The sequence below is a fragment of the Pan paniscus genome, chromosome 10 (assembly GCF_029289425.2).
Source record: "Pan paniscus chromosome 10, NHGRI_mPanPan1-v2.0_pri, whole genome shotgun sequence".
NCBI lineage: Eukaryota > Metazoa > Chordata > Mammalia > Primates > Hominidae > Pan > Pan paniscus.
The window spans coordinates 21269816-21558173 of NC_073259.2; the positions used below are offsets into that span (position 1 = coordinate 21269816).

The 288358-nt window shown below is 38.7% G+C and overlaps 2 protein-coding genes, 1 long non-coding RNA gene and 1 pseudogene across 3 annotated transcripts; 2 read left to right on the forward strand and 2 right to left on the reverse strand.

Annotated features, from left to right (window-relative positions):
- Positions 1-1721: 1721 nt before the first annotated feature.
- On the reverse strand, positions 1722-59430 carry LOC106635347 (uncharacterized). The gene is made up of 7 exons (XR_010108815.1): positions 58938-59430; positions 58267-58359; positions 22464-22545; positions 17369-17461; positions 12574-12725; positions 11670-11833; positions 1722-3400 (listed from the first exon to the last, which is right to left on the reverse strand). It is a non-coding gene; the product is annotated as an uncharacterized LOC106635347 (long non-coding RNA).
- An 89-nt stretch (positions 59431-59519) lies between these two features.
- Positions 59520-80688, forward strand: STRAP (serine/threonine kinase receptor associated protein). The gene is made up of 10 exons (XM_008969559.5): positions 59520-59978; positions 60700-60835; positions 67097-67178; positions 67762-67834; positions 71228-71324; positions 72540-72677; positions 75065-75201; positions 77098-77247; positions 78139-78204; positions 80126-80688. The coding sequence occupies exons 1-10, from the start codon at positions 59867-59869 to the stop codon at positions 80185-80187; spliced, it is 1053 nt and encodes a 350-aa protein (XP_008967807.1). The 5' UTR covers positions 59520-59866; the 3' UTR covers positions 80188-80688.
- A 7779-nt stretch (positions 80689-88467) lies between these two features.
- On the forward strand, positions 88468-213820 carry DERA (deoxyribose-phosphate aldolase). Its single transcript, XM_003816530.6, has 9 exons — positions 88468-88620; positions 133434-133531; positions 134686-134833; positions 136319-136414; positions 139459-139593; positions 159248-159376; positions 209075-209187; positions 212766-212915; positions 213224-213820. Exons 1-9 carry the CDS (start codon positions 88590-88592, stop codon positions 213278-213280), a joined length of 957 nt encoding a protein of 318 aa, XP_003816578.1. The 5' UTR covers positions 88468-88589; the 3' UTR covers positions 213281-213820.
- Positions 147772-149514, reverse strand: LOC103785727 (prolyl hydroxylase EGLN3-like; annotated as a pseudogene).
- Positions 213821-288358: the final 74538 nt, after the last annotated feature.

Below are 288358 nucleotides of genomic sequence, written 5' to 3' on the forward strand. Positions count from 1 at the left end.
ATGAATGAATAAACAAAATGTAATATACCCCAAAATGGAATATTATTTTGCCACAAAAAGGAATGAAGTGCTGATATACGCCACAACAGAAATGAAACATTGAAAACATCATGCTAAGTGAAAAAAAGCCAAACACAAGACTACATGTGTATGATTCCTTTTATATGAAATGTCCAGAATAGGTCAATCTATAGTGATCAAAAGTAGATTGGTGGTTTTCTAGGGCTGTTAAGGGTTGGGGGAAACTGCGAAGTGAATGCTGGTGGGTACATGATTTCTTTTTGGGATGATAAAAATGTTCTAAGATTGATCATAGTGATAGTTGCACAACTCTGTGAGTATCCTGAAAACCTTTGAATTTTACAATTCAAATTGAGTAATATATATAGAATATGTTATATTTCAGTAGAAATGTTAGGAAATAAATAAAATGAATAATTTTTAAAACTCTAAATAATTACATAGGCAATATGTAGTAGACACTCATTAAAATATCTCCAACATTTAAAAATATGTTTGCCAGGTCGGGCACGGTGGCTCACGCCTGTAATCCCAACACTTTGGAGGCCAAGGTGGGTGGATCACTTGAAGTCAGGAGTTCGAGACCAGCCTGGCCAACATGGCGAAACCCCATCTGTACTAAAAATACAAAAATTAGTCAAGCATGGTGGTACGCGCCTGTAATCCCAGCTATTCGGGAGCCTGAGGCAGGCGAATAACTTGAACCCTGGAGGCAGAGGTTGCAGTGAGCCAAGATTGTACCATTGCACTCCAGCCTACATGACAGAGTGAGACTCTGTCTAAAAATATATATTTATATAATATATATAGTTTAATATATTTGTTTGCCAATTTTGCACCAGTTATTTTAAGAAACAAAAAGTTACAAAATAAGTTGAAATCCCCTATTTTCACTTTGCCCATTTTGCCTAGAAAGAACCGCTATCATAAAGTTGGTGCACATCATTTCCATCTATATTTTTGTCTTTTTCATGTGTGTTATAATTTTTGAGATGTAGTCTTGCTGTATAAACCAGGCTGGTCTTGAACTCCTGGGCTCCAGGGATCCTCCCACCTCAGCCTCCTGAGTAGCTGAGACTACAGGCATGCATCACTGTACGCAGTCCATATTTTTGTCCTTTTACTACTTATATGTGTGTCTATAAATAAAACATGAGTCTATTTTGAATGTTTTTTACATTTTACATAAATAGCATAATGAAAAAAATAGCCTTCACAGCTTGCTTTTTACACATTGAGTGGTGTTTAAAAAGTTTAAATCTGTCCACATAAACATATGTAGATCTAGTTATGTACTTAAATTCTGTATAGTATTCCATTGTGCTAAAATAACACAATTAATATCTATTGTTCTAGTGGTGAAAATATAAGTTGTTTCCAAATTTTCAGCAGTACAAAAAATACTGGGAAAAAAACATTCCTTGAATATGTTTCTGTGGGCATGTCTACATATACTTATCTAGGGGTATATACCTAAAGTTGGAAGTTTCTAGGTTATAGGTTATGATCAGTTTAAATAAAGTACAGTATAAGCTTATTTTCAAATCATTTATATCAAATTACATCCTTGCTGGCAGTGGTTGAAATATTATTACCTCCAACCCCTGGCCATCATTTAAAACTATCATTTCAAATTTTTGTCTATTTGATGGTAATGAAATAATATCTCATTGCATTTTAGTTTTATTTTCTTGAATTCTGGTGAGATGGAACTTTTTTTCATGTGTTTGTTGCTTTCTAGGTGTTGTTTCTGTAAATGTTTTTCTTTTCCTTTGCAAGGACTGTTTATATAGTCTGGATAATAATCCTCTGTTAGTTATACATATTTCAAAAATCCTTCCCAATTTTGGCTTGCATTTTAGATTTTTAAATAGCATCTTTGTCAGATGCAAATTTAAAATTTTTATATCATTAAATTTAACCATCTATGTCCTAATGGCCAGGAATTTTAGTGATATGAACATATTCTGCTATATTTTTTCTAAACATTGTAAGGTTTTGGTTGTCATATATGGATGTTAATCCACCTGAAATTTATTTTTTGTATTTATAAAATAGATAAATACTTTTATTCTTTTCCCCAAATGGCTACTTGTCCCAGAACCCTTGCCCTACTCATTTATAACTGCTGTATATCAAGTTTCCTGTATAGATTTTTGTGTTTCTGAATTATTCTTTCCCCTTAGTCTATTTGTCTTGCCTTATGTTAATAAAATGCTGTTTTAATTGCTATACCATATAAGTCTTGCTATCTTGTTGTTTTTTTCCTGTACCCTATCAGCACTGACCAATCACAGAATCAGAATAAACTTGAGAAGCAGTATACTTGGGGAAATAAATTTCTCAAAATGATAAGAAGTTGGCACTGGCTCTGGAATGCTGTTTGGAATAATTTACAGTGGTACCTGTTAGTGATATGTGCAACTATCTGAAAATGTTTTTAATCACAGCCAACTGCTATGATTTTAGTTTATAAAGATAACTGCCTTTGGACTTTGAATACTGCATCTATTAAATAGAAGAGTTTTCATCTGAAGTTGTATAGAATACCATTAAAACACTGGAGCTATAAGAAACACACAGAACCTTTTTAAAGCTTCTTATACATAATATAACACTATGTGTCCATGAGAAAATCATTTTAAAGGCAAGATAACTAAATTCTGGAATAGTAAGACATGTTAATCATAATATGAAATCTGTCATGCATAGCAGACATTTATATATATTCTGTCTTTAAGTTTTACTGCCAAAAAGTTTTGAATATAAGGAAACATACTGATAGAAAAAAATAAGAACATGAAAAACGTCTTACTACAGTAGGAATTAGCACTAACTAAATAGGAACATTTCTAACCCTCAGCTTTTGTAATGCCTGTTGGGATATTTCATCTGAATAGAACACCACAAATTAAAACACGACATTTCTCAGATGATTTGCGCCCCCTATCAGCTTCCCCTCTTCAGCTTCTTTATTTCTGTCATGTGTACCCTTGTCTTTACAGTTTCTCAATTATAAAAGCTTGGTGTTATCTTTTATTTATTTTACCTCTGTATACTCTATCTACGGTAGGGAGAATAATGGCTTCCTCCCTTTCCCCCAAAGATGTCCATGTCCTAATTTCTGAAACCTATGAGTATGCTATGTTATATCCAAGGGGGTATTATGGTTGCTAATAAACTGACCTTAAGGTTAAAAATGTATCCTAGATTGTACGGGAGGGTCCAATGTAATCACCAGGATCCTTTAAGGATGAAGGATGGAGATGGAAGAGTCAGGGTCAGGGTGATGCAGCCTCAGAAAGACTCAGCAGGAAATATCTGGCTCTGAAGATGATAAGAGATTCAGGAGTCAAGGAATGCGGGCAACCTCTAGAACCTGGAAAAGGCAAGAAAACAGATCTCCTACAGCCCCCAGCAGGAAGGCAGCCCTATTGAAACCTTGATTTTAGCCCAGTGGAACCAATTTCAGGCCTCTGACCTTTCAGGATGGTAAGATAATAAACTTATGCTGCTCTAAACCATCTAGTTTGTGGTAATTTGGGAGAGCAGCAATAGGAAACGAATACACAATTCAATTACTAATCATATCTTCATTGATTCTTTTTTTGTTTGTTTGTTTGTTTTTTTGAGACAGGGTCTTGCTCTATCACCCAGGCTGGAGTGCAGTGGTGCCGTCTTGGCTCACCGTAGCCTTGACCTCCTGGATTCAAGCAATCCTCCCACCTCAGCCTCCCGAGTAGCTGGGACCACAGGCACAGGCCACCACACCCAGCTAAATTTTTTGGATTTTTTAGTAGAGACAGGGTTTCTCCATGTTGCCCGGGCTGGTCTTGAACTCCTGAGCTCAAGCCACCTACCCATTTCAGCCTCCCAAAGTGCTGGGATTACAGGCGTAAGCCATCATGCCTGGCTGATTGATTCTTATGTTCTACTTCCTCTCAAATGGCTTTACAATCTGGATAAAATGGCAGGCCCCACTTCTGCCTTCATTTGTTAGCTCCTGGATGTTGCCATAGATTCCTAACAATGATATAGGGCAGTGGTTTCCAACCTTTTTGGCACCAGGGATGGGTTTCATTGAAGACAATTTTTTTTACAGACCCAGGGGGTGGGGGATAGTTTTGCAATGATTTAAGCACATTACATTTATTGTGTGCTTTATTTATATTATTAACACATTGTAATATATAATGACATAATTATACAACTCACCATAAGGCACAATCAGTTGGAGCCCTGGACTTGTTTTCCTGCAACTAGACAGTCCCATTTGGGGGTGATGGGAGACAGTGACATATCATCAGGCATTCGATTCTCATAAGAAGCGCGCATCCTAGATCCTAGATCCCTCCCATGCAGAATTCACAATAGAATTCGCACTCCTATGGGAACCTAATGCTAGGGCTCATCTGACAGGAGGTGGAGCTCAGGTGGTAATGGGAGGTATGGGGAGCAGCTGTAAAAACAAATGAAGCTTCACTCACTCACTCACTGCTCACCTCCTGCTGTGTGGCCCAGTTCCTACCAGACCACAGACCGGTACCAATCTGTGGCCTGGGGCTTGGGGACCCCCGATATAGGGGATCTTGTCCTAAACTGTGAGTCAGGTCTAGTCTATTTCTGCTGTTAATTAGCTTATGACCTTAGGCAACCTCTCTGCTAAATTTCCTTGCTCTCCACCCCAATACATACACACACACACACGTGTGCACACACACACAAACACACATACACACCAGACACCAGAAATTGAGTAAGTTGACTAAGATGATTATTACATTTCTTTCTAGTTCTTGTTAGTACCATTTTGCAGTCTGTTTCTTGCTTCCTCACATCTTCTATACATCAATCCAGAATTATTCTTAAAACCTGTTTGGTATAAATTAAATTCTTATGTAGAAGCATGCATTGACTTTTCACTGCTTAGGGATTAAATAAGGCCCTATTAGAGACCTTTAACCACCTGCCCACTGCCCCATCTCTCTGCCACAGTTTTTCTTTTCCAGAGTTCACTACTCACTGCAGCAAAACAGGTCTCATTCATTCCTGAGACATGAGCTGTTCAGGCTCTTCCTCCTTCCTGAAATACCCATCGCATTTATATCTAGTTATCAGAGTCCTGCTCTTTCTGTAAAAGGCCCAGCAACTACCACTCCCCTGGGACTGTTCCTCCCCTACAATTGTTGCCTACACTGTGTTTCCCAAACCAAATTATCATGAGAACTTATAAATGATCTAAGTTTTCCAACTCAACACTGAAGATTGAGGATGGTAGAGAGACGATAGAAGAGGGATAAAAGAAAAGAGAAACTAGTTCAAAAGAGTAAGGCTTTGCCTTTCAAGTCTCCGGAAGGAGTAGGGGAACAAATGTGTTTGGAACTGATCTAATATGACTTGCATTGTTATTTCTTTGCCAGTATGTCTTGTCTCCCAAGGTATAACCCCTTAGTGACAGAGTCATTTCTAATATTTCTTTTTATCCTTGTCATTTTTTTTAAAAAAGATGTCTTACCAACAAAAACTACTTACTTGTTTGCTCAGTGTTGTAATACAAAAATGATAGACATTAATACACCAAATCCAGTTTTAGCTTCCACAATTCATGAGGATAAAAAATACATAATGAGCTCATCAACCAAGTATTTGTTAAATTCCTGCTTGTGTATAGTACATGTTAGCAAAATAATCCCCAGTACTGGACGGTGTGGACTCTCAATCCCCCTCATTCCTTGGCCTCCAAATCCCACGTTTTCAGCATGACTTTTTGGTAGGTGCCAAATATAACTCATAGTTCTCTAACCCCTCTTGAATTTCTCTGGTTTCTAGGAGGGAGTTCTCCTACCAGTGGTCCAAAGCCTACTTCATTGCAAGCTGCGTAGTCACAGCCTTATTGCCAGGGCAGTCAGCTTCATCCAGTGGAGCAACGTGGAGGCCTCGAATGAATACAAGATGTGGCTCATTGTCCAAAAACAAGAGCAATTTCTTAAGAAACTGGGCATCTTTATGAGAAATTTTTAGATTTCCTCAATTTAGTTAACCCATAATAGTACTTAGTCAGATTCTTTGCTTGAAACTTTCTGTCCAAACCATCTATTCAGCCAATATTTGCAGGTCTGACTAGAGCATTATCTTCATGGGGGCTCTCTCCAACTTTGCCATTTTATTCTAAAACCAGAAGGACTTCTGTATGATCGATTTACACTGCTATACTCCATGATGCTAAAAGCTGAGTGGTCATGACGAAGGTGAGCTCTTGGCTCAAGTCTGGGGTGATAAGTTTAATCCAATGTGAACCTGAGTACTTGGTCTGAAATCCCAGACACTGTGTCAGCACATATCCGTCCTTGAGAATCTAACACAGTACTATTTAAAAATTGTTTCATATAGCTAAGTATTTCACTTTTTCCTATTTGTTCTCTTTCTAGTCAGCTCTCTTCCAGGTTTTTTGTTTCTTTTGTTTCCCACACTTAAGTTCATTTCTACACACATATTGTACCAACTGTCAGTAGCATACAAATGCCTCCTTCTTTGGTTTGTCAGTGACATAAATTTTCTCTAACATAACCTGACAAGGGCGTTGTAGTAGAAATGTCATTTATTTCTCTCATTTAGTCATAGATTTTAAGTCTCTTTCAAAGACTCTGTATCTTTCTCATATAAATTCCTTTGCCTATACAATATTTTTCTTTCCCACACAGAACATATATTTATATGTGACATAATGAAGCTGGCAAGGAAATGACTGTTTCAGCTTTTTAAAACCACAATAGTAGCTTGGAGCTAATATACAATGGGCTAGTTAGTTCCATCATACATATATACAGGTACATGTATTACACTACCATCTTTAAACCATGAATCATGTACATTCTCATTCATATACACAGCCATGCATATAAATTAACTGTTGCTGCACAGCCACAATCTCTCACATTTCCATTTTCTTCCAATCTTTCTCCATCTCTTCCACTTCTTAACTATGTTCATCATAACCAGGACTATGACATACTGGGTAAACTGGCTATCATGCCCAATATATCTGGAAAAACATTTAGACACACTGCTTTGCAGAATGAACACAGCTGGAATCCAGAGAACAGTGCAAATTTTTTAAAAAATTTCTATATTATATCATCTTACTTGAGGCTATAGAATAAGCCTTACATGGTCACCTTCAAGTCTTCTCTCTTCTAAGAATCCTCAATTCTTTTATTTTCTATCTTTCAGCAGTTGGTGCTAAAAATGGTGGGTTGCCACCACCCCATAACATGCTAGCTCTCTCTTGGGAGAGCACAGGTGAATTGAGGGCTCTTTACAATCCTTCATGGACATAGGCTGGGGCAGCTCAGAATCTTCAGAGTCAAGCAACTGTAAGACAAACGAACCTTTTTCTTTCTAATATTGGTCACCACTCATAGCAAAATTTCAACGCACGATCATGCTTTAAAGAACTAGACCTGATGATAGCAAGAAATTCTTTTCCCTTACGCCTTAACTATTGCATTCACCCTCCTTTCCACTCCCTGCCCCACCCTCCTGGGACTATTGACTGGTGTAATAATCCCAGAAGATTGTCTCCCTCATAGAAAGACTAACGCATACTTAACTTCATAGAAAGACAAGTAAAGTGATGTCCTTGGAATTTCTGCTTGAATTTGGTGCCCTGGACCCTCTTATTGAGAGATGAGATTCCAGGGTGAGAGTAACAGGCCAACTAGCCAAGAAAGAAAGCTATTTGTTTTTCTTTTGAACTATGAAAAGTCCCTGTTTGTGAGTGTATTTTAGAAAGAAGAAAGGAAGGACATCTCTGGAACTTTGTCCTGTTTTCTGCAACAAAATGTGAATGAATAGTTCAAAGAGTGAAAACTTTTAGTAATGGTTGATGATGTTTCTCAGGGATAAGCTGGATCCCCAATGTTTTGAAGATGCTTTGAGTCCAAAAATTGATAATCAGAAAACTACTTTGTGTTTGTTTAATGTATCCCTGTTCTGATTTCAATTAAACTCCACATTTTGTTTTACAACAATAGATGAAGAAGACAGTCCTCTTCTGCCACACACATGTAACATCTAGCTGGACACAGCAGACACAGATGCCCAGAGTCTTGAAGCCTAGCTCAGGGTGACCCAGATTGTATCATGGCCTGCAAAACTGTGACTGGCCTGAGTCTTCAGGTCTACATGGGGCACTTGCTTTATGCAATTGCTTTGGTCAAGAGTAACTGACTATCCAGAAAGGATGGTCAGGATTTAAGGAAATTGCCTGGGAATGTCTTGAGAAAGTCAGTCCAGCCTTTGTGACGGCAATATAGCTCCTGGGATGTAGGCAAAATCTGACTAATGCATGAGACTTAACAAGGAAGATGTAAATAACAATGGAAGATGGAGAAACATGAGTATAAAACTAAAATTGGGGAAAAGACCAATGCAAGCTTCGAGGTCACGCTGACATAGTTGAGAAGGAGTAAAACAGCCCAGGATGAAATCCTCTAAACAGCAAGAATCCTTCTAATTTCAAAATGTAAGCTCTTTAAGTGCAAGAAACTATGGCTTTTGTTAGGAAAGGCAACGTGCTAACAGGCCCTAAGAGTCCCTGTCCAGTCTTGCTGGATATACCAAGAATGCAAGGCTCTCACTGGTCTTCATCTGGGCCTTTCTTCAGGATTATGTTTGTAGCAAGCAACAGCCTTGGAGGGATAAGGTAGTATCTTCTCCTAGACAAAGAACAGACTTGTTACCCTGCACTCAAAGTTCTCTAAGCACAGTGTTCCTCTCTCTAATGAGTGTGTAGGCATCTGTACAGGCCCCCCTGTGTCATCCCCATGAAATTTGGGGGTCGTGGAAAATTGATACAAGAAAATGTGAAGATCATGCTGCCTGTTACATCATAAGTAATAGAGTCCTTTATCTCCGATTCAAGAGTCTAATACCTTTTCCCAGTGTCCATGATACAGTAACAGGCTAGCCTATTAACTTGAAAGTAGAGTAAAATCCCAGACTGTCTATAGTTCCTGACAGCTATATCCCCAGCAGCCAGAAAAGTAAAATCACATAGCATCCTATTTATTGGTGGTTAAAAGTTTGTGCTAGGTGTTCACTTTTCAAATTTAATTAAATCAAATTAACGGGATTTCCATCAAGAAATGTTTCTAATAATTTCTGAATATTTGTCAAATCATATATTAAACAGTTACCAAAAAATATTTGGGAAAGAGCATCAGCATTTTAGTTGCATTACACATAATGTTTTTAATTCATTTGTTTAATTCTAAAGATATCCATTTTATGAAGATAATAAATACCAATAATAAGGAAATTTTTAAAAATCTTTCATTATTAATTTTTCAGTGTACCCAGACCAGAATCCAGATTGAGATAAGCAACTCAATTTTCCCCTTCGGTCTAAGGAAGACATTGATTCAAAGTCCTCTGAGTTCCATTAAGATTTCAGGGGTAATCCTCTCACTTGTGTCTATAATTGATTTATTAATAAAATAACCTCTGATTAGTTATACCTTTCAACAGAATGTTTTTCCACTTACACAATAAAAAATTAAACAGTTTAGACTTGAACTAATATTTGAACTAATAATTGTGTACCCATCTGTGTGCTATGCACTTTCATATACACAGTGATACAAAATCTCTTGGCAACACATGGCCAGTGTTAAGTCTCTGTAACTGGCTCATTGTATTTTTTTCGATATGTTGCAATCCTTTTTGCATGTGGGTTCCACACCTTTCTAAACACTTAGTAATTTACAGGAACAGCAACCTTTTTTTTTCCTGGTGAGAGGTTATGGAATTTGTTTTTACCGAAATGCAGAACTTCCTTTTCATTTCAAGTAATGTGACACTGTAAGCTGCTAGCATGGCCACAAGTAACACTGAAACAAAATTTCAGGCAAAATGGATCATCAATGTTTAATTCAAATCTTTAAGAACGGCAACTGCCTTGAAAGGATCTTCCTGAATAATCTCTTCTAGGTGTCTAAAACTATATTGTAGATGAAAAGTACTTTTTTTTTTTTTGAGATGGAATCTCACTCTGTTGCCAGGCTGGAGTGCAGTGGCGCGATCTCAGCTCACTGCAGCCTCTGCCTCCCGAGTTCAAGCGATTCTCCTGCCTCAGACTCCCGAGTAGCTGGGACTACAGGCACCCACCACCACGCCAAGCTAATTTTTCTATTTTTAGTAGAGATGGGTTTTCACTGTGTTGGCCAGGATAGTGTCAATCTCCTGACCTGGTGATCCGCCCACCTTGACCTCCCAAAGTGCTGGGATTACAGGCATGAGCCACCATGCCCGACCCAAAAAGTACTTTTTTACAAAGAGAGAATAAAGTAAGACCCTGTAGATAACCTCCTCACACTGTTTTACCACCACTCTCTCAAAACAATTTATTCACAGAGAATTCTGGAGTTTTGGGATTTGGACATATTGCAGGGTTCCCCAAATCCCAGGCCACGGACCACTACCTGTCAGTAGTCTGTTAGTAACTGGGCCACACAGCAGGAGGTGAGCAGCAGGTGAAAGGGCATTACCACCTGAGATCTGCCTCCTGTCAAATCAGCAATGGCATTAGATACTTATAGGGGCGCAAGCTCTATTGTGAACTGTGAGGGACCTAGGTTGTGCACTCCTTATGGGAATCTAACTAATGCTTGATGATCTGAGGTGGAACAGTTTCATCCCAAAACCATCCCCCCAACTCCATCCATGGAAAAACTGTCTTCCATGAAACCGCTATCTGGTGCCAAAAAGGTTGGGGATCACTGCTTTACTGGCCATTAAAATCTCATCTTTATAAATGAATGTCAAAGAAATCATTAACATTATTCAGATCATTACAATGGGCTAAAAATATAGTTCCATTGGAAGAAAAAGAAACATGGAGTTGTAAGTTTTCCTAGTAGGTGTTTCACATAATAACAATGCAAGTCTTCCTAAAATGTACATCTATTTCCTATGTCATCACATAGCCAGGATGACAAATATTATGCAGATTTGCCTCACTGAAGCTCTGAAACAGAATTTTTAAAGGTGAACAGTGATCCTATGACAGACAAATAAAGTTGTCTTTCTTTTGTCTTCATTTTTTTAAGTATTGTATATCATTGCTAGTCATACCCAGTTTCTTGAGTATTCTTTCTTTTTTTTTTTTTTTTTTGAGACGGAGTCTCACCGTCACCTAGGCTGGAGTGCAGTGGTGCAATACCGGCTCACTGCAACCTCCGCCTCCTGGGTTCAAGTGATTCTCCTGCCTCAGCCTCCTGAGTAGCTGTGACTACAGGTGCCTGCCACCACACCCAGCTAATTTTTTTTTTGTATTTTTTAGTAGAGACAGGGTTTCGCCATATTGGCCAGGCTGGTCGCAAACTCCTGACCTTGTGATCCACCCGCCTCGGCCTCCCAAAGTGCTGGGATTACAGCCATGAACCACTGTGCCCGGCCTTGAGGATTCTTTCTACACTGTCACCACAATTGGAAGACTGAAGATCCTCGATGGTACAGACTATTGCTTACTCTTCAAGTATATTTGTATAATTATGCCTAGCTCGGTGCTTGGAACATTGTAATTATTAATAAATGTTGGTTGAATAAATAAATTTATATACCCCTATATTCAACCCTCAATGTATTACCTTTTTATCTCTATGGACACTTTTTTGGATTCCTCCTATATGTGAATTTCATCCAAATATGTATGTCATCCTTCTATTCCCTCTCCTTCTTGGGCCTTTCAGCTCCAACTGATTGCTGGATATTTCTCTCTGGATGCTCTGTGTATTAATCCGTCCTCACATTGCTGTGAAGAAATAACTGAGACTGGGTAATTTATAAAGAAAATAGGTTTAATTGGCTCATGGTTGTGCAGAATGTGTAGGAAGCATGATGCTGGCATCTGCTCAGCTTCTGGGGAGGCCTCAGGAAACTTACAATCATGACAGAAGAGGGAGCAGGCACATCACATGGCCAGGGCAGGAGCCAGGTTAAAGGAGGTGCCACACACTTTTAAATGACCAGATTTTGCAAGAACTCGCTCACTATTGAGAGGAAAGTAGCAAGGGGATGGTACTAAATCATTTATGAAAATTCAGTCCCCATGATCCAATCACCTCCAACCAGGCCCCACCTCCATAAGATCTGTGGGGGGACACATATCCAAACTTTATCACTGTGCAAGTCCATAATTTCAAAGTGTAAATGCACTGCACTAGGCAACGCAGGTGATGTGAACAAGGGTGAATCACAGGCTTTGGCCTCCAGAAGTTTACAAACTAGTAAGAGAAATGAGCACTTTCAAAGCCCAACATAAGCATTATGAAAGAAGTACAAACTGAGGACTGCAATGTCTGGGACTCTCTCACAGGCACTAACTCTTTTAGCAGGAAAGTTTCATCTAGAGCTGGACATGCACTTCAACATTCAAAATTCTCCAGCATGCTTTGCTCCTTGTTTATACCCGGATCATCCTTGGGTTCTTCCCGACTGGTCTCAGTGCCCTAATTATATCCAAAATTGTGGTCACAATTCTTGGATCCTGACCTGCTTTCCCATTTGCTCCACAGTTGTGGCTTTCACATACTGGAAGAGGTCCATGAATCTTTCCAACTTCTTAGACTCCTACTCACTGCTCGGAGACTTTGGCATCCTGGCTGTCTTTTATGCTCCCATACTGCCTCAAGTTGCTTCTAAGTCTGTGCATGTTAAAAGGAAATAAAAAATCATATTTCAGGAAATACTTTAAGAAACAGTTAGCATTTGATTTAAATATGCTGCCAGCAGTCATGCAAGTAACATTGGAAGAAAACAAAATTAAAACAGAGGAACTAATATGAGCAAAGACAGCAGAGAAAACCTCAGGACATATGCCCCTAAAGGTGGATAGAGTAGTCTGGTGTGCTTGGGCTTTTTTGGCTCCCTCAAGCTTTACCCACATCATCCTCACATTCAAGGACTAAACCTGTTATTACGGAAAAGGAATAATATTGTGCCAGAAAAAGGAATGGAAATGGGAGAAGAAAATAAATGCACAGTAAAATAAAGCAGGAAAGAGCTTGAGAGGGTGACAGAATTGCACAAAGGCAATGTGGGCATGTTGGTGATGATCTATACCATGACTCCCCGTTCATCAGCCTGAGGCTAGGGGTTATGAGAAACAGAGGAGCAGGACAGTAGATGCTCTACAGAGTTTCCAGATGAGTTCCCACCAGATCAAAGCTATTCTCCTAGCCACTCTGAGTTCTTTTCTCCTCCCAGGCATATCACAGGGATTTAGGAACTCCCCATGTTTGTTCATGGACACTGCAGCAGTCTCTGCTGCGAGCCTATGGACTGAAGCAATGCTGTTCCTTACGACAAATGCCTCATCTCCTCACTGCCATGGCACTGCCCTGAAGCTGTTGCTGCTGCCAACTTTGCCTCTTCTCCCAATCTCTCTTCCTACTGAGGCTGCTGCTGTCACCCCAACTACATACACGATGTGCTCTGAGACGTGTGATGTATGGTCTTTTGCTACAGACTGGGTGTGTGTTATGGAGATGAGCAGAGAGGGCAAAAGAACATTAAAGAATTGAAGAAGCAAAAATGAAATGGTTCTTGGATAAGGCAGAATTTGCCCTGAGCTTTGAAAAATGGTGGTGGTAGGAGTAGACAGATTTTGAAACCAGAGAAAGTAAAGGAGAATTTCCTGCGACTGAATAAAACTGTCAACTATGGAGTTAACAAAGCGTGTCTGGGAGTCAGTAGAACCCATTTAGCAGGTGATGAGAATTCACGTAAGGGACTGATGACATCATGTTTTGTCTTGGAGCTAATTTTTTTTTTTTTAGTTTTATGGCAGAAAGAGAGAATTAACATAAACAATAGCCTTTTAATGAAGCTGGGATGCTTTCTCTTTTCTTCCCTGTTAAAGGGAGTTGAGAATTGTCTTCAACATGAATTGAGAAATTTCTTCTTCACACAGAGAAAGACAGTTTTAGCTACAGTAGGCAGAGTGAAGACATGTATCACAGTTGTTCAAGATCCTCCAGGCAGAGCTAATGCATTTGCTTTGGGAGCCAGCAGGGTGTTCTTTAGTAGGGACAGAACCAGTCCATAAAGAGCCTTTATGTGAATGAGAAAAAAGATACTCCTTTATTCAAACAGATACAGGCTCAAGCAGGCATATAGATTGGCAAGACAAGTGTGAGCTGAATTTAAACCTACTTGCCACTAGTCATGTGCCCTTGAGTAATGTGTAAACTTCACAAAAAAAATCAGGAAGCCCTCGGGTTTAAGACATCTAGCCATACTTAAAGTGAATATGAGAGGCCCCATCCCACTCTCCCAGCTGACATGAGAACAGATAGAGGTTTCAAATGGGATATTTTCTGGTGCAATGAGATATAAGCCTAGATTTCCTATCCCTATGTCTATTTTTCCTCTGTTACTTTGAGATTACATTACTTGTAGCCTTGAGTGTTTAAAAGAGAAGATCAAACCCATTTATTTAATGTCACAATCAATATTGAGCCCAGGGCATCTACAGAATAGATTCTCTGTAGGCAGTGTTCACTACGGCTTTGAGGAGTTCAGGGAGAATTTATGAGCACAATTCTTTTTTCAGTTAGAAAGAAAGCGCATTCAAGATGTACTAAAATAGTTGAATAGAACTGTAGTGCCTTACTGTATGTACATAAGATGAGCTTGGATTTACTAGCCAAAGAATTTATAGCTGAGAGAAGTAGATTTCAGCTTATGGGAATTTCTATCTTTCAACTCAGTCCAATAGTTCATTGTAGAAAACTGGTTTGTAAGAGAGTCTGAGAAATGATAAGGTCATAAATGATTGAATTATGACATTCAATTACTAGCGTTCTCAACTGATAATATTGCCTTGTATGATGTAATGCAATTTGTAAACAGCCAGTTAAGATACATTGTCCCATTACATATAGTGAAATATAATTTTGAAGATATGTTATTACAATAGAATGTAGTTATGTATAAACCATGCTTTCTACTCGTAGACTTATTGTGGGACTCAAAAGAAAGTGTAGACCAAAAAGTACTTTTTCAGCATACATAATTGCAAGATAAGATGAAGCATTTTATACTTTTTGATATGTTGTAATTAGATGGGAAATCAATATCCTCTTTTGTTGTCTCTAATACTCATTTGCAGTTACATGTAATGCTAGCTGCAATTTTTTGAGATAAAATAGTTTTTAAAATTCTTGGTAGGATTTTTTTTTTTAAACAAACTAGAAAACTGGATCCTATGTTAACACCTTGCACTGTGACATTGATCACACTTCAGATGTTGGCATTTTGTTTTACTTGTTTCATGTGGATATTTTAATCCCCATTATCCTAAAATCTACTGGACAAAATGAGAGCAGTGGTAACCTCATAATGATTAAGTCAAGTAAATGCCTTACAACTCTCTCCCTAACACAAATCATTCATTTGCCCTCCTCACTGTCTTGTGAAAGGTTGGGATAGTCCTAAAAACAAATTTGTGTTAAAAATATTTCCCATCTTTGAATGTTTCTTTTTTTCTTTTTTTTCTGACAGAGTCTGTCACCCACGCTGGAGTGCAGTGGTGTGATCTTGGCTCACGGAAACCTCTGCCTCCTGGGCTCAAGTGATCCTCCCACCTCAGTAGTTGGGACTACAGGTGTGCGCTATCATGCCTGGCTAATTTTTGTATTTTTTGTAAAGACAGGATTTTGCCGTATTTCCCAGGCTGGTCTCAAACTCCTGGACTCAAGTGATCCTCCTGCCTCAACCTCCCAAAGTGCTGGGATTATAGGCATGTGCACCACACGCAGCCTCTTTCATTTTTTCCTACATCTCTGAATCCTACCTAATCCAAACTTATCTGAAGCCTCTCTAGCAAGCTTTCCCCAACCTGTCCTCCCTCTTTGGAGTTCCCAGTTCCCATGTCACTTATATCCTTATAGTCATTTAATTTTGATGAAATCCTATGCCATCTTAGATTATGTCTGTTAATATGTATGAGCCTTGTTTCCCTAGCAACACTGTAAGCCCCAGCATAGGAAATGAAGCTTATCTCCTTTTTGTTTCTGTATAGAGCTTGGTGTAGAGCTGAGCACAAAATTGGTGCTACTCAATTCAGTAAATTTAAGTCAGCTTCCCTCCAACCTACAGGTTGTGTAAGTTCCCAAGATGTTGCTCTTCTCTCACCACTACAAACCATATATAGATATCAATATACACACGTACATATATACATATATGTATTATATTACATTAATTTAATATATACACATAACACATACACACATATATATGTATATGTGTATAACAATATATACACATACATGTATACACATATATGTATATATTACATTAATATATAACATATAACCATATATAATATTATATAAAATACATAGTAACCAATATTCACAAGATTTCATTACCCCTTACCTCTACTTCAGTTAAAGAATAAGACACATATAATTAAAATACATTAAAGGAAATTTATATTAAATTACACTTCCTTCAAGAGAATTATTGATAGTCTGGAATTTAAAAATGTTTGAGAAAGTAAAATCAGTATCATAACACGTGAACATGGAATAAATATGGACTACTTCACCAAATCCATGAAAAGAAGTAAGGAAGAGCTCCTAAAGTTGAAAAGGCTGGAGAGGATTACACTAAAATCCTCACATCAAGAAAAAGACACAACATGGATGAGCCAAAGGGACATTGTGCTGGATGAAATAAGCCACTCACAGAAGGCCAAATACTACATGATTCCACTTAGATGAGGTGTCTAAAGTAATCAAACTCATAGAAACAGAGAATAGAATGGTGGCTGCCAGGGGCTGTGGGGAGACGGAAATGGGGAGTTGTTTCTCAGTGGGTATAAAGTTTCAGTTGTGGAAGATGAATGCGTTCTAGAGATCTCCTGTACAACAAAGTGCCTGATGTTGATGACATGGTGTTGTGCACTTAAAAATTTGTTAAGGGGTCGATCCCATGTTAAATGTTTTAACACACACACACACACACACACACACACACACACAGAGATGCAAAGAAACTTTTGGAGGTCATTGGTATGGTTTTTTACTTTTATTGTGGTGATGGTATCAAGAGTATATGTGTATGTGCAAATTCATCAAATAGAGTACATTAATCATGTGCAAGGTTTTTAACCTATCAATTATTTCTTAATAAAGCTGTTATATATAAAAAAGAAAAATACATAAATACACAAGTTTAAGAATAGATTTAGATAAATTCATGAATGACAGATGCAATACAGATCATCAACAGGGAAATAAATAATAAAAATAACGTCGAATGCTTTGTGAGAACTTACTGTATATCAGGCTCCATTTCAAATGATGTCTCCTTAATCCTCATGTTGACCCTTCATTGGGGTACTATTATCTTCATTTTATAGAAGAGGAAACTGAGGCACAGAGAATTAATATTGCATTGTCAATAATCCATAACAGAGTTGGAATTCAACCTCAAGCAGTATGATATCAGATCTGGCATTTGAAGATGGGATACCCTTTCAACCATTTGGGTTGACATCTTGGTGGCAACTATTGCACACTCAGTATACCCAACACTGCCCCCCAGGCAAATGCCCTCTTCACTGAACTCTAAAAAAAAAACCTCCTGAAAATCACTTTGATATAAACTTCTTCCCCAGTTGTTCTAAGCATAGACTTTTTGTAGCAGACAAATCATAAGTTGACCCTTGGTGAGTCACACTCTGGTATGATATCTGTCCCTTGAATGTGGAATATTATAATTTGCTCCAAGCCAACAGAGTACCACAAAGGTGAGAGGATGTCACTGTTGTGATTAGGTTACATCATATAAGATCCAGTCTTAGTAGACTGGAGAAAGAGCCTCTCTTGCTGGCCTTCAAGAAGCAAACAACTAACTAGGCACAGTAGCATGTGCCTATAGTCCCACAATCCCAGCTACTCAGGAGGCCAAGGCAAGAGAATTGCCTAGCCCAGAAATTGGAAACCAGCCTAGAAAATGTATTGAGATGCTATCTCTTAAAAAAAAAATGGAGCAAACAACTATGTTGTGAACTGCCTATGGAGCGTGTTACATGGGAGAGAGTGAGCAGCGGGCAACCTCTAGGACTGAAAAGTGGCTTCTAGCCAACAGCCAAGAGATAGCCAAGTCCTCAGTCAAATAACACAAGAAAATGACCTGAATGAGCTTGGAAGCAGATTCTCCCCCAGTGAAGTCTCCGTTTGAGAACACAGCCTCACCAACACTTTGACTGCAGACTTGTGAGACTGTGATAGGCAAAATTCTAATATAGTTCCCAAGATTCCCCACCCCAGCATACACACCTCTTCTCCCAGTTATTCCATCAAACACTAATTTAGGTGCTACCATGAAGGAACTTCGTAGATGCAATTAAATTCTCAAATGAGTTGAGCTTAAAATAGAGAGACTGTCCTATGCTGGCCTAATCTAATCAGGTGAGCCTTTGAAAGGGACTGGGACCTTCCTGGAGAGATTTGATGTGTGAGGAGTATTCAATACATAGGAGATTCTCCATCGCTCGCTTTAAGATTGAGGGGGTCTTGTGGCAAAGAATGCAGAAAGCCTTTGTGAGCTGAGAACTCCCCCTTGCTAACAGCCAGCAAAGAAACTCAGGCCTCATCTCTATAACCACAGGAAGTAGATTTTGCTTGGAAAAGGACTCTTAGGTCCATAAGATACCTTGATTTTGGCTATGTGAGACCCTGAACGAGAATCCAGTCACACTGTGCCCAGAATTTTGACCTATAGAATAGTGCACTAATAAGTGGATGGTGTTCTCTAAGTTGCTAAATTCATAATAATTTGCTTAATTTGTTACACAGCAATAGAAAACATATATACTTCTCATTTGTGATGTAAGTTGAGTCCATTTCAATTAAATCATGAAAATATTCAGTACAATGCCTGGAATATAGAAGATACTAAATATTTGTAGGACTTTTTTCCCACAGGACTTCTGAAATACAGAATTTCTTCTTCCGTCATTGTCAAAGTGATCTGATAACATTTGCAAGAAAAAGTGTGCACCATCCAGAACAAGTTAAACAAAAAATACTATGCAGTAATCTATTGAAATACAGCACTGTCAAACCATCCCTTGGACATCTGTAATAATCCAGGGATCAAAACAAAGAAAGTCACTAAACTTTATCTGCATGTCTTAGAATTGGAATAAAAAGAGTTCAAGTTTTTATCCTGGTTCTTAAAAGGCAGAAATGTAATATTTAATCTTTTAAATTAGTTGGCAATATTGCTATTTCTCCAACTTCCCAGTCTTTTACTCACTAAAGGCCAAGGATACTGAGATCATGGGAAAGGGTTCAACAAATTGTCTCATGACTGACTCATAGACTTGGCAGCTGTAAATCTGTTTGTCATGTATAGAAGATGACCTCTGTGTTGAGAATTCAAATGTTTAAATTCTGGCCTATGTATCATAGATAATTCGAGCACTGGTCGCAAGGTTTTGGGATACATTTCAATGTAAGCGTGTGCTGTCTGAAATTTAGAAATTCTCCTGTAGCTTAAAGCTTCTCACTTTCTGCTTTAAGAGAAGTTTTGAGCTGGGCACAGTGGCCTACAACTATAATCCCAGCACTTCGGGAGGCCAAGGTGGGAGGATGTCTTGAGGCCAGGAGTTCAAGACTAGCCTGGGCAACAGAGCAAGACTCCACATCTACAAAAAAAATTTTTTTTAATTAGGTAAGTGTGGTGGTTCAGGCCTGTAGTCCCAGCTACTCAGGAGACTGAGGTGGGAGGACTGCTTGAGCCCAGGGATTTGAGGCTACAGTGAGCTAAGAAGGTACTACTGCATTCCTTCCTGGGTGACAAAGTGAGACCCTGTCTGTTAAAAAACAAAACAAAAAACAAAGTTATGCATCAAACTGCTACTAGTTGAGATCTGTTTGTACAATGCCAGAGATGGTTTTATATCATTTGTAAAAATAAATAGTCCCACTCACAGACACCATTTTAGTTCCTTGGCTTTTAAAATTTATAAGCGATCTTGACCATTTCAAGATCCCAAGTATTATGAATGAAACAGATGCATATAAACTTACTCTTTGATAGTGAAGAAAGATTCAGTGTACTACAGGCTGATTTCAGCAGGGTTACAGCCGACTTTTGGGCATTACAGAAAAGTGCCTTGTAAAGGAAATGTTTCTTTTTCATTAGAAACGCATTAGCATAATGAAAAAAGGTACTTTTTCAAGTTTGTGATAGTAAGACGCAGGGTAGGATAGGATGTCTCAGAATTTTTACTCATGAAAAAACTTTACTTATGGCCCCACGGAGATAAATGTATCCCTTACAAGATAATTTTTTTAAGACAGTGAGCTGTTTAATGTTGGTTGTGAGCTTATCATAACTGAGATTTAAATTTTTTAGAAAGTATGTTTGCTTTTGAATGGAGGAACAGTTCAATATTCAGTCAAGCAAGAATGTGTTGTACTAAAAAAAAAAAAACAAAAAAAAACAAAACTTTTAGGCCTGGCACGGTGGCTCACTCCTGTAATCCCAGCACTTTGGAAGGCAGGCGGGTGGATCACCTGAGGTTAGGAGTTTGAGACCAGCCTGGCCAACATGGTGAAACCCCATCTCTACTAAAAATACAAAAAATTAGCCAGGCGCGGTGGCGGGTGCCTGTAGTCCCAGCTATTTGGGAGGCTGGGGTAGGAGAATCTCTTGAACCTGGGAGCCGGAGGTTGCAGTGAGCCAAGATGGCACCACTGCACTCCAGCCTGGGCGACAGAGCGAGACTCCATCTCAAAAAGCAAACAAACAAACAAATAATAAAAAAAACCCTACAGACCACAAAGCTGATCCAATGTGGTGTTGAAGTTATTCCTCAAACATTCCATATTTAAATTTATGACTGATAAACATAGCTAAATGTAACAAAGGCATTGCTGTAACATCATATACAAGCTAATGTATTTATTTATATCTTTATGGTCTTGTGTCAGGTACTAATATTCAACAAATACTTGCTTCATGCATAAATATGACATTAAAATTTGTTTGCCTTTGCTTTATACTTCTGGTTCTTAATGAAATATTTTTTTCCTGTATGTACTTTGGCTATCTGTACAATAATTCAGCCACATTTAGTTCGTATTGTGGCTTGGTATTTAAACTACTCACTGAAATACTGTAGTGGCATTTGCTTTACTGTATTATACGATCTCCAATTACTGGTGAATTTGCTGGGTAGCTTCCTGCTATATATCAGTGTTCAGTGACGACAAAACATTTCTTTTGAAATTTGTAATTTCCATTTTTCAGGGTTAAAGGTTAAAAGGTTTGCATATTCAGAACATATGCCTTCCTGCTACATTACAGTATTCAGTATTTACATGGGCCAAATACTACATTTTTCCTCACACTACCAATTTCAATACATGTTTGATAATATGCACTCTTCCACATTCTCATACACGAATTTCATTATAAACTGGAGGTATAACTTATATACCAGTAAATGTCAGCTAATAGGGTATTTCTGGTTAGGGGATTTGGTGAAAGATCTCAAAGTAACGTTTGAGCTGGACTGTGGTTGATGGTCTGGAAGTAACAGAGATAGAACTAACTGAGAAAATAAAAGCAGGTCTCTGAGGAAATCTCTCAAAGGTAGGAAAGTTCAGAGCATAATTGTGTTCCTGCTGTAACTCAGAAGACTAAAATCAGTGTGTGTAAAAGGAATTTTAGGAGGTAAAATTAAAAAGCTCGACTGGAGCCAGGTCATGGAGGCCCTTGAATGACAAGCTATGGATACAGAAGTGTATTTTGTAAGAAATTGAGAGCCATCGAAGGTTTCTCTGATTTTTTGTAGAACAGAAATAATACAATCACACTGCCCTTCAAAAAGGATTAATCTGGCAACAGTACTTTAAGTGAATTAGAGAGGAGAGAGCTGGCAGGTGGGGACACCTGTAGAGAGGCCAATAGTGCAGACAATGTGCCATAAAGGTAGTGAGAGTCTAAACTAGAGCAGGTGCATTGAAAACCCATAGAAGGGGCAGAAGGAAAAGACGGGGTAGAGATTGAATCAAAAGAATCCACTAGTTATTTGGATCTGGGAAAAAAAATGGAGAGAAGAGGTAAAAAATTCCCTTGGTATTTGAGATAATGGTGGTATGAGTTAGGACTGAACTACTATGCTCATTTTGGAATGCACAGAATTACTGAACTTGAGGGGTCAAAAGATCATTCAGATTGAGCTCTCCAGTAGGTGGTTGAACCAGCTTAGAAGCAGAAATCAGAAAGGAGGCCAAGTTTGGAGATGCTGACTTGGTGGTTGTGGAAGCCATGAGACTATGCCCAACACATCCGTAACACTGGGAAAGTACGTTAACTGAGGGCCCAGGGATTGAACTTCAAACCCACCTTACCATTTGACCTGAGAATGTGCACCCCACAGGCAGCTTCTTGCTGATGACTAGTTTTTGTGGAAATAGTAAGGCAGATCAGTTCCTAAGAAGACAAAGAATTCCTTTGTTAGTCAACTTTAGCTCCAGAACTCAACAATGGCTTTGCTGAACGTCCTGTTGACTATGCTGCAGTGTAGACAGCTGCCATTCAGTCTTCCACTATCCAATCTTTTCTTCTCTCCTTTGCCAGGATCAGACTTGCATCCTGGTCTAATCTGTCTCCCAGCCTTCTCTAGCTCCCTCCCTGTTTTTTATTAACACAGCCATTTCACTTTATACCAGCATTAAAATACTTGACCGTTTAATGCTGTCTTGACATCTGCTTATGAGAGCACCCAGATTAACATTAGTTATTTGAAGAGAAGTGATCTATATTCCATATGCCATTTTGTGCAATTAGAATTAATGTTCAATATAAAGTTTAAATCATTAAAGCAATTTAAAATTATTAAATTTAATCATAAAGTATAAAATTATGTAACATAGGTTATACCTTTAAGTGAAGATGTTCTGCACTTATTTTATTATTATTGTTTTTCAGATGCAGTCTTGCTCTGTTGCCCAGGCTGGAGTGCAGTGGCACAATCTCGGCTTATGCAACCTCCACCTCCCGGGTTCAAGTGATTTCCTTGCCTTAGCCTCCTGAGTAGCTGGGACTATAGGCGCACAACACCATGCCCGGCTAATTTTTGTATTTTTAGTAGAGACAGGGTTTCACTATGTTGGCCAGGCCGGTCTTGAACTCCTGACCTTGTGATCTGCCCACCTTGGCCTCCCAAAGTGCTGGGATTACAGGCGTGAGCCACCATGCCTGACCTGTACTTATATTTTAGAAGATTATTTTAGATGGAAAAGGTAAAAATAACTATAAGAAATTCTAGTGGGTGGTTATATTTAACCTGCAGTAAATATCCCAGAGTTATGAAACACAGAGTTGGAGTCACAGATAAGAGTGACATTTGAGGCAATGGAAAACCCTAGGTAACAAAATATATCTTTCATTTTCCACCTACTCAGAAAGATGTGGTCCCATTTATGTTGTTCTTCAGCACCCTTCAGCTAGTTCTTAAAACCTTTGTGCCACATAATTGCTTGTAATACTAAAAATATATTCTGATAATATATGAATTTCATAAATAAGATAAATATGTAAAACAACAACAAAACCTACAATTCAGCTGACTACCCACTGTAGCATAGTACAGTAAGTTTTGCAAACACTGAAGGTTTTTTGTTGGTAGGCAGCAAATAATCTAAGGTTTCTCTTACACCCTTGTTTCAAAAGAAAATTTATGCTCTCTAAAAATGTATGACTTCAAATCAATCAAAACAAAATGGCTTAATCAATACAATAATTAGGCTATCATCTGAATCATTCAAGCAATTATGGCTTTCAGGTATATTGATGTGAGTATTCTAAAAGCCAGTGTCAGATGAGAATTGACACTTTGGTTGCTGGAGCTATGATAGGGTATCTCAGATGTTAGAATTTAACTGGTAGGAAAATATTGTATGGATAAGCCTTTAACAACTTTTGTTTCTTCACATTCTCACATTCTTAGGAGTTGTTTATTTTCTCTTTGGCATCAGGCTTTGGTTTGGAAATCTAGTATGTTGTTAATTCTGCCTCCATTGGATGCCTTTAGACTCAGGAGACTAACAAACTATGTTAGCAGGAACATCTGTTGATCTCTTGAAAGTTAGCCAATGATTTGGAGTTTCTTTGGCCAGACAAGTCATGGGATCAGAGCCCAGTTCTGAGCTAAACTTAAGGCCAACAAGATTAGTTCTGACATCTAGAAAAAAGAATTGAACACATGGGAAAATTTAAGACTTAGAAAAATTAATATTCTCTGATTTTTTTCACAGTTAAAGTGAATGGAAAAATAGGAATAAGGCTAGATAGAAAGGTTGTAAAACTTATATATGCACAATTAAAATAAAGGGTTGAATTATTATGTGGAAAGTTTGGATCATATAAAGCTATGTTATATAAAAAAGAACAACTCTTTGGCCTGGTACTACTCAAGCCTGATGGTTCACTAGCTATAGAATTACAAAATTCTAGTAATATCAGATAAACATATTTGATGTTGAAATGCTAAAATTAACTGTTTCTAGAAAAACGCATTTCTCACTAACTCAGACTACTTTTGGATATCATTGATTATCTCTTTGTAATATTTCAGGTTTTAATTCTTTCAAGGCTTTCCTTACTCTTTGAGCTACTTGAACAAAAATCTACCATGTCTTCAAAGATCTTTCATCAGGTAATCTTCCACAGGCTTTTCAATTCTCTGCAAATCTTTATCCTTTGTGCTACTATATTGATCCTTGGTGGTAACTATAGTACCTATGGCTTCATTGCTATCTATCTACATGGATTTCTTGCACACATCGATCCTTCTGTTCCTATCCTGTTCTCTGCTATGCTGACTCCTACATCTTTAGCCCCACCTCCAACCATCTTACTTAGATAGTTCTTAATTGTCTTTGAGCTATAATATATTCCTAAGTCTAATTATATTCTCCTCCATATCACTGCTGTGCCATGATGCATAAAATGTATTTCTCAACTATACTTGTAGACTTTGAAATGGCAGGTATATATACTACTTTTTAAAATATCCCTCACATGTAAAATCAATTTGATTTTACCTTCATTCTACTAACATACAGTATTATCTATACAACATCCCAATTTTCAATTATCACTTCTTATAAAAATAAAATATGCTCAGCTCTGACAGACGCCTCATCCTTAAAATACTCTCTTCCTCATAACAAGAATCTCTGAGGGGAAAAAAAAGAAAAAAGAAATACTTTATTTCCTTGGATTCTTAGGTACCACAAACTCTGCTCATTCTGCTTACTTCACAGTTTCTTTTATACCAACTTTGCTGACTTCATCTTCTCTATACAACCCTCAAAAACCAGGGTTCCTGGGGAGATTTTTTTCTGGGCCTTTTCTCCATATATCTCTTTTACTTTAGGTGATTTCTATTGTCCTGTAGCTGTCAGGAGTGGTTTCAGGTGGAAGTTTTAGAATATAGCTAAAAATTATCTTTAACACTTTAACATTGTCAAAATACTGGGATTGCAATAATATTACCTGCATAGGAAATACTTAATTTCTTAATATTCCCTGGTTGGCACATTCAGGGATTTAAAGGAAAGTTATTTTCCAAAGTCATGTTCTGATGCAATTATCAGGTCACTGTATTAGTTATCTATTGCCTTATAATAAACTATGCCATAACGCAGGGACTTGAAACAACAACAGTCATTTACTTTACTCAAAAATCTGCAATCTGGGCTAAGCTGGGTAGCTCATCTTCATGTGGCCTCAACTGGGTTGGCTTGACTGGAAGCTGGAGGGTCCACTTTCAATACAGCTCACTCATGTCCTTGGCAAGTTGGTGCTGTCAGCTGTCAGCTCAACTGTGACAGTAATGAGGAGACTCAGTTCCTCTTCACATGGGTCTTTCTATGGACTTTTTGGGCTACTTCACATCATAGTCACTGTTTGCATAGTGAATGCCCCATGAAAACAAATGGATATGCATGCCATTTTTATGAACTTACCTTATTTGAAGCTGCCACAATGGCCCAGGAAGGGGACACAGACTTCACCTCTTGGGTAGTGGCAAGGTTATAGAGGAACATATAGATAGGAGATACCATTGCGATTGCCTTTTTAAAAAAACTCAAAGTCTGCTACAGTGACTAAAGACCAAGTCACTATCTGTAGGTTAATTCTGGATCAGTCACATAATCCAAGTAATCTGTATGTCTCTCCGATTCTTTTTTTTTTTTTTTGAGATGGAGTCTCGCTCTGTCGCCTATGCTAGAGTGTAGTGGCGTGATCTCAGCTCACTGCAACCTCCGTCTCCTGGGTTCAAGCAATTCTCCTGACTCAGCCTCCCAAGTAGCTGGGACTACAGGTGCGTGCCACCACACCCAGCTATTTTTTTTGTATTTTTTAGTAGAGATGGGGTTTCACTATGTTAGCCAGGGTGGTCTCGATCTCCTGACCTCATGATCCATCCAGCTCGGCCTCCCAAAGTGCTGGGATTACAAGCGTGAGCCACCGTGCCAGGCCTTGTCTCTCCAATTCTAATCAGTGCAACTTTTTGCCTATATCTGCCCAGATGTTTAAGGATAGTAGGAAATTTCTTTAATTTCCTATACCATAATATCAAATCTAATGTATGTATGTACATGTGTGTATACATGTATGGTATGTATATGTGTGGAGGAGTATATATATATTCCCAAAACAGTATCTAGGTTAACTGCCAAGTGAGAGTCAAATCTATACCCCTGTTTGTCAGTCAGCATATCATCTTTCCCCCCGCCCAGGTTTTGAAAAAGGAAGGAAGGAAACAAACAAAAAACTTCCCAACATAGCTTCAAAGAATAAATCTTACATAAGTGAGGTAGTCAAATAGATAATCTATTCAGTTTATGTTCTTTCTGCTGAAATGGCCAATTTTTAGAAGTGGTCATCAATTTCCAAGCATGCAAATTGTGTTCCTGAATTTATTTCTGTGAAAATGTAAATTTTAAAAGATTCAAAAGAATTACAGTCAGCACCTAAGGAAATTTAAATCAGTGACCCTCAAAATTAACACTTCATGTCTCACTTTTTAAGATTTGATATTGTTTTAATTTTAACTCAGCCTCCCTGCCTAAAATAGCAGAGTGTAACTTTTAGGATCATCTGTCATCTACTACAGATAGAAAATAACAAATCAACATGTCAACATTCTCATATTTCCAGGGTCATAAAAATACTGCTGTTTCATAAAAGACAAAAGAAAGCAAAGGGAATGTTATTTATTTCCAAATAAAAATTATACAAACTATAATATTGTTTTCCCAAAAAAGCATTTTCCTGAGTCCAAAACTCTCACATTAGCTTTCCAGGAAGAGCCCCAATTCTACCCAGTAGCCCCCTGCCCAGGCTATGGATCCTTTGTGGACTCTATGGATGTATGGACTTGCTGTAACTTACTTAGCTTGATGGTCTACAGAAAGAATTTAAAAAGTGATTCACTTTCCCTTTTTGTCTAAACATATGCATTTACTTTATGGTATCAATTTTAGATTAAATAAATAAAATACAATTCTCTTAAACAGTAAACCAAGTAATATACTTTATTCTAAAAACTTGCCGGGTGCAGTGGCTCACGTCTGTAATCCTAGTACTTTGGGAGGCCAAGGAGGGCAGGTCACCTGAGGTCAGGAGTTCAAGATCAGCCTGGCCAAGATGGTGAAACCACCTCTCTTCTAAAATTACAAAAATTAGCCAGGCGTGGTGGTGCAAGCCTGTAATCCCAGCTACCGGGTAGGCTGAGGCAGGAGAATCGCTGGAACCCAGGAGGTGGAGGCTGCAGTGAGCTGAGATTGTGCCACTGCACTCCAGCCTGGACGAAAGATTGAGACTTCATCTCAAACAAACAAATAAACAAACAAACAAAAAACTTATGCATTCTCAAGTTTGGTGCACTATAAGATTTCCCTCATAGTTTCAAATGTTTTTGTTATGTGCACATATTTTGGGGATGATGCTATGAATAAGACTAAACAGGCCAGGCACGGTGGCTCACGACTGTAATCCTAGCAATTTGGGAGGCTGAGGCAGGGGGATCACTTGAGGTCAGGAGTTTGAGACCAGCCTGGCCAACATGGTGAAACCCCTCTCTTCTAAAAATACAAACATGGCCAGGCGTGGTAGCTGGTCCCTGTGATCCCAGCTACTTGGGAGCTGAGGAATGAGAATCGTTTGAACTCGGGAGGAGGAGGTTGCAGTGAGCTGAGATCATGTCACTGCGCTACAGCCTGGGTGACACAGCCAGACTCCTGTCTCAAAAAAGAAAGAGTAAACAATGATGAGAGCTGTCTAGTTGATATATAACACAGAAAGAATGAGTTGAAAAGAGAAAAACACAGCTAATAAGCAGATTATCTTAAGGTCTGCAGTATCTCTGTAAGAAGGAATTCCATACTTAGATGAACTGGGCTCAAATCCCAGGTCATCTATGTGCCTTTTAGGGTTGGCCAAATTAAGTGAGAGAATTCCTTTAAATCCCATTAGCACAGTAGCTGATGATAGAGAGGGCTCAATAGTCATTATTCTTATTGCCAAGCCCATCTCCCAAATCTCTTCACATACTTTAAAGAGAACTATCTTTCTCTTTCCGTCCTACTTCCAATACTTTGTTTATACCTCTCCTATAGCACTTCTGTGAATTTTGGTTACTAACACATATGTGTGTCTTCCTCACTGGAGATTGTTTTCAGATGGCAGGGACCATGTCTTCTTCGCTCTGTATTTTTCTCACAGTACTCTCTTCCCAATACCTAACACCAGGTTTACACACACTAGACTTTAAATAAATGCTTATTAAGTTAAAATGACAGATTCCTTCTCATCTTTCAAGGCTCATGTCAAATGTCACCTCTCTGCTAATTCAGTCTAAAGAAGCCTCTCCACTCTCCCCTCTCCCCTCCCACAAAAGGAACTCTATCACATCATCTTGTTTTATGTTTTTCACAGTCGTTACTGCTTTTGGAAATTATCGAATTAACATATGTACTTGTTTATTGTTTGTTCCTTCTGACAGACTGTGAGTGTCATGTTGGATGAGCCATTGCTCACCATGGAATCTTTAGCCTCAGGATAGTAAGTATCAATTTAAATACCCAGGAAGTATTTCTTAAATGAATCATATCTCCTAGGACCCAGGTATGACAATGGCAGTAGAAGAGATGTGTTCCAGGGCCCTTTGTTTAAAGAACTCGTAAAGTTGGTGATGACTTCTGAAGCTCTAGAAGGTGATTGATATTCAGGAACAACTGTGAATGAGGTGTTAGTCTTGCCTCCTTTCCTTTACCTTTGCTGTCCCCAGCTACCCGTGCCCACAGAGAGCATGGCCTGCCAACTTAAACCCAAATCAATTTCCAAACCAATCATGGCATGAGGAAGGAAAGCCTTAAGCAGCTGCTGGAGCTGTGACTGAAACCGAGTTAGTGAGGCCTCATCATATCTGGATGGTTAGACAAGGTTTGCCTACAGGGAGGGTCTGTCAAATCATATTCCCTAGGCAACAGTCCTCTCTTACTCTACGTAGTGAAAGACTCTGACTCACTAGAAGACGGCAAGGACATTGCACCATTTGAATGATGCAAACAAACATTTGAATTACATTTATGTAATGTAATACATGGGGATGGACTTTTACTTGCCTCATTCTCAAATATGTCTCAGGGTCTGGGGAACAACATGATGCCTTGAACAGATCCAAAATATCTGATAGGGGTGGGGTGCGGTGGCTCACGCCTGTAATCCTAGTACTTTGGGAGGCTGAGGAGGGAGAATTGCTTCAGTCCAGGAGTTCAAGACCAGCCTGGGCAACATGGTGAAACCCTGTCTCTACAAAACTACAAAAATTAGCTGGGCCTGGTGGTGCATGCCTACAACCCCAGCTATTCAGGAGGCTGAGATGGGAGGATTACTTGAGCCCGGGATGGGTAGGCTGCAGGGAACTGAGATCAGGCCACTGCACTCCAGCCTGGGTGACACAGTGAGATCCTATCTCAAAAAAAGAAAAAAATAATAACCTGGTGGAGCCCTTGGTAGAGATAGTATTGAAGCCTGATAATCATTATAGAACAAGGGTTTCTTGTTCTTCATCTGATTGACAGTTACGGCAGTCCCAACCAGTGACATGGAGTGTGGCATATATTAGGTTTTATACAGGAAATAAATCCTTTTTGGCAGAAATCTATGACTTCAGTGTCAAAGCAATTGCATAGGCTATGTCATAGTGTAAAAGTATCAACTCAATTTTTCATTAAAAGTAATGTTCCTTGGACCAAAAATCTTGACTCTCTTTCAGCCAACATCAAACCCATCAGCATCTTTTGTCAGCTTTTCTCTCAAAACATACCTAGAATCTGACCACCTCTTAACACCTCCACTGCTACCACCCTGGTCTGGATTTCTATCCTCTCTCCTCAGGAATATTAATATCCTCCTAATCTGGGTTCCTATGTTAAAGTCAGATCACTTCACTCTTTTGTTCAAAATTCTCTAGTTGGCTTCTCATGTTGTTACCAGAAAAGGGTCCCAATCCAGACCCGCAGAGAGAGTTCTTGGATCTCTAGCAAGAAAGAATTCAGGGCGAGTCCATAAAGTGAAAGCAAATCTATTAAGAAAGTAAGGGAATAAAAAATGTCTACTCCATAGGAAGAACAGCCCCGAGGGCTGCTGGTTGCCCATTTTTATGGTCATTTCTTGATTATATGCTAAACAAGGGGTGGATTATTCATGAGTTTTCTGCGAAAGGGGAGGGCAATTCCCAGATCCCACAACTGAGGGTTCCTCCCCTTTTTAGACCATATAGGGTAACTTCCTGATGTTGCCATGGCATTTGTAAACTGTCATGGTGCTGGTAGGAGAGGCTTTTAGTATGCTAATGCATTATAATTAGTGTATAATGAGCAATGATGGGGACCAGAGGTCACTTTGTCGCCATCTTGATTTTGGTGGGTTTTAGCTGGCTTCTTTTCTCCAAACTGCTTTTATCAGCAAGGTCCTTGTGACCTGTATCTTGTGCTGACCTCTTATTGCATCCTGTGACTAAGAATGCCTTAACCTCCTGGGAATGCAGCCCAGTAGGTCTCAGCCCTATTTTACCTAGCCCCTATTCAAGACGGAGTAGCTCTGGTGAGAGTGCCTCTGACAATCTCACTTTAAGTAAAAGCCAAAGTCCTTACAACACCCACAAAGACCTATATGATCTAGTCCCCTTTGCCTTTCTCATTTCGTCTCCTACCAGTTTCCAGGTCGATTATGGCACTCAAACCTTGCTGGACTCTTTGCTCTTATCTTCCCCTGAAATGTTCTTCATGCAAATATCCACATGGCTTCCTTCTTTATTTCCTTCAGGACTTTGCTAAAATGTGACATTATCAACGGTACTTCCTATAGCCTGTTATTTTTCTCTGCAGCTTTCATCACCGTGTGCCACACCATATATATTATTTGATTATTTATTTACTGTCTGTCTGCCTTCTCTAAAATGTAAACTCCATGGAAGTGGAAATTTTTTTTGTATGTTTTGTTCACTGCTTTATCTGCAGTCTCTAAAACATTACCTGAATACAGTAGCACTCAATAAATAATTTTTCAGTACAGTATAATTGCATATTTCTCTGATTCGTTCACTAGACTCCAAGTAAATACTGTGTCTTATTCCTCTGTGTCAGTGTTCCACAAATGTTCTTTTAATGAATTAATATGAAATGTTCTGAAAAGAAATCTGTAGTTTCATTTGTTACTTTGAAATTCATGTTATTCTCACACCAAGTAGCAATTAATGGCAGAGATGGTATTATTTTGATGTTTGTTAGTTTGCTTGAATAGATTAGGAAAATAATTAAAAAGAAAACCATTTGAATATTGACTTCCAATCTTATTTTCAAATTAAAATTGTGCTCTAAAACCTACAAAAAGACTGAAGCAGACATTGAATTGTCCAGATATCGAACCCATGTTTCTTAGCTTGATACAAACACTTAGGCTTCTTGTTCTTGTATTTAATTCTATTTTTTCCATTTCTATATACAGAGGATAAAGAGAAACATTCATCCTCATAGAATGGCATAGCATACAGAAGTGATGAGGGCTGTGCTCTAAGAGGATTAAGCACACAAAGAAGATAATTAACTTGCTGAGGTCTCACAGAAATGTGTGGAATAGCAAGAATAGCATTCAGAGTTTCTGTTATCTTAAGGAAGATCAATCAGTCAAATAGCTGCATGTTCATGATACAGAGTTTATTTGTAGCCCTAGGTATTAACTAACAGAAGTTAAGAAAAATGTTTAACCCTAAACAAACACACACAAAAAAATGTGAATAAAATTGGTTTGTTTTAAAATATAGGTTGACATCTAGTTTAAAGACCAAACCAGTGAATTTTCTGTTACTACCTTTAAAATCACTCACAATTGTAACAGAACTCCAAATATTAAAGTTTCACAATGGAAAATGATGGGAATGCAGAGGTACTGATGTTTTTAGACACAAATCCTTATAATCAATTTTATAGCCACTTATCAGACACTTTTGCTGGGTTGGGAAATTATGAATGATTTCAACTTTTCTTCCTTGAGCTTTTAGAGTACTGCAAAAAATTTAAAAAGAGAATGTATTTTGTAATCAGAAAAAAATTATGAAAAATTACTACATGCTTATATAGTCTTCTCTAATGTGTAGTAATCACCCTGGAATGTAATGTTCAGGCCTAAAATTTAGACATTAGAAATGCACCTCACGTGTTCAAAAGCAAAAGCCTTGGCTGATCCAGCAGAAAAACAGCTCTGAGTGTACCAAATTTACCAATTCCCTGAGTACTGTTTATTATAAATTGGAAATGTAATGCCAGGCAGATGTGTCATCACCCAACAAAAGTGAAACTTAAAGAAGAATCATGTTTGACAAGCAATCAGACTTTGGAAAGAAAGGAATAGAGAAAAAGAAAACAACTCTGGAGAGAATTTGAGATTTCTTTGATGCCTCTAATACGCTAAATAAAAACAGTGGTGCAAAATGGCCATTTAAGAAAAATATTGCTGGAAGAGCCATTATCCTCTAAACTCTTAGGAATATTCATTAATATTCCTGAATACATTATTGCAGGCAAGATTTTAGAATCATTTAGAATATGTGCCACCGGGACATTCCCCACAGGAATATCCCTCTCCTACCAGGCTCTGAGCTTGGGAAGCTTGGTTCAATTTGACTCCCTTCCCCCACTATGAATGCCAATTCTTAGGTCTCTGCCAATGTGGAGTTAGTTGGCATACATGGAAGGAGGATGGCAGTTTGCTTTTCCTTCAACAACACCAGACTGAATAATTCCTGTGGGATAGAATTGCTTGAGATGATACTAATAAACATGAGGTGTTTATAAGAAAATTGATTTAAATTTTAAATAATTAAAACTCATAATTTTCCTAATGTGTATTAAAATATGCTCTAAATATAAATAATATATTTTAATTTGCTAGTTGAAAATTAAAAATATTTATGTAAATTATGCACAATCCCTGAAAGGGTGCTTCAGCAAGTTGTAAATGGAACAATACATGGGAAGAGATTGCCATCTGGTGGCTGAAGGAAAAGTGCATTTTTGTGTAGGACAGGTATAAAAAACTTGTTTAAGCAAATAAATGTTAGTATGTTAGTATTCCCTACTAACTTTTTTTTTTTTTTTTTGTATCTTAGAGGCAGGATTTCGTTCTGTCACCCATGCTGGAATACAGTGGAGCGAGCACATCTCACTGCAGCCTCGACTTCCCGGGCCAAGTTGTCTTTCTTTCCACCTCGGCCTCCCATCTCAGCCTCCCAACTAGCTAAGACTACAGGTGAGTGCCACAACGCCCGGCTATTTTTTTTTAATTTCTATGGAGACTGGATCTCACTGTTGCCTGGGCTGATATCGAACTCCTGGCCTGCGGCCATCCTCCTGCCTAAGCCCACTATCCTATTTTATTAACCAAACACTTCTATCTTAATTCAAGTATCAAATAAGATATAGAGGTACATGTGGTGGTTTTTTAAATATGTAAATGATTTTTCTCAATGTTACATATTCTTTCTTTTTAGAAGTGTAATATATAACATTGTGGAAAATATACATTTTTATATATCATATATTTCTAAACTACAGAAAAGTATAGAGAAGGAAACAAAATCTATAACTCCACCACCTAGAGACAATCAAAATGAACTTTTTTTTTTTTTTTGAGATGGAGTCTCGCTGTGTCACCCAAGCTGGAGTGCAGTGGCACGATCTTGACTCACTGCAACCTCCGCCTCCCGGGTTCAAGCGATTCTCCTGCTTCAGCCTCCCAAGTAGCTTGGACTACAGGTGTGCACCACCACGCCCAGCTAATTTTTGTATTTTTAGTAGAGACAGGGTTTTACCGTGTTAGCCAGTTAGTCGATCTCTTGACCTTGGCCTCCCAAAGTGCTGGGATTACAGGCATAAGCCACCGTGCCCGGCCCCACAATGAACATTTTAATAACTTTCCTGCAACTTTTTTTCTATGTATTCACATTCTTTTCATATAATTGATATCATAAGAAGTATTTAGTTTTGAACAGTGCTTTAAAAACATTAACAGTACATTATGTTTTTTTTTTAAACTATGTTTCAAGTTTGCTGTCATTTGAGAGAGGTTCTTTTCCTGGGAGAGAATAAAATATGCATATGTATGAATAGGTGACAGTATCCTTTATTCAGGAAATTGCAAGTAGCTCAATGCTGTTGGAAAATGAAGTTGGAAGCTTCCAGTTCAGTGAGAGTGGCTGGGAGGAGAATTAACAGGCGTTGGAGAGGTATGTGGAACACTGACCAAGAAGAACCATGGGCTTGTCATTTATCTACATTGTATGTTTATATGGATAATTATTGAGGAATTCTGGGTAATGAACCAAGGTTACTGGATTTGCACACCACAAAAAAATAATAAAATAATTTGACACTAATGGGGAGGATAGACTAAAATAATAGCTGTCAAAGCTGGCTGCACTTTAGAACTGCCCAAGGAGCTTTAAAAGTGCTAATCCCTAGACCTCAGTCCAAACTAATTAAATCAGGGTCGTTGGAAATGAGATAGTTTAAAAGTTTCTCAGATGATACTATTATGCTGCTAGGGTTGAGATTCACTAAAGGGAGATGAAACTAGAGACAGAAATACCATTTAGAAGGGTGTTGCTTTAGACTATGTGAAAAATGATGTGTGCTTAAATTGGGTTAGTGACTGTGAACGTGTACAAGTTAAGTGGCAGAACTGACACAAGTTGCTAATTAATTGAGCACAAGGTATGAAAAAATAAAAGATTCAAGGATTATTCTCTAATAGTGCTTTGGTAAATGGCGGCGTTGACAGGAAAGACAGCTGATTAGCTAAGTGTTTGGGAGGCAAGGAACGTGTGTTCATTAAGAAGCTACCATTTTCCTTTAGATGCATCATCAAGGGCACAAACACTTTTAGACATATTTTCTGTTGCCCTGTTTTAAATCCTTGTGCCAGATATTGTCTCTTAGCTCCACCTTACTCTCTTTGTGATGGTGTGGTGAGAACTCTACCAAAATTCATTTTTGCTTCCCCAGGCTGTTCTGTGGTAGGGTCTTCCAGCAGGGCGCTCGAGAGGAGGACTGCAAAGCCGGAGAGGAAGGAGGGACTGCTTTTTCCTGTTTGCTGCTTTATGGCTTCCTGTCTGCTTGTGGTTCTATTCAAAACTATTCCTGCTGCAGTTTTGTTGTTGTTGTTGTTGTTGTTGTTGTTGTTGTTGTTTGTTTTTTGGTTTTTTGTCGTTTTTTTTTTTTTTACTCCTGTAGCATTTTTTTCTGTAGCAGCAGCAGAATCTAGGTTGCACTTTTTCACCACTTGCAGAACCAGCCTCAGGACCACCACCAGCCACCCCAACCGCCACCACTGACACCAGTATCAACTAGCTGGTGTCTGCTCCTGGGAGGCTGGGGTTTCAGGACCACAGTGCCCTTTTCTGTTTCAAGTTTTTCTCCTTGCTCTCTTTGATCCCTCAGGCTTGAACGTGATACTTGCTTCCTGAAGTTGCTTTTTCCATGATTTGTTAGAGTTCTCTTTTTTACCATTTCATAGTTAACACCTTCATAGCTATATAACTATTGTTTATATTAAGCTGTTTCTATTCAAATAACTGGTATATTTTCTGTCTCCTGATTAGACCCTGGAGGGCCACTATGAATAAAACGTGCCCTCTCAGCACTAATTTGGCCTGGCAGCCTTTCTAAGGACCACCACTCCATGTTTCCAGACTAAATAAACATTGAACTATAGTGGCAATTTAAGCAGTTATTTTTATAGAAAAGTTAAGTAACCATTCCCAGTGATTGCAAAATATAAGAACCCAGGAGTTGTGACGACTTTATCTCATTCTTTTTCTTATACCACACGAGAGAGAAGAAGCACAGAAAGTCCTCGGATTTAGGCCTTCATATAGTTGTCCCTTGTTTCTGAACTCTATCTGTTCAAATCCTGACCTTCCTCCTGCAGATCCTACGTGATCCTTCACCATCTAGGGTCCCCACGTATTTTCTTCAGTTTTCCTTGGTCTGCATATTGCCAGAGAAACACAGGAGTTTGGCAAGGGAATACTGTGGGTTCTGGTGTTGTAAGTGGGGTAAAGGTAGTGAGGGCTCTGACTCCAGATTGGTCTCTTAATCAGTGAAGGCTGCTGCCATTTTCTACCTGATTTATCTAAGGAAAAGGGCAACTCACCATCATGAGTCTTAATTTTCTTCCCAAGACGACACAATCTAGCATCATATAAGGGGGTTATAATTTTCCTATTAATGTGGCTTTGACCCCATTCCTTAGAAAATAATAATGCTGGAATTCCTGAAAACAAATCTTCTGGCTTTTTCCTGAACATGTCCATATGACTGGAACCATCAGTTTAGTTTGAAATTACTCTGTGTGAATCATTTGAGAAAACGTTGCCAGCCTCAAATGGATTAACTCTGATAATGTACTATTTCCTCTCAGAAAAGTGTGGGTGATCGTGGTGGAAGATGGAGTTAGCCTACCAAACTATCTCTATCTCCATCCACAAAACCATGACAACTGACTTTTGTCTAAAACGTTCAGGTAGAAGCAATACCTAAAGTATCCATGGTAGATCTCTGTGTTCTCTTCACTTGGCATATAACTTGGGATCTCGCACCCCATATGCTGCTAATTTCACACCAAAATAATAATTTGATATTCATTCCTCTAGTTAAAGTTCTAGGGATATAGCCAAAACAAAGGGCAATAGAAGAGGGAGGAAAATAAAAAGAATACACTTATACTGTTCTTGCACAAATAACAGACTAACTCAATAGAACTCTCACCATTTAAAGGTAAGTAATAGAAACATAAATGTAAGAGACATAAAGAACTACTGAAAAAAACAGTGAAATGTTTATGCAAAAATATTCCTACACTCAAAAAAAAGTAAGGGGAAATTATGAGACAAAAAAATTAAATGTTTTTTTAATTAAATTAAAATTGTAAAAAAAATTATGTGAATACACCTGGAGATGCAATAGTAGCTGACAGAGTTAAGTAGAGAAACCAGAGTTTAAAAAAATTATTCATATGTGAAAACTACATTTGAAGCACTGAGAGACAACTGACTCAAAACAGAGTCAACAAAATGGAAAAAGCAGATGGAGTGCAGTGGAAAAGGTATAACTTAAAAAGAGAAAAGCAGGTGAAAATAGGTAACTGTGGTAACTGTGCCTGAGCCTTTCAAACTTACTCTCCTTATCTTCCTGAGCACACAGATGCACAGCTAAACTATATTTTCTAGCCCTTTTTGTGTCTACATGTATGGCCATGTATTTATGTATTTAGAAATTGTTCTGCTGAAATTTTTCTCTTTGTGCATTGTCAACAATGAAATGTGAGCAGAAGTGAAGTGTGCAAGGTAGTTCCCTGGACAAGACTTGTTCAGATTTGCATTGCAGTCCTGGTATCATTCTACCCAGTCCTCCATCTTTCCCTCTCTCCTCTCACAAATGTCAGACCAGTATTGTGGCCTTAAGTTCTCCCTGCTTTATCCTGCCCAAGCTTCCTCCTCATCAGTCACAGGTCTTTTGCCCATTGCATCTGTTTCTTGTGTTTCTAATTCCTTCTTGGTGTTTGTTTCTCAGAGGACTCAACAGACACATCCAGTGAGTTTTTAATTCAGCTATTGTATTTTTTCAGTTTTATAATTTCCATTTGGTTCCTTTTAATAATTTCTGTTGCATTGCTGAAGATTTTGTTTTTGTTCATTCATGAGCATATTTTATGTTTATAAGCAGAGCTGTAATAGCTATTTTAAGTAGTCTTGTCTGCTAATTCCAGTATCTGGGTTGTCTCTGGGTAGTTCTGTATTGATTTTCTCTTCAGGATTCTTCATATTTTTCAGTTGCTTCACATGGCTGGTAATTTTGGATTTTATACTGGAACTTGTAAATCATATAGTTAGAGATTCTGGAGTCTCTAAATTCTTTGAAATTCTTTTACTTATTAATATTTTGTTAAAGCAAGAAACTCTCAACTCTCATTTCAACAGTGGGCAGCAGCACAAATCTATAAAGTCATTTAACCTTGGCTGGGTTGTGTAGTCTGAACAATGCATTTGTAGGTCAGGAGTCACCCACATGGTGTTGGCAGACTTTGTACACAGTATTTAGAGTGTTTTGTCTCTGTGAATCTCGGTTCCAAGATGTGTCTCCTCATTTCCTAGTTGCTGTGGTTTTCCTGAATGATGACCTCTGGGTCTTTAAGCTGGTAAAATGTAGATTTTCTATCTGAGTTTTTGCCATGCTACCAGGCAATGAGTGTGGTCTACCCTTAGGCCAGGAGTCATAAAAGTGGGAAAATCGCCCAATGCCCTTTCCTTCTTCCAGTGTACATTCTCCTCTACAGTTGCCCTGGTTTTAGTTGTTTTTCAGTGCCTCCAAGTACTGATTTTTTTATTTTGTCCTGCATTATATGTCTTGCATATATGCAAAAGGTTGGCCTGTTACATAAATACATATACATCAAAGATTTAGATATTTTAAAAAACCCACAAAGTTACTTTAAAAAGCATGGATTAATATTTTTATAATGTAAGAGTATGAAACACCTTTCTAAGCATGACATAAAATCTGGAAGCCCCAAAGAAAAATATTGACAAATTGTACCACACCATATCAAGTAAAACATCTGTATGATTAGAAACATAATAAAGCAAGTCATGATCAGATGCAGTGGCTCACACATGTAATCATAGCACTTTGGGAGGCTGAGGCGGGTTGATCACCTGAGGTCAGGAGTTCGAGACTAGCCTGGCCAACATGGTGAAACCCCGTCTCTACTAAAAATACAAAAATTAGCTGGGTTTGGTGGTGCATGCCTGTAATCCCAGCTAATCGGGAGGCTGAGGCAGGAGAATCGCTTGAACCCAGGAAGCGGAGGCTACAATGAGCCCAGATTGTGCCACTGCCCTCCAGCCTGGGCGTAAGAGTGAGACTCCATCTCAAAATAAAAATAAAAATAAAAAAATAAAGCAAGTCAAAAGAGGAACTGGGACAATACCTGCAGCACATGTGACATTTAACAATGAAAAGAGAGTTTCCTGAATGTGCAGACTTCTCTTCCAAGTTTGTACCTGACATCCAATAGCCTATTCATCATCTATACATGCGTTACACACATCATAAACTCAACATGTCCCAAACTGAATGTATAATATTCTTCCCCAAAACTGCTCTTCTTTCAGTGTCCCCTGTTGTTAAATAGCAACACTATTATCAAGTTGTTTAGATGAGAAATCGAGGCATCGGTTGACAAATTCCTTTCCCTTCCTCTCCTAACCTTCATTAATCATGCTATAAATCCTTCCTGCTAACCACATTTGAATAATCCAATGTGACAATCTCCATTGTTGCCTCCGTCATCTCTGGCCTCAATTATATAATAAACTTCTAACTGCTGTCCTGGTATCTGCTCCCATTCCCATTCTTTATGCAGCAGCCAAAGTTCTGTTTTAACAAAATAAATCTGATCGTGTCATCTACTGCTTCCAGTTGCACAAAGGTTAAAGTCTAGTATTCTGAACTTGGCCTGTGAAGTCCTGGGTAATATTTATCCTTGTCTTCTTTCACTCACCCTTGCTTACCTTTCCCATCTTTCTGTCCCTCAAACTTGTCAGATACCTTCCCAACATATAGCAGTATCTGTCTGGAAAGCTCTTTTTCTTATTCTTCAGCTGGCAGATTATATCTCATCCTTCTTCCTCATTAAATGGCACCCACTACCAGACTAGGTTAGATTTTTCTTTAAAAAATGCCTAAAGGCAATATTAAAAGAGCTCAAAAGACTGAATGAGAAGATATTTCACAAATTGCGGGAGTCCATCCCACAGACCCTGACCCCACGACGGATGAATAATGTACAGTGACACAGATATTATGTTTGTCAGTCCGGCTGAGCATCTGGGCCACTACAGACTCCAAGGAGAGTGTTGTAAAGAGTAGCAGCCAGGGTCTCCACTCACTGGCCCTGCCCGCATTTATTCAGCATACATTAAATGACAAAAGTCTCAAGTAAACACCACCAGAAGGTAATTACCTTTGCGGTTGCTGGAACTCCGCACTCCCCCGGAGTAATCACGCACCCGCGGATGGTCAAAACAAGCTATTTAGATAGACTTCTCTACATTCCTATGTTAATTACTCATGCTATAGCTCAAAGAGGATTAGGCTGCCTTCAGCCATAACTCTATCCCCAGGCTTTTGCAAAAACCTTCTGGTCTTCCAAGAAGGTTTGTGTTTATTTTACAATTTTCCCCACCACCCTGACTGAACCCCTACAACAAATGACAAAATACCAACAGCTAATAAACATGAAAATGTTCAACACCATTAATAACTACAAATTCAAATACAAATTTGAATAATGACATATTTCCCACTGACAGATTGGTAAAGTTTACACACAATACTGGCAAAGGTGTGCATAGACATAAATTAGGATGGCAACTTGACCGTATCTACTACATTTTAAAAAAATATTAAGTGGTCATTTGCTCTGAGTCAACAATGATAGAGTTTGCAAAGTACTAGGAGTTTGGTGCAGCTCGATGGAGGAGAAACTGTTGAAAATGAAAGCGTTAGCTACTTGTGCCAAAGATTAAAAAGAGGAAGGTGGACCATAAGAGATGGGCAATGTGGTTTTAAAACAGTGAGTTGTGTGGGGAGGGAAGGATAAAAAGGGAAACCACAGCTACTTGGGAGGCTGAGGCAAGAGGCTCATTTGAGTCCAGGAGTTTGGGGCAAACATGGGCAATGTAGCGAGACCTCATCTCTAAAAAGGGAAACAAAAGAGGACAGAGTTCCTGATGCTTACTTAATGGCATCTGAATGAACTGATAAGCAACAGTAGGGAAGAAGTAAAGGACTGTTTTATACAATCCTATAGATTCCACATGTATTAAAAAAACTTATTTTGCTATAATTTGAAAGTATAGGAAAGTTGCAAGAACAGAACAAAGAACATTCACATATTCGTTTTCCAATTTTTAAAATTTTTCACATTTGCTTTATTATCACCTATCTTTGTATAGATGTATAAATACACATATAAAACATATAATTCATTTTTCCTGAACCATTTTGGATTAGGCTTCATGCGTCATGCTTTTATATCTCCTTATACTATGTATTTTTCTTAAGTACAAAAACATTCTCCTCATGGTTATAATCTAGTTATCAAATTCAGGAAACATAATACTAATACAATACTTTAATCTAAAATCCATATTCCAATTTTGTCAATGTCCCAATAATGTCCTGTATAGCATTTTTCCCTCCAGCACAGGATCTAGTCTAGGATCATATATTTCATTTAATTGCCATGCCTTTGTATTCTTCTTCATTCAGAAACAGTTTTCTAGACTTTAAAAGAATCTTTCATGATATTGCCATTTTTGAAGAATACTGGTCAGTTTAGAAAATGTTTTTCAGGCCAGACACAGTGGCTCACGCCTGTAATCACAGCACTTTGGGAGGCCAAAGTGGACAGATTGCTTGACCCAGGAATTCAAGACCAGCCTAGGCAACATGGTGAAAACCCCTGTCTCTACAAAAAATACAAAAATTAGCCAGGCATGGTGGTGCACATCTGTAGTTCCAGCTACTTGGGAGGCTGAGATGGGAGGATCGCTTGAGCCCAGGAGACAGAGGTTGTAGTGAGCCGTGATTGCACCACTGCACTTCAGCCTGGGCAACAAAGCAAGACTCTGTCTCAAAAAAAAAAAAAAAAAAGAAAGAAACTGTTTTTCAGTTTTGGTTTGCCTGATGATTCCTTGTAATTAGATTTTAGTTATGCAGCCCTGGTCAGATACTTTGTAAGTGATATTGTATCCTTCTCAAAGTATTTGGAAGCATACAAAGTCTATCCCTCATAGGTGATGTCAATTTTGATCCTGCTGTCAAGCACTGTGAAAGGTCTGAGATTTTACCCTACTTGCAAGCTAACAAACCTAACCTGCCACATTTCACTGATGCTGGTGAAAGATGCTGGTCTGACTTCTTGAGTCAGACACAAAGGATATTATTATTCATGGTGCTGCTGGGAGCATGAGAAGCAGCATATTTACATCTATTCTTGATGTCCCCAAGTTCCACAGGGATAATACAAATAGGTTCTGACGAGTAGCCACATATGCAGTGGGTTGCATTACAGAAGAAAGACCTTGAGCTTAGGGAACTCAAATGTTTTATAATGAACAATAAACATTATTTTGTTTTCCTATGGAGGGAGAAGCTGTCTATCTTCTAAAGCTGTTTGCAATAAAAACATTATTTAAAAGGGAATCCAGAACAAAATGCAGCATGTTTCTGCTCATGAGATTTGCAGAAATAGTGGGGATCCATGGAAAATTTTCTGCCAACACCTGGTCAAGATGTTGCATATTTTCTCCACTGTATATTAATTATTTACTCTTATCATACTTATCATCCCTCTAGATTAGGCATCTATTGATGACCTTCACCCAAAGTCCTTTTTACAGTGATAGTTGCTATATTGTTTTAGTCTTGTTATTATACTCCAGATGGATTCTGTACTTTTGTTGTAATTGTTTGGTGGATATTGTATTCTTTCTTATCTGGGAAGCAGTAACTCTGCTTTTGAGGAGAGAAAGTAATACTCCAAAATAAAAAAAGAAATGAATTAAGCCATTCCTAAGGGACTGAGAAAATCAAATAGTCATGGGGAATAAAATGCATACGTCATTTTTAATTTAAAGGTCTTAAACTGAGAATTTAAAAACTATTCAATAAAATTTTAATTTTTTAATCTTAAACCTATATTGGTTTCCAATTGGTTTCATTTCTTTTGAAGATGAATGCCTGTAACTAAAACTACCACCCCATTTAGAAAAACAATTATTATTCTTTGTTTTTATTCCCCCTCACTCCTTTCTATGCTGAGCTTTTAATAACGCTTAACTTACATGCATTGCTTAAAGAACTCCAGGAACGGGCCTTGAAAAACTAAGCATGAAATCAAGGTTGTGGAATGTTTCACCCCAGGAAGTATTTCATCTGTGTGTAGTTCATCTATATTCTTGTTGCAATCAAGCAGACACCAGCTAGACCACTAGCTGGCCCACTGCTCAAGATAGTCATCAAGACCAGACATACTACCCCTCACGTAGTAAACTGTTGTGCATAGTCCATATCCCTGCTTCCCATAAAAACTCTCTAACTAGCCTGAGAAACTTGAGATGATCTTTGTGACATGAGTCCACGATCTCCTCTGGTTGTCGGCTCCTGAATAAACCTGCTTTTTCTCCCAACAACTCTTATCTCTCAAGTTTGGCTTTTGAGCTGTGAGCGGGTAAACCTGAGTTTTGTTACGTGCCTATGTTTAATGTTTCAAGTTATTATCAACAGGGATTATTAATGCTATTACATAGTTTTGCTTAGTATTTGGAATCCCACAGAATGCGCCTAATATGCCAATGAAAAATAAAATGCCAATGGTGTCTTTGTTATCACTGAGAAATTAATCAGGAAAAAATTTGAAAAGAGACATAATTGTTACGATCAAGTATTTAAAATGCAACTATATAATATTATTTTTGTAGCTTAGATAATGAAAGTGATTTGTCCTTCCTCTACTAATAATTTTCAAAATATTTGTTTTGTTTTTATTGCTATTATTAAGGAGTTATTTTGAATATGTGAATAATACCTGTTGAGAATACTGATCTACAAAATGTTATAGAAGAATAAACGGGAGGAGTACACACTACCCGATATTATGACATACTAGAGAGCTACAATAATCAAAACAGTGTGGTATTGGTGGAGAGATAAACACTTACATCAATGGAACCAGACAGAGTTTAGAAACAGACCCACACAAATATGCCCAATTGATTTTTTTTAATTTTAATTTTAATTTTTAGATGAAGTCTCGCTCTGTCTCCCAGGCTGGAGTGCAGTGGCACAATCCTGGCTCACTGCAACCTCTGCCTCCCCGGTTCAAGCGATTCTCCTGCCTCAGCCTCCCAAGTAACTGGGACTACAGGCGCCTGCCACCACACCTGGCTAATTTTTTGTATTTTTAGTAGAGACGGGGTTTCACCATGTTAGCCAGGATGGTCTCGATCTCCTGACCTTGTGATCCACCCGCCTTGGCCTCCCAAAGTGCTGGGATTACAGGCATGAGCCATTGCACCCAGCCCCAACTGATTTTTTTTTTTAAAGATACAATAGCAATTTAATGAAAGGAGGATTGTTTTTTTCAATAAACGATGCTGCAGCAGTTGGACATCCACAGGCAAAAAATGAACATGGAACAAACCTCACACATTATACATATGTTAACTCAAAATGAATCATGGCCTTAGATGTAAAACAAAAAACCATAACACTGTCAGGGAAAAAAACATGATACAGGGTAAGGTAGAGTTCGTAGACCTGACACCAAAAGCACAATTCATAGCAGGGAAAATGGACAAATGGCATTTCATCAATTTCTTTTTTCTCTGTGAAATACTGCTAAGAGGAAGAGAAGACAAGCTACATCCTAGGAGAAAATATTTGCAAATCACATATCTGACAAGGGACTTGTATCTAGAATATATGACAAACTCTCAAAATTCAACAGTAGAAAACCAAATAATTAGGAAAAGAGCAAAAGGAATGAACAGCGATTTCCCTCAAAAGGTTATTCAAATGGCAAATAAGCAAACAAAAAGATGTTCAGTATGAGTAACCATTAGGGAAATTCAATTAAAAACCACAGTGAGATATCACTGTATACCAATCAAAATGGCTAAAATAGTGACATCGCCAAATGCTGGTGAGGATGCAGAGAAAGTGGATTGTTTATACATTGCTGGTGGGAATATAAAATGGTGCAACCACTCTGGAAAAAGTTTGGTAGTTTCTTTTAAAAAATAAACATCTGGCCGGGTGTGGTGGCTCAAGCCTGTAATCGCAGCACTTTGGGATGGCTTGAGGTCAGGAGTTCAAGACCAGCCTGACCAACATGGTGAAATCCTGTCTCTACTAAAAATACAAAAAATTAGCCGGGCATGGTGGCAGGGGCCTGTAGTCCCAGCTGCTCCGGAGGCTGAGACACAAGAATCACTTGAACCAAGGAAGCGGAGGTTGTAGTGAGCCAAGATTGGGCCACTGTACTACAGCCTGGGCGATGGAACAAATAAACAATTAAAAAATTTTAAAAATAAAAAAATAAAAATAAAAAAATACAAGTAACACATGACATGGCCATTGCATTCTTGGCATTTATCAGGGGAAATGAAAATTTATGTTCACACAGAAACGTGTATTTGAATGTTTATAGCTGTTTCATTCATAACAACAACAACAACAACAACAACAAAACTGGAAACAACCCAGATGTCCTTCAATGTATGAATGATTAAACAAACAAATAGGCGAATGGTTAAACACTTGTTATTTTTTGTTTTTTTGATAGTAGTCATCAAATGAGTATGAGCTGGTATCTCACTGTAATTTTGACGTGATTTGCATTTCCCAAATGATTAGTAACATTGAGCACCTTTCTTTTTCCTTTTTTTTTTTTGAGACCGAGTCTCACTCTGTCACCAGGCTGGAGTGCACTGGGACGATCAGAGCTCACTATGGCCTCAAACTCCTGGGCTTAAAATCCTCATGCCTTAGCCGCCTGAGTAGCTGGAACTACACCATGCCCGGCTAATAATTTTATATTTTTAGAGATGAGTTCTGTGTTGCCCAGGCTGTTCTTGAATTCCTGGTCTCAAATGATCCACCTGCCTTGGCCTCACAAAGTGCTAGGATTACAGGTGTGAGCCACTGCACTCGGCCCTCATATTCTTGGTCATTTTTGTATCTTCTTGGGAGAAACATCTATTCAATACTTTTGCCTGTTTTTTAAATCTGGTTGTTTGGTTTCTTTTGTTGAGTTCTCTATACATTCTTTTAGGAGTTCTCTGTATATTCAGGATAGCAATCTTTTATCATATAAATGATTTGCAAGTATTTTCTCCTGTTCTGTGGGTTGCCTTTTCACTCCGTTGATAATGTTTTTTCATGCGTAAATTTCTAAAATTTGCATGAAGCCCAATTTATCTGTTTTTTTTCTTTTGTTGTCTGTGTCTCTGGTGTTATATCCAGCATGTGGCTATCCAGCTTCCCCAGGTTCATTTGTTGAGGAGTCTGTCCTTTCACTCATTGAATTCTCTTGGTCCCTTTGTCAAAAATCATTGGACTATAGATGTGAGAGTTTGCTTCTGGCTCTGTATTCTATTGTACTGGTCTATATTTTAGTTGAGTATGATGTTTACTGTGGGTTTTTCCATATATGGTTTTTATTGCATTGAGATAGTTTCCTTCTATTCTTAGTTTATTGAGTTTTTTTTTCATCATGAAAGTGTTGAGTTTTGTCAAATGCTTTTTGCATCAGTTGAGATAATCACGTGGTAATTTTCCTTTGTTCTGTTAATGTAGTGTATTACATTATTCATGGCGTGTATATTGAACCATCCTTATAAGTCAGGAATAAATTCCATTTAAAATGGAGCTTCTTTAATATGCTACTGGGTTTGGTTTGCTAGTATTTTGTTGAGAATTTTTCCCTCAGTGACCACAAGGAATATTGTTCTATAGTTTTATTTTCTTTTGGTGTCTTAGTCTTACTTTGGTATTAGGATGATTTTGGCCTCACAGAACGAGTTAGGAATTCTTTCTTCTCTTCAATTTTTTTGGAAAACTTTGAGAAGAATTGGGATTAGTGCTTCATAAAATGTTTGGTAGAATTCACCAGTGAAGTCAGCAGGCCCAGGGCTTTTTTGTTGTTGTTGGAAGGTATTTGATTAATGGTTCAACCTCCTTACTAGTTATAGGTCTATTCAGATTTTCTATTTCTTCATGGCTTAATCTAGGAAGGTCTTACGTTTCTAGCAATGTGTTCATTTTATCTAGGTTATTCAATTTATTAGTGTGCAATTGTTCACAGTATATTACCTTTATTTATGTAGAATTAGTAGATCTGTCCACTTTCTTTTATTTTATTTTTTTTTTTGAGACGGAGTCTCACTGTGTCACCCAGGATGGAGTGCAGTGGCATGATCTTGGCTCACTGCATGCTCTGCCCCCTGGGTTCATGCCATTCTCCTGCCTCAGCCTCCTGAGTAACTTGGGACTACAGGCACCTACCACCATGCCCGGCTAATTTTTTTTGTATTTTTAGTAGAGACAGGGTTTTACCGTGTTAGCCAGGATGGTCTCAATCTCCTGACCTCGTGATCCGCCCGCCTTGGCCTCCCAAAGTGCTGGGATTACAGGCGTGAGCCACCGCGCCTGGCCACATCTGTCCACACTCTCATTTCTAATTTTAGTAATTTTAGTCTTCTCTATTTTATTTCTTAGTCCATCTAGCTGAAGGTTTTTCAGTTTTGTTAATCTTTTCAAAAAATCAACTTTGTGTTCATTGTTTTTCTCTATTATTTTTCTATTCTTTATTTCATTTATCTCTACTCTAATCTTTATATTATTTCCTCCCTCTGCTAGGTTTAGGTTTATTTGTTCTTTTCTTCTAGTTCCTTGAGTTGTAAAAGATAGGTTGTTTATTTGAGATCATTCTTCTTTTTAATACAAGAATTTATACCTATTAATTTTTCCTTTAGCACTGTTTTCACTGTGTCCCATAAGTTTTGGTATGTTCTGTTCTTGTTTTCATTTGTCTCTAAGTATTTTCTAATTTCCATTGTGATTTCTTCTTTGATCTATTGGTTGTTTAAAAGTGTGCTGTAGCCAGGCGCGGTGGCTCACGCCTGTAATCCCAACACTTTGGGAGGGTGAGTCGGGCAGATCATGAGGTCAAGAGTTCGAGACCAGCCTGGCCAACATAGTGAAACCCTGTCTCTACTAAAAATACAACAATTAGCCGGGCATGGTGGTGGGCACCTGTAATCCCAGCTACTTGGGAGGCTGAGGCAGGAGAATTTCTTGAACCCAGGAGGCGGAGGTTGCAGTGAGCCGAGATCATGCCACTGCACTCTAGCCTGGGCAACAGAGCAAGACTCCATCTTGAAAAAAAAAAAGTATGTTGTTTAATTTCCAGAAATTTGTGATTTGTTTTGTTTTGTTTTCCTTCTGCCATTGATTTCTAGCTTCATTCTGTTGGGGTCATTCTGTTGGCAGTTTGCTTCTTCATGGCCAACATCAGAATTTCTATTTTTGGTCAGCTGAAACGGAGTCTTATATAAAGCTCACAAGAGGGACTTTCCTATCACCTTCGCTATATAATGTAACCTAATCAAAGCAGCAACTACTGCCCACATCATACAGAACTTCGGCCCATACTCAAAGGGAATAGGTTGTACAGGGCAAGTACACCAGAGAGTTGGAATCTTGAGGGCTATCTTAGAATTCTGCATACAGTAAATATTAAGTAAATATCATAGGATATTTATAAAAATGTATATGGAAGATATAATAAAGATATTGTAACAAACACCTGAGTACCCACTATTCATTTTTAGAAAAAAAGTATTATAAAATTTGAAGTTCCATGTACCTATCCCACTTCCTGTCCATCGATCTTCAATCCTATTCATTAGTATGTGCTTTTCTTTATAGTTTTTGCCATGTTTGTATCCCTCAACAATATATGGTTTGTTTTGCAAAGTTTAACCTTATGGAAATGAAATTATCTATATGTATTGACAATATCATGGTTCTGGGATTCAACCATGTTGTTCATTTTCACTTCTGTGTAACATTTCGTGGTACGGATATACCATAGTTTATATTCTACTCTATTATGGATGGATATTTCTGTTCTAATTTTTGGCTATTCCAAACAATCCTGGCCATGAACATTCTTTTACATGGCTCTGTATATCTTGTGGAAATGTTTCTGTAGGTTATATACGCAGATGTGAAATTGATGTGTTATGGCATATGTACAATTTCAATGTCATTAGTATTGCCAAATTATTTTCTAAAATAAGGCTGGGAAACATGGCAAAATCTCATCTCTTCAAAAAATACAAAAAGTAGGTGGGTGTGGCAGAATGCACCTGTGGTCCCAGCTACTCAGGAGGTGCAGGTGGGAGGATCACCTGAGCCTGGGGATATCAAGGGTGCAGTGAGCTGTTATTTATGCCACTGTACTCCAGCCTGAATGACAGAGTGAGACCCTATCTCAAATAAAAAAAAAGTTATAATTTACAGTCTTATCACACCCTTGCTTTATATCCTTGCCAACACCAGGAAATGAATTTCTACCAATGGCCAACATGAAATGGTATTTCATGGGAATTTTAATTTGTATTGTTCTGATTACTGCTGAGTTTAAGCATTTCCCCCTATTTTTCTACTCGGTTGCCTGTCTTCTTAATGCTTAGAGTTCTTTATATACTCTTGTACTAGTGTGTTGTCAACTATATGTGTTGCAAATATTTTTTTCTGCTCTGACATGCTATTTCAACTCTTTATGTTTTATTGCAATAGAATTTCTTAACTTTGCTATAGGCATGTATCAATTCTTTTATGGTTTGCACACTTTGAGCTTTATTTTATAAACTATTTCTTTACTTGAAGGTCATAAACACATTCTCCTTTGTCATCTTCTACATATTTTATACATTTGATTGTCAAATTATGAAATATTTTATATTTTGTTTAACGTGTATGATTTAAGATAGGCATCAAATTTCACTCATTTTCAAATGAATAATCTTTTTTGACCAGATTTAATGAAGTTATTTTTTACCCACTTATCACAGTACTGCTTTATCATTAATTGGATTTTTTTTTTTTTTTTGAGATGGAGTCTCGCTGTCTTGCCCAAGCTGGAGTGTAGTGGCACGATCTCGGCTCACTGCAACCTCTGCCTCCTGGGTTCAACTGATTCTCCTGCCTCAGCCTCCCGAGTAGCTGGGATTACAGGCACGAGCCACCACACCCAGCTAACTTTTATATTTTTAGTAGACACAGGGTTTCACCATGTTGGCCAGGCTGGTCTCAAACTCCTGACCTCAAGTGATCCACCTGCCTTGGCCTCCCAAAGTGCTGGGATTATAAGGTGAGCAACCGCGTGTGGCCGGATTTCTATATACATGGACTACTTATTCTCTACCCTTTTTCTACTTGTTTATCCCCATGTCATTGCCAAAATATCTATTATAACTTCAAATTATGCTTGCTATCTAGTTGGAGAAGTTATTTCCCCTGGGTTTTCTTTTTCTGGAGTGTCTTAGCTATTCTTGGCCTTTTTATTTTCTATGTAACTATTAACAACAGCATGAAAAGTTTTATTTAAAAACAATTGGAGGATTAGATCCAAAAAGTCAGGAGCACTCCTGGGATCATGGCAGACAGGAGGCAGGATTAGATTGCAGCTCCATATAGAGCAGCATTTGGAGGCTTGCATTGTGAATTTTAGCTCCAGATTGATTGCAACAACAAACCAGCAATCCCAAGAGGACCCACAGACCCTCTGAAGGAAGCCAACTGCTCCTGCAGGACCTGGGAGACCCTCAAATAATGTGAGTGCCCCAACTGTGGAAGTGGGAAAGAGAGATTCCTCCTCTCCCGAACACACATCCCCACTGGAGAAGCTGAAGGTCCATTTGCGGGAGAAGTTTCTGACTTTACCTAGAGCTGAGTCAAGTTAGAGAGCCGAGTGAAATACAGGGGTAGAGGAAGCAGCAGTAAGGCCCTGGGGGCTCGCTGGGTCCCCTAGCAGCCCGTTCCTGCCTGGCACCACAGGGATCCACTGGAAGAGTGGCCAGAGGATCAGCGAGTAAAACTCCACAGAGAGAAGGAATTCTCTAGCTGAACTTTGTAACAATTTGAACAGGGTGAGAAGCCTCCTGGCCAGAACTCGGGGGAGGGTGCAAATCTTGCGTGCAGACTTCACAGGTTGGGGAAGAACTAAATCCCTTTTATTTTGCAGCTGGGAAGCGGACAGCATTGAGAGGTGACAGCGTGCTGGCAGCCCTTGCAGCCCTCGCTCGCTCTCGGTGCCTCCTCAGCCTCAGTGCCCATCTGGCCACACTTGAGGAGCCCTTCAGCCCACTGCTGCACTGTGGGAGCCCCTTTCTGGGCTGGCCAAGGCAGGAGCTGGCTCCCTCAGCTTGCGGGGAGGTGTGGAGGGAGAGGTGCAGTCGGGAACTGGGGCTGCGTGCGGCACTTGCGGGCCAGCGCGAGTTCCGGGTGGGTGTGGGCTCCGCTGGCCCACACTTGGAGTGGCTGGCCAGCCCACAAGCCCTGGGCAGTGAGGGGCTTAGCACCTGGGCCAGCAACGCTGTGCTCGATTTGTCACCGGGCCTTAGCTGCCTCCCCGCAGGGCAGGGCTCAGGACCTGCAGCCCGCCATGCCTGAGTCTCTCCCACCTACCCCGCCGTGGGCTCCTGTGCAGCCTGAACCTCCCTGAGGAGTGCCACCCCCTGCTCCATGGCACCCGGTCCCACCAACTGCCCAAGGGCTGAGTGTGGGTGCATGGCACGGGACTGGCAGGCAGCTCCACCTGCGCCTGGTGCGAGATCCACTGGGTGAAGCCAGCTGGGCTCCTGAGTCTAGTGGCGACTTGGAGAATCTTCATGTCTAGCTAAGGGATTGTGAATGCACCAATCGGCACTCTGTGTCTAGCTCAAGGTTTGTAAATGCACCAGTCAGCACTCTGTGTCTAGCTCAGGGTTTGTAAATACACCAATCAGCACTCTGTATCTAGCTAATCTAGTGGGGACGTGGAGAACTTTTGTGTCTAGCTCAGGGATTGTAAACGCACCAATCGGCACCCTGTCAAAACAGACCAATCGGCTCTCTATAAAATGGACCAATCAGCAGGATGTGGGTGGGGCCAGATAAGGGAATAAAAGCAGGCTGCCCCAGCCAGCAGTGGCAACCCGCTCCGGTCCCCTTCCACACTGTGGAGGCTTTGTTCTTTTGTTCTTTGCAATAAATCTTGCTGCTGCTCACTCTTTGGGTCCACATTGCCTTTATGAGCTGTAACACTCACCGCGAAGGTCTGCAGCTTCACTCCTGAAGCCAGCGAGACCACGAACCCACCGGGAGGAACAAACAACTCCAGACACGCCGCCTTAAGAGCTGTAACACTCACCACGAAGGTCCGCAGCTTCACTCCTGAGCCAGCGAGACCACGAACCCACCAGAAGGAAGGAACTCCGAACACATCCGAACATCAGAAGGAACAAACTCCGGACACGCCGCCTTTAAGAACTGTAACAGTCACCGCGAGGGTTCGCAGCTTCATTCTTGAAGTCAGTGAGACCAGGAACCCACCAATTCCGGACACAGCATCAGGCAAGTTTTCAAGCCCCTCTTACCCTCCACCTGGAAACAAACTCAGGGCTGTTGCGGGGACATGGTGGAAGTGAGACCTGCCTTTCGCTTTGCATGGGAGCTGGGCGAGGCCTGTGACTGCTAGCTTTCCCCCACTTCCCTGACAACCTGCATTACTTGGCAGAGGCAGCCATAACCCTCCTAGGTATACAACTCCAGTGACCTGAGAATCTCACCCCCATCCCCCACAGCAGCTACAGCTAGGCCTGCCCAAGGAGAGTCTGAGTTCAGACACACCTAGCCCCACCCCCATGTGATGGTCCTTCCCTATCCACCCAGGTAGTGGAAGACAAAGGGCATATAATCTTGGGAGTTCTAGGGCCCTGCCCACTCCGGGTCCCCCTCCACACTAGTATAGCTGATGCTTTCTGGAAAGCACCACCTCCTGACAGGAGGCCAATCAGCACAAAAACAGAGCATTAAACCACCAAAGCCAAGGACCCTCAGGGAGTCCATTGCACCCTCCACCACCTCCACCAGAACAGGTGCTGGTAGCCACAGCTGAGAGACTCATAGATGGTTCACATCACAGGACTCTGTGAGGAAATCCCCCAGTACCAGCCCAGAGCTGGGTAGACTTGCTGGGTGGCTAGACCCAAAAGAGAGGCAACAATCACTGCAGTTTGGCTCACAGGAAGCCACATCCATAGGAAAAGGGGGAGGGTACTAAATCAAGGCAATACCCCATGGGACAAAAGGATCTGAACAACAGCCTTCAGCCCTAGACCTTCCCTATGACAGAGCCTACCCAAATGAGAAGGAACCAAAAAACCAACCCTGGTAATATGACAAAACAAGGCTCTGCAACACCCCCCAAAATTCATACTAGTTCACCAGCAATGGATCTAAACCAATAAGAAATCCCTGATTTACCTGAAAAAGAATTCAGGAGATTAGTTATTAAGCTAATCAGGGAGGGACCAGAGAAAGCCAAAGCCCAATGCAAGGAAAAAAAAAAAAAAAAAAAAATACAAGAAGTAAAGGGAGAAATATTCAAGGAAACAGCTTAAAAAAAAGCAATCAAAAATTCAGGAAACTTTGGACACACTTTTAGAAATGCGAAATTCTCTGGGAAGTCTCAGTGATAGAACTGAATAAGTAGAAAACAGAAATTCAGAGCTTGAAGACAAGGTTTTTGAATTAACCCAAACCAACAAAGACAAAGAAAAAAGAATAAGAAAATATGAACAAAGCCTCCAAGAAGTCTGGGGTTATAGTAAACGACCAAACCTAAGAAGAATTGGTGTTCCTGAAGAAGAAGAGAATTCTAAAATCTTGGAAAACATATGTAGGGGAATAATCAAGGAAGTCTTCCCCAGCCTTACTAGAGACCTAGACATTCAAATACAAGAAGCGTAACAAACTCCTGGGAAATTCATCACAAAATCGATCTTTGCCTAGGCACACTGTCATCAGGTTATGCAAAGTTAAGACAAAGGAAAGAATTTTAAGAGCTGTGAGACAGAAGCACCAGGCAACCTATAAATGAAACCCTTTCATATTAACAGCAGATTTCTCAGCAGAAACCCTGCAAGCTAGAAGGGTGGGGCCCTATCTTCAGCCTCCTCAAACAAAACAATTATCAGGTAAGAATTTTGTATCCAGCAAAAATAAGCATCATATACGAAGGAAAGATACAGTCATTTTCAGACAAATATGTGATACACCACATAAACAGAATTAAAAACAAAAACCACATGGTCATCTCAATAGATGCAGAAATAGCATTTGATAAAATCTAGCATCCCTTTATGATTAAAACTCTCAGCAAAACTGGCATACAAGGGACAAAGGGACCCAAAAGCAAATTCAATAAAAACAAATATAAATAGCTGGGACCTAATTAAACTAAAGAGCTTTTGCACGGCAAAAGAACAGTCAGCAGAGTAAACAGACAACCCACAGAGTGAAAGAAAATCTTCACAATCTATACATGTGACAAAGGACTAATATTCAGAGTCTACAACGAACTCAAACAAATCAGTAAGAAAAAAACAATCCCATCAAAATGCAGACTAATGATATGAATAGACAATTCTCAAAAGAAGATATACAAATGGCCAACAAACATATGAAAAAATGCTCAACACCACTAATGATCACAGAAATGAAAATCAAAACTACAATTCGATACCACCTTACTCCTGCAAGAATGGCCATAATCAAAATATCAAAAAACAGTGGATGTTGGCATGGATGCAGTGAACAGGGAGTACTTCTACACTACTGGTGGGAATGCAAACTAGTACAACCACTATGGAAAACAGTGTGGAGATTCCTTAAAGAACTAAAAGTAGAACTACCATTGGATCCAGTAATCCCACTACTGGGTATCTACCCAGGGGTAAAGAAGTTATTAATCGAAAAAGATACTTGCACATGCATGTTCATAGCAGCACAATTGCAAAATAGTGAAACCAACCGAAATGCCCATCGATCAACGAGTGGATAAAGAAACTGTGGTATATATATACGATGGAATACTATACAGCCATAAAAAGACATAAATTAACAGCATTTGCAGTGACCTGGATGAGATCGGAGACTATTATTCTAAGTGAAGTAACTCAGGAATGGAAAACAAAACATCGTATGTTCTCACTGATAAGTGAGAGCTAAGCTATGAGGACGCAAAGGCATAAGAATGATACAATGGACTTTGGGGACTTGGAGGGAGGAGTGGGAGGGGGGGCGAGGGATTAAAAGACTACAAATATGGTGCAGTGTATACTGCTTGGGTGATATGTGCACCAAAGTCTCACAAATCACCACTAAAGAACTTACTCATGTAACCAAATACTAATTGTACCCCAATAACTTATGGAAAAATAAAAATAATAATTTTAAAAATGTCATTGCCCCTCCCCCCCAAAAACTGGAACTTTTATTTGCAATTGTATTGAATCTGTAAATCATTTTGGAGATGTATTTGTTTTCTAGGTCTGCCATAACAGATGTTGGTGGCTTAAACGATGGAAATTTATTTTCTCACAGTTCTAGAGGCTGTGAGATTTTAGAGGCTTAATCTAGAAGTCCAAGATTAAGGTCTGTAAGTTTCCTTTCTTCTCTGAGGCCTCTCCCCATGACTTGCAGATGGCCACCTTCTCACTCTGTCCTCATCTGGTCACTCCTTTGTCTGTGTCCTCATCTCCTCTTCTCAATAAAGACAACTGTTGCATTGGATTAAGGCCCACCCATATGACCTAATTTTACCTTATCCAAATACAGTCACATTCTGAGATAGTGAGGATTAGGACTTTAACACAGGAATTTGGAGGAGGGGAACCCAATTCAGTCCATAACAGGGGAGCACTGATATTTTCCCAAAATTGAACCTGCCAACCCACAAACACAATATATCCATTTTCCATTTATTTTAATATTATTTAATGCCTTTAATAGAGAATGATACATTTTGCTGAGAGGCATTAAATAATATTGAACATCATGTTGGGTATTCCTTTATTTAACAAGATCCCCTTTTCTCCTTTTTGTACTATGGTTTAAGTCCTAAAAGGTTGACATTTATGGACCCCATTAAAGGGTTCCCTTGTCTTCTGGGCTCTGGCTGGGTTTGACCAATGGGAAGCATGGGAGATCTAAAAGTAGATATTCATTTCCCCACTTCTTCCCCATGGCTGTGCTGATGATAATTGGGAGCAGTTGTGTTCTTCTACTGATTATTCCAGCTCTCGCCCAGAGCTTTCTCCGGCAACCGTACCTTTCTCAAATAAATCAGGTTCAGATAACTGCTCCCTTTCAGTTTCTCGTTCAGATCTATGGTTAGTGTCCCATTTTCTCCTTGTTGTTTACTTTTGATCCTGGCCACACTTCTGTAACTGATCCCTTCATTACATTGCTCTCAACTTCTACATTTCAGCGTGCCAGTTTTTTTTCTGCTGGGGAGTACACTTTGTTTTTTTATTCCTATGTACTTTATAATTCTTGATGCTATTTAACATGGCATATTTTTAAATTACATTTTTTGTTGTTGCTAATGTATAGAAATGTGATTTCTTCATTACACTTAAAACAACAACAACAACAACAACAAAACCCAGTAACCTAGGCATCGCACCTAGCCTGGGTAACATAGTGAGACTTCATCTCTTCTAAAAAAAGAAAAAAACAACTTCAGTAACCTTTCTAAATTCTCTCATTAATTCCAATAATTTTTATTTTTATTTTTTTCTTTTGAGACATGGTCTTACCTCATCGTCCAGGCTGCAGTGCAGTTGCAGAAGTAGGGCCTATTGCAGCCATGAACTTCTGGGCTCAAGCGATCCTCCTGCCTCAGTGTCCCGTGTAGCTGGGATCACAGGAGTGTACCACCATGCCCGGCTAATTTTTTAATTTTTTTGTAGAGCCTGGGTCTCACTTTGTTGCCCAGGCTGGTCTTGAACTCCTGGGCTGGAGTGATCCTCCCATCTCAGCCTCCCAAAGTACTGGGAACTGGAATTACAGGCATAAGCCACCACACCTTGCCTCTTTTCTTTGTATATAACCTCTAAAACAATTTCTAATCACAGATTTACAACTTTCTTTGGAAGATTTCTGCATTTTTAAGTTACCTGAACATCTAGTACGATGCTGTATTGAAGAGGCAGTAGCAATCATCTGTCTCGTACCTAATCTAATACAGAATGCTTTCTGTATTTCACCATTAGGTGTGGGGTTTCAGATATTCTATCAGGTTAAAAAAGTCCCTTCTATTTCTAGTGTCTCAGAATTCTTATAAGTGAAAGAATGCTGAATTCTATCAAAAACTTCTTACACATCTTTTGATATGATTTTCTTTAATCTTTTAATATTGTTAATTATATCAATTACATTAACCTGTCTTCTAATATTAAATTGACCTTGAAGCCTACACAATTGGTCATAATACACAATACTCTTAGAACTCAGAATCCAAATGAGCAAGAAATAATACATTCTTTAGAGCCAAGTAGGTACCATAACTTACCAGTTATATTCTTATCTACACACAATGAGCAATAAACGAACATGTATCAGTATCTAACCAGTTGTGTCATTTTGAGTGGGTCTTTTATTTACCTCCAACAGTAATGCAACAATCCATTTAATCAGTAAACAGTCATGCTGAGTATTCACTAAATGCCATTCACTTTTCTGGCACTAGAGTATAAATGACAAAGCCATAACCATTGCCATTAAGGAGTTCATAAATGTGTGAGTGGTGCGTATGTGTGAGACAAAAGGGAGAGGATGGCACAAAGGAGGAGTCGAACAAGATAAAATGAAAAACATATATTAAGTGCTTTACCGTAAGTGAATGAACGAGAGTACTAAGGAAAAAGAACGGAGACGTATTTCAAGTTCTCACGTTGTTTGACTCGAATCTTGTAGACGGTGTTTGCTGCAAAAAGATGAAGAAAACATTCACAGACATTTATGTTGATTACATATTTATTGCTATGTGCCCAGACGTTTTGACCTTGGGGATAAAGTAGTAAAGAAAACACAAAAATCTCTGTTGTATTGGGTTTACATTCTATCAATAAAGATACAACTTGCCCAGACAAAAGGCCTCTCCTGGTTAAGAAACAGTATCAACAATTAACAGCTCTGGTGGTTTCACAGAGCCACAGTGGGCTGCCTGCTGCAGACAATATCAGAGTTTGTTTATATTTAAATATTATTTTAATATTTCTATTTTTGTCCATGTATTATAATGCACATGTATGTAATTTGCAAATCATCACTCATATACATCGTATCAAAAGGTGTAAAAGTTTTTGATAGAATTCAGCATTCATTCGCTTATAAAATGAGTGAAGGCTCACTTTACTGATGAGAGTATTTCATCAAAAAAATTGGGGATCTACAACTCTAGAGTTCTCTGAAGTCCACCAAGGAAAAAGTAACTTGAATTTAATCGCATTTAAAACTATATAGTATCCACTCCTAAAACATTAGCAACATAGGAAAACTTACACAGCGGAAGAAATGACTGGGGAAATTTTTTTTTTTTTTTAAGACATGGTCTCGCTCTGTTGCCCAGGCTGGAGTGCGATGGCGCGAGCACCGCTTACTGCGGTGTCGACCTCTCGGGCTCGAGTTATCCTCCCACCTCAGCCTTCCAAATAGGTGGGACCACAGGCACCACCACTCCAAGCCCGTATATGGTTTTTAAATAAGACAAATTGCAAAAAACGTTGCCAGACAGCGTTCGCTGGTTTGGGCCTTCACTGGGAATGGCTCGTGTCCGTCTAGATATTCAGAGGCCGAGCACAGTCCTCAGTAGGGCTGCTCGGCAGGTACACAGCTGACGCTGGTCCTTGGACTTATGGGAGTGGGAACAACTTTCAACTCGGCCGCGGACCAGGAAGGCGTTCTGACCCGCTAGAGCTCGGGGACAGGGACCCCATCCCGGTGCCTAGAGCGTCTCCCTTAGTCGGCGTGGGCCAGCGCCAGTTACCTCACGAGCACTGAACTAGCGCCTGCGCCCTTCTATACTTCTCGCTCTTTCTTCAAGTCCCTTCTACCCGACGAGCCCGCCCTCCCGCCAATCGTCATTTCCGGCGGATGCTCTGCGTCATTTACGTCGTCACTTCCTGCCGATACCGGTGTGGACAGTGTGAATCGTGGCTGGACCGGTTCTCCGCTTCTCCCCATCCCCTACTTTCCTCCCTCCCTCCCTTTCCCTCCCTCGTCGACTGTCGCTTGCTGGTCGCAGACTCCCTGACCCCTCCCTCACCCCTACCTAACCTCGGTGCCACCGGATTGCCCTTCTTTTCCTGTTGCCCAGCCCAGCCCTAGTGTCAGGGCGGGGGCCTGGAGCAGCCCGAGGCACTGCAGCAGAAGAGAGAAAAGACAACGACGACCCTCAGCTCGCCAGTCCGGTCGCTGGCTTCGCCGCCGCCATGGCAATGAGACAGACGCCGCTCACCTGCTCTGGCCACACGCGGCCCGTGGTTGATTTGGCCTTCAGTGGCATCACGCCTTATGGGTATTTCTTAATCAGCGCTTGCAAAGGTGAGCAAGGCCGCAATCCTGGTCCCCGACGGCTGGGACTGGGCTGAAAGGGATCGGGACTCGCACGCTCCAGTGCCGAAGCGGTGGTGTGGTGAGGGGGGAGGGGGCGATATTAACATCTGAGATGAGAGCCAACACTGGTCCGGTGGAGAAAGGAGTGTGTTAGGGAATCCGCAGCTGGAGCCGAGAGGACGCTTTTGTAGAAACTATTACCTCCAACTAAGACCTCTCTCCTTATTTTATTTTTATTGCTATTTTTGAAGGAGCTGGTCAGCATTTGCCTAGACTCTCGGGACAACACTGTAAATAGCTTTCAAGGATTTGGGGAAAGGAGAAATTAGGCCAGGCCGTGCAATACCTTACAAAGACGTTCGCTCTTGTCTCACTGGATATTCCTTTGTGGTATTAGCCTCATTTTTCAAATGGGAAACTGAGATTTAGGCTAAGATGTCTGTCCAAAATAAGACTAAAATCTAGATTGTTTTGACGCAGATCAGTATTCCCAGCGAATTACAGATGCTTTTCAGAGAGAATGATCTGTTCAGCTCTTCAGTTAATTTATTACTGCACATTCCTTAGTGCCTTCAGTGGGTGGTGGTAGTTAAATAGCTGAAACAATTTTTCCACGTTGTCATTGAACATCATTGTATATTTACATTTGAATCTTAGACTTTAAGTAATCTGAACTTATAAATTACATGTTTTAAAAAATATTTTCTAGATGGTAAACCTATGCTACGCCAGGGAGATACAGGAGACTGGATTGGAACATTTTTGGGTCATAAAGGTGCTGTTTGGGGTGCAACACTGAATAAGGATGCCACCAAAGCAGCTACAGCAGCTGCAGATTTCACAGCGTAAGTGTAGCCAAGATGGCTAACTTTGGTGTTCTCTGTAGCTTGTGTCCTGAAATAATCAAAAACTTCAGTGTCAGATATTCATAAAATTCTGACTCACTGGCTGCCATACAGAACGCATGTTTGATCCCACCAAAATTCCATCGTGGTCCATCGTGGTCCTGTGTGCTTCTTTGTCTTCAGTGGTTCTCAAAATTTTCAGAGGCCTAAATGACTTATTCCGTATATTTTGATTGAGACTCAGGAATCTGCATTAACAAACGCACCAGATAATGAATGTTGATCTCCTTTACGAATGCTGCTCTGTGTGTACTCCTTAGTGATATCCTACATTGATGGCCCTAGGTTTTTATTTCAATCCCGGTTTTTGTTAACTGGCTTTAGGCATCATTAAAACTCATTGTGTCAAAAACAAACAAACAAAAAAACAACAAAAAAACAAAACTCAGCTGCTCGTCATTTCCTAAGTTTTTAAAGGTTGAAATCTAAAGCATTCTTGATTTTCCCTTACATCTAGATTATCATCATCTTTTTTGATTCTGCCAGCAGGTTGTCTCCTGACTCCAATGTTCCTTCATGTAGTAACTCTGGCTGCCTTAGTTCAGGATCATTTTTAACTTTCAGTAGTTTCTTTTCCTCCTATTCATTTTCCATATTATTGCCAGTTGTCTTCCTAAAAACATACTTGATCATGTCACTTCTCTACTAATGATCTTCCTGTCTTCCCTTTGCCATTTTAGTAGTTCATGACCTTTGATGTACATTAGAATATCTGGAGAGCTTTTCAAATATTCAAATGGTATGAGTCCCAGAAATTCGGATTTTTAAAACTTTTTTTTTTTTTTACTTTTTTACCATATATTTATATTTTATACTTTTTACTACATTTAAAAATATTTTTTAATACTTTTTACTATACAGACAGTATCTAGCTATGTTGTCCAGGCTGTCTTAAACTCTTGGCCTCCATGCCTCAGCCTCTCAAAGAGCTGGGGTTACGGGGGTGAACTACTGTGCCTGGTACAGAAATTCTGGTTTGATTGGTCTGGGGATGGAGTACTGGTCATACTGATTATTGGTGTTTTTTTATTTTTCTTTCTTCCTTTTCTTTCCTGATGTGCAGTCATAGAATTGCTGACCTAAAGGACACATTTCAATTGTTGGCCCTTTACAGTTTGCTTCATCCTAGTTCATCAGCATCATCCTCTGCCATTGCACACCATAAACCTACAATCTAATTATACTAATCTTATTGTTGCCAGAATATACCTTACCTGTTCTGACTTTTGGCGGTTAATTATGTTATTAAACTGACTTGCAGTGGCCCTCGTTGCCTTTTTTGAGAATGTATCATATTTTATAAATCTTGTTATCTCCAGTTCCTACTTGGTATTTGTAACTTAGGAATTTGACACTTCATTGTTTAAGCTGATGAAGGCAATATCAAGAACTATTGTGCATACACAGATTTATTAGACTTAAGAGGCTAGAGAGTACAAGTGGTGGTTTTTTTTTTTTTTTTTTTTTTTAAAGACAGAGTCTTGCTGTGTCGCCAAGGCTGGAGTGCGGTGGCACAGTCTCGGCTCACTGCAACCTCCACCTCCCGGGTTCAAGTGATTCTCCCACCTCAGCTTCCTGAGAGGCTGGGACTACAGGTGCACGCCACCACGCCTGGCTAATTTTTGTATATTTAGTAGAGACGGAGTTTCGCCATGTTGGCCAGGCCGGTCTCGAACTCCTGACCTCAAGTGATCTGCCCGCCTTGGCCTCCCAAAGTGCTGGGATTACAGGTGTGAGCCACCGTGGCTGGCCTTTGATTTTTTTCTTTGTTTTTTTTTAACAACCTCACACTAAGGAGCAATTGTAAATCTGCTGCCTCCTTCGTTTTAAGTACATTAAACATACCAATTTTAGAATGAAAAAATGAAGGCTGATTGATTGTGGTGGCGGATACGTGACTGTATGCTCTTGTTTATTGAAACAGTGTTGTTTTTATGCTTTTTTAACATTTCAAGTCTCAATGTCTGTGTTTACAAGTGGTATTAAGAGCATGAAGGCTGGAGCCAGATGACCTGAATTTGAATTGGTGGCCTCATGCACTTTATTTAACCATTTTTTTTTTCTGTCATGGTACCTAATTCATAGGTTGGTTTTGAATATTAAATAAGTTAATATGTTTGGAATACTTACAACATTGCCTGAAGTCTATTACACCTATGAAAGTGTTACATATGTAAAGTAACGATGATAGCTACCATGTAAACTATCACCACCCGCACTTGATCAAAATCACATATTATTTTGAAACTAATATGGCTAAAGCCTTGAAACTATTTGGCCTCATATAAGGAAGGTTGAATAGATTTAAATGTCAAGAAGGAAGATTTTTGTGATTTTTTTTTCCCCCTCCTCAGTTAAGGCTTTAGGTGCTGTGTTAGAGTGGAAAATAATAACAAGCATTGGCACTAGGTGGGCTTGCATTCGTGTGCTAACTATGCTGTGTATTTCCAGTTTGATCATCATAGGATTTTTTTTTTTTTTGAAACAGGGTCTTAGGTGCCTAGGCTAGAGTGCAGTGGCGTGATCATAGCTCACTGCAGCCTCTATCTCCCAGTCTCAAGCAGTTCTCCAACCTCAGCCTCCTGAATAGTGACCACAGGCGTCTACTACCATGCTTGGCTAATCTTTGTGTTTTTTGTAGAGATGGGCTTCACCATGTTGTCCAAGTTGGTCTTGAACTCTTGGGCTCAAGCGATCTGCCTACCATGGCAGGATGTTTCTTAAATGTCGGCTTTCATATCTGTAAAATGGGACTAAGACCCATGAGATTATTGGAGGAACAGAGAGATCTTTCTCCACCATATATCCCTGAAGTCCAATATGATCTCTGTCACATAGTAGGTGCTCAATAAATGCTAGTTGAGATTTATCCCTCATTTCCTCTATGTCTTGTCTGTGGGGTGTAGGAGCGTGTTTTCATGTGCGTGTTTGTGTGTGTGTGTATTCTCTCCAAGAAGTTACTCCCCACAGCCTACCTGATTAGTCATGGTTGGTATAAAGCATTTTTAGAAACATTTTTTTTTCCCCTCCGTTCTTACGTTTCTTGGAAAACTCATTTATGGTGTGGTCATTTAGAAGTGGAATTTGGTCCCGTTTCTTGTGGAGAAATTTAGCAGAATAGGTCTGTGGACTAGTGTAGAATGTTATCTTGGAGTAATTTGGGCAATTGAGTCCAGTGTTGAGTACAGTGTCCCTAAAACACCATCTCTTTGTATCTATTTGGGAAGAGTGCCAAAGTAAAGACAATTCTGTGCTGTGCTCCCAAGAGTGCTTAAGTAGATCTGGGATTGGGTCCAGGAATTTATAGGTAATCACAATGTATCACTCTTTCTTTCTTGTAAAGCCAATAGAAATATCTAATTTTACTTTTAATAAGGTTCTTGATAAATCGAAAATGGTATTATCTCCTAGATGACTTGGTCAACATGTTAAGGTATTTGGGCAATTTTTAAAAAATCTTAAACTGGCCTGTTTTGTTGAAGGTTTAAATAAGTAAGTTAAGCAGCTCCTATTATGAGACTTATGGTAAGTTCATTCTGAGGATATGGAAAGTATCAGGCAGCATTATTATTTGCAAGAAACTGGGGTATAAGAGGTAACAGTAGTTTAAGGAGATGACAGGTACTTCGTGGGATGTGAAGAAAATGTTGGAGGGTTAGCTACTGAAAGGGTATTGTTAATAGCGCTTTACTGTCTTGATTTGAGCCCTGTGGCCAACTAATATATGTCAATTTCTTGCCTGGAGATTGAATAATACATTAGGAAACATTTAGATTAGATCCATTTTAGGGCTCTTACTGTGAATAATGGAAATCTGCCAGAGTTAGTACATGCCCTGTCAGAAAATGTCATGCCTCTATTTTAGTACTGTTTCTAAATAGGAGGAAAAACTACAGACACATTACCTCTCTGGTTAATATTACTACTTTGGTCACTCCAACTCTCTTCTCACCTTTGAATAGACACAGTCTAAGCAGAATCTTAAGATTTTAGAGCTGGCATGTTGGCGTTAGCCTGTAGCTACTTAGGAGGCTGAGGTGGAAGGATCTTGAGGCCAGGAGTTCAAGTATAGCTTGGGCAATATACCAAGACCCTGTCTCAAAAAAAAAAAAAAAAAAAGAGAGAGGTTTTAAGTTTATGGGAGATTATTTAATAAACTTGAGATTAGCATATCAAAGGACATTGCCCGGGTTTCTTTGGAGACTTGTGAATAATTAGAATAATAATTTTAGATACATTTGTTGTTTTCTTCACTTTTGATGCTTTCTGTCATTCTAATACTTGTGAACTCTTACCACAACCATGAAATGCATTTCACTGTGATTAAGGATATATGTAAACAAAAAACAAAGCAAATTTAAGCACAGTAATAAGTGGAGTTCTGTGGGAGAACAGAAAGGAATGGTTAATTATTGGAGTTGAGGATAAATTGTTTCAAAGAAAAGATAGCATTTGAAATGAGCCCTAAGGGTGAGTAGAACTTTAATAGCTAAGAATATAAAATGCAGACTTAAGAGAATAATATAAACAAGAACATAGGAGCCTGGAAGAAAATACGTAAGTTATTTGAGGAATGGTTTATAATCTACTGTTGCTAGATTCAGAGAAACAATACAAAATGAGGTTGGGAAAGTAGATTGGGGCCAGAGAGTTGCATTGGAATGACAGAGAGAGGAGCAAGTTTCCTGGGCAAAGAGAAATGAATACTAGGGAGTTTAGTAGCAAGGCTACTTATAGTTGACATTATTTCTTTCAGAACATATTTATTCAGCCACTCACATGACCCACATTATTAAATATTGCAAGCTTTGGTAGTGTATCATGAGCATTCCTGTTAGATGGTCTTTCATATTCATTAACCACATTGCACATGCTATTAATGCTTATCTGGAATAGCCTTCCCTTCTTTTTCCCCTGATATATTTCTCTTTGCTTCTTCCGACGGCTAGCTCTGTTACTTACATTTTCTGGACAATATCTAGGTGCTTTTTTCTGAGTTTTTGTAGCCATATATATGTCTTTTAATTATATTTCTTAAATGTGTTATTTAATGCATGTTTTTCTCCTCCGCTAAAGCTCTACTATGGCAAGAACCTACTGTGGGGTATTTTTTGTCTCCCATTTGTGCCTTAGCACTAAGTATAGAATGATATATATTTAATATATTTTATTATGTATTGGGGTAAGCAAAAGAAAAGATACATCTTGCTTTTCTCTGATTTTTTTCCCTCTACCATTTTATTGCCCACTGTGTTCCTGAAAATAAATAGCAGTTGCATTAAAATAGAAATCTCTATGGAACATAGCTTTTTCACTCTTAGCAATTCTTTTCCCTGTCTGCAAAGTTTTCTTGTTTATTTTTCACTGACCTGTTCTGATCTAAAATCAACTTTTTTTCCCCCTTCCTTAAGCTTTTTTATTTGGGGGAACCCTTTTAGAGTAATTTTGTAAAGTATTGCTCAACTATTACCGCCCGGAATATACATACACATATAAATGTATGTATACCTACAACCAACTTGTATTTTGGGGTGGGGTGGGACAGAAAAAACAATGTAAAGATTAAAATAGTCAGTGTTAGCATTATATAATCAAAGGCTGATAGTTTGGGGGAAGTTAACTGTACTAGAGTTTGAAATTTTAAGTCAGCTTTGAAGAAGAGATGAAGTGGACATTGTCTCTCCACTATCTTAATTTAAAATTTTACTTAGCCTGTACCAAGGCTTTTCATTCCCTTGTAACATTTTTAAGGATTTCTGGTTTTTTTATTTATTTTTATTTTTTATTGTGCATCTGAGTGGAGAATAGAGAAAAAATTGGCATGGTGAAACTAAAAATTGGTTAAAATGTATGACAGGCTTGCTAAAGGGATATTATGGCTGTCAGCTAAAATAAAAGTAAGGAGGATGGGTTGGTTCATGAATCTTACTTGCTTAAATTGTTCATATCTTTTCCACTGTCAAAGAAAATTAGATTGGTTATAAAGTTTTTACAGAGAAATTTCTTTTCCCTTAAGCTTATTTAAATATTTTATCAAATGAAGTCTGTGAGGGATATTAGAGATAAAGGAGATTTATAATACATTTATGTAACATTTCACATATCTAACTTATTTGGTACTCATCAATATTATAATTGTATTTATCCTTTTAATATATTGGGTAATATTTATCCTACTAATTTTCTCTTTTTTACTTTTAGCAAAGTGTGGGATGCTGTCTCAGGAGATGAATTGATGACCCTGGCTCATAAACACATTGTCAAGACTGTGGATTTCACGCAGGTATCAGAAAATGGAATTTATTTTAGCGAGTTAAGTTGCTGGTACATAGTGTGATAATGCTTTTATACTTGATTGGTGTGTATATTTGATATGTTTTGTGTGGAATATTTGTTATTTCTTGGTTCATATTTGATTTGATTGTGTATTAAGCTCTATGAATTTGTTTCATAGTTAATCCTGTCAAGCTTTTAAGATACTGTGGAACGAGGACCAGTCCTTCAACAAGCAAAAAACATCTGAAAAGCTCAAGTAGCCTTCCCCAACTACTAATAGAAGGGAGAAGATAAATTTGAGATAATCAGAAAAGCGCCTCTCACAAGGGAGAGGAGTAGGATCAGGGGAGAATGGGAGAGTTCATGTATATGTAGTGTAGTGTAACGCTTTTGAAGTGGAAAGCTTACAAGTCTTGGCAGTTATGAGAGGTCAGCTGTTCCACAGTATCTTCTCAGAAGTAATTGGTTATGTCTTGGCATCTCTTTGTGATGTCTGTGAGCTAGATTTTGATTTTATTTGGTGTTGAAGTTTGAAAGAGAAATAACTATTAAAATGGTTAATCTATTCACATTTTACTTTGTGTTTTCAGGATAGTAATTATTTGTTAACCGGGGGACAGGATAAACTGTTACGCATATATGACTTGAACAAACCTGAAGCAGGTAAGCATAATTTAAACATAGGCTTGTAGTTTTATTTTCTTTTGATTTAAATAACTGATTAAAGAATTTCACGCTCAGTACTCAAATTTGGAAAATAAAGATAGTCATGGCCGGGCACGGTGGCTCATACCTGTAATCCTAGCACTTTGGGAGACTGAGGCGGGTGGATCACTTGAGGTCAGGAGTTCGAGACCAGCCTGGCCAACATGGCAAAACCCCGTCTCTATTAAAAATAGAAAAATTAGCCAGGCATGGTGGCAGGCGCTTGTAATCCCAGCTACTTGGGAGGCTGAGGCAGGAGAATCGCTTGAACCCGGGAGGTGGAGGTTGCAGTGAGCCGAGATTGCGCCACTGCACTCCAGCCTGGGCAATAAGAGTGAAACTCAGTTTCAAAAAAAAAAAATAGTCAACAAAGAAGAAAACTAAAACGTAATTAATCAGTTTTTGGTTTATAAACTTTCAGTCTTTTTTTCTGCACAGTTTTTAAAAAATAAGTTTATTTGCTATGTTGCTATTGTATAACCTTCTTCCAAACTGAAAATTTATTATGGCAAATTTTTATCATTAAGTTTTAAAACAGTGCAGAACAGTGTTACTATTTTTTGGTAAGAAAGATTGGTTATTTATAGAAGTTGGTGATGGTGAGAATTCTCAGTTGTGTGCACATATTGCTTAGATTTTTGAACCATGTAAATATATTAGCTATTCGGAAGAATTTTAAAAAATCTGCAGTTACAGTTTTTTCATGTCACTAAATAGTCTATGAACTGTTTGTAATGACTTCCTGGTTTTCCATCCTGTGGATATATCATAAGTGAATTAACTAGTTTCCTGTTTTGGCCTGTTTGGGCTACTTACAGATTTTAAATATGAAAAGCAGTATTATGCTAAACATCCTTACAGTTGCAAATATTTTCACAATGATTTCCTTAAGATAACTAAGCAAAAGTAGAATTGGTGGGACAAAGAGGAGTGGAATTGTTGGAAGGTGGCCGGGCGCAGTGGCTCACGCCTGTAATCCCAGTGCTTTGGGAGGCCAAGGTGAGTGGATCACCTGAGGTCAGGAGTTCGATACCAGCCTGGCCAACATGGTGAAACCCCATCTCTACTAAAAGTACAAAAAAATTAGCTGGGCATGGTGGCAGGCGCCTGTAATTCCCAGGTACTCAGGAGGGTGAGGCAGGAGAATCGCTTGAACCCGGGAGGTAGAGGTTGCAGTGAGCCAAGATTGTGTCATTGCATACCAGCCTGGGGGACAAGAGCGAAACTACTTCTCAAAAAGAAAAAAAAAAAATGAATTGTTGGAAGCCATTGATAGATAGTACCAAAGTGTCTTCCAACAAAGTATGGGTATATATGTATGTATCTATACCCAACATGTTCTAGTGAGCACTGATAACTAACTTTCTGTTTGTCAATTTAAGAAAATAATTCTGTTGTATTAATGTGAATATTCATGAGATTAAAATGCTATTGAATACCATTTTAATATATTCCCTTTTTTATGGAATAATTGCCTGTCTACCCTTTGTCCATTTATCTGTTGTGTTATTCATGTTTTTCTTACTGGTTTTTAAAGGTTCTTTATTGAATTCTAATTTATCATTTGCTTTTAAATTTTGTTAAGGCGGTTTTATGGTATATATGTTTTTAACATTTTGGTGGCGAAATCCTTTATGCATTCTCTCATTTTACAGAAGTTATAGGTGTCTTCCCCAGTCTACATGTTTATTTTATAATATTTTAATCATTTCCCTCACCATATATATACTTAGCTACCAAAACATGACAAACATAATTTTGTTTTATTATATATTTGGTATCTTTCAGATTTTATTATGTGGGCATTTATGTAGTCATAAATCTATAAAATTTTAAAGAGTAATAAGAGAGTCAGAACCACATTGGAAATTAAGCGGTTATTCTCTTGAGATACCTTCCATTTCTGAGAACTTTTTAAAATATTTTACATTTTAGTGTTACAGTAATTTGTTATGAAAACATTTTTAAGGTGAGGAAACAAAGCGCATTTGCAGATTTTTTTATTCTCCATTGCATGTAGGAGTTTTTTTCTCCTTTCTTTTTTGATAAATTTATGCCAAAACATAGCAAAGGACTCTGACCTCACTTAATCTATGAACCCATTCAACAAAGCAAGGTAGTTCAGGGATTGGGTCAAAGCAAGGTAGTTCAGGGATTGGGTTGACATTTTTCATGCTCTTTACCTTTCCCAAAGCTGTTTTATGAAAGTTGCTCTTTCGCTATGCTGGCAGCAGAAAATAAAATGAGGTTTTACTGTGTATCGGGTATCTGTTAAGCCCTATTCGCATTTGTAACCATTGTTATCTCATTTTACAGATGAGGAAATAAAGTTAAAAAGTTAAGTAACATGCCCAAAGGTGAAAATAGTGTTGAATGGCATTGCCTCTAGTGTCTGCTTTTGCCCCTAGAGACAGCAGTGAGGGTTTTTTGAAGTTCTTCGAAAGGATAATCTCCTACAGATTTAAGCTCCCTTCCTTTTTTTTTATGTTTTCCTCACAGTGTAGAAACATTCTTGGGAATTGCTGTCCCACTTTCTATTTCCCTTTTTTCCTTCCAACCCTTATTTCTCATTATTTACTATCAATAGCTGCTTGGATAAACGTCCCAGAGTTAGCCATAGTACTGCAATCAGATTCAACTGTTTTGTTCCTGAGTCCGTGTTCTTATTAAATTATGCCACGTTAATTATTTTATTAATAATATAATAAATACTTTTTATTTATTATATATAAAATACTTTTTATTTATTATACATATAATAAATATGTACTTTTTATTTATTATACATATAATAAATATATACTTTTTATTTATTATACATATAAAATACTTTTTATTTATTATACATATATACTTTTTATTTATTATACAATAATTCTTTTATATTTATTATACTTATACAATTATACAATAATGCTTTTATATTTATTATACAATAATATTTGTATTATTGTACAATAAATATTGTATAATATTTATTGTACAATAATGCTTTTATATTTATTATACGTATAATAAATATAAAATACTTTTTATTTATTATACAATAATGCTTTTGAATATTATCAGTTGTGCAGAAATTTAGCCTAGAGGGAGTGAGTGGTGCATTCACTCAGCTACATATAGCAAGCATGGTAGTTCCTTGGGTCCCTGTCATGCAGATAAATTTATGTTCCAATATAGAAAAACTAACTGTATTCTATATAAACATCAAGTTTGAATTGGGCTGGGCTTTGAAAAGTTGCAGTCTAATTTAAAATGTGTGTTTTTAAAAATATGTAATTGTTCCGATATTGTTCAGTTTAAAAAATCATATATTAACAAATGTACTTTAAATTGTTTTATCTCAAGAACCTAAGGAAATTAGTGGTCATACTTCTGGTATAAAAAAAGCTCTATGGTGCAGTGAGGATAAACAGATTCTTTCTGCTGATGACAAAACTGTTCGGTAAGTAATTTTTCTTTAATAATTTACAATTTAAGGCCGGGCATGGTGGCTCACGCCTATAATCCCAGCACTTTGGGAGGCGAGCCGGGTGGATCATTAGAGGTCAGGAGTACTAGACCAGCCTGGCCAACATGGCGAAATACTGTCGCTATGAAAATTACAAAACTTAGCCAAGCGCGGTGGCACACACCTATAATCCCAGCTACTCGGGAGGCCGAGGCAGGAGAATCACTTGAACCTGCGAGGCAGAGGTTGCGGTGAGTCGAGATCGTGCCATTGCACTCTAGCCTGGGCGACAGAGCTAGACTGTCTCAAAAGAAAAACAAACTTAAAATTTGCAAAATATTTTACCTTAGAGCTTATATTTTAAATACATTTAATATTATGTGTGAAAAATGTTCTGAACATTAAAATTTAAGTTGCACCCAGGTCACATTTATCTGGAGCTATCTATTTACTAATACAGGTTGAGTATCCCTAACCTGAAAATCTGAAATTTGAAACGCTCTGAAATCTGAGACTTTGAGTGCCGACTTGATGCTTAAAGGAAATGCTCATTGGAGCATTTTGTATTTCCTATTTTCAGGTTAGGAATTCTCAGTTGGTAAGTGTCTAATGCAAATATTCCAAAATCCAAAAAAGTTTGAAATCCAACTTTTTTCTGGTCCCAAGTATTTTCAGTTAAGGGATGCTCACCTTGTGTATACAGACAGCAAAATTCAGAAGAAAATTAAATTGCTGATACCTTATAAGCAGGTGTTTTTAACCTGGGTCTGTGGGCAGAATGGTTAAAGGGAGGGACCATGAAGCCTCTGAAATTCTATACAAAATCTTGTGTGCTGACACCTGATGTATATTTCTTTGGAAAGATGTGTAGCTATTACTAGATTCACAAAAACAGAGTGTAAGAACCACTATTTATAGCAATGCTGAAATTGACTAGATTAGAACTTGTCTTAATAATGTAGTTTTGCCAAATTGGGAAGTGTATGTAGGTATTAAAGTTGATTTTACTTACAAGCTATCATGCATAATTTGACATTGTATATAGAAACCCAGAATTTTTTTTAATCATCTGTAATTTGTGACTTGGAATGAATGTTGTTTTTCTGTAATTGTGATTGTTCTTTCGTTGGCTAATCTGCAGATATAATTAGAATTTATAAACTTTTTTCTTACATGAGTAAACATCATATTTTTATCTTTATTTTGCAGACTTTGGGATCATGCTACTATGACAGAAGTGAAATCTCTAAATTTTAATATGTCTGTTAGTAGTATGGAATATATTCCTGAGGGAGAGATTTTGGTTATAACTTATGGACGATCTATTGCTTTTCATAGTGCAGTAAGGTATGTCCAAGAAATACTTTCATTTTCTTTTTTAGGTGACAAAAGACATTTTGGCTACTTAAAAATGGGAAGGTATTTATTTTTTTTAAAAGTAAAGAGGCCAGGAGTGGTGGCTTATGCCTATAATCGCAGTACTTTGGGAAGCTGAGGTGGGAGGATGGCTTGAGATCAGCCTGGGCAACACAGTGAGACCCCCATCTCTACAAAAAATAAAATTAGCTGGGTGTGGTGGCACACGCCTATAGTCCAGCTGCTTGGGAGGCTGAGGTGAGTATTCTATTGCTGGAGCCTGGGAGGTTGAGGCTGCATTTTGCTGTGATCTTGACACTGCACTCCAGTCTGGATGACAAAGCAAAACCTCCTCTGAAAAAAAAAAAAAAAAAAAAAAAAAAAAGCAAAAGCTACTGAAATGGTGCTGTAATTAATGTTTTTTACTATATAAAACCAGTGTGGGCTGGGCGTGGTGGCTCACGTCTGTAATCCTAGCACCTTGGGAGGCTGAGGTGGGCGGACCACTTGAGGTTAGGGGATTGAGACCAGCCTGGCCAACATGGTGAAACCCCGTCTCTAAAATAAAAATACAAAGAGAAGAAAAATTAGCTGGGTGTGGTGGTGAGTACCTGTAATCCCAGCTACTTGGGAGGCTGATGCAGGAGAATTGCTTAATCCCAGGAGGTGGAGGTTGCTTTGAGCTGTGGTCACACCACTGCATTCCAGCCTGGGTAACAGAGTGAGACTCTGTCTCAAAAAAAAAACAAAAAAACAGTGTGATCTTGATTCTACTATATATTTTCACCTTAAAGTTTTAGAGAAGGAATAATCTTATTTCTGTTCCTGAGTATGTGCAGACTTAATGAATTTTTTAAACAGATTTGAATTTTGCGACTTTAAATGTAGTAAATACTCTTGGAGAAAGACTGGAATATATAACATAATTGAAAAAAATGTACCCACAATATTATACCCATAGGTGCAAGAGTGATAATGGTAGTTATATTTTCTGCTAGTCCATTTTTCTATGTTATATATGTGGGTGTACAGTATTTGTGTTTTTTTCTTTAATTACTAGGACCATAATGAATACTATTTTGATTTGTTTAAAAATATTGTTAGCCATTTAAAACTTCTTTGAAAACATTTTTACTTGATACACTGTATTTGCATCATAGGTTGTACTAAATTATGGGTTAGTTTCCCTGTTTTAGCACCACGGTGAATGTTCTAGCACATCTCTGAGTGTTTCTTTACAGTAGATAGGATCCTGTAAGTAGAATTATCAGTTCAAAGGCTAGAAATGAGTTTAAAGTTCTTAGTTATACATGACACTTAATTGATTTCCATAAGGATTATACCACATTACACTTTGATATTTGACCAGTGTCTTAACCTTGTGTCTAAAGGGCTAACTGGGAGAAAGAAAAGGCGGTAAAATTGGAGGAGAGCAATTAAGCAATGTCAAGGAGTTTATACACATACAGTAAACTGATAGTAGTAGAATACTATGGCCTGGAGCCATCAATTGGTTTATTAATGCTCTTCACTCACTCCTGCAGTTAGGCAAATCCCATGTTGGTGGCAGAAATTTTCTGGACCATTGAATATTCTAGCATTTGAGCCAGCAAGTTGCTATGTAGTGATCCTGCATAAGTCATGACTAACTTTAATTAACATGCTTTAAAGTATATGATGATGGGAAGTATTTAGGAGCTGGGATACTATAATGTTTTGTATTGGAGGCCTTTCATGAATTTTAGGGTTAAACTGAAAAAGCTAATGTCCAAACTGTAATTGAATTTCAGATGAAGCTGTTATTATGCATTGATTTTTATTATATAACTATAGCCCCAAATTTTGTTAGTCTTTTACTGCCTTATAGTAGAAACTGTTTTCAGCAGTTTATATTTTATGACATAGAAAGTTTATCTTGCTGAGGAGCTTAAACCTTCAGCAATTAATAATAATATATAAATAATCCTTTATATTAATTACCTACTGTGAAAACTTTTTCTATTTACAAAGATAATATGTGGTTGTAGAAAAATGAAACAATACAGGTGAAGTTTATTTAAGAGCAAAAATCCCAATGTATTATTCATACAGTTTTAATTAGCCAACACACTCATTTCCGGGAAGACATCCACTGCATAAACTGGATATCCCTCCATCAAGATGTCTTTGTATTGCTGAGATGAGCTCCACTTGGGCATAGTATCCATTTGATTTTTTTTTTTTTTTTTTGCTAACAGCTTTTTTTACATCAGTGTTTATGTTTGAGTAAATGAGTATTTAATTGTTCCTTGGGTTTCAGAATTTAAGAACAGTTCAAATGTAACTCGTTATTTATACAATATTCAAGATTTGTAAATACTACTTAAATTTTTTTTCAGTTTGGACCCAATTAAATCCTTTGAAGCTCCTGCAACCATCAATTCTGCATCTCTTCATCCTGAGAAAGAATTTCTTGTTGCAGGTGGTGAAGATTTTAAACTTTATAAGTATGATTATAATAGTGGAGAAGAATTAGGTGAGTTGTCCCCTTATAGTGATGTGGTTACCTTTATCATATGTTAAGTCCCAGTAATTAACACCTCATTTATATATATATATATATATATATATATGTTACATATATATGTTGAAAGTAAATTTTTCAGCTAACTTAAGCTTGGTGCTTACAAGTGAAAAAGGAGTTTTAACCATTTGGGTCAGATGCTTTTATAGATCTGTAAACAAAGTATGCAGAAATTTATCCTTTTAACTAAAGTTCATCATTATGCTGATGTTATGTATTACGGTACAGTGAGTTTTAGGCTTTATTGGCTGGGAGGGAGGGGGGAATCTTATGTCAAAGTCATATGCTAAACACATGCAAGGAGATCTGTTCTTGCTGAACTATGTTGTGGGTGTATAACCCCATCTACTTGGCCCGTCTTCCTTTTTGCCAACTTAGGAATTCCTAAGACTCCGTAAAGAACAGTGTGTGGGGGAAAAATCAGTATAGCATATTACAGGGATACCTTTAGGAATCTGAATTGGATAGTTATTTTTATCAGCTTTTTATTTATTCTGTTTTGGAGTTTGAGTTTTGCTTTCATTTTCATGATAACAGTCCTTAGTAAGGGAAAGGGAAAGACATGGGGATTAATTTGAAGTTAATGTATATTTATCTGATGGACCAGGTATTTCACATAGTTACATGTGGTTCTCAGTATCTACTTTTAGCCTTTCCAAATAGTTTTTGCTTTTAGGTCAAAAATATATTTAGTTTTTATAAATATATATTTTTATCTATAAGCTGTCTCTTCTTGTTCTTGTCTGTTTCTAGCTGCCCTGCTTTACCAAAGAACGAAGCTTGCTAGATTACACCCAAAGAACAAAAGACAATTTTACGTTTTGTTTCTTGGGGAACATTGATGCATCTGGGTTGCACAAATGGAACCTTGGTGATGGACCATGTAGAATCTATTTTAATTGCTTATGGTTCAGCTTTTATTACTTGAATACAAGTGATTTATAAATAAGATATTCTTTTCTGTTACTTTTATTTAATGCTAGTTTTCAAAGTTTTAGAATGTTTTTGGTTTCATATTTTATTCTTTTTCAAGATTGAGAGAACTGAATTATTTGCCCAAGATCTGAAGTCACAGTGAATACCAGATCTGCCTAGCCTTTCTGTTTCCAAAACCTTGTGTTCTTTGTACTCTTACAACTTTTCTATTCTCTGGTGGGACACAGATGGGAGACAGAATAGGAACATTGGTCTAGTAAAGGGCTTTGAGAACTAATAAGGTGATGAGGCATTAGAAAGTAAATGAGAAAGGTTCATACTTAAAGGTACTACTTGAATATAACAGTGCTCCTAATCTATACATTTTCTCATTGGGTTCCATGGATTAAAATATTTATGGATCATTGTTGATCTATATCTCACCTTTCTGTGTGACAGAATAATTAGTGGACTGTAGGAAATTAAGAGGCAAAGTGTGTAAAAGAGCTCCACCTGGTGGCTCTCTATAGTCGTAATAAAAATTGATTCCCTGAGAAATAGGCAGTGAGTTTTAGGATATGGAAATTGGAGGTTGAACTGGTAAGACTTTAAATCTACTTTCTATAGAATTAATGGGGTTTTCATTTACCTCTTTTTCTCCATCCTTAATGAGACATGAAGCCTCATTTGCTTTTTTTAGAGGGACAGTTTGAAACTAGAATGTGTGCTAGATTTGGAAAGGAATAATCTTAAAGAGAAAGGGTCAATGATATACCACTTTTGTGATGAGAAATTAATTAAGTACAGGTTTTAATGTTTGCCTTAAGAATTTTTCATCTCCCCAGTAACACAGACAGTATTTTTTTTTTTTTTTTAGCGTATCAATATTTAACCTAATAGTTAAAATTATCTAATAGCCCTTTTCTTTTTCAGAATCCTACAAGGGACACTTTGGTCCTATTCACTGTGTGAGATTTAGTCCTGATGGAGAACTCTATGCCAGTGGTTCAGAAGATGGAACATTGAGACTATGGCAAACTGTGGTAGGAAAAACGTATGGCCTTTGGAAATGTGTGCTTCCTGGTAAGAATTTTTATTCAGAATAATAAAATTTTTAAAATGCATGATTTTATGTCATTTTTAATCATTAATTTTATTTCAGGGTTCATGTTTTCTATAAATTTTAAATTATATATTATGGTTTAAGCAGCGAGAAGCCCAGGATTATAAATTGGCCAGAGAAAGGGTCATGTTCCTTTGTTTAAATTTTTTTTGGTATGGCTGGGCACAGTGGCTCACGCCTGTAATCCCAGCACTTTGGGAGGCTGAGGCGGGCGGATCACAAGGTCAGGAGTTCGAGACCAGACTGGCCAACATGGTGAAACCCCATCTCTACTAAAAATACAAAAATTAGCCAGGTGTGGTGGCACATGCCTGTAATCCCAGCTACTCAGGAGGCTGAGGCACGAGAATTGCATGAACCCAGGAGCCATGCATTGAGCTGAGATCACGCCACTACACTCCAGCCTGGGAAAGAGTGACTCAGTCTCAAAAAAAAAAAAGAAAAATTAGTTGTACAATCTAGTCTGTTCCTAAATTTTTATACTAGCACATTTTGTGGCTGGAATAGATCTAATTCAAAATTTGCTGGAAGGCAATATAAAGAATTTACAAGTAAATGTATCTAATCTCTGAATAGTAATACTCACTGATCCACACCAATAAAGGTAGACATGTTCTTAATAAAAAATACCCAGTTACTAATCCCTAAGTAGTTGCAGTATGAACCTAAAAGTAATTTTGAAGAAAGACATACTATTTTAGAATCACAGTTATTTAAAAAGGAGTTGTTTTTATTATATTTTGTAGCCATTTTCTTGGAATAGTCTTCATGTTGCTCTTCTTGCTTATTGAACACTAGAAATTACTTTAATAGTGTAAGTCATATAATCATCATTGCTTTTCTTTTTACAGAAGAAGATAGTGGTGAGCTGGCAAAGCCAAAGATTGGTTTTCCAGAGACAACAGAAGAGGAGCTAGGTAAATGCTATGGAATTGACTTTTGTAAGAAGAGTCTTGGGGGATTTAAAATTGAACTGTAACAGAAGTTTTACTCATTGGCAGAAGAAATTTATTAAATATGAACATATTTAAATAATGGAAACTTTAAATATTTATGCATGTATATATACATATTTATAAGCTAAATATTTAAATACCTACTGTATAGTAGTAATAGGCACAGAGATGTAGTATGGACACAACCGATGTGGTTACTCTTTCAGAGCTAGAGTCTAACTTAGGAGACATGCCAAAACAAACAAATTATTGTAAGGGGGATTAACAAAAGCTTCCTAGAGAAGTGACATTTAAACTGGGAACTAAGGATGAGCAGAAATGATTTAGGTGAGGTCATGAGAGGGGGTGTTGGTAGGGACAGGATGGAAAAGTTCATAGCAGGAAAACTATGTTAACTAAAAGTTCAGAACCAAAAAGGAGCATAGCATATGAGGAACTAAAAGAACTTCTCCATGCCTCCAGGTTAAAGAGCAAAGGCAAAGTGAAGCTGGAGAAACTAGATCATCTGAGGGCCTCATTTGCTGTATTAGGACTTGGAGAGTTTTATTCTAAGAGCAATGAGAAACCTTTGAATTTTAAGAAGAGGACTTTAAAAGATTGCCTTGGTAGTTCAAGACCAACCTGGCCAACATGGTGAAACCCTGTCTCTACTAAAAATACAAAAATTAGCCGGTCATGGTGGCAGATACCTGTAATCCCAGCTATTTAGGAGGCTGAAGCAGGAGAGTAGCTTGAACCCAGGAGGTAGAGGTTGCAGCGAGCCGAGATTGCGCCACTGCACTCCAGCTTGGGTGACAGAGAGAGACTCTGTCTCAAAAAAAAAAAAAAAAAAAAAGGTTGCCTTGGCTGTTGCACGTACAAAGAATTGGACTGGGAACAAGAATGAACATAAACCAGTTAGGGGGCAGTGTAGTCTAGATGAGTGATCATGTAGGTTTTGTTTTGTTTTGTTTTGAGATGGAGTCTTGCTCTGTCGCCCAGGCTGGAGTGCAGTGGCATGATCTCGACTCACTGCAGCCTCCGCCTCTGGTTTCAAGCGATTCTCCTGCGTAAGCCTCCTGGGTAGTTGGGATTACAGGTGCACCACCACGCCTGGCTAATTTTTGTATTTTTAGTAGAGATGGGGTTTCACCATGTTGATCAGGCTGGTCTTGAACTCCTGACCTCATGATCTGCCCACCTCGGCCTCCCAAAGTGCTGGGATTACAGGCGTGAGCCACTGCACCCGGCCTATCATGTAGTTTTTAATAAGGGTATTGCAATGAGAACAGAAAAAGGTAGATGGAGTTGAGAGTCTTTTGTTAGGCTTGTTAGAATTGTGAGATTGATGAGTGGGGGTATCATGAGGAAGAAATATGCAGATTGCTGCCATGAGAAATTGGGTGTGATGATTTTGGGGGAGGTTGGGAAGGTGTTTACCATTTACCCAATAGAGTTTTCCTTAAATTTTTTATTGTTAAGCACCTTCTTGCTAAAACTTAATGTTGATGGTTAATGTTTTGCTTTAAATAGCACTAAATATTAGGATTTGAATCACTAAAAGAGAGGGCCAGATCCTTCGAAGACATGACTTTAATTCCGGGTTTGTTATATAGCTGGAGTCTTTGAAAATTTAGGCCAGAAAGGGACCCTTGGAGGTTGAGTTATGGTGTAAGAGAATCTAGTGGATAAAACACATGAACTCTTTCTTCTTTGCCTTTTCAATGACATGAGTCTAGTTGTTAGTGGCATGTGCAGTTGCTCTCTTCTTTCCCTTACCACAGTATGCTTTACAAACACTTTTTCATTCCTTCATTACACAGAAATGTAGATTTGCTTCTTTCTTTCATTAAGTTGACTAATGTGACTTTTTTTTTTTTTTTTTTTTTTTTTTTACTTATAGAAGAAATTGCTTCAGAGAATTCAGATTGCATCTTTCCTTCAGCTCCTGATGTTAAGGCCTGAGCGTCAATCATATGTTGCAGTTAGTATACAACTGACTAAAACGAGCAAGCAGAGAAAAGCATCAGCCTTCCAGAGTTACTGTCTGTTTAAGACAGAAACAGCAGTAAATAATGAGGAAAATGAATTAGCTCCAGTGCTGGAACAACTAACTAACTTGGTGTTACCTGTAAGTGAAAACTCAAGTGTCAGATGAAGGGAGGTGGAGTTATCCTCTTATAGTACAGTGGCCTGTTATCTTTTTAATGAATATATACAAGCCAACATCCAATTTCTATTATTACAATTAGGGTTCTTGTAGCTGTTTATGTTATTATGGAGAAGAAAACTATATTGGCTTATTTTTTCTGATCTTAAAGCAGAATGCCTTTTCTTTTTTTGCTTCAGTTGTAAAGAAGAGGGAATACATGATAAAGTAACTGGTTTGATTTCTCGTTCATTGTACACTGCTTCTGAACATCTAATTGTTTTTAGTTGTCTAAATAAAATGCCTCTAAAACAAAACAATGTTTGGTTTTTTTGGGGAAAAACTACTAATGTGAGTTTTATAAGTGGAAATAGCCAGAAGGTTTTTCTGTATCATAACCATAGCAAAAGGTAAGCCAATTAATCTGTAATAAACATTATTTTATAATATTGAGATTCAGTTACTTGTCCTGAATTTTTGAAATTCTTATGTCCTTTACTAGTGTTTCATTTACCTTCTCTATTCCCAGATTGGATAGAAGTGCTTGACATGCCTTTTTAAATGATTATTTAAATAATACATGCTAGTTATAAGAAAAAAAAAAATCAACTGAAATTTAGCAGTAAGCTGAAAGATCACTTAAAATCCTACCACTCCTCAAAAAACTATTAAAATCAAATGACCGTGAAAGCATGTTAGGGCATCTCTGTATGTATATACAGATAGATAGAATGGATTTTATAAAAATGGGATTACTATAGTCCTGCAGTGGTTTAAGAAGTATGGAATTTTACCTCATTCTTTAAATTTGGGTGGCATTCAGAAAGCCCTTCTAAAACCTTCTAATAAATTGGATCAGCTGAGTTTAGACTTGTAATTTATTTTTTAAAACAAAGAGGGCATATTAAATGAGTAATTTGGAAATACTTCAGATGAATAAATAACATCTCTGCAACTTCCTTTTTCTCCTGATCAGTCCTGTGAGTGACCCTTGATAACTTTTCTTAAAAGCAATATGAGTCAACCAAAGAATAAGATTAATTTTTGAGGATTTGTGATAACCAGAAGAAAGCACTGTAGGCTGTGACAACCTGTGAGGGCCGAGAGAAATACAGGGGAGCCAACTGGTGATCCATATCGGCTTTCATAGAGTGGTAGTATTTTTGTGTCAGCTTGTTACATGCCTGAACCTCTGGATTGCAGCAGTGTTGTCATTGTACCAGCAGTTGCTCAGACTCTAATCAGAGTCTGATTTACCCTCAATAAAGTTTTGTACGCATCAGATTGGAATCATGAAGTTGCTTGTTATTTATGAACCAAGGGAATTTCTACTTAGGTTTCATAAAAGTCTAATGACCCTGTACAGGTACAGTCCTTTGTGTATTGGTTTCCTGCTGCTGCTGTAACAAGTGACCACAAATGTGTACCTTAAGACAACACAAATTTATTATCTTACGGTTTGGGAGGTCAGAAGTCCACAGTAGGTCTTGCTGGGCTTAAATTAAGGTGTCAGCAGAGCTGCAAGCCTTCTAGAGGCTCTACAGGACAATCTGTTCCCTTGCCTTTTCTAGCTTCTAGAAGCCAGCTGCATTCCCTGGCTCATAGTTCCTTCCTCTTTCTTTACGTCCAGCAGTGTCCGTTTTTTAATCTCTTATTCTGAATGTGACTCTATCTCCTGCTGCCTTCTTTTATTTATAAGGAGGTTTGTAATTATATCGGGCTCACCTGAATAATCCAGGATAATCTTTCCAGTTCAAGATCTTCAATTTAATCACATCTGCAAAAGTCCCTTTTGCCATGTAGGATGACATATTCACAGGTTCTGGGTATTGGGAAGTAGACATCTTTGTGGGGGCCATTAGTTATTAGTCTGCTTACCACACTTGGTAATGGTAGAATCCTACAGTAGAATTTAACAGAACTTTCAAGAGTAGTGGTCACTTTTCTGTTCTCATCTTACTAAACCTTCAGCAGCATTCAATAATCATCCACTTCCTGGTTTTTGATTTTTTTTTTAGCTTCTATGAAACTACACTCCTGGGTCTTTTTTTTTTTTTTTGAGATGGAGTCTCGCTCTGTCACCCAGGCTGGAGTGCAATGGTGCGATCTCAGCTTACTGCAACCTCTGCCTCCCAGGTTCAAGCGATTCTCCTGCCTCAGCCTCCTGAGTAGCTGGGACTACAGGCATACGCCACCACGCCCAGCTAATTTTTGTATTTTTAGTAGAGACGGGGTTTTGCCATGTTGGCCAGGATGGTCTTGATCTCCTGACCTCGTGATCCACCCGCCTCGGCCTCCCGAAGTGCTGGGATTACAGATGTGAGCCACCGTGCCCGGCAGGGTCTTTTTATACCTTACTGACTCTTGTATTTGCCAGTTCCTCCTTTTTTTTCTTGACTTCAGATCTGGGCTGCACTTTCTAGCTCTGTTGTCTAAAGAAAAATATCTGCTGTTACTCAAGATCTTCTGATAGGTTCTACATCGTTGTCTATATGTTGTCTACCTGGTCTGCCTCTGAGCACCAGAGTTTGACAGCATAGTTGAGTGCTCCATCTTAACCTTTCATAAGACTCAGACTTACCTATCGTAAGTCTTGATTTTTTTAATCAAACCTGTTTCTCCCTCAACCTTTCCCCATTCCACTAACTGGTACTAACTTATACTTACTTGTTCAAACTAAAAGACATGGAAATCCTTGACTGTGTTCTCTCTCATGCCCATGTCTATATGCAAGTCCTATGGGCTCTTCGAAGCTGTGCTTTGCCTCTTCTCCATTGTTACCACCCTAGGCAGGCTACCTTTATTTCTCAGTTCCTTCATAACTGCTCCCTCTTGCCCCTACTCATTCGTCTGGCTCTTATCCCATCCATACTCCATACAGTAGGAAAGGTAATTGCTTTAGGATTTGAAGAGATGAGGTGATTTCCTTGTTAAGATCTGTAATGGCTTCCCATTATATGAAATTCTTATGATTAGTTGGCTCTTGATACCTTTTGTGACTTTTTCATATTTCCCTTCCTTGCCCTGCTCTAGCCACAGTGGCCTCATTTCTGTCTCAAGTCCTTTTCACTTGATATTTCTGCTACTTGGTTCACTCTTACCTAAATGTTTGCTTGGCTGGATCCTTTCTTTGCATTCAGTTCTCCAGCTGGTCTGTATTCCATCTCTTGTCACTTCTTACTGAGTCCTATTTTATTCATACTTGTTAACGCTATTTGAAATTTTGTTGCATGTTTTTCAGCTTCATTGATAGTCTCCCTTTACTTGGAAAGGTGACTGGTATGTTGTGAGTGCTCGATAGTTGTTGAAACAAGTCCCTCACCAAATCTTTTTAATCTCTCCCAGTAATCCATGTCAGACCAGGAAGACTGTTTTCCAGTTATCTCATATGTAGCAGGCCATCCTCCACTGAAGAGTGAGACATGGCAGGCATGGCAGACATGGCAAGACAAAGCTCTTACCTCTCCAGTGAACCCGTGTACAGCTTCAGCCAGTGTGAGACTGAAGTTACCCAGGAAGAATCCAGCTTTCACTTGCCGTCTCATCCCATTCATCCCCTGGAGTCTCCTCTCTAGGTCCTAATTTCCAGTAGGTCATGGTATCCCAAGTTCCCACCTAATATTAGTAATTTACCTTTTTATGAATCAATTACTTCTCTATTTTAGTGTCATCCAGAGTTTTCTTCCAGGAAGCCAGGATTGAGTGTGGTCATTCAATTCTCTTCAGAATATTTTTCATGTCAGTAAAGTTCAACACATTCTTTTTAATGTCTACAAAATAGCATAGATGCACCAAATAGCACATAGATGCACCATAATTTATAACAAATTATAGATTACATTTTTTAGTAGTTGCTCAAATTCCATGGAAGTATTTAGCTGCCTTTTCTTTGAGACCAAGGTTGGGGAAAAATGGATGCAATTTTTCAGAAGGGAGAAACAACAAGATGCATTGAAAAAGCAGACCAATGGAAAATATTTCTCAACTAGCTACCTTGCTTTTGCTTTACACCTAGGGGATTAACAACTTAAAAAGCGGTTCTTATTAGGTTACTATATGTTACTGTGCATGTCTGTCTGCTACACTGGGGGGTTACCCATGAAAACATTGTTAAAGCAAGAACATTCTCAGATAAGAGGGGGCCTAGCTTTTCTTTGGTTATCTATTTAATATAGAAATGCTTAATTGCAAGTGTGCTATAGTGTCGTTTAGACTGAGGTGACTAGATCAGTAGAGTTCTTGGAGGCATCTAACAAATTTACCTTTGGAAACAAGGCCCAAGTATGCGTCTAAATGATAGCTAATGAACAATAATAATACTTTATAGATTGAATCACTTTAATGAGAGAATAGAACATGGTCAAGTGGAAGGTAACTGATTTTAGTTTAAGGACGAGTATGGAAATGATATAAGTGCCTTATGTTAGGTTTTAATGTTAACACGTGTGTCACTTTTTAATCTCTCCCAGTAATCCAATGAGATAGGTAATTGTCTCCGTTGCATATATGGAAAACCTGAATTTCAGAGAGGTTTAATGGTTTGTCTAATAAGTTTAGCTTCCAAGAGATAGTAGGGAATAGTGTGTAGTCTAAGGTTATATATTGTTATATGATTATATATTGCCAGGTTTTAAGCAATCGTCTAGCACTTACAGGCAAATCTCTCTTAGCCTCAGTTTATCTGTACAGGGAGAAAAGAGTTCTCACAGGTTTTTTTCAGGAAAAATCTCATAAATATGAAATACCAAATACTTTATGGAAAGGACTTAATTCACAGGAAGCACTTAATATTAGCGAGTATTATATATTGTATCAGTGATTCCCAAGCTTTAGGATTCTGTGGCCAATAGACTTCAAAATGGGGGAGAGGAGATGGAATGGTCGGCTTCTAGCCAACTGAGGCTATTAAAAAAGAAAAAATAATTATCTAACACCACGATCTTTATAAAACGACATTTTAAAATTCAAATTGGTAGTGAACAACGTAGTCTCAGAATGAAGGAGTGTTCTTTAAATTGAATAAATTTAGCTTCATAAAACACTCAGTATAATTCTTATTTTTTTTTATTTTACCATGAACTAGGAATTGGATGTTCTATTAGTCTCCCTCCAGTTCTAAAATATTTTGACTCTAATATTCACAGTTTTTCATAGTCCTCCCTGCTCCTACACTTTTCTCCATCTGACCTAGAAATGCTGGCTGACAGTTTGTAGTCTAAGTGGTTATTTACCTAATGAACTTGTGAATAATTGCTCTTAGAAATCATAGGAGTAGAGACTATATCAAATGAAATTTGACTGGATAAAACAGTAGGCAGTATAAGAAAAGTAGCAAAGACAGCAATATACACTCATTCATCTAACAAATATTTGTAGTCTACTAATTGCCAACTACTGTACTAGATCCTACATATGATGAACCAAACACAAATGATCTATGCCCTTTGGAACTTAAAATTTGTTTTACTCCTATCTCCCAGGACTGGTAGGTTCTTAGAAGCTTCAAGATAAATATTACGTATTCCTAGAGCTTTAATTTTAATTAAAGGAGGAGTGAGGGTGGGAGGATAATTAGGTAATTTATTTGGCAGTTTAAAATTTCCATTGAAAAACATCAATGAATAGGAATAGCATGCAAAATTTACATGGCTTAAAAAATACAACATGTAATACTTTAAAAGCAATTTTACTCTTGTAAGAGTCAGTTTGGGCTATGGCTCCAGATTGGCATGCATAGTTTATTTTCCTCTGCTTCTCGTTTGTGGTTCTTTACGTTTAGTTTGCATAAACATTGTTTGAAGAAATGTTAAAATTACAGATTCCGGGGTCCTAGATATTCTGATTGAGTAGGGCTGTGAGGAAGCCCAGAACTACTTTAGAAAAAGCTCTTGGGTGATTCCCATGTAGTGGTCTATAGCTCTTTCTTTGAGGGGACTTGCCTTAGGGATACTTCAGAAGTTTCATAAGGCAATAAATTTAAAAGGAATCTTCACAAAATGAAATATAGGAACATTTCTCTGTGAAAGAAACTCATTTTTTGCATACTATCCCTGCTATCTCTCCTAATGTTGCCAAATTAACATACTTTTAAACTGCAGAGATTAATTTGAGATTAATACATTCAACAGGTCCATTTTAGAAAAAGTCCTTGAGAAATTCTTGACTGATACATTGCTAAAACATTGCTTTAAGAGGCTGCCCTAATTCTGATTTTTCAACTAATTTAGGATATCACAATTTAAAAACAAACAAACAAACATTTATGTAATGAATGGTATGGAATCTGGTTTGGAGTTGTGTTTACTTCTAAAAATAGAATTTCATGTATTGCCTTTGTATCTTCTAGAGATGTGAATGATCTCCAGCCAGAGACCACCAGTAACACACCTACAAGTGGACAAAGTTGTGTTTATTGACATTGTAACAAGGGAGAATGCTTGCCATGGGCACCTAATGTGAGGTGTCTCAGTAAGAGGATGTTAGAAACAACATAGGATTTGGGCCTGTCGTAGGTGATTTGGGGAAAGTTCAAGGAAGGATCTGGACTGGATGATGGTAGGAACTGGTGATAATAGTGCATCTTAATTCTTATCTAAAACATAGGAATGGAGTGAAGCTAGAACTGATTGGTAAAGAAGTCATAATAGCTAGGATAGGGGCTGTTTGAACAATATTCATGGTTTTCTATTATCAGACATGATTATGATTATGTTTTTGTTGATTCATTGTGGTCACAATGGCCTTGGCTGATGCTGTGCTGTGAAATTGTATACGTTTAACCAGGGAAAACCATGGTCCAGTTGTGAGTTTCAGGCCAGCTCCAGGCTTTCAGGGCCTGCTTTTCTCTTTTTCAAGGTTAATATAAAAAAGAAAGGTGCTATAGTATGTATGAGTAAGATCTACACACATCCGAAACATTCAACAGTGGCTGTGTGTGGACAAGGCTGAAAGCTCAATGTAGAGGAGTATACAAATATTACTATTCCTATTTAAAACAGCTCAGTAATTACTGTGTGAACTTGACAATAACATTAACAGCTTCCATTTTTTAAGCATCTACTGTATGCCATGTTATGTACTAGGTGCCTTGCATACATTCAACAGCTTTGCAAGGTGAACATATTTTGATCATCTCTACTTTACAGGTAAGTAGACAGACTATTATTTCCAGAACTGCCAAGTTACATTTATTAAATGAAAGAGCTGGTATATTAATGGGTTCAGCTCATTTTGAGCCCACTGTATTTCCACTATACCAGGATGCCTTTCTATTCAGAACTTTGATGTCTAAAGTTACAGCAATGGAGATAAAATACATTATTGGCAGGATTGTTCAGAGACTCCAATGCTATCATACATCTATATATGATGTATGAAAGCACCTAGCACAATAACTGGCTCATGGTAGACAAATCATAACTAACTGTACTGTTTTCATAGCAGAGGTGCCTCTAAACGTGAGTACAGATAAGTTAACTATACTGAGATTGTGGAGTGACTCGACGATTTTAACCTCTTGGTCACAGAGAAATCAGGCTGAAGCATTTTACCTTTATAGAATCATAGTATTTTGAAGAACCAAGAAATTGTCAAGGTCTTCTTTACAGATGAGAAAAATGAAGCTCAGAAAAGCAGTTAATTTGCCCAGGGTCACACATTTAATTATTGCCCGAGCTTGGCTAAGAAACCAGGTCTTCTGACTCCTAAGCCCTTGCCTTCTTCAGGCCACATAGCTGCTTCTTTTCATGATGTGTAGATTAGAAAAGTCAGTGTGCCCCGGGGCCCTTGATTGCACCTTGGTTTCCCTAACAAGGATATGGGATCCCTGCTGACATTTCAGATCTTTAAGTTGCAGAGCTCTGCACTTGGATCTTCTTCCTTCTTGTTATATAATCTTACAGTTAAAAGTTTCTAGGAATATTTTTATTACGTGCAATTGGCAACTTCAGTATGTTTTAAAGGGTGTTGGTAGCATTATTTCCGGGAGCTACTTAGCGCTCCGGTTCGGTACCTCGTGGAGAAGACGGGGAAGGGGAGCAGCGAGATTTCCTTGCGGAGCAATAGGCCTAGGGTACAGACCTCGTGGCCCGGGCCCGCGACTCCGCCCCGGGAGCGGGCAGGGGCGGGGCGAGCGCTCCAGCTGGCGGGAAGGAGGAAGGGCCGGGTGCGGCGCAGAGGCGGGCGCCTACCAGCCGGCAGCTCCGGAGCTGCCCGCGCCATGTCCGCGTACAATCGGGGCACCGAGCTCGGTAAGGGGCCCGCGGGGCTCCCCATTCCCTCTCCCTCGCGTTCAGCGCCGCCGGGACTAGCGCGGGGCCTGCTGCCGCCCAGTGCCCTGGCTGTGGGTCCCCGAGGGGTTTTCGCTGGGGCGGGAAGCAGTGGCGTCTGGTCAGCCCTCACCCCAAGTAAAGGCCGAACCCGGCACGTTCGCGCCGCTCGTCTTTGCACCTAAGCTTTTACTCTTGTGTGCGGAAGGAGTAGGAAAGGGTTAGATTATTATCTTCCTGCCTTTTCGTTCACTCTAGCTCGCTGGTTGGAAAACCCAACAACCCAAAAAACAAAACCCAAAACAAACAACCCCCAAGCAGGTAAAACCAGATAAAAACCTTCTTTCTCCTCCTTTTAATAGAATACTTGTGTAATTTAATGCAGTATTTCCGTAGATAATTTTAACCGTAACCTTGAAGTGGCCGTGCTCGTGGAAAAGTTGTCAGCCGTCTGTGCTCAAAATGTAACACTGCAGATTCATGGGATTTTAGAGTTACAAAGATTTGTTAAAGTACCTGTGTTGTTTCCCAGTTTTCACCTTTTTTTATATTGTTCAAATACTGGCAAGAAACCTTAGTTCAGATTTCTTAACATGTGAAAAATTTATAATTCAAACAGCAAAACCATGATCAAGAGAAGGTTTAAGCGTCTCGTTTAAGTATTATAGCTTGGATATCTGTGTATCCAGGATCTTTAACTTCTTACCTGTGTGACTTCGGACAAATTAATAACTTTGCGCTTAAGTTTCTTCATCTGTAAAATGGTTATTGTAGTGGTAGTTACCTTATAAGGCCGTTAGGAGATTAAATAGGATACATGTAAAGTAGTTTGGTATATTGTGGACACCTAGTAAGTCTTCAGTATAGATAGTATGAGTATATGGAGTTATGGTTTTAGGGGCTAATTTTGAGAAAATTGGCTGTAAATTATATGTAACACATATAGGTAGGTCCTTTTCGCCCTCCTTAAAAGTGACTGGTACTTAAACAGTCTGCACTTCCAAGAGGTGTTCTGGATTTTTTGTCGAATGGTAAGAGAGTAAATCTATCATTTTAAAGACAGTTGATTTACTAACCTGGTTGATTTTGTTTTAGTCACTGTCCTCTAGCTGATTATGTTTTAAACTCTAGTCCTATCTCTGGAACGTGGTCTTTAGTAATAACGGCATTATTTCTTAGATTGGAATATCCTTGAAGGTGGTGGATATGGGGCAAGTTTGGGGTGGTGTCTTACCTGGGTATTCCCAGGAATATGACCATGTGACTATGCATACATCAAGGATGTGCCCTAAATTTCCCAAAACTTAGACGTTTTAAATTTTTCTTTCAAAAAACATAATTGAACCATTTTTAAATTTATTTATTTGCAGTAATTAGAATCAATCACTTCCATTAATTTGTTGAAAAGTAAAAGTATAGACATAAATAATTGCCAGGTAGAACAATAGTAAATGTGGTTTTTATGCAGCTATCGAAATGATCATAGCTTCGTATTTATTATCTTATTTGTTAAAATCAGATTTTTTTCCTTCACGGGTATTAATCCTTAATCCAAACAGGTTTAAACTGAAATGCTAAAATAAGTTGTTTGAATTAGGTACTAGGGAAAAAAATCTTTCAGTATTAATTTATGCAGTATATTAACTGATGATTTTTAAAATAGTTTTCTAGTTGAAAGTCTTTTTAATAAACATCGTAACTAATTTCTAAAATAAATTAACATTTTTGCTTCCCTTTTCTTATTACAAAAGGAATTCATGGTTATTGTAAAAATTCTAGAAAATACAGTTAGCACAAAAATGTTGTAGTATTATTACTAGTCCAATCACTGTTATTTATGATTTGGTGTATGTACTTCTAGTTCATAGACTTAAAAAAACATTGAGTTCCTTTGAGACTAAACCTGACCCTCATGATTAAAAAGTCTTTAAGGAAAACATTGGCATTTGGATGTATGAAAGATGTTTTCCAAATAGGGAATGTACCCTCTAGCTTTCATATTAGAGGATGGGGCCCAGCATTCTGAGTTTTAACAAATCCTGTGGGTAGTACTGAAGCATACCCAAGTTTGAGAACCAATGGCTTAATGATCTCCAAGGTACTATCAAGTTTTGTACCTAGACTATTATGCCCTATATAGTCTATTAAAATGTACAGATATTCTTCTATTTTATTAGATGCCACTTAACTATTGCCTAAAATGCAGGTGTCACGTGGGTAGTGATCTTTCTTTTGTTCACTGATGTGTCCCAAGTACCTAGAATAGTGTTTGGTACACAGAAGGCCCTCAAAAATGTCTTGAGGCATGGTGGCTCATGCCTATAGTCCTGGCACTTTGGGAGGCTCAAGGCAGCCGGATCACTTGAGATCAGAAGTTGGAGACCAGCCTGGCCAACATGGCGAAACCCCATCTCTACTGAAAATACAAAAATTAGCTGGGCATAGTGGCGCATGCCTGTAGTCCCAGCTACTTGGGAAGCTGAGGTACGAGAATCGCTTGAACCCAGAGAGTGGAGGTTGCAGTGAGCTGGAATTGTGCCACTGCACTCCATTGGGCAACAGACTGGAGACAGACTGTGTCTCAAAAAAGATTAAAAAAAAAAAAAAAAAGAAAGAAAAAGTCTGTTGAATGAAGGAATGAATTGAGAGCTGCTTCTTACTTGGGGGAACTGGGGAATCTACCTGGTCCCCGTGTGTGGTTGCATGGACAGATGCTGTGAAGCTTGGCACCTTCTTCCTCTTTGTAAGTATTATTAAGATTCAGTTTTGTTACATCTGTCTTCAGAGATATCTCAAGAAGCCTATAAAAGATGTAGACAGTGTAACTTCCTTGCAAATGTTATCTTTGGAGGCGTCTGGAGAATGGGGGTGTTATTAGATGACTTCTAAGGATCTCCCTGCTCTGTCTCTGTGTGTCTGAAAACTCTTCTGTTCAAAAAGCAACATTTCAAAGATATCTGAAAAATAACCATGATGGGATTTTGTATTTTTTTTTGAGACAGAGTCTCCCTCTGTTGCCCAGGCTGGAGTGCGGTGCTGTGATCTTGGCTCACTGCAACCTCCGTCTCCCAGGTTCAAGCAATCCTCCTGCCTCAGCCTCCCGAGTAGCTGAGATTACAGGTGCTTGCCACCAAGCCCGGCTAATACTTTTATATTTTTAGTAGAGACGGGTTTTTGCCATGTTGGCCAGGCTGGTGGGATTTTTTTATTTTAAGGAGCACATTTATTTAGGTAGTTATTGAGTACCAATCTGTACTGGGTAGTATTACCCTAGGCTGGGGGTACAAGATAATCAGGGATGGTCACTGCCTTCACAGAGCTATTAATCGGTCTGGTTCAGGACCTGGACATAAAGCTAGAGCTACAATTAAATGCAAGTGTGATGTGCAATTATTTTTCATTTATTTTTGTCTAAAATTAGATAGATGTACCTAGACTGTGCTTTAAATGGGTTGTGAAAACAGAATGTCCTGGTCCTTTTGCGTTATAATTTTTAATTTCCTTTTAAAAGAACCTATGAATTAGGGATTTAGGGAGCTCATTTTTGGCATTCCTGCTGAAGTATAACTTGGGTACAGAATGTTTCTGATTTGGGTGATGGTGATTTTCCACTGCAAAGTTAACGTTTAATTTTGGGAATGGATATTTATTTATTTATTTGTTTATTTATTGTTTCAATAGAGACCATGTATCAGTATGTTGACCAGACTGGTCTCAAACTCCTAGCCTCAAGTGATACTCCAGCCTCTGCCTCCCAAAGTGCTAGGATTATAGGCATGAGCCACCGTGCATGGCCTAGAATGGCATCTTAAACCTCAACAGTAGGCAAAGGCTATCTGTTTGCATAATAATTCTTCACCTTATTTGATACCTACTGTGTGCAGACACTGTGCTTAGGTGCTGGGTATAATGATAGTGTCAACACAGAGCTCTAGCTACTTGTAAGGCACTATGCTGAATGCTTGAAATTCTCATTTAGTCCACAATGGCCCTGTGAGGGGATAGCATGATCCATGTTTACACACGAGCAAACTGAGGTACAGGGAGTTTTAAGTAACTTGCCGAAAACCAGTTAGGTATAGCTAATGTGGCAGAGCCAGAATTCAAGCCCAGGTGATCTGGTGCTAATAATGCTACATGCTTAAACAACCACACTGTATCGACTGGTGCTAACTGGGAGCACTACACCCTGATGTCAGAAGAGTCAAATAGATAACTGGTGAATACTGTTGATGTTACTCTTTTAGGTTTGATTTGTCTGTTTAAAACATAAAGTTTACTGTTTTATTGCCATAATCCACATCTTAACCATTGCAGTTTGTTTCAGAGAAGATGCAATTTATCCTGAGGGAGAATGGAAAAGTCCAAACTTTGGTAGATTATGAGAGTAGGGTTCGATGTTAGTGAAGTTTTCAAGGATGGCATGTCAAAACCAGACTTCCTCAGGAACTGCTTCATGTGGATATACTGATGAGCCTCAGAGCATCATGTGATGGTGACCAGGGAGTGACCTCAAGGTGAACAGAGTGGGGCTTTTCTTTGTGTGTGTGTTTGTTTTCGTCTCTTGCAGTTTTGTAAAACGTTACCTTTCATGCTCCAGTCTTTGGGCTGGCCTTAGCTTCTAGGTTTAAAAAACAATACTGTTTCTTTTTTTTTTTTTTTTTTTTTTTGAGACAGAGTCTCACTCTGTCACCCAGGCTGGAGTGCAGTGGCGCCATCTCGGCTCACTGCAACCTCCGCCTCCCGGGTTCAAGTGAGCCTCCAGTCTCAGCCTTCTGAGTAGCTGGGATTACAGGCATGCGCCACCATGCCCAGCTAGTTTTTGTATTTTTAGTAGAGATGGGGTTTCACTGTGTTGGCCAGGCTGGTCTTGAACTCTTGACCTCAGGTGATCCACCTGCCTCGGCCTCCCAAAGTACTGGGATTACAGGCATGAGCCGTCGCACCTGGCACAATCCTGTTTCTTGATGTATTCTTTTAAAAAATGTTTAAAATAAGAGATGGGGTCTTGCTGTGTTGCCTAGGCTGGTCTTGAACTCCTGGGCTCAAGCAGTTCTCCCTCTGTGGCCTCCCAAGTGGCTGGGACTATAGGCTGTAGTCACTGTGCCAGGCTCTTGTTCTTTAGGTTAAAAAAAATTAAGTAGAAATAGTGAAGTATTTGATAATTTTGTTAATTTAGAGTGACTTTTTTGTCCCGAATTTCTACATCTGGAGTTTCTCTTAGTAGTTTCCTGAAAAATAGAACTGGAATCTCTTTAGCTGTAAACAAGATAAACAGTTTAAGGAATCTATGGGTTACAAGTGAGAAGTGACCTATTACACCTTACAAAGTCCTCATATTTCTTTTATTGAGATAGAGGCCTTTAAATTTTGCCTTTAAGTTAAAAAAGTCAATTCCTAGTGAAAAAACAAAAACAAAAAACTAAAACATAAGGCAGTGTATTCTTCATTAGGTGGCATATGAAAATTTGACTCTAGCTCTTAGCTCAGGTGGTAAGAGAATTAAAAAATTTTTAGATTTCTGCAGGGAATTTCCCAACTGGAGTTAACTTGAGGTTTCTTTAAACAATAAAATTGATTTGCGTAATTTTAAGTTAATGTGGGTTTTATGTCTGAATCTAATTTTTTTCTCTTTAATATTTAATACTTAACATACATATGTTACTTTAGATTTCATAGAGTGCTTTTCTAACATAATCTCTTTTAATTCTCCCAGGAATCCATTGTGCTAGGCATTATCATTCTCATTTCATGGATGAGAAAACTAAGGCTCAGAAAACACAAGTAACTTGCTTATTATACCTCAGAGCTAGTAAGAGTTGAGGTCAAGACTCAAATGCAGAACTTCTGATTACAAGTTTTTTACCCTTTGCTTTACACCAACGGTCCCGGACCTTTTTGGCACCAGGGACTGAACTGGTTTTGTGGAGGACAGTTTTTCCACAGACTGGGGTAGGGGTGGGTGTTTCAACAAGGTATTTCTGGCTTATCTTATAATTTCCCTTTCCCAGCACCAAAGTCAGCCAGTTCTCCAGGGAGCATTTTTTTCAGTGGATAACGATACTGAGAAGCCAAGATCTGAGCACTAGGTATGCTCATTGTGATGGGTGACTCTGTTCCCAAGGCCCTCAGCTGGCAGAGCTGAAAAATATATGTACTGTATATACACACACTTCTAGATTCATCTACCTATCATCTCTCTGTATCTACATAGTGAAAACCATGATTTCACACTAATACCACCAGTTCTGGTCCAACACCACAGGATTTATCCCAGTGTTCTCCCTTTCCATATTTGAAACACTCCACATGCTTCCCCTGGCCCCAGCAGACGTTCTTCTCACTGTTCTCAGGCTCTGACCCCTGAGCTGGGCCTCCCTCCTGTGAGGCTGCCTTCCTCATCCCGCTGGTGCTTGGTCCCCCACAGCAGGCTGCTGCCTACACAAATCTCCCTGTTACCTTAGTGTGGGGCTGTGGAGCTCTGTGCCCGGCCGCCTCTCCTCCCTCTCCAGGTGGATACCCTCCTTACCCTGCTTGCGCTTCCACTCCCCATGTCTTGCTTCCACTTTGTGCAGATCCCCTCCTTGTTCTGATTGGCCTCTGGGCTACCCCATACTGTTTGGCCCACTGTGGGCCATAGTGGTGCCCCCATTTCAATCTGGCTCAAATAACTATGTTGTTCACCTCCTCTTCAGTGCCCCACCCCAGCGGTTTAGGACAATTGTTTGGGAAGGGGAAGGGGGCCAGAATAATTTGTTTTTTTTAATTTTTAAAATGTAAATATATAAGAATATTTTAAAACCCTTTATGTGGAGTGCCTGCTGTTCCTGGCACTTGTTACTTGCTGCTCATGGTCATGGCAGGGATGCCAAGGTGAGCCTGACTTGGTCTCTGCATTCCCAGAGCTCACAGGCAACTAAGGGAGATGTTTATGTAAATCACCACATAACGGCATGTTAAAACTGACAACAGGAACGTGGTGGGATTGGAAGGATAAAGACGAATTCACAGACGGTCCAGGGAGGGTTTTTTGGAGAAGATGTTTCTGACGGAGTAGTTTCTACAAAGGGACTAGCAAAAGCAGCCTGGCATGTTTCATTAACTATAGGAGCTCAATTTTCAGGTATCTAGTGTAATCTTCTCATTATACTATAATGGCTAAGAGTAATGTTTTCATGAAGAAAGAAAAAAAAATCCTTCATAGCCTATGTATGAAATACATACACTGAGTCAATAATTATGTACATTTTAGATTTTAACTGGGGCATCCTTTTGTGAATGCTAACTACTTTGATTTTACCTTAGAAGTCTTTTACTTTTTGCTTGTAAGCATAAATGATGAGGCTGTCTTTTATTATTGTGATACTGTTTGATAAATAGAAAAACTATAAAGTAATAATTTGGTTTTGTTGTATAATTAAATAATTAAAAGTCCTCTGCGGTGCCTGCTAAGTTAAAAAACATTTTTTTTTAAAAAGCATCTAAGCCCGGTGGATTTTAATTATTAGGAAGGAAGAAAAACTTCAAGCACTTACTTAAAATGGGATGCTTCTGCCAGGAAAGAAAGACTAGTAAATGAGACAGCAGACAGGGCCCTTGAGGATGCGATTTAAACATGTCACCAGAAATTGTTTAAGTGGAGAGCTCTGGCCCTTTTAAAACACTGTCTGTCACTTGAGGATTGGGTCACCTTGAAATGTGTTCATCTTTTGAGTTAAAGGCATAAAAAGGCACTTTGAAATTTTTCAGTTAACTTTGGTGTGTGTTGTGTGTGTGTGTACGAATGTACTTCTCCTCAGCCTGCCTCAGCTGTAACAGTGAGTTCCCTAGAAACCAAAGTGGTTGCAAGGGAAGGATAAATGTTTAATCTTGGCTCCAGCAAACTATACAGATTTTTTAAATGTTGAGACACTCTGGCTGCAACTTCTGGCTGTCTTTGTATAGTCAGGCCTTCCTCCCGCAAAGCAAAGTCTAAGACAAGAGTAGCTGCTGGTAGTTATTTCCTAAAAAGGTGCCACTTAACTGGTGTCTTTGTTCTTTTGGAAGGTGGTTAATGATGCTAAGGTCTTTAAAGTCTGGAAAAATATCCAGATTAACTGCTCTCATAATCCAGATTCAGATAAGGTTTTCAACTGTCCGCCTAATGGACTGCCCCACAGCCTCAGAAAGAAGTGTGTGTGTGTGTGTGTGTGTGTGAGAGAGAGAGAGAGAGAGAGGGAGGAAGGGAGAGAGACAGAAAAGAGATTTCATTCAAATGTCTAAAATTTGACATTGAACTAGGTATCTGGCCTGCTGAAGGTATAGATAGAGACTCCTTATCTGTGATGTAGAGATTCTTGAATAAACATTACCTCTTATGAATATTTCAGATACTCTTTTCTAGGAAAATAATAGAGTCCACATTTATAAGGCTACCTCTTTTTGTTGTTGTTTTTCATGTCATGGAATTTCCTAGCAGAAAGGCATGTTTGGTATCAGTCCAGACCCCTTCTGTTGTGGGTAAGAAAACTGAGACCTAGGGAAGTCAAGCCTGTAGCCACATGGCTGGTTAGAGGTAGTCCTGGAATGGAAATTCAGGCTCTGTCTATGCTGGTTTAGTCTAGCACGTTGTTTTACCTTCTTTTCCACTAGTTTACCATGAGCTTGGCTGGGCTCTGACCCTGCCTTAGAATCACCTAAGATGCTTGTTAAAAAATACAGATTCCTGAGCCCCACAATAACTTTAATTATTTGTATTATGGGAGCTGGGCGTGGTGGCTCACGCCTGTAATCCCAGCACTTTGGGAGGCTGAGGCGGGCGGATCATGAGATGAAGAGATTGAGACCATCCTGGCCAACATGGTGAAAGCGCATCTCTACTAAAAGTATAAAAATTAGCTGGGCGTGGTGGCACATGCCTGTAACAGTTCCAGCTACTCTCGAGGCTGAGGCAGGAGAATTGCTTGAACCCAGGAGGTGAGGTTGCAGTGAGCCGAGATTGCGCCACTACACTCCATCCTGGCAATACATCCGGAGCGAGACTCCGTCTCAAAAAAACCCCCCCCCCCAAAAATACCAAATTATTTGTATTATGGGGAGAAAGCCCATGAGTCTGCATTTTTATAAGATTCCCAGATAGCTCTTATGAATGAATACTGCAGGGGCAGAACCATGCAGTAAGCTGTGGAGTAGACCCAGGTTCAGATTCAGAGAAATCTTTAATTAAGAGCTATTGTTTTTTGATAAATCTTATGTCATTTTTACCTTAATCTTATTATCTTTATATATCATATATTTTACACTGATAAGCAAAGTTTCTGTAAGCAAATATGGGAAGAAATAAGCCTTTTTATTTGATTGAGATAAGTGAAGAAATGTGTTAAAGTGAATGTGAAGGCATGTTGGAAACATCGGGGTGACGTAGTGAAGTAAGTGCATATATCTGAAAAGTGCACTGTGTCTGAAAAGGGACATACTTTATTCAAATGATGCCAGTGGTTAGTGGAAGGATATAATCAGTGTTCTTGATGATTTTGGAAATTGACATAAGGATATCTTCTCTGTGGTCTCAGAGACTGGAGGAGATAGACCCCTAATCCCATTAGCTGAAGATGTGAGATTAACCAGAAAGAGTAATTCCGTTAATTTTCTGGTAGAAAAAAACATATTCATGTTTCCTTGAGATTATGGATTAAGTTTGTATTTTGGACTCAGGGAAGAAAGTAGGTTGTAACAATTCCTATTGTATTTGGTGAAGGAGCTCAAGATTTGTATATTGTGGTATTTTGAGGGAGATTATTTTTTCTTCAGTAAGTAGCAAGAAACTTAAGTGCTTCTAATAATTTTCCAAAGAGGCCAGGCATGGTGGCTCATGCCTGTAATCCCAGCATTTTGGGAATCTGAGGTGGGCAGATCACCTGAGTTCAGGCATTCGAGACCAGCCTGGTCAACATGGTGAAACTTTGTTTCTGCTAAAAATACATAAAAAAATTAACCGGGCTTGGTGGCGAGCACCTGTAATCCCAGCTACTCGGGAGACTGAGGTAGGAGAATCGCTTGAACCCAGGAGGCAGAGGTTGCAGTGAGCCGAGATCACACCATGGCACTCCAGCCTGGGTGACGAGCAAAACTCCATCTCAAATAATAATAATAATAAATAATTTTCCAAGGAATAAACAAGAAATTTATTTTAGTTTTGTGTCTTTATAAGCAGAGTTTTCCTTTTTTAACTTTTGACTTCTTAGGAGGCAATCATTATTATAATCTCAAAGTCATTCATTCAGCATGTGTATGTTGAGTACTGTGAACTCATCACTGTCCATGTCTTTGTGAAAGCTACAAGAGCAATAGAACTTAGGAGCCCTGCCCTTGAGAAGCTTACCTTCATCAAATTTTAAAATATCCCTGGGGAAGTACACTGCCTTATTCTTGTCAAGGAAAGCAAACTGTGGCCATCATCAGGATATGCACTTGCCCTGTTTGAAATGATTAGCCAGTCAACATTGTATTATTAACCTTTAGATAATGATTTAAAAATGCTGTGGGAAATCTCTTTAGCTAGGCAAAGATCTCATATGGATTTTTATTAGTGAAAACATTTCCATAGATCTGTCTCCAGCAAGAAAAAAATCATAATTTCAGTCTGCAGATGAATGCTATATTTGACTGAGTGTTGCATTAAACTACTAACTAATAAAGAGAAATTTTGGGACACAGTGATTAGCATGTAGAGTCTAGAAAATAGGCATTGATGCTGATAATACTGAAGACTGTCTGAAAGAAAAGCATCCTAGAGAAAGTTCAGTTGTTTTGGTGCTTGACAGTAGTTGTTTTTACAGGCCAAGTTGAAATTAGGTATCCTGTGGAAAGAATGTCAGGGAATGTGTACCTGCCCATTTGTGCTTCATTGAATGCATTGTGGTTTATCTGGGAAGGATACAGGATTGGGACCCAGGCACTTTAGTTGTAGATCTGATAGCATCCAACTGTGGAACCTTGCGGCGTGGGGAGGGGCTTCAGTATACTGGCTTGTACTTTCCAAGTCTGTAAAACAGACACACGAGAATGTAGGTTTATCAGTTGTAAGGTTTGTACCACTCTGGTGGGGGATGTTGATAATGGGGGAGGCTATGCATGTGTGGGGCAAAGCTTATGTGGGAAATCTCTGTACCTTCTGTTCAATTTTGCTGTGAGTCTGAAACTGCTCTAAAAAATAGTGGTTTTTGTTTTTGTTTTTAAAAAACAGACACAGATTTCTGAAAACCCTTCTGGTTCCGAACTTCATTGAGTCTTCTGATCATTCCTTAAAATGACCATTTGGTGGAATTGTAGGTCTAGAATGTTCCCTGTGCTTGGAGTTCAGACCTTTTCCTTCCTTCTCTGGCCAGCATAATCTTCTCTGGCTTTCAAGGCTCTGAATTCCAGTGATCAGTTTACATTTTCAGCCCTATCTCTGATGACTAGACACATTATATTTTCTTTTTCTCTAGATGTCTCATGAATGTATACCTTGACTTAAAAATTCTTATGTGAACAGAGCCTTTTATTTTGTATTCATTCCTCTGCATGGCAGAATATTGGTTATTGTCTTCCTTTTTTTTTTTTTTTCATAAAAATATCCTGTGAATTCATCTCTTCCTCTCTTCTATTCCCTAGGCTTGGCTCATTCTGTCACACATCTGAATCACAATGGTGGCTTCATAGCTGGTTTCTTTACCTCTGGGCTTTCTCATCTGCCCCTGGAAAATCCATATTTGGTTAAACTTTTTCTTGTTGTTTTTTCAAATAGAACACATTTATTCATCTCCAATTTGCTTTTCTGATTATTTGGTTCCTTCAGAATGTTCTTTCATTTCATGAAAAGTATGTAATCTTACTTAAACAAATTACTGTATTCTCTGTCTTTAGTTGAAGAAAATAATTGAGTTAGTGAGTAACAGCCAAATAATTCTATCCAGAAATATTTGAATGATGTTAGCCAGGTAAGAATTCTAAAGACTGAAAATAGAGTTGTCTATAAAATTCTATTAAAATTATATATGTGGTTGGGTTAGGTGGCTTATGCCTGTAATCCTAACTCTTTGGGATGCTGCAGTGGGAGGATCGCTTGAGCCCAGGAGTTTGAGATTAGCCTGGGCAATATAGCAGACTCCAACAAAAAGTTTCAAAATTAGCTGGGTGTGGTGGTATGCCGCTATGGTCGCAGCTACCTTGGAAACTGAGGCGGGACAAGGTTACAGTGATGATCATACTGCTGTACTGTAGCCTGGGTGACAGAGCAATACCCTGTTTCTAAAATTAAAATGTATATATATAAAAGTTAAATAATTGAACTCAGTAAATATATTTTTCACCGTAGAGATTACAAATACAATATTCTAGAAATAACTTGGATTTTTGAATTATAGAGATCTGTGTTTCCATCTTAGCCCTGACAAGTATGGTGTGACCTTGAACAAGTAATTTAATATCTGAGCTTCAGCTGTTTCTTTATCTGTAAAATGGACCTAATGGCTACCTGGTAGAGTTAGTGAGACTATTAAGTGAGATATATAATTAAATTACCTTTAACTTGATGAGTGATCAATAAATGGTAGCCACTATTGTAATTCCAATCGATCGTATATTGTGAAAATACTTGGCTTTCACCATTTCACCTCCTCCCTGAAGGCTTACTTGGTCTCCTCTGCTAGACATTTCAACACTGATCTGCTAAGATACTTTGCCTTCTTTTATGGTACCTACCAATTTCAGCCTTGTGTTTTTATGTTCTAATGCTGCCTTATTAATAGGCTGCTTGAGGGTAGGATCTGTGCTTATCGGGCGTCTGTATCACTTATGTCACCTTGAACAGTACTTTTCATAATGTGAAGACTTGTTTTCATCAGTGTTTGTTGAATGAATAAGGAAGCATTGCTCCCCTTGTCTGGGAAGTTACAATGGCCTTTTACTGCCTGGTGTACCAAGCCCAGACACTTCATTCTCTCTCTCTTTGAAGATCCTGGGTCATTTGGCCCCATTCCTGTTACCCTCCCACCCCCCAGCCCCAACCCCTTTGCTGTTGTCAGGCTGTCTTGGTCTTTGTTCTTTGGGAATGTTGGGCCTGTTTAGAATGCCTCTTGATGTTATCTGCTCTGCTATTGGAAATTATCCCTAGCCTTGAAGGTGAAGCTTAAATTCCTTCACTTTCATAAACCCTTCTCTTATTCCTCTTGAGTTTTAATGCTTAATTATTTTTTTCTCTGTAAATTTTCTTCTTACTATTTTGAACACATGCCCCTTAACACCAAAGACAGTAACTAGAACATAAAAAAGGCCTACCTATCTGTAAACTTTGGAGAACGAATCATTGTGGCAGCTTTACTCTTTTAAGTGTGAAAAAAAAAGATGTTTAAAACTTGAACCATCTGGGAGTGAAATTGTTCTAAAATTAAGTATCTTTAAAAAATGTTTTTGCCTAATTGTAAAGGTATACATAGATTACCTTTATAACTTATCTGTAAATTATCAAGGAAATTAAAATTCACAGATTTTCAAGGAAATCAGAATTGCCTAGTATCATCTCCTGAAGAAGTAGAACTTTGAAGGTTTAGTCCCTGTGGGAGGTGCAGTGCAATGGGGAGAATTTAATCATTTTTGCTGACTTAGAGGACCTTACAAGCATCAAAGCTGCTGTGTTTTCATGCAGTGAGGCCCTCATCAACTCCTGAGGCTTTTTTTTTTTTTTTTTTTGAGACAGAGTCTTACTCTGTCACCCAGGCTGGAGTACAATGGCACGATCTCGGCTCACTGCAATCTCCGCCTCCCAGGTTCAAGCAATTCTCCTGCCTCCCAAGTAGCTGGGATTAGAGGCGCCCACCATCACACACCCGGCTGATTTTTGTATTTTTAGTAGAGTCGGGGTTTCACTATGTTGGCCAGGCTGGTCTCGAACTCCTGACCTCAGGTGATCCGCCCGCCTCAGCCTCCCAAAGTGCTGGGATTATAGGCGTGAGCCACTGTACCTGGTCAACTCCTGAGGCTTTTACAGCCACTTTCCTCTAATCAAGTGGCCAGTACTGCTCTTCTTTTTTGATGCACTGTTTTTTTGTTTTTTCTTTTCAAGATGAAGTCTTGCTATGTTGCCAAGGCTTGTGTCAAACTCCTGGCTTCAAGCAGTCCTCCCGCTTCAGCCTCCTCAGTAGCTGGGACAACAGGTGTGTGCCACTGCTCTTGGCTCAGTGAGTGTATTTTGATATAAACTTTTCAATTCCTCCCCTGTGATCAGGCTCTCATTCGTCTATCATAGCAATTTCCACTTCAGATATGCTATTTCGAATATGCAGTAGGCAAGAAACAAGAGAATCGGCCGGGCACGGTGGCTCACGCCTGTAATCCCAGCACTTTGGGAGGCCGAGGCGGGCAGATCACGAGATGAGGAGATGGAGACCATCCTGGCTAACACGGTGAAACAGCGTCTCTACTAAAAATACAAAACATTAGCCGGGCGCGGTGGCGGGCGCCTGTAGTCCCAGCTACTCCGGAGGCTGAGGCAGGAGAATGGCGTAAACCCGGGAGGCCGAGCTTGCAGTGAGCGGAGATCGCGCCACAGCACTCCATCCTGGGGCGACAGCGCGAGACTCCGTCTCAAAAAGAAAAAAAAAAAAAAAAAAAAAGAAGAGAATCAAGGTTACCAGAATTGTGGGTAAACTAACAGGACGATGGTTCTGAGTGGAGTTCTAGCAGCTTTCAACAACTGGAATTCTGTAAAAGAATTCAGCCCTCATGCCTTAGGGCATCCGTTATATGTAACGAATTAACTCTCCAGTGTGTCTAGAAGGATACCAGTTCTTCACTTGGAGAACTGAGAAAATAGTTGTTCTTGAGTGTTTTTGTTTTGTGGTTCAAATGAGAAACCTTTGTTGGAAAAGGCTGCTGGGGTCCTTCTGAATAGTCAAGTACATAAACTATCTGCTATGTCTATCATGCTAACACATGATAATGATCAAGTAGTTACATAATAATATAATTGATTTTGTTAAAGTTGGTTTACTTAAAACATTTTGAAAGGGAGATGCTCTTCATGAAGATGGTAATACATATAATAAAGATTAATATTTACTGATTACTTAGAACATGCTAGGCTTTTCTAGGTCCCTGCATTGTCTTCTACTCCTCCCAACAATTTTATTCCGATTTTTATCCTGATTTTACAAATGTGGGAGCTGATATTTTGAGAGGTGTTTATTTGATAAGTCTCATTGGTACCATTCTATGACTATTTTAGATAAATAATCAGAGACAAGTGTTCATACACTATTACTTAAGAACAGTAACACTTTTTTGTCGTTGCCAAAATAGACACTGGTTTCAGAATTTAAATATGTAAGTTTTAATAGCAAAATTACTGTTATAATTCTCAGTAGGTCATTTAAAAAATATTTGCTTAAAAAGGCATCAGGAGTAATATGAACTCACAAACTTCAGGAAATGAAGTTGTTAACACCCCTCATAAGATATGTTTTTCATAGTTTGTATGAAAAGTAATCAACTTGCCCATAGTCATACGGCTAGCAAGAGAATGGTGAGCCAGGAATTAGCTGTAGTGTATGTGGTTCCAGAGATTGCACTCTCAATCTGAAAATTACTTTATATACTTTTGTATGTTTTATTATTCATATAACCTTCACATTCCATATACAACTAGCTGCTAATTATCTGTCTTTTTAAAAATGCTTTTTTTAAAAATTAGGAATTCAAAATGTAATGAGATTACATGGATGAGATTTAGATTGATATGGCATGGAATAGTGGCTAAAAACCATATAAGGGAAGAAAAAGTAGCAGACGAATTAGAAGTTAATTTATATTTCTCTTGCTAACTTTTAATTTTAATGAAACTGTTCTTGGCTCAAAAATAGTTAAAACTTTTTAAATTGGAAAATAATAATTGTATCTATTTATGGGATAAAATGTAATATTTTGATACATGTATACAATGTGAAATGATTAAATCAAGCTGATTAACTTCATCACCTCACATACTTAGTTTTTGTGTTGAGAATGTCTGAAATTTACTCTCTTAGCCGTTTTGAAACATACATGATTATTAACTGTAGCCACCATGCTGTGCAGTAGATCTCAAAGACTTACTTTTCTTGTATGACTGAAACTTTGTACCCTTTGACCATCATCTCTAATTACCTGCCTTAATTGGAAGACCAAAATGAAGGTAGATATGAAATCTACAGGTAATCTCTAAGTGTTATTTTAATTAACAAATTTTAAATTTCTTGCCCATTATTCCACTTACAGAGATTTTTGAACAAGAAACAAAAAGGATTACTTTAAATTTCAACTCTTTCTGTATTTTCATTTTGGACTATATGGTGGACATGCCATGTGCAAATTGTGAGCACAGGAAAAGGCTAAGGGCTGAGATCACCCTGTTTGGACTACTTAACCCTTGAGTCATTGAGCCAGCTGATGGCAAGGACAGCCCTTTTGAAGTAGGGGAGATTTTGCCTGTGGGTGTGTTGGACTCTTATTGCATGCTTTTCCCACCCCTGAGGTGTCTACTTGGAGAGTTTCCCCTATGAAAAGCTGTCTGGGAGAAGAATAGAAAATTCAGCTCTCACTAAAGTGTGAAAGCCTATTGGTGTAAATAGCTTTTTCCTGGGAAAGGTAAGTTTGGTTGGTACCAAGGAATGACCCTTTATATGTGCAGTTTAAAATGTTTAACCAAAGGGAATATTTGGTTGTGGGGAGCCTTTTGGGTGTCCCTGAAATCTTGCCATTTTGACTTCTGTCCATCATGGTTTTTGTACACTTGACCTTACTTTTCTCAGCCTTCTAGATCTGTAGCTGTTAAATCCTGTCCTGCAGACGGGAGCAGCGTTCTCTGTGAAAACTGGACAGGAGTCAGCTCCTTTAGAGCACTGGCTCAGCCACGTGACTTCTTCCACCAGGGCTTCAGGTTCAGCCGGTCAGGGGAGCAGAGGCGGGAAGCTTGTGTCCCTGTGGAGCCCCACTAGGGAGAATGTCTCCCAGCAACCAGCATCCAGGCCACAGTGATTGCAGAGCTAACCCACACTAACTTCTGAGTGGGTACATCTAAGGACTCCCTTTTTAAAGGTGGAATGGGGTACTTTAAAGTTTTTGATGACTTGTCACAGAGCATTTGAAAGCACTGGGAAAACCAGCCGCCTTGTCAAAACCTGTGTCACTTCTTCCAGAGGAGAAATTGCAGAAAGAGAGCAGGTGCCGTGGGAAGCAGTGTTTTGAATCAGCACCCAGCAGGTGGTGATTTCCCCTCTAATTCGGTTTTGAACAGATACTCCCAGACAGTGTTGGCAATCACTGTGCTCCATAATGTAGCGGAGGCTTGTTTGTTTGTTTGTTTTGGGAGACAATATCAGCTCCAGCCCTGTCTGCATATAGTCACAGTATTTTAGCACATGTTAGATGCCTGCTGTTTAAGGGGTACACCTACATTCCAAGCTCCTTCTGTGTGCGTGTCTGTGTGTGCATGTTTAAGTATATATTTAAGCACAGAAAAAGGCATTACCAGAGATCATGAGACTGTTAAGTAGGGATCTGGAGAGTATTTGATTTTTTTCTGCAAGTCAAAGGTAGTGCAAAGGTACATATACAGTATGTACATATACAGTAGCTACACAACAAATCTTTCTTTTTTAAATTTTTCTTTGAAAACTTAGCTCACTTCAGTTTCGAAGAATGACCCTGTATCCCGGTTAGAGAATTTGGTTATAGAGTTTGAGCCCATCCTGATTAAAATTTTCACAAATAAATATATATGTTGGGATGTTAGTATTTAATTACCTGTAGCTTTTTTGAAAAGAGATTGGACTTTCAGTGAGACTGACGGGCATTCAAATCCTGGTTCTTCTACCTATAATTTTTGAGTTTTGTAAGTAAAAAATAGTGAATAAAAGCTAGGTCATAGAGTAACTGTGAAGATTAAATGAGGTATTATTTGTAGAGCAGTTGGTGTGGTGCCTGGAATATAGTGAGCCACAATAAGAATTACAGACCCTTCCCTTTACACAAAATATATTAGGAATGTTGGAAAATTCTGACCTTAAAGCTAAAGAATAACTGTGAACAGGGGTATTTGCTGACTGGAATATAACGTGAGGTTGTGAGGGAAAAAAATTCAAAGAGTGTAGGCAGTTGGAGCCTCAATGTGTGCTAGGATATAATGGAAGTTGAAACTAGACATGTATTCAATACCTTTATGCTGATTTTCTTTCATATGGAAATGTGATTAAAGGGTAGTTATCAATTGTTTTTTCTTCCTGAGGGAATTTATCCATCCCAAGTTCTTTTATTTTTCAGATTCTTTTTTGATCAGCATCTTTAAAATTAATCAATAGCCAAATAACAGAGTAGGTGTTTATTTGATAAGTCTCACTGGTACCATCCTATGACTATTTTAGATAAATAATCAGAGACAAGTGTTCATACACTATTACTTAAGAACAGTAACACTTTTTTGTCGTTGCCAAAATAGACATTGGTTTCAGAATTTAAATATATAAGTTTTAATAGCAAAATTACTGTTGTAATTCTCAGTAGGTCATTTAAAAAATATTTGCTTAAAAAGTTAGGCATCAGGAATAGTATGAACTCACAAACTTCAGGAAATGAAGTTGTTAACACCCCTCATAAGATATGCTTTTCATAGTTTGTATGAAAAGTAAATGTTCCTGGGAGAGGTCTTGTATTACCTTAAATTCATGGTAAAGTATAAATGACCAAAAATAGATTTTTTCCTGAAATGAGACTTAAGTGGGGTAGTTTGTGGTAAGAGTAGGACATTGAGTACTGAGCTGTGGTAATAGGGCAGTAAGTTTCAGGAAAAATAGGTACAGATATTATATAATCTTCAAGTTCCATTAATTGTTTCTTCTTTTTTTGAGAGCTTAATATACTTATTTAAATTTAAATGAAATAGTTTTCAAATTGTTTTAAGTGTTTTCTATTATGGAGATATAAATAATATTTATGATATTTTCACAGGATTTATTGTTTGCGGATCTGTTTTAGCATGCAAGTATTCTTGCAGTCACTCTAACTTGCGTGACTAGCACAACATCCAGCATAAATAGCAGCTTTAGGAATAACATTTTCAGTTGACTGATAGTATAAATTCAATAAGTAACAGGGCATTATTGGACATTCTAAAATTTTAATTTTGGAAAGTTCTTCATCTAGTAGTTTTCATTGAGAGGAAAGAGTTGAGTGGATTTTCTCTGAAGCTCTTGGTTCCTAGAATAATTGATTAAATCTTTTCAAAGCACTGAGAGTTGACTCTTTACCCAACAGGGGGCCAAAGTTATCCAGCTTCTTGATGAATTTCTCTAACGTGTAATGATTCTCTCTGTAAGGCACATTTAGGTGCTTGACAAAACTGTCATCAGAAGTTTTCCCAGAGTACATTAAGTTGAAAAACTACATGTTTGGAAATCTAAATGTGCTTTATTAAGTCTTTTATGGAGTTATCTTCATGAGAGCATGCTATGGTTTGGATGTGGTTTGTCTACACTAAAGCTGATGTTCAAATTTGATCCTCAGTGTGGCAGTGTTGGGAGATGGGGACTAGTGAGAGGTCTTTGGGTCATGGAGGTGGATCCCTTGTGAACAGATTAATGCTGTCTCTGGGGAGGGAGTGGGTGAGTGAGTTCTTGCTCTCTTGGGAATAGATTAATTCTCATGAGAGTGGGTTGTTAAAAATAATCTGGCTTCCTCGTTTTTTCTTCTGTTTCTTCTTCTCTTGAGGAAGATCTTGTGAGTTTTTTTGCACATACCTGCTACCTTTCACGTGTCCGCTTCCCCTTTGACCTTTTGCCATGTTATGACTCAGCAGAAAAGCCCTTACCAAAAGCCAGCACCACACTCTTGAACTTTGCAGCCTACAGAACTGTAAGCCAAATAAACCCCTTTTCTTTGTAAATTACCCAGTCTCAGTTATTCTTTCATTGCAACACAAAATGGACTAAGAGCATATAATAATGTAACCAAGATATTGACAATAAACCATCTTGTGATATGGAAACTTTTGTCTGTTACCAAATTTATCCAAGATGTTAATTTGACTGAAAAGCATGAAAGAGAACTGATTTTTAGATGACAGCTTTCCAAAGCATTGTTAGTTCAAGGATTAACTCACAACTTTAGGTATGTAAATATGTGTGTGTGTTTTCCAAATTTGACAAGAATGTATGAACCCATATGATACTTTACCTTAAAGTTTCACTATAATTTGTTGGCTGGACATGGTGGCTCATTCCTGTCTCCCAGCACTTTGGGAGGTCGAGGAGGGAAGATCACTTGAGTCCAGGAGTTTGAGACTAGTCTGCACAACATGGCAAAACCCCATCTCCATAAAAAATACAAAAATTAGCTGGGTGTGGTGGTGCATGCCTGTAGTCCCAGCCACTTGAGGTGGGAGGATTGCTTGAGCCTGGGAGGAGTGGAGGTTGCAGTGAGCAATGATTGTGCCATTACACTTCAGCCTGAGTAACAGTGAGAACCTGTTTCAAAAAAAAAAAAGTTTCACTATAATTTAAAAAAGAAATTTCACTGAGGTGTAATATGTGGTGAGAACATTTAAAGTCTATTGTTAAAGATTTTCAGGAATACAATGCATTGTTATTAACTGTAGTTAACATATTGTACAGTAGATCTCTTGAACTGAATAGATCTTCTAACCGAAATTTTTGTACCCTTTGACCAACATCTCCCCAGTCGTCTCTCTCCAGCCTCTGGTAACACCATTCTACTCTCTGTTTCTATGAATTCAGCTTTTTTAGAGTCCACATATTAAGTGAACCCTTTATGTGGTATTTCACTTAATGTAATACCCTCCAGGATTATCTGTATTGTTGTAAGTGACAGGATTTCCTTCTTTTTCAAGGCTGAATAGTATTCTGTTATTTAGGTTTACGACATTTTCTTTATCCATTCTTCGTTGACAGACACTGAGGTTGATTCCTTATCTTGGCTATGGTGAATAGTGCTGCAGTGAACGTGGTAGAGCAGATGTTTCTTCAACATACTGACTTCACTTCCTTTGGATATATACCCAGTAGTGGGATTGCCGGATCATATGGTAGTTCTGTTTTTAATTTTTTGAGGAACCTCTATATACCATTCTTCATAATGGCTATACTAACTTACATTTCCACCCGCAGTGAACATAGGTTCCCTTTTCTCCACATCCTGTCATTTTTTAAAATTATCTGTTTCTGGAATTCCTACTCCTTAGATATTGGACTTTTCACACTGATCCTCTGATTTTGTTATTTTTCCCATTTCCTATTTTATTAAATTAATTTTTTCCTCCTAGATTTTAAAATAAGTAAATGTTTGTGATACCAAATTGGCAGAAACTTGGCTATAGTTTCTCCATTTTTCCAGTCTATCTTATACACCAATCTGATCAAATCGATGACAGTGATCCACTGGTATTTCAAGTGTAGAGTTTGAATTTCAGGATTCTCTGTGACTTCATATCAATATACCCATTCAACCATATTTTTACTCCCACATGTAACTTTTACCGTTGTTACTGTTTTGGAAACAGGCTGTCACCATTCCCAAATTGGTCTTCATTTTATACTCAGTGTTTGAACTGTGTGTCTTCTCCTTGATTCTTAGTTAATTTCTACTGATCTATCAGGGCAGGTCTGTCGGCTTGTTGAAACCTTCTCCGGTTAGCCTCATCTTTTCATAGTGACAGAGTTGGAGCTGGAATCCAGTTTCCTGCTTTGTTCTATACTGTTATGCCCTATATTTAGCACTGCTGCTCAGATCAATTAAATGATGACTGTCAGGCCACGTAAGCTGGTTCTTTCCTTTTTGTCAGTGATTGCCTTCTAATTCTGTGGTTAAGTTACTCAGAGAAGGCCTCCAACATCAAGTTGGTTGTACTAGGATAAAGCACTGTAAAACAGCTAATAAAGTGCCTGGTGGAGTTAGTGATTCATAAATTGTTATCCATGGTTTTCAACTGTGAATCCAGTAATGGCCCATATCACAGAACCAGAACCTAGAGTTCCCTTTTTCCAGGTCAAGGCTGTGTTCCTAGTGCTGGTGCCTTGTATATTCCTGTGAATCTCCATCCATGGCTACCCAGTACTTGGCCTCAGTAGACAGCCTGCGGATTTGGATGTATTAGAACTGTGCTGTTAGAAGTTTTACAATAGGCCCTGCACGGTGGCTCACACCTGTAATCCCAGCACTTTGGGAGGCCGAGGCGGGTGAATCACAAGGTCAGAACATCGAGACCATCCTGGCTAACACGGCAAAACCCCGTCTCTACTAAAAATAAAAAAATTAGCTGTGCGTGGTGGCGGGCGCCTGTAGTCCCAGCTACTCAGGAGGCTGAGGCAGGAGAATTGCTTGAACCTGGGAGGAGGAGGAGGTTGCAGTGAGCCGAGATCGTGCCACTGCACTCCAGCCTGGGTGACAGTGAGACTCTGTCTTAAAAAAAAAACAAAAAAAAGTTTTACAATAAACTCACTTGGAACTATAGTAAATTCAAAACAAAATGGGTGGGAAACTTAACAGATATTTTAACTGCCTGTTTCTTCGACTTCTTGATTCAAGACAAGAAGTACATTTCTCAAACAACTTCTGATATGTGAATTGCTGAGGAAAACTATATAGTCCCAACCTGGCAAGTTAAGAGTTCTTTGAAATTGTTAATGAAATACTTCATGCTGGGAACCTGGTAGAAGTACTTAGTTTCTGAAAAATCTTTTGATAATGCTTCCCCTAAGAGTTTAAGGAAAATGCTAGCAGAGTAAAAAGTACTACCTTTTTCATAGGTTTAAACATATTAAAACAATAGCGAAAAAGATTATGATAAAGCTGCTGTTCCTCCCAGAGAGGTCAGTCATTGGTTGACACCACTTTTTTTATAGCAAATATTTCCAAAGCTAACAAAACTCTTTGGAGGAGAGTTTGGAAAAACAATTGATAGACATCAAGTTAAGGTTTTTGAAAAACTAAAAATATACTAGTTTTCTAAATACATTGAGCTGAATTTAAATACATGGACATCCATTGCTATGATATTTTAAAGTTTCACTATAATTTTTTGGCTGAGTATGGTGGCTCATGCCTGTAATCTCAGCACTTTGGGAGGCTGAGGTGGGTGGATCACTTGAGCCTAGGAGTTCAAGACCACCCTGGGCAACATGGCAAAACCCTGTCTCTACAAAAAATATAAAAATTAGCCAGGCGTGGTGGCATCCACCTGTAGTCCTACCTACTTGGGAGGCTGAGCTGGGAGGATTGCTTGAACCCGGGAGGTGGAAGTTGCAGTGAGCAATGATTATGCCACTGCACTCCAGCCTGGGCAACAGAGTGAGACCCTATCTCAAAAAAATAAAAAGTTTCACTATAATTTTTAAAAAGAAATTTCATTGAGGTATAATATATGTACAGTACTATGTACTAATCTTAAATGTATAGTTCAGTTTTCACATATCTGTACCAGTTTCAGTGTAATTTGATTTATTTATTTTTATTAGTGGGGTTTTAAATATTTACATTTTAAAGTTGGGGAAGATAAAAATAAAATAATTCCTAGTCTGCCATTTTATTTTTATGAAGGAGGTTGCTACTAGAATCTTTTCATATTGGTTTCTATATGTTGTTTGTTGTTGTGTAATATATTACTCCAAAATTTAGGGGCCTGAAACAATAAGCATTTATTATCTCACAACATTTCTCTGGGTCAAAAATTTGAGAATGGCTTAGCTGGGTGGTTCTGGCTTGGGGTCTCTCATGAGGTTGCAATCAAGTTATTGGCCCAGGCAGCCATCACCTGAAAGTTTGGCTGGAGCTAGAGGATCTGATTCCAAAGTGGCTCACCCATATGGTTGGCAGCTTAGTGCTGACACCTGGTGAGAGGCCTCAGCCCTTTACCATGTGAACACCCTCTTAGGGTTGCTTGAGTATCCTTATGACATGGCAGCTGGCTTCTCGAGTGATCCAAGTAGGAAGGCAAAAGCCACCATGTGTTTTCTTACCAAATATTGAAGTCACACTTGGGTATTTCCACAATCTCCACTTGGTTACATAGGTCAGCTCTATTAATTATGGAAGGGGCATGAATACTAGAAGGAGAGAATCATTGTGGGTCATTTTTGAGGCTAGCTACCCGTTTCCCTTATTTGCTATGTTAATTATTTTAACTTGCTTTTGTATTAGTTTCTTCCTATGGCTAAAGATTTCAAACATTCAGAAAAGTAGGACTAGTATAAAGAACACTCATGTATCTGTCATGACCTAACACATTAATAATTTACTGTTTGTGTTGGCAGTTTTTTCTGCAATATCTTAAAATTATAGACATTTTGTAAAACATTTTACTATATGATCTGGCCCTTGCCGCCCTCTCTTTCTTTCACTCATAAACATGAAAAGTTTGCACTTTAAAGAAATCAATATATTTTCTTACAATACCATAACATCATTGTCACAGTATCCAAATTTGAAATAATTCCTGGTTAACATCTAATACTGAGACCATATTTAAATTTGTTCAGTTGTCCCCAAAATGTAATGTATTTTATAGCTGGTTAATCCAAGCCATGATACAAATGAAGCCTATGTATTTTATTCAGTTGTGTTTGTCTTCCTTTAGAACAGAACTCCCTTTTTAGTATCATTATACTGGGTTATGTTTTGTGTAGATTGTCTCACCACCTGGATTTGTCTGATTATTTTCTAGTGATGTCATTTAACTTATTTCTGCATCTTCTGTCTTGTCTTGTCTTGTCCTGTCCTGTCTTGTCCTGTCCTGTCCCGTCCTGTCCTGCCCTGCCCTGCCCTTTCTGTCTTGTCTTTCTTTTTTGAGATAGTAGCTTGCTCTTTTGCCCAAGCTGGAGTGCGGTGGCATGAACATGGTTCACTGAAGCCTCAAGCTCCTGGGCTCAGCCTCCTGTATAGCTGGGACCACTGGCATGCACCAGCACGACCTGGCTAATTTTTAATTTTTTTGTAGAGACAGGGTCTCACCATATTGCCCAGGCTGATCTCCAACTCCTGGGATCTAGCGATCTTCCCACCTTGGCTTTCCAAAGTGCTAAGATTATATATGTGAGCCACTGTGCCCAGCCTGTATTTTCTTTAATTTGGAAGTTATATCTAAAACTTGATTCGATTCAGATTAAACAGTTCTGGTAAAAGTACTTCAGAAGTGATGCTGTGTATTTTACATATCACATCATGAGGCACAGAATGAGTGCCTGGCTATCCCATTATAAGTGAAGTTAAGTTTGATCATTTGCTTAAGGAGATTATAGCCACATCCACCAGTAGTGTAGTTCCAGTTTCCCGCCTTGACCTGCATGTCCTGTATGAGTTGATACTCCAATACCATGTGAATGTCTCATTTTTCATTAACTTTTTACCCAGTGTCTTTAGCATCCATTGGTAATGCTAATGTATTAATTATTTCATTAAGGGTTACAAAATAATGTAGTTTGCTTTAGTTCGATTCTTATGTTGTTAAATTACATGTTTTTCTTCTCCCTTCTCCTTTGGTGGTTAACACTAACTGCACAATATTTGTGGTTTTGAATCCTTTTTCCTTGCCCCTAGATGTCCCTTTCTTTTTAAGTTTGTTTATCAAGTAGTAGTTACTTAATTAATCTTGGTTAAGTGAATGGCTATACTTCCTTTATTCTGGTGTATCAGGGCTTCCCCAAATTACCATCTCCCTTTTTCATTAAGTTATGTGTTTTCGTCATCAATTCATCAAATATTTGTAGAACATTTGCTATGTGTCAGTTAAGTACAGTGATGAGGAGCTGGGCTGTTATTAATGAAGTAGTCTGAATCCCTTTGTTTTGAGGAAGCTCTAATATCTTGTTGGCAACATCCAAGTAAATAATTCAACTATCACAACATAACCACTGGATTATGTGCCAGGGCCTGATAGACAATGAACACCTAAATATTTATTTATTGACTTGGGTAAGAGTTGTAATATTGATCTGTTAAGGTTCAGTGGAGCCCAGAGGAAGACTTAGTGGTTGAGGAGCTGGAGAAAGTTGCTCAGAAATGATGTTGACCTGGATATTTGTTAGGGTGACTTAGCATGCAAATTAGACACTTTTGACAGCAAAAGGGAGCACTAAAAATACTTAAAATTATATAATTAAAAATATTGAATGATACATTGCCTTTATTTTATTGGTAGATCTTCTGTTCAAGAGAAAATAGTTCCATTCAAACAGTAAAAAATTCATTCTAACACTAAAATATACTCATGTACATCAAAGCCAAAAAATGTATTTATATTATCTCAGCATTATAAAACAACACAAGTTGAATTATTACTCTGCTTTAATTAGCTTCTTAGCTGTATCAATCTATGTGTCTAAGTTGCATTTTGTGTTTATTAAGTTTAAAATTCTTGATAGTTTTCAATTGATTCTTACCCATGAAACGTGTTTTTAAAATTGAGAAAATATTTTCTCTATAAGTGTTGAGATACTTGGTAAATTTAGCACATTCTATAAATGGAGGATATTTTCAATTCACATTTTTTAATTGAAATGTGTAAATATTTTACCAGAAATGTTTTCACAGCTAATATATTTTTGCCTCCATTCTGAGACAAAATAGTAAATATTTTTATAAGACAAAACTTGTCAAATAAGATGTTTCTGTTTATGATCCTTTGGGATATTTTGCTAATTCAAATACTGTAAAATTATAAGTCTTCTCAATTTCATTTCTTTCCAGTACAGAATATAAGCTTATCTAATTTAAAATAGGAGCTTGTGGTAGCTAGTCTCCAGAGATGGACCACGTCTCTGGTATTGATGCCTTTGTGTAGTCCTGTACTGCATTAATTCTGGGCTGACCCTGAACTCCCTTTAACCAATGGAATATGGCAGAAGTGTTGCTCTACAGCTGCTTCAACAATTTTGGGTGCTCTGAGCTGCCTATTAAGAAATTCAGCTACCTTGTTGGAAAAGGCACTTGGAAAGAGAGAGGTTTGAGGACTACATGGAGAGAAAGAAGGAGACTTAATGTCCCAGCAGAGCCCAGTCTTCCAGCCGTACCCTTCAAGGTATCAGAAATATGAGTGAAATCGTCTTGCATATCCCAATCCCAGCCACCATCTGACTTTAGCCACACAAGAGATCTAAAGTGAAAGCAGCAGCACAACCACTCAGCTGTGCCCCAGTCAACCTGTCAGGAGAAATAGAATGACTGCTGTTTTTAGCCACAATGTTTTGTGGTGGTTGTTATGTAACAAAAGACAGTCAAAAGAGACAAGTTGAAGTATTCCACAGTGCAACTTTAGAATTTTAAAGTTAACCCCATGTACACTAGTTGAAATCTCATTATTTAATTTGTTCAAATCCATTCTTTTGTAGGAGTAAATTTTATGTCTCCCTCTTTGCAAAATTGTCATTAATAATTGAAGTTCACTAACAGTTTCAAAAACAAGAGGCTTTGGTGTTTTATTTAATATTTTTTTAAATAAAAGATTTTCAACTGATTTTGAAAAAAAAAAGCCAACATTTAAAGGCCTCATTTAGAAGATAGTTCAAGACCAGTGTACATCAGCTTAGATTAATTGACAAAATGGCTCTTAACTCTTCAAAGAATCAGATGTTTCTAGTATTCAGCTGATGAGAATCAGCAGAGAGAGTGTGTGTATTGCCATGAAGAAAGATTTATGTTTAATGTCACCTTTTTCACAAAGATAGATCGTTCTTTTATTCTGTGTATAAATAAAATGTTTAAAATTTGGCAATGACAGCTTTTACTTTAGTTGTTAGACTATGGAAGCATATTTGGATGAAATTATGAATTATGTGTCTGTCACAAAGAGATCCAGGTATATTTCTGTTCCATAGGTTTCCTAATTTAATAAGAACATATTTTTACCATGATACTACAACAAAATTTGTATCCATGTTGTCACTGCAAAATCACATAATTATGTGTTTATCCTAACCTCTTTAACTGAATTTATAGTGGTAGTCACAACAATGTCAGTTATTTTATCTTCAGCAAAATAGACTTCAGGTTTTTTTATTTGATAAATTAGATTTTTAAAATGAGTCAATATTCAAATTAACTGATTTTCTGTTTGAGGCATCTATGACTCTGCTATGAAACTGATATTTTCTAGTATTTTTGGAGCCAACAACTTAATAACTACTGCTTTCCTTTTTTAATTTTATTTTATTATTATTTTTTATTTGAGATGGAGTCTGGCTCTGTTACGCAGGCTGGAGTACAGTGGCATGATCTTGGCTCACTGCAACCTCCACCTCCCGGGTTCAAATGATTCTTCTGCCTCAGCCTCTCGAGTAGCTGGGACTACAGGCGCATGCCACCACACCCGGCTGATTTTTTGTATTTGTAGTAGAGATGGAGTTTCACCGTGTTAGCCAAGATGGTCTTGATCTCCTGACCTCGTGATCTGCCCTCCTCGGCCTCCCAAAATGCTGGGATTACAGGCGTGAGCCACCGCATCCGGCCTGCTTTACTTCTTACACATTAACTAGAAAATTTAGATCTAAAAGTGAGCAATATTTAGAATAGTCATTTATTTAAATGGAAGTCATGCTTCAGAGTTTTCTGGTAACTGTATCTTCTGAATATGTGTTAAATTGCCATCTTTGGACACAGGCATCCTAACATAACTACTAATTTTTTTGAGGTAGATACCGATGCTTTTTAGCAGATTTAGGTCATCCTGGAGTCTGATATATAAATAGATAGATAGATATCTTTGGTTTCCATAGCACGTGGCAAATGTTGAAAAACATTTTGTGCAAATTGCAGATAATCAACTTTCCTGAGAAATGGGAATTGAGAGTAAAATTTTTTATTAAACATACTTTTTGTGAGGTCATTGTAACTGATAGTTTTTGTTGTTGTTGTAGAATTAAAAAGCCTGACCCAAAGAAAATAGTTTAGATTTATAGAATTTGATAAATCATAAAAGCATTGCTTTCAGTGTGCTCTCTGCAAGGAACCTAGTGATTTCCCATACATATTTCATGTTCACCTAATCTACAGTAGCAGCTCATTGACCTACTGACTGTGGGTATTGTGTGTTTGTGTCTCTTGCATGATTGAGCTCAGGCCGGGGCTCAACTAGCTGCTATAGCAAATGGGTATAACAGAGACACAACAGTGTTGAATACTTCTCCTACTGCCACCCAAGACTAGAAGGACTTAGCCGTCTGTAGCCACAATTTTTTTTTTTAATTTCAATAGTTTTTGAGGTACAGGTGGTTTTGGATTACATGGTTAAGTTCTTTAGTGGGGATTTCTGAGATTTTAGTGTACCCATCACCCTAGCAATGTACGCTGTACCCAATATGTAGTCTTTTATTCCTCACCCCTCCCTATTCTCTCCCGCTGAATCCCCAGAGTTCACTATATCATCCTTATGCCTTTGTGTCCTCACAGCTTAGCCCCCACTTATAAGTGAGATCATAGGATATTTGGTTTTCCATTCCTGAGTTACTTCACTTAGAATTGTGGCCTCCAGCTCCACCCAAGTTGCTGCAAAAGACATTATTTCGTTTCCTTTTATGGCTCAGTACTCCATGATGTATATATACCACATTTTCTTTATCCACTTATTGATTCATGGGCACTTAGGTTGATTCCGTATCTTTGCATTTGCAAAATGTGCTGCAATAAACATACATGTGCATGTGTCTTTTTCATATAATGACTTCTTTTCCTTTGGGAAGATACCCAGTAGTGGGATTGCTGGATTGAATGGTAAGTTCTTTAAGGAATCCCCGTACTGTTTTCTGTAGTGGTTGTACTAATTTACATTCCCATCACCAATGTAAAAGTGTTCCCTTTTCACCACATTCATGTCAACGTCTATTATTTTTTGACTTTTTAATTATGGTCATTCTTGCAGGAGTAAAGTGGTGTCTCATTGTGGTTTTAATTTGCATTTCCCTGATAATTAGTGATGTTCACCTTTTTTAAAATATGTTTGTTGGTTATTTGTATATCTTCTTTTGAGAAATGTCTATTTATGTCCTTTGCCCACTTTTAATGGGATTACTTGTTTTTTTCTTGCTGATTTGTTTGAGTTCCTTGTAGATTCTGAATGCTATTCTTTTGTCGGATGCATAGTTTGCGAATATTTACTCCCACTCTGTGGGTTGTCTGTTAACTTTGCTAATTTTTTTTTGCTGTGCAGAAGCTTCTTAGTTTAATTAGGTCCCATTTATTTATTTTTGTTGTTGTTGCATTTGCTTTTGGGGTCTCAGTCATGAATGGTTTACTTAAGCTAACGTCCAGAAGAGTTTTTCTGATGTTATCTTCTAGCATTTTAATGGTTTCAGATCTTAGATTTAAGTCTTTCATCTGTCTTGAGATGATATTTGTATAAGGTGAGAGATGGGGATCCAATTTCATTTTTATACATGTGGCTTGCCAGTTTTCCTAGCACCATTTATTGGATAGAGTAGCCACGAATATTCTGAGTACCCTCAGTAATCAGTGAATGCCTAGCATGCTGGGAGTGTTAGTTTTGTTATGTCCAGGAGAGTGGGGAAGAGAGTCAAGTTTTGGTTTCCTTTTAGAGTGAACCACTTGGTAAAGTAACACTGCTCACTGCACCGGGCTCTCATGTGCTGTGCGACATTGCTGGAGACCGTGAGAGAAGAGAAGCTGGAGTCTCCCAAATGCATCTTGGTTTATTTTCAACTTTGTTAAGAAATGAAATATAGAAGATGAATGCTAACACAGAGGGGACAGGAGGCATAAACCGGGCTTGTCTTGGGCAACCCAGGATGCGGTGGTCACTCTAGTGAGGACCAAAAGCTCAGCAGTAGTTGGACCATATTGGGAAGAGCTATCAAATTTGACTTCAGTAGTTACTTAGAGCATAGAGTGGTTGGGGAGAGGGACAGCGAGGTCACCCCTGACAGTGTGTTCTAATCTGTAAACTCTTCCACACACTTACCTGAGGCTGTTTATGGGTAGTGAGCAGAGGAAGCTCTTCTTTGAATTTTGTGCTTTGTGACTCTTACAGATGCTTCTGAATCTTTGACTTTTCACTCTCCAGGTGAGAATAACAGCACCAGAGATTGAATAGCTCTTATTTGTTTGAAGACAAATTTTAAACTCAGAATAGAAAAGCAATAGTCAGTTGATTGATGAGATTTTGACCCCCTCCACTGTATTCCTTTTAGTGATTTGGTACAGGCCACCATCTGCTCTTGCTTGAGCTTCCTACTTGACTTTCCCACCACAGCCAGAGGGGTTATTTAAAAATGTAAATCAGATCATTTCAGCCCTTGCTGAAAATTCTCTAAAAGACTTCCCATCTCACATGGGAAAACCTTTCTGTGCTGAAAAAAGTTCTCCTTAAGGACCTTTTAAACCCTGTTGGCCATGGCTCACCATATGCAGTGTATTTTATATTGCCACACGGTACATGCCACACAGTACACACGGGTTTGAAACAGAACTTCCACGAATGATCCTACCTGTATAACATGTGCTGTATCTTGACATTTTGTATTTTCTGTTTCTTCTTTTTTATTTTTTTATTTTTATTTATTTATTTATTTAATTATACTTTAAGTTCTAGGATACATATGCACAATGTGCAGGTTTGTTACATGTGTATACATGTGCCATGTTGGTGTGCTGTAGCCATTAACTTGTCATTTACATTACGTATTTCTCCTAATGCTATCCCTCCCCCCTCCCCCCACCCCACGACAGACCCTGGTGTGTGATGTTCCCCTTCCTGTGTCCAAGTGTTCTCATTGTTCAATTCCCACCTATGAGTGAGAACATGCGGTGTTTGGTTTTTTGTCCTTGTGATAGTTTGCTGAGAATGATGGTTTCCAGCTTCATCCGTGTCCCTACAAAGGACATGAACTCATCCTTCTTTATGGCTGCTTAGTATTCCATGGTGTATATGTGCCACATTTTCTTAATCCAGGGTATCATTGATGGACATTTGGGTTGGTTCCAAGTCTTTGCTATTGTGAATAGTGCCGCAATAAACATACGTGTACATGTGTCTTTATAGCAGCATGATTTATAATCCTTTGGGTATATATCCAGTAATGGGATGGCTGGATCAAATGGTATTTCTAGTTCTAGATCCTTGAGGAGTCGCCACACTGTCTTCCACAATGGTTGAACTAGTTTACACTCCCACCAACAGTGTAAAAGTGTTCCTGTTTCTCCACATCCTCTCCAGCACCTGTTGTTTCCTGACTTTTTAATGATCGCCATTCTAAGTGGTATGAGATGGTATCTCACTGTGGTTTTGATTTGCATTTCTCTGATGGCCAGTGATGATGAGCATTTTTTCATGTGTTTTTTGGCTGCATAAATGTCTTCTTTTGAGAAGTGTCTGTTCATATCCTTCACCCACTTTTTGATGGGGTTGTTTGATTTTTTCTTGTAAGTTTGTTTGAGTTCTTTGTATATTCTGGATATTAGCCCTTTGTCAGATGGATAGATTGCAAAAATTTTCTCCCATTCTGTAGGTTGCCTGTTCACTCTAATGGTAGTTTCTTTTGCTGTGCAGAAGCTCTTTAGTTTAATTAGAGCCCATTTGTCAATTTTGGCTTTTGTTGCCATTGCTTTTGGTGTTTTAGACATGAAGTCCTTGCCCATGCCTATGTCCTGAATGGTATTGCCTAGGTTTTCTTCTAGGGTTTTTATGGTTTTAGGTCTAACATTTAAGTCTTTAATCCATCTTGAATTAATTTTTGTATAAGGTATAAGGAAGGGATCCAGTTTCAGCTTTCTACATATGGCTAGCCAGTTTTGCCAGCATCATTTGTTAAGTAGGGAATCCTTTCCCCATTTCTTGTTTTTGTCAGGTTTGTCAAAGATCAGATGATTATAGATGTGTGGTATTATTTCTGAGGGCTCTGTTCTGTTCCATTGGTCTGTATCTCTGTTTTGGTACCAGTACCATGCTGTTTTGGTTACTGTAGCCTTGTAGTATAGTTTGAAGTCAGGTAGCGTGATGCCTCCAGCGTTGTTCTTTTGGCTTAGGATTGTCTTGGCAATGCGGGCTCTTTCTTGGTTCCATATGAACTTTAAAGTAGTTTTTTCCAATTCTGTGAAGAAAGTCATTAGTAGCTTGATGGGGATGGCATTGAATCTATAAATTACCTTGGGCAGTATGGCCATTTTCACGATATTGATTCTTCCTATCCATGAGCATGGAATGTTCTTCCATTTGTTTGTGTCCTCTTTGATTTCGTTGAGCAGTGGTTTGTAGTTCTCCTTGAAGAGGTCCTTCACATCCCTTGTAAGTTGGATTCCTAGGTATTTTATGCTCTTTGAAGCAATAGTGAATGGGAGTTCACTCATGATTTGGCTCTCTGTCTGTTATTGGTGTATAAGAAGGCTTGTGATTTTTGCACATTGATTTTGTATCCTGAGACTTTGCTGAAGTTGCTTATCAGCTTAAGGAGATTTGGGGTTGAGACGATGGGGTTTTCTAGATATACAATCGTGTCATCTGCAAACAGGTACAATTTGACTTCCTCTTTTTCTAATTGAATACCCTTTATTTCTTTCTCCTGCCTGATTGCCCTGGCTGGAACTTCCAACACTATGTTGAATAGGAGTGGTGGGTGAGAGAGGGCATCCCTGTCTTCTTTCAGTTTTCAAAGGGAATGCTTCCAGTTTTTGTGCATTCAGTATGATACTGGCTGTGAGTTTGTCATAAATAGCTCTTATTATTTTGAGATATGTCCCATCAATACCTAATTTATTGAGAGTTTTTAGCATGAAGGGTTGTTGAATTTTGTCAAAGGCCTTTTCTGCATCTATTGAGATAATGTAGTTTTTGTCTTTGCTTCTGTTTATATGCTGGATTACATTTATTGATTTGTGTACGTTGAACCAGCCTTGCATCCCAGGGATGAAGCCCACTTGATCATGGTGGATAAGCTTTTTGATGTGCTGCTGGATTCGGTTTACCAGTATTTTATTGAGGATTTTTGCATCGATGTTCATCAGGGATATTGGTCTAAAATTCTCTCTTTTTGTTGTGTCTCTGCTAGGCTTTGGTATCAGGATGATGCTGGCCTCATAAAATGAGTCAGGAAGGATTCCCTCTTTTTCTGTTGATTGGAATAGTTTCAGAAGGAATGCTACCAGCTCCTCTTTGTACCTCTGGTAGAATTTGGCTGTGAATCCGTCTGGTCCTGGACTTTTTTTGGTTGGTAAGCTATTGATTATTGCCTCAATTTCAGAGCCTGTTATTGGTCTATTCAGGGATTCAACTTCTTCCTGGTTTAGTCTTGGGAGGATGTATGTGTCCAGGAATTTATCCATTTCTTCTAGATTTTCTAGTTTATTTGCATAGAGGTGTTTATAGTATTCTCTGATGGTAGTTTGTGTTTCTGTGGGATTGGTGGTGATATCCCCTTTATCTTTTTTATTGCGTCTATTTGATTCTTCTCTGTTTTCTTCTTTATTAGTCTTGCTAGCGGTCTATCAATTTTGTTGATCTTTTCAAAAAACCAGCTCTTGGATTCATTGATTTTTCGAAGGGTTTTTTGTGTCTCTATCTCCTTCAGTTCTGCTCTGATCTTAGTTATTTCTTGCCTTCTGCTAGCTGTTGAATGTGTTCGCTCTTGCTTCTCTAGTTCTTTTAATTGTGATGTTAGGGTGTCAATTTTAGATCTTTCCTGCTTTCTCTTGTGGGCATTTAGTGCTATAAATTTCACTCTACACACTGCTTTAAATGTGTCCCAGAGATTCTGGTATGTTATAACTTTGTTCTCATTGGTTTCAAAGAACATCTTTATTTCTGCCTTCATTTCATTATTTACCCAGTAGTCATTCAGGAGCAGGTTGTTCAGTTTCCATGTAGTTGAGCGGTTTTGATTGAGTTTTTTTAATCCTGAGTTCTAGTTTGATTGCACTGTGGTCTGAGAGACAGTTTGTTATAATTTCTGTTCTTTTACATTTGCTGAGGGGTGCTTTACTTCCAACTATGTGGTCAATTTTGGAATAAGTGTGATGTGGTGCTGAGAAGAATGTATAGTCTGTTGATTTAGGGTGGAGAGTTCTGTAGATGTCTATTAGGTCCGCTTGGTGCAGAGATTAGTTCAATTCCTGGATATCCTTGTTAACTTTCTGTCTCGTTGATCTGTCTAATGTTGACAGTGGGGTGTTAAAGTCTCCCATGATTATTGTGTGGGAGTCTGAGTCTCTTTGTAGGTCTCTAAGGACTTGCTTTATGAATCTGGGTGCTCCTGTGTTGGGTGCATATATATTTAGGGTAGTTAGCTCTTCTTGTTGAATTGATCTCTTTACCATTATGTAATGGCCTTCTTTGTCTCTTTTCATATTTGTTGGTTTAAAGTCTGTTTTATCAGCGAATAGGATTGCAACCCCTGCCTTTTTTTTGTTTTCCATTTGCTTGGTAGATCTTCCTCCAACCCTTTATTTTGATCCTATGTGTGTCTCTGCATGTGAGATGGGTCTCCTGAATACAGCACATTGATGGGTCTTGACTCTTTATCCAATTTGCCAGTCTGTGTCTTTTAATTGGAGCATTTAACCCATTTACATTTAAGGTTAATATTGTTATGTGTGAATTTGATCCTGTCATTATGATGTTAGCTGGTTATTTTGCTTGTTAGTTGATGCAGTTTCTTCCTAGCATTGATGGTCTTTACAATTTGGCATGTTTTTGCAGTGGCTGGTACCGGTTGTTCCTTTCCACGTTTAGTGCTTCCTTCAGGAGCTCTTTTAGGGCAGGCCTGGTGGTGACAAAATCTCTCAGCATTTGCTTGTCAAGAATTTTATTTCTTCTTCACTTGAAGCTTAGTTTGGCTGGTTATGAAATTCTGGGTTGAAAATTCTTTTGTTTAAGAATGTTGAATATTGGTCCCCACTCTCTTCTGGCTTGTAGAGTTTCTGCCGAGAGATCAGCTGTTAGTCTGATGGGCTTACCTTTATGGGTAACCCAACCTTTCTCTCTGGCTGCCTTTAACATTTTTTCCGTCATTTCAACTTTGGTGAATCTGACAATTAGGTGTCTTGGAGTTGCTCTTCTCGAGGAGTATCTTTGTGGCGTTCTCTGTATTTCCTGAATTTGAATGTTGGCCTGCCTTGCTAGGTTGGGGAAGTTCTCCTGGATAATATCCTGCAGAGTGTTTTCCAACTTGCTTCCATTCTCCCCATCACTTTCAGGTACACCAATCAGGTGTAGATTTGGTCTTTTCACATAGTTCCATATTTCTTGGAGGCTTTGTTTGTTTCTTTTTACTCTTTTTTCTCTAAACTTCTCGCTTCATTTCATACATTTGATCTTGAATCATTGATACCCTTTCTTCCAGTTGATCGAATCAGCTACTGAAGCTTGTGTATTCGTCATGTAGCTCTTGTGCCATGGTTTTCAGCTCCATCAGGTCATTTAAGGACTTCTCTACACTGGTTATTCTAGTTAGCCATTCGTCTAATCTTTTTTCAAGGTTTTTATCTTCTTTGCAACGGGTTCGAACTTCCTCTTTTAGTTCGGAGTAGTTTGATCATCTGAAGCCTTCTTCTCTCAACTCGTCAAAGTCATTCTCTGTCCAGCTTTGTTCCGTTGCTGGCGAGAAGCTGTGTTCCTTTGGACGGGGAGAGGCACTCTGATTTTTAGAATTTTCAGCTTTTCTGCTCTGTTTTTTCCCCATCTTTGTGGTTTTATCTACCTTTGGTCTTTGATGATGGTGACGTACAGATGGGGTTTTGGTGTGGATGTCCTTTCTCTTTGTTAGTTTTCCTTCTAACAGTCAGGACCCTCAGCTGCAGGTCTGTTGGAGTTTGCTGGAGGTCCACTCCAGACCCTGTTTGCCTTGGTGTCAGCAGCAGAGGCTGCAGAACGGCAAATATTGCTGAACAGCAAATGTTGCTGTCTGATCGTTCCTCTGGGAGCTTCGTCTCAGAGGGGTACCCGGCCGTGTGGGGTGTCAGTCTGCTCCTACTGGGGGGTGCCTCCCAGTTAGGCTACTCAGGGGTCAGGGACCCACTTGAGGAGGCAGTCTGTCCATTCTCAGATCTCAAACTCCATGCTGGGAGAAACACTACTCTCTTCAAAGCTGTCAGATAGGGACGTTTAAGTCTGCAGAGGTTTCTGCTGCCTTTTGTTTGGCTATGCCCTGTCCCTGGAAGTGGAGTCTACAGAGGCAGGCAGGCCTCCTGGAGCGGTGGTGGGCTACACCCAGTTCGAGCTTCGCAGCAGCTCTGTTTACCTATTCAGGCCTCAGCAATGGCAGGCACCCCTCCCCCAGCCTTGCTGCCACCTTGTAGTTTGATCTCCGACTGCTGTGCTAGCAATGAGCAAGGCTCTGTGGGCGTGGGACCCTCCGAGCTGGGCGTGGGATATAATCTCCTGGTGTGCCGTTTGCTAAGACGATTCGAAAAGCACAGTGTTAGGGTGGGAGTGACCCGATTTTCCAGGTGCCATCTGTCACAGCTTCCCTTGGCTAGGGAGGGGAATTCCCTGACCCCTTGTGCTTCCTGGGTGAGGTGATGCCTTGCCCTGCTTCGGCTCACGCTCAGTGGGCTGCACCCACTGTCCTGCACCCACTGTCCGACAAGCCCCAGTGAGACGAACCCGGTACCTCAGTTGGAAATGCAGAAATCACCCGTCTTCTGCGTTGCTTATGCTGGGAGCTGTAGACTGGAGCTGTTCCTATTCTACCATCTTGGAACCACCTACCTGTTTCTTCTTTTTTAAAAATGCTGGTTGCCACTGACAAAACTGATTTCATGACTTATCTGTGAGCTATTACCCTCATTTTGGAAAATATTTTACTATATGATCTGGCACTTGTCAACCTCTCTTCCATTTCCCATACCTGGCCTTGCCTACTTTCCCCTGATTACACTGTGTCCCTGCTTTGCCTTAGATATGACTGTTCACTCTTGCCTTCTCCTCTTTCTGTTACCAGAAAGGGGTCCTGATACAGACCCCAAGAGAGGGTTCTTGGATCTTGCACAAGAAAGAATTTAGGGCGAGTCCATAGTAAAGTGAAAGCAAGTTTATTAAAAAGTAAAGGAATAAAAGAATGGTTGCTCCATAGACAGAGCAGCCCTGAGGGCTTCTGGTTGCCTATTTTTAATGGTTATTTCCTGATTATATGCTAAACAAGGGGTGGATTATTCGTGCCTCCCCTTTTTAGACCATATAGGGTAACTTCCTCATGTTACCATGGCATTTGTAAACTGTCATGGCACTTTCAGGAGTGTGGCAGTGAGGAGGACCAGAGGTCACTCTCATAGCCATTTTGGTTTTGGTGGGTTTTAGCTGGCTTCTTTACTGCAGCCTGTTTTATCAGCAAGGTCTTTATGACCTGTATCTTGTGTTGACCTCCGGTCTCATCCTGTGACTTAGAATGCCTTAACCATCTGGGAATGCAGCCCAGTAAGTTTCAGCCTCATTTTACCCAGCCCCTGTGCAAGATGGAGTTGCTTTGGTTCAAATGCCTCTGACATTTCTGCCTGGAACACTGTTTCCCTATATGATGGCCTCATTGCTTATTTCACCTGGGGTCCTGCTCAAATGTTTTATTATCAGATTTTCCTGGCTCATGCCCATCCTACATTCTCCATTTTCTTACCCTATATAACTTTTCATTGTAGCTCAGATGTATAATATAGTTAATAGATATTTATGTGTTTATCTCTTGTTAGGAAAGGCCTATGAGAATAAGGATTTTGTTTTTTCAGCACTGCTCACTCTCTAGAGCCTCCAGTGGTGTCTGGCACCATTTTGGATAGCCCTTTGATATTAGTTGAATGAATGAATGGTATTCATAGACAGACTTGCATTTATCAAACTCTCCAGGAGGTTTTCTGTCCCTTGTCTGTCTTGTATCTTGTGTAAGTCTTGACTTTGAGTAGAGATCCCTGCAGACTCTGTAAACAAGGCTGGAGCCATTTGATCTAGGAATTCTGGGTCCTGTGTACCTTGAGCATGGACTAGAGGGGAATGTTGGCCCAGGGACAGTCTGTGCCCTTGGCCCCACAGACCCCTGCCCATGGGTAGGAGCACAGCTATGGGTGGGCCAGAGCAGGCTCTAAGTAGAGTGTGGGCCCATCTCATCCCTTTGTAATGTTGGCATCATGTAGGAGCAATATAATTATCAGTTTCTACCTGGGGGCCTGTGGTGAAGATTTTGGTGATCTTTTCTATGGGAACAGAAACAGGGCATTCTGACATCATCATTTCTGCCTGACATTGTGTAGCTGTATCAGGCTGGCTTTCTGGAATAGCTCAGTGGCCAAAGATTGATCACGAAGGGTTTAGAGCTGTGAAAATGCCCCAGGTAGGTGTTGCATAATGCTGGTGCCTGGACCACAGACAACTGCCTTACTGGTTTACCTACTGTAGTCTGCCTTTCATTCTACCTGTCCTTCACACTGCTGCCTGGCAGTTCCTCTTAATTCAAGAGTTAAGTATTATGTGTTATATTTCCTGCTCAATAAGATAATGCACGCTCTTCGTAAGAATGTTTAAATATTAGGGGAATATATAATGTGAGAAAGTAGGAATATAATCTTACCTCTGAAGAAAAACACTTCTATCAATTTGGCATATAGTTTATTTTCTTTGCACATACACCAACAGATACATGTTTTGTATTCTTTTTGTTTTTATTAACAGTTTTATTTTAAAAAGCATAGTGCTGTGCATATTTCTTATTTTTACTGAGTAATGTATTGTAATCAGTTTTCTACAACAGTACTTACTGATGTACCTCGTTCTTTTTTTTTGTTTTTTTTGAGACGGAGTCTCGCTCTGTTGCCCAGGCTAGAGTACAGTGGCGCAATCTCAGCTCACTGCAACCTCCGCCTCCCGGGTTCAAGCGATTCTTCTGCCTCAGTCCCCTGACTAGCTGAGACTACAGGCTTGCACCACCATGCCCAGCTAATTTTTGTGTTTTTAGTGGAGACAGGGTTTCCATATTGGCCAGGCTGGTCTCGAACTCCTGACCTCGTGATCCGCCTGCCTCGGCCTCCCAAAGTGCTGGGATTACAGGCGTGAGCCACTGCACCTGGCCTGTACTTCATTCTTTTTAATGGCTGAATTGTATTCTGTTTTATGGATTTGCTATATATTATTGAACTGGAGATGGATCTTGGTGTCATTTCCAACAGTGCTGCCACAAATACCTTTTCATGTTTGCATTTGCAAACTTCTGTACGTATTTCCGTGGGACATATTCTGTGTACTGATTACTTTTTTTAAATACTCCTTTAATTCTGTTACAGCCCTGTTTGGAAATCTTCTCTGACTTCTGGTCACCTGTATCATAAAGTCTAGACTAGAGCCTAGAGCCAATAGAAACATAATGTGAGACATGGAGTCATTTTAAATTTTCAAGTGTACACATTATAAAAAAAAATAAAAAGGAACAGGTGAAAATATTTTAATAGCATTTTACTTACCCAAGTGTACCCCAAATATTATAATTTCATTGTGAAATCAATGTTAAAACGTAATTAGATATTTTACACCCTTCTTTTTGTACTGAATCTTTGAAATCTATGTATTTTACACTTAAAAGCACATCTCGATTTGGACTATCCACATTTCAAGGGCTCAGGTAGGCACACGTGTGTGGCTCCTGATTGGACAGCCCATGTCTACACTCAGCCTGGTGCTTACAGCACTTTACAAGTAAGCCATAGTCAGTCAAACAAGCCACATTCAGTCACATTTAGCCAACCTGCTTTTGCTTCTGACAGCCCCACAAACTTGCAGTGCTTCCGGTTTATTTTTCCTGCATCCTGCCCAGTTTTTTGGGCAGGGTTTCTCAGCTTTGGCACTGTTGAAGTTTGGGACCACATAATTCTAAGTTGTGGGTGCCTTGTAGGATACTGAGCAGTATCCTTGGCCTCTACCCACTAGATACAAGTGGCACCTTCTCCTCTAGAATCCCCCTACCCCATCTGTGGTGACCAAAAATGTCTCTAGACTGAGAAACAATGCTTTACGGTGAATCAGAAATCTCTACTTATCCATTAGGATTGTTTTAGCCAACTGGATAAGCCTACTGTGACCTACCCTTCCTCTGAACTTGACTTTTTATCCAGCCAGTGTGGTAAGTTTTTATTTTTGTGTATGAGGAACAAAGTTAAAATCAAAATAGAAAATGCGCCTCCTTTTGTAGGGTTATCATTTGGTGTTACATGTTTTAGGAATACTGTGAAAAGTACAGGAACTTCTGCAGAAACACAAATGAAAATGATGGAAAGGCTAGAAAGTAAAGTTGCAGGGAAAATGACCTCCATCTCCACTACGACTTGAACCAGAAATAATAATAATAATAAATTGTGAGAAGAGTATTTGAGGACAAATTTATAACCAACACAAGGGCCTAAAAACCACCAAAATGACATATTAAGATAAATAGTGGGATTTTTTTCATTGGAGAATTTTAAGAGAAGAGTATCATTGCCTTCCAATTATGGTTTCATATCTGTTCTCCCCAAAGGCATGTGTACTTAAAACCCCTCTTGGCCCCATAAGAAGATTCTTTGGTCCTGATGAGATTATGTGCATTAGAATCACTTCTCCTGGAAAGGAGACGCTAAAGGGTACTTGAATAAAATATTAAAAATTATGAAGGACATAACAAAGGCCAATCAGTCCTTTCTTTTCCCCAGACCCCATAATAGGAGAACATGGGTTATTTGATGAAATTAAAGAGTAGCAAATTAAGTGCTAATAAAACGAGATAGTCACTTACATAATTCATTGCCATGGGAGGTCACAGAGGCAAATTTTGTGGCTACATTAAATATGGGGCTGGATAATTTTATGACCGCTAATGATATTTTTAGCAGTCAAGGCTGATACTGTGAGAGAAGAAATCCTATTACATTCTCCAGTAGATGGTTTGCAGGGACCTCTGGCAAGAGGTTTCTGAGAAGTGCAAGAGCAGACCTTGTGAGTTCTAACCTTTGGTGTGCTCAAAATTGGTTTTTAAGGTGAAAGTTCCCAGGCATCCCATTCATACCTCAGTCCCACATTTTCTTGTAGAGATCCAAAAGCCCTTTCTAGTCTCAAGCAGTGGAGAAAGACATTGCCCAGAATTAAATCCTTTCTGGTCTTTGGGAACCACTCGACTTATTTATTGTATGCCACCCGTGTGTCAGGTCCTTCGCTTGGAGTTTTAAAAAATCTTTTGGGGACATAAACATTTGGACACATCAGTGGCATTCTGAGTGAAGGGGATGTACTAACGGTAGAATGCAGAGTTGCATGGAAGCACGAAGAAGCAAAGGGATGTCTCAACCTGTGAGGTTCAGGGAAGGCTCCCAGAGAAGGTGACATTTGAACCGAGTCTTAAAGGGTGAGCAGCAGTTCACTGTTCGCAAAGCAGGGAGGGCATTCTTGGTAGAAGGAGCATGCAGCATGCACAGATCCAGAGACAGCCTGGCATAATGTGTCAGGGAACTGCCAGTAGTTTAGGAAGGCTGCACCACAGAGGCAGAGGACCAGTGAGGGAGGAGCTGGGGCTTGAGAAGGAGGAAGGAGCCAGATGGTGAAGGAAGAGGCTTGTGTTTGCCTGAGACCCCTCTCCAACAGTGGTGCCAGTGTTTCCAGTGGCGACAGTAGTGGTAGTGGTACGTTGGGAGTAGAGAATGGGAAGGACTTCAGGGGTGTCCTGTGACCGATAAAGGACAGCCTGTCAAAGCCTTGCCCCACTGAGTAATAGGCCTACCTCTTTTTGATCACGGTCAACAATTAGTTGGCAGTGAGTCTTGGAGTTCACATACTCTTCACTCATTTTTCTATATCTGCCTGAAACAGTCTTTACCATGAACCCAATCAGCATTATCAATTATCTGAGGAGAAAAAAAAAAAAAAGCCTCTTAGGGCTGGGTGCGGTGGCTCATGCCTGTAATCCCAGCACTTTAGGAGGGCGAGGCAGGTAGATCACTTGAGGTCGGGAGTTTGACACCAGCCTGGCCAACATGGTGAAACCCTGTCTCTATTAAAAATACAAAAATTAGCCTGGCGTGGTGGCGCACGCCTGTAGCCCTGGCTCCTTGGGAGGCTGAGGCATGAGTTCGTTTGAACCCGGGAGGTGGAGGTTGCAGTGAGCCAAGATCGTACCACTGCATTCCAGCCTGGGCGACAGAGAGACTTGTGTCTGGGGAAAAAAAAAAAAAAAGGCTCCCCTGCGTTTGAGTAGGGGGTGTTTCTTACAGGTCTTAGATAAATTGGGACGAAGTCTAGAGTGTCTGGTCTGATTTTCTCGGGCTCTGCTAGAACAAAAACAGCCCTTGAGTGGGAAAGCAGAGGCAGATTTCATCGGCCTGACCCCAGACTCCCATTTTCTCTGTGAAGTTGGCTCAGCAAACAAGCAAGAAAACATACAATATCTTTGAGGAGCAGGAGCAGATGGATTGAAATGTTAAAAATCTGGTTTGTTAAATGATTTCAGCTAACAAAATAATTAGAGAGAAAAAGAAGCACCCAAACTCTCTTCCTTCTTCAGTGAAATTTAAATAAGATCATTATTAATCACTCAGAGTCCACCTTGCAATCTCTGTACCTTTAATACTGATACTTTTAAGAAGAATGAAATGAAAATGAGTGAGAGAAAGAATGTCATCTGTAAACATTAGTTTAGATGCAAATACTTAAATTTGTATTGTTACATGATACAGTATGTGATCAGCAGTTTTCCTCATTGCATTATAAAGAGTTTTGTAATTAGTGCATTTTTTCTAATGGATAACTTTTTTCCACAGTACTCTTTTAAGGCTCTTTTAAAAACATGGAATTGCTGGAGAGATATAGAAGTGAGGTTAGTTATAGAAGGTAAATAATGTTCATGTCCGATTTACCGTGAGGCCACCTATGTTTATAGGATATAGGTGGATGAAGTTGAAATATGTGTACCAAACACTGTTGGATGTTAGACACCCAAAGATGAGTAACATCATGGCTGACAATGTACTAAGTACAATGAATGGTTTCACCAGGAATCCTTGATGAATTGATTACAAGTTCTGTGGTAGAGATCTATCCAAATGTTAGCTCTGTCTGGGGAGCTGACAGTGTTTTCACAACAGCTAATATTTAGACTAGGTCTGAAGGTAGAAATTACAGTTAACTGGAAGAGAAGAGAGAGTAGATCAAGGTAGGAGAGAGCATTTCAGAACAAAAGCAACAGAGATAGCTCCTGAAACTTTAAATAATTTGTTTTTTCTTTTTTTCTAACTTCTGTTATATCAGTCAATGTTGTTATTTCTAATACATTTTGAAAAATTTTTCTTTGAAGAAAGAATGGGCTGTATCCTGTCAGCATGCAGTAGGTATTAATCTTGCCAGTAAGCGGGTAGTGAGCACAGATTCTGTAAGCCCCACCATTAGTTCACTTAAGATTTGTTAATCATTTGCTCTCCTGGGCTGGACACTCACCAGTAAGTCTTTGCTCTCAGAGGTGAGGTACATGGCATGGGTAACACACATTTCCCACGTCGTTAGACATGTCTGTGTGATGAATCAATACAGGTTCTTCCAGTTCCAAATGTATAGGCTGGTACAGAAGCAATTGTGGTTTTTGCCTTTGAAAGTAATGGCAGTGATTTTGCATGAAGTATGCCTTTTGTTGACTGGGCTTCCATCAATAAGGTTGTTTATTTATAGTTGTACAAAAAAGAAACATAAGCTTTAAAAAAAGGTTGATGTCAAATGATAAATGTATCCTTTCAAGGACCATGTAAAAATAGGTGACTATATTTAATGAAACTTTAGGTTTCAGAAAGTGTTTTTCTGTCTGTTTTAGACCTTAGCTGGATCTCCAAAATACAAGTGAATCACCCGGCAGTTCTGAGGCGTGCAGAACAAATCCAGGCTCGCAGAACCGTGAAAAAGGAGTGGCAGGTAAGGGTTCTTCTTGAGCATTCTGTGCCTGTATTTTACAATGCATGGTCTCTTCCCTCAAGGCCACAGTATTGAATTTCACTCAAGATGCATCTAAACTTAAAAGATTGCAGCTGTCCATGACTTATTTTAATAATTCATATATGATGATGATGGGTTGGAGAAAGATAACACATTTATCCAAACAAGTTAAAATCTTACCACTCTTGAGTGGCAAAACCGCAAATGAATTTGAGGCATCTTTATTCATGAGTGAATTAAATGGCATATTTTTCTCAACACATTTATTCAGTTTTTTAGACATGCCTTCTTTGGTTGTCTTCTGTTTTAATTTTAAAGCCCTAACATCTAAACTTGATGTGTCCACTGTTGAGGCCCTTAGGTATAAGCGTTGACCTTTCTTGACCATCATGTTTACCTTACTATTACTTTCTATAAATCATTTTTCAAAATTCCAAAAATGATGTTTCGTAGAGTACTTGCGGTCAGCATTTTCTTCAGTGTATCCCAACCAAAGACGTGCTGTGTAGGATTAAAGGGAATTCAGAGTTCATTTCACAAGTGAGGCAGAATACTGTGATTGAATCCTTGAGAGTGATAGTTCACGTTTTGCTCATCCTTAGAAATATTCTGGTTGAAAAGATAAAAGAAAATTCTTCAGACTGAGTTGTGAAATATGAATATTGTTTTAAAAATGGAATTGGATTAAATTGAAAAAACACCAAAAAACTTGGAAACTTTTAAAAGTGATAATCTCATCCCAGATCCCAGAGCGGGAGGTAAAATGTAAGATAGAAACCTTCTTTCGGAGTTCTTCTTTGTCAGGGTGGCTCTGATGGGCTCTCCCTTTGGCTGAGATGGAGTAGTCAGAAGTGGGAGACATGGGCTAATAGGGGTTTCAATTTGGGATATCTGTGGGAGAAAAAAAATGTTTAAGCCTACTCTTCCTCCCTTTTATTTTGGGCAGTGTTCATCTTGTTAGTGGCTCTTGAGCTGTGTTTATATCATATATCAGGATATTCCATTGAACAGTGTAGGCATAAGATATTAACACCCATACTTGTCTAATGATTCTCTACTAACCACCTGGGTTGGAGGTGTGTTTGTTTGTTTATTTATTAAATTTACTTTGTTTTCACTTTTGTTTAAACCAGGCTGCTTGGCTCCTGAAAGCTGTTACCTTTATAGATCTTACTACACTTTCAGGTGATGATACATCTTCCAACATTCAAAGGCTCTGTTATAAAGCCAAATACCCAATCCGGGAAGATCTCTTAAAAGCTTTAAATATGCATGATAAAGGTAATGTTGTTGTGTGTGATCTATGTGGTGTTTAGTGCTTACAATACTGATTACTAAATCAAAGATGACTTAAGATACAGCTGCTAATGATAGCAGTGATAGAATCCATGATAGAAACTCTTGCTGTGTATACATAGACAGATTCTTCTCTGAAAAACAGCAGGAAGAGAATCTGAGTCTTTTTTTTTTTTTTGAGGTCAGTTCTTTCCATCAATGGATTAAAGTGCTTGGTAGAGAGTGACTTTATTTCTTTTCAATTCTTCAGTTTTGGAAAATTTCTGTTTAGTGACACTGAAATACTCTTTCTGATTCCCTAGCCATACGTGAAAAAGCCAGTCTCATTACTTAATAATCACATCTCATACATAAAGTATTTTCTGTGAGTATATGAAATACTTTTGAAAATAAAGTGCAAATGAGAAATATAGCCTGCTTATATATTAGGTTAGATCTTTCAAAAAAAGTCATATTCACTGCCTTAGTATACATGAAAAGAAGGACTTTTCTAGAGTTGCCATAAGTTTAGAACTGTAGCATTTTGGAGATGTTGGACACCTGTAAGAATTGATTCCCTTGTTTTCTAAATAAAGAAACCAAGACCTGGAAGGCTAAGCGGCATTCCCAAGGCTACACGTCTTGTTACTTGCTGGGCTGGTTTTGGGAGCCAGGTCTCCTTCCCATGGAGGGCTTCATGGCCCTCGAGTGCCTATCTGCTGTGAGTGCAACTAGAGACATTGAATTGGCCCAATGGAGGTCTTTTATCCCAAATAAACATGTTTAGGTTTGTAGGTAACATACAAACCTAAACAACTCTACAGCTTTCGAAAAGTATTTATTATGTTTATTTCGTGTTGGCCATAAAAATATCACCTTATTTATTGCACTTAAAGGTAACAACTTGGTGTAAGGTCTTATGATATTGCTTTGTTTTATAGTGACTATTTGAATTCTAAATTTTTTAAAATTTATGAACTTATTTCTTAAAATCAGGGCTTCTGTTTCAGATTTTATTATTTCTTGCAAAAGAGGGAATAGGATTAGTTAAATGTCATTTTTGTGGTACCACCCTCTAAATTTTACTTACATTTGTCTTCATCTGTCCTTCTTCAAACTGTCCTTTCTTCAGGTTGTCCTATGTGAATGCTCTGTAAATATGGATTTTGTTATCTACATGAAATATTTTCATTTAGTAATGATCACCAAATTTACTATTTAGACATTTTTAAAAAACAGTACTATGTTCATCTCAAAGATGAGTGTATCAAACTTGTTTTTATGATTTCAGCGATAAGAAAATAATCCATATTGTCAAGAACTAGAAGGGAATGTGGAAAATAAAAATCTTTTAATTTATTGCAGTATTGTGGGGGAATTATTTTTTTCTCATTTGATTTTTGCCAGTGTTGCGATATTAATAATAATTAAAAGCATGTTGTATGAGTTGAACTTCATTGAAAGTTGGCTATTCCTATTTTTTCTTGATAGGCATTACTACAGCTGCCGTTTGTGTTTATCCTGCCCGGGTGTGTGATGCTGTAAAAGCACTCAAGGCTGCAGGCTGTAATATCCCTGTGGCATCAGGTAAAATGTATTGTGGCTTTTGTTGTTATTTTTTAAACAAGTTGCCAGTTCTTCATACAATGGGGTATTATATATAGGTTTGTACTATGATTTAAATTAGTTTATGTATTTAATTAGTTGTATTTATTCATGATTTTAGTATGTACTAATTGCTTAGTAAGTGGAAGACATTTATTCCCAAAAATATAGAACTGTATTCCTATCCTTAAAGAAACTCAGTTTAGGAGGAATAGTCAGGTAAAGAAAAAAGTCATAAGGCATGACATATAGTGTGTATATATATATATATGTGTATATATATATATACACACACATACACACACACATATACGTACTATATATGTATATGTATATATACATACTATATATGTATATGTATATATACATACTATATATGTATATGTATATATACATACTATATATGTGTATGTATATATACATACTATATATGTGTATGTATATATACATACTATGTATGTGTATGTATATATACATACTATGTATGTGTATGTATATATACATACTATGTATATGTATATATACATACTAACACACACGTATGCATGTTCTGTTATATATGTAAAATATAATAATAATGATATACGGGCTGGGGACGGTGGCTCACAACTATAATCCCAGCACTTTGGGAGGCTGAAGCAGGTGGATCACTTGAGGACAGGAGTACGAGACCAGCCAGGTCAACATGGCAAAACCCCATCTCTACTAAAAATACAAAAATTAGCCAGGCATGGTGGCAGATGCCTGTAATCCCAGCTACTGGGAGGCTGAGGCTGGAGAATCGTTTGAACCTGGGAGGCAGAGGTTGCAGTGAGCCGAGATCATGCCACTGCACTCCAGCTTGGGTGATAGACCAAGACTCCATCTCAAAAAAAAAAAAGGATATGTGCAAAATGTGTAGTTGCAGTTCTGAGCAGGGAATGATATATTCTGCAGAGGTTGGTGACACCAAAGTAAGAGAAAGCATCGTCGTGGAGATAATTGCATTGGGTCTTAAAGGATGAGGAGGAGTTCACAGTGTTAATAAGGTAGGGAACCACATTTTAGACAGAGGCACTAGCACGTGTGAAGGCACAAAGCATGTTCAGGGAACTGGAAAAGGTTTGCTATTGTTGACTACAAAGGCAGGGCTCTGAAGACAGGGCAAAGGGGGAGATACAGGAGTTGAAGCTAGAGAGGGAGATCAGGGCAGAATTGCAGAGGGGATCCATGCCATGTGGGGGCATTTGGCCTGTATTCTGATGATAGGGAAGACACTGAAAGGTTAGAGGCGTGACATGATCAGCTTCATGGCATAGTAAGTTACCTGATGGTACTGGATAAATTAGAAAAGGAGTGAAATGGAGTTAGGGGAGACTTGTCACAGTCCATGCGGGACCTGATAAAAGCCACACAAAACCTAGAAGATAAAGGAGAGAGTGCATTCAGAAGTCACTGACTTCAGATAGACGCGGTAGGACTTGGTATGACAGAAAAGTCTTTAAAACATTAGTTTGGTAAATATGTATCTGTGTGTATATGGATGGATGAATAGACAGATATAAAATTAGATTCTAGTTTTAAGAGATGTTAGAGGAATATCCTGATGCTTTAAAAAGGGAGTCTAGGCCAGGCATGGTGGCTCACATCTGTGATCCCAGCACTTTGGGGGGCTCAGGCGAGAGGATTGATTAAAGCCAGAAGTTTGAGACCAGCATGGGCAACAAAGATCTCTACAAAAAAATAAAATAAGTAAAAATTTAAAAGGAGTTTATAAAGGTCATTAGCTTATTAGGAATATATTAAAAGAAACATGGTGCACGGTATTTATATAGAATTGATTTATGAGGATTCCTGAAGTATTTGGCAGCTACACTTCTATAGACCTTAATTTTTCATCAGCTTCAGTCAGTTCAGTTTTTGCTTTAAACAACAGAGAAACATGCTTTCCTCTAAGGTAACAGACCTAAGGAATTTTTTTAATTTTTATTTTTTGAGACAGAGTCTCACTCTATCACCCAGGCTGGAGTGCAGCGGTGCGATCTCGGCTCATTGCAACCTCCGCCTCCTGAGTTCAAGCAGTTCTCCTGCCTCAGCCTCCCAAGTAGCTGGGGCTACAGGCGTGCACCACCACACCAGGCTAATTTTTATACTTTTAGTAGTGATGGGGTTTCACCATGTTGACCAGGCTAGTCTCAACCTCTTCACCTCGGATGATCCGCTAGCCTTGACCTCCCAAAATGTTGGGATTACAGGCAAGAGCCACTGTGCCCAGCCCCAAGGAATTTAATATCAAGGTAACATGACAGGTTTTTTTTAGAAACAGGGATGGAGAGTTAATGATGTGTGTGTAAAAGATGTTACTATTTTTCAAGAGTGTAGTTGTGTTTTGTGTTTTCATTTTCCTCTTATTTACACTTGGCTCTGATCTTCCCAACCCTGCCCCTGCCTCAATTTGGTGGACTAATTAGGTGTGTTTTCCTCCTGCATTCTCTTTTCTTTATGCTCATCTGCCAGGCTGGTTGTTTTTAACATAGGCAGTGGGAGGAACACATAGGACAGTTTGTTTACCACAGCTAAAGAGGTTCATGAGAGAGTTAATCAAGATAAATCAAGGGTAAATGAGTAAATCAAGATAGCTAACTTGATCAAGATTTGGATCCAGAACTAGTGTGCTAGATAACTAGTGTTCATTAAGATAGGGCTACCACTACTATTTTATGGCTATCACTGTGAAGATAAAACATCTTTGCTGGTTACTTAATCCACCTTCATGAGCATCTCTGCAGCATCTTAATTTCGGGTCTTCCAGAAAATGATATTTGTCCTAACACTAATATGAGAGAACATTCAATTTCTTCACACTTATGCATAAGTGATGTTCTTAAGTGTCAGTGCATTGGTCTTTAAATGCTGATGTTTGGGGGTTTGGAATTCTTTGATGAACTACTACTGACCAATTGAAATTTGTTTTCCCCTCCCCCCCTTGCTTACTTTCCTTCTTCCCTCCTTCCCTCTTTCTTCATTTCCTTTCTTAACTCTATTAGTGGCCACTGGATTTCCAGCTGGACAGACTCATTTGAAGACACGATTAGAAGAGATCAGATTGGCTGTGGAAGATGGAGCTACAGAAATCGACGTGGTAATTAACAGAAGCTTGGTGCTGACAGGCCAGTGGGAAGGTAGGTGCATGCTTTTACCTAAGAGAGTTTCACCATTCTTCCCTGGTGAATCAGATGATGAGATAAGATGTAGTATGTTTTAGAGGTCACTGTTCTAGGTGACAAGTTAGTAGATCAAATGGTGAGTTTAGGAGAAAGCAGGCTAAGATTACCCATCCTTGTGCCTCTCATAAATCTAGGCAGTTGCCTACCTGCATGAACTTTTCAGATCCTTTTGAGTGCTGAGGTGAATAGTTACTTCCATGCAATAGATTCATAACTTTTAAAACAATTTTATTTTACCAACATGCTTTTTCTTCAGAAAGGAAAAGTTACTACTATTCTATACTGTTTTGTTACTCAATACATACTTCACTCCAGGCAAGTCTTTTATGCAAAGTTTATTTGAATATATTGGAGGAAACTTCCCTTTTTTATGTTAATTTTTGCAGTCTTTAAAGGTATGGGATTATTAAGTTGACTAAGTTTATTTTTACTTCTAGCATTCTTAGACATAGCTCTGATGACTATCATGAGATTAATGATTCACTATCACGTCAGCATACACTAAGACATTGCCCTTTCCAGCAACAAGCTTTTGTTTTTTTAAACAGATATTAAAGAATCAAATAGATTTTACCTCTGTCTTAAATATATTTTGTATACTAAAGATGAGGTCACTGGTAGCTAGAAAAGTAAAATTCTCTTTCAAAAAAGTCATTATATGGGAGGCCGAGGCGGGCGGATCACGAGGTCAGGAGATCGAGACCATCCTAGCTAACACGGTGAAACCCCGTCTCTACTAAAAATAGAAAAAATTAGCCGGGCGTGGTGGCGGGCGCCTGTAGTCCCAGCTACTCGGGAGGCTGAGGCAGGAGAATGGCGTGAACCCAGGAGGCGGAGCTTGCAGTGAGCTGAGATCGGGCCACTGCACTCCAGCCTGGGCGAAAGAGCAAGACTCCGTCTCAAAAAAAAAAAAAAAAAAAAAAAAAAAAAAAAAAGTCATTATAATAAATAGTTTAACCAAAAATTTTTAATGAAATCACAAGTTAAAGCCAGGATAGTATATTGTCTCTTTATATGTGTGTATATCAAATAAATGGCATATTTTATACTAATGATGGAGGAGGCTATTCCCACACTCTTTTAAAGTTTAAATAAGAGATAGGATTTTATCTCTTATTTAACCTGCTTATTGGACTTGCCTATTTCTCATGGGTATTTTCCTGTGACTGTTTCTATCCATCTGTATCTGTAAAGCCTTTGTCTATTTGTGAAGCCTAATTCCATTGATTGTCAATTATGAATTGCTTTTGTTTATGAAGTAGCAAATGTTCAGTCAGTGGTTTAAACCCTCAGTATTTATTCTCTTATATAAAGTCCAGGGGTAGGTATTTCAGGGGTGTGTGGCAGCTCCACAAAGTTCTTGGAGACCTGGGCTACGTTTATATTCCAGTTCCAAAGCATGTGGCTTCTGCTGTTAACGTCAAGGGCACTTCATTGTCTGAGATGGCTTCTGAAGCTCCAGCACCTTACACTCATCTCCTAGACCATAGGAAAGAAAGGCTTTTCTCATCAAGTCTCACACAACACCTTTGTTTATTACACCTTTGCCCGTTGGCCTGAGCTGAGTGACGTGGCCATTCTTGGCTGCAAGTAAGCTGGAAAATAGAGTTTTTAGCTTGGAATATTAGCTACTTTCCTGTACATTCCCATTTCCATTGCATTCACCCCACCGCCCCCCAAGTTCCCCATTAATACTCATCAACATTTATAATTCTTGCCAGGTTTAAACTCTTGAAAGTTCACAAATATCTTTTTGTATTTTGTGTTCCTTTTTTGTGATTGTTCATGTGTGTGTTTTAGCCAATTACAGTCATTCTGAAAAGGTATATTTTAAATAGATATCTCTGTTCCTATATATTAATTTTGCTTATCTGCTTTTAGTCACGGATTTCACTAAGATTTAAGGCTAGAGTAAAATGAAAAAGTGAGTAAGCATAGTATTTAAAACAAATCTGGCAATAAACTTTATGTGATTTAGTTGTATACAAACCTATATGTCCTTTATATCTTAAGCAATTGTAGATGTAGAAATTGGGTTTATATTATAACTTACACCTTTTATTAAGCAGTTGTGGATATAGAAATATGGTTTATATTATGCTACTAATTGGAAAATAAAATACAATAGGAGATGGATGTTGATGTAGTTGACTGCCCCTTAATGAACTAGGAATGGTTGTTTTTAAGAACTGATAATTTCCCAATAACAGGCGTTTATGAAAAATGTAATGACAGATCTTTGTCCTGGACCATACTTTTATATTAACTCTTTTTCTGGTGTTAATAACCTCTTGACCCAAACAAATTGAAAAGGAACATTTAATACTAGAAATTTAATTCTAAATAGAAACCTGAAATGACTTAGGACTTTTCACTGCAATATTTTGTCTTAATTTTGATTCTCAATTTGATTACATATTGTATTTTTCAGTGTCATGTTTTAATATTAGCTGTTTATTAAAATATGAGCATAAAATAATTTCTTGGAATTTGTGGATAGAAATGTCTATCAAGCAATTGCAGTTTTAAATCCAGGGCCCTCTCCCTTGTGCAGTGAGGTTTGTAGGATACTTGGTAAAGCACAATAGAAAGAACCCCATTTTATTTTTTAAGTTCTGGGGTACATGTGCAGAATGTGCAGGTTTGTTGCATAGGTAAACGTGTGCCATGGTGGTTTGCTGCACCTATCAACCCATCACCTAGGTAGGTATTAAGTGCCTCATGCATTAGCTATTTTCCCTAACGCACTACCTGCCTCCACCCTCCCCCAACAGGCCCCACTGTGTGTTGTTCCCCTCCCTGTGTCCATGTGTTCTCATTAAGAGCCCCATTTTTTAAACCTGGCCCTTCAGAGTGGTCTTAACCATTTCTCATGGATGTGAGAGTCCACAGTTTAGGGTATGAATTCGAGGAGACTGGAGTTTGGGGGTGGGGGAGGTTTGATATTCCTCTCTGGGTTCTCCTTAGTGACCATTTAAAATGTCCACTTTCCTGAAATTTCTAACTTTTCCACCCTCCTTGAAGCTCCTTCACTGTTAGCATATGAACTGCCTGCTACTTCTCAGAGAAAATAAAATCATCAGACAGGAGCTCCCTCCAGGTCCTTGCATCAGGGCTGCTTTTCTTTGCTTCTTCCTTTGCTCCTTCCTCCTAAATTCCTTCCCTCCACTGTGCTGTGGCTCTCATCTCCCCCTGCATTTTCAGAAGCCCTGCTCTATCTATTGGGCATTTTCTCCCGTGTCATCAGCCTTTCTGCCAGCTCATTCCCATTAAGCATTTAGACATACTCAAGCTTTTCTTAGCCGTTTATGAAAGAACCCACATGCTGGCTTTCCCTTTCCTTCATCCCCAGCAACGTCCTCCTTTCTTCTCTTCCCTTCATGACTAAAATTCTGAAAAGAAGGCCCGATGCAGTGGCTCACACCTGTAATCCCAGCACTTTGGGAGGCTGAAACAGGCACTTTGGGAGGCCTCATCACCTCTTGCTCTGCTGCCGCCGTAAGCTCTGGTTCCGCAGCGACGCTCGGGGGTGGGGCGTCCTCCTCACTTGAGGTTGGGAGTTTGAGACCAGCCTGGCCAACATGGCAAAACCCTGTCTCTACTAAAAATACAAAGATTCGTTGGGCATGGTGGCACATGCCTGTAATCCCAGCTACTCTGGAGGCTGAGGTGAGCGAATTGCTTGAACCTGGGAGGCAGAGGTTGCAGGGAGCCAAGATTGCGCCACTGCACTGCAACTTGAGGGACAGAGTGAGATTCCCTCTCAAAAAAAAAAAAAATTCTGCAAAGAGTTATATTTATTTGTTTGTCTTGAGAAGTTCAAACTAATATACTAATGACCTGTCATCTCATTATGTCCAGGGCATACTCCCCAGTTGTTTATTCAGCATTACCATGCAACATATGACACAGCAGACTGTTCCTTCCTTCTGGTAATGCTTTGTTGTTGTGGCTTTGGTGCCTACATTCCTGAGGTCTTCCTTTCTGTTTCTGATTACCCCTGCGTCTCATTTGCAAGCTCCTCCACCTCCTCTGTCATCCCCGAAGTGTCCATGGTTCTCAGATTCTGTCCCAGTGTGACTTTTCCACAACCTTGGTGTGCTTTCCTTTGGAAACGTCATGTCCTTGCTAATTTCAGTTACATTCCTTATGGCAAAGACAACCAAACCTCCTGAGCACCAGGACCACCTAGACCCGGGGCCACCTGCTCCAGAACTCGTATTCTGTTGTATCACTACACCGTGTTGCATTTTACCCACCATTTACATATAAGTAGACATTCAAATATCACTGAACCTTGACAAAATCAGAGAAATATAGCTATTTTGGAAATAAATCTATTAGGCCGGGCACAGTGGCTTATGCTTGTAATCCCAGCACTCTGGGAGGCTGAGGCAGGCAGATCACTTGAGCCCAGGAGTTCAAGACCAGTCTGGGCAACATGGCAAAACCCCATCTCTGCATTAAAAAAAAAAAAAATGCAAAAATTAGCCTGGTGTGGTGGTATGCGCCTGTAGTCCCAGCTACTCAGGGTTGGGGCTGAGATGGGAGGATTCCTTGAATGTGGGAGGATTCCTTGAGCCTGGGAGGCAGAGGTTGCAGTGAGCCATGATTGTGCCACTGCATTCATAAGCCACTGCGCCTGGCCTAATAGATTTATTTCTGAAATGGCCTGAGCAAGAGAGTGAGGCCCTGTCTCAAACAAACAAACAAACAAACAAACACTATTAAAAAGTGTTTTCATTTCCCTGACTTTCTTAACAATTTTTATTAAATACAATTTAATTTTTTCTTGATTATTCCAAACTGTTTCATTACTGATTATATTATCCCAGAATACAGTGATGCTTTCAGGGGCCAGTGGAATCTCTGAGATGATTGGCCTCATAGCTCACAGTCCAGACTCTTGTGCTTTTTGATTTATGTATCTTCTTATTTGTTACTGTTTTTTTGCCTACTCCTTAGTGGTTAAGCTTTTTACTGTCAGATCGTGTTGAGCTCGTGACGGCACACTGTCCTTCCCTGCCAATCCTTCTGTCACTCCTCTCTAGCTGGACATGGAAACGTGGATAACTACATTTCTCACTTATCACCATAGTTTTAACCCAATAGGGTGTGGCATGTATTGTAGGTTCTCAAAATTACAATACCTGACAAACATTTTCAAATGATTTGCCCCAGCTGCTTTCCTGACAGGATTAGCATATCCCCCTGGGCATTTGTGATAAAAGAATTGAGGTGTGTATGTGAGGGAGGAATAGGCTTCTAAATGGGGAAAATCCCTCCAGGTGATTTTGTTCTCCTTCCCCACCAGTCCCATGTCCTTATTAAGAAGTACTAACTCAGGACTCTTTCTTCTTCTTCTTTTTTTTTTTTTTGACATAATTCCAATTCTTAGTTGCATATACTTTAGGTGCCAGATAATGGAAACATTGTTGAATTTACATACAACAATGTATGTAAATTCATACTTTGAATACATTTATATATTGTATGTTTTATTGTATTACTAATACTAATCAGTTGATTAATTAGTACATCTTGTATTTCCTGTATGTTTCTATGCCTAGCCTGGATCTGTAGTTAGTTGTAAACAGGAGAGTTTGATGAATAAAGTGTTATTCTGGTGAATTTAGCTAAGAAGTGCATCTGCTTCCTGTGCTCTTGAGAAAAGAAGACTTTCCTCTCCCTGGGATGGCTGTGCTCTCTGATAAAGATCGCATCCAAGTGGGGACATCACCCGGCCAGCCAGCCAGGCCACCCAGTCATTGCTGGTGTCACAGTCAGACCCAGAACAAATGCACCGTGGGGTAAGAAGGGAGGACAGTACTGGGAAAGCAGGAATAGTTGAAAGCTGCATCTTTGCATTAGACAGATTTTGGCTGGAATCTTGGCTCTACTATTTACTCTTGGACAGGTTCTTCTCTGTGCTTCCTGTTCCTTCATGTAAAATGGAGATAATGACATCTACTTCACAGGATTACAATAGGGAAGAAATTAGATAATGTATGTAAAATATCATCCTGTTGCTTGGCCCAGATGCAGCCCTCCTTGCCAGCTGCAGTGTTGCCTTCTCTTTCTCCCTCCTCCTGCCCCGATGATGGTCTGTTGTCAAGGGAAGTGACACATAGCACATGTGTTAAGTGAATAAAGTGGAACTCTAAAGATTTGGGTTTTAGTCTTCATGATTTTGATAATTTATACCTAGACCTTGGGTAAACACTTCACTTCTCTCTGCTTCCATGTAAATGTTACAAATGAGGGGCTAGGACATAATGATTTTTACAACCCTTTAGAGCTATAATGATCTTTGATTTTATGTTTAGTGTTTTCATTTTCAGTGAATATTATTCCCATGATTAGTACATGTAATACAATATTTCTTAATGGTGGTGTTGAAGTTGACATCTAAGGTGCATTCCTTAAACAGTTCTTTGAAGAAAGCATTCACCAGAAGTTGTTCATCATTTCATAAATCTTATTGAGCAGGTTTTAAAAATTGAATAGTTTCCATGCTCTGTAAATATACAGAGGTGTTCATTTTACTTTTTTAATAACCTCTTTGTGTTGCATCTATTTACCTAATATATTTACCAGTGACAGGGAAATGCTATCAGATTGCACCTTGTTCAGGAATCTAGCTCCATGAGCTGAGGACCTAGAGCTGGCTTTACTAGCTTTGGGAGACTCATTCCACACTGGAGCACCAGCAGACGTAGTTCCAAAGGTGGCTAGGATTGTCTGACATTCTGCAGCATCTTACGTTCAATGGGCAATTGGAAATACCATTTGTCTCGTGTATCCAGAGCCTCATGTACTTTTCATCTCCTTCAATTGTTTACCCCTGAATTGCTCTCTTAAATCTGGCCTGTGAAGTACATACCTCATGGCTATCAAACATTTTAGGATAAGAGAATGAAATATCAGCACCAAAGTCACATTATTTTTCATTTTCTTGTATGAAGAGAATCCTAAAGACCTTGAATCAGGGCAATAATCTATTTTTCTTATTTGCTGATTTTTACACAAGAAGGATGGTAGAAAGAACATCTCAAAAATAAATTGGTATATTTCTTTTATAGAGTGTTAATCATATTTTATTAGAAAAGCAGTCTCTAAATCTATAGCTACTTTTTGGGGAGGAATTACATAATCTATAATTTGTGATTTCTCTGTTTTGGAAGTTGTATATAACAAATTCTGGAAATACGACAACTGTATGCTTTTATGATTTTCATTTTTATGCTACAATTCTTCAAAACTTCAGATACTATTGATAAAAATGTGCATCTTATCTCTTGTAGGTTATTATAATATCTGGTGTGTTAGCTCATCTCTGCCTTAGTCTTACAAGATTAATTAGTTGCTTTGGTGGATGAAACTGTGTTCTTGAACATTTTGTGACTTTTAGTTTAAAAGGTTGCTGAACAATTGTATATTAAGTGTTTTACTGTACATATAATTATCTTAAGAGTTATTTTCAGGCCATTGTTGCACAGTGTTGAACATCTTTCTGATACTCAAAAAATAATTGCTTAGATATGTTCGTTAACAATTATTTTTAAGTGCCTTTGAATAGCAGGAAATATAGAAGGAAATATACTTTATGACTTTTAGATAGGAAACAGTCTTTAAACGCTTGGATTCTTACTTAAATCATAATTTTATACATATAAGTTTTATTAACAGAGTTGTTGATGTCTAGAGCAGTGCTTTTCCAGAATGCTTAGCAGATTGCCAGCTGCTTCAAAATTGAGAACATACTGTCCTTTCAGGTGGATCCTAGAGAGAAGAAAGTTAATTTTATTTATTTATTTATAAGTGTTTTTAGCTTTTTGAGGGTTTTAAAATTTTCATTTCTTTTTTTAAAATACACCATTCTATTTTTTAAAATAATGTTAAGAATGAGCTCATTAAAAAAGAAAACTGAAAAAAAAAACAGGTACACCCACATTTCCAACTCCATCTCCCTTTTCAGACTGTTCAAGATGTACACATGTACACTGTATATCTGTAGATCTGATTCTTTCCATGTTGTTTTCAGAGGTTGACACCAAACTACCAAGTAGATATTTTTCCTTTGGTTTAAATTCAGATTCCATTCCACCAAAGCAACATGAAAAAACCTAATGTCTAGTTTTAGCTTCTGGGGATTAGTTCTCCAGGTAAGAAGTGAAAATAGAGAATAAACGGTGTTACCGTCTTTATTCAGAAAGTCATTATTTTTAGCAAAATGGGGCCAAGGCAGAAAATCCAGGTTGTAAGATTTGGAAAAAGGAGCGTCCACACCATGGGACATGTACAGATTGATCACTATGACAACAGCCCTTTATAGAGGTAATAATGTTGTCATTAGGTTGTGACAATTCTCCAGAGACTTCAACAGCCCCGGATTAATAACATCTGGAAATTGTTCAGATGACATAAATTTCTGTTTTCTGTTTTAAGGCTTCCATGGTGCCTTTCTGTGGCATCTGCCATTGTTTTTCTTTTTCAAACCTTTCAAATCAGGAAATATACATAAAATACAAGATTATTTTCCTCACATGTGCTCCTAGGCTCTTGTCTTGAGAGCCAGCATTACCAAATCTATCAGGTAAACTGCTGGCCAACTGGTATGTCTGCTGGAATTTCTGGAGGTGGAATAGCAAATGAGTTCATCTGGCAAAGAGAGCATCTGAAGGTCCATGCAGTCTTGGCAAGAAAACACTAAATCCCACACATAAGACAGGGATGGGGAGTTTTTCGTCACTGAAGAGGCCATCTTTAGATCTCAACTCTTTTTTTTTTTTTTTTTTTTGAGATGGAGTTTCATTCTGGTTGCCCAGGCTGGAGTGCAATGGTGCAATCTTGGCTCACTGCAGTCTCTGCCTCCCAGGTTCAAGAGATTCTCCTGCCTCAGCCTCCCGAGTAGCTGGAATTACAGGTGTCCACCACCATGCCCAGCTAATTTTTTGTATTTTTAATAGAGATGGGGTTTCACCATGTTGGCCAGGCTGGTCTCAAACTCCTGACCTCAGGTGATCCACCTGCCTCGGCCTCCCAGAGTTCTGGGATTACAGGCGTGAGCCACTGTACCCAGCCGGATCTCAACTCTTAAAGATAATTCAGGAACCATTGCTAAAATGAACAAGGCCAGCACATTTTGGAGCACAGTCAATCTTCAGTGAGGGCAGATGTTTCCTAATTAAATTCCTGAATTTCTTTTTGGCTTCTGTCCTTTCTTCATTATCAAAGTACCAAACAGTATAGCACATCTGGTCTCATAGGAAGACAGCACCTCGTGTAGGTTCCTGCAATCTGACCAGGAGAGCAGGACTTTTTCACAATTGGCCTCCACATCTGCCATGAATGATTTCTCCTCTGAAAATAGCCATAGGATCCCACCGTGTAGCCTGGTATCCCAATTCTTGTTCAGATAGTAGATGCAGGTGGTGCAGCAGCCATCGTTGTTGAGGTGTCCACATGATGAATGTAACCTATTCCATTTTTAAGATAGCAAGCCACCATTGCCTTGGACCTCTCCTTGACATAGTATTTTCCCAGTGGCTCCTGCACTAGAGGACCAGCCTGTCAGTGAGGGACAGGAGGAAGCCAATGGCCTCGCAGCCCTTCTTGTTGCTCCCAGAACTGTGGGGTGAACTGATCACCCCACAGTTCACCCTTTAGAGACACTGCACACATCCCAGCCAGCGGGCTGTCCCGCAGGGCCCCCTTGCAATGCAGCTGTTTAATGTGCTCCTGGATGCAGTTGCCCACCACCTCCTTGCCCAGGAAGTTTTGCGGGTAGCAGAAGCTGACTTCCCGCAGACAGCGCATGATGTACTCTAGGGAAATTTTCTCCAATTCTTGCCTCATGATGTGTCCCAGGGGCATTTCACGCATAGTGCAGAAGTCGGGGACCCCCAGCGTGCACCCAGAGAGGGAACGATGTATGTGATGTGAAGCCAAGGTGTGGGTAGTGTGGCCATGGTCCCGAGCCACTGCAGTCAGTACTGGGGACAGGGAAAAGTTGCTCACAACTCTCAGGAGACGGGATCTGCGTTCAGGGATCAGTGGGAGTGGTGCGGGACTCCACGATCTAGTGCTGGACTTGGAAGTTAATCTTAAATAAAGAAAACTAAAATGCTATCGATGCAAGTTCCTGCTGGCGTGCGGGGACAGCATTGCAGAAGGTAGGGCCAGTTGTCAACCTGATTTGGATGCTGTTTCAAACATGCAGTCTGACCCCTTTCCCTTCTTTCCACTCCTTGGATCCACACTCTGATGCACAGAGGCCTTTCTCATTGTGGCCGAGTGCTCTGATTCCTGTCAGTGAGCACTCCACTGACACAGCCTTGTTTTTCAGCTGGGAACGACAGGCAGAGGTCAGGTTATGACCTCTACTTCTTCTCAGTGTGGCAGTAGTAGGAGGGATGCGGGGAGACAAACAGGAGACAACTCTTCTGCTAGTTGTGCCACTATATTGATTAAGCATCTGCAATGTAATATATCCTGGGTTTCTAGTGCACCCACTTTCACTACCCCTGAAAACCTCATTATAAGTCAAAACATTTATTAATAGGTTTTTAATGTGACATCACTATGCCAGCCACTTCTCTGGTGTATGTGTTTTGTTAAATTTTGCATTATTCTGACTAATTTGCAGTCGTGGTATTGGAATTCCATTTTCATTTGTCAGGCATCTTTGATAATAGCCTACCAAATTATTATTTTTCTAATATATGGCAAGAATTGCTTTTTTTATAGTAGAGAATTTCCAGTTTTCATAATGTTTGAATTTTTAACAGCAGACATATATTACATGTGAATATGTAAGCAGAAAAAATAGTAAAGGCTCTGGAGAATAAGGTCATGATGTTTGCAAATATTTAACTATAAGGACATTTACTGAAGTATTACTTATAATAGCAAAAAATCTGGAACCTTAAGTATCCTATAACAGGAAAATGATTGAATACATTTTTTATGTCCATGTGATGGAATATTGTGCAGCCATTAATAATTGCTCCATTGACCTATATTTATTAATATAGAAATATATCAAGGATATATTGAAGGAAAAAAGCATGTTACAGAATAATATGTACCATATGTAATCACTTTTTTTTAAGTTATAGAAGCCGTAGAGTGATTGATAGTCTAAAAAGCCCTCCTGTAAGAAAAATATCTGGATGCTAAATTACAACAAACATATCAAATTATTTTTTAACTCTTATTTTTGAATAATTTTAAACTTACAGAAAAGTTGTAAAATTGGTACGCAAAACTAGTTTTATCACTGAGATTCTCCAGTTATAAAGTGCTATCCCATTTCCTTTTTTTGACTTATTTCCTCTGTGATGTGTGTACATATATATATAAATTATGTATTATATACATATTTTTCTGAACCATTTGGGAATAAGTTGCAGACCTGTTCACCTGTTACCCTTAAATACTTCAGTGTGTATTTCCTAAGAACAAGGACAAGGACAGGGACACTCTTGTACCAAGCCACAGTACTGCATCAAAATCAGGAAATTAACATTGATAACCATACGGCCATTAAATCTACAGATTGTTCAGATTTTGCAGATTGTCCCAATAATGTTCTTTATTAGGTGTAGTATCAGTTGTTTCATATCTCTTTAATATTCTTTAACCTAAGAATACTAAGAACAGTCCTCAGTCTTCCCTTGTCTTTGACGATTACGGGCCTGTTATTTTGTAAAATATACCTCAGTTTGGGTTTGTTTGGTATTTTCTCACAGTTAGATTCAGGTTACACATTTTTGGCAGGTATACCACAGAACTTTTGCTCCATTCTTCTCAGTGCATTATTTCAGGAGTCACAAGATGTTAATTTGTCCCATTATTGATGATGTTCCTTTTTTTACTTGGCAAAGATGGTTTCTGCCAAGTTTCTCCATTGTAAAATTAATAAGTATTTTGCATTTTAATAAGTAATTAATACAGATTATGAATGGAGATATTTTGAGACTATGTTAATATCCTTTTCCTCATCTAACTTTTATTCACTCTTTTAGCATCCATGATGATTTTTTCAGCTATTACTCTGATTTTCTAATTCTGTCATTTCTTCTATACTTAAGAGTTGGCATTACCAAATCTGGGCATGATGTGGAACCCTACAAAGCCAGATGTGGTATTGAGGTCCTTCCCTCCCTCCCTTCCTCTGTCCTTCCCTCTCTCTCTCCTTCCCTCTCTCTCTTCTTCCCTCCCTTCCTTCCTTCCTGTTTGTAAGAACTCATTGATTCTTATTTTACTCAATTGGTTATAATCCTTTACCATCATTATTTATTTTGATACTCAAATAGTCCCAGATTTGGCCATTGGGAGTGTAACCGCTCAGTGGGTTCACCTTGCCTGCTGCCTACACAGAGCTAGTTTCTCAAGACGGAAATTACAGTAGAGAAAGAGTAATTCACACAGAGCCAGCTGTGTGGCAGACCAGAGTTTTGTTTTATTACTACTCAAGTCAGTCTCCCTGAGCATTTGGGGATCAGAGTTTTTAAGGACAACTTGGTGGGTGGAGGAAGTCAGTGAGCCAGGAGTGCTGATTGGTTGGCTAGGAAATGGAATCCTAGGGAATTGAACCTGTCCTCTTGTGCTGAGTTAGTTTTTGGGTGGGGGCCACAAGATCAGATGAGCCAGTTTATCGATCTGGGTGGTGCCAGCTGATCCATCAAGTGCAGGGTCTGCAAAATATCTCAAGCATTGATCTTAGGAGCAGTTTAGGGAGGGTGAGAATCTTGCAGCCCCTAGCTGCATGACTCTCAAGCCATAATTTCTAATCTTGGAGCTAACTTGTTAGTTCTACAAAGGCAGTCTAGTCCCCAGGCAAGAAGGAGGTTTGTTTTGGGAAAGGGCTGTTATTATCTATGTTTTAAACTATGAACTATAAACTGAGTTCCTCCCAAAGTTAGTTCAGCCTGTGCACAGGCAGGAACAAGGACAGCTTAAAGGTTAGAAACAAGGTGGAGTCAGTTAGGTTAGATCTCTTTTACTGTCTCAGTCATAATTTTGCAAAGGCAGTTTCAGGACCTGCTTCACACTGGCTCCTCTATGTTCCCATCATTCTTTGAGAACTTCCTTGCTTTCTTGTAATAGATGTTTCAGGTGTATCTTTGACTTTGTCTGCTCCAGCTTTGGAATCAGTCATTTCTCCAAGGAGCTCTTGCTCCTTTTATTGATTAATTGTATTTAGAAACCAAGATCTGGGTGCTAGGTATAACTCACTGCTATTGGGATGTTACTGTTTCTAGGCCTTCTTGTCAGACAGAGCTAGTAAATACATAAACGTACACATATACACAGCACACACATAGAAACACACATTCATTTATATTTGTTTATTTATATGTCAGTCTGTAAATCTGTCTGTCTTAGAACTTACAACTTCACACTATAACCTCTATTACACTCCAGCATTGCATGGTTTATTCTTACTTTCCCCTTCCATATTTATACCCCTTCTTCTCGTCAGTGAGATATCTTGCTCCCATTATCCATTATCTTCAGTATATTCATCTTTTTAATCAATATTTACCTTTTTATCAATTGCTTTGTGTTTGACAATCTCTAGAACTTGTGGGGTGTCTTCCTGGCTCTACTTGCCAAGTCCTCCCCAACCCCTAGAATTTTCAGTCCTCGCTGGTAAGGGTGACCTTCACTTTCCCCAGAGCTGACTGCATGTCCCCCTCACCTCGCCTCCATCATGTTGCCATGATGTGGCAACATGCAGGCCAAGAATTTCTCTAGGCCCCAGTGACATGGGGGCTAGGTTTCTCTCCACCTTCTTGGCAGTGTGTGGCTGAGAAAATCCCTGCTCTCCCTTGTCTGTGGTTGAGAGCTCCCAAAGATAGAGTTCAGAATCATCTTTCTAAATCAACAAGAGGCTCTTTCATCTTAATTATAACAGCTTAAACTTTTAGAGTAAGTCAACGTTTACCATCATTTTACATGTGCTTATTATCAAAGGTGGATCTGAAGGAAAAATGATTGATTACCTTCCTAACCATTTTAATACTTTTATATTTATTGGCAGAATTTGAGAAGGGTTTGAGCTGTAAAAATAAAGCTCTCCTATCTAATCTTGAGGAGAAAAATGAAGCTTGGAGAGGTTCAGTAACTTTCCCAAGTAACACCACTAATCAGCAGCCAAGCAAGGGCTGAAAAGTCCTGATTCAAATATATGAACTCTACTGTAGCACGACACCCTTGTTTTCTTCCCATCCAGGGGGCTAAAAGAGCAATTTAGAGATCATTTTTAGTGTATTATACAAAATTAAGTATCTTATATTTCTGAATTACCTTGGAACAAAGAGCAATTTAGAGATCATTTTTAGTGTATTATACAAAATTTAGTATCTTATGTTTCTGAATTACCTTGGAACTTTTCATTTTATGCAGCTTTTTTCCCCTAGAAGAATGAAAACCAGGTCCTAGGATTATAATGCCCATCTGTCAAGTGAGTAGTTTGAACTAGAAGGGAGTTGACATCCTTCTAGGTTCTGAGTTTTGACGAATCTGTTGCTCGAAGCACTGCAATGTATTTCCCTGGGAATATGTTGTAACTGCAATGAGTGTACACGTGCATGCATGTGTGTGTGTGCTGGGATAGAGGCAGAAAATTTTGAGGAAATACAGTTTTATTCCACGTATGAAGACATGACTCCTCCTCTCTGTTCTATAACTGACCCACAGTAAGATTTGGAGCAAGTCATTTATCTCTCCACATCTCACTTTTCTTTCTTTCTTTTTTGAGATGGAATTTTGCTCTTATTGCCTAGGCTGGAGTGCAACGGCGCAATCTCAGCTCACTGCAACCTTCGCCTCCCAGGTTCAAGTGATTCTCCTGCCTCAGCCTCCAGAGAGTAGCTGGGATTACAGGCGTTTGTCACCATGCCTGGTTAATTTTTTGCATTTTTTTAGTAGAGATGGGGTTTCACCATGTAGGCCAGACTTGTCTCGAACTCCTGACCTCAGGTGATCCACCTGCCTTAGCCTCCCAAAGTGCTGGGATTACAGGCGTGAGCCACCGCGCCCAGCCTACATCTCATGCTTCACATGGGAAGTGTGGAGGTAACTGCAAATTGTCTCACAATGGATGGTTAAATAGCATGTGGAGAACACTGAGCATTTTTGAGGGAAGAAGCTTTGAAAACGTAGGGGATTTCTCATCCTTTAGAGTAATTATTCCTCATGAAAAATTTTTTGGAAAGGGCATCTGTTGAACTTATTGCTTCACTTGTAATTTCCTCTGTGTATGTGGTCTAGCAGCAGTTATAATAACTCCATACCCCACCATTGTTCTTTCCTACCAACATAGGGGAAAACCTGCTCATTCGTTTTTCCATTGTTTGGCTTATTTATATTGAAAGGAAAGTGCCAGCTGAGTTTGTTAAAGGACATAATTTGAGATTGACTGGGTTACATTTCAGCCATCAAGCCACTTTGATTAGCATATATCATTCATCTAGTTTCTGACGTGTCTATCACGGTACTGTCAAAGTCCTCAAAACGACCTAAACACTAATAATGCTTCTTTGTGGTTTCTATGGCTTGTGTTGGAGTGAAGTGGTCTATTTTTTCTTACATGTAAGATTGGCAAATTCTAGTTGTGCTTTCATAAGTATTAGGACAGTGCTTGCTATTTTTTGTTCGTTAAAGTTATTTTTGGGTTTCTGGAAGTGTATAAGGGAAAATATGGGAAGCTAGTATTGAATGATTAACTGCCTACTAAATGCCTGGTTCTATTCTAGCAACATATATTATTTAATCATCACAAAAATATGTGAGCAAACCGAGCCTCCCTAAGTAATTAGGCTTAGAGAAATTGAATAATTCCTAAATGTTTACACAACTAGCAAGTAGCAAAAATGTCTTATCTCAAGAGTCTGTGCTATTCAAAGTAGCATGGGTTCTTAGCTTAAAAACAAACTTGTTTGTGATATATAGTAAGCCGTTTCCCCCAGACTGTTTTTTTAGGGGCCCAAAGAGGTTTTATTTTATGTTCTTTAAGGAACATAGATCATGGTGTCCTCTGCTTTTGTAAGTCCCTCTGTAATCTGAGCCTGATAAGCACTGAATAATAACAGGAACACCATCACTGCTGCCACCAACAACTTTGAAAACAGGAACTGACATTCCTTGAGCATGAACAATGTGCTGGATATTGTCCTTATCTATTCGTGTGTGTTAACCTGTTTGAAAATAACTCCGTGAGGTGTGCATACTTCTATCATTCCCATTTTGTAAATGAGGAACATGGGACAGGTTTAGAGTTAAGTAACTTACCCAAATCAAACAATAAACTAGTAGTAAAGTTGGGGTGTGAATCCATATACTCAGGAGAACCCACATTATTGTCTACAATACTATACTTCTTCAGTAAATATTCATGAGTTGAAGATGAAGAAAACCAATTCTGATTAAGTGAAGCTGAAAGGGAATTTATTATATTAGGAAGACATAAAGAAGCTCACTGAATAAGTAGGAAGCCTTGCTTGGTAAAAAAGCAGGACCATGAGAGAATAAGGAGCAGAGAACACAGTCAGATTGTGCCACAGGAAGAGCTTGGGCCCAGGGCCACTGCTGGCGCTGCTCCTACTGGCCAGCACAGGTACCATACTGTTGGCTGGTGGCTGGCCCCTGGGACACTGGACTTTTGGATCTCCTGTTATTGCTGATGCCACAATAATAAAGAAAATATCTGACTATTCTTTCATCTTTGCCTCACTCTGTAAGATTCAAAGGCCTGGGTAGAAGCAATCACTTGATAGAGCCCAGGTCACATTTTAAAAAGACCAGATTTGGTATAACTTTTGATTTAATTGTTCTGATATATTTTGGGCAGAATGGTAACAGAAAGAAATGACAACTTTCCACCTGTTGAACCTTAAAGATTGAGGTATTTTCTCAGAAAAACTTGATCCTGTTATGTGGTAAAATAGGCCAGTAAAATGATTTTAGAAATTGGCAGTTAAAGAATGAGAAGACATTGGTTGCATATTTGTAAATCCAGTTATGTTCTAAGTGACCACTTCCAGTTCATTCTGTTTGGATCATGGATTAAAGAGTATAACTTCCAAATGACTGAATCATAAAATACCTCTGGTTTTCCTGGTTAATTTTAACTATACTTCAAGAAATTCACTTGGCATCAGAAGGTAGTACTCTAGAAAAAGGATGGTGTTTTTTTGTTCACAAATATGGTCGTGATCAGTGTTTTAAGAATTTGTTTTACAGGCCAAAGTTCACTTTAACAACTGCTGTAATAAAATACTTTCCAGCCTTGTCTGATGGCTCACTGATTGTAAGCAGTAATCCAACAGAACTTTGGTTACTGGAACTGGGTCAAGCCATGAAATAAGATTTGACTTTTATAACACAACACTTAGTGGAAATTCATTTTACTAGAATTCTGAACTTAATAATTAAACTTTTTGAGTGCTTATAACACGTCAGGCAGTATGCAAAGTACTTTGTATATCTCTCTCTAATTCCTAGTAACCCTGTAAAGTAAATATTATTGACACTTTAAGGATGGAGCTGATGCTGACAGAAATAACTTGCCTAAGGTCCCACAGGAAATGATGGAGTTGGGTTTTAAATCTGCATTTGTCCGACTCTAAAGCCTGCTTTTAATGACAACACTGTTTTGTGGAAGAAAATCATTAATTAAATCACAAGTTAACTTGGATTAGCGTTCTTGGATTTTTAGATCAGAAGATTTTCCTTGTCACTTGTTCTTAGAGAACAAGTTTCTTTTTTTAGATTCAATAACTCAAGAAATGTCATTCCATCCAATTCATTCTCTGAATTAAAAGAATATAATTTTTTTTTGCTACATAGTCTATTACTATTTTTAACATTCTTACACAGGTTGTCATATTGGAGGCATAAGTAGGATGATTTTCTCCCAGGTTAGGTAGATGGGCAGGGTAAGATAGGTGGTGTGGCATCTCAGATCATCCCTAGTACTCAGAACTGCACGTTATTAAGGATCTGTGAAAATAGTCTGTTCTTTATTGAACCTTCTGTGGGTACCATCTCTCAGTGGTAACAAACTTTCTAAACTTACTGAGCATCTTGGAATAGAATATTTGCTTTCATTTCTCTTCATTTTTCACTTCTGAGCTTCAAGTTCATGTTTTCTGTGATTGAGAAGGCAAGTTTTATTTGGCTGTTATAACTTGTGGTTTTAACTGAGACTAATTTTTCATTTTTCTAAATGTACTTTACTAAGCCTGTGAATTATGGAACTCTCATTTTAGCTTTAAGAAATGCTTACCCCAACCCTTATTATGAATGTTTCCCTCCTGCTTGGTTTACTCTGTATGTTTATAAAACTACTTCCTATGGGCCGGGCACCGTGGCTCACGCCTGTAATCCCAGCACTTTGGGACGCTGAGGCAGGTGGATTACCAGATCAGGAGATCGAGACCATCCTGGTTAACACGGTGAAACCCCGTCTCTACTAAAACTACAAAAAGTTACCTAGGCGTGGTGGCAGGCGCCTGTAGTCCCAGCTACTCGGGAGGCTGAGGCAGGAGAATGGCGTGAACCCCAGAGGCGGAGGTTGCAGTGAGCCGAGATCACGCCACTGCACTCCAGCCTGGGTGACAGAGCAAGACTCCATCTCAAAAACCAAAAAACAAAAAACAAAAAAAACCTGCTTCCTATGAAAGATACTCAAATACAAAGGAAAGAAAAAGCCTTGGTCTTGTTACCATGGCAGTAGCCTGAGTTCAAGAAATGATAGTGGCCGGCCTGAAAAAGCCGAAATTCACTGGTATCATCGACAAAAGACTTAAATAATTTTTTAAAGATTTAATACACATGATTTTGGTCTAATTTGCTTACTAAAATCCTGCTACCTTTCATGTAAAATGTTACCTTGAATATGAAATATGAAATAAGTCTGGGCCCAATGTGGAATCCTCCAAAGCCAGATGTGGTACTGGGGTCATGGGCTCAGGGGTTAATAGATTTAAGGCAGCATCTCTGAGCCTCCCTGCAGATGGCTTTGTGCACATGCGTCCAGCACTACCTGGCCAGGCCTAACACTTTTTAGTCAGATATATAAACATACTCTGGCAGGCAGTGGGGCAAGCTGCTGTGTCTTTATTGTCATGAACATAACTCTCAAGAAGGGTGTGCTTTATATTCCAACCAAAGAACCTATTACTTGTGAATGGAAGAATTAATAAGAACCTAAGATTTTTTTTTATTACTTTGCAAAGGGGTACACCACTGTATGTATGGTAGCTACATTTGTTTTTTGTTGGAAGCAACCATCATATGGACAAGACAGAAATTATTTATAATTTGCATGTCATTATGATATTTAAAAAGCTCTATGTCTCTGGACCTCAGGCCAGGGCTTAGAAACGGTTTCATGGTAGCAAACTAAGCATTCCTTGTAACAGGATGTGAACTGCAACAGAATGCTCCAGGCAATGTTAAATTGGGGTGATTTTTAGAAAGTGACAAATGTTTTATGTTTCCTAAATGTGAAATGGGTTCCACCAGCTCTAAACGGCTGCCAAGTTATGTTATCACTTGCCTGCTTTGTAACTGCCTCAATTATTTTCTTCCCCAGCCCTGTATGATGAGATTCGTCAGTTTCGCAAGGCCTGTGGGGAGGCTCATCTTAAAACTATATTAGCGACAGGAGAACTTGGATCTCTTACTAATGTCTATAAAGCCAGTATGATAGCAATGATGGCAGGTAAGTGTTTTATGTTCAAATAATGTTTTCTATTGAATTGATGTTTTTAGGAGAAATTAAGTAAGTGAAAGCATTTAGCTATTATTAAACGTGCTAACCACTTGGAATTTTTTTGTGGGAGGAATCGGATATTTTGTAAAAACATGTTCAATGTGAAGTGGTCAAAAACTCCTGGCTTTCTTCCACATTTTGTGTGTGTGTGTGTGTGGCATTTCATTGCTGCACTATGCTTATAAGGCAGTAGATGGCTCTCTTGTTAGTGAATTGCCTTCTGTTTTATTCTTTGATTATTCACTCATCAACATATGTTAGACAGGAATTTCTTTGACTTAACTCCTCTCTGAATTTAAGCTTTTCATTTATCTCAGAGATATGTATCCATACTATCTGAGACAGCCTCTGCCTTTGTTTGTGTTAATGTTTTAAAATTTAGTGCAGTATCATTGATTTTTATACTTTCAAATATAAGTTGACTTATTCTTTATCTCTGTGAACAGCAGGTCTATCCATTTAGACGTCCAAGCTTGCAGCCTAGGAGTCATGCTTGGTTCTTTCTTTTTCTCACCTCACATAAATCAGTGAACAAGCCTTGAGAGTTCTCTCTAGACCTCTTTGCTGTGTCTGACACATCTTCCCTCCATTCTAAGTGCTGCTGTCTTAGGCCACCATCCTCCTCCACGGGGATTACTTCAGCTGTTCCCCTGTCTTCCTGACTTTTGTTCCCCTCCAATCTGTTCTCCACACTGTCGCCACAATTTTTTTTTAATGCTAATTTTATTATGGTACTGCTTGCTTAAAATTCCTTCAGTGGTTTCCCTTCATCTTTATGGTAAAGTGTACATTCCTTGATTCTTATGTTAAAAAGGTCCTTCCTAAGACCCTGGCTGTGCCTCTGCCGTCTCATTTTCCCTTCACACCATGTTCTCCAGCCAGGTAGAGTTACTTGCACTTCTCTGCAGATGGTGCCATCCAACCTTTTGAGTCTTTGTACGTTCTGTGCCTCCTGCCCGGAATGCCTTTTGCCCAAATAACTCAACATCTTGGGGTTCAGCACAGGTACCACCTTTTTCAGGAATTATTTCCCCTGACGCTGCTTCTCCCCCTACTGTTTGGCCCATTATCTCCTCTGTGTGCCCCCACGGCATTCAAGTAAAAGCCCTATCATATAACTTATCACATGACATTGTGATTGAGTGTTGAATTTCTAGGTGTCCTTCTAGGGGCCCAATATTTGGATGAAGATACCTGGTTTCTCTGGTCTTGAATCTGGGCCAGCCATACTCTTGTGTACTTCTTGAGTGCTCTGTCAGGCCTAGTAGATCATTCCTTGGAACTCTACTGAAAATCAGCCTACTAGTCAGCAATGGTGCTGTTGCTCTGGGCACAACTGCTGTATCTAGAAAATATCTGCAGTTGTTATCTGAGAGCAAAATCTCAGAAAAACCTAAGGATGAGAAGGGATGGAACACTTTGAACAGTTGTTCATCAGTGATGTTGGCATTTCAAAGATTCACAGTAGAAGACTCACTGTGCCTCTTAGGAACCTGGGAAAAGCCCCTTGGAGGCTACTTGGTGTACAGGTAGCCCCCCTTTATGCTGCTTGCCAGCACAAGTGATTGTTAGCCCAGGTAACAAAGTAAAAGTTTGGAAACGAATAACAGCAGCCACTTATAGTACATACTTTGTGGTAGCCACGCTGTTGGTTGTGCACATGGAGCTGAGATACTCCTCAGGGTCACATCGGAGCCAATCTTGTGATACCTGTTACCCCAGCTGTTATCCTGGTCACAATGAAAGTGTATTCATTCTGGGAGGTCAGCCAACCCTGTCCTACGCACAGCACCTACTACTCATGATACGAATGTGGTATTAGGTCATCATGCTTTGGAAGCTGTGTCCCACCCTCCACCCATCCTGTCCACAGAAAAAAATGTGATTATAAACATGTCCCTTTATTTCTTCCTGTCTGCTTGTTTCTCTGTTCATGTTGTTTATCCACTTCGTTTCTTCATTTAAGCAGTGTTTGTTGAGCACTTAGTATGAGTAATAAAACCGTATTCATGGTGTGCTTTACCAGGTACATTGAAACAATATTCCTTCGTCCTCACATCAGTCCTGGAGTGGAAGAAATCTAGGATTGTGTGACTTGTTTAAGGTCACAAAGCTAATAAATAACCTGTATCACTATTTGAACACTCTGGTCTTCTGGCTCCAGATTTATTGCTTTTTCACTTGTAACGTGGCTATTTCCCAAGGCACACACTAGATTTTATCATGAATGAAAGACACAATCTTTGTGAGGCATAATATATGAAAGCATGTAGCATACTTCCTGGCCTATAGTTTATACTTCCTACTCTGTTAAGAAGGTATATAATAGAATTGAAGTATTCTTTGATGAACTTGAAATATTTTGAAATATTTTTTATATTCTTGTCCCAATTTTATATGTAACTTGCACAAACTAATCTCCCCAAAAGTAATTTACAAATTTCTGACTAAATTCTGTATTCTACTTCTGTGGTGGTGTAAAAAATTTTTTCTTAAATCAATTTCATTGAGGCAGATTTGCATTCAGTAAAATTCAGGTGTTAGATAGACAGTGTGATGAGTTTGGCAGTTTGCAAACACCTGTAACCACTACTCCCTTCAAGACACAGATCATTTCCATCCTCCTAGAAATATCTTTGTGTCCCTTTATAGTCGCCTCCACTCAGCTCACCTGCTGTCCCCACTGCAACCACTTTTCTACTTTTATCACCATGCTTAGCTTTGCCAGTATTAGAACATTATCTAATCACATAGTGTGAACTCTTGTGTGCTTTGTTTTTGGTTTGTTTTGCCCTCACTAAAAATAAGAGATAAGAGATCTTAAGGAGTTTGCCTAGAAGTATTTCACTGTGTAAGTATACTGAGTTGCTAAAATTGTTGGCATAATGTTGTTTATAATATGTTCTTCCATTCTGATATCTGTGGGATCTGTAGTTATATCTCTTTCTTTATTCTTGATATTGGTCATTTTTGTTTCCTTTCCTGTTGTTGTTTTTGCTTTTCTTTCCTCCTCTGCTTGTTCATGCTAGGGCTTTGCCAATTTTATTAATCTTTTCAGAGAGCCAAGTTTTTGTTGTTTTTTTTTCATTACTTTTCAGTGAAACTTATTTTCTAATTTCCCTTGTGATCTCTTTTGTTATTTAGAGTGCTATTTACAATGAGATATTTACTTTCCAAATATTTTGTGCTTTTATGGATATCCTATTGTTGCTTTATAATTTAAGATTTTGTTATCCTCAGAGAGTATCCATTGTAAGAATCTTTTGTCTTTTGGAATTAACAGTTATTTTGTAGCTCATTTTATGGTTGTATTTAGTTATATGCTTCAAGTGCACTTAAAAGAATGTGTATTTCAGATGTTAGAGCAAATGTCAGATCGAATTGGTTGATAATGTTTTTCAGATCTAGTTTTGTTTTCTTTTTGGTCTACTGGTTCTGTTTATTACTGAGAGAGTGTTAAAGTCTCCAAACATGATTGTGGATTTGTCTGGTTATCCCTTTCGTCTGTCAGTTTTTTCATCATGTATTTTGGAGCTCTCTTATGTATATATACCTTTAGGATTGTTATGTTTACCTGTTGAAGTAGCACATTTTTCATTATGAAACGTCCCTTTTTATCTCTGATACTAGTCCTTGTCTGAATGTCTACTAATGATGTTCATCTGGCCACACCAGCTTTCTTGTGTTTAATACTTGCATGGTATATATTTTTTTCCATCTTTTTATTTTCAACCCATCTGTGGCTATATATTTAAAATGTATCTTTTGTAGGCATTTCTTTTCTAATCTATGACAGTTTCTACTTTTTAGAGTGTTTTATTCATTTACATTTCATGTAATTGATATAGTAGGAGTTAAGTCTGTCATCTTGCAAACTTTTTCCTGTTTGTTTGAATCTATTTTTGGTTCCTCTTTTCTTGCAACCTTTTGGGATCATTAGCTATCTTGTAACATTTTGTATCTTCTGTTGGCTTTTTATCTACAGACTCTTTGCACAAAATTTTTAAGTGGTTGCTCTAACAATGTGCATCCTTAATTTTTCACAGTCTACTTGGAATTAATGTTGTTTCACTATACATGTCACAAATGGAAGAACCTTACAACAGTTTAATTTACATCCTCATTGGTTCTTTGAGTTATTTTAATGTTCTTTTCTATATATATTACAAACCTCTTACTACAATGATATGAATTTTTAACAGTCACTTGTCTTTTGAGGACATTAACAAAGAAAAAACTAAGATAAGCTAGTATTTTATGTTTTCCCTAAATGTATCACTTTAGTCTTTATTTCTTCCTATAAATATGAGTTTCCATCTTGTATAATTCAGTCTGGGAAACTTCCACGGGTATTTTTTGCAGTACAGGTCTGCTGATGATGAGTTCTTTCTGGTTTTATTCGTCTGAAAATGTCTTTATTTCACCCCCATGTTTTAAGGATAGTTTGCTGAATATAGAGTTCTGGGTTGAGCATTTTCTTATTTCAGCCTTTAAATAAGTCATTCCATTTCTTGGAATCCCATTTCTTCTTGTTTCCTTGTATGTAATATCTTATCTTACTCTAGCTATGGTCAATCAATATTTTCCTTTTGTCTTTTTTGTTTTCCCAGTAATTTGACCACAACCGACCTAAGTATGGTTTTCTTTGTATTTATCCTGAACTTTTCTGAGCTGCTTGGATTTGGAGGTTGATGTTTTCTATCAGTTTAGGACGTTTTCAAAACCATATATATGTACTTTTTTTTTTTTTTTTTGAGACATAGTCTGGCTCTGTCACCCAGGCTGGAGTGCAATGGCGTGATCTCAGCTCACTGCAACCTCCATCTCCCAGGTTCAAGTGATTCTCCTGCCTCAGCCTCCTGAGTAGCTGGGATTACAGGTGTGCACTACCACGCCTGGCTAATTTTTGTATTTTTAGTAGAGACAGGGTTTCACCATATTGGCCGGGTTGGTCTCAAACTCCTGACCTCAGGTGATCCGCCTACCTTGGCCTCCCAAAGTGCTGGGATTACAGATGTAACCCACTGTGCCCAGCCTAAAACCATATTTTTAAATGCATCTTCTACCCCATTCTATTGGTCTTTCCTTCTCGGACCCCAAGTACATGAGTGTTAGACTATTTAATATTATCCTATAGGTTACTGAGGTCCTGTTCGTTTTATTTTTAATCTTCTTTTCTCCTCTGTTCTCCTGATTGGTTACATGGATCTTTATTCAAGTTCTTTTGTCACAGGATCTTTAGGGTGTCGCTTTGCCAGTCAGAAACCTCCGTGCACTTCTGCTTGAGTTTTGCTCCTGGTTGCTGGACTTGTTCCACCCACTCAGCCTGGCAGGCTGCACTTGGCTCGCACTGCTGGCCTGGGTCGCACAGCTGCCAAGGGCAAGCCAGGCGCGGAGTGGCAAGGGATGTGTGAGTGAGTGCACGCGGGGTCCAGCCACTGTGCATAGCCAGGCACATCAGCTGTGGCAGGGTGGGCAGCTCCAGGTGCAGACTCCATGCGAGGCTGTGGCTGGACCAGACGTACCACAAGCAGCTTCTGCTGTGGGCACCAGCATCTGGACAAGGGGAACACATGGTGCCCAAAAACTTGGAGACACCAGGAACCACAGAGCCCCAAAGAGGGTGTTACAGCATGTCACAGGCCTAGCTGGGGGAGCCCTGAGTTCTGGGCTCCCAGAAGGGCCGCAGCTCCTTCTTCCTTCTCGTTATCTGCAATGTGGTGAGTTGGGGGCGTGTTTCAGCCCTGTTTGTGTTACAGCTCTTTCAGTCCCGCCATTTGGTGGGTCCTGAGTTCTTGTCCTGTGTCCAGGAAGAATGAAGTACTTGGACAACTGGAGGGTGAGCAAGGCACAGAGGAGCTTCATTAAGCAACAGAACAGCTGTCAGGAGACCCAAAGCAAGTAGCTCCTTTCTGCAGGCAGGTCATCCCAACAAGTGTCCAGTTCTCAGTAGAGAGGAGACCTGTAGTGGGTAGCTCCTTTTTGCAGGCAGGTCGTCCCTGTGAGTGTGTGAGTCTGACTGAGTCTGAGGTTTTTATATGCTCAGAATGAAGGAAGTGCATGCTGATTGGTCCATGGGTGGCCATGGATGGGCCTGGAAAAAGCACCATCGGATTGCCTGAATGGTCATCAGTGAAGTTCTCACTCCAGGCTGTGGCCTTCACTCAGACCTGGCAGCCTGGTTCCCAGGCTTCAGACCATCCCTGGCATGAAGGTGGGGCTTCACCAGGGACCCATCCCTTCCTGCCTAGGAACCTGTCTGCCTCCCGCCACCATCATCATGTTGTCCACGACACCCAGGCTATTCACACTGAGGGGCGCCTGCAGACCCACACCAAGCTGCCCTCAGCCCCTTGGCCTTTCTCCTATGCTTGTTGTCGCCCAAAGTCCAGAGGGGGCCAAGGCGGTGGGAGGCTGGCGTGTCAGTGCTGCCCTGAATGCGTGCACACTCAGCCAGATTGCGGCAGCATCCGGGCTCAGCCACAGCTTTGCTCCGCAGTGGAGAAGGCGCCAGGAGTAGGGAGAGGCCAGGGAGTGGGACCAGGTACTTCTGAGCCTGCAGGGGTAGAGGGCTTCCCAGGCTCCTAAGAGCACAGGAATGCCTGGGTCTGGAGATGTGGCTTGTTGGATGCAGCTGCCCCTGGGAGCACAGGGCTCCTGCCCTACCAACATGGTAGAGGGTGGAGCTCCCACCTGTTCCCAGACCTCACCAGCTCCACGGAGTGTGCAGCCCTAGCCACGCCTCCCCCGCTGCAACTGGCATCCCCACGGTGGCTGCTCCAGACAGGCCACTGCCACCATCACTTTGATCCTTATTTTCTATTTCAAATTGGCTTTTAAGCCTATCCAGTGAAATGTATGCTGCTGTACATTTTTAGTTTAGAATTTCCATTTGATTCTTTTTTATAATTTTTATTTCTCTACTGACATGTCCCCACTTTTTCACTGGTTGAGATCATATTTTCCTTTAAGTACTTGAGTGTATTTGTAATAGCTGATTTAAAGCCTTATGTGCTAATTTGTACAGCTGGGTTATTTCAAGGGTCTGTATTTTGAGCTTTTAATTTTTTAGTGCCTGAGTTTTATTGTTATTTATAGCAGGAGGGCGAGTCTGGTGACAGTCTGTTATGTCTGTTATTCTTCTCTGTTTTTGTTTTCCCATTAATTTAGAATCAGAATCTCAAAGGGAAACCGTTTGTCATTACATTCATAACAATTTATTTTATAATTTTTGTAGCCATTTAGATTATGGCCAAAAAGAAATTCTTTGGAGACCAGGTAGAGATATCTAACTATGTTAGTCTGGTCTTATACATCATTGTAAGTAAAATTGTGTTAAACAACTTTGGTCAACTAAATGTTAGTAGTCTAAACTGTAAGGATTATTGGTTTAATCTTGTTTAGAAATCTTTCAAAATGTTTTAGAGCAAGGAACACAGTCAGAAGACCAGAACTCTTGTTCTGTCTTGCATATTTTGTGACCTTGAACAAATAAATTAATCTGGTTATCAATTCAAATGCAGCAAGGTATGTGAGTGCATCATAAACTGTAAATAAAGTACTTTGCAAGTTATTGAAAAATATTAGTATACCTTCCTTCTCCATCCTACGTCAATAAGAAAGGAAACATAATGAAATCTTTTTTTTTTTCTATACTCTTTCAAGGCATTATTTAGAGCATAACCCTTCAAAACCATTTGGTGTAGCTGTAGGGGAGACAAATGACATTGAGCTGGATTTCTTTCTGTACTGATTCCAAAGCTTACTGTATTAGCAGAATTGTTCAATGAATCTTATATTTGAACTTACTTTGCTAACACTTGCCTCTGTATTCAAAAAGAAAGGTACAAAAGAATGATTAATTGAGAATCACAATTAGATGTGGTCTAGTTAATGATATGTTTGTGGTACGCTACTTTCCATGTTTTTTTTTTTTGTTTTTTGTTTAGTTTTATTTTTAACTTTTAAGTTCAGGGGTACAAGTACAGGTTTGTTACATAGGTGAACTTGTGTCATGGGGTTTTGTTGTATAGATTATTTCCTTACCCAGATGTTAATCTGAGTATCCATTTGTCGTTTTTTCTGATCCTCTTCCTCCTTCCACCCTCCAAACTCCAAAAGACCCCAGTGTCTGTTATTCTCCTTGATGTGTCTATGTGTTGTCATCATTTAGCTCCCACTTATAAGTGAGAGCATTTGGTATTTGGTTTTCTGTTCCTGTGTTAGTTTGCTAAGGATAATGGCCTCCAGCTCCATCCATGTCCCTGCAAAGGATATGATCTCATTCTTTTTTTATGGCTGGATAGTAGTCCATGGTGCATATATATACACCACATTTTATTTATCCAGTCTATCATTGATGGACATTTAGATTGATTCCATGTCTTTGCTATTGTGAGTAGTGCTGCGATGAACATATGCATACATGTGTCTTTACAATAGAATGATTTATATCCCTTTGGGTGTATACACAGTAATGGGATTCCTGGGTCGAAAGGTATTTCTGTCTTTAGATCTTTGAGGAATCGCCATATTGTTTTCCATGATGGCTGAACTAATTTACACTCCCACCAACAGTGTAAAATAGGTCCTTTTTCTCCACAACCTTGCCAGCATTTGTTATTTTTTGACTTCTTAATTTTATCCATTCTGATTTGTGTGAGATGGTATCTCATTGTGGTTTTGATTTGCGTTTCTCTAATAATCAGTGATGTTGAACTTTTTCTCATGATTGTTGGCCACATGTATGTCTTCTTTTGAAAAGTGCCTGTTCATATCCTTTGCCCACTTTTTAATGGGGTTGTTTGCTTTTTCTTGTAAATTTGTTTAAGTTCCTTAGAGATGCTGGAAGTTAGACCTTTTTTGGATGCATAGTTTGCAAAAATGTTCTCCCATTCTGTAGGTTGTCTGTTTATTCTGTTGATAGTTTCTTTTTTAGCCATGTTTATGTAACAGTTCTTTTAAATTTTTTATTTTGGATGCCATAGCAGCAACATCAGCTCTTCAGACATGTATCCAAATAAAAATCTTTTAACTGACAGTCACTTAATCAGCAGCTGTAATTATCCAGAACCAAGGCAGGAACCAGAAACAAATAAAAGCATTTTAAATAGATGAAAAATATATAATCGAATCTATCATACAACAACAATGTCATAATAGCTCAAGTTTTTTGAGCATTTACTATGAGTTGGACAGTGTTTCGATGATCTATGCACATTTACATTTAATCTTCACAGCAACCCTATGAAGTAGGTACTCTTACATGATACAATTAGAATATTAGTCAGAAAGATCTTTTTGCTTTTGTTCTATATGGTCATTATTGATGTTTGGAAACATTCCAGGTACTTCTGTCTTTGTTTTACCAGTTCCTCTCTCTCTTATAGCTTTGTCCCCACTCCTTGGCCATTTTAAAAGATTTAAATAAAATTTCTGTACTCTGTCAAACCTCCTATTGATTATGCAAAGGCAGAATTAATTGATCATGCTGTTATACTCTTAGGACAGTTGCAAATACCAGTAGCATTTGTAACATAGTATCAGCATCAACTGTTTTACCTGTTAGATTTTTTTTTTTTTTCAAAACTGTGCTCTTCCCTGGGCTAAGGACCACACCTTCCTTAACTTTATTCCTCTGCGATTACTATCAAACCTGGCATATAGTAGAGCCTAAGAATATATTTCCATATACACCAATGAATGAGTGAAAGAGAGAAAAAAGATAGAGATAAGGAAAAGTGAAAAGAAGCAAAAAGAAATTTGAAAATTTAGATGCCTCTTTCCAGATGTGCCAAAATCTTGTAGAATTTGAACATGTTATTTTAGAGGGCAACTCTTATTTTAGTTGAACAAAAAGAGAGACAATTTATATTTTAACAAGGATATTGTATTTCTAAAGCAATGTAAGGTATGACAAGGATATTAATGATCTGTAAGAGTGTGGAGATGGATCTGGAGGCAAGGAAGAACCAGGGAGAACTTTTTGCTTTGGTTTTGGGGTTGAAGAAAAATTGATCTTCCATGTACATTAGTGGAAATGTGGTAAGGGAAGTACAAATACAGGAGGAACTAAAGTAGGAGCAAACAATTTGAAGGGAGTATAATCAGAGAAGAAAAAAGAAAGCTATACTTTTTTCCTTGAACAATCCAAGAACAAGATGATAGGACATAAGATAGGGAAACATACTTACAGAAAAGAGAAGTGTAAAGCAGGTCAGTCTACTGCTAAGGGATTTCAGCCCAGCAAATGCACACATTAAGAATAATGCCAGAATGTAGAAAAGTGGCTTTATCTTTCAGTAGCGGTGGACTGTTCGCACACACTCAACAGCTAACAAGCTCCGCTCTGAAGTTATTCTAGACCTTATCTTTGGAAATAATGCAGGCATGATAAATAAGGTTGGAGTAGAAAAGCACTAAAGATGCAATCATAATGTCATCAGGTTTGAATTGCCGATGAAGATCTGTGGGAAGAGTACTAACACAAAAATATGGGGCTTGAGAAAAGCAGACCTTGAAGGAATACAAAATGAGTTTTGAACTTGGCTGGAATTTTGCAACGTGTAGAAAATGAAACATGAAAAAGGTAGAATCCAGGGGAGGGAACATTCAAAATTCAACCCAGTAAGATCAAAGTAATACAGAAACAATGAGAGGAAGTGGAGAAATAAGAGAATATAGGGGAAGCCATCAAAAAATAAAATAAAGGGGAAAAGTAGTGGGAAACGCTATGACTGAATGAAACCAAAACACTAAAAAAAAATGTGGTGATTAATAAGAAATTAATATCTAAGATTTTAAAAAATATATTTTTGAAAATTTAAATATGCATCAAATAGTAAAGTAAATGACAATGTCGATTTATTTTTCTAAAGATTGTCACAAGTTACATGGAATCCCTCCTCTTAGGCTGCAAGTCTTTGTATACTCAAGGAGTATTGATCCAGATGGCACATCTAGACTCCTGTGGTGTTGTGGCCTTTTTTTAAAAAAAAAAAAAAAAAAAAAAGATCTTGCCTTTCATAGGAAAAAGCATTTAATTTATGAAAAGGTATGCTACAACTGAAACTTCATCACTGGGGAAAGCATAAGACCATAGTTTGTATTGGGTTAAGAGATAAAAGATTTAAAGTGTAAATTTATTTACAGTTCCTTAAACTAGCCCTGGAAATTAGACTACTTATAGGGTGAAAACTAATTAACTTGCTGTCTCATCCATGGAATAGATTTAAATTCAGGTCCCCAAGCAAAAATTTTACAAAGTTTACCCCCACCTGGCCCCTCACTATCCTTTGTTGAGTGGAAAACACAGAGCTCTGTAGAGGAAAGAAGTTATCGTATTTTCTGGCTTCCCAGCAATGCAGGAACTACTGATGGTGTATTTTGGTACATGCATATCCTTTTAAAGAAAAGGTTGAGTATATGACAGACATTTAAACATAAAATGTTTTCTTTGTTTCTTCATGGTTGGGCTTCTGTGAAGAAAGAAAAAGAGAGAAAAGAAAAAGCTTAGTTTTTTATGTGGCGTATTTTCTGGTCTGTGTAAAATTTTATTGTGTGAAATTGTGAAAAATATAGCCCAACATATTCCAAAATCACAGAACTGCTTCTTGCAGACCTAACTTGCCTAGAAAAATTCACAGGTGCAAAGACTGGTACATAGTAAATGCCTAGTACATGCTTGCTGATAGATTCAGGTGTCACGCATATGAGTACAGTGGCATCAATGATATATCTGTAATCAACTTTTATAGAAACCAATTTTTAAATAAAGCTGTATTTCCCCTTTAAACATTAAGGGATTTTATTTTCTAAGTGAAATTCTGGCACATGACATAGAGGCTAGACCTGTGTTCACGTGTCTGAGATTCTGTTATTCCTTTATCTGTAATTCCTAGCATATTAACTCTTCGTTATTTATTCCTTAATATCTGTGCCACTTGGTTACTGATCTATTAGAAAATTCTTTTTTTTTTTTTTTTTTTTTTGAGACGGACTCTCGTTCTGTCGCCCAGGCTGGAGTGCAGTGGCGCGATCTCTGCTCACTGCAAGCTCTGCCTCCCGGGTTCACGCCATTCTCCTGCCTCAGCCTCCCGAATAGCTGGGACTACAGGTGCCTGCAACCACGCCCGGCTAATTTTTTGTATTTTTAGTGGAGACGGGGTTTCACCATGTTAGCCAGGATGGTCTCGATCTCCTGACCTCGCGATCCACCCGCCTCGGCCTCCCAAAGTGCTGGGATTACAGGCGTGAGCCACCGCGCCCGGCCAGAAAATTCTTAAAATGGTGGGAAATTGGAATCCTTGAATGGATCCCTCAGTATATTGTACCAGGTAGATGCTTGATTATGCATATTTATTGAATGAATAAATGAAAAAAGAGTAATAAATCATGTGAAGTTGGTAGTTTATAAATTCTTTCTGCAGTAATCCCAAGAGGGAGGGAGGGAGGAGAGGTATCTTATTATCATCTTTTAGTAGATGAAAACCTGAAGCTCAGAAGTTAAGTGAATAGACCAAGGCCACACACTGAGTAAGTGGCAGAATTTTCTGAAGGACTTTTGACTCTAAACTCCATGCTTTTATTAATGCGCAATCCTGCTCTCTATCCTGCAATTGATCTGTATATCAGATAATATTTATAAGCTGTGTTTAACTTTTGGAGGCACAGATGTTTCTAGAGGCCCTGAATGAGATTGTATGTTGCACTTTACTTTTCTGTTGAGGGCAAGAAAAGGAAGACATAATGGCAAGGTGTTTCTATAGAGAGGCAAGGTGTTTGGAGAAATTTATAGGAGTTGGTGAACATGAAATCAATATAAAAGAGAAAAATGACAGCAAGCCCGGGGCCACCTGCCTATGATTGGCCCACAGTAACTCCTTGTTGAAAAGAAAAGGTAGGGTGCCCAGAGCTAAAAGATCTCTTCTCAGGCAGCTTCCACTGTTATTTGTGTTTAGCTACTCTGTTGATGTCTCTGTAGTGATGCACTTAGAAAATTAACCAGGGTTGTGATACAACTGCCACTTGAGTTCTGTACTTTTCTTCCAGACTCTCTTACCTAGGGTGCCCAGAGAACAGCTAGGGAGTGACAAGAAAAGCAGATCTTTCTGTTTTCCACCTGATGGAGGAGTAGGAGAGATGTTAAAGCTGAAGGCAGTCTGAAAATGAAGGAATAGAGTAGGGAGGGTGGAGGGGTATGGGAGAATGGAAGTGGTATCAGAATATTTAGAGGGAAGTCACAGCACAGGATGAGATAAATTGAACCCTTCTCATGAAGAGTGGTTGGAAAGAAAGTGGACATCTAATTAGGAGGAGGAAAATCCTTGGGGTTGTAATATTATGTTCAAATACTTGGAAGATTTTCCTGATAAAGGAAGATTTTTCTCTGTTAAAGTAGTAGGACTAGGACCAACTTTTAGACATTGTGGGAAGATGGCTTTTGAGCTAGTTATTATAGGAAGAATTTCGTCAGTGTCTGAATCACCTGGAAATTGGGTGCGCCACATCAGGAGGTAGGAGACGTTCGAGGCACAGGCTGAGTGAGCCTGATGGAGCTACACTAAGACAGACTCAGCAAACATTAGAGATGCCTTCTCTTTCAGAGTTAATGTGATTCTATGCAGAAGAGAAAATTATTTCATATGCAGACACAGACACACACACAGAGCATGTGTGTGTGTGTGTGTGTGTGTGTAATTTAAGAGTAGATTACAATCCAGTATACACAGGGCCCCAAAATATAGAAAACATGGGAATAGATGAGTGTATTAGTTTCCTGGGCTCGCTGTAACAGAGTACCACAAATTAGATGGTCTTAAGCAACAGAAATGTATTCTTAAGGTTCTGGAGGCCAGAAGCCCGCAGTCAGGGTGTCAGCAGGCTTATGCTCCCTCTGAAACCTGTAGGCAAGCCCTTCTTGCTTATTCTGGCTTCTGGTGTTTGCCAGCAATGCTTGACATACCTTGGCTTCACTCCAGTCTCTGCCTCTGTCACTAGATGGCTGTCTTCCCTCTGTGTGTCTCTGTGTCTCTTCTCCTCTTCTTATAAGGAAACCAGTAATGTAATGGCCCACCTTACTCAGTATGACCTTATCTTAAGTAATGACATCTTCAGTGGCCCTCTTTCCAAATAAGGTCTCTTCCTGAGGTATTGAGGGGTGAGATTTTGACATTTCTTTTTGGGGGAAACAATTCAAAGCAAAGAGAAATAGGATTCTTGCTCTATGGTCTTATTATTTTCTGTCAAGAAGACCTGAAGAAGTTAGAGAAAAATATTTTGACTCAAACCCAGCAAACTTGAATTCAGGTACAAAAGATTGATTTTTCCCTCTCAGCAATGTTGGATGGTTTTGTGGATAGGGGAAATCTAGTAGATATTAAATATTTTTATCTGCAAAAAGCATTTGGTAGGGTTCTCAATGGAAGATTAATGGCTAAAATAAAGAATGAGGCATTAGGAGATAAATTTGCTTATGAGCAAGAGACAGATACTAACAGTAGAAGGAAATACTTTTTAGATTGGAAAGGAGTGACATATAGCACAAGCCAGGAATCAGTTTTGGGACCTATGGGTTTTTCACTTTATTTTTATTGGACTTTGTAATAAAAATACAGATCTTCAAACAGTCCAAGACAGAGTGAGTAATACTACAAGCATCAGTAATCAAAAGTTATTCTCTATCATAAACTAAATGACTGATAATAAATACTGACACAAGACTACACAATGTACCATAATATTATAAAATGGAGCAGGCGATTCTCTTGTGTTCTCTTTTCCTCTGCATGGGTGAATATTTCTTTATTTGCTGTTTAAAAAAATATTTGCAGGCTTCTAGGATTACTTTATAAGCCAAATGAATGAAAAAAATGATTTTTTTTTAAATTTGGAAAGATATGTTAACAGGGAAAAATTGGTTGAAGCAAGACAAAGGTTATATTGCCATCACTAGAATAAAGAAATGAAGGGCCCTGCGTGTTACATTGCTCAGCAAGGTGTTCGGTAAAAATACTTGAGTTAGGGGGCGTTCTTGAAATCATCAGCTTATTCTGCAGTCATGACTTTAACGGAATCGTATGCAAAAAAGTCATTGTTAGAATGAGGAAACTACATATCTAAAGACAGGGAAATATAGCATGGAACTTTTTTCTCTTCTTTTTTTAAATTTTAACGTGGCTCTAAAAAAATCCATAAAATCCATTGATTGTATATGTAACGTTTAGTCTGCCCAGCAGCTAGTAAATTATGTAGAGAACATACTTTTCAAATTGAACTTTTGCCTGTCACCCCTTTTGTCAAAAATCACTAAAAGGTGTTTACAAATTCATTGCCTTTTCCCCATTATTTGTACATTGTCAGATATAAGCCAAGAGAAACAGAGCAAATAAACATTCGAAAGTTAACTCAGAGAAATTATAAATGCTTAGAAAACTATAAAGATTATAAAGTGTAAAGAAGCTCCATTAACCTCAAACCTCTCATTTTAAAGGTGAGAAAACCAAGATCCAGAAAGGTCAAATTCATAAGAAATTTGCCCGAGGACAAATAACTAAAGTCAAAACACAGAGTCTAGAACAAGGTTCTCAACCTGGGCTGCACATGAGAGTTTCCTGACAAGCTTCTTCAATGAACTGTTGCAATGATCTTCCTACCAGAGACTGTGATTTCAGGGGTCATGAACCGAGCCAAGGAAATTCATACTTTGAGAAACATGCATTTTAAAACTTCTCCAGGTGCTTCTGCTGTGTGGGCAGGAATGAGAACCTCTGATCTAGGATCTAGCTTTCCTAATGTTAACACAGGAAGTCTTTCATTCACTTATTTATTTATTTATTTATTTATTTATTTATTTAGAGACGGAGTCTAGCTGTGTCGCCCAGGCTGGAGTGCAATGGCCCGATCTTGGCTCACAGCAACCTCCGCCTTCCGGGTTCAAGCAATTCTCCTGCCTCAGCCTCCCGAGTAGCTGGGATTACAGGCATCCACCACCATTCCCGGCTAATTTTCTGTTTTTAGTAGAGATGGGGTTTCTTCATATTGGCCAGGCTGGTCTCGAACTCCTGACCTCAGGTGATCTGCTTGCCTCAGCCTCCCAAAGTGCTGGAATTACAGGTGTGAGCCACCACGCCTGGCCTAACACAGGAAGTCTTTCAACTCACATTTGTAGTTCAGAGATTGCTTAAAGAACTTCAAATTCTGAGGTAGGAAGCACCTTTAGCATAGGCAGTCCACAGTTAACAAACCAATTGTTCTAGTAGTTATTTTCATTGCAATGTGCTTATTTGGACCGCTGAACTTACATCCCCAAAGAAACAAGATTGTACATTGTTGTTTGGTGTCTAGGCCAGCCCCGAGATTAGCTTACAGAATAACTGAAATGTAGCCTGTGTCAGTTGCACTATAGGTCCTAACCAACGCATATACAGTGTTTTTATAAGAGCAAGAATTTATATTTTAAATTTAGGTCTCTCAGGACATTTGTAATTCTTCTACTGTTCTGATAGCACTATCAAGATTTCACCTCCTTTCATCTTCAACATATTAGATTTAGGATTTGAATAGGGAGTTCCCCAATTCCAAACTGTGTCGGGGAATGGGAGGAAATGAGGGATGGAGGGTTGGTGAGGGCTGGAGGGAAGACTGAGGCACTGTGGGAGAGAGGAGGAGGCCAATCAAGAACAGAAGGGCCAGGGTTCTCTGCCATCAGTACCTGGGGATATTTCTTTCCCTCGAATGGGTTCATCCAAATATTTGATGAAGGCATAATGTTTATCAGACACTATTCTAGGCATTGGAGGAGGATTAGAAGAGAGAATGGAGAGAGTAAAGTAAGCATGACATAGTTCCTGGCCTTAAAAAAGTGACATTATCTCTTAGTGTGGTGAAGAAGTGAAAAATAGGGTTTATGATTTGTCATTTTGGGAAAGCAGGTGATGTGAGGACACGTTTTCCAAGCACTTCAGGAACACAGCTGACCTTCTCTGGAGGAGTCATAGAAGAATTCACAAAGCAAGTGGCATTTGTATAGAAGTTGTTAGGTGCAGTTACAGAGAAAGGCATTTTGGGCTGAGAGTCACTGGCTCTCATAGAGAGATGTGAAAGAACATGTCATGGTGAGAAAGCTGGTCTGGTTGGGCTGGAGAGTAAATGGAAAGTGGCAGGAGAGGTAGGGTTGAAGCTAGTAAATAGCTTGGAGTTTAAGGCCATGTTAAGGAATTGAAGTTTCGTGTTTGGGGGTACAGGAAATTTTTAGCCTGAGGAATGAATGATTGACTGAGTAACTCATTCATTCATTCATTTATTCAGTCGTTAGGATTTATTGGAAGTTTGCTGTATGTCAGACACTGGATGACAAAGATTATTATGACACCCTCAATCCAGACGCTTTGTAGAAGCAGAGCAGTGATCAGATTTTCATTTTAGGGACATAACCTTTGGGCAATGTGTTTAGGCTGGAGACAGAAGGCCATTAGGAAGCTGTGATAACACTTCAGCTGACCATCACGAGCTCCTGAACTGAGATGCAATGCAGTGGGTATGGAGCAGAGTAGATGCCTGTGGGACATATCGGGGGGCAAATTTGATTGTGCTTGGTGAGTGATTGCATGCTGAGCAGGGACGGGAAGGGCAGATCCAACTCCTAATGGTGCCATTTGTCAGGATAGGGAATTTAAGAGGACGAAGTCTTTTTCCCAGCCCAGGAACCAGCGCCTCTGTTTCTGTTTATAAGACCTGCACCCGTTCATTCTATTATTGGTTTATTGCAGAACATAGCGTAGTCTAACCGCTTTTCCTCTACTTTTCTGTTCTTGCAACAAGGAAAAACATAGTAACGTTTTTAAGGAAATCTGATGAAGGCTATGAAGGTGAAAGAAAGGCTATTTTTTGGTTTAGAAAACATTAGCAAGATAACACATGTAAATCAAAATGCAGAACTAATACATTTGTTTTAGTGATTCAGGAGGAAAAGGAAATTCATGCTTTTACTTGAATTATCAGGATGATGCTTTGCTTTACCAGTGACCCAAGAATGAGTGTTATAGTATGCTTTTTGTAAAAAATTTATCACCAACCGGGGCATTGAAAGTAAGTTTCCTATGTTACGCGGCTGCTAAATTGGCCAGGGACAACAGAGGAGGCACTGAATAGTCAATGAAATTGGAAAGAATTTAGATCATCCATGTCACACAAAGCCAGCAAAGGCTGTTTGTAGAATGTTAGCTGCTATCACACTGGCTTGATATTAACATTCTAGTGAATAATTAAAATATTCCTGTTTATTTTTTAATAAAAAGAAAAAGCATATATGTTACCTCAGAGTCTGTAATGATACCTATAGTTGCATCCATCAGACGTTGAGTTTTTTTTACTAGGATTGTAGAGTAGATAACTTAGACAATTAAAAAGCAGGTTTTGTTCTGCCTTTTTCTGCATTCTTGTTTTACAGTATTCAGTATTACAATGCCATTCAAAAATATAAAATAAAAATCCTTAAAAGTGCTCTGAGACATTTTCATTATTGTCAGTATTTTCTAAATTGAGTGGTTATTAAATACATTTTTCTGCTGAAGTTATTTTTGAAGTAAGTCTGTCATTTTCATTTTCTGTCCATAAACGCATACCCAGGCAGAGCTGATACTCTATTTCTTCCTGCTAAAATTCGGGCTCCCATTAGAGGATGGGTCAGTAGGTGCACCACGGCACACGTACACCTGTGTAACATACCTGCACGTTCTGCACATGTTTATCCTGTTTTTTTGTTTGTTTGTTTGTTTTTAGAAGAAATAAAAAAAACCAGGCTCCCATGAGGTGATCAGATACTTCTTTATAATTGAATATACTTTTCAGCTAAACCCACCCCTTTCCACTGGCTGTTTTCTTTGGTTGTTCCTTCAGGGCTAGAGTGGAAAAGTTCAGTGTTTTATTCGAGACAGTTGACTCAGAGAAAAGAACAACTCACACAGAGAGCAGAAAGAGATTCGTGCTCCGTAACAAAGAGAGAGTAATACAGACTTGTGGAGTCATGGTCTTAGGTCTGTGTGATGTGTTTGATGCTCTGCAAGGTGGTCAGTTTCTGGGGTGACTAGACACCACCAATTTCTGGAGGATCTGCCTGAGTTTATATCCTTTAGATAGTAGTAACAGGCTTAGCAGAGTAGTTGGAATAAAATTACAACTGAGGGAGGACAAGAATAAATGGTATCAGAGGAGAAATTTTCCCAGGAGGGCGAGGTCATGAGTTAGGAGAACACTAAGACCGAATGCTCTGTCTCCTGCTTCCCTGAGTCAGAAGTGGCAGGCACACTAGACGAAGCAGCATTTTGCTGGAGACTTTGCTGAGAATTCAGGTGCTTTGGGAGCTTAGAAAGGAAACAAACCCCGGTATGGACTTTTCAGACAAAATATTGCTTTCTTTGCCTAATCAAGTAAAGTTAGGATAATGATTACCAGGCACTTTGTAACAGCAAGGTTATTCTTTTTTTTTTTATTATGCTTTAAGTTTTAGGGTACATGTGCACAACGTGCAGGTTAGTTACATATGTATACATGTGGCATGTTGGTGTGCTGCACCCATTAACTCGTCATTTAACATTAGGTATATCTCCTAATGCTATCTCTCCCCCCTCCCCCCACCCCACAACAGGCCCTGGTGTGTGATGTTCCCCTTCCTATGTCCATGTGTTCTCATTGTTCAATTCCCACCTGTGAGTGAGAACATGTGAACAGCAAGGTTATTCTTAACGCTAAAGTTAAGGTTATTCTAAACTCTAAATTGTTTGCTAGAGAAATTACAAACATAGAAAGAAATACCACATAGGAACCAACGTATATAACCTTTAGTTAAATGTGGCTCTTATGTGTGACCAGGAACTAGCAAGAACTGTGGCAGAGAAATTAAGAATACCCTCACTCCTCACAGCTGCCCTACAGGATTTTTCCTTTTTCTCTCCTTTTTTAAAATTTTAATTTTTATTTATTAAAATTGTATATATTTGCAACATACAATGTGACATTTTGATAGACATTGTGAAATAATTTTATAGTCACGTACTCATCTCCTCATGTGGTTACCATTTTTTTGTGTATGTGTGGTAAGAACCACACAAATCCTCTCAGCAAATTCTAAGTATATAATACAACATTACTAATTAGAGTCCCATGCTGTACATCCTCTTCTCTTATTTCCTTAGCTAGTTGCCACCTAGGACTCTTTACCTCTCCTGAACCTCCACTTTGTCTTAGACAGGGCAGTAGTGCTGTTCTCTTCTCTTCCCCTAAAAATGTTGTTCTCTTAGACCCAGTGCCAGTTTCTTGGCTATGTCCTCCTTCCTCATGTCATGTCATTTTTAAAATCTCCTCCCCTGCCCCAGCTCTGTGCTGAAATACCCTGGAGAGTTGATTTTGGATTCATTCTGAAATATAAATGACCTAACTGTAGTCTTTGAAATATTTGAGACCCACTCCTTATGCTCCTACCCCTAATCACCACAAACTGGGTGCCTTACACAACAGAAATTTATCTGAGAGTTCTGAGGGTTAGAAGTCTGAGATAAGGTGTGGGCAGGGTTAGTTCCTTCTGAGGGCTATGAGGAAGAATCTGTTTTGCGGCTCTCCCCTTACTTCCAGGGGATTGTTGCCTATCTTTGGTGTTTCTTGGCTTGTAGCAGCCTCACCCTGGTCTCTGCCTTTGTGATGATATGGTGTTCTTCATGTTGTATGTCTGTCTCTTCACCTGGTGTTCTTTTTATAAGGACACTAATCATATTGCAGTAGGAGCCTACCTACTCCATTGCGACCTCATATTGACTAATTATATCTGCAAGCACCCAGGTTCCAAATAAGGTCACATTCTTACATGCTAGGGGTTAGGACTTCCACCTATGAATTTTGGGGGGCTCCAGTTCAATCCACAACAAATGAGTTCAAAATGAGGAAAGCAAAACTGGAGTTCAGAGAGAATCTTTTTGGCTCATTTTGCTTGTGTGCCTAAGGGCTGAGTGTTTGTTTTAGGTAAGAGAGAAACTGTGAGGGGTTAGGGTTTGGGTTAGAGAAGCCTACTACTGTAGGCTAGATGCCAACTAAAAACAACTGCTGGGGGCAGTGGAGAGGGAAGTAGACTGCGGGGTTGATGTAAGAAAAACAGGTGAGTTTGCACTTGTTGGGGGAGCGCCAGGAAGCAAGAGTGTCAATTTCTGGCTCATGAGTGAGAAGTATTCCTCCTTAGTTGTGCCTGAGAAGCTCCCAGCTTCCATAACTCCTCACTGCCCCTTCCCCGCAAAACCCTCTTTGTATCACCATCTTGAGATTCCTTATCCAAATTTAAACTCCATTAGTAATTTAAAGCTCTGAGGAAGTTCATCCCAACCTGGAAGAGGAGAGAGGTGTTCTGGGTTGTAGAGCTAGCCACTCAGAGGCATCCGGGCCTTCCTCTGTTTCCTAAAACATCATTGTGCAGAATGCTTAGAAGGGGTTGGTAGGGCTATTCATTAAGTGCAGTAAGAGTAAAACATGCTTTTCTGGGCTAGCTGGGACTTACTACCACATGAAATCTGGAAAAGTACATTCTGATTTCCAGCTGGCTGTGAATTTACAAACTTTTGGAATGCAATCTATTTCTAGGTTGGAGAATGGCATTACTAAACTGCTCAATTTAATAATTAGAGGTAGAAAATATAATTGGTTTATCTTTGTAGTCAAATAGCAATTTCATATATGCAGATAATTTGAATCTGAATGTACAGCCAAGTATTCAAAATATAAATAGATGCAGAGAAAAAATTAAAAGCACATATAATTCCCCCAGACCCTACATAAAGCAAAAGGAACCACTGCAGAAAAGAAAAGAAAAACCCAACTCCTCCTTAACAATCTTGTTCTCCCACCAGTCTTTGATTTATAAATCTAGAAGACTCATGTTTTCTGGAATCCTTAATAAAAAATGACTTTTTAAATGCCACAATTCTTAATTTTTCTTGGTACATTGAAAAAAATTAAAGCTAGTAAGGAAAAGAGGCGTCCCACTACTTTCTGACAGAGGAAGAAAGAAAAGGACTAACCACCTTTCTAAATGTTTAATAGTAATCATATTAACTTACTAAATTGTATGCTCTCAAGAAACGAGGGTGTTTACGCATGTATCCTTTGTACAATGACAACAAATGACTTAGTGGGGCTTTGGTTCTTTGTTACATTCTTTTTTCAAAAACCAAGGTGGATTATGTTCATTAAATTTTTAAAAAAATCCTACTATAAACTAGGAGATACCTTGGGAGTTTCCGAAATCAAGGTTAGGAACCATTGATTTATAAAGATCGTCTGCATATGTGTGTTTCCTAGTTCAAGGAGTTAGAAAACTTTTGATAATTTAATGGGATTTATGAACCTATTTTAAGAGTTAGAGTCTGTGAATAACTAGATAAAGAAGAAACAGAGCAACTGAGGATTTGGTTTTATGCCCTGTAGAGTTCAAATTAAATTTTACTAAAAGGCAGTTTAAAAGTTTAAAAGATTAACTTCTCTTTCATTTCATGCAGTCTACTTCAGAACTAGTCACCATAATGAACTCAACAGACGTGCCCTAGAATGATTTGGAATGCTAGAAGAGTTACCGTCAGAGTTGAAAAGGGGCCAAGCACAGTGGCTGATGCCTGTAATCCCAGTGCTTTGGGGAGGCTGAGGTGGGAGGATCGCTTGAGGCCAGGAGTTTGAGACCAGCCTGGGCAATGTAGGAAGACCCTGTCTCTACAAAAAATATTTAAAAATTAGCAGGGCATGGTAAGGCACACCTACAGTCCTAGCTACTTAGGAGACTGAGATGGGAGGATTACTTGAGTCCAGGACAGGAGTTCGAGGCTGCAGTGAGCTATGATTGCACCACTGGTCTCTAGCCTGGGTAAGAGAGAGAAAAAAAATTAAAAAGCTTATTCTGAAGACCAGCTCGCTTCAACCGAGTGAATGAAGAAAGCTTTTATGTTTGGAACTATTTTCTGCTAAAACTGATTTCTGAGTTGTGTTCTGTTAAACAATATCTCAATCAAAACTTCTTTGACAAAAACATCTCATGGTCATGCAAGTTTGGGGAATGCTGCATGAATATACCCCTGCAAGCCATTCACAGTGCACAGGCATTTAGAAAAGACCCTGCAAGTTTACAAAAAGAAAAAACTTCTATATTTTTGGATAAGTTCATCATACCAAACTTATTTTAAGTATGGCAAAGTTTTTCTCGTGTATCATTTTTAATATTGAACCAAAGAATAGAGCAACTGAATAGTTATTAGGTTCTGTTAAGTCCTGTAGACATAGAAGATTATGCTCTGTGGGAATATAAATTTTTAAGCAGACAAGATTACTATGAACACATAACTGTAAGAGCATAAGCATGCAGGTATAAGTGGTCCAATTTTAGAAAACCTTCCTTACAATCTCTTTAAACACCACCCCCTCCCCATTCCTGTGGCCATTGTCTGAAATTCTGCTGTTCGGTCCTTACACTTTCATTTAAGCCTATTAAAACTTAAGTCTATTTAAAGGGTGTAACACGTTCAGCAAATGTGTGGCCTTACTTGTGGAAAACCAGCTAATAGATGATGAGAACTAGATGTGGACTTTGTGAAAATATTCAATAAAAACAAAATCCATTGAGCTGAGACTGTAGGTGACAATCCCTTCCTTACCCTCTCCCCTCTTGCTCCCAATGAAAAGAAGTCAGGACATTTGTCCAACCCAAATCAGAAACCCAAAACCAGAAACCAAGAAAAGAGGAAGTTTCTCTTTAGGCTGAAAATTGGGTTGCCAGTGAGATTTTTTTTGTATTAATGCTCTGACTAAAGAAACAGCTGGAAAAAAATAGCAGAAAAATGTAATACAAATTTATGCAGTTAAATGACTGTCTGGGACGAAAATCAAGAAAACAAAGCCCAAACGTTACCAATTAGTTAGTGAACGGCCCTCATTTATAGTGTGCTGAAACTCAACTACCCTCTCTCCACACTTGGCCCCTCCAGCCCTGCCATCTGGAGACAAAAACCTCATTCATTTCCACACGTCGTACCCGACATGAATTCCTAACCTGTCACCGCATCCTGATCCCACCTCCTAGCTATCCCTCTCTTCTCCAGCATTTTGGACATGTCTCTCAGCATATGTGTCTGCCTGTCTCTCAGAATGGAGTATGAGTGTCCACTCAGAGACAGAGACTTATTTATCAGTGCTGAGCACATAGCCTAGAACATGGTAGTCATTCACAGATATTTCTGATGGGACACAATAGTTAAGGAAAGTTCCTAAGAGCTAGGAAATGTAAGCCTGTATTGCTATCAAGAAATTCTGGAAATTCCTTCTTGGTTACTTTAGGCTTGAAAATATGTCTTCTCCGTGTGTACTTCCACAGCCTTCTCAGCCAGATGGCTTCAGTAGGAGCCTGAAGTGTCATGTAACTGCTTTATTTTTTAAATAATATGTCACGTTATGTATCAAGCTCTTAGAACAGTACCTCGCCGATAGTAAGTGCTAGATAAGTGTATTAGAGAAAATCTTTAAATAAAAACCCATTTGTTTATACAAATAGGCAATTGCAGCCATAGAGTCATTGTAAAACTTAGTTATGTTCATTATATACATTTTTTACTCTTTTTGGGTTTTTGGTTTTTTTTTTTGAGACAAGGTCTCACCCTGTTGCCCAGGCTGAAGCGCAGTGGCGTGATCTCGGCTCACTGCAACCTTCGCCTCCGGGGTTCAAGTGATTCTTGTGCCTCAGCCTCCTGAGTAGCTGGGATTAAAAGCATGCATCACCATGCCAGGCTAGCTTTTGTATTTTTAGTTGAAATGGTGTTTCACCATGTTGGCCAGGCTGGTCTTGAACTCCTGGCTCCTAGCAGTCCACCTGCCTCAGCCTCCCAAAGTGTTGGGGTTGCAGGCGTGAGCCACTGTGCCCCGCCAATAGACATTATTCTTCATTAAAGCTGGTCTAATACAGAATTCACTTAGATTTTTTAAGTATTTATTAAGTTTCTAGTATCCACTTAGTAGATAGTGGATAGTAGATTGTGCTAGCTGTATGGTCAATATAATGATGGTTAGTGAGGCAGGCATGGCTCTCAAAGAGTGTGTAGTTCATTAGGGTGGGGGTTGTCTCCCCATGAAGGGCAGACACGTAGAAGAATTTCTCAGTTGATTCAGGCCCAGTGTCTTCTTCAGTTAGCTTTTGAAGACTTGTACCTTAGTCTCTTCCTTCATTTTCTACTATTGCTGAAGCTCCTTATATTTTCTGTATATTGATAATGCAGTTTTTTGTTTTGTGTTTTGTTTTGTTTTGTGACAGTCTCATTCTGTCACCCAGGCTGGAGTGCAGTGGCACAGTCTTGGCTCACTGCAACCTCAGCCTCCTGTGTTCAAGCGATTCTCATGCCTCAGCCTCCCTAGTAGCTGAGATTACAGGTGTGTGCCACTGTGTGCCTGGCTAATTTTTGTATTTTTAGTAGAGACAGAGTTTCGCCATGTTGGCCTGGCTGGTCTTGAACTTGTGGCCTCAGGTGATCTGCCTGCCTTGGCCTCCCAAAGTGCTGGGATTACAGGAGTGAGCCACTGCAACAGGCCAGATAACACAGTTTCTTTTTCTCTGTTTCTTCAGCAATGTGCAGACACATGGTGTACAGATGCTTCATTCGCTAATGCCTCAGATGGTTGTTTCTCAAACAGGAATCCTACTACTCCGTGGCTTCTCACTTTTAGCTTTTCCTAATATTTCTTAATAGCTTTCTCAAATCTCTCCTCCCTTGGTCCTTTCCTTCCACATTTTATTCAGTTGGACTCTGACTCCTGTCTGATTTGCCAGTGTAGATGGGGTGGGGAATTACCTGCATAGGCATAGCTGATGGTGTCTTAGGGGTGTCAGCTGCACAGAGCAGAGTGTGTGAGGGAAGGATAACTCGTGTCCCTGGTTGCAGAGTCTGAGTGATCCCCCCAGTAAACTAATGTAGGATATATTTGGATGTCCAGGTCAGCAGAGTGAAAGTAAACAGTCCAGGGTCTGTGCTAGGATTGAGTGTGGCCACAGATAGCACGGAACATGATAACGGTGGCTTAAATTGTTTTTTCTTGTGTAAGAAGGAACTCTGAGGTGTAGCCAGTCACCGCTGTTGGCTCATCATTAGTGTCAGGATTGGGGCCTCTCTTGGCATTTCTCTCGTGGTTATAAGATGGCTGCCACAGCTCCAGTCATCATGTTTATATTCAGAATAGGAAGAAAAGCAATGAAGGTGCCATTTCGTATTGAAGGAAATAGTTTAACAGGGCTAGGTAGGATTTTGACTGGGAAAGAAAGGACATAGAGAACTACAAACTTGATAAGGTAGAAACTGCAAAACAATAGCTGGTCTGATGTAGAGGCAGAAGTGCATAGCAGTTAAAAGCCTGGACTTTGAGTTAGAAAAACATGGATTCATGACACTTACAAGCTGTTGTTTTAATGTGTTCCTCAGTCTCTATAAAGTCTTCTTTTCTTAATTGGTAGCAGGAGTATCTGCTTTTTAAGGTATTGTGAAGATCAAATTAGGGAAGTTTTAAGGTGAAGCCAAGCACTTAGTAATTTTCAGAAAGGGAGACTTATTCTGTTCCTCCTCCTTCTCTTACTGTTGTATGGTTGTCAGTCAGAATGAACTAGAATCTAAGATGCTTTCGGGCGAGTAGCAGAAGAGAACAATGGAATATTGGATTAAATTCAGCCCCTGGAGAGTGGAAATCCTAGGGTTTTATTCTTTTAGCAGGTTTTGTGATGAAAATGTCACCATCAAACCAGTCTTAACTGTTCGTCCTATATACAATACTTTTTAGATCTTTATACTTTACATTTTTCATCATCTTTAGTTTCCATGTATTAAATACAAAAAATTGGGCCAAGTCAACCCAGAAAACCTCTTCTCAAGGTAAATTTATGATATTTGTGACAAACAACCAAATAAATAGATCTCCAGCATATGTTGACACTGTTCACTGTCTCTAACCCAGTTTCCCAAATGCCTTTTTACTTTGTAGGTTATCATTGTGACTCTCATTTTCCATTTTGGTAATAAATTTAACAGCTGAATTTTTTTCTCACTAAGGTTTTATATTTTTAAGTTATCCATGTATTCATTTTGGATTTTGACATTTAATAACCTTCCTGAAATACATGGGAGAAATTATATCTACAATGTAGAAGACTCTAACATGTACTCTAAGGGGAGGAAATAAATGCCACACTGAAAGCAATTATACAGGAAGTATTAAAAACATTAAATATGTATCAAAAATTTAAAATGCAGGTTTAAAAGGAAAGTAGGTAAAAACCCTAACTTTGGCAGTATACATGTTAAGAAACTATTTATATTGTTTTCTGCTGAGCAGAAATCTAAAAACAAATGGCCTTTAAATCAGACCTATTAGTTTTGTAATAGGAAGTTCTGTGAGAGACAGATAAAACCTCTGTATTAAGTGTGCAGTATAACCTATTCATCTGAAATATACACGATTACTGTATGGTTGTGTGTTATTTCCATTTAAGAGTTTTAGTAAAGGAAGCCAAGCCCTTCTGCTGTGAGGGAAATATAGCATGTGAGCATATATATTCGTGGGCAAGGCAGTGCCTTGAAAACAAGTGTGTGGCATCCAGGGAGATCCTAGATGAGTTCTAGTTCATATGCAGAGTGGATCCAGGTTGCGTGCATGCTTAGTATTAATGCATGACTTCTGCAGAGTCTAGGTCAGGACCATTCTTCCTGCCCCCTTCACAACCTTCTCCTTGCTTTCTCCTTGCCTCATGTGTCTTCAGGAATTTGTGAATGATTCTGATATCCCAGTGATATAAAACATGATCTGGCAAAATTTGATGGTGACCTTTTCTGCTTGTACCTTTACCCATAGATGAGGTTTTCCGGGTTCTGCTGCTTTCCCCTTTGCCAGCATATACTGCTTTTGTTGAGGAATCAAGGTCTCTGGTGGTCGCCAAGTGAAAAGGAATAAAGATAAAAATGAAGGCGTGACTAGTTGAGAAATAGAGACAGAATTTTAATGTGAAAATTGTTTACGAACAGAAGGAGAGAGGCTGCATTGTCTCTATAAGTGGTTAGTAAGTGGAGACTGCAGTCACCTAGATGGCCAACCCCAGGGTTCCATATAGTAAATGCTTTCCATTCAGGGCTGTTTCAAAGTTCACCTGTCTATGGATCTGCTAATGGGAAGCACATACGTCTCCAGGTACAGTGAAATAATCACTTGGAGATAAGACTCCCCACAGAAAAATTAACACAACTTCTTTTATGAAAGACAGGTCACTGTAAAAAGAAACTCTACCCACTTATCATCAATTGTTGAAAAAAAAGATTTATGATGACATTGAGGTATGATAATCTCAAATACGTTCTGCATTGTTTTTAAAAGCTTTGTGTTTAAAATTCATAGCACTTTCTAATCCTGATAAAGTAGCCTAATTTTCTAGCTTGCTTTGTTCAGTAAAATGTATTTCTAAATCCATTTTAAGCAGCTATTTCTTCAATTTGAGTAATTTTCTCTCAAGTTAATAGATTCCACACAAGCATACCTGACTTTTAATGTTAATATATACTATATATTCCAAACTTGCTAGTGACAATAGAAAGCACAATCAAAAGGAAATTCAGTTGTTTAAAGCATATCTGGCTTGTTATTTTGTTAAAATGTTTCTTCATTTTACTCATCTTTGCCAAAGCATAGTGATACCAAATGATATTTTACAGGTTGAATATCCCTTATCGTAAATGCTTGGAACCAGAAGTGTTTTGGATTTTGGATTTTTCAGATTTCAGAATATTTGCATATGCTTACCCTAACCTGGCTGAGCATCCCAAATCCAAAAATCTGAAATGTGAAATGCTCCAGTGAGCATTTCTTTTGAGTATTGTATCAACGGAGTTTCGATTTTGGAGCATTTCAGACGTTCAGATTTGGGATGCTCTACTTGTACCTTGCTTGTATTGAGGTTCCATTTCCCCCTTCCCTCTCAGCAAAAGTAAAAGAAAAGAGAATGTGTTAGATACGATTTTGTCATTTTAACATGAGATGACTTTAAAACTAATCAATGAAAGGCATTTGCCTAACATAGCAAATCCCTTCATCAATAAGGTCAGCTATAGGAACTGGCCAAGAAGGAAAAATATTTTGATTTTGAGGCATTTGGCATTGGTAATTATATTTACGGATAGATGTTTTCGTTTTATACTGAGTCTAAAATACCTTAATATTTTGTTCAAACTCTTATACCTATATAATAATGCCTGTGGATATTTCTGGCATTTTCTTTTGTTTACAGGGTACTGGCCTAATTGCCATGAGTCTCATTTTTTTTCTTCTCAGCAATGCCACTGGCTCTCTAAAAAACAGAGGATAATGTAATGGAGACAGATAAAGAATTTTTCTAAATTAGGCAATCAAACCAAGAAAAAACACATAAAACATGCATAACTAAGTCAGTGTTTCCTCAAAAGGGGCAGAGTTTGGTAAAGAAAAGCCTTGTCTTGTACACTGCTGTGTATGCACTTTATAGAAAAGTACTGGCATAGAGTGGGTGTTCAGTAAGTGTTAGTTAAATGGATGTTGAAGGGTTGGGAAAGAGAGGAGTTGAGTTGAGCACAGAGATGTGATACAAGTCCTACACAGTCATGAGTTTTTAAATGTAGTTTTAGAGTTACTCCTGTGTATTTGAAAACTGAAAGCAAAGCCAGTTCCAGAACAGGATTAAGGGGCCAGCCAGCTGGGCAGTTTCCCAGTGTGCTAATCTCTAAGAGACATTGAGACCACTGAAAATACTCATGACAGAGGAAACTGTATTTCCTAGAATTTCTCTACTGTCTGTCATTGGGATTAGACATAAGGCATTCCAGGGCTGTGCTCCCCTGTCCCTTAAAGAGATATTCTGTTTTTTCTAAGGAGGGCAGGTTGAGTTACTTACAGATCTTTTGCATTGCTGAGTGAAATATTCAAATTTGGGAGCAGAGCTGAGTTGTTTAGACAAGAGAGAATAGTCAAGTGCTGTCACAAGGGATCTTCTTATTCTATTCTACCTCTAGGCAGAATTAAGCCTTTTTTCTCAATAAATTTTAAACCAACATTTAAAAGATATTGGTGTAAAATGGTGTCAAATTGTTAACCTACAGAGTGATTACATGTTTTGGTGTCTCACTGAAGCTCTGTAAAAATGCTGTTGAACAGAGATATTTAATTTAAAATTTTTTAATAACCACATTAATTAAATGAAGAGAAACAGGTGAAACAGTAATTATATTTTAATTTAATAAATCTGCAATATATCATTTTAATGTGTAGTCAATATAAAAATTATTGAGATTTATTACACTGTATTTTTTTGTATTAGGTCCTCAAATCCCCATACATATTTTATACTCATAGCACACTTCAGTTTAAACTAGCCACATTTCAAGTGCTCAGTAGCTACATATGGTGTGTAACTATCATATTGGACTATGATGTGCAGCCGTAGACAAATCAGTAGAGTCAGTGACTCCCATTTGGCATCATTGAGCTGGTCCTAAAAGGTCCTTTAACCAGAATTCTCTCTTTGGCAAGTGTGAAATTTCCAGTGTTGATACCAGTCTTTAAAAATCATTTTAAAGAACCATAATTACGAATGTGTTGAAGTATTTTTCTTAAGTAGTAATGCTTAGTTTAATGTGTGACTGCAAATGCTGTTCATTTGTGATATGGTTAGGCTTTGTGTCCCTGCCCAAATGTCATCTTGAATTGTAATCCCCATATTCCCCACATGTCAAAGGTGAGACCAGGTGGAGGTAATTAAATCATGAGGGCAGTTTCCCCCATGTTGTTCTTACGATAATGAGTGAGTTCTTACGAGATCTGTTGGTTTTATAAGGAGTTCTCCTACCTTTGCTCGGCACTTCTTGCTGCTGCCTTGTGAAGAAGGTGCCTCACTACCCCTTCACCTTCTGCTATGATTGTAAGTTTCCTGAGGCCTCCCCAGCCATGCTGAACTGTGAGTCAGTTAAACTTCTTTCCTTTATAAATTACCTAGTCTCAGGCAGTTCTTCATAGCATTATGAACATGGATTAATACAGTAAATTGGTACCGAGGTAGTGGGACACTGCTATAAGGATACCCGAAAATGTGGAAGCAACTTTGGAACTGGGTAACAGGAAGAGGTTGGAACAGTTTGGAGGGCTCAGAAGAAGACAGGAAGATGTGGGAAAGTTTGGAACTTCCTAGAGACTTGTTGAATGGTTTTGACCAGAATGCTGATAGTGATTTGGACAATGAAGTCCAGGCTGAAGTGGTTTCAGGTGGAGATCAGGAACTTGTAGGGGACTGGAGCAAAGGTCACTCTTGCTGTGCTTTAGCAAAGAGACTGGTGGCACTTTGCCCCTGCCCTAAAGATCTGTGGAACTTTGAACTTGAGAGAGGTGATTTAGGGTATTTGGCAGAATAAATTTCTAAGTAGAAAAGTGTTCAAGAGGTGACTGGGTGTTCTTAAAAGCATTCAGATGTATGCCTTCACAAGGAGATCATTTGGAATTGGAACTTAGTTTAAAAGGGAAGCAGAGCATAAAAGTTTAGAAAATTTGCAGCCTGACGATGCGATAGAAAAAAACCCACTTTCTGAGGAGAAATTCAAGCCAGATGCAGAAATTTGCATAAGTAACGAGGAGCCAAATGTTAATCACCAAGACAGTGGGGGAAATGTCTCCAGGGCATGTCAGAGATCTTCATGGCAGTCCCTTCCATCACAGGCCAGAGGTCTAGAAGGAAAACATGGTTTTGTGGGCCAGGCCTAGGGCGTTGCTACTTTGTATAGTCTCAGGACTTGGTGCCCTGCATCCCGGCCGTGGCTAAAAGAGGCCAATGTACAGCTCAGGCCATTGCTTCAGAGAGTGTAAGCTCCAAGCCTTGGTGGCTTCCACATGGTGTTGGTCCTGCAGGTGCACAGAAGTCAAAAATTGAGGTTTGGAAACCACCACCTAGGTTTCAGAGGATGTATGGAATCGCCTGGATGTCCTGGCAGAAGTTTACTGCAGAGGGGAGCCCTTGTGGAGAACCTCTGCTAGGGCAATGTGGAAGGGAAATGTGGAGTTGGAGTCTCCACACAGAGTCCCCACTGGGGCACTGCCTAGTGGAGCTGTGAGAAGAGGGCAACCGTCCTCCAGACCCCAGAATGGTAGATCCACCAACAGCTTGCACCGTGGGCTTGGAAAAGCCACAGACACTCAATGCTAGCCTGTGAAAGCAGCCAGGAGGGGTACTGTACCCTGCAAAGCCACAGGGGTGGAGCTGCCCAAGACCATTGGAACCCACCTCTGAGTCAGTGTGACCTTGATGTGAGACATGGAGTCAAAGGAGATCTTTTTGTAGCTTTAAGATTTGACTGCCCTCCTGGATTTCAGACTTGCATGGGGCCTGTAGCCACTTCATTTTGGCCAATTTCTCCCATTTAGAACAATTGTATTTACAATGCCTGTACCCCAGTTGTTTCTAGGAAGTAACTAACTTGCTTTTGGTTTTACTGGCTTATAGGTGGATGGGACTTGCCTTGTCTCAGATGAGACTTTGGACTTGGACTTTTGGGTTAAAACTGGAATGAATTAAGACTTTGGGGGACTGTCGAGAAGGCATGATTGGTTTTGAAATGTGAGAGGGACATGAGACTTGGGAAGGGCCAGGGGCAGAATGATATGGTTAGGCTTTGTATCCCCACCCAAATCTCATCTTGAATTGTAATCCCCATAATTCCCACATGTCAAGGAAGAGACCAGGTGGAGGTAATTGAATAATGGGGGTGGTTTCCCCTATGCTGTTCTTGTGACAGGAAGTTCTCACGAGATCTGATGGTTTTATAAGTGGGTCGTTACCCCTTCACTTGGCACATCTCCTTCTTGTCCTTTGTGAAGAAGGTACCTAGCTTCCCTTTCATCTTCTGTCATGATTGTAAGTTTCCAGAGGCCTCCCCAGCCATGCTGAACTGTGAGTCAATTAACACCCTTTCCTTTATAAATTACCCAGTCTTGGGCAGTTCTTTATAGCAGTATGAAAACGGACTAATACAATTTGGTCAACCTTATCTATGGAGTGAAGTATCATCAATAGATAACTATCTATTTAAACCAATGACGGGTTACATCTTGTTGATTAGAGAGGAGGCCTGGATTATGGATGTCATATTTGGCAGCTAATGGGAAACCATGTCCAGAGAAGATGAGGAACAACTTTAAAATATAAGTTCAGGGAAAAGAGTAAAGGTACAAATTGATTATATGTGTTTGCCATTTGTCAGCCAATGATACTTTTCCTTGTAGTTACTTTTACTAGGCAATTTTTTTTCCTCCTTTCTCCCTCATGAACTCACTTGCTGTGTTCCTTTTTTTAAATTGAGATATAATTTATGTACAATAAAGTTTACCCTTTAAACTGAAGTTATGGTGAACCCTCTTCAGGCGTTTTTAGCATTCTCACAAAGTTGTGCAGCCATCTCTTTGCTCCCTTTCTCACATGGGTAGCTAATTATCCTTGGATCATGTAAGCATGTCTTTGTGGAATCATAGTCTGCAGATTTACTATTAGTGTCACATTGATTATCTCCAAAGGGGCTTTCTGCTTCCATATTTACTCTGGCCAGTGCTTCAACCATAACACTGGATCTTTATTATATTGCTCCAAATCAGAGCCCTTTGTTTTAATTACAAATCTTCTAGGGCTCCCTTCACATAACTCTCCTTCCTTGACAGCCATACTCAGAAAAGGGGAGGGGAAGGGGAGAAGTGCAGCATTATTTTGGAGAACCCGTATTTGAGTTGTTCTCTATGTAGATATTTAAAAACACCCTCAGGAGAACTAATACAATGTTAAAAATTAGAGAAGTGGTCTTGTAAACACTTGAATTAAATAATCCCTTTCTTTTTTCCAAATGCATTAAAACCCAAAACCTTACAGTTGTTTGAAAGATTAAACAAGTTGGGTGTGGTGGCTCATGCCTGTAATTCTAGCACTTTGAGAAGCCGAGGTGGGCAGATTACTTGAGCTCAGGAGTTCGAGACCAGCCTGGACAACATGGTAAAACCCCATCTCTACAAAAAAATTAGCTGGTATGGTGGTGTGCACCTGTACTCCCAGCTACATGGAGGGCTGAGGCAAGAGGATCTCTTGAACCCAGGAAGTCAAGGCTGCAGTGAGCCAAGATTGCACCACTGCACTCCAGCCTGGGTGACAGAGTGAGACCCTGTCTCAAAAAAAAAAAAAAAAAAAAAGAAAGATTAACTGAAACCCACTCTAAAAATAGAAGTTATGTACTTTGATTAGTAACTTATTTCTGGCATTACTACAGTTCATTTTGAACACCCTAAGTTTTAAAAGGAAAGGGAACATCTGACTTACTGGACATATTCAAGGACTTTTGTTTCGATCAGGTGCGTCTACCAGTATTTTGAAGGGTTTGCATAATTATGCAGAATCTTCTCCTGGTCAGTAACCAAAGATTATACAGTCAGAGTCCCCACTTTGTATTCCACTTAAATCATACTGTTTTGCATTATTTTAAACGGTTGCAACTTTATTTTTATTGAGGGGAAGGCATCCGGAAGAAATGTGGTTATCATAAGATCATCTTTCCTTTGGGGCATTGGAGATATTTTCCAACCCTAAAATTGTGATTTCTTTCTGACTGCCATTATGCTTAAACAAGCATCATTGCTTAGTTATCGTGTTCTATTGCATTGCTAACGTGATGGACTGGACCGACAGAGAATTACTCTGTAGCTCACTATTCAGATTGGAAGAAAGCACTGGAAAGAGCAGGTGTTTGAATTTTTCACTTTTCTTCTTATGCTTTTATTTCTCTCTTTCTCTTTACACCCTTTCTCACATGGGTAGCTAATTATCCTTGGATCATGTAAGCATGTCTTTGTGGAATCACAGTCTCCAGATTTAGTATTAGTATCACATTGATACCTCCAGAGGGGCTTTCTGCTTCCATATGTACTCTGGCCAGTGCTTCAACCATAACACTGCATCTTTATTATATTGCCCTAAATGATTTCCAAACCTATGTTGAACAAAAGAATACAATATTGAAGACTTTTAATTTGAGGGCTTATATCTTTGCATACCCTGCTTAATTTTTTTCCAAGTGTCCCATTGCAGATTGCAAGTATAAGTTAGTGTCGGAATTACCATACGAAACTCTCTTTCTAACTTTAATCGGTAATTTCTTAGCAATAGAAAACATGATGCTAATGAATAATGTACCCAAAAGCTCTTATTATAGGGTTGGTATGAATTCCACTTAATGACAAGCTTTCTCAAGCAGCAGTTGATTTGAAATCCTACTTTTCATTAGTGAAGTATAAAATGTTAATAATACCTTCCACTGTGCTGTTCTTTTGTAGCATAGCAGCATATATCTTCCCTGTTCACCATGGACTCTTTTTAAGATCTTACTAGTAACTTCCTATATCGTAAATAAGATTTGTCCAAGAAATAAAAATGTGTGTTTTCCCATTGTTAGCTGTATGTTTTTCTAATAATCACATCTGAAGCTTATTATACAGTAATAGCCTTAAGATATTATTTTTTTAAATATACTACTTTGGTCTTAATACTAGTTTTTAATCTCTTCTTGTTTCTGTGAAGTCTGAATGAGATTTTCAAAATTGAATAATAATTTGATCCGTTAATCTTTTGAAGCTAGTAATTTTATTTTCCTCTCTTTGCAGTCTCTGAGGTTCGCAAATGAATAGAGCTTCATTACTGCAGTCTGCATTTAATAACCATTATCCATTATCTTGTAATTAAGACTCCCTGTAACGAATCATGAGGACAATGCAAAAATACATAGTACATTTCTTTAATGAACTGGAAAATGTTCATCTTGTTCTATTTAGTAATGAGTTGCTGAATAGTCATTAAATCCACTGGAGAATAGAGCTAGATGGATTTTGAAGACTGTCTTGAGTTTGTGGTTAATCTATTAGAATTAAAATTTCATCTTCTATTTTTATCAACAGCTGATTAGAAGTCATTCTATTTGACCAAATTGATTAGAAGACCATATACAAGGGCAGCTGTTGTTTAATGAAAGTTTTTAATGAAACTGTACCATGGAGACTTGTAATTATAGGCCTTAGAAAAGCTTTGAGTTGCCTTAGACCACAAAAATAGTATTGTGCTAAAGATTTCAAATTAGGAAAATAAAAAATACAATTTAATATAACACTATAAATTTATTATGAATTTTAATTTGAACTAATCACAGTTGAATATTAGTCTACTTAGTGTGTTCCTTTTGACTTTTTCAGTCCTTTCATCTCTTAGTTTAGTCATTTAGTTGAAATTGTGGGCACTGATGAAAGAACATTTATAGGGATAGCTATTGTAATTTGAGATATTTTCTCATAAGATTTTTGTCCCCAAGCTGAGCAGAGGTAATCTTGGCTAATGTTAGATTTACGTGAGCTCTGAAGAGAGTCTGTAGTGCTGTGTGGTGTTGGTAATTCAAACTGTAGCATTTATTTCTCTAAGGTAATTTTGTTTTAGCAGAAGGGCAAAGGAAGCAATATTAAAATGAGAAGTAAAACAAAAGTGTGTCCTACTTAGTCCCATTGGAAAATCCATTTTTCTTTTGACAGTAGTAAAGTAATGATGTACTTTCTAAAATATTTTGTGTAATTAAAGCTAGGTCTTATTCCTCACTTAAAAAATAGCCAGTGTCTGCATGCCTGAACTATTTTTAATATCTTGTGGTCTCTGACTCTCAATTGTCCTTTCTCAACACATCCAATACAGACACTAAATTTAGCATCTTAAAACACTGATTTCATGTGATCAGACCTCACATTACCTAAAGAACAGAGCCCAATGTCTGTGGGTTCAAAGCTCTCTATAATATTTTCCTAAGAGATATTTACAGTCACATCTTATAAAACATACATTCATATATCTGTGTATATGTCCCTCCTCCCACCTCACCTCCAACACAGACTTCTTAGATGTATTCTTTCATTATTTGGTATGCCATATACTTTCTTTGCTTTTGGTGTTTCTTCTTATGGTGGTGTTCTTCCATGTGTGCCCTCTCATCTTTAAATTTTGTCTCTCCTTCAAGGTCTGTAACACATTCCATCTGTTCCATGAAGCCTTCCCGTATTATTCTAGCTAAAGTTATTTCTCTGATCCTTTGTAATTCTTATTGATCATAATACTTACTGGGCATATGATATAGTTTGGATTTTTGTCCCTTCCAACTCACATGTTGAAATGTGATTCCCAGTGTTAGAGATGGGGCCTGGTGGGAGGGGATTGGATCATGGAGGTAGATCCTTCATGAATGGCTTTAGCACCATCCCTTTTGGTGATGACTGATTTCTTGCTCTGAGTTCACATGAGATCTGGTTTTTTAAAAGAGCATGGCACCTCCCTGCATCTCACTCCCACTCTTGCCATCTGACATGCCTGCTCTCTTTGCTTTCTGCTGTGATTGTAAGCTTCCCAGGAGCCTCACTAGGAGCAGATCCCAGCACCACACTTCCTGTACAGTCTGCAGAACTGTGAGCCAATTAAACCTCTTTTCTTTATAAATTACCCAATGTATTAGTCCACAGGCTGTGCAGGAAGCATGGCTGGGGAGGCCTTAGGAAACTTTTAGTCATGGTGGAAGGGGAAGCAGGCATGTCTTAAATGGCTGGAGCAGGAAGAAGAGAGAGGAGGGGAGGTGCTACACACTTTTAAACCACCAGATCTCATATTAACTCACTATTGTGAGAACAGCACCAAAGGGGAAATCTACCCCCATGATCCAATCTCTCCCTACCAGAGACACCTGAACATTGGGTGGGGGTTACAATTTGACATGAGATTTGGGCAGGGACACAGACCTAAACCATGTCACTCAGCCTCAGATATTCCTTTGTAGCAATGCAAGAATGGACTAACACAGAAAACTGATACCAGGAGTGGTGTGTTGCTATAAAGATAGCTGAAAATGTGGAAGCAGCTTTGGAACTGGGTAATGGAGAGGTTGGAAGAGTTTGGAGGGCTCAGAAAAAGACAGGAAGATGAGAGAAAGTTTGAAACTTATCAGAGACTGGTTAAATGGTTGCAAGAAAATGCTGACAGAAATATAGACAGTGAAGTCAAGGCTGAGGAGGTCTCAGATGGAAATGAGGAAGTTATTGAGAACTGGAGTGAAGGTCACTCCTGTTATGTCCTAGTAAAGAACTTGGCTGCATTATGTTCATGCCCTAGGGATCTGAGGAAATTTGAATTTAAGGGTGATGAACTAGGGTATCTGGAGGAAGAAATTTCTAAGCAGCAAAGCATTCATGATGTGGCCCGGCTACTTCTAACAGCCTACAGTCACAAGCTGGAGCAAAGGAATGACTTAATGTGAGAACTTATATTTAAATGGGAAGCAGAGTATAAAAGTTGGGAAAATTTGCAGCCTTTCCCTGTGGTAGAGAAGGAATTCAAGCAGGCTGCGGAGCAGCTGCTTGCTAGAGAGATTAGCTTGACTAAAAGGGAGCCAAGTGCTCATATATAAGACCGTGGGGAAAAGACTTGAAGGCATTTCAGAGATCTTCGAAGCAGCCCCTGCCATCACAGGCCCAGAGGCCTAAGAGGAAAGAATGGTTTTAGGGGACAGGCCCAGAGCCCCACTGCCTTGCACAGCCTCAGTATGCTGCCACCAGAATCCTAGAAGCCTCAGCTGAAAGGACAACTGATACAGCTCAGGCTGCTGCTGTGGAGGGTACAAGTTGTAAGCCTTGCTGGTTTCTATGTGATGTTAAGCCTTGAGGTACATGGAATGCAAGAGTGAAGGGGGTCTGGCAGCTTCCATGTAGATTTCAGAGGATGTGTCAGAAAGACTGGGTACCCAGGCAGGAATTCTCTACTAAGGCAGTGCTGAAGGGAAATGTAGGGTGGAGCCCACACAGTGTCTCCACTGCAGCGCTGTCTTAGTGGAATTGTGGGAATGGGGCTGCCACTTTCCAGACCCCAGAATGGTAGAGCCACCAGCAGTTTGCAACTACCACATGGAAAAGCCACAGGGCAGAGCTTTCCAAGGACTTAGGAGCCCACCTCTTTCACCAGTGTGCCCTGGATGCAGGACATGGAGTCAAAGGAGATTATTTTGGAGCTTTAAGACTTAATGACTGCCCTGCTGAGTTTGGGGCTTGCATGAGGCCTATAGCGCACCCCTCCCCCTTTTTTGGCTGATTTCTCCCTTTGGGAATGGTAATGTTTACCCAGCACCTTTGCCACAATTGTATCTTGGAAGTATAACTTGTTTTTGATCTCAGGCTGACAGGTGGAAGGAACTCATCTCCAGATAAGACTTTGGACTTTAGACTTTGGCATTTTTGAGCTAAGGCTGGAACAAGTTAAGACTTTGCAGAACTGTTGACAGGGTATTACTGTGTTTTGCAATGTGAAAAGGACATGAGATTTGAGAGGCCAGATGCAGAATGATATAGTTTGGATGTTTGTCCCCTCCCAATCTCATGTTAAAATGTAATCCCCAATGTTGGAGGCAGGGCCTGGTGGAAGGTGTTTGGATCATGGTAGTAGATCCCTCATGAATGTCTTAGCACCATCCCCTTGGTGATGAATGAGTTCTCACAAGATCTGGTTGTTTAAAAAGAATGTGGCACCTTCTCTCTCTCTCTCTTGCTCCTGCTCTTGCCATGTGACATGTGTGCTCCCTCTTTGCCTTCTGCCATGATCGTAGGCTTCCCAAGGCCCTTACCAGGAGCCAATCTTGATACAACACTTCTTGTACAGCCTGAAGAACTGTGAGCCAATTAAACTTCTTTTCTTTATAAATTACCCAGCCTCAGGTATTCCTTTATAGCAATGCAAGAATGGACTAACACAGCATATGTTCAGAAACACCTTAACTACCAGATATATTCTTATTTCCCCCCACACCTAATCTCTAGACAATAAAGGCTTGGCTTGATATTTAAGGACTTCCAGTTTCAGCTTTAACATATAAAGAGCTTGGAAGTTGTCACTCCTGTCCTTAGAGCAAGAAAAAGCAGAATTAACTGAAAATGAGTGACTTTTCTCAGACCCATCAAAGACCTGAGGTCACAAGGTAAACTGTCAGCTTGAAATCCAGAGAGACAGATAAATCCTGAGCATCTCAGCTGAAATTTGCTTACCTGGAACAGAAGCTACTAGAACCAATACCTAGTAGGAACACTTAAATGGTAATTTTGACAAATTACTGGAGGCTGAGTGTGGCCCCCACACTTTTTTGGGTTTTACCTCCAAGAACCCCACCAAGTTCTCACAGTGAAGAGCCAAAGAAGGTCCCTTCTTGGCTCTGGCAGGAGAAGGAGAAGATAATCATTGTGCAATATGCCCAGCATATTCCCTATAGTAAAGCCTACTCTAGGACAAAATACTAAGTCTTTTCCCACTTGAGAGAAGGGCATTTCCTCTCTAGTCTTTCTGTCTCATCAAAATGGGCGGAGAAAAGCTAAGAAACATTTGTGACAGTTACAGCCCAGGGACACAGGACCACTGAAAGACTGAGATTTAATAATAAGGTTATAGAATACTCCTCCCTCATCTGTTACCACCACAGCAACATGGTTTCAGTATAAGATTACAGCTGACAGAGCTAAAATACATAGGCTTTCTGAAGAGGAATTTTAGGGAGGCCCAGAATAAAGAGGGGAGATAAAAACAAGAATACTGTAGAAATTTGAAGACTATGGCAGCTACAGCAAACCTTAAACACAGCCCAACTCCTTGCCCGATTAACATAAAACCTCACACCAAAGGCCCATTTGTTTTTGTTCATGTTACCCAATATATCATGCATAGCTTTCAACAAAAAATACATTGGATGCTAGAGGCAAGAAAAAAACTCAAACACACTTTATAGAGAAAACAAGTATCAGTATCAGATTCAGATAAGGCGTAGATTTGGGAATTATCTGACAGAATTTAAAATAACTATGACTAATATGTTAATAGCTTTAATGAAAAAACAGACAACATGAAAAAAGATGCATAATAGAATCAGAGAGATGGAAACTAAGAAAGAATTGAAAGGAAATGCTAGAAATCAGAAACACTGGGACAAAATGAAGAATGCTTTTGATGGGTACATCAGTAAGCTGGAAACTGCTGAGGAAAAAAATCAGTGACCTTAAAGGTAGGTCAATAGAAACTTCTTAAACTGAAATGTGAAGAGAAAAAACTGGGAAGAAAAACCCCCACAGCACAGAACATCCAAAAACTTTGGGACAGTTTCAAAAGGCATAACATATGGTGTATAATTGGAATACTAGAAGACGAAAGAAAATAGAGCAGACAACATATTTGAAGTAATGGCCAGGAACTTTCCAAAATTGATGTGAGACACCAAACCACAGATCCATGAAGCTCAGAGAACACCAAGTAGGACAAGTATTTAAAAACTGTGCACCTAGACATATAGTCAAATTGAAGAAAACCAAAGACAAATAGAAAATCTTGCAAAAAGCCAGAGAAAGAAAACACTTTTCATTTAGAAGAAAAAATTACTACAATGGACTTCTCATTGGAAAACATGTCAGCAAGAAGTGAGTGGAGTGAAATACTTAGAAGAGTTTAAAGAAAAAAGCAAAAACAAAAACCCAACAACATGGAATTCTGTGTTCAATGAAGCTATTTTTCTAAATTGAAGGAGCTCAGACAAACAAAAACTGAAGTATTTAATTGCCAGCAAAGCTTCCCAAGGCTTCAGAGAGCCTGTGTATTTTAGCTCTGTCAGCTGTAATCCACTCTTATTATGCTGTAATCCACTCTTATTACACTGAAATGTTAAAACAAGTTTCTCAGGGAGAAGAAAACTTACATAGATCAGAAGCTTTGATCTGCATTTAAAAAGGAAGCGCATTAGAGAAGGAGTAAATGAAAAAAATAAATTTTTAACTGATTTAAAAGATAACAATTTAAAGTAATAATAGAACAATTTGTTGAATTGTTATATTACCAGATAGGTAAGCTGAAATGAATGACAGCAGTGTTATAAGAAGCAGGAGAAAAGAATTGGGAATACTTTGTTAAAATGTACCTGCAGTACCTATGTAGTGGTATAGTGTTATTTGAAGGTGGACTTAGTTAAAAATGTATATTGAAAACTCTAGGGCAGTCACTAAAATATGTACAAAAGTATGATTGATATGAGAAGAGATAAAATGGAATAATATAAAATGCTCAATTAAGCCAGGAAAGGCAGAAAAATAGGTGTCAAAATTAACCAAAAAAATGCAACAAATGGAAAAGTAATAAACATGGTAGATATTAATTTGACTACATCAGTAATTACTTTAAATGTTCGTAGTCTAAATATGCCAATTAGAAGATAGAGATGATAAAAAATCAAGATCCTACTATGTGTTGTCTGTAAGAAAGCCACTTTAAATGTGAAGACTCAGAAGGTTAAAAATAAACAAATAGGAAAGATGCACCACGCTAACACTCATCAAAGTAAAGTGGGAGTAGCTATATGAATTTCACACAAAGCGGACTTCAGAAAAAGGAACACTATCAGCGATAAAAAAGGATATTTTATAATGATGAGGGGGTCATTTCTCAAGGAAGACATAACAATCCTATGTATGTATGCACCTAGCAACAGAGCGTCAAAATATGAGGAAAAATTTTATAGAACTGAAAAAAAGAAATAAACAAATCTACTATTGTAGCTGGAAACTTCAAAGCTCCTCTTTTAGTCACTGATGGCTGAAGCAGGCAGAATAACAGCAAGGATATAGTTGACCTGAACAGCACTGTCATTCAATATGATCAAATTAACATTTATAGAAAACTTCATCCAACAACAGCAGAATACATATTCAAGTTCACATGGAACATTAACCAAGATAGACCACATTCTGGTCCATAAAACACACCTTGACAGATTTAAAAGACTGAAAATCACACAAAATATGTTCTCAGACCACAATGGAACTAAGCTAGAATTCAATAGCAGAAAGTTAGCTGAAAGATCCCCAAATGTTTGGAAATTAAACAACACACTCCTAAATAACATACGGGTCAAATACGTCTCAAGAGAAATTTTAAAATACTTTGAACTAAATGAAAATAAAAATACACCACCAAAATTTGTAGGATGTTCCAAAAGCGGTGCTTAGAAAGAAATGTATGGCATTAGATGCATATATTAGAAAAGAATAAAGTCAATATGCAAGCTTTCATCTTAGGAAAGTAGAAAAAGAAGAGCAATTTAAGCCTAAAGCAAACAGGAGAGATAGAAATGAGAACAGAAATGATGAAATTGAAAACCAAAACAACAGAGAAATTTTTTTTTTTAATATCCTAAAAGCTACTTTTTTTTTTCTCCCCTCGTAAGATTGGTAAACAGCTAGCTAGGCTAATCAAGAATAAAAGAGAAAAGACATAAATTACCCATATCAGAAATGAAAGAAGGGTCATCTCCTCTTTCCATGGATATTAAAAGGATAATAAAGGAATGTGTGAACAGCTCTATTTTCACAAATTTGATAACTTAGGTGAAATGGATCAATCCTCAAAAGACATAAACAACCAAAACTCACAAGGAGAAATAGTCTGAATAGGTCTATATCTATTAATTATTTAAATTAAATTTAATTTCTTTTATAAAATATTTAATGTGACTTTTACATAAATTGTAAATATGTTTACACATTTATGTAAATATATAAAATATTTTAATTATATAAAATTATTTATTTAAAAATTTAACAAATTACTAAAAACTATTTATAACCTTCCAAAAGAAAGCACCAGCTCTAGATGGCTTCATTGGTGAATTCTGCCAAACATTTAAGGAAGATATAATACCAGTCTTCTACAATCTCTTCCGGAAAATAGAAGAGAGAACACTCATTCTGTGAGACAATTACTCCAAAACCATTACTCCAAAACCAGATAAAGACACTGCCAGAAAGAAAACCTATAGATGAACATCTTTAATGAACATACATATAAAAATCCTTAACAAAATATTAGCAAAACGAGTCCAACAATGTATAAAACTAATTATATGCCACAACCAAGTGTGATTTATTCCAAGTATGCAAGTCTGGTTCAACATAATGTAATCCATATCAGTAAGCCAAAGAAGAAAAATCATATGATTATATCAATTGATACTGACAAGGCATCTGACAAATTCCAACACCCATTTATAAGAAAGCCTCGGCAAACTAGAAATAGAGGGAAATATCTTCAACTTAATAAAGAACATCTGCAAACAAACCTCAGCCAACATACTTAATATTGAGAAATTGCGTGCTTTCCTCCTAAGATCCTCTTAAGGATAAGGCAAGGATAGTCTCTCTTACCACTGCTATTCAACATTGTACTGGAAGTCCTAGCTAGACAAGGAAAGGAAATAAAATGTGTACAGGTCAAGAAGTTTGGTAGGCTAAAGATGACTCCTGAAGATAGGTTCACATCCTAATCCCTGGAACCTGTGAATGTTACCCTCTTTGGGAAAAAGAGCTGTTGCAGGTGTGATTGATTTAAAGGTCTTGCGGTGAGGTGATCATTCTGGATTATCCAGATGGGCTGTAGAAGGCATCATGACAAGTGTGTAAGAAAGACTCAGAGGGAGATTAGACTTATAAACAAAAGACTGTATGAAGACAAAAGCAGAAATTGGAGTGATGCAGCTGAGAAATGCTGAAAGCCATTAGAAGAGGCAAGGAACAGATTATCCCCAGAGTCTCCACAGAGAGTATGGCTCTGCTGACACTTTTATTTTGGATTTCTGGCCTCCAGAATGGTGAGAGAATACACTTCTGTTGTTTTGAGCCACCAAGTTTGTGATCCCTTGTTACAACACCAATAAGAAACAGGTATGAGAAGAAAGATATAAAACTGTCTTTGTTTATAAACATGATTGTAGAAAATCCCCCCAAATCAACAAACTCCTGAAATTGCTTAATGAGTTTACCAAGGTTGCACGATGCATGGTTAATATACAAAATTCAGTTGTTTTCCTGTCTAGCAGCAGTGTACAATTGAAATTTGAAATTTAGAAAACTATTTGCAAAAGCGTCCAGTATCCATGGATTCCACATATTTACAGATATGTGTATATAAATGCATTAATATACACAGATATATTTCCCTGCTCAGTAAGCTAAGAGAGCTAAAAGCAAGAACACTAGAGCAGCAGTGAGCACACCTAGCACCCATATAGTGGTTTCCAATACCATTCTCCAGTAAAAGGAGCCAGGGCTCATTGGAGAAATGGCTTATACCAGGACTGGTGCAGAAAACACACAAGATAAGCCCTGAGCATCTTGTAGTCTCAGAAAGTAAGTGCTTAAAAAACAGAAAAATCCACATGATGCAAAGGCATACAGGAAGCAACTGAAAGAGCTCCCAGTGGCCAAAGCTGGAACCGTGTGAACAATAAAATAAATAAGGTAGTGTGGAATTATAAACCCAAGTGTAAAATAAGTATCTTCAAGTGTATATTGATATTAAGTAAATTATTGTAAATTTTAAAATGGAGAGGACACAAACCTTCCCATATAAAAAATTCCAAGTAATTATGTAGCCAAGCCCCCCCTCGCGGAGGTGGATTATAACTTCCCACTCCTTAAATGTGGGATACCCATAATGACTTCTTTTCAAAGAGTACAGTATGAAAAATGGGGGGAAAAGATTAGCTTTACAGTGGAGAAACCGAGCCAACACTAACTACCTCAGCCAAGTGCTCATGGTCAACATCAACAGTGGTAAATCATGGTGCTAGTATGTGCCCTTGACATAATGTGATTAACATAGCAGTTTCCCTCTATGGTCTTACCAAACCTATAACCTCAGTCCAGTGATGAGAAAAACATTTAACAAATCCCAACTGAGGGAGGGAGAGTATTTTGAGAATACTGACCAGTACTTTCAAAACTGTCAAGATCATCAAAATAAAATAAGAAGAATCTAAGAAACTATCACAGCCAAGAGGAATCTATGGAGACCTGACAAATGTAGTATGCTAGATGGGATTGGTTATTGAGTCATACTAAAAAAAATCTATAAAGTGTGGACTTTGGTTAATAGTATATCAGCATTGGTTCCTTAATTGTTACAAATGTACCATAATTATATAAGATAGTAATAATAGGGAAAACTGGGTGTGGGGTATATGGAAACTCTATATTATCGCTGTAATTTTTCTGTATATTGAATTTTGTTCTAAAACTAAAAGATTATTTAAAAATAAACAAACTGGCCGGGCGCGGTGGCTCACGCCTGTAATCCCAGCACTTTGGGAAGCTGAGGTGGGCGGATCACGAGGTCAGGAGATGGAGACCACGGTGAAACCCCGTCTCTACTAAAAAATACAAAAAGTTAGCCGGGCGTAGTGGCGGGCGCCTGTAGTCCCAGCTACTCGGGAGGCTGAGGCAGGAGAATGGCGTGAACCCGGGAGGCGGAGCTTGCTTGCAGTGAGCCGAGATCGCGCCACTGCACTCCAGCCTGGGTGACAGAGCAAGACTCCGTCTCAAAATAAACAAACAAACAAACAATTTTGTTCTGAGCCACCAGCCCAGTTTTGTTACTGAGACTGGAATGAAACACAAGATTATTTTCCCTTCTTCATTAGTCAGTTAAAGGTGGAAAATACTGTAGTTTTCTTTTTCTTGGTAGCTGTGTCCATCCATCTAGAAATTATTTATTGAGCTTCTCCTGTGTGTCGTGCTCTGAGGATACAGAAGAGTATAAGAAAGATGCAGCACCTGCCCCTAAACGTCCAGAAAGGGGCATAGACATGCAAATAATGTGTGGGCCACTGTAGCTACTGCTGGGCTACTGTTGCTGCCATAGTAGATCTTCTGCTTTGCTCTCCCAAATATATTAGAAAGAGAGTGTCCACCCCGCCCTTCTGAAGGATTTTGGCTCTTTTGATTAACTTTAGATGGTGTGGTTTTTAAGAGATCATGCCTTGTTTTCAGACCTCCAAATGTAGCCTTGGTCTTTTTTTTTTTTTTTTTTTTTTTTTTGAGATGGAGTCTTACTCTGTTGCCCAGGCTGGAGTGCGGTGGCACAATCTCGGCTCACTGCAACCTCCACCTCACAGGTTCAAGCAGTTCTCTTGCCTCAGCCTCCCGAGTAGCTGGGACTACAGGCACCCACCACCATGCCCGGCTAATCTTTTTTTTTTTGTATTTTTAGTAGAGACGGAGTTTTGCTATGTTGGCCAGGCTGGTCTTGAACTTCTGACCTTGTGATCTGCCAGCCTCGGCCTCCCAAAGTGCTGGGATTACAGTTGTGAGCCACCATGTCCAGCCAGTAGCCTTGGTCTTCTGTCTTAATCTTCTCTTCCAAGATGCTTAAGATAATTTAGGTGATATCCATTATTATACCCAAAAGCCTTCTAGTGAATCAAAAGATGCCACATATTAGAAAAACACATCTTGATATCATTATGGATTCTTTGGGGGATGTTTCCCTCACCTTCTTACATCTATGTGGAGGCTTTAATCTCTTCTTTTTGATTGTCTCATTTCTGATGTTGTAGGCATCAGGCATCTGTTCTATAGTCGGTTCATCTATGCATTTATTAATGAACTTAGTATATGCCTAGCTCAAGGCCTTTACACTTTGTTTTCCTGCTTGTAATGCTATATCTGCACATTTCCTTCATTCAATCTCTATTTGGATTTGATTAATTAGAGATGCTCTTATGATAACTCTTTAAATATAGCCGCCCCTCACCAACTCCATCACTCTCTATCTCATTACATTGTATTATATTTCTCCATAGAACTTATCTCCACTTGACATTTGTTTCTTTATTGTCTTTCTCTTCTAGAACACCTGCTCACAAAGCCAGGAACTTTCTGTTCATTGGTTGCTCTATTCCCAGCATCTTTAGAGCAGAGTCTGGCACATGGTAGTACTCAGTAAATATTTGTTGAACAAATGCATGCATGGTAGTCATGTCTCCACTTTCTCCCAGGCAGCCTTACAGACCCAAAGAAATGAAGGCTTCTAATGACCTGCTCTGATGCATCAGTGTCCATGGAATTTGTACAGATTGCAGTCCTACTTAAGTCCTTGCTTCATTTCTATTTGTATAATAATTGACAGTTTTCAAAGTGCTTGCTATGCGATTGTCCCTTTTGATGCTTTGTGTAATACTATGAAGCAAGTGGGAATTTCTTAGACCTGTCGTACAAATGAGGAATGTAAGGGGATGGAATTTCACAGGTAACTATCAGAGCCAGAGCTAGAAACCAGATCTCCTGACTTCTAGTTCATTTGGTGATTACGCGGGGTTTACGTTTCATCTCCACCCATGTCTACATTGTATGGTTTTGAGGGCAAGGTCTTGAATTTTTTGTATTTATATTTTTCCATATGCCTTATACACAGTGTGCTTAATAAAGGTGTGTTGCTTTGGGCCTTTAGGCCACTTCAACTTTTATCTTTGACTTCGTTAATGGACTTTGGGAGGATCTCAGAGACTTGTTTTAGGTATGGTGCCACAGATTCCATAGGTTAGGGCCATGAATTTGCACACAAATCACCTAGGAACTTTGGTTATGTTAGATTCTGATTTAGTTGGTCTGGTGTAGTGCCTGAGATTATGCATTTTTAACAACCTCTGGTAGTGCCCATGCTGCTGGTACATCTTCCACACTGACTATTTCAGGGCCTTGTAACATGTGAAAGAGGTATTCTTTGTTTGGCTATCTGACTGTGTGAACCTAGGTAAGTTTATTGGAGACGCTGTGATGTATTGTTTAGGCTAGATTACTTTGGTTAAAATCCTACCTTTCCATTTACTGTGTGATCTCAGGTAACTTACTTAACTTTTCTGTGCCTCAATTTCCTCTTTAAAAGTAGAGATCGTATTACTATGATCTCTATTTTTAGCTCATGCAGGTATTGACTGAATTAATACTTGTAAAGCATCTAGATTCATAATGCATGGCACTCAATGAATCTTAACTACTGTGATCATTTCTTTGTCTCCTTGTGTTATTCTGTTAAACTACATTAATAGGTTTAAGATACATTTGAAGGAAGGAAGTTGTTTAAGATATTTGCAAGGTATGAAATAGCGTGGTCTCTTTCATGGAAATGCTAAACTTGTTGGAAAACAGTTCTTTCATTAATGAACAATGCAATAGAAATCAGCTAATGGTGATTCTTCTTGAGCTGTCACAACTGTATACTGTGTACTTTTCATTAAGCATGAGCAAATTAGGAGAAAATGAGTAGGCACTCCTGTTTTGTAGTAAAATGTTACGATGTATAATATTAAGCATAGGGCATAAAATTGTTTTTATTCATCTCAGTTATGTATTAAATGAACCAACTTGATTTTAATTGGCATTGTGGAAATATGGAGGCAAGAGTATCAGAGGTCAGTGAGAATATATTTGGTGCCTAATACAGTGATGGTAAGGGGGAAAAAGTATGGACATAATCATTTTAAAGGGAGATTTTTGTTCTAGTTTTTCCAATAATTAATGAAAAATAACATTGGGTTTCTTCGGGAAAAAATTTACACAACTCATTTCTCCCACTGACTCAAAAGTGTAAAAAAAAAATCTTTAATTAACATGGAGGTTTTCTTCTTTTTGTTTTAGGATCAGATTTTATTAAGACCTCTACTGGAAAAGAAACAGTAAATGCCACCTTCCCGGTAGCTATAGTAATGCTGCGGGCCATTAGAGATTTCTTCTGGAAAACTGGAAACAAGGTATATTATTGCCAGCAAATCTTTCTTCAGAGTAAAGATAATGTTATTTATAATACTAGTTACAGCCACAATAACTGTCTTTATATGGAGAAGTTGTGAATGAATTACCTTTATTAAGATAAATGTTTAATTTACCTTTCATTATAAAAGAACACACTGATGGAGAAAAATTGTGATTAACAGAAAGTGAGTTGTGAGTGTGGGAGTGAGTATGTGTGATCAAGATGTAAACTCACTTTATGTCCTTTTGTTAACCGAAGACAATTTTGTCACTGACAAGAGATTCCTAAATGGGTTCTTTAACAAACTAATTCTGCTGCAACACAGAGGCTTTCTCACAAGGCGTTGGCCAGTGAAAACAGGTTAATGCAGAAATTAAACTTCCTTGAGGAACGGAAAGAATTGCAGAGTAACATTTATTGAATGATAAGCTGTGGTGGTGATATGAAAGGTATGCAATATAATGGGAAACAATCTTTTCCTGTCATTATTGAAGGACACACATAAATTGGTTTTTCTGTTGGGAAACCCCCGGTCCAGAAAAACTTATTACTTTTAATAATATGAGGTGAAGAGAAAATTCTCGAGGAGATGAACTTATTAAACAAAATAATGAAATGCTGTGAAACAGCAGGGAAAAGGTAGCTAGACGTTATACAGCTCTTGAATTAAATATCAATTTTTGCGTTTTATGGCAGTTGGATGTGCTCTTTGGAAGACTGTTAAGCTGAGGAGGGTGTATACTAGCTTTTGTCAGCTTTTTGAAAAATAATACATATTTTTTGAAACGAAGTTAAAAGGAAAAATGCGTATGAGGTGCTTTTTTAAAAATGAGTTTGGATTTTCCTTTTCATCTCAAGTTACTTGTTTAGCTGCAAATTATCTCAAAGGATTTTTTTTTACATGATTGGAGAGCAAGGTTGTGTGTGTGTGTGTGTGTGTGTGTGTGTGTGTGTGTGTGTGTTTAATGACACTTTCCCTTCCTGAGAGGCATCTTTTAAATCCAGTCTCTTGATTTGTGCCAAATAGAAACCCAAAAAAGACCTTTAATCCTTTGTCCATTGGATGTGATGACTTTATATGTAAGTGTAGCTTCAGTTTATTTTGGAATAGTGACCTTTTTTTAAATATACTGTTTTATGAGAGGAAATAAACTCCTTCCAGAATTTTCTCACTTAGAATAACTTCACATCTTAATTACGAATAGGATAAATATCTATTGTGAACTACATGAGAAAGCTGACCCAACTCGAATGACCTCTACCTGGTATCCTTTCTGCAACAATCCAAATAAGTTAAAAGAGTTTTTGTTTAGATAAGCTGTAAAAATGATAAATCTATCTTTGGTCCTCAGTTGAAACTACCACCACTCATTTGATTGTGATTCTCATTCTTAGCCAAAGAATATCAAAACCAAATGTGAAGCTTTTCATACTTATAGATGCCTGGACCCCCATCCCTGGTGGTTTTGGGTCTGGCATAGTCTTCAGGCATCTGTTTGCATTAAGTTCCATTGCCAGGGTTCAGACCTGCCATTGGGGACCCAGTCCTGTTTTGTTCTCAACAAACATTTATTGGGTAGTTAACCATGTGCCATCTTAACCTGTGTTAAATGCTAGGAATGGAAAAATGAGTATGCTCCTTCTCAGGAGAGCTCTTAGACAACAAGCAAAGAATGTCAATGAAATTTTTAAGTGCTCAGTGTTCCAGGCCAGAGTACAGAGGGAGGGACACTTTGCTGTCTTTCAGTCCTTTCTTTTTAATTGTATTGATTCTTTTCCTCGGTAATAAATAAGTCCATCCTAGTTTTATTAAGAAAAAGACAGGTACAGGCCAAATTGTATTCATTTAATCATATTCGATTTCAAACAAAGAGGTTCTGTGTATGTGTTTGCAAATCAGATGCAGCCTTTCGGGTTGCTTGACAAGTTGCTTGGGCAGCCCTTAGACTATAAAGTTTCTACGTCATTGATTTAAGGGTGTTTTAAAATGCTATAGGCTACCTTCCAGACCATGATTAGTGTCACTCCTGAGAAGCAGAGGTTTAATATTTCATAACTGATTTCATTGCAGATTTATGTTTTCCATATTCTCTTTAAAAAAAAAAGGATAAACTTATGTTAGAACCTCTCTGAAAACAGACTTGCTGACACAAACTGAACTGTATAGAAAATCTGTAAGAAGCACTGCCTAATTGACAAAAATGGTCCTATGATTAACATGTATGCTAATATCAACTAATTGATTTTTTTGGCTTCTTCTCAACAAATAACCTCATCCTACTTAACTCCCTACTACCTTACAGAGTCATAGCTTGGGCTCCAGAGTAATAGCAGATATGGTTGGAATCCGTGCCCTGCTACTGCTTAGTTGTGTGACGTTGTGTAATTGAGGCAGGGAAACCAGTTAAAAGACTTTTACTGATATTTCCTGTGAGAATTGATAAGGGTCTAAACTGAAACAAGTGAGAGTGCAGTGGAAAGTGTGCATGTGGGGGGGGGGGGTAAGGAAGGTAAAGAGGTAGAATTGGCAGGACTTAAATATTGATTGGGTGTGGTGTGGCCAGGGAATGGTGGAGTTTGGATTAAACTATAAGGTTTCCTGCTTGGGTTGATAATAGAATATATTCATTTAATGTCTCCCTTCTCTAGCATTCTGTTAGCAGTCATCTGCTGGTGCAGCCAGTCACAGCCCTGAGTGATAAAACGTGAGAGATTTAGTACTCAGGCTCTGAGGTGTTGTTTTGACCACTACCATCTACAGATTCCCAACTCTACTGGATAGTCAGGTTCCTGAAACATGTAAATCCAGATAATCAGAGTTTTATTGTATATGGAACATATCTTTCATTTCCTAATGGATCCAGGGACATCATTTACGAATATCAGATATTGGCTGAATTCAGCTGTGTTATGATCAACCTTAAAGACTACTGGACTATGAGGACCCCCTCATGGTGTTTTTCTACTGCCCTTACGTAACTGGTCTGCCAGCTTTTTAGAACTGTGTGTGCCTGCAACTTAGAAAAAAAATCCCACAGCTAAATTGGTTAAAACAACTGTCAACTTTCCTTGCTTTTTTGCTGCCAGTTTGGTTAGGGTAACCTTGCAGCCTTGCTGATTCTGTCCTTTGATTTTAAATGCACGTGTCTTTTGAACCTCAAGATGAAGGCTGAAAAGTGACTCTGCAGGCTTACTTGTGGAAATGTAGAATGAGTGGGCTTTTGTGATCTGTTTTCCTATTTATTGACACCTTCCTTGTTTACTCCAGGTTCACAGCTATAGTCTAGATGGTTGAGGTTTATGACTTTCCAATAAGTGAAATGTTAATGAGGGTTATTAACCCTCACTAGTGTCTGTTTGGAAGTAGTGACATTCTTCCAAAAATCTTGGAAAAGTTGTTTTGTAGTGTGAATGAGCATGAGTCACTGATCTAAGCCCTTTCACTGGATGAAGTGAAAAGATTTTTTTTCAACAAAAGAGGGAGAGAGAGAATCAAGACTCTGATAAACATAGTACTATTTTTAAAAGAAATCCAATAACAATAAAGATTGTTCTATTCTCTGCCTTCCCATTTAGATAGGGTTTAAACCAGCAGGAGGCATCCGCAGTGCAAAGGATTCCCTTGCTTGGCTCTCTCTTGTAAAGGAGGAGCTTGGAGATGAGTGGCTGAAGCCAGAACTCTTTCGAATAGGTGCCAGTACTCTGCTCTCGGACATTGAGAGGCAGGTGAGTAATCATCTCTGTCTTTGGAATAAATTAACAAGTGTTTTTTGAGAAAGGAATTGAAAAGTCAAATTGAGAACTGGAGATAAAAACTCATCTGACTGACCTCATCCTACCCAATCCTCTACCTTTTCTTCCAAGCAAACCGCCATCAGAAGTGAGTGGGGTGGAGATTCTGCTGAAGCACATACTAGTGAGGCTTTCTAATGAAATGTTCGTTAAAACTATTCATTATTATTTGATAGTATAATTATTAACTGATGTGTGTAATTATAGAATGATTGTTAATTAAACTCTGCTTTTCCTCACAGATTTACCATCACGTGACTGGAAGATATGCAGCTTATCATGATCTTCCAATGTCTTAAATTAGTCACCAGTTCCAGAAAAGTTCTTTACGGCAACGTTTAAAAATTATTTTTCTACGAAATTGCTAAAATTATTTAATTAAAAAATTGGGCAGTAGGTAACTGGCATTCCTCTCTTTAAAATTTCTACCGAACTTAATGGAATGGAAAAAGCAAACTCATCCACATGTGGTACTCATTTCAGGCACATCTGAAATGATCTTAATTACTAGAAGATCTGCACTATTAACTTTGTGAAGAGTTTCTCCTAAAAACTTTCAGTAAAATGTTAATGGTAGCTTTGATAACATCAAATTCTAAGGGAGAAAAAAACAATATTAAACCGCCCAAGCAGTGTGCCCTAGCAGAGGAAAATGCAACGTCTCGCAAGTGCTGCTGTAACGACTTCAGGAGTCACTGATTCAGCACTAATTTCCTGCCGTGAAAACTCATCTTTCATTTTTGCTGTGAATTGGCACTTTTATTAATTGTTGTCCTAATGAAATTTCTGGCATTGTCATATACAACTATGAATATCATTAAAATTTTTAAAATAATAAAGTTCCTATAGTTTATTTTTTTAAAAAACTTAAAAATTGTTACAATACATAATGAAAAAATAATCCATTAAACATAAAAAGAGGTTTGATCAGTGAGTCTCTGAATCTCTCTAGTTGATTCCTTGGGTATATATCTGTAAAACACCCCAGTACGTTATTAATGAATGCAACTTATGTATGTGTTCTGAAACTCTTCAAATTTTCTGGTATAGTGAATGGAGGAAAACAGTAGATATTAACAGCACTTGCTGTGTAATAAGCTTTACATATATCAATTTATTTAACTCTGATTTAATCCTCATAATAGTAAGGTAACTACAGTAAGGGTTTTGATTCTTATAGCAGTAAGTACTGATGTAAACATCCTTTTATACAGACAGGGGTCTGAGGAACAAAGAATTTAAGCAACGTGCCAAAGGTTGCTCAAAATTAGCAGAGTTAAAAATCAAGCCCAAGCAGACAGGCTGGCTCCCAAGTGCGTGCAGTCACCCCCATGTCTCCCTGTCCCTCGGTACACATAGTCAGGTGTACATAAACAGAGCTCCCCATCAGCTGAGAGGACGGTAATCTGCCTCATGGTGGCTGGCTTTTTTGCTGTCTGTCTGTCCCAGCCTCGCTCTTCCGGAGATTCTGCTTGCTAGCACCTCTACCACGTTACAGAATGTGTTTCTTTGAATGGTGATTTTCATCAGGAGAGTCTTTTTCTTCCCTGAATGGCTCTCTAGTTGCTCATAAGCAAAAACCTGGACTGGAAGTCAGTTTTGGTTTCATCTTCTCACCTGCTGAATTCTAGCCTGAACTCTCCCTCCTTCTGACTTTGACTCCTTGGTCCAGTCAGTTCACATCTCTTGACCTCAGTTTCTTCATCTGTAAAGTCATTGGGTTGGGGCAAATGATATCAAAGTTCTTTCAGACCTAAAATTATATTACCCTAAGGATAATTAGAACAAATTCAAGAAAATGTTTTATGGCTAAAAAGAGAAAACACTTTTGTACCAATCTAAATTAGAATTTGCCTCTCGGGAGACAATTTAGCAAGTCCCTCAGAGCACCTCTCTAACTGTAAATGAAATGACTAAAATAAGAATAGAAAAGAAATTCTGTTTTTCCCCAGTGCCTTAGCAGGATGCCAACTTTTGACTTGTGCCTTTGGATATGGTCAGTGGCTCCGAACGCCATATCCAGCCTCACAATATGCTAGCCCAGGTGCCCACCAGTGCAATGGCCAGTCACCTTTGGAGAAGAAACATTCCAGAAAAATAATTACAGTCTATCACCTTTGAAGCTATTCCAATTTCACAAGGGTTTCTGTTTTCCTCCCATTAAACCCAGCTGGTCATTTTAGTTGATCAAGTGAACAGGCATCATTATCTTCAATTTTAATTTATATGAGGCATCCACTGAAATTGACCTCTGTGGACAATTACAGATTCACATAGGAAATTAAGACTAGTGAGTCCCTCAGACCTATTAAGAGGCTGATGAGCATGGCCTGATCTAAAGGTAAGTAATGTTATATTTGGGGGGCAAATTTATTCCAAGGACTGTGGGGCTCTTCATCTGGGAATGTCTGCCCATCCTTACCTGGCTCTTGAAATCAAATGTAACACAGATGACTTTAATAGGAACACCCTCATTAATGTTGATTGCTATGAGAACATAAGAGGAAGAGGTCATTTCTGAGGTGACTATGATTTACTACAAGCTGATTTGTGTGCTTCAGAACACTGGGATCAGATGCTTTACACAATCAGAAAATGACCTTCTATGTTCTGTGTTTAAAGCTTCTAAGTTAATAAAAGCACCCTGCCTTGTTGCAATTGTTCAGTAAAGCATATTAGGCTTTAAAGTTATTTTTGAAACTATCAGTCATATAATTTGGGAGCATAAAGAGACTTTAGAGAACATCTAGTAACACTGTCTTTTTTTTACATTGAGAAAAGAAGCAGAGTGGAGAAGTCACTTGTGCAAGGTCACATAGAATGTCAGAGCTGATGCCAGAATGTACATCCCTACCACATGACGAAATATTTTACAACACATACCCTGGTCTTTGGAACTGAAAATTCCTTGCTTGTTTATGCACCCTGCTATACCTAATCATGTTTGTCAGCATGTGAACTTAAGACTTACAAGAGATTCACTTTTGAGTCTTCAAAATGGTGTTTTAGAGACCAACCTTCTCAATCTAGCCCAAGCGATAGTTTGATAGCATGGTTGATTTCATCTGTTAGAATCTCAGAATTTTGGATGACCTCTAGAACTGATTTTTTTTTAAAGGTTGAATGTTACTTTGTTTTGTTTTAAGGAAGAAAAAGACACGGGGGCTTGTTTGGATTCTAATTTGTATACACGTGGAAAGGAAATGACATGTAGTCACAAAACAGTTTGATAATTACAGTATTCTTGCCTCATTCTGGATTATTTGAACACTAATGAGAAATTCAGACAAATTGGTTCACATGAAAAATAATTTGTAAAGAGACCTGTGGTAGCAGTGGGAACTGTTACAGATATCTGGAAGTGCATCCTCACAACAACATAACACAGTCTCTGAGCAGAACAGTTTGCTATGTCATACATACATGTCTTACAGAAACCAAATCTGTTTCTTTGGAAAAATTAACTTACACTTCTAGTACAGAGAGAAGCCAGCATTAATTTTTCTTCCATCAACCTGATATTGTACACATCATAAATAGGGCCACAGTGCAGAGGTATAAAGAAGAAGAAATAATTTGAGTAGATCTTACCTTCCAAGACAGTGAAATGTTATGCCCATTTTGGTGCTAGGAAAAAGGTATGAGGTGAAATCAATTTCTACATTTATTTTCCTGATCACACTCAGGAGTTCTGCCTCCCAAAGAAAATATGTATTTTATAACCACCACCAAATGATCCTTTTTAGAAATGACCACAGGTAACATCTGGCTGATACATAAAATATGTAGTAAAAATAATCATTTTTAATTAACTAAAACCTGCTCAGGAGAGAGTCAGAGGAATATCCATCTGGTCAATTCACACTTAATAGGACAGATGAGGATCAGGATGTTTAATGCAATACACGTGAAATACTTATTGACCTTACAATGAACTAAAACTTTTTATTGGGAAAAAGAACACAGATGAGGAGGAAGAATTGGAATATCTAGAAAGGACAGACCTACAATTTGATATTTTTAGAAGTACGTCTTGTAAAACAGGTAGAATATAAGAAACCTAGGTCATATGGCATTAGTTTCTGTTTTCCAATGACAGGGAATGTTTTCATTTGAACAATAAAATAAGGTTATACTTTATGCTGGAGATTGGCAACGAGTTTTAAGAAGTGCTAAGTATCTTATAAGAAGTGATTATAAGTAAAAGTTAAAGGAACTGGGATTATTTAGCCTGAAGAGAAGATCAAAGGGTACTTAATGTCCGACAATCCCAGGAAAAGTTACTTCTATATTAGAGTTTAGTAACACAGTCCTGTATCTCCTCTGTTGAAGAAGAAATGGAATTTATGCTACATGTGAAGTTAGGTTAGTTCTAGGTAAGGACTCCCTTAATGGACTAGAATGTGTTATTAAGAAGGTACATCTTACTATTCTCAGTAGTAGACTTGTCTTTGTGTTTGATGGTTTAGTTGTGCTGCCAAAAAAAGTGTTTCTCAAATGGAATCACTGGGAGGATTATATGAAATAAGTCTGATCTCCACCCCCAGAATTTCCAATTCAGTAAGTTAGCTGTAAAGCCTGAGAATTTGTATTTCCAACAAGTGCCCAGGTGATGCTGATGCTGTGCTCCAGGAACCACACTTTGGGAACCACTACATTAGAAATCTTTGCACTCAATACCTGGATTCCAAATTAAATGCATCTATTAAGCAGTAAAATCCACCAGCTGCAGCACTTCTTTATCATGAAGCTCTAGGATAAATGTGTATATTTTGCTGCTTTTCATAGCCAAGAACAGGAGAGGGGACAATGGAAATGACATTATCCCTTAATCCTTTCACACTAGGCAATGAACTTGATTTCACTTTGGGTTTAAAAGCAAGCTTTGGAGCCTAGAATAAATCAGATGAATTTAGATGAATTTAGAATCATTATCCATAAAATCTCCAAAGGATTTTAGCAAGCCAAGATTGTAAGATTCAGCTGTATTTGATTCTGCCAGTCTGGAATGCTATAATTTTTGGTGATTTATTTATAATATACATTAAAATCAAGACATATTTTAACAGAGCCCATTCTTTAACTTAGAATAGATGTTTTAGGGAATGGCATATTTCACAGATACTTGGCTTATTTTGAAAGTACTGTGTAGATGGTCTCTAGAGCACATGAAAATGTTAAATCCTTGGTCTTTTCCACATAAAAGGATGTTTTAAATTTGGTTTTTGCTTTCTAAGTGTTGGCTTTGCCAATGCTATACTGCACGTAGGTACGGTTCTTAATTGTAAGCAACAGAACTCTACCTAGTTTAAGCAAAAAAATATTCTTAAAGCATGCTGTCTTACAGAATATGCAGGATGGCCAGATAGTGGGAAATTTTATTAGACCGTTCTTGCATCGCCATAAAAAAACACCTGGGACTGGGTAATTTATAAAGAAAAGAGTTTTAATTGGCTCATGGTTCTGTAGGCTTTACAGGAAGCATAGTGCTGGCATCTGCTCAGCTTCAGGGAGGCCTCAGGAAACTTACAATCATGGCAGAAGGTGAAGGGGAAGCAGGTACATCACATGGTGAAAATAGGAGCAAGAGGCGGAATGGGGAGGTGCCATACACTTTTAAATGACCAGCTCTTGAGAGAATTCTCTATGGCAAAGACAGCACCAAGCCATGAGGGATCTGTCCTGATGACCCAACCACTTTCCACCAGGTCCCACATTCAGTATTGGGGATTATAGTTCAACATGAGATTTGGGCAGGTACAAATATCCAAACTACATCAGAAATAGAGGCAGCTAGGTAAGAATAATGCCCAAACCACTCTTTAGAACTGCTCTTAATCGCTTCTTGGTCTTTTGGCTAAGATCAAGTGTAGACCTGATGGTACTGCCTCAGGGCACTTGATACCAGAACCCTTGACTTTGCCTTCCCTGAAAGTTGGGTTTATCCCAGTGGCCAAAGATGAATTCCTCATGTTGATCTCTTGGGTATCAAGTTCCTGTCTGGTTATGTCTAATTGTTACAGTGTTGGCCACATCCCTGTACCTTAGCTGCAAAGGAAGCTGAGAAAGCCAAGTTTTGGCTGCCTTCTTGGGGAAAGGGGCATATCATGTTCAAAAGATAGAGGATGGTCAAGCATCATCACAGTTGTCAACTACAATATAACAAGGTGATACTGGAAAGACAGTTAATGCTTTGTATTAAGAAAGAACTTGTTGGCCCTCTACTGTATTTCTATTTTCAGTTAGTCTCTAAAGCTGAACACTGCAAAGTTGCCCCTTGTTTCTTGGTCCCATATAATAGGTCCAGAGAAGTCCTATGGACTCCTTTTGTTTAAAGAGAATTGCACTCTCACCAGCAAAATGCCCTTTCCTCCAAATATGTACACTTCTGTTTATTTAGACAGCTATTGACTTCCTACCAAGAGCATGATGAAGTTATTTATTTCTACTTTCTCCCCCTTCCTTCCAAACTCATCTGATTTTTGATGTCATGTAGCTTTTATAACATATTCTTGAGGCTTGGAAATGTACTTATAGCTCTATTTTTTTTTTTTTTTTGAGACGCAGTCTCGCTCTGTTGCCCAGGCTGGAGTGCGGTGGCATGATCTTGGCTCACTGCAAGCTCTGCCTCCCGGCTTCACACCATTCTCCTGCCTCAGCCTCCCGAGTAGCTGGGACTACAGGCACCCGCCACCACACCCGGCTAATTTTTTGTATTTTCAGTAGAGACAGGGTTTCACTGTGTTAGCCAGGATGGTCTTGATCTCCTGACCTTGTGATCCACCCGCCTCGGCCTCCCAAAGTGCTGGGATTACAGGCGTGAGCCACTGCACCCAGCCATTTATAGCTCTATTACATGATTTATCAGCTTTAATAATAATCTTCTGTTCTCTACAGATGAGAAAATCAGCATACCTACCCACCACCTTGTCCTCTTCTTCAAACTGTTGCTATATTCTACATCATTAGAGTTTATAACATTTAAATTCTGTTCTGTGACCATAATCTCCACAATTCTTTTTGTCTTAGTTGCAAGTTAAATGCAGTCAATACTCATGACTCTGTTTATCTATTCTTTTCAAAGTTTGGCCTCTAGTAGTTTCCTGAAGAAGGGCTTTGGGACTACATTCCCTGCGTTTTTGCAAGTTCAAAAATTTTATTGTCTTTACACTTTAGTGATTATTTGGCCATGTACAGTTCTTGGATCACACACTTTATTTCTTTGAGGACTTTGTATTATTGCTCCAGTGTCTGCTAGCATTGAATACTGCTGTACATAGTTTAACAGTCTAACTTAAACTTTTTGCCTCTGTCCAACAACAGATTTTTCTTTCAATGCCAGTAACCTTAATAAGACAAGATTCAAGGTTGAATGTTTTGTATCAGTTTTTCCTGGGGTTCAGTGTGCCCTCTCAGTCTGTAGATCCATAACATATTTCTGGAAAGTTACTTTGAAGTATATATTTAACATTTTTCTTTTTTATTACTATTTTTTAACTTTCTTCAGGATGCCAGTTATTACATATGTGTCCTGTCTAGCTATTATGTTCTCTGGTCCTGAGGGGTTTTTTTCCGACTTCATTTGGTACTATTTTCTATTCCTGTCATCCTTCTTTCTTGCCATGTTTTCAGCACAATCTGGTTGCTTTCAGTGAAATGTTTGTTTTCTGAGCTCTACCAAATTATATTTCATTTTCTATTGTCTGGTATTATTGTCCCTGAGCTCTTATATATTTGATATGAACTCTTGTTTTATAGATATAGTAGCTTTGTTTCAGTTGTTTGTTTGTTTTTAAGACTTTGGCAATATGTTTGGCCCACATTTTTATCTACTTTATGGAAACATTTTTCTTGGTGCGTATTCTTTGTCTTCTATTTTCCTCCTTATTTATTTTCTTTCTTATTTTCTTGGAGTAGTTTTGCATAGATGCTCATTTTTTAATGAAATAAGTTTTTTTCTGGACCAGATACTGGCAAGAGGTTTGTGTGGAATAAATGCTACATCTGTCCATATTCTAGGCTGGCAGGAATTCTTATTGTTCACAGAGACATATGTTGTTTATGACAGAGGATTATGTATTTGAGTGAATTATTTTGGCCTTAACTCTCCCTTGCCACCAGAGATTAGCAGCTTTAGGGCTACTCATAATGCATTTCTATTCTCTGATTCTGCCTCAATAACAGGCTGCTTCCTACAAATATGGAGTTATCATATGCTTTTTCTGTTAGCCCCACCTCTCTTGCTTCTCTTCTATGTCAGATTGGGTGCAGGGAAACCTGCTGTCAGCCCATGCACCTATCCCCATTGATTCATAGAAGTTCTACACTTGTTTTCCTGGAGGATGCCACCTGTTTTGATATGCTGCCTTTGCCTGAAGCCAAGGAGTTGGAATTTGTATACATGTTACATTTGAATAGGAAGATTTATGTTTGGAATGCATATAAATTCTGATTCACGTTGAAACAGTAGTAGACACAACAGCAACTTTAAAACTAAAATGCCAAGAAATGGGGAGGTTAAGTGGCAATGCCTGAGGCATCTGTTATTATTCTGTATTTTTCTCTCAGATAAAACTTATCCCCATTGGAATGTGGAGGGGAATAATTAATAAAATTGGATCGGGAAAGTGCCTGAGATGTAGAAGCTGTTTGAAAAGTTCTAGTTAGTCTTTCTGCCACCATGATGACACTACAAAAAATTGTTAACACAAATATAATTTTTTTAATGAGTATAAGCATGCATTTTCTGCTTTAGTTTTACCTACTGGGCATCTTTTAAGCTCATCACTAAGCAACATCAGAAAAGAAGATTCAAACTTGGAAGCCACCTCTCACTTTTCTGACTTAACTATAACAACTGGTTTCTATCATTCTTTGTATCATTCTTATAAAATGATTGCCTTATGTCTTTTTCTGATTCCTCTTCTATGGCAGGAAGGTTGCAAGGCCAGGACGAAGTGGAGAGTGGGAGGGGGTCTAGGTTAAGTAGTTCTTATAAAGCAGAACTGGCAGAGGGGTCTCTAACCTGGAGCTTTGCAAGTCTGGAACTCAAGAGTGAAGAGAAATCTGAGTCAATAAGGGGCTCTAAATTGGTCAAAAAAGGCACAAGCTTGGGGTGAGTATAGGGAGCCAGGCCTTAAACTAGGAGATTGCAGAAGAAGGAATTAGGGGCCAGTGGCAAACAAGTCAGGCAGGGGTGGCCTAGGACAGCGTATTGGCCTGCATATCCTTCCTTCATCATGATGGCACACTAGGCCCAGAACTTGTAAATGGACAGTGGCAGAACAGATAATCTTGTGCCAAGTTTATTTCTCTGCATTGTCTTTCTGCCTACCTTGAGTGGGAGCTCTTTGAGGGGTCAGCCTGTTGTAACCAGCTTTAAACTCCTTAAAGCATCCAGCCAAATATCTTAGTAAGTGCTCCAAATGTATTTGTTAAGCAAATTTAAAAGATAATTGATTTGGGATTAATACAGGGAAGATGTGATTATAATGTGAGACCCAGTCCACAAGATAACCATAAATATTAGTACCATCGAGGTAGACAGAAGTGCAGCTTTGCTAGTGAATTAAGTTTCAAAGTATACGTGTGAAACATATTTTTAGAGGAGTTTTCATAAAATAACCACACCTGAAGTTTGATATATATTAATATGGGAGGGGGCTACAATTTACCAATGGCTTTTCTAAGTTCAGTCTGCTAAAACCTGCTGGATACGTTGCAAATGTATGAAAAATGGTTTAGTTTGGGGAAACAATTTTTATTCATTAAGCTGTTTGTTTTGATAGATAAAAAAAAGCACGTCTTTTTTAAACCAATGTTTATTTCATGTTTTGAGTGGCAGCAAAAATAATTGCATGTTTGAAATCTTTGAAATATGTTTTAATGCTTTTAAAATGACTTAAGAGTAAATGTGCCAAATTTACCCACTGCTTAAGCCATTCCAAGGTTGAAAGTTTGTTTCTGTTTCCAAGCTTTATGGAACTAGGTAATATGTTATTGGATTATGTCTTTTAAACTGCAGTCAGAGTCTGTATCCTGGTGGACTGATTAGAACTGTTGACACACCTAGAGTAAGATTTTGCAAAGAAGAGATAGTACAGTTGTATGAATGCTTGATTTGAGCTTTAAAAAAATGGATGTGAATTTTTTGAATATAATAGAATTATGCAAACATGGTCTTGTAATGGAATTTCAGTTGGTAGATTTAGTATGTATATACCTGGTATTTATGCGTACAATTAGTTTTCAAAAAATCCTGACTGCCGTTCTAATTTAAAAGATCTTTTTGTTTTGATGAGACCAGGTATTTAAAAGGTTTGAATGAGGTCTATTAAATTCAGACCTAAGAAGAGGTTCCAGTGTTTTGTGAGTGCCTAGTAACATATTGTAAGTTACTGGGAGTTCATGGAATTGTAGAATTCCTTGGACACGTATTTGCTAACTAGTAATTCCTAATTTACTGCACACTTAGTAAGTGGTGAGCACTGTTCTAAGTGATTTAAATATATCAGCTATTTGCTCCTCACAACAGGCCTGTGAGATCGGTATGATTATGATCATCATTTTATAGATGAGTTGACGAAGGTAGAGAAATTAAAATACTTTGTCTTAAGGCCATGTATATAGACAAGATCTGAGGCCAGTTATTCTGCCTCCTGTGTCTGTGTTTTTAGTTACTATGAGCTAGGCATTGTTTTGAGATGATGCTTTTGCACCACACTTCTAAGAAAAGGAAACTCACCAGAATTATAGAATTTCAGGGGGTAAAAAGAGACCCCCAAAGGTCATTTAATCTAAACATCTAGCCAATGATCATGTTCTCAAGCAGTCTGCAGGCTGCCATGGAGATGGGGAGAAATAGCAATGAAGTGGAATCTCTATAATGAGCTGTTAAGGGACAGAAACAATGCCCTCCTTCCAGGTTAAACATGTTCTATCAGGCTTTTATTATATTTACTGCTGGGTCTTAGGATCTGGGATTTGGCCCATGTTATTTCCAAAGCCTTATAAAATGAGCCGTGATACTGCAGGTTTCTACCATTATAGCTGTAAATACAAAACACACAAACACTCAAAGGCATCCACCCAAGTATAAAATTACTAGGGAAATAGGAAGGATGAAAAAATGAATTGTTGGGCTTGGGAGATAATTACTGGTGACCTTGGTCTGGCTAGATCTTGATAGGAAATGAGAGTAATTTCAGGGTCAGGGTGAAAGTTGAGTAGAGATTTGTGAGGGTCAAATGGTGTAGAAAGATTTCAGATGGTGCAATGACATGCATAAATTATTATTTGGTGGAATAAGGGTGTCTGTGTACTTGGTACTTCTAAATTTGTTGAAAGAATAAATGCAGGGAACAAAAATCTGACAACTGTATCAGAGATGCTGTCATAGATATCTTTTCCCAAACTTTTTCAAAGTAGAAATAGTATCTTATTTGTATTTGTATCCTCGGTGCCATGTATGTATGTCTCAATATGACTTGAATTTATTTATATGTAAAAAATGCTCTACGGGTGGAGGGGAGAAGACATCAGGAGGTTAAAGCTTCATACAAGAGGTCACGCTTAAGTATGACTAGGCATTTTGTAGGTAGAGAATATTGGTTGTACTGTGTGTATGTGTGGGGAGTGGCTGAGAGAGAGGCGGCCGTGGGAGATATGATTCATCTCCATTCCTGTTTCCTTTTGTGTGAAAGAAAGCAATTAGGATACCACTCCTGGTTTCTTTTTCAGTCATCCTTCCTGTAAACCAAAAATAAAATCCTAAGCCTCCCAACCGACTGAATGGCCCGCATCTGGGCCAAGGGGATCTCAGAGATACCTGAAAAACTGAATTCCCACCCATGAAAGGAAGGGAGGTTGGACACATCTCAAACCCCCTCCCTTCTAAGGTTTAGGCATAACTAGGCAGCATTAACATTAGAGATCATAAGCCTGACAAAACACACTCTTTGTGGCAGTAAGATACCAAATTCCAACCTGATTCTGATACAACATCATATAACAAATAGCAGACCCTGAAGGAAATAAAAATGCTTTAGCCCAAAATGTATTTCTTTGGCATATTTTGAAATGGCCTTGCAAAGCTGTTTTTGTGGGAGAAATTTGCATCTATAGAGAATCTCTGTTAATATGGCAGGTCTCTCTGGGATCTAGGAGAGATTAAGCATTTGACACTCTTTAAGGTACGAAAGGAGATATTCACCATACATTCTCTCTGAAGGCTGTTATCTGGAGGCTTCATCTACATGACAGCCTTGGTCTCCACAACACCCCCCTTATCTTAATCCAAACATTCCAGTCTATTGACATCCTCTTTACATGAAGCTTAACCAATGGCCAAATAGAAAATCTTTAAATCCGTCTATGATCCATAAGCCCCATGATATGATTTGGACCTGTGTCCCCACAACTCTCATGTCAAATTGTAATCCCCAGTGTTGGAGGTGGGGCCTAGTGGAAGGTAATTGGTTCACGGGGGTGGAGTTTTAGCCCCATCCCCGCTTGGTACTGTAGAGTGAGTGAGTTCTCAGGAGACATGGTTGTTTAAAAGTTTGTGGACCTCCCCACTTCTCTCTTCCTTCTGCTCCAGCCATGTGAAGTGCTATTTACCCCTTTGCCTTAGGCCATGATTATATGTTTCCTGAGGCCTCTCCAGAAGGTGAGCAGATGCCAGCATCATGCTTCCTGTACAGCCTGCAGAACTGTGAGCCATTTAAACCTCTTTTCTTTATAAATTACCCAGTTTCAGGTATTTCTTTATAGCAGTGCAAGAATGAACTAATACACCTCTCAACTTCAAGATACCGTGCCTCTGACACAGGAGGTAGAAAGAAATTATTTAGGCAGATAGTGAGGGCAACAGAGCTTCCCTTGGAAGAGCTTCCCTTCTAACAATAAGCAGCCCCCAAGTCATTTCTTTTCTAACAAAGAGCAGCCTGAAAAATAGAGCTGCAAACATAGATAAGCAAGCTGGAAGCTTGCACGGGGGGATGCCGGCAGCTGTGTCAATAGAAAAGGGCTTACCTGAGGGCCAGGCATGCCCAACATGGAAGCTCCATCTTCCTTTTTTGTTACTACATGTACAGTAAAAGAGAAATGGGCAACATGGTGCAGCTCAGGCAGAGAACCTGCCTGCATAATAAAAGATTCAGGTGGGGGCAGCCAGAAATTCACACCCTATGCAAATGGGATACCTACTCCTAACCAGTTTTTTGCACCCTATGCAAATGGCACACCTGGTTCAACCAGTCTTTTGCGCTCTATGTAAATCAGATACTGCCTCCTCACTAGCTCATCTATAAACCCCCCTGAATTTCACCATGGATCCAGCAACCCATTTCTCTGGGACCCCTCTCTGCAGCAGTGAGCTTTCTTTTGCCTATTAAACTTCACTCTTAATCTCACTCTTTGCATGTCTGTGTCCTTGTTCTTCTTGGCCGTTGGACAGCGAACATTGGGTGTTACTCCAGACAGCAAGGCTGCTTCACCTCTTTAGGCTGAAAGGATGTATACCTTTCATGTACAGATTTAAGATTTTACCTGCAGTTCCTGTGTCTCTAAAATGTGTAAAACCAACATGGAACCTGACCACCTCAGGCACACTTTCGCAGGACCTCTTAAGACTGCTTCCTGGGCCATGATCACACGTATTGGCTCAGAATAAGCCTTTAAAAATATTTTAGAGTTTGTTGTTGGTGGTGGTGTTTTTGATCAACACTTCCCAGGGAAGATGGAGTGATTTACCTTGTTGACTATAGGATAAGGAACTGGGTGTTTGTATGTTGCTGAAGTCTTTCCTCCTCCCTTTTCTTTGTAGTGAGCCTTCATTATCAAAATTTAATAATGGGGACCAGGCACAATGGTTCACACCCGTAATCCCAGCACTTTGGGAGGCTGAGGCAGGTGGATTACCTGAGGTCGGGAGTTCGAGACCAGCCTGGCCAACATGGTAAAACCCCATCTCTACTAAAAATACAAAAAATTAGCTAGACATGGTGGTGGGCACCTGTCATCCCAGCTGCTTGGGAGGCTGAGGCAGGAGAATCACTTGAACCCAGGAGGTGGAGGTTGCAGTGAGTTGAGATCGTGCCATTGCACTCCAGCCTGGGCAACAAAAGTGAAACTCCATCTCTAATAATAATAATAATGGGGCAAGGAACTGTACTTGGGGGAAGCTTGCAGTTGTCTAGTGCTTTCTGCACCTGGGTAGGTGGGTCTGTAAAGTTCTGGGTATGGAGTATCAGGAAACCCATTGTTACCATATATTAGCTCACATTCTTCAAAATCAACTTTATTGGTAGTAAAGGCATTACTTGATTCTATCTGCTTGCTTTTTTGCTTTGTCTCAGTTTAATCTGAATTTGGAGAAGATATTGAGTTCCTTCAAACACCAATATAGCAGCCAGAGATAGGCATTCTTGGAAGAGAAAATGGTAAGTGCAAAAATATATAGAACTGAAAATTCATCTTTCTGAGAAGTAGTCAGAATTTTGCATGGCTTTAAGAAGGACCATGCTAGAGAGGATAATTGAGGAAGGTTTAGTATTAAATCAAGAAAGGACGGTGAAACCCTGTCTCTACTGAAAATACGAAAAATTAGCCCGGCGTGGTGGTGGGCACCTGTAGTCCCAGCTACTCGGGAGACTGAGACAGGAGAATGGCGTGAACCTGGGAGGCAGAGCTTGCAGTGAGCTGAGATCGCACCACTGCACTCCAGCCTGGGCGACAGTGCGAGACTCCATCTCAAAAAAAAAAAAGGAAAAAGGAAGGCAAGGACTAATATGACATTTTAAAGAGACTTTTTTTTTGGACTTTATGGTTCTCAACATATATTTTGGACACCCTTAGGAGCCCCTAAGAACCTACCAGGGGGTTCACGAAGCCAAAATTGCATTCAAATAATACTAAGACATGATTTACTTTTTCTGCTCTTGTTCTCTCATGAGTGTGCTAGGGAGTTTTCTGGAGACTACATGATTGCAACAGATCAAATGCAGAAACAGATATGAGATTTCCACTTCTACTATAATAGAATAAGCCAGTCACTAAAGAGATTTGTGAAAATGTAAAGCAATGCCACGTCTCACTAGTAGGGTTTTTTTTTATTTTCCATTTGAAATAAGTACAAACCACATAAGCCAAAGATCTTTGGTGCCCTCAATAATTATTAAGACTATAAAGAGGTCCTGATACCAAAAAGTTTGAGAATGCCTACCGAGAGCCCTTGGAGGTTTTATAGCAGGGAGTTAACACAATTTATACTAGATACCTAATTCTTTAAAAGTTACAAAGAATGGCATACCTAGTGTTGGCAAAGATGTAGGAAATTGGCATGTCTGTATTCCAGTGGTAGAAATATGAATTGATACAGCCTTTAAGAAGGGTCTTTTGGCAATACAAGTGCACAACCTGGCCAGGCATGGTGGCTCACACCTGTAATCCCAGCACTTTGGGAGGCCAAGGTGGGAGGATCTCTTGAGGCCAAGAGTTTAAGACTAGCCTGAGAAACATAGTAAGAGCCTATCTCTAAAAAAAAAAAAATTAAAAATTAGTTGGGTATGGTGGTGCATGCCTGTGGTCCTAGCTACTAGGGAGGCTGAGGCAGGAGGTTCGCTTGAGTCTAGGAATTACTGAAACTATTCCAAATAATTAAGGAGGAGGGATTTCTTCCTAATTTAAGCTTTTTAAAAAAATTAATTTAATTTTTTTTTTTTTTTTTGTGAAGGAGTCTCGCTCTGTTGCTCAGGCTGGTATGCAGTGGTGCGATCTCAGCTCACTATAATCCCTGCCTCCCGGGTTCAAGCAATTCTCATGCCTCAGCCTTCCAAGTAGCTGGGACTACAGGTGTGTGCCACCACACCCAGCTAATTTTTGTGTTTTTTGTAGAGGTGGGGTTTTGCCATGTTGGCCAGGCTGGTCTTGAACTCCTGACCTCAGGTGATCCACCTGCCTCAGCCTCCCAAAGTGCTGGGATTACAGCCATGAGCCCCTGTGCCCAGCCTCTTGTTAACTTATTCTGTGGGGCCAGCATTATTCTGATACCAAAACCTGGCGGAGATTAAAACAAAAAAAAAGAAAGACAATTTTAGGCCAATATCCTTGATGCACATTGATGCAAAAATTATTTTAAAAATTCTGGCAAACTGAATTCAGCAGCCAGTCCGAAAGTGTATCCACCACAATCAAGTAGGCATTATCCCTGGGATGCAAGGTTGGTTCAACATACGCAAATCAATAAATGTGATTCATCACATAGAACTAAAAACAAAAAACCACATGATTATCTCAATAGATGCGGAAAAGTCGATAAAATTCAATATCCATTCACGTTAAAAACTCAATAAACTAGGTATTGAAGGAATATACCTCACAAAAATAAAAGCCGTATATGACATACCCACAGCCAACATCACACTGAATAGGCAAAAGCTGGAAACATTCCCCTTGAAAACCAGCACAGCACAAGGTTGCCCTCTCTCACCACTCCTATTCACTATAGTATTTGAAGTTGTGGCCAGGGCAATCAGGAAAGAGAAAGAAATAAAGGGCATTCAAATAGGAAGAGAGGAAGTCAAACTATCCCTGTTTGCAGATGGCATGATCCTATATCTAGAAAACCCCATTATCTCCGTTCAAAAGCTTCTTAAGCTGATAACTTCAGCAAAGTCTCAGGATACAAAATCAATGTGGAAAAATCACTAGAATTTTTATATGCCAACAACAGTCAAGCCAAGAGCCAAATCATGAACAAACCCCCATCCACAATTGCCACAAAAAGAATAAAATACTAAGGAATACAGCTAACTAGGGAGGTGAAAGATCTCTACAAGAAGAACTACAAACCACTGCTCAAAGAAATGAGAGATGACACAGACAAATGGAAAAGCATTACACTTTCATGGATAGGAACAATCAGTATTGTTAAAATGGCCATACTGCCCAAAGCAACTTATAGATTCAATGCTATTCCTATCAAACTACCAATGACATTCTTCCCGGAACTAGAAAAAACTATTTTAAAATTCATATGGAATTGAAAATGAGCCCAAATAGCTAATGCAATCCTAAGCAAAATGTACAAAGCTGGAGGCATCGTGGTACTCAACTTCAAACTATGCTGCAAGGCAACAGTAACCAAAACAGCATGGTACTGGTACAAAAACAGACACATAGGCCAATGGAATAGAATAGAGAACACAGAAATAAGACCACACACCTACAACTATCTGATCTTTGACAAATCTGACAAAAACAAGCAATGGGGAAAGGATTCCCTATTCAATAAGTAGTACTGGGATAACTGGCTAGCCATATGCAGAAGATTAAAACGGGACCCCTTCCTTACACCATATATGAAAATTTAACTCAAGATGGATTAAAGACTTAAATGTGAAACCCAAAACTATAAAAACACTGGAAGACAACCTAGGTGATACCATTCAGGACATAGGCAAAAGCAAAGATTTCATGATGAAGACACCAAAAGTAATTGCAACAAAAAAGCTAATTAAAGAGTTTCTGCACAGCAAAAGAAACTATCAACAGAGTAAACAGACAACCTACAAAATCAGAGAAAATCTTCACAAACTATGCATCTGACAAAGGTCTAATATCCAGCAGCTACAAGAAACTTAAATTTACAAGAAAAAAAAACCCATTAAAAAGTGGGCAAAGGATATGAACAGAGAGTTTTCAAAAGAAGACATACATGTGGCCAACAAACATACAAAGAAAGCTCAACGTCTCTGATCATTAGAGAAACGCAAATCAAAACCACAATAAGATACCACCTCACACCAGTCAGAATGACTATTATATAAAAAAAAGAAAAAGAAAAAAAAGCCGATGCTGACAAGATTGTGGAGAAAAAGGAAGAGTTATACACCATTGGTGGGAGTGTAAATTAGTTCAGCCTTTGTGGCAATTCCTCAAAGACCTAAAGGCAGATATATTTTTCAACCTAGCAATCCCATGACTAGAGTGTACATCATTCTATCATAGAGTACATCTATGATACATCTACATCATAGAATACATCCCAAAGAGTGTAGATCATTCTATCACATGCACATGAATGTTCATTGCAGCACTATTCACAATAGCAAAGACATGGAGTCAACCTAAATGCCCATCAGTGATAGACTGGATAAGGAAATGTGGTACATAAACACCATGGAATACTATGCAGCCATAAAAAAGACTTAGATTATGTCCTTTGCAGAGACGTGGATGGAGCTGGAAGCCATTATCCTTAGCAAACTAACACAGGAACAGAAAACCAAATACCACGTGTCCTCACTTATAAGTGGGAGCTAAAGGATGAGAACACATGGAGACATAGAGGAGGACAACACACACTGGGACCTGTCAGATGGTGGAGGTGGAGGGTAGGAGGAGGGAGAGCATCAGGAAAAATAACTAATGGGTACTAAGCTTAATACCTAGGTGATGAAATAATCTGTACAACGAACCCCTATGACACAAATTTACCTATGTAACAAACTTGCACATGTAGGTTTGTTGCACAAACCTGAACTAAAAATAAAAGTTAAAAAAATCAGCCAGTTGTGGCGGCACGTGCCTGTGGCCTCAGCTACTCAGGAGGCTAAGCGAGGAGGATTGCTTGAGCCGAGGAGGTTGAGGATGCAGTGAGCTGTGATCACACCACTGCACTCCAGCCTGGGCAACAAAGTAAGACCCTGTCTCAAAAAATTAAAACCAAAAAAAAAAAAGTGGGCAGATACTCTGAACAGACATTTCTCAAAAGAAATGGCCGTACAAATGGCCAACAATTATATGAAAAAATGATCAACATCAATAATGATCAGGGAAAATGCAAATCAAAACCACAATGAGATATCATCTCACCCCAGTTAGAATGGCTATTATGAAAAAGATCAAAAGTAACAAATGCTAGTGAGGACAGGAGACAAGGGAACGCTTATACACTGTTGGTGTTAAATTAGTAAATACAGCCATTATGGAAAACATTATGGAGCCTTCTCAAAAAATTACAAATAGAACCCCATCTCTACTAAAAATACAAAAATTAGCCAGGCATGGTGGCACATGCCTGTAATCCCAGCTACTTAGGAGGTGGAGGCAGGAGAATCGCTTGAACCCAGGAGGCAGAGGTTGTGGTGAGCCGAGATGGTGCCATTGCACTCTAGCCTGGGCAACAAGAGCAAAACTCCATCTCAAAAAAATAAAAATAAAAATAAAAAAAGGAAAAGGAAAAGAAAAAAAGAAATAAATACAATCCAGCAAACTCACTACTAAGTATTTATCCAATGAAAAGGAAATAAGCATATCAAGGAGATGCCTATACTCCCATGATTATTGCAGCACTATTCACAATAGCCGAGATACAGGGTCAACCTAAATGTCCATCAATGGATGAATAAAGAACATGTGGTAAATGTACACAATGGAATACTATTCAGACATAAAAAAGAATGCAGTTCTGTCATGTGTAGCAACATGGATGGAATTGGGGACATAAGTTAAATAAGCCAGACACAGAAAGAAAAACGTCACATGTTCTCACTCATATGTGGTTGCTAAAAACAAAACAAACATTTATCTCGGTGAGGCAGAATAGAATGATGGTTAGCAAAGGTTGGGAAAGGTTGGGGGTGGGGCGGGGGGAGATGAAGTAGGGTTGGTTAATAGGTACAAATACACAATTCGATAGGAATAAGTTCTAGTGTGCGACAGTACAGTAGAGTGACTATAGTTAACAATAATTCATTGTATATCTCAAAATAGGTAGAAGAGTTTAAATGTTTCCAACACAAAGAAATTATACATATTTGAGGTGATGAATATCTTAAGTACCCTGATTTGATCATTACACATTATATGCATATATCAAAATATCACATGTAACCCATAAATATGCACAATTGTTATATATGAATAAAATAAATTTTTTAAAAGAGAAAAAAGTGCATACCCTTTGGCACAGAATTTCCACTTGTACAATAAATACTATGAATACTTACTGTGGTATTGTTTATAATGATCAAAAAATAGAAAACAACTTAAATACCCATGTTTTAGGTTTTGCCCATTTTGGGAATCACTTCACTGCCTGGGCCAGACTGAGCCTTAATACATTTCATTATAATGAGATAGAGAGTTCTACATTTTAAGAGACAGAGGCTGATCAAAGGATCTATACGCCTTTTATTCTCTATCAACTTCAGCACCCAAATAATGTTTCAAACTCACCTGCACTGATTTCAGGCATCCTCCTGAAGGTAAAAGTCTTTAAAATCCAAAACTGATATTGTTCCCCCAAGGGCCCAGGAGACAGCAGTGATGGAGCAGTTTTTCATGGCCACACAGCTCGAAGTTTGCAGATTTGACTGGGTACCCCACCTGGGAAAATTGTAAGTCTACAGTAAAATTATTTTACATCTTCCTATTGCCATATTTGGGATAGAAAAATATGAGTTTTCCCAAAACTTATTATGAAGACATGTTTGTTTTTAAAAATCAATATGGTTTATAAACTATACAAACTTCAATAAAAGATTCACAGAAGTGGCTCATTTTTCGACAGGGCAATTGTAGATTTCTTAGTGTAAGAACACAATGACCTTTGACAATATTAGATTTGTTCCCAAACGAAGAAAAAAAATTGCATGGTCAGCACTGCGATTTTCAAGCCCATTTGAGATTTCCCTAAGAATCCCCAGCAAGAGTCAATAATAAGGAATTAGGAATTGGTAAAAATTATGGTGAGAGATGACAGCGTGCTGGCAGTCCTCACAGCCCTGGCTCGCTCTCGGCGCCTCCTCTGCCTGGGCTCCCACTTTGGTGGCACTTGAAGAGCCCTTCAGCCACCGCCGCACTGTGGGAGCCGCTTTCTGGGCTGGCCAAGGCCAGAGCCGGCTCCCTCAGCTTGCAGGGAGGTGTGGAGGGAGAGGCGTGAGCGGGAACCGGGGCTGCGCGCGGCGCTTGCGGGCCAGCTGGAGTTCGGGGTGGGCGGGGGTTTGGCGGGCCCCGCACTCGGAGCAGCCGGCCGGTCCTGCCGGCCCCGGGCAATGAGGGGCTTAGCACCCGGGCCAGCGGCTGCGGAGGGTGTACTGGGTTCCCCAGCAGTGCCAGCCCACCGGCGCTGCCCTCGGTTTCTCGCTGGGCCTTAGCTGCCTTCTCGCGGGGCAGGGCTCGGGACCTGCAGCCCGCCATGCCAGAGCCTCCCACCCCCTCCATGGGCTCATGTGCGGCCCGAGCCTCCCTGATGAGCACCGCCCCCTGCTCCACGGCGCCCAGTCCCATAGACCACCCAAGGGCTGAGGAGTGCGGGCGCAGGGCGCGGGACTGGCAGGCAGCTCCACCTGCAGCCCCGGTGCGGGATCCACTGGGTGAAGCCAGCTGGACTCCTGAGTCTGGTGGGGACCTGGAGAACCTTTATGTCTAGCTCAGGGATTGTAAATATACCAATTGGCACTCTGTATCTAGCTCAAGGTTTGTAAACACACCAATCAGCACTCTGTGTCTATCTCAGGGTTTGTGAATGCACCAATCCACACTCTGTAACTAGCTACTCTGGTGGGCCCTTAGAGAACCTTTGTGTCCACACTCTGTATCTAGCTAATCTAAGTGGGGACGTGGAGAACCTTTGTGTCTAGCTCAGGGATTGTAAACGCACCAATCAGTGCCCTGTCAAAACAGACCACTCGGCTCTACCAATCAGCAGGATGTGGGTGGGGCCAGAAAAGAGAATAAAAGCAGGCTGCCTGAGCTAGCAGTGGTAACTCGCTCTGGTCCCCTTCCACAGTGTGGAAGGTTTGTTCTTTCACTCTTTGCAATAAATCTTGCTGCTGCTCACTCCTTGGGTCCACACTGCTTTTATGAGCTGTAACACTCACCGGGAAAGTCTGCAGCTTCACTCCTGAAGCCAGCGAGACCACGGAGCCCACCGGGAGAAACAAAGAACTCCAGATGCGCCGCCTTAAGAGCTGTAACACTCACCGCGAAGGTCTGCAGCTTCACTTCTGAGCTAGCGAGACCACGAACTCACCACAAGGAAGAAACTCCGAACACATCCGAACATCAGGAGGAACAAACTCCAGACACGCCACCTTAAGAGCTGTGACACTCACCTTGAGGGCCTGCGGCTTCATTCTTGACATCAGTGAGACCAAGAACCCACCAATTCCAGACACAATGGTATGTAAATACAATAGTCTTCTAGTAACCTCCAGAATGAGGATGTAGATATGATTTTATAGACTTGGTAAGAGGTTTACAATATGATGTTAAATGTAGAAAAATTGCATATAATAAAGAATATGCATATATGATTACATAATTGTTATATTAATCTATATATTGCATTGGGCTCCTCTGGTTGTAGAGAACAGAAACTCAGCTTATGTCAAGTATTGAGGGACTTTATTATTATTTCAATACATGGAGATAAGCAGGGGAATCACAGCCATGCAATCAGGCTTCACAGGCAAGAAAGGACCTATGTTCTTGCTGGGCTTCATGGAGCCTGAAACAGGCCCTACAGCAGTAGCGTTGCTTCTTTTTCTCATGCTCTTAGTGTAATCCAGCTCCATTTTCTGCACTCTAGTGGTTACATTACCCTCCACGGATAACTGTTTTCTCTGAGTCATGCCTTTAATTTCTATTTCTACCTCTTCATGGCATATGTATCGTGCCTTAGGTATATGTCTACCAGTACTTACCTTTTTCTCAACTCCATTACTCTCTTCTCATATTTATAATTCAAATTCTTGAGAGAAAATCTGGTCAAGTGAGTTAATATCTGTTTTCTCTGTTTGAATCACACCACTCAAAAGCTACTGTATAGCCTGTGGATGGGTTGTGTGAAGTAAGGTTATATGGCACAGAAAACAGCTACCTACGTTTAAGAAGTCACTTACAGCCAGTTTTCTCAGCAAGGGAATAAGGATAGAGTACCTTGGAAGAAGGGTGTGGGCATGGTATGACATTTTGAGCCTTGGACTGTTCATTAAAAATGTATTTACATGTGTATTTAGGTGTAGAAAAAACTGTGGAAGATGATTTTTCCAGTATGTCAGCAGCAATTATCTTTAGGTTGAATGATTACAGATACATGTTAAAATTTTCTTTTTGCCTACTTTTCATTTCTGATTTTTCTGTAATGTGTAATAAGGAAATGAAGACTACAAGTAAAAACCAACAAAAATTAACAATAAAAGAAAAGTAACTTTGAGATTGACGATGGATGGGGAAGGTCAGGGGAAAGGAACAGACAGCCCTACTTTTGAAAACGGACAGTCAGATGCTGTGCCAGGGGCCTCTCATGTAGTACATAAGGTAGGCTCCTTCCAGGAAACAGAAGGCACTTAAAAGGAGAGGAGAGTTTAGTCAGAGGTGTTATGCCATTCAGTCCTTACATATATACCAGGAAACTGAGGCGAAGGAAAATAATTGCCAAGACTCAAACCCAGGCTCTATGACTCCAAATTTGTATTTCTCCACTTCATCATACTACAAGCAGAGAGAATCAAGCAAGGCCACCAGGTAGGATGTATTAAAACATTAAGTATGGGTTGAGCCTCCCTAATCAAAAGATCTGAAATGCTCCAAAATCTGAAACTTTTTGAGCACCGATAGGATGCCACAAGTGGAAAATTCCACACCTAACCTCATGTGACAGGTCGTAGTCAAAACTTTGTTTCATGTACAGAATTATTAAAAATATTGTATAAAATTACCTTCAGGATATAGGTATAAAGCATACATAAAACATGAATTTTGTGTTTAGACTTGGGTCCCATCCTCAAAATATCTCAAAATATCTCATTATGTATATGCAAATATCCCTGAATAAAAAAAAAAATCTGAAATCCCAAACACTTCTGATCCCAAGTATTTTGGTTAAGGGATACTCAACCTGTATTTAGAATTATTTTAGAAAACCTGTCTCAACTGGCTTAAGCCAGAATGGGAATAGTTATTGGCCTGCAGAGCTACAGCAATACAGAGGAGGCTTTATCCAGCGTCCAATGAAGTGACCCAGGCCCAGTTTCTCTTTCTCCTTTTCCAGCTCTTTTTTCTCAGTGTTGGCTACAATTTCAGGCAGGCTTTCCTCTTTGAAATAACTTATCCCTTGCCTACAGCTCCTTGGGTGTCATGATTCCTAGGCTGTATCTAGTAGGGGAGAACAGAGTGCCCGTGTCTCAGCATTTCCAGAAAAAAGTTCACTCTGACTGGACCAGCTTAGGTCAGGGCCTGAACCTGAACCAATCACAAAATGCAGGAATGTGATTGGCTGATTCGCTTAAGCCAGTTAACACCTCCTTGAGAGTGGTGGTGGGGCAGCTCCCCCAAAGAAAACAGAGTTTCATGCCCTGAAGGAGAGGAAATATTGACCGGGTAGCAAACAGCAAGCATCTATTACCAGAGGAAACCAAAATAACTCAAGGAAGGAAGAGCAAGGGCCTGTGAACTGAAGCAGCATGGGAGGCAAGAGGGGAAAGATAAAGGTGTTAATGTGGGAGAAGGAAAAGGACTTCACCCATTACTTATGTTAAGAGGATTAAAGGAACAAGGAGGAGCTTGGTAACATTTTGAGAATTTTAGCTTGGATGACTGTGTAGATGGTGATGAATTTGTCTGAGATGAGAAATTCAGAAGGTAAGCAGATTTAAGAAAGTGATGAGTTTCGTTTTAGACACATAAATTCAGATGAGGGGCATGAAGACAACTTCAGACAATTTTTGTAGAGATCCCCGTGTCTTATTTTTTATTCCACTTTCTGTATTTTGCAGACAACACATTATTTCCTTTACACAGTCATATTATGATTCTTTTTATTTTTAAAATTCTTACAGCTATAACATAAATTGTGATTGCTGTATTTTTGAATAAAAATCGGTATTTAAAAAATCAGTACAAACTCCATTCAAAGTTGTATCACCAGTTTCTTAATCTGGATCTAGCCAGAGGCCTTTAGCACAAATGGGGATATTTCCTCCTCTCCTTTTCGCTACCCATGCATACAAACTCTCCACTCTCCTTGTCTCTTCCCGGATAGTATCCTGTATCTTCTCACATATTCCTTCCATTAAACTTCGACAAAATGAGGATTTAATCAGTGATGGACAAGTTGACTGCTTACTGGGAGATGTCTGAATCTTACATATACACAAATAGACACAAGGTCCCAATCTAAATGAAAGATACTCTACTGGAAGCTGCTTTATGCACGAGGGACCACTGGTTATGAATTTCCTGGGAACCAATTTGGAGAGAGGATTGAGGGAGAATTCTTAATCAAGATATTACTATTTTTTAACTGAGGAGTTTGAGGCCCATAGAATTCCCTTCTAGCTATATAACAATGCTATTTCAAACAAAGGAAGGTCTTCTGAAGTACCTTCCTTTGTTTGAAATAGCATCGTTTTAAGTTCTGGGCCTGGGACCACCTTCCAGTTTGGGATTCAAAGCTGTTCGCTCAGTGGTCCCTGTCAGGGTTCAGACATAGTTGCTCTGGGTCTAAGTCCGTCTCTAGCAGTCAGAAGGCTCCTCAAGGGAGCCATGTCTTTTTATTCTTCCTACCCAAGCATCTTGAACAAAGCATGGAAAATAATAGAAACTCTGGTAAAACGGGACCAGGGTCTATGAAAATAGTGCCCTGGAACTATTCGCTATTCCATTATGTCTTGGAGAGCTAAATTAAGAATAAAAAAAGGGTATACTGTTTAAAACAAAAACAAATATGCTCCTTCAAATCAGCAAGTAAGTCAGCATAGCCTAATGGTATAAAAGTATGAATTTTGGAGCTGAACTAACTGTATTTAAATCCCAACTTTATCACTTACCAGTTTCCCGACCTTGGCAAGTTGCTTAAAACTTCTCTGTGCCTCAGCTTCCTCATCTGTAAAGTGTGGATACTAGAAGGGCCTACCTCATGGGGTTATGAGGTTAAATGAGCATGTTTTTATTATGCTTAAAACAGTGACTGGTACACAGTAAACTCTACTTAAGTGTTAATAGTAAGAAAGGATTATTACATATCTAACTATTTGAGAAAAACTAACACTCTGGCCATACAGCTTTATCAAAACAAATTTCAGAAGTTATATGCACAAATACAATTATAACAAATCTAAGAGAAAGTACAGGTAAGTTATGTATGTAATTTTGGAAACTGTATAGTCTAAATAATACAAGCTAGTAAACCATAAAGGATTTTATAAAAATAAGAAGAAATGTATAAAATCTATGTTAAAATCTCCATTAATAAATATAAAAGTAAACACTAAAATACAAATAAGGCCTGCAGTCTATTTACGAGTCTTGTACCAAAGTCAGTTTCTTGGTTTTGATGATTCATCACAGTTATGTAACAAGTTATCAATGCAGGAAGCTGGATAAAAGGGATGCAGGAGCTCTGACTATATTTTGCTACTTTTTGTGAGTCTATAACTGTTCCAAAATAAAGTTTTTTTAAAAAGTGAATGAAACTAGAAAAAAACATTTGCAACATAAGGAGGGAAAATTTCATAGCCTTGCTATAAAAAAGCATACCCGTCAATAAGAAGGCCATCCCAGTAGTAAAATGGGCAAAAGGTATAAGTAGATATTTTGCAAAACATGGCAGCTAAATTTGTGAAAAATTATTCAAACTCATTTACAGTCTAGAAACATCAAATAGAGGGCATACCACTTTCTGTTTATCAGACTGGTAATGATGAACAGTGGACATAATAATAACAAATGTTGTCAACTGTGCATAATTGGGTACTCCATCTACTGCTGCTGCCAGGGTGACTTGGCGCAATTTTGTAGGAAACCAATTTGATAACACATAGATTGTCACAGAAAGGTATGATTTCATATACAGGAATTTATTTTAGGAAATAAGGATGCATGCAGATATATCTGTGAGAATGTTCATCAAGCATTATTTATAATAAGTCATAGGAACAATAATAGAAAAATGATTAAATAAATACAAGGGAATATTATCCTTATAAAAGAATATTAAATGGCATGGGAAAATAATATGTCAAGTATCAAAAAATCAAATTAAAAAAACAATGTGAAAAGATATATATAGTATGATGCCAGTTGTATTTCCGAAGGTTGTACTACATAGAAAAATACTGAAATAACAAAATAGCAATAATTGCATATCCTTGCCTAAGAGGAACATGTGTGATTTATTTTCTTCTTTGTGATTGCCTAAGATTTTCATTTTTAAATGTTGCTCATGTATTACTTTTGTAAAGAAAACAACAAAATATATTTTATAAAAATAAGTCAACCAAATTTGTTAAAATCCCATTATTCTGGCTGATACAGATATACACACTTTTTTATATTTTTAAGGCATGTAATCTAACAGACAAGCAAATATAAGATGTAAGGAACACCTAAACATTTATATAATCAAATAAAGCTAATATCAGAGCAAGAGAAAGTCTAAGTAAACACAGGAATGTAAACTTGGCAGTCAGTCAAATCTGACCTGGCCTTAAGTCCTGACCTTATTTAAAAAAAAGGCAAAAAAGTTCAGAGTGGGAGGTGAGGGTGGCATAGTGGTGCTTGCTTGTAATCCCAAGGAGGCTGGGGAGGCTGAGGTGAAATTGCTTGAACCCAGAAGTTCAAGACCAGCCTGGATGATATAGCGAGACCCTGTCTCTGAAAAATTTTTTTTTAGTTTTTTTAAATCTAATAATGGGACTAATAATACCTACATCATGTGAGCTATAATCAGAATTAAATGAAATAAGGTACATAAATGCCTAGTATACAGAATATGTTCAATAGTTGTTCGTCGTGGTAATAAAGGTAGTGTATCTTGGAAAGCTTGAAGGGAGAAAAGCAAAAACAATGAAAAGGTAAGAAGTCATAGCTTGTAACAAACTAGAGTCAGGTGGCAGTGGGGTGGTTGTTGAGAGAGCCGAAGAAGGGTGCTAACAAAGACTTTGAAATGGAAGAGATGCTTTGTGAGTGAAGGAGAGCTGCTGTAATTAGGAAGAAAAGTTGTACATGATAGTGGAAAAGGAAATAGGAAACTTGCTAAAATATGTGTACTTATTACTATCCCACTGGATCTAAACTTTTTGAGGGCAGACACTGTCTGTCTTAATCACAGTTGCATTCCAGATCCTAGAACAGTGCGTACATAGGATAGATATATATTCATTGAATATTTATGGAATGAACAAATGTTAAATGTAGTATTTACTCATTTGAAATGTTTAGTAATACAACCCCCAAAGAGCATACTAAATTGAAGCCTCCTTTTATTGTCCTAGACAGAAGGAATTAATTTTTTTATTTAGCCACTCATTCATGTGTTCATTCATGGATTGGTATACATTTATTAAATGCCTATATGTGCCCTAAAGTAGGGCTTAGTGATAAATAGCAAGGTGACCCATGCCCTCAAGCAGTGGTGTACTGGAGCCATCTTGTATTAGATTTTGCGAGTCAGTTGTTCAATTTTCAGGAATTTTGAAAGCCAGTTGTTAAACAGAGCCATTGGTAAAAAATTAAATTATATGAACTTACAATTAAAGAAATTGTATTACAAATAAAGCTATTACAAATGAAGGCATTTGCCATGGAAATTGAAATTGGTAAATGCAACAAATCAGATATTTTTTCCCAAGAGAACCTTTTTTTTTTTTTTTTTTTTTTTGAGACGGAGTCTTGCTTTGTCACCCAGACTGGAGTGCAGTGGCATGATCTTGGCTCACTGCAACCTCCGCCTCCCGGGTTCAAGTGATTCTCCTGCTTCAGCCTCCCAAGTAGCTGGGACTACAGGTGCATGCCACCACACCCAGCTAATTTTTTGTATTTTTAGTAGAGGCAGAGGTTGACCATATTGGTCAGACTGGTCTTGAACTCCTGACCTTGTGATCCACCTGCCTCAGCCTCCCAAAGTCCTGGGATTACCGGTGTGAGCCACCGTGCCTGGCAGAGAACCCATTTTTAAACATTTACAAGAACACCACCGCCCTCAAAAAGAGAGTACCTTTGGCTTGCATAGAAACTCATGGGAGGGAATCTGGTTTGGGGTATTTATGGCCAGGTAGGCAGAGAGCATGACTAACTAGCCTGTGTCTCCATGGTTTTGCAGGGCGCTAGCCATTTTATGAGCCTCATAAGCAAGACTTTAGTCCCCAAGAAAAGAGGCCCAGGAAGAGCAGAACAGGGCAGAAAGAACCACGATGGCAACTCATTCCTAACACCTGAGACATGGGGGCAAGGAGAGTTTCAGCCAAGGTAGTAAAAGAAATGACAGTAGTTATTTCTGGGTTGCCAGATCTCCAGTTAGGATGAGCAGAGAGGGATGTGGGAAATCCCATTGGTCAGGACTGCAGTACATGGGAGAATGATGGATATTAAGTCCCACTAAATGTGTATGTATATATACACATATGTATGTATATATGTATGTGTATGTGTATGTGTGTTACAGGAGGAATGGAATTGAGGCTATTTACCTATTTCTTATATCTTGCCTTAATTCCTGGGGGAACTGAAGTTTGAGTCCTTTTTATGTATGTGGGAACAAAGGTTATTTGAGTTAGCTGTGTGGAGTGCAAATGCAGATGAGTTGACATAGCTGTGAGTTTTTTGGGAAGGAAGAAAGTAGGAAACTAAAGTAGACAGGTAAACCTAGAAGTGGGCAGCCCAGGGACTGACTCCAGTAGAGCTGTAGTACAAAAGAAAGTGGAAAACAAAAAGTGGAAAACTTATGTCATCAATATTGATATCTTTTCTTGCAAGCAACCTGTGTTCTTTGTTTCCAGATTGGACAGAGCTTTTTATTCCTTCTGGACTACTAGGTCCTGATAAACACAGATATTTATCAGGAGCTAATCCATGGTCTGTATTTTATTTCTTCTTCATCACAAAGTGATATAAACCATTATAGGTTTATAAGGGCTGATAGATTAGGTTCCATATTCTTATAAAAACAAAGCAAGCACTAAACAGTGAGTCAGCTGAGGACACTGTTTTTTCCCACAGGCTTTGGATTCATATGGATGTGAATTTGAGTAACCAACTCTGTTCATTTTTTTCTCACAATTTTAAATTTAATTTTTTAAAATTGACCAATAATTGTACATATTCATGAGGTACATAGTGATATTTTGATACATATAATGTATGGTGATCATATTAAGGTAATTAGCATATCCATAATCTCAAATATTTATTATTTACTTGTCCAAATCTATTCATTTTTAACTGTGTGATTGCAGTTGTCTTCTCTAAGCCTCAGTCTTCTGGTCTATAAAATGAGGATATTAATACTTTCCCCATTAAATGATACAATGCATATAAAACACCTATGATAATGCCTGATGTATAGAAAGCACTCAAAAATTTTAAATTATTTTTGTAGATTTATTCTTAATGTAATGGATTTACATTCCAACATGTCACAAGTTGTGTGTGTGTGAGTGTATATGTGTGTGTGTGTGAATAGATATGTTATATGGCTAGAAACTGGAAACCATTTTTGTGGACATAATAGCAGAGGGTTTTTGCCAACCGGATACACTCTGTTGTCTGGTTTCTTTCACTCAAGATAATGTCTGTGAGGTGTGGCCACATTGTTACTGAATCAGGAATCTGTCCCTTTTATTTCAGAGTAATATTTTGTTGTGTGGATATCACAATTTAGTAATTCATTCACCTGTTGATGGACATGTGGGTTATTTTCAGTCTAGAGCTATGATGAATACATATGCTGTGAACATTCTTGTACAAACCTTTTTGTGGATATTTGTTTTCATTTTTGTTGGGTAGACGTGGAATTGCAGGGTCATTGTGTAGGTTATGTTTAGCTTTATAAGAAACACAACACTGATTTCCAAAGTAGCTGTTCTACTTCATCCTCTCACTAGCAACTTATTTGTGTTCTGGTTGCTTCACATCTTCACCAACCTTTGCTAATGTCAATCTTTTTTATTTTATCCATTGAGCTGGGTGTGTTGCTTCCTCATTGTGGTTTAATTTGCGTTTCTCTGCTGACTAATGACGTTGAACGTTTTGCCATCAATTTTTTGTCCTCTGCACTAAACTCTATGTCCATGATCAAAAGGGAATGCTGTAATTAAAAATCAAGCACATTGGCACTGTAAAATACCTGCTACAAATAGTTTACATGTTGATTAACCTTTAATCCCACCTGGTTGAAGTGTTATTTTATACACACGTTTAGGACATCATGTTAGTTTCTGTCTCTTCAGTGCATTTTCCCTCCATTATTTGACTGGATTTAGCATAAAGTAACTACTCTCTTGGTAAAATCCTCCTGATAATTTGTATGATAATCATGAAGTAGAGCCTTCAGATTTCTTAATGCCTTGTATTTGGAGCATGTCTTTCTTCTGGAGTGCTCAAAGCCCTTTGATGTTAATATTCACAACATCTTTGTGAAGTGGGTAGGAAGCACTGGGAGAAGTTGAAATTCCAGAAGGCAAAGCAACTTAGCCCAAATCTTAAAGTAAACCGATGAAGTTCAGACTGTCACTTGAATCACAGTCATCAGAGGTGTCACCAGACCTACTTTAACCTAACAAACCAAGTTACCTCTCCTAATGGGGTCAGACTGATAAAAGTTCCAAATAAAGTCAGGTGGCTTCATCTGCTGATATAAAGTTAATATAGTTCTCTCCGCCCCAAATCTTTCAGAACTAGAAAGTTATCATGAGCCGTGCCATGTAGAGTCCCCATGGATTTGTGAACTGATGGTTTTAAAGAAAAGCAGAGTCATTCTGCCCCACAGAAAAAGATGTGTGAGAATGCAGTAATGTAAAAAACAGGTTTCAAAGAACAGTACACAAAATCTCCTATCCTTTCATACACACATAAATGTTTTCAAATAAGAAGACTGCATTTTGATTAAAAAATAAAGAAATGTATAGGACTCTTGCAACAAAGAAATAAAACACTTTGGTGTTCCAGGTTGGTTTTTCCTGTATCTGAACATACTGCATATTTAAAGAGTCACTCTAAAGTAATATGTCTGATGTTTAACAAATATGCCAGAATCCACACACCCAAATAGGTGCTGTTTTCCTCAAAGGAGGCATCTTGGGATGTATACGCTTACTTCAATGTCACTTTGTCACTGATAGAAACACTTTTGGAATTGCGATTTCAGAATTGCCTTTAGAGGTTAGGAACATTTTTTGAATATTTTCAGGATTCTGTGGCTCTATAAAAAAGGATGCTTCACATATACTCTCACCATTTTAGTGCCTTAAGTCTTAGTCTTCTTATTCTGAGTCTCCTTACTCCAAACCCTCTACCCAATTCTGATCTCCAGATTTTTAATCCATTCTTCAATCTCCCATTCACAGCTTATTTTATAGTTCTGACATGACCACTAGCTCCACAATTTTAGCTGTACTCTTCACTTCTCTTCCTGACCACATTTCAGATTTTTCTTCTGCCTAACAGCTTCAGGCAGCTCTAAGTAAAAACCTTTTGGTGTAGCCTGACACCTGGAGCAATTAACCTAGCTAAACCCCTAGATATAAGACTGCCCACCCACTGCACCCTTCATCCCATGAGCAGTGTCTAAAGACTCAGTGGCACTTCATCACCATCCCTTAAGAACAAAATTTATTTGTTAAAACAGCCCAAAGTCATTTGGTACCAAATCTGATGAATGACATCTTGAACCCACGCTGTATATGGAAGACAAAGAATGACAAAGTGGCTATAAAGTAATGAGACTGGATTTATCCTTTGGCTCTGAATGCTGCATTGAATCATTTGCCGTGAAGTAGGGAATACCGCTTTCACATGCAGTGAAGGTTCAGCTCTCACTGCCACTACCGGCAGGTCAGTTGTACCTCTGCTCCATGTCATCTTCGCTCTGGGACTTCTGCAGATGGGACTCATCTCCTGATAGAGGAAAATTAGATGTGGTGAAACACACACTCACAAATGTTTAGGGTCACTGATGGCAGAGTGAGACTAAGTATACAGCCTGCCATAGATGCTTGAAGGGAAAACTAAATTTATTTAAAAAGATAGTTTTTAAAAAAATTAATTGTTTTAAACATCTTTAGTAGGGTGAGAGCACGTTCTTATATATCTCCAACAACTTTAAAATATTTACACTGTACAAAGAAAAGTAATGAATGGGTAAATAAAAACTGCAGTAATTAAAATACATTAGTCTTTTCTTTTGGATAGTGCATTTTTATAGTAGCATTTATCAATTTATTTTCCTAGCTGCCTTTGCTTTAATTAATATAAAATGAATTTATATTTCCCCAGTGTGGGAAAGCAGATTATCCCAAACATAGAGATGGGAAGCTGTGTTTGTTGTCATGGTTCATGCTCAAAGATGACCTGGATACTGTTCATATGTTAGCCTATGTCAAAAATCCAATGCATCATTTGCAATATTTCCCATGCCAGATTCACCTGAAGAATTGACTTAAAAACAACAAGAAAAATTATCTATTTAATAAAAATGCTAAGGATGAGTGCCAGGATTTAGATTAATGTGTAAGAGAATCTGGTAGTTCTCCAAGTGCATGGGGAAGGAAGTAATCATCAGAATTGATAGGGAGGGCAGGTCAGCCCAGGCAGGAGAGGGCTGGGGAGGCCCGGGCAGCAGAGCCCCTTTCTCCATGGGCAAGGCTGTAACATAATCACGTGGAGGGAAGAGAAGAATAGTTAAGGCAGAAAGTCATATTACATTTTGTCTTCCTTTCACGCACTTAGCTTGGGGTTTCCAACATGCAGGGGGGAAGATGGAAAGGGCACCCTGTCTAAGCTCCATCACAGCAATCCTGCAAAGGAAACAGCTTTTAAAAGTCGTGAGAAGGATTTATGACTTCAGGGACCTTTGTGAGTCCTTTTATTAGCCTAGTACATCACTTCTCTCCCATCTTTATGCTGACAACACTTCTCAGCCCTTTCCTGGATTTCTTGTCAAACTGGGCAACTATATAAAATGAACAGACAAGAGCTGCAGGAAAGGGCTGATTGATTCCTGTGTATGCCCACACATTCGGAATAAGTTTATTCTGCTAAGCGGTTCTCTTATGCAGGCTTCCAGAGAGGGAATCTTTGATTGTTTCTGACAACTATGTGTTTCTAAAAAGCTTTATTTTTTTCTTACAGTGGTCTTTCTAAGAATATAAATCAACATATAAGGAGAATAGCACGCCAGCCTAAATAGTTTTACAGAAGTTATTTGAAGTTTGTAGATAGCTCTGATTAGTGTGGTTTGGCCATCAAAGTCAGTAAATGGTGCAGGTTCTTTTAAGCCATTTATGTGGCTGACTTTTTATTTACACTACCTTTACTTATTAATGTGAAGTTTTTAAGGGACAACTCAAATTTTACCTCCTCTGTAAAGCCTTCCTTGATTTCTCCAAGCTATAATTAATTTATTTTCTGTATTCCAACAACAACACAATTCATAGTTGCAAAAATTTAATGAACAGTTACATATCCTATAGGCATTAGTCTGGGCATATTGATTCACTGTTTCTCTACAACAATCCTATGATATCTGTACTGTGATGTTGTGAGGCCCAGAATGGTTCAGTGACTTGGCCAAGATCTTACAGCTGGAACATGGAAGAACATAGATTTTAACCTAGACATAGGCATTCTTACTCCAGAGCATGCATTCTTAATTTCTGCCCTCTTCTGCAACTCCATAATTTTAATAACATACACCTTCAGAAACAATCATCTGTAGTAGCTAACCTCTACCGGGTGCTGCACAAAACTAACTTCAGTGTTTTTATTGAACTTCTTGAGATGTGCACATTCTTCCGATGCTCTCTATCTTTGGTTTACTGATGAGGAAGGAAGTACTGAAAAGAAGACCCCTCATGAATGGATTAGTGACCTTATGAAAGAGGTGGGAGAGCTGTTTGCCCCTTTTTGCTCTTCTGCCTTCCACAAAATGAGGACACAGCAACAAGGCGCCATCTTGGAAGCAGAGACAGCCAGCCCTCATTTGACACCGAACCTACTGGCTGCTCCTTGATCTTGGACTTCCCAGTCTCTAGAACTGTGAGAAATAAATGTCTATTATTTATAAGTCACCTAGTCTCAGGTATTTTGTCATAGCAGCACAAATGAACTTAGAAAAGTCACCTCTTGTGCCAAAACTGAAATAAATATAGCAGCACTTATGGTCAAGTGATAAGGGATGGAAGAAAATTGGATTATAAAGCGAATGAGGTTTTCAGATTTCCTTTACATAACAGGGAACATAATTTAGTGGAAAGCGCTTGTGTACTGAGTCAGAGAGACTGGATTTTAAGTGTAGTTGTACGACTTATTAACTGGGTAAACTTGGCAACTTTCACTTTTAAGCTTCAAAGTCTCCATATGCTAAGAAGGGTATCTGTACTTACCTTGAGAGACTGTTGTATCAAATGAGAGAGAAACCTGGGGCTCAGTAAATGTTAGTTTCCCTGTCCCTACAGATCATGATTTACTGGTTATACAGGTAGTGCAGAACCCAGTCCAGTACTCTCTATTCCAGGGAGGCCATACTGGCAAAAGTGAATTCAGAGTAAAGGAAAAACCCAGAGTCTTATTATGTTCCATTCTTTGTTTTCATGCAATCTTTGCTCCTGCTTCTATCACATCATCCACATTTAGTTATGAAGAAGAGACATTATCAGGTACTATGATTAATACATGAAAGATGTGCTTGAGAATTCCAAGCTTTATATGGTGCCGATTCAGAGATTTCATTGTGAGGTCATTTTAATGTCTGAACTAATGGGTAGTTTGGCCACACTTACTAGATTTGAAATTATTATTAATTTCTTTAGTACTGTAATAACATTAATTTAGGCGAACCTTTATAACATAGAAAGTGTATAGTATTTAGCAGTAGTTAATATCCTTTAATTTGAAAGAATTGCCAAGTAGTTTTCTCTCTTGGCTTGGTTATAGGTAGCTAAGTGAGGCTGAATAAAAATTAATCACAAAGGAAACAGCTTGTGTTTTATGTTAAATTTGCCTTTAATGGATTAAAAATATTCTTTGGTAGAATATTTTATCATAAAGAGGTATATTTGAATCACCAATGTTACAGAATGTGAAGAGTCCAAATGCCATAAACCGTATGGATAGAACCATTCACCTCCAGATGCATATGTAGGGTATAAAGTGAGTATAGAAACTTGATATGTCTGTCCATATGCTCATGGAGTTGTGAAGATCTTAATACTGGCTCTGCTATTATTATTCCTCTAGAATCACAATATGAAGTTTCATATTTTTATGTGCATTTATAGTAAATGTTACTCCTTGCTAACCAGAGAGGCATTTAGGCAATCTCTGGGTATGAAAACTGCTGACATTTTCTGAATTTCAAATGACAAATGAGATGCTCCTGTCAGTTTACTGTGTAACTCCATAGCATATGGTGCTTCTGCTGGTGGGTGTTATTTCAAAGTTTGCAAATCACACTACGAGAAAGTCCCTCTGGTGGGCTCCTGGAATACTTAGCAACTGTGAATCTGAAGTGACAGTACAGAGTGAAAGAACTAAAAAAATAGCTTTTTTTTTTGACAAGGAGAAGGCAGTACAAAGTGAATGATAAGTTAATACAAGGAGGTGGAGGAGTAGAGACACCAATCTAGCAAAAAAAGAAAAAGAAGCAGTTTTCCGTTTTATAGGAAAAACTAGGAAATTATCTGAATTCTGAAAACAGAGTGTATAATGTCAGGTTTCAGAGAAAAAATAAGGATTAAGAGACTGGCTAGAATGGGAATAATTGTCAACTATGCTACACAGAAGTTTAGAAATGAAGGAGATAATTGTTCCATGAGATAGAGAATGGTGACAAAATGATATTTTATCCCAGATGTTTTAACCCCAAATGATGAAGGTTCAAAAATAAAGCCTCTGCTATCCAAAATGGGGCAGTTTATTTAAAACCAGTTCCCAGCAGAGCCTTATTTCTTTCATTGCGATCTGTTTTAGTGGGCACATTGTCTTGCTTTGTTCAATAGTGCCCACATTCCAGAGTGTTTCTACAGTGGTCAAGAGACCAGTCAATTAAATGGAAAAGTCAGTGAAAGTGGTTGCTAGAACTAATTGACTGACCAGTTTCATAACAATAGTTCAACCAACTGCCCTAAGGACCACTGCCCAAAGCTCATTTCTCCACATTCCTCTTTAGAATCCAAAAACTTTCCGTTGTTCTTCAACCACAAAATTTTTTATTTATTCCTAAAGGGTGCAGAGAAAGTGTGAGCAACCTAAAATGATGGGTTTGTTTGTTTGTTTTAAGTGGAACCTTCTATTCCTCTCATTCTGGAATCTTTAAGTAATTTTACCCCCAAGTCCATGGGATCCTAGATATGTTTTCATGTATGAAATGAGAAATAGCCAGTAAAATAAGAAAGTGGGGTGAATGGTGTTGAATCTCTTCAGATATTTTAGGTTCTTGAACTTATAGGTGTTAGGAGTTGATCTCAGATAATAACAAGAAACAACAACAATAATAATAGGTAAAATGTATTATATTCTAAACATGTCATGTGAATTCAAATTTATAATCCTTACAAAAGCAAGAAAACCTTACTATCCCCATTTCACAGATGAGGAAATTAAGGCACAGAGGGGTCAAGCACCTTATTTAAGGTCCCTGGGGAAGGAGTATAGCAGTTACGTCCTTCTAGTATTGATGTAGAGTAGAAACTGGTTAATTTGTCTGCAAAACCTTCGAGACCCCTGCCCCTGTCCCCATACACTCACCAGCCCTAAGGTGAGCCATTGCAGTCCACCTTTGTGGTTTCTGACTATGACCCTTCTTCTCAGACCATAGGAAATTGGATCTAAGGGTGGATCATATTATACAAAGTCTAGGTTGTGCCAAACATTTCTTTTCCTGTGGGACTTATCTTAGGCTTGGGGTGACCCAGAGGCACCTGAGCAAGCAGAAGAGGCCATTGGCTGATCCAGGGAAGGACCACCATAGAAGGCAGTGGGAGTGAGGGGCTGGAGAAGGAAAGAGCAAACTCAACTGTCAACATTTTACTCCCTAGCTCTTGTCTGCAGGAGATCTGATGTATTACTTGTGATGGAGTTCCATGGGAAACCCCTATGGCCTTCTACTAAAACCTGTTAAAATTTCTTCTTAACCATGTTTGAGCAAGTTTCTGTTAAATACAACCAAATTATGCTTAAGAATTATGATTCTTCTCCTGTTCTGTATCAGACCAAACCACTCTGAATAGTTACATCAAAATGCGTGTTCATTCACAGCCTCCCAAAACATCTATCCCCCTTTACCCCCGGTATTGATATTGTTAGCAGAAGGCAAGATTGACAAAGAGTAAAAAAAGAGGCCAAGTACTGCTTACTACTGACAAGATTGGGAATGGCTTTTAACAAGATAGTATATGTCAACTGACCTACTGTAAGTGTCTTAAAAAATGTTTGTTTTCCTTCATTTCTATTTATTCAGTAAAATTATAGCAACTCTGGGTTCTGTATTTTATAGGTTAATACAAATAGAAATTTTAACTCTTGCAGAATTATGTTAACTTTGCTGTTAAAGCGTGTGTCTCTATTTTCAGTTGGGGAAATGTGCAGTGAGGCAGTGTGGTTAAAAGTGGAGTCAGGCCAGCTGACAAGAGAACCCACCTCATGGGCTTAGAGCAGTGGCTGGCTCACTGAAAGAGTTCAGGGAATGTTTGCATTAATTATCATTTTATTATCATCATTATGCCTCTGACCTCTTACCTTTCTCAACAGCATAATTCCTACATTCTTTGGATTGGTACCAACCAAGAATATTCTTTAAGTTCTGTGGAAAGACATCATTAGTACGTTTGACTTACAATAGCTGTCTGTTTTTCCTCTCTTAAAAGTAATGATTGTTAGGCCCTTTACCTCTTATTTGCTTGCAAATCTTATTTTTTCAGCATTTCTCCAAGAAATACAGCAACACACTCAAAGGTTTCTCATAGATTTTTATTTTGTGTGACACTTTTCTAGAATATAGGAATTGTTGAGCAAAGACATTTTAATAGTACTAGATTTGAATTTTCTTTCCAACTGTTTACTTTTTCCTCGATTTTTTAGTAAATGAGGATGTCCCTGTCAAGGCTTGTTTATAGTGATGCTCAACAAAATCCAGGTCATCATAGGGTACAGCTCTTCCACTTTTCTGCTTTCATTTAATATCAAAATATTAGAGAAAAGAGGAGAAATAATTTTAAAAAGTGAAGTGTATGGAATCCAACAGAAAATATGACAGGAAATGTTAGATTTTACATATATAATAAGTATATATGTAAGTATATAATATCTTCTTTCTTTGTAACTTCACCACACTCAATAAATGTTGACCAAATTATCTGACCTTAGTTCTATCCTTAATACATTGGAAATTGAACGTTTTTCTTCTATATATAATTAGCATATTTCTTCAGAGCAGCAGGATAAACAGACTGCTAGGTGTTTTTAGTAATGCTATCACTTAATTTCACAGAAAAATATTACAAACAGGAGTAGATGACAAGCCATAGTTTCATGCTGTGTAACTCTATGCAAGTTTCTATTATGATATCCCTTTTAGTGGAGATTCTATTGTGATTTGATGTCACAAAATATCACCTCTCTCTGACAGATATTGTAAGCCAAACTGCTTTTAACAGCCAGTCAGTCTCAAAATGACAGAAGTCCTGTATCCTCATCAGATCCAGCACTGGGAAGGGTTTTGTGTTTTATCTGTCACACTTACTTGATGTACATAACATCAGTTGGAAGGACCACATTTGTAAGAACAAGTTGTGCAGGTGTTCCGTTGACATCAATGCTCAGAAAGTACAGGCTGCTGTGTTATCAGAAAGGGAGCCACCAGCATAGGAAATCAGTTGCCATGTAGGTGAACTCAGTCAGAAGTGAGACATGAAGTAGTGCCAAGTGTCTACTGAGTTCAGGTTGGAGGCATGGCCAGTAGAAATAGCTAGGAGATTATGTTAACATAAATTGTTTTTGAGAGCCATCCATCCAAATAGAACAGTTTGCTAAGAGCAAACTTGTCTAAGAGCAACCCTTGAGCACCAGGTAGCCCAAACCATGTTTTCATGACTCTTAAAAAAACCCACCAGGGCCATAGAGTGCCTTTGGGAAAGTCTGGAAAGGGCATTCCTTCTGGATGGACATATTAGGAAAAGGCTGATTTCTAGTGGACTGTGCCAGTTATCCATCCACTCAACCACTAATCCCTTCTTCATTGCCCTGCTAATGATACTAGAGCATTTCTCCTTTGCCAGCTGACACTAAGTTAAGCTGTCAATAGAGGGCACTGAAGGAACGCTGGAGGAAGAAGGAGCTTCTCTTCCTGGTTCGAGTGTGTGCTCTTTTGGCATCTATGGCACCTCTGCATTGGCATCTTCCCCCAGCTTTCCAAAAGAGGGCTTCCCAGTAAGTTCGGCTCTTGCTGCACCTCAGCAAACTTGTCTACATTCAGTGGACCCCACCATCCTCTCTATAATAAAGCCTGTATCTCAGCCCTGGTAGGCAGGGGTCTTTTGTCTAATTTATTCCTTATTTGGGTGCCTTGCCTGTGTCCTAGAGATAGTGTCTGCTCCCTAAATCTGTTATCCTTGTATTTAGAGTTCTTTCGATGCTTAATAGCTAACCCTCTGTTCCTCCAATCTAATGTTGTAGTTAATTATTAATTTATGGTTTCTGTCTCTAGAATGAACCTTGAGTGACACAGTGAATGAGTTACAATAGTGGCCATTTGACAAGATTTACTGAGTAAAGGTGCCTTTGTGCAAAAGAATAAATGCCTCTCTCTGCCAGTGACAGCAGCTCTCACCAAGACCTTCAACTTGTTGGGCAGATGAGAGTTGGACTTCAGCCTCCATTTACTTGTGTACATTGGACAGGCACCTTTGAGGAGGTGCACAGCTTGTACAACCATTGCCCTTCCTGGGGCCACTGAAGCTCTATGAATTGAAAGATGAATTGCTATGTTTCTGCTCTTAAGATGATCTCAGGCTAGTGGAAGAGACAGACAAGTAAACAGACAAAGGGAAATAGGTTTTGATGGAGGGAAATGTAGGATACTATGGAAAAATGTAGGACAGACCCTGTATCTGTTGCTGCATAGGAAATCACTCCAAAACATGGAGGCTTAAAACAACAATCAATATTTATTTGCTATGGTTTGGATGTTTGTCCTCTCCAAACTTCATGTTGAAATTTGGTCCCCAATGTTGGGAGTGGGGCCTAATGGGAGATGTTTGGGTCTTTGGCCTGGATCCCGCATGAATGGCTTGGTGCCATTCTCATTGTAGTAAGTTCTTGCTCTGTTAGTTCCTGTGAGAGCCAATTGTTAAAAAGAGTCTAGCACTCCCCTTCCCCTCTCTCTGACTCTTTCCCTTTTGCCATATGATCTCCACACACACCAGTCCTTCTTCACCTTCCACCATGAGTGGAAGAAGCCTGAGGCCCTCACCAGATGAAAATGCCCAATCTTGAACATTCTAGCCATCAGAATAATGAGCCAAATAAACATTTTTTTTCTTTATACATTACCCAGTCTCAGGTAATCTAGTATAGCAGCACTAAACAGACTTAAGAAGTTTCCTTACACAGTTTCTGTGAGTCAGGAATTTGGGAGCAGCTTAGCTGAATGATTCTGGCATGAGATCTCTTATGAGGTTATAGTCAAGATGTCAGCCAGGGCTGCAGTCAACTGAGGGCTTGCCTGGGGCTGGAGAATTTGCTTCTAAGATGGCTCACTCACATGGCTGGCAAGTTGATGCTGGTGGTTGGCACAAGGCCTTACTACACTGACTTCTCCATAGGGATGACTGAATAATCTCAAGATATGGCATCTGGCTTTCGCCAGAGTAAGCGATTGAAGAGAGAGCAAGGTAGGACTTACTACTTTTATTATGACTTAGACTCAAAAGTCAGACATTTGACAATTTTGCATAGATTACATAGGTCAAGTCAGCTTTATTCAGTGGGGGAGGAGACCATCTGGAGACCTTACCATCAGAAAGTAAAAACCATTGGGGGCCATTGTGAAGGCTGGGTACCCCAGATCTCCTAGAACAAACTGGAGAGAGGCAAGCTTTCTGAAGCAGAGAGCACTGGAGGTGAGTCTGGCAGTCTGAGTTTAAAAAGCGAAGTGGGGCAGAAGAATGTTGCAAACAAAGGCATCATCACATGCAAAGCCATGGGAAAGTGAATGAGCAATGAGAAGTAGTGGGGTATCACTCTGTGGTAGGATTTGGGGTTTAGAGATAGGAAGTTGGTGCTGGGTGAATTCAGTGAGAAATAATGTTGTAAGGCTGGATAAATCACCAAAGGTAAAGTCGTAAAGAACCTTGCTTGGCATTTTTCCTTTTACAGGATAAGGGCAGTCACAGACAGACTGTAATTATTCTTAGTACCTGCGCCTCAAAAGGAAGCCATTCAAATTCAGTGCACTTTTTGCAGTGTTAATTTCCAGTTCTTCTTTGTGGAGTCAATCACTTTCTGTATGCATTTCCTGGCTTCTTCTCTTCTCTTTCTCCAGTTCTTTTCTCCTTAAACACATTTGAAGCATAAGGGCATGGCTAGTGTGAACTGAGAGGCTACGTTCCACGTTTCCCCAGTCATGATAGCAAATGCCCTGTGTGGACCTGCTGGCTTGCTGTGGGTGTTGTAGGGACTCTGGCCAGAGACACACGAAATGATATCAGCTTCAGTCAGTGACAGCACTTGAGTCAAGGGACATCATTCTGAAAGGACATTTTATTCATGTGTCAGCATGGCAGATCATCTGGGGATGCTGTCTTTTTAGCTGTCCTCATAAACAAGGAAAATAATGCTGTCAACATTAGCATTTTCAAAGGTAATGGACAGCAGTGTATCTCTCTCTCTCCATATATATATATATATATGTATATATATATGTATGTATACAGACACACACACACACACACACACATACATTTATCGATCAGTTAGGCCTGGGACACTGGATTAGGAAACATTCTCTGACTCTTTCAGGAATGGAAGCAATCCATTAAAGTCAATTTCCAATTTTCTATAGGAGGAGTAGGAATAAGACAGAAAATAAAAATCCTTATATAATCATCCAATCCTATTTTTATTACTATTGTCATATTCTTTTCTGGAAACACCTTAGAGGTGTTAGCAAGTCTGCTTGCAAGTAACAGATTGCCTAATTTTAGTCCCTTCCACTAACTCACTCACTTGCCTTGTCAATTTACTTACTCCTCTTCTTCTTTTTTTTTTTTTTTTTTTTTTTTTGAGACAGAGTTTTGCCCTTGTCTTCCAGGCTGGAGTGCAGTGACACAATCTCAGCTCACTGCAACCTCCACCTCCCGGGTTCAAGCGATTCTCCTGCCTCAGCCTCCCAAGTAGCTGGGATTACAGGTGCGTGCGCCACCATGCCTGGCTAAATTTGGTCTTTTTAGTAGAGACGGCGTTTCATCATGTTGGCCAGGCTGGTCTTGAACTGCTGACCTCAGGTGATGCACCCGCCTCGGCCTCCCAAAGTGCCGGAATTACAGACATGAGCCACTGTGCCTGGCCAACTTTCTCTTCTTAAGACAGTTGGCTAACCCACAAAGTTAAGAAATAGGCATAGTTAGCCTCTAAGTCTCTTTTAGACTGAAAAGATCCCATGTTATGTATTGCACTTTTTGAAGCCACACTCTTATTGGAGATGTTAAAAGATATGAGAAGTGTGAGATATGAAGGGAGATATAGTAATTCACAAGCCATACAACCAATCTCTGAATAATTAAATTTTTTTTATACCACTAGAACTTGTGTTTTACTTGCTGTTGACATGACTCAGATAACAAAGGAAAGAGTAATCAAAAAACTCTTAATGAAGAAGTCCATTTTGCTGATTCCTAGTCTAAGTTTTTCTGAAAGTATCCTAACTGGATTAGTACAGTTCCCGTGGAAAAGACTTTATACTCTTAAAATTCACTGTCCATTTTTAAAAATATAAAACACACACACACATGCACATACACACACATACATGTATATTTTAATACGATCCTGCTCCTCCTTATTCAGTCCACTGTTCCGAAGACACTTCTTGGTTTCTTCTAAGTTTTCCTAGTGCTTTGCTGCTGACTTGCACGACTCATGACTGCAGAGGCCCAGGACTGAGAAGCCAATCCAGCAGTACAGAAAGATACAGAAAGCCTGACAGACAGGAGCAAAATTCCATAAAGGAAAAACACAATGGAGTTCACAAGGCAGCAGCATAGTGGAGGACAAAACCTTGGGGTGAATGCTGATCACCACAAAGTTTTCTTTCTTAATTACAGATATTTGAGTTGACCATGGACAAAATCTTGACTGATCACTTAGTTCATTAGCAAGTCTAGGGGTTTATTATATGTTAGCTTGACCGAGCCATGGCGTGCCCAGTATTTGGTGAAACCTTTTTCTGAGTATTTCTGTGGGAGTGTTTTTGGATGAAATTGAAATGAAATCTGTAGATTTAGTGAAGCAGATTGCTCTTCCTAATATGAGTGGGCCTCGTTCAATCAGCTGAAGGCCTAAACAGAAGAAAAAGGCTGACTTTCCCCCAAGAGAAAACTCCTCGTTACTGATTGCCCTTAAACTGGGACATTGGCTTTTTTCTGCCTTCTGACTTCAACTGAAACGTTGGCTCTTCCAGGGTCTCCCCAGCTTGCCGACTCAACCTGCAGATCTTGGAACTTAGCCCCCACGTTGTTATGAGCCAATTCCTTGTAATAAATCTACCTATATATTCTTCCCTTCTTTCCTTGCTGTGTTTGTCAGGCTTCTCCAGAGAAACAGAACATCTATTTATATATCTATATCTGTATCTCTCTACATAGTATACATGTATGTACTGTATACAAACTATTGATTCTGTTTCTCTGGAGAAGCCTGACAAAGACAGCAAGGGAGGAAGACATCCATAGTAGAGATTAGACAAATGAGTTAAGCAAGGATGATGATAATCTCATAGTAGTGACAAAATTGGGAAATAGCAAAGATATGCAGCAAAACACAAAAGTCCAAGTGGCAAAATAAGTCAATATGTATTGATGAAAAAAGTATATGTGTTGTGTCTGTGTCACCACAATGGTATCAGTAAGGGGTTGTAGGCAAGAGTGGGTCAGGCCAGATTCAGATGGCACAACTAAACTTGTTGCATGGTATGTAAGAGCAAAGAGGACCCAACCTGGGACCAGTTAGTGTATGTTTGTTATTTATTGCTGTGTGACGAGCTGTACCAAAACTCGGTGGCTTAACATAATAACCATTTCATGTGTTCATTATTTTGCAAGCTGGGCTAGGCTTAGCTGGATGGTCTTCTGCCAGTCTTGCCAGTGGTGATTTGTGTAGCCATACTCAGAGGGCAGAATGTCTGGAATCTGGGCCCAGCTAGGGAAGCTGGACTTTTATCTGTCTTCATCTAGTCTCAGGGCAAGAGGGAAAGCTGTCAGCCTTTCTTAAGGTTTAGGCTGAGAACTGACACGGAGTCACTTCTGCTACATCTTCTTGCCTGCGAGTCACAGCGCCAGTGAAGATTCCAGGAAAGCAGACTATACAAGGATGTACATATAACAAGGTGTGGTTCATTGGGGGTTACCAATGGGACAGACTGTGACAGCATACAAAACAAGTAATGTGAGCACTGGAAATGCAGGACTGTGAGGAGGGAACTCGGAGAATGGGTAAACAAGATTAAAGTCACGGACAGAGGGGCAATTCCTAATGTCTAAGGATTTCCTAAACAGGAGGAAATGTGACAAAGAAATCTCATTAGGGAAATTAAAATTTTTGTCCAGAGTGTGAGCTGGGTGTGAGAGAACAGGCAAGAGATGGAGCTGAAACTGAGTAGAATGGGAACATAGCTTGAGATTCAGCATAGACAGGCAGTTCCACAAAACAGAATAGTTAGTAATGATTGCTGGACCTTTAAAATAAACAACAGCAGAAGATATTATCTTTACTGAAAGCCTATGCTATAGTTTGGATATCTGTCCCCTCCAGACCTCATGTTGAAATTTGATCTCTAATGTTGGTGATGGGACCTAGCAGGAAGTCTTTGGGTCATGGGGGCAGATCTCTGATGAATGGTTTGATGCCATTCTCGTGATAGGAAATTATTGCTCCTGAGAGAGTGGCAGTTAAAAAGAACCTGGCACCTCCCACCCCTTTTGCTTTCTTTCTTGCTATGTGATCTCTGCACACGCCAGCTCCCCTTCACCTTTGGCCATGAGTGGAAGCAGCCTGAGGCCCTCACCAAGAAGCAGATGCTGGCACCATGCTTCTTGTGCAGCCTACAGAACTCTGAGCCAAATGAACCTCTTTTCTTTATAAATTACCCAGTCTCAGGTATTTCCTTATAGTGCCACAAAACTAACACAGCCTCGAGAGTGAATATCGTTGCCAGAAAATAAAAGTGTTGACTTAATCTGGTGGGCAATAGATATAAGCCAAGCTATGAAGGTTCACATACATTATCATTAAAGCCACATCACTTGAAACTGGCTAATTCTTTATAATAAATATACAATAAAGCATTAAAAAAAATCCCCCAAAATCCCTTCAAGTCACAAGTTAGTTTCCTTATCTATAAATAGGGATAATAATTTTTGCATGAGGGGATTGTTATTTATTGTAGATATTAGATTGTAATGTTGCACATTGTAGCTAGTACACTATTTGTTAAAAGTTCTAATACAGTGCTTGTCATGTATTAAGGCCTTAATAAATGGTAGTTATTAGTATGTCTGAATACCTTCACTGAGGTAGTGAAATGTAAGGCATCTGAGTATGCACAAGGTATTTCAAAAGTAAACAAGAAAATTTCCCATAACCAAGATAAATGGGTGGAGGGACAAATCATACTGACCACTAATAAAACAGCATGATAAAAACAGTAAGATGTCCTATGAAGTATAGCATTAATTTTCTTATGTGCTTTCTAAACTGCTAGTTATATCAGTGGATCATTATCTGAATAATTATCCTAATGTTTAAAACCTCAATTTACTGTATAGATAGGGAAGCAACAAAACAAAACAGTTACTAGCAGAGCCCTGTTATGGAGGTCTACCTTTTGGTCTGCCCAGCTAGCCTCACTCAATCTGCACTCAAGAGGGAAAATACCATTTTGAGACTGGACTAGAGATGGGCCATAAAGTGATTTATTTTTCCATTTGCTTTTAAGAAAAAGGAGATGAGAGTATAATGTAGAGTAATGGCTGCATATGATAGTTGTGGATGGAGAAAATATAATAACATGCTACTTTAGCACAAAAAAACCCTCTGATTCCTTATTATTATTCTGAAATCCATGAACATGTATATAGAAATGTTCTAATTAAATGAAAGCCCTATTTTGTGGGACTATTTATTGAAGAGACCTTGTAAAACCATTTGTATAAGACCAGGTCTCCATGTTGGTTAAAATTGACTTGGTTGGGCCACAAAGAAGAAAATAAATGCAACACTTTCCTCTTGAGGCGTTTCGGGAAATTTAGAAATATGGCTGTAACTGTAATACCAAAAGCATTTCAGGTTTGTAACCAAGGCAACTCTTCTTTCTGTGCTTTCAAGCTTTCCTGTTGATTATCTATTGTAATGCCAATAATTGCAGCTGAGAGGAGTCTCTGTTTGTTGTGAGAGACAATTAGCACTTGAAATAAAATAACAGATTTAAATAAATTGGGGGACTCACCAGTGTGACCTGATCTCTTAGGAGCAAGCAACAGCTTTGGAATATAAGTGATTCCTATGTTTGCAGCAGCCTCCAGAGTGAGGGAGTCATCATCCAACATTACTTGAGGTCTTATTGGTGATTACTCTAGTTGTTATGGTTGAAAACCATTTGTTTCTTCTTAGATTATATTGGAAAATAGCTTAATAAATCCAAACCTGCAAGAAGGTGATACTGAATTTTCGGTTGATAGGCTTATTCAAACAACTTGTCTCTACATGTAATGCTTCATTAAAAATATTTCCTTCAATTATTGTCATAATTACTCTTCACTGTTATATAAACTATATTTTAGATTGCTATTTATTTTAATTCAGATGTGAATGCAAAGTGTGCAACTCCTAATCTACATATCTTTACCTCGCCTGCAATTTTTGCTTTCAAAATGAAAGTCATCGTTCGTGTTATGACCATTACTGAAATCATTGCATAGCGCAGACTCTCACAATCGCTGTTAATTAACCTGTGGACCCATGACTCTTAAGAAAAGTTTTTCCTAAGTCTCAATAAATCTTTAGTGTTCCAAGCACAAATAAGTTTTCCCTGACTCAACTATAGTTTTTTCAGTTTCATTTATTATTAGTATAATCACTCTGGCCCCGTGTTTTCATGTGACGGGATTTCTACTCGATTAATACTCCTCGCCTCAACTGGGCGCGGTGGCTCACGCCTGTAATCCCAGCACTTTGGGACGCTGAGGCGGGCGGATCACAAGGTCAGGAGATCGAGACCATCCTGGCTAACATGGTGAAACCCCGTCTTTACTGAAAATACAAAAAATTAGCCGGGCGTGGTGGCGGGCGCCTGTAGTCCCAGCTACTCGGGAGGCTGAGGCAGGAGAATGGCGTGAACCCGGGAGGCGGAGCTTGCAGTGAGCCGAGATCGCGCCACTGCACTCTAGCCCGGGTGACAGAGCAAGACTCCGTCAAAAAACAAACAAACAAACAAAAAAAACTCCTAGCCTCTAATGTCACTATCTGACTTGTAAGTTCAAGAGAAGAAACCAAACATGCTGGACCAGGTCCCCTCTAAATTTCTTTTTCAGGGTGAATATGTCCACAGGGTTCATGCCTTCTTGTCAGCCCTCTGACACACATTAAGGGTTCTGTTTCTAGAGACAATGCCCTGCAGCTGTCAGGCTACACTGGAGAGGAAACACGTTTCTTAAATTCCATGATAAAGGCAGATTTAGAGTCACATTCTCCGATCAGCTTTAACAGTTATAAAGCTGTTGGTTTGATCTCCATCTGTCTATCTTTTCTGTCTCTAATTTGGTTCTGAATTCAGCTGGGAAAAAGGAATGTTATTTATTGGCCATTCCCAAACACCTAACATATGTTTTCCATATCAAATGTAGTTGATGAATATTAACTAATGACAAAGTAATAGGTGAATTCCATGAGGACAGAGCCCTGGCTTATCTCGTTCACTGCTATTTCTCTAGAACATAAACTTTGCTTAAAAATTGTGTTGAATGGCTGAAGTTACAGCTTCTCTAGTTCAGATCACAAATATTCTCACTCATTTCAGAATAAAGCATTTGGAGTATTTCAAATTTTTGCAACACCCAAAAGATGAATGAAAGATAATCTCAGTGTGAATGAAAGGATAGGAACCATTGCAGATTCACTGAATTATTCACATCGGAGATTTACAGGGTGATGTGCCACAGATTGGAATTTAGGCTTTTCTAAGGCTTATTCTCTGTTCCAGGACCACAGTACTGGGGAATCTCAAAGGATGGAAAAGGAATATACTGACATAGGCCAGTGGTAACATCCGAAGGAACAGGGAAAGTATTTGAGGCTGTGAAAGGTGGATTACAAAGTAGATATTGAGCTGTCACAATATTGGATAGGAAATAAGCAGTGATGTCTCTGAACCACTGCTTCCAACAGCAGACTGACAGAGAGTATCATGGTAGGGGACACTGGGAAATAATGTGTCCAAAACAGGAAGCTGTTTTGGTGGCCAATTAATGTGGACTTTAAAATCTGTACTTTGATCCTATCAAAGAGGTAAAGACACTGTAAATGGCAAAGAGAGCTCTAGCAGGACAGACTGCTCTGAGCCAAAAAACAAATGAGGAAGGCAAACACCTTGAACTCTACACATTGGAGGGGAGGAAAGTCACAAGGAAACTTACAAAAAGGGCACCTAAAATTAACTGGGCATTTGTAAATGAAACAACCGATACTTTATCCCAGAGACCTGAAAAACAAACAATAAAGACCATCCTACAGCTCAAGAGTGTAGAATATCTGGGATAACAGACAGACAAGTATCGAGACCAGGACAAAACAGAGATAAGCTATTCGTTTCCTCACACAGGCTCAAGTTTCCAAAAAGGACTTGGTTAAAAAAAATAGTAATTGGACGTGGTGGCACATGCCTGCAGTCCCAAATACTCAGGAGGCCATGGTGGGAGGATTGCTTGAGCCCAGGAGTTCGAGGTTGCAGTGAACTATAATTGCGCCACTGCACTGCAGCCTGGATGACAGAGCAAGGCCTTGTCTCACAAAAGCAAACAGAGGAATTGGTATGTGATCACCACGGTATAGTGTTTATAATTTGTTGTCTGCCATTAGGTCTAAGAACAGCATAATGTACGTAGCTCTTGTTACTCTGTATGATTTCAGGCATTCCCCCAGAAATCTCTTAATGAAGTCCTGAAGCTACATCATTCCTTTGGGTACTGTTACATGTAGGACTTGACGATTAGTGTTAACATTATTATGGTGCCTAGCATGGGTCAGAGAAGCCAAACAGAATTGCATAATTCTGTCTTAATAAGGCATAATATTTGTGTAGCAGAGTTCCTGAGGTGCTGGAGTAGTGCCTAAATGCAGGTTTGGAGTTGGAATGCCTGGGTTTGAACTCTGCACAGCCACTTAGGTAGCTAGTGTAAAAGCTTGGCTCAGTTACTCGTAATTTTCAGCCTAAGTTTCTTCATTTGTATAAATGTGCAAATGGGGATTATAATAGTACTTACGACATACAGCTGTAGTAAGATTTCAATAAGATGAGTCACATTCATGAAATATTTATATTAAATGAATTGATTATTCACCTATATAAATTTTATTAGTTTTTCAAAATAGGTAGTATGCATAAAGCCCTTTGCCCAGTGTCTGACATGATCGAGTTCATACAAATTATAAGATATTAACAGATCCTGCAAACAGGTGTTGAGTCCCTGCTATATACTGAGTGACTATCAAAAATGTGCTGAATATTGGCTGGGGGCAGTGGCTCATGTCTGGTAATCCCAGCACTTTGGGAGGCCAAGGTGGGAGGATCACTTGAGGTCAAGAGTTTAAGACAAGCCTGGCCAACATGGTGAAACCCCATCTCTACTAAAAATACAAAATTAGCTGGGCATGGTGGCACATGCCTGTAATCCCAGCTACTCAGGAGGCTGAGGCACAAGAACCACTTGAACCCAGGAAGTGGTGGTTGCAGTGAGCCGAGATGATGCCACTGCACTCCAGCCTGGGCAACAAAGCAAGACTCTGTCTCAAAAAAAAAAAAAAAAAAAAAAAAAGTGCTGAATATTTAACAAGAGCTGTCTGACCACATTTTATATTTCATGTTATCTCACCTTCTAAAAGTTGATAATTTTCTTTCTCTCTGCAATATTACTATTTTTTTCTTCCAAAAAACATGGACAGTATATGATTGGGCTACCTCTCCTATCATCCTCCCCTTCCCTGCAGGAATTTTAGTGCTAAGTGAGTTGGTGGGGTAATCAGGAAGCCCTTGATCCCTGCTATTTCTATCCTGGTGTTGTTTAAGGGCCCTCATTCCCATTGCTTAGTTGATCCCCTTTTCCTTCCCTTGTTTCCTTCTTCACAAATTTCCAGGCCCCTATTATATAAACTGCATAGAGCTAGAAGCTGTGAAAAATCCCAGAAACGCACATGTGTATGTGCACACGTGCACACACATACACACACACACACACTCCATGTTGTCAAGTATTTAAAATCATTGGAGGAGATAAGGCATAAAACTTAAGTGTAATATTTTAATGGCAGTACAAGACCCTATAGTAAGATATGTACCAGGCTGCTTAAGATATGCGATCAATGATTGTCCTTACCAACTTAGCCTATCACATTGTCAATCTCTGTTGTGAATAATTTAGGAGTTTTGGTTTTGTCTTTCACAGAGATAGCTTTACGAGATAGCTTTACTCTCTGGATTGTGTAGATGTAGAAATCACCTAATTCCAAAATTGCTAGATGAACTTAATAACTTGACCAACGATGAGTTAGTGATACAAATGACTACATAAGATAAATTCCGTATCAGTAACATATTTGGAATTTGACTCAATTATGGATTAGAAAGACTCTCAAAAATCATCACCAAATTTCTATTAGATGTGTATGAGCATAAAATGTGAAAAGAAAATTTGCTGACTAAAGATATGTAGAAGATTATTCTGAATAGTGATGTTTTGATAATAAGGAGTGAATCTATTTCGGAACATATAATGAAACATTGACACTTATATAGAAGGGGAAACGCGGAAAGCAGTAAGGCTAAGTGTACTGGGGTGATAACCAGCAACAAATTCAGATGAGCATGTAACATAAGGGGTGCAGAAAAAAAAGGCAAAATGACTTTAGGTAGAAGACTAAGCAAAGAAATCACATGACAGGCCAAGAAGGACACAGGTCAGTCTGTTTATGTCTCTTTGATGAAAACACTTCTGGAAAGTACACCTGATCTCAGGATTTCGGTGCAATGAAGACATTGAAAAACAAAGGAGATTCAAGCATGAAAGCACAAGTTAACATAAAGACCTGCCAGATTGATTTATGAGGCATGAATGGCACAACCACCACCTAAATATATGCATATATGTGGGTATCTCTTGCAGAAACCCAGTGATTATTAAGATAACTAGTTTTCTTTGTACTTGTGTTGGGAGGGACAAGTGTTTATTCGCTTAAGTAAGATCCTATGCCTTGAAGAGAAGATTATTTTGTCATCAGGCAGATCCTATAAATAAAACAAAAATACATGTAATTCTAATGCAGTTGTCAAATTCAAGCTCATTTATAATAAACTGAGGAGACTGTAGTTCTAAAAATGAATGGTTATAGTGGCAATATGTTGATAATAGAAATGAAATATAACCTTAGCTGATAAATAACTATAGTTTTTGCTGGACTTATTCTTGGCCAATAGCCCACGTTAAGGGCTTGAAATTTTTAATAAATGTATTACTATCTTAAATGGAGAGTTGACTAATAACCTTCGGAGAAGAAAGGTAATAGAATAGAAAAGAGAAATTTAAAAAATAGCTAAAGGGTGAGATGTGTCCATCCAGTGACATTGTTTCTTAGAAAAGGTGAGATCTTGAACTAATTTATCATTGGGAAGGTGCTTAAAATTACCTTTTTTACTTCAAAAAATATAACGGCTCATTATAAGCCACAAGTTACTGAAATTGTTATATGAATATATAAAGGAAATATGAATATTTTAAATATAGGATAAAAATAGTCCTTGCTAGAGATACTATTGACTCAAAAGGCTGACTATGCCTATATAAATGTTATGTAAGAAATAGCTTTAAACTCCTTAATGTCATCAACTGACATCTTGGCTTTTTTTTTTTTTTTTTTCTTGGTAGAGACAGGGTTTCGTTCGGTTGGCCAGGCTGGTCTTCAACTCCTGGTCTCAAGTGATCTGTGCACCTCAGTGCTGGGATTACAGGCATGACCCACTATGCCCAGCTGGCATTTTATTGTGAACCTCAAAAAAAGTCAACAGTAAATGTGAAGAATTTTGGAATATATATGTCTCATAAATGATTGCTTTTTGTTTATAAATGTGCTTTAGAATACACTCAACATGAATTATTTTCTACTTGAAAATAATTGCCTTTAAGTGGTATAAAGAAAAGTGATAGGCAAACACACAACTTATAAAACTTTTAATGATTGTGGTTCCACATATATTTATGCTTGAGTTTATGGGAAGTGTTTTGAAATTCATGCAGAACACTGAAAAAAAGTTATAGGACACATGTTCAAATTGAGGTCATCCAAGTTATAAATCAAAACATAAATGTATTTCACAGTACATTTAGTTCCAACATAGTTCATAAAATAACCTGTTTACTTGTTGAAGCAAAGCATATAAATTTTTAAAATTTATTTTCGTCAGAATTAACGTTTTTTGAAAAAGCCAAAATTAGCTGTGGTATATCGCTCTTCTGTGCAAAAACCTTTGATTGCCCAGCATTGTTTACTGAATCAAATTCATAATTTTCAGCTTATAGGCAACTCAATTATCTTCTTCACAGTATAGGTGATTCAATCTGCTTTTCCTATTTCAGCAATTCATGGCTTCTAACTTAATAGTTGGTCACTTATTTTTGAAGTGAACTGGATAATTTCAGGCACCTTTCTAATCATATTGAAATTATTTCAAGTTCTCTTACCTTATCTTAGACTATATCTCATGTGTTTCTTTTGAATTAGTTGTTGTAAATTCAAATGCCTACCGAGGCCACATAAGTAATGCAAATGGGTGCAGTGGGTCTGGAGGGGACCTAGGCCGGTGGTAAAGTCCTAAGGAATACAAGGACATGAGAGGAGAGGTCACGCCCTGTGTTAGAGGTCAGCCTCTACACAGCCCCAATCGTTCACATGTAATAATGCCCCTGGTTGTTAGATCATCTGACTTTTTAAGAGGAGTCCTAAATCTAACTCTTATGTAAAATCTTCCAACTTTTTAATGTTGGCAATACATTTAAATAAAACAAAAACAAAATCAAAAAACAAAACAAAACAACAACAACAAAAAACAAAAATCCCCAAAAAACAAAAAAACTGTGTAGACCAAGAAAGAAAACAAAAAGTTACCAGGCTGAATATCGTCCATGGACTCCCAATTTTAACCTCTGTGGCAAACTATACATCAACTAACCCCTCCCCGCTGCCCAATGACCTAATCACCTCCCACAAGGTCCCTCCTGCAGCATGTGAGGAGTACAATTTGGATTACAATTCAACATGAGATTTGGGTGAGAACACAGAGCCAGACCATATCATTCTGCCTTTGGCTCCTCCAAAATCTCATCTTTCTCACATTTCAAAACACAATTATGCCTTCCCAACTGTTCCCCCAAAGTCATAACTCATTTCAGCTTTAACCCAAAACTCCAAGTCCAAAGACTCATCTGAGACAAGGTAAGTCCCTTCTGCCTATGAACCTGTAAAATCAAAAGGAAGGAAGTTACTTCACAGATACAGTGAGGGTACAGGCATTGGGTAAATACACCCATTCCAAATGGGAGAAATTGGCCAAAGCAAAGGGGCTACAGGCCCCATGTAAATCTGAAATCCAACAGGGCAGTAATTAAACCTTAAAGTTCCAAAATGATCTTTGACTTCATGTCTCACATCCAGGTTGCACTGATGCAAGACGTTGGCTCACATGGCCTTGGGCAGCTCTGCCGCTGTGACTTTGCAGGGTACAGCCCCCATCCTGTCTGCTTTCACGGGCTGGCATCGAGTGTCTTCAGCTTTTCTGGGTGCATAGTGCAATCTGTCAGTGGATCTACCATTCTGGGGTCTGGAGGACAGTGGCCCTCTTTTCATGGCTCCACTTAGTAGTGCTCCAGTGGGAACTCTTTGTGGCAGGCTCCAACTCCACATTTCCCTTCCACGCTGCCCCAGCAGAGGTTCTCCATGAGGGCTCTGCCCCTGCAGCAAACTTCTGCCTGGACATTCAGGCATTTCCATACATCCTCTGAAAACTAGGTGGAGGTTCTTAAACCTCAGTTCTTGACTTCTGTTCACCCACAGGCTCAACACAACGTGGAAGCTGCCAAGGCTTGGGTCTTGCACCCTCTGAAGCAATGGCCCAAACTGTACCTTGGCCCCTTTTAGCCATGGCTGGAGCTGAATCTACTGGGACACAGGACACCATGTCCTGAAGTTGCACAGAGCAGGGGGGACCTGGGCACAGCCCAGGAAACCATTTTTCCTTCCTACGCCTCTGGGCCTGTGATGGGAGAGGCTGCTGTGAAGGTGCCCTGGAGACATTTTCTCCATAGTCTTGTTGGTTAACATTTGGCTCCTTGTTACTTATGCAAATTTCTGCAGTGGGCTTGAACTTCCCCCGAGAAAATAGGTTTTCTTTTGTATGGCATCATCAGGCTGCAAATTTTCCAAACTATGCTCTGCTTCCTCTTGAACACTTTGCCACTTAGAAATTTCCTCTGCCAGATACTTTAAATCATCCCTCTCAAGGTCTAAGTTCCACAGATCTCTAGAGTAGGGGCAAAATCCTGCCAGTCTCTTTGCTAAAGCATAGCAAGAGTGCCCTTTACTCCAGTTTCCAACAAGTTCCTCATCTCCATCTGAGACCACCTCAGCCTGGACTTCATTGTCCATATAACTATCAGCATTTTGGTCAAAGCCATTCAACAAGTCTCTAGGAAGTTCCAAGCTTTCCTACATTTTCCTGTCTTCCCCTGAGCCCTCCAAACTGTTCCAACCTCAGTCTGTTACCCAGTTCCAAAGTCACTTCCACATTTTCAGGTATCTTTACAGCTGCACCCCACTATCTCAGTATGAATTTACCATATTAGTCCATTCTCACACTACTATAAAGAACTGCCCAACATGTATATACCTATGTAACAAACCTGCATGTTCTGCACAGATATCCCAGAATTTAAAGTGAATATATATATTCATATATATATTCATATGTATTCATTCATATATATATTCATACATATTCATATATATTCACATATATTCATATATATTCATATATACTCATATATACACATATATTCATATATGACTATATATGACTATATAGTCATATATAGTCATATATAGTCATATTCATATATATGTGAAGATGTGAATATATATATTCACATATATATATATGAACTGCCTGAGACTGGCTAATTTATAAAGGAAAGAGGTTTAATTGACTCACAGTTCTGCATGGCTGGTCTGGCCTCAGGAAACTTACAATCATGGTGGAAGGGGAAGCAAATATGTCCTTCTTCACATGGTGGCAGGAGAGAGAAGTGCAGAGCAAAGGTGGGAGAAGCCCCTTATAAAACCATCAGATCTCATAATAACTCACTATCATGAGAAGTGTATGGGGGAACTGCCCATGAGGTTCCTCTTCGAACATGTGAGGATTATGATTTGGATTACAATTCGAGATTTGCGTGGGGACATACAGCCAGACCATATCAGTGATAGTATTAGGAGGTGGAGTCTTTGGAGGAGATTAGAGCATGAGAGTGGAGGCTTCATGAATAGGATTAGGGTCCCTACAAAAGAGATCCCAGAGAGCCTCCTCACATCTTTCATCCATGAGGTTATGTGAGAAGATGGCTGTCTATGAGGAAGAGGTCTTCATCAGACACCGCATCTCCTGATGTCTTGATTTTGGACTTTCCAGCCTCTAGAACTGGAATAAATAAATTTCCATTGTTTGTAAGGCACCCAGTCTATAGTATTTTTGTAGCAGTCTGAACAGACTAGGACATGTTGCTTTATGAAATCTCCCTTGTCTTTCTCCAGGTCTCTGCTTTTTTTTTGAATCCAGGCAGTACTAAATCCTTTCCAAACTAAATTCTTCCTTGTATCATATTCATTTTTATGGATGTTTTATTCTTATTGCTAAAGTTGTGAACTCCCTGAAAGCAGAGATTATTTTACTATTCCTGACACCTAGGCACTCAGTAAATGCCTAGGTGTCAGGTATAGAATTTAATTGAATTAGATACATAGGGTATCACTTACAGATGCCTCATCGGCAGTATTTTTCACTGAGACTTTCGTTTGAGCTGGACAATATAGAGTTAATATTTGCAAGGCTAAAGTCTAATGAAAAAATCAGTTAAATCATGTTTTCTTAACAGATGGTGCATCTGTGTTTCCTAATGCAATGTTCTGACTGTGTAGAGTTGTCATAATTAAGTAATAGTTGCATGCAAAATCTTCCATAACTGAAGACTCTTACTTATATGTAGACTCTAAGTATGTTCCAAGCTTGATCCATACTGTTCCTGAATTTGATTCAGCACAGACTCTTTCTGGATGGCATTCCTCCCTTGACTCCAAATAATTGCTGAAGTCTTTCTTGGTTTCAGTTTGAGAGAACAGACAGTTTAGAGTGTATTAGGCCTCTATGATTACTTCAGAAATAACCCTGTGACCAGCACACAGAATTTTCTGGCTTTCTGGTTACTCACAGCTTGGTCTAATGCTTGAGTTAGTATCATGGGAGACTCAATGGGGCTAGATGAGTGTTGATATATTGCACTCTGCTGACCAATAACTCTATCTATAGAAATTGTTATCACTTACATTTCTTTCTGTTTGATCTGTATACTGTGCATTGTTTACTAGACAGCTGGGTATGTGGTGGAAAGAGCACTGAAACTGAAATCAAGATATCAGCTGTTTGATGTAGCAGAGGAGTTACCTGAGCAACTCAAGTATGACTTTCTCATGTGTAAGATAAGAAAATGATGATTACTATCTCTTAGGGTAATCTTCATTTCAGGATTAAATGAAATAGTATTTGTGAAAACGTTTGTGAGCCTGCTTTCTTTTTCTTTTTCTTTTTTCTTTGAGACGGAATTTTACTCTTGTTGCCCAGGCTGGAGTGCAATGGCACGATCTTTGCTTACCAGAACCTCCGCCTCCCAGGTTCAAGCAATTCTCCTGCCTCAGCCTGCTGGGTAGCTGGGATTACAGGCATGCGCCACCACGCCCAGCTAATTTTGTATTTTTAGTAGAGACGTGGTTTCTCCATATTGGTCAGGCTGGTCTTGGACTCACGACCTTAGGTGATCAGCCCACCTCGGCCTCCCAAAGTGCTGGGATTACAGGTGTGAGCCACCACACCCGGCCTGTGAGCCTGCTTTCTAGGTGTTCACTATTGTTTATTTAAGTAACTTACATACTTGTTTCTTTTGTGGTAGATAGCTAATCTCTTGGGAAGCCTTAGAGGTCAGCAAACTATGGTTGGACCAAATCCAGCCTAATTCATTGATTTACATATTACCTATGGCTGGTTGACTCAAAGATGGCAGAACTGAATATTTTGACAGAGACCCTATGTCTTGCACAGTCAGAAATATTTAATATCTAGCTTTTTACAGAAGAAGCTTGCTGACTCTTGCATAGTTTTTCACTTGTGGGAGATATTCAAAGATTTGGCTTTAAGCCTGAACCTGGAGAGCACCCCAACAAGACCATCTCAGATTTACTATTTATTTTTCCTATGGTCACAGGGCAGGAATGAAAACACCTGTGGGATTTGGGACTAGAACAATAATTACTTCTCAGTCTTATCTCCAGCAGCCAGAAGAAAACATCTGCTTTTTTAATTCTGCAGAGAAGGGCAGAATTAAAACTGTCTAGGGACTTCCACTGTATCTCTGGCACAGAGAAGGAAGGGAGGAAGGCAGGCAATAACATTTCCGGTTTAACTGAATGAAAAGTTAACGCAAATCAAATTAGTGAGGGTGAAGCCTTGGCTTTAAAGTTTAAACCTAAATAGGTCTCATTGCTGTTCTTGAACCAATGGATAGATGTTGGCAAAAGTCCCACTAATTCTTTGATTTGTTTCATAAAAGTCATTTTAAAAAATCAAATGGATCACTGGGCAGGAATTTGACCAGAAACACCTTCCAAGTGATAATTAGCTTGCCAATTTTTCTCCGAGTTTTATGTTAGCATAAATATTCATGACACATTCCCCATCAAATTGTAAGTTCTTCAGGAAACAGTTATCAGTTTAAGAAGAACATGAATCAGACTGATAAAGCTAATTGGTTAGGGTTCTTTTTTCTCCTTCATTTTAAATAAAGCTGTCGAAGGTTCCCAGGGTAATGAAGAGCTTTGTTGTTATGACAACTGCTTATTCCTTTCCCTTTGAAGAAGCTTGTGATGTGATAGGCAACACATCAGGAATAATGAAAACAAACGATAAGCGAGATACATCCGCTTAGAGGAATAAACCAGCACAAACCTAAACCATTTTACTGGTTTTCAGTTACTGTTTTCATGGCATGAATTTTATATAATCTGAGCTGGTCATTTGTGCCAATTTTCACTGTTTCTTTATCCAAGAATTGTGTTACTCTGGAGGATTTAGACATGTACTGAGATTTTTTTTTTTTTTTTTTTTTTTTTTTTTTTGCCTAGTGCTTCTCCCTGTCCAACCTACTCTTTTCACAGACTGCCTGAAATACAGGAAGTGATGGTTTGTCAAGGTGATGGTACACACTTGAAAATGATTGAGAAAGCTCTCTTAGTTTACTTACTCTGATTTCTTCAAGCAAAAGGGAAATTGCACTATGGCTTTAGAGCTTACCCCTGGAACCATGAAACAGTATTTGCTTGTTTTGTGCCAGGCACTTTCACATTCCTTTCCTCCTTTAACCTGTGCAACAACTCTGTGAACTTGACATTATCTGTTTCGAAGAGGAAGAATACATTTCCACCTTTCCAGAAAAGTCCAAAGAACACGCCCAAGGTCTTCGGCTAAAAGCAGATATGTAGGAATTCAAACTCAAGTCTTTTGATTCCAATTGGTCTTTGCGTGATGCTATAGCTGAGAAAAAAAGTGGATTTGAATAATTAAGATATAAAAGCTAACTCTTAACTGAGGTAAGCTACTACTCTAACTCCTCCTCATTTTTTTGCTAAACACTTAGCCTAGCTAATCTAATGCATTTTTCCCCTCCAGCTCCAACTCATGAACCTTTGGGGATTATGAACATTTTATGGATAAACACAGATTCTTTTTTTTTTAATGACATAGGCTAAGATATGTTTCTTCACATGTAGTAAGGATAAGTTTTGTGAAATGTTTATTTCAGTTTATATTTACTCATGTATAATTGGTTGTAAGTCATGGCCTAAAAAGTTTGAGAACCACCTCTCTAATACTATCATTGTCTCCCTGTTGATTCTCTAATTTCATTTTACTTCTATTTTCCTGCCTTTTTTGATGTCAGATAGACATGAAATGTGCTAGGGAGAGATACTTGTCTTTAATAAATGGTCACTGCAAAAACAGGCTTGGCTACTGTCTGTAAAAAAACTTTTTGAAAAGTATGTTGTCCTTCTTTCATGGAATTAAAGATTCTGTTCTGCCATTGTCTTAGTTCATTGGGGCTGCCATAATCATACCTTACACTGGGTGGCTTATAAACAACAGAAATTTATTTCTCACCATTCTGGAGGCTGAGACGTCTAAGATCAAGGCACTGGCAGATTTGGAGTCTAGTGAGGGCCCACTTTCTCATAGACAGCCATTTTCTCACTGTAACCTCACATAGGGAAGGAATGGGGGATCTCAGATCTCTTTTATAAGACTGCTAATCCTGTTCATGAGGGTGGAGCCCTCATCACTTCATCTCCTCCCAAAGGGCCCACTTCCCAAACTATCACCTTTGGGGTTAGAAGTTCAACATATGAATTTAAGGGGCACACATTCAGATTATAGCAGCCAATCATGAGGATCAGGGAACTAAGTCTTCAATGAAAATGATGCTATGGCCAACTGAGTCAAATTGCCATGTGTATATGGACAAGCATCGCTCCTCCATATATTCTGTTAATGTCTTCAGTTTTACTGAAGGGTTCCTGGGGCTTAACTGCTGCTATTCTTGGAAATGGCCACAGAGAATTAGGAAGGAAGTTACATGAGAAGAATGGATATCAAAGTGTACTGATTAGATGTACAGATAGAATGTCCTTCTATGAAGTATAATTTTCAAAAAATATTTAACTTAAATATCTCAACCTTCCAGATCAAACCTACAGTGTAGGGAAAATACAGATGATGGAGACACAAGCTAAACAACACCGTAAAGAAGTAGACAGATCCAGAGTGTGACATACCCTAAAAAGACAAATTGGTCAGGATTTTCTGAAAAGGAAATGTTGTGGATAAAAAAGAAGTAGGGGTTAGGTCCTAAATTAAAAGAAGCTAAAGAGACAGTTAACAACCAAATGTAATGAGACCTCTTGGAAAAAAAGTTTATAAAAGTTATTTTTGGTATCATTGAAGAAAATAAATATGGACTGGATATTAGGTATTATGGAGTTATTATCAATTTTTTAGGTGTGGTAATATGGTTATATAACAGCATGGCTTTATTTTTGGGATATGGATGAAGTATGTAAAAATGGAGTATCATATCCATAATCTGAAACTTACCCTCTAGTGATTCAGTTATCTATCTGTCTGTCTGTCTATCTATCTATCACTATCAACTATCTATTTATCTATCTATCATCTGTCTATTATCTATCATCTATCAAGAGAGATAGAGGTAGGTTAAGCAAGTGTAGGCAAATGTTAACAACTAGAAAACATAATAATATCTGGGGTTTGGTAATATTCTTATAACTTTTTTGTAGGTTTAAAAGTTTTTAAAATAGAAAGTTCGGAAAACAAAGAATATGTATTATAAGATTCATTTATATAGAGTTCAAAAATAGTCAAAAATAATCTGTGGTGTTAGAAGTTACCTTTGAGGAGGACAGAAGGCATTGTGGTTGGCAGGGAACACAGATGAGGTCTGGGATTGTTTGATTCTTAACTTGGGAAGTGATTACATGGGTGTGTTTCATTGAGATAGATCACTGAGTCTCATACTTATTATTTGTGCATATTTTATACATATTTTGCACTTAAAAAGGCAGAGTAGAGAATTAACATTTTAGAATAGCTTATTTCCACTGGGATGAAATTTGGAAAGGGTAGGTAAAATGCTGGACTAATATAAAGCTGTGTCTGTGCTTGGGCAAGGCCTTCAGAAATCTCTTGAGTTTTGGGAAATAAGGGCTTCAGTTAAATTGTATAGCTTCTGCATATGTTAATTAAAATATTTTGCCCTTAAAATTGCTTACTTAGATGTAAAATAATTACAATAATTAAAAAATGATTATTGCTTCAAATGTTGAACTTGAAAGCCCTGCTAGCCTGTGTATGCTTATCATAGCACTTTAAGTTCACTGTTATACGGTAGTGTTACAGCTATTTCTGTAAGATTTTTACAATAAGATCCAAAATACTGTATTTTTTATGATTAGAGAATGTGGGCTGTATCTGCCAAAGGTGATGGTAGTGCAATAGAATCTAGTTAATGGGCAAAAATGGATTTCTTTTAAATGGCATCTCTCTAAGCTTTTCATTTTGGGTTAAGAAGATAATGAATAATTCTCCCACTTTCTAGTACTCCCCTGCCACCATGAATGATTGCAGGTCTACTGAGTGATGGTTTGAAACACATTCATTTACAGGGGAATTCTCTGCTCAAAGGCAGTTAAGTCCTACAATGGATGTATAAGTTAGCCTTAACTGATATAGCAATTTTGTATGTATTATGACAATTTTTGGGGAATAAAATTCCTCACAGTTACCTGGTATTGTCTACTTTCCTCCTGATACATTCATCCCTTCATTCATTCATTTATTTAATGGAGTCTTCCTTTTAAATGTAAGTTTTATGAGGGTAGGGACTTCGTCTATTTTATTCACTGCTGAATCCATAGTACCCAATACCTGGCACATAGGTGTTGCTCAGAAACTGTTTGTTAAAATAATGAATGGGTAAATGTGCTTTGAGCATCTACTATGTGTCCAAAGTTATTCAGAGCTTAGAACAGAGAGGAGAATTAGAGATTGAGACTTGATATGAGTGGAACGGCAAACTCTTTTGTCTCTCTGGATTTTAAGGAATCTCAGCTAAAAGTCTAACATTCTCAACTAATGTATTAGTTAAGTTAATGCTATCTGCTGTAGCAGGAAATCCCTAAATCTTAAGGGCTTATCATGTCAGACACTTATTTTGACTAAAATAACATTCAGTGCTTTTGGTTGGTACTAGTTTAAGTGGAGGAGGGGAGGGCAGGCTCTGTGGGTTGCAGTTATTCTGAGACTCAACTATGGAGGCTCTGACACGCTCACTACAAGGCATCTGAGATCACTTTGATCAAGGATATCCAACTGGCAGAAGACAGAGGATAGAGAAGGCACACTTGCTTCTTAAACATCTTGGCTGGAAGTGATACGTATCACTTCTGCTCACATTCTGATGGCGAGAACTAATCACATCCTTTCCTTAACTCCTACCCCATATGCAACAGGGGCTGAGCAGGTATGGCTTTATGGTCACGTGACCTGTGCAGGACAGGGCCCCACACTTAGAAGGGTTCCATGTTTGGTTTAATGCTCTGCTATTACCACTTGAAATTCTTAATACATATATTTTTAAAGAGGGGTCTGCATTTTTATCATCTTTATTTTGCACTAGTCCGCACAAATCATATAGCAGAGCCTGAGGCTTTAACAGGGCAGCCCCTTCTCAGTATCATCTCTACCTTATGGAAGATGATCATGAATATTTGGTAGACAGCCAGTAATCTCTGCCACCCAAGTTTAAAATTTCCATGTTTGAAACATATGAGTCAATATCTTAAAATATTCATTATTTAATAATCCCCAGTAGTCAAGTGAGAAGAGTCAAAATGAAGTGCTGGTAAACTTAATGCTTTTCCAAATCACAGAATGCCACCAACTCAGCAGTAAAAAATTGTAACAGGGGCATATCTTAATAGATGGGCATCTTCTGCACATGGCCCTGTGAAAAGGCAACATGGCGCAGATATATGTAACAACTGTAACCACATGCCAGTTTTTCTAGTACTTTGGCTTAAAGAAATATTGAATGAGTATACATTATATGTCTATGCTTGGGATACCACAGTTAAGATAGACAAAAAAAAAAAAAACACCCTGATTCATAGCACTTATATTTTATGCAATTCTTTTATATTTTAAAAACAGCTTTGTAGAAATGTAATTGACATACATAAACTGCCTACATTCAAAGTATATTATTTAACTTTCATTTAAATATAATTTAGCATGTGTATAACCTGGTGACATCCTCTCCCTACCTTATTTAATCCCCAGACAACCATTGATCCACTTTTCATCAATATAGATTACATTGTATTTTCTGGAATTTAATATATGTGTACTGTTATTTGGGGTGGCTTCTTTTTCTCAACATAATAGTAATAGTAATTTTTACATTTTGGATTCAGAGGATACATGTGCAGGTTTGTTTCATGGATATATTGTGTAATGATGAGCTTTGGGCTTCTAGTTAACCCATCACCCAAGTAGTGAACATTGTACTCAACAGGTAATTTTTCAACCCTCACTCCCTTCCCAACATCCCCACTTTTGGAGTCCCCAGTGTCTGTTATCTCCATCACCATGTCCATGTGTACCCACTGTTTTAGCTCCTACTTATAAGTGAGACCATGCAGTATTTGGTTTTCTGTTTCTCTGTTATTTCACTTAGGATGTTGTCCTCCAGCTCCATCCATGGTGCTGCGAAATACATAATTTCATTCTTTTTATGGCTGTGTAGTATTCCATGGTGTACATATACCACATTTTCTTTATCCAATCAACCATTGAAGGAAATTTAGTTGATTCTATAACTTTGCTACTGTGAATAGCACTGTGATAAACATGTGATGCCAGGTGTCTTTTTGATATACTAATTTCTTTTCTTTTGGGTAGATACTCGGTAGTGGGATTGCTGGATCAAATGATGGTTCTACTTTTAGTTCTTTGAGGAATCTCCATACTGTTTTCCATAAATGTTGTACTAATTTACATTCCCACCAACAGTGTAAATGTGTTGGTGGTCCGCATTCTTGTCAACTTCGTTATTTTTTGACTTTTTAATAATAGCCATTCTGACTGGTGTAAGATGGTATCTCATTTTGATTTTAATTTGCATTTCTCTGATGGTTAGTGATGTTGAACATTTTTTCATATGTTCGTTGGCCATATATATGTCTTCTTTTGAGAAATGTCTGTTCATTTACTTTGCCTACTTTTTAATGGGGTTATTTGCTTTTTTCCTTGTTGATTTGTTTGGGTTCCTTATTCTGGATATTAGACTTTTGTCAGATGCATAGTTTGTTAGATTCGTATGTCATATGCATATTTTATCCCATTCTGTAGATTGTCTGTTTACTCTGCTGATTGTTTCTTTTGCTGTGCTCTTCAGTTTAATTCTCATTTGTCTATTTCTGTTTTTGTTGCAATTACTTTTGAGGTCTTACTCATAAGTTGTTTGCCTAAGCCAATGTCTAGAAAAGTTTTTCCCAGGTTTTTTTTTTTCCTAGGATTTTCAGTTTCAGATATTATGTTTAAGTCTTTAATCCACCTTGGGTTAATTTTCGTATATGGATTTTGTGTATGGTTAATTTTTATATATGATAAGAGAGTTAAGTTTTGTGTATGGTAAACCTTTTGCTTAAGGCTAGCCAGTTTTCCCAGCACATTTATTGGAGTGTCCTTTCCCCATTGTTTATTTTTTTTGACTCTTTCGAAGATCAGTTGGTTGTACATATGAGGCTTTACTTCTGGGTTCTCTGTGCTGTTCTGTTGATCTATGGGTCTATTTTTGTACCAGGACTGTGCTGTTTTGATTACTATAGACTTGTAGTATATTTTGAAGTCAGGTAATGTGATGCCTCTGGTTTTTTCTTTTGCTTAGAATTGCTTTGGCTATTTCAGCTCTTTTTTGGTTTCGTATGAATTTGAGAATTGTTTCTCTAATTCTGTGAAAATGACTTTGGTAATTTGGTAAGAATTGTATTGAATCTCTAGATTGCTTTGGGTAGTATGATGATTTTTAACAATATTGATTCTTCCAATCCATGAGCATGGGATATTTTTCCATTTGTTTGTGTCATCTACAATTTCTTTCATCTGTGTTTTGTAGTTCTTCTTATAGAGCTCTTTCCCCTCCTTGGTTAAATGTTATTCCTAGGTTAAATGTATTACTAGGTATTTTATTATTTTTGCAGCTATTGTAAATGGATTTGAGTTCTTGATTTGGTTCTTAGCTTGAGTGTTGTTGTGTAGAAATGCAACTGATTTGTGTATGTTAATTTTATATCCCAATAATTTACTAAGGTGATTTATCAGGTCTAAAAGTCTTTTGGAGGACTCTTAAAATTTTTCTAGGTATAAGATCATGTTGTTAGTGAACAGAGATAATTTGACCTCTTCTTTTCCAATTTGAATGCTTTTTATTTATTTCTCTTGCCTGATTGCTCTGGCTAGGACTTCCATTATTATGATCATAATTATCTTGATATTCGTTCATAGTGGTACATATATCAGTAGTTCATTTTTTGTATTATTGAATAAAACTTCTTTGTATGGATACTTCACATTGTTTGCCCATTCATTTATTTGCTGATGGACATTTAGATTGTTTCCAGTTATTGACTATTACAAATAAAGCTGTGAACATTTGTGAAGAGTTGTGTGGATCTAGGCTTTCATTTCTTTTATATAAATACCTGAGAGGAGAATGGCTAGCAGGTGTATGTTTAACTTTTTAAGAAATTGTTAAACTTTTTAAAAGTGGTTGTAACATTTTACATTTTTCTGGCAGTGTACAAGAGTTCCAGTTGCTCAACATCATCAGTATTTTTAATTTTGGACATTGTAATAGGTATATACTAGTATTTAATTGTGGTTTTAATTTGCATTTCCTTAACTACTAATGTTTAAGATCTAATACATTTTTATTATTTTTGCTTTAAGTGCTATTTTTTGGGGGGGTGATTTTAATAATAATAAAAAGATTTTATATTTAGCTACATAGTTTCTAATGCAGTATTTCAGCTTTGTGCACCTAAATGAGTCTGTATTTTGCCTTCATTTTTGGAAGATATTTTTGCTGGGTATAAAATTCTAGATTGACAATTTTATTCTTGTTATTAAAAAGTACTGGGTTGGGTGCAGTGGCTCACACTCAGCACCTTGGGAAGCCTAGATGCGGAGATCACTGGAGGTCAGGAGTTCGAGATCAACCTGGCCAAAATGGCAAAACCCTGTCTGTACTAAAAATACAAAAATTAGCCAGGCATAGTGGCACACACCTGCAGTCCCACCTACTTGGGAGGCTGCGGTAGGAGAATCGCTTCAACCTGGGAGCCGGAGGTTGCAGTGAGCTGAGATTGCACCACTGCACTCCAGCCTAGGTGACAGAGTGTGACTCTGTCTTAAAAAAAAAAAAAAAAAAAAAAAAAAAAAAGATACTGTTCCACTATCTTCCTGCTTGTCTTGTTTCTAATAAAAGGTCTGCTGTCATGTTATCTTTGTTCTTCTGTATATAATATGCTTTCCCCCACCTCTGGATACCTTACAACTTTTTCTTTTTACTTTTTCTTTCTTTTTTTTTTTTGTGAGACAGGATTTGGCTTTGTTGCTCAGGCTGGAGTGCAATGGTGCCATCATTGCTCATGCAACCTCAAACTCCTGGACCCAAGTGATCCTCCCACCTCAACCTCCCAAGTAGCTGGGACTACAGGCACATACCACCATGCCTGGCTGATTAAAAAAAAAATTTGTAGAGATAGGTTCATGCCATGTTGCCCAGGCTGGTCTTGAACTCCTGCCCTCAAGAGAGTCTCCTGCTGTGGTCTCCCAAATCACTGGGATTACAGGTGTGAGCTACTGTGCCTGGCCAATTTTAAAATTTTATCCCTCATTTTGACCAAATTAATTATGATGTTCCTTGATGTATTTTTTTTTAATTTTTATTGTACTTGGGATTCATTGAGATTCTAGGATTTGTGGGTTTATAGTTTTTATCAAATTTGGAAAAAAATTGACCATGATACCTTTAAATGTTTTATCTGCCCTTTCTCTTTTGTAGACACCAATTACATGTATATTAAGCCACTTCAAGTTGTCCCACAACTCACAGAAGTGCTGTTCATTTTTTTAGCCTTTTTTTGGTGTGTGTGTGTGTTTTTTTTTTTTTTTTATAATTTCTAATAGTATTAGTCCGTTTTCACACTGCTAATAAAGATATACCTGAGACTGGGCAATTTACGAAAGAAAGAGGTTTAATTGGACTTACAGTTCCACATGGCTGGGGAGGTCTCACAATCATGGCAGAAGATAAGGAGGAGCAAGACACATCTTACGTGGATGGTGGCAGGCAGAGAGAGAGCTTGTGCAAAGAAACTCCCGTTTATAAAACCATCAGATCTTATGAGACCCATTCACTATCATGAGAACAGCATGGGAAAGACCTGCTCCATGATTCAATCATCTCCCACCAGGTCCCTTCCACAACACATGGGAATTACGGGAGCTACAATATGAGATTTGGGTGGAAACACAGAGCCAAACCATATCACTAATTCTGTATCTGAAAATTCACTGATATTTTCATGTCCATCATCTCATATGTTGTTATTGCCATGTGTTGTATTTTTCATCTCAGTCATTGTAGTTTTAGTATCTAGAAATTTGATTTACATGTTTTTATATTTGCATGTCTTTGCTCAAGCTTTCCTCTAACTTAGTGAACACATGGACTACTACAGTTAAAATAACTGTTTCAATGTCCTTGTCTAGTAATTCTATTACTTGTGCTATTTCTGAGCAGAGTTCTATGATGGGGTATAATTCTTTTACACTCCAGGGAGAACCACTGAAGACTTTCAGACCTCTCTTTGTCTGAAGCTCTCTCTTCTCTGGTACTCTGCACTATGAATTCTGGTTGCCTTGGCCTACAGAGACTTTTAGCTCTGTTTCCTCAATTCAGGGACCCTTCTGGGTGTTTCCTGGGTTTTTCTTTCTTGGCCTACAGCCTAGCACTCTCCAGTAAGTAGGCTGGTGCATTCATAAGACTCGTATCATTTCTTTCCCGTCTCTCAGTGATCGTTGCCCTTAATTTTCTGGTATTCAATGTCTTGAAAACAACCTTCTTGTATATTTTGTGTATTTTTTTCAGCCAAGGGTTAAGTCTGATTCCTGGTATTCATCTTAGCTGGAAGTAGATGTCTCTATGTCATTCTTTTTTTTTTTTTTTTTTTGAAATAGGGTCTCTATCTGTCGCCCAGGCTGGAGTGCATTGGTGTAATCTTGGCTCACTGCAACCTCTGCCTCCTGGGTTCAAGTGATTTTCCTGTCTCAGCCTTCCGAGTAGCTGGCATTGCAGGCATGTGCCACCACGCCTGGCTAATTTTTGTATTTTTAGTAGAGATGGAGTTTCACCATGTTGGCCAGGCTGGTCTTGAACTCCTGACCTCAAGTGATCTGCCCGCCTCGGCCTCCCAAAGTGCTGGGATTACAGGCGTGAGCCACCGCACCCAGCCTCTTTGTTATTCTTTACTAGAATCTCACCACTGCCACCACAAAAAGAAAGAAAGAAAAAAAGACCTGGCAGAGAATTCTAGGAAGTCAAGGGGGGGAATAATGAAGAATACAAATTCCTTGCACATAGTTGATAATAAATGTTACACAGATTAATAGATACAGTACTGTGTTTGGAGGAGATACTTCTGAGGAGAAATACAAATGAGGACGACAAGCAGGACTGCATATTTGCCTTCTTCATACAAATATTGTTGGTGGGGATAAGAGAAACAGAATCTTCAGTGAGGTCATTTGCCAAATACTACTGCTTTTGAAAGCAACAGTGGCAAGTGCGGATTTCAGTGAAATGAAGGATTACTATTTGAAGATGGGAACACTTCAATTTTTCATTCTAATGTCTTCACAGGAATAAAAGAAAATACATTTCAGCAGATACTAAAAAAATGAAGTGAAATTTATAGTGTCTACTATATAAAATATCTTTGGATTGAGATATACAGTTTGTGAAATAATGTCATAGCACTTCAAACACCAGTTTCTTGTTGTCCTGATTGTACCCTGAAATTTCCTCTTTTCACCTATGAAACAACATTGAATGTAGTGATGTTTGGGGAGAGCCCAGTGTGTCAACACAGAACATTATATTAGCTGGGTGTAATGAGGAATCTTGTGGCCTGAAATAGGAGACTGCTGTGCCTATCAGCATTACTGTGAGCACATTATTCTCCACATAAAGCTGGGGGCCACTGTGAGTTTGAAAAGAGAAAACATGGGCTAAGCCAACTGAGTATTATATAATTCTTGAAACACGAACTGTCCTGCACTTTTCTTTAAATCCACTTAAGTACCTGCAGAGCTTTGAAGAGGGATTTTAATGACTTAGTGCAACAACTGTGTGTAGAATTAGCACGTTTGAAGATTTTTTTCCCTCCTGCTTTAAACTATTGAATAAAGGACACAATAGTTTCTAGAATGAGATATTGAGATATGTGGCTTATTGACATAGCAAAAGTATGTACTGCGAGGACTGTTGGAGTGTAACTTTGTTTTTATCCCTTACAGGGTCTTCCTCTCCACTGACTTCCACAACATGGCCCATGTCACTGAGCTGGCAACCAAGAGGGTGAGCTAAGACCATGGTTTCTATATAGTGGATGAGAGATACTGGAATCTACTCTTATATGTCTTTTCAAATTAAAATAATTTTAATTACTACTATATCATATAAGAATTCTGTCTCTGCTACACACAGACAACATGAGATGGCTGCAAACATCCTCTGGTACATCCCAAATTGTCCTCCCCTTGCCATTCATCTGCTTTTGTTAAATTTTGCTATCCCATTGTCTTCTCAACATGCAAATATTCCAGAGAGAGTTATCACGCATTTCACAAGGACAGTTTGTATCATGTCACTTTTTCTGTTTCACAAGAGAGACTGGTCAACATGAAAGGCTTGAGTGCCTTGGGAGAGGGTGAAATAATAGAAGGGATGAGGAAAAGGAAGGCAAGCACCAAATATATCTCCTACTTAAGAATTTTGCCAAGGAGCAAAATACCATCATTCATTCATTCAGTTCAGCAAACATTTATTTAATATAAACAAGCAAGTTTTTAATTTATATCTCTCCTTGTAAGAAAAATAATTATTGTCCTGTCTACTGTGGACACAGACCTAGTTCCCAGTGTGGGCATGACATAGAGAGCAAAGAACAATAGGTTACAGAAAAATATGGAAGGCTGATCATTGTTCAAAATATAATGTGCTGTATAATGGATGTATCACAGTTCATTCACATTTAGAGGAAAGGAGAACTCTAGGAGAACAGGAGTAGAACTTGATAAATAACCAGAAGTGGAGACAACTAGGTACTATCATAGTGCCATCATAACTGAAATATAAAATGCAGGCAAAGGAAAAATTTGGGTGGAAAATAACGAGTTCAGTTTTAGAAATATTGAGTTTGAAGACAATGTCCAGCTAAGGAGACAAATTTCTAGACTGAAAGTTGAGATTTTGGAATTACCTGTTTCTAGGTGGTAGTTTAATATTTTGGTTGATGGGATTGCCCAGGAAGATCAAATACACTGTAAAGAAGGTCAAGGACAGTATAACAACTTTAATGGGTGGCACAATGAATATGGAAAAGACTGACTGGGGAGGTGGAGGCACAGAAAGGCAAGAAAGAAAACAAAGGTCAGTGACGTGACAGACAACAAGAGGGGAGAACCTTTCATGGCGATGGGAAGGGATTGTCAATGGTGCCAAATGCTTTTTGGTTAGTGAGTTCCAAATGCTTTAGGGGTTAGTGAGTCCAGTCTAAAAATTGGACACTTGGAGGGCAATTCAAAGAGATTTAGCGATGTCACGTGTTGTGGAAGGTATTCAGGGGGAGGAAATTCTTTCCCCAGTCTTTTCCATGCTATTCTCACAATAGTGAATAAGTCTCACGAGATCTGAAGAGTTTTTCAGGGGTTTCCACTTTGCTTCTTCCTCATTTTTCTCTTGCCACTGCCATGTAACCTCAGTGGGCTGAAGAGAGAACATCGGGAGAAGAAGGATAGATATTAAGTGAACTCTTTCAAGGCAGGTTAGCTGTGAATACATTAAACTCCTCCAAAATGTGGTCTCTGGCCAAGAAATTGCATTTTGTTACTAAGTAAATTATCACAGATATGTAAAAAGAAGTACATCTACAGATAACTCATCATAGAATTGTTTATAAGAAAAAAACTGGAAACAACTTTGATGTGCAACTGTAAGGCATTGGTTAAGCAATTTAGGATTCAGTCATGAAAAAAATATACAACCCTTAAAATTATATTGAAGAAAATATACAGACATAAAAAATATTTGTGAAATATGTTTTCTAAGACTTCTGCATTGGGACTGTAGTCATTTTGTAATTTGAGGAAAGTCATTAAAAATGCACCTACACCCAAACTAAGGTTGGCTATGAATAGAGAGAAGAGATAAGGTAGTGGAGGGGAATCAGTCAAAGAATGGTTTTTATCTTCATCTTCCTTCCCCTCCTCCATCGTCTTTCTTACTTTTTAATTAATTGGAGACACTTGAACATGCTTATTTGCTCCAAGGAAGTAGCCATCAGATAAAGCCTTAAAAAATATATTGGGCTTGCAATAGGGAAAAATAAGAATTAAGTTTCATCTGAATTTGAGAAAAAATCAAATTCAGAGGAGAGTTGATGTGCCTAATGCTAAGCAAGAAAGAAGACAGGATGGGGAAGAAGAAATGTAGATGGGGATATAAATGGGTGTGTAGGTGAGGGACAGGAGACGAAAAATCTGAGGAATGTTCATTCAGTACATTTTACTTTTTATGTGAAAGAAAAAGCTAGGTCACCCATCCACAGACTATAAGTGGGGTAGGGGTGAGAATGAAGACCTTAGAAGTGTTGAAGTTTAGGAATATGAGTATTTGCAGGGAATGGACAAGGACACGTTAGTCTTATGGACATTAACTTTTAATGCTTGCCTTGTTTTCTTTGACATTGATACCATGGTAAGTCACAAAATGGGGAGCAAAATGTTAGCATGTTAATGAGAGGAATTCGTCTGCATAACTGTGTGAGTGAATAAGGTCCTGCCTCTTCATCTTATCACAATCACTGACATGTATTTATGGAATTCTCATGATCAGGGCACCGAGGAAATTACAACAATGATGAGCTATAGTGCCCTTCGTTACGCAACTTACATCTGGTTGGGGAAAAGAGTCGCAGTCACTTGAAAAGTTAACTACATTTCAAGGTAATTTTGCCATAAGTGATGAAAGTGGCATAAAAAATCAGACAGATGATTGATCACTTACAACTGGAGCGGTGAAGAGAGATTTCATATAGTTTTTACGTTGCCTTTGTGTAGTTATTTATTTCCCTTTTCCAATAGAGTAGGCACTGCCATATTCATCTTCAACCCCTACCGCATTTCCTGGTACATGACAAGCACTTAATAACCATCACTGAATGAATGGACTAATGAATAAGCGAATAAACAAATCAAGTTAGACTTGAACAGGTGAAAGGGATAGAAATTCATTACAGTAGGGTTATGGTCACATAAAAATAAGGAATAAAAGAGAAAAAATAAAATCGCATTCACTGAGTATTTACATGCCAGATATTATATTATATTACATATGATTTTACCTATATTATTAACTCACTTAATTGTTACAGCAACCCTGCAAAACAGGTATAGATATCCAGCACCATAAAGGAATTAAAAAAGGAATTCCAGAGAGATTAGCTAACTTGCTCACACAGTGAATAAATGTCAGCGGTGGGACTGGAGCCTCTGGGCACAAGGCTTGGCCTAGGGCAGTGAAGAGGTGGGTTTCCACATCCTCCCTTCCAGGGATATGGCTGTCTTTAGCTTGACTGCAGTACATTATGTTTCTCTACCTTTAATGTCCTGTAACTACTAGTTACATCTCAGAACACAGTTGAGTTGATGGCCTGAGTCCCCACTGCCCAAGACATCAAGTTGAGACTTTGGTATGGCCCCTGCTTGTCTCTCCAGATGTATTCTCAGCTATCTTCATTAATTAATATCCATGCTACAGCTTTCCTGAACTCTGCTGGCTCACTTGCCCTGCTCCTCTTTCCCTCATGCAATTCTCTGTTCCCAAATGCTCTTCCTCATCTTGGCATTTATTCAGCTTTCAAAATATCACTCCATGGCTACTTCCTCTTTTCCTAATTTGTAAATGATAATGGTTGCATAAATTGATGTTTTGTCTTCCTAAGGCTCCATCATATTCTCTTTTTTCCCAAATAGTGATGCTGATGGATTCGTCTTTCTCCTCCCCTAAAGAGGACTTGGCCAAAGTGCAGTTTAATATTTCTTTATCTTTTATTTTAAAAAATTATTTGTTGATTGATATGGTTTGGCTGTGTCCCCATCCAAATCTCAACTTGAATTGTATCTCCCAGAATTTCCACGTGTTGTAGGAGGGACCCAAGGGGAGGCAATTCTTTCGCCTGTCTTTCTCATGCTATTCTCGTGATAGTGAATAAGTCTCACGAGATCTGATGAGTTTATCAGGGGTTTCCACTTTTGTTTCTTCCCCATTTTTCTCTTGACACTGCCATATAAGAAGTCGCTTTTGCCTCCCGCCATGATTCTGAGACCTCCCAGCCATGTGGAACTGTAAGTCCAATTAAACCTCTTTTTCTTCCCCGTCTCAGGTATGTCTTTATCAGCAGTGTGTAAACGGACTAATACATTGATTAATTTAAAAAAATATATATAAAGACGAGGTCTCAGTATGTTGCCTAGGCTGGTCTCAAATTCCTGGTCAAATCACAGACAGTGCTGGGATTACAGGCGTGAGCTACTGTGGCTGGCCCAG

Excerpts from the sequence above, each read along its gene's own strand:
- STRAP (XM_008969559.5), top strand. The coding sequence starts at position 59,867 with ATGGCAATGAGACAGACGCCGCTCACCTGCTCTGGCCACACGCGGCCC. Across the intron at positions 67,179-67,761 it reads AGACTGTGGATTTCACGCAG|GATAGTAATTATTTGTTAAC; the intron begins GTATCAGAAAAT and ends TTGTGTTTTCAG. Across the intron at positions 77,248-78,138 it reads TTGGAAATGTGTGCTTCCTG|AAGAAGATAGTGGTGAGCTG; the intron begins GTAAGAATTTTT and ends TTCTTTTTACAG.
- DERA (XM_003816530.6), top strand. The coding sequence starts at position 88,590 with ATGTCCGCGTACAATCGGGGCACCGAGCTCG. Across the intron at positions 88,621-133,433 it reads CAATCGGGGCACCGAGCTCG|ACCTTAGCTGGATCTCCAAA; the intron begins GTAAGGGGCCCG and ends TGTCTGTTTTAG. Across the intron at positions 133,532-134,685 it reads CCGTGAAAAAGGAGTGGCAG|GCTGCTTGGCTCCTGAAAGC; the intron begins GTAAGGGTTCTT and ends TGTTTAAACCAG.